This window comes from Cydia amplana, chromosome 25 (assembly GCF_948474715.1).
Source record: "Cydia amplana chromosome 25, ilCydAmpl1.1, whole genome shotgun sequence".
Lineage (NCBI taxonomy): Eukaryota > Metazoa > Arthropoda > Insecta > Lepidoptera > Tortricidae > Cydia > Cydia amplana.
This window is the reverse complement of record NC_086093.1, coordinates 8,205,427-8,490,972: the sequence shown is the minus strand read 5'-3', so window position 1 is coordinate 8,490,972 and position 285,546 is coordinate 8,205,427. Positions and strand designations below refer to the sequence as shown.

The window sequence follows — 285,546 nt, the reverse complement described above, 5'->3', positions numbered from 1 at the left end:
GGTGCTAGTAGGTACTCTAGTGTAAGACAAAGATAGTATGATTATCTCCGTCTATGTTTGAAATGAGACAGTCCTTTGACAAAATATAAGACGTTAAAAATTAAATGGGCTTATAGCTAAGCATGTCTTCTCTTAGGGCTTGCTTATAAGGGTGCCAAATTTCAACCTTTATTTTTAGGGTTCCGTACCCAAAGGGTAAAAACGGAACCCTATGACTAAGACTCCACTGTCCGTCTATCTGTCACCAGGCTGTATCTGATGAACTGTGATAGCTATTTCTGAACTAGTAAATTTTAACCTCGATTTTAACAGATGATCTATATCTGTTGCCGCTATAACAACAAATACTAAAAAGTACGGAACCCTCGGTGGGCGAGTCCGACTCGCACTTGTCCGGTTTTTTAAATAAGGCTCAGTTTCGAACACGCTCTAAAATCTCTAAATCCAAATATAAATTATGAACCAATTAATATGAACTCAATTAACGTTACTTTCAAAAGCTCGTATGACACGCTTTAATGTCATTATAAAAGCAACCTTATTACAAGCTGTTAGGTCTCTTTTTTCATACTGAAGACAGATGTTAAATGTGGTTTTCGGTAGCTAGGTTGTTTGATTGTGTTCTAGGTATTCAATATACTCTATATGGTTCTATTAGGGTGGAAAATTTTAAGATTTAAGAGCCTTGAGTTTCCGTATGGACTATTAATGATTTTATGACAGTGACTCAAAAGGTAAACAAAATGTTTGGTTTATTAATCAGGTAGTCACGTTTTAGGGGTATTGGCTAAGATGCGCTATGCTAAGTGCGTGTGGTGGAAGAACTATAAAGCGATGATCGCGCTCGACGTGGAAAAAATGTGGAATTGGCGGGCTCAAATGTTCATATTTGTCAGACCATTGTCAGACTAAAGGCCAGTTGCACCAACCACATTTGACAGACTGATCAACGTCGCCTGGCGCGCCCCCGCGCTTTACTGTGAAACTTTCCATACATAAAAATTTAGCGAACTCTTTAACGATGACAAACGGTTTGGTGCAACCGACCCTCAAGTGTCCAATGGACTTTTATCTTTTGTCCAGAATTAGGAAGACTGTTGGTCAAAGCAATTTGTCAGTCAGTAAGAACACTAAGAACCATACTCATCGTTTTCTTTTAAGAAGTTCCGCCGTGATTCGTGCACGAGTGTGGAAGTCCCTTAAGGTCTAAGCTACGGGGCCTTAAGGTGGTAAATTAACAAAGAGAATTTAATCTTTGATATTAATAAACCTGTTTTTAGTAAAAAGGTTTATACGCACACACTGGCATTAATAATGACACGCTTTGACATTTAGACACATCTGTCAAAAATAGCCTTCATCTAGAATAATTGTTTACAATAATATTTCTACTTGTTTTCATGTTTTAGTAACCTTTTATTGTTTATGGAAGTAAGTAAGAGCAGTCTTTAATTTGTATTCTAAGGCCTCAACCCGCACTGAACCAGCGTGGGGAACTTCTAAGATAAACTTTTACTCCTCGTTCACGGGTGGACCTCTTGTCTCGGAGTGAGACCACAGAACACGGACTTTTGGCACTTATGATGGTCCTAAAATGGGGCGTAGCCACAATTACCCGTGTTAACATTATTTAACGTAATTCTTCTCACTTGATGGTCTCATCGGAAGACCAGCGCTGGAAGACACCAACAACATGCTGATCATATTTTGTGTTTTCTTTTATATTATGTATTGTCTCGTTTGTTTGTGCTTACGAATAAATTAATTATTATTACGCTGCACAAACTTCTTCAATGATATATAACTATGTAGTACGCGCTTATCATTTTAGCCTATTCCATGAATGTTACAGAGAGGCAAAGCCAAAATTAAAAATATGTATCTGATTTATGAACGTAACTCCTACGTTGAACGGTTCCCGCGCTGTCAACTGTCAATGTCATTGTGTTTATTCATGTTAGCCTAGACCATTAGGGCTTAATAAAATATAACTTTTTTAATAGGAAATAATAGTAAATATATAATAAATATGTGAAAAAATAAAATATTAGTGTACGACAGTCCGACCAATTACAAAATTGGAAGAAAATACAAGAAGATTGAAGAAGAAAATGCTACTTTCGCGACCAAGGTCAAAGGCGGCGTCGTTTCGTGGATAGCATGACTATCCACCCGGACATGTTGCATATCAAAATAAGAATCTAGCAGCATCATCATCTCCATCTCCGCCAGCGGCGTAGAGAAAAAAGCGATTTTCGCGTGGCGTATAAAAAGCAATCTGTGCCCTCCTCGCTCGCCAGCGACCGAATGTACATATCTAAAATTCCGAAAGAAAATAAACGCAAGGTAAGAAATATTTGTTCATGATTTTCGACGTTTGTGCTAACCTGTGCATTCTGGATTTTTTGGAACACTATTCTAGCTAGGTGTATATCTGTCCGCTAACTGCACATGGTGACTGAGCTGTGCACTGCATTCTGGAGCACTATTCTAGGTGCATCTGTCTGCTAACTGCACACGGTGGTTGTGCTGTGCACTGTGCATTCTGGAGCACTATTCTAGGTGCATCTGTCTGCTAACCGCACACGGTGGTTGTGCTGTGCACTGTGCATTCTGGAGCACTATTCTAGGTGCATCTGTCTGCTACCTGCACACGGTGGTTGTGCTGTGCACTGTGCATTCTGGGCCACTATTATAGGTGTGTCTGTCTGCTAACTGCACATGGTGACTGAGCTGTGCACTGCATTCTGGAGCACTATTCTAGGTGCATCTGTTTGCAAAATAGCTATACTAAGCTTTTTGGAGTACTAACCTAGGTATCTCTGATGATATTTGGACTTGGCTTTCACATACTAATACTAGGTGCATTCAATGCCAGTATCTTTGGGGCATTGTGGTGTTGTCACTTATTCCTTACTAACAGCACTGAGATATGGCTCATATCCTACCTGCCAATGGCAGTGGAAGGCCACAAGTCTTGCTAGAACTGGGTTTTGTAGACTAGACACGGCTCTTAACCCCATGAGTTAATCAATGTGGTATGCAAAATTAGGCCGTCTCTTGGTATGTACTATGACTTCAAGTAGGTGAATTAAAACATTTATTCTTATTTCAGCAAGCAAGGAATTAAGCGAGTAAATCTTGACATCATGGGACGGAGGCACCAGAAATTTGGATATGGAAAAATCCTAATAGGACAACCTCGTTGTTTGTTTTCAGATGTACAATTAAGAACATTACAAAACCAGTATGACCCAAACAAGATTATGCAAAATAATCTGCGCTGTAAAAATTTTATTGGTGCTCTATTGGTGAGATGCTTGTCAGTAAGGAACAAGGCTAAGTATTTGTTTGCTAACTGTGATGATTTAGCTCTCAATCAATTTTGTGCTGAAACCGGCTATGACAAGCTGGTGTCGCTTTTAAGTGACTGACCGTCTTTTGTGTGATTATCATCACTGAGAATCTTCGCTAAGGCAGTGGTCCTTTAAATACTAAAGCACAATAAATGGCATTAGAGATTTTTTATTTTATTTTTAAACATGCTGTCGACAAGTGATATTATAAGAAAATCTAGCAGAAAAACGAATGGCTTACGGCCCGGTACTTCAACTTCAAGGGCTCAATTATCAATCATATTTTCCAATGTATGTTTTGCTGTTACTTGTATTTGTTTCATATAATAAAGTATTCATTTAACATTACAACATACAAAAACCCTGGTCAAAAGCAGCGATAAAGAAGCGGAGCAACACTTTCCTCTCTGCAGTCACAATGTGGTCGCACTCAAGTGACATTACAACAGCCTGTGTTCATTTAGAACAAATTCTCAAAAGCTGTGGTTTATTTAAATACACTTCTTTAATTGCAGTGACATCATATTCAATATTTACAAGGATTTTGTCATACAAAATTAAATTTTTGTCAGTGCCAATACCGAAGGTTACAATTCCGAAATATGATCAATTCTGTGAAATTGATAGTCAAATACTAGAAAACTATGTGACTGTGATATATACTGTGTGTATATGCCTATGATGTTCTTATAAAATAATGTACACTTTATACAGTTTAATATTGACTTTAATATTTTCTCTACCAAATCCTAAGAGAAATAAATACAGATACCTATATATTTAAGAAGTCAATTTATTGCAACTAAGCAGTTTAACCCGTCAACTCCCAGGTGTGACGTCACCCATAAGCGTTCTGGCTCAAATCTGAGCCGTGGGATCTGACAGGTTGTCAACAGGGAATTGGAACTGTTATGAAACTAATGAAGTAATGACAACATAAGTCCAATTATTAGACTATTAGACTAGGTGTCGATATGTGTCAGACCTTTCATGAAGTGTCTAAGATCTAGAGGTCACATAATGAGCAATTGTTTAGATTATATATCTATTGTTGAAGCTCATTATTATAAATGTTTTTTATACTATGTAGGTGCATACATATACAAAATACACTTAATTAGTCTTGATACCATTACCTATATGCAGCTATAATCAAATGAAACTAGCTCCTTAGTACTTACCTCAGAAAGCTGGGTAATACTAGAATTATTTCTTTAGCCGATAAGGACAAATACAAACTTAAACAACAGATAAAGTCCTTTATATATTGGTCGCATTGTTATTAGTTTTAATGAACTTTGCTCATATAAATGGGTTGTTGTACCTATAGCTACAAGTTTGGCCAATGAATATGGTTATGTGTGTATTTAAAGAGCTGAATAGATAAAAGTACCTATACTGAATTTCGTATATTGATGGCTAATTAAAATAAAGGGTTATAAATATATATTTTTTGCAGATATTTAATTACTTACAGTAACACTTACACCCGTGTGGAAATTATTAAATGAGCCTAATAGAATGCATTAGGTACATTAATTTTGTTCAGGTTATGGTGGTCTTGTTTATGTTTAAAGACCCTCTTTTCCGGTTTACCACACTGAGATACATCTGAGAGAAGACAACACAGCTATCGCAATTATTTATAAACCGGTGAAATGAAATACAGTATTTTTATGTCTAGGAACATTAGCAGTGGTGTGAAAAGAGACATTACAATATTCTACTTAAATGCTATATGTGCTTCAAGTGTCATAAGCTGATTGAGAGAAAATAATGTAAGATTTCAGATTTAACGAAAATTAAATTTGAAATTTCTTACAACATTTTGGAAATCCATATACCTACCGAGTTATTGGATATTATACAAATATCCTGGTGAAGTAACCCAGATGTTTTTTCTACATAAGTACTTAGATGCTTTTGCAAAAAATATTTTATCTATGTTTTCCTTCCAACTGAAACGAAATCTAAGGTATTAAAATTTAGGAAAAGTAGAAGGCATCAAGGCACGGTCATTGTAACTACTCAGTTTACGAAATATTTATATGCATACCTATGTACTTACATATAATTGTATAGATTTGCGCCCCAGCTCTCATATATAAAAGCATATTTTATTAACTGGTTTCAAGTTTCAACAGCGTTTTATCCTGGTTACCCTAGTGTTATCCAGGAAGTGCCATCAGCCATCACTGAAGGAGAAGAGGAAGAGGAGAAAGGAGTACAGTACAGTGTAATCCCTTGCGCCCTACACCGTCAAGCACACACACACACACACACACTTGAAATACTGGTGTATGTTATGTAAAAATAATTACATTAATTATTTTATGGCATCTGTTTCAGAAGTGCTTGCCGTTTTAATAGCATTACTTATGTAATGAGGGAGCTAGGTATAGATGTGTAAATAATTGTAAATCTGCTCTTGTGCTTTTATTGGAGAATAGGCTCTCCTCAAATGATAGAATTGAACACTTTATGAAGAACGTTTTTTCGATTACACAAAACTCAACCTTAAAGTGTGACCTAGTACCCTTAATCGGTCTTAAATTATTGATTAACAATGTCACCAACTAATGAAAATTATTCATTACAGTATTAAGAAAAAGTAAGAAATTACTTTATCACTTTTATTAGCTGTTGTGATTGTACACAACGTGCAAAACCCTGTCCTTGATAAAACATCAAACTTTACTGTTATTCTGATTGATAAATTTCAGCAACCCATGCTATCCATAGCATTATTTTTTTCAGGGAAAACACTAATTTTAAATTGAATGAGGTGTAAAACATTGATTACCTATATATAAATAATGAACAATAATATTCGTGATGGTAGTTATTAACTTGTTAGTGATTATTTATTGCCCTCAAAATCATGAAAAAATCACTTCCCAAACGATTTGTAGAGGGATTAAGTCAATTCTTAAAAGATTTACTTTTATTTTCACCACCTATTTAACCTGTTATGTGTTGGTGTCAACCGTAAATCGTTTAGGAGTTAATATTAGTGGAAGAAAAACATCAAGGTGGAGTGATTCTTGTACTTAATGATATTTCTCAATTTCATAATCATGGTTCCATCCAATAATTTTGGTAAATCCTTACTATGATAAATGAGAAAATAAGTGTTACTTAAAGGTGTAACCAGCAACACACTGCCAAGAGTTGCTTATACTTAGTTGTTGTATTCGCCAATAATTGCATCTCATGCTATCCTTTGATTTCTTTGATATTCCTATAATAATTAAGTTTTTATGTGGTATTTGGTGGTATAAATGAAAATACTTACCTATTACTAAATAAGGATCAAATTATTTTTGTTTCAACTATCTATATACTATACGATAGACAGTTTGATGAAATGATATCACTAGATCTCTAAATAATGTTGTAAACTAAATATATGTACCTATATTTTGGAAATAGTTACAGATAACTAAAAAGGTACCCAATTTAAAATGAAATAATAAATCATTGTTAATCAACGATTTCATTGTTATAATACAAAGCCAAAACAAACTTTGAATACTTATCTCTAAACATCTACATAGTTATATATCATTGAAGAAGTTTGTGCAGCGTAATAATAATTGGAAATTAAACGAACTTACCTGTAAGTGAAGTTCATTTCAATTATATTAGCTGCACAAACTTCGAAATGATAACCCATCCCACCCAGTACCCACGTTGTCCTGAGACAACCAGGGATTCGTGTACCTATAATCCCTGTCAAAGTTATGGTAATATTGGCTTTGCTGAATTGGGGGCCAAGTTGTTCCATCTATTGGCATATTCACTGCCAGCGTGAGCTACAAGCATAGCGGATACTATATGTTTTTTCCGCTTTGTAGCGATAAGTACCTAAGAATAGAGAACCCTAGCGGGCTACTGGCAGTGAAAGTGTTATGTCTTGGCTTGTTACTCTAAACTAAATGACATTGACAGTTGACAGCGCGGGAACCGTTCAACGTAGGAGTTACGTTCATAAATCAGATACATATTTTTAATTTTGGCTTTGCCTCTCTGTAACATTCATGGAATAGGCTAAAATGATAAGCGCGTACTACATAGTTATATATCATTTCGAAGTTTGTGCAGCTAATATAATTGAAATGAACTTCACTTACAGGTAAGTTCGTTTAATTTCCAATTATATTCTATTCTATACCTAAAGAGGCAAAAGGTAAGAGGGCGTACCTGGGAAGACCGACTGGTGGCCGCCCGGTAGGTCGGCCCAGATACCGCTGGGGGGACAGTGTGGAAGCGGATCTGCGTCAGCTTCAAGCCGATAATTGGCAGGAAACGGCGCAGGATCGGGAAAAGTGGTGTGCTCTCGTTTCGGAGGCCAAGATCCTCTTTGGCTCGCTGAGTCGTAATAGTTAGTTTAGTTAGTTTATTCTATTCTATTTAAATTTATAGCATCAAGAGTCGACCCCCGACCAGTCAGATTCAGAAGAACTCCAGGCTCCCTCTAGCGGCAATGAGTTGCCAGTGCTGAGTTTTCTCAGCTGTGAGACGTATGACTTTAGCGTGGACAGTGTGGCCGATAGCTCGAGCCGCGATGACAGTCAGTTGAGCCACGTATACAGGCTAGCCAGCGGGTGGAATGGTAACTGCACTTAACCCCTGGGTGCGCAGCCAACGTGCAACTGTTAGGGCCACCCCACATCTAGCGTCTTTCGAGCGTCGGCGTCTGGTCAGCGCTGTGGAAAATGACGTCGCTGCGCAGTTGCGTCGACGTTGCGTCGAGCAGCGGCCATAGAGTTGTAGACGCCGACGCTCGAAAGACGCTGGATGTGGGGTGGCCCTAAAACGCTGTATTTCGAACGAAACGCAACTGTCATTGTCGGAAGAGTGATAGAGAGAGATGCTACGGAGTATTAACGATTGGCACGTTGGCTACGCGCCCTGTAGTCGGTAGAAATGTTACCTCTAAACCATGGATAGGTAGGGTCGACTACAAAGAGATGTATCCACTTTTTTACCTTATTACAAGGCAGTAAGGTGAAAAAGTGGATACATCTCTTTGTAGTCGACTGTACATTTGCAGTGCTTAGTTGTCTGAGCTGTGAGACGAATGATGGAGAGTCTGCCAGATAGCTCGAGCCGAGACATGTCAGTTGAGCCATGCATGTTTACGGGCTGGTCAGCTGGCGGAATGATAATTACCTACCCTTGTAAAGTTTCGAATATTTATTTATTTGTATTAACCTTTTCGACGCCGTGTCAAACACAAAAGCTGTCACGCTGACGCCACATCACCGGAGTGTCAAAACTGAAATTGAACTTTATGCATATGCACGTAGGTCTATGTTGCTCTGTCTGTGATATGTGACCGTTTAATCGGTCTTTGGCGTTGAACGTACGGTGCGGATATATCGGTCATTGGCGTCCAAAAGGTTAATAATAATTGAAAAATAAATAAAAAATACTCACATGCTTGATTTAGTTTTTTCAGTTTAGATTTTTCTGTAAATTGGTGTTCATGGCCGATGATAAAAAGTTTAGTTTTATTAGAAACGGCCATAATCTGTGTAGTTTTAATAATATGATAGATCGGTCGTCCATCCGATCCGTCACTACCTATATGCCACAATTTGGTACAGTCACCACACGGGATTGTTACGCATTTAGGGTCCTAGCTAATTTGAATTAATTTTAAATTAATTTTGTATTAAGCAGAAACGTCTGCGAACGATCCTATTAAGCTTAGAAATAAATTAAAAGTGGAAAAATTCAGTGTCTTGGGTGGGACTTGAACCCACTACCACTGGATCACTAGTACAGTGAATTTATGATTTATCCACTTTTAATTTATTTCGAAGCTTACTAGCTAAATTGGTTGTTCTATATATATATATATATATATATATATACTTACTACAAAGCGTGAGCGTGAGCGTGGGACTTGAAACTTTGTATATGGGTATATTGTTATAAGACAGGAAAAGTAATTTCAGCGTTTTTGAAAATTCATCCCCTAACAGGGTTAAAAAGGGGTTGAAAGTTTGAATCCATTAAAAATGCTTTGAAACTTTTTAGAAAAGCATAATAGCCGATTAAAAAAAAAAAGTAATTGCGACGTTTTAGGAAATTCAACCCCTAAGGGGGTAAAAAAGGGGATGAAACTTTGTCTTGGGGTGCAAATTTTATTTTAAGCTAGGACCTTGAAACTTCGCGAATAGGTATTAAATTAAAAAACAACAAAACCAATTTCAGCGTTTTTAAAAATTCATCCCCCGAAGTGGTGAAAAAGGGGTTGAAAGTTTGTACGGAGATCAAATATTTTTGAGTGCGGGACTTGAATATTTGTATAAAACCATATTATTAGAACCCAAGAAAAGTGATTTTAGCGTTTTTAAAAATTCATCCCTTAAAAGGGTTAAAAAGGGGATGAAAGGTTGTATGGGGTTCAAGTTTTATTTTAAGTTAGGAATTTGAAACTTTGTAAAAATGTATTATATACTTACTACTTACGCTATGGAATGTCCAATTTAACTAGAACCCTAAATGGCGTAACAATCCCTTATGGTGGCTGTACAAAAGCTGGATAATTGGGCAATACACAAATACTGACCATTATTTTATATTATTGCAGATCAAGAACAAAAATCTCCAGTACAACCCAACATTATCGTAGTGCAAACACTAAAGAATCAGTCACTTTTTAACACATGTTGTGACAATGATAATACAGACGTAAGTCAAACACAGGATCCCAGATCAGTCTCGGCCGAAATTGTGGAATTAGTTAAAGATGCTAGTGGAAGGACGTTGCTAAAATCAAGCGATCAGAGGTCAAAGACTGTCTTAAATAAAAGTGGAGTAGATAATGTAGAAAGTATAGCGGATCAAAGAGAAATCAGGGGAGTAGAAGACACATCAAATGAAAGAAAAGCAGGAGAAATAGAAGACGAAACAAACGACATTTATTTACGAGAAGAAAATACATCAAATCAAGCAAATTTAGAAGAAGAAACCGTAATATATCCGAGAGACGTAGAAGAAACAAATCAAAGTAACGTAGACGTAGAAAACACAGCGAACGAAATTAATGTGAGCAATTTTGAAAATTCAAAGGACCAACTAGAACAGACAAGCTTCTATGATCTAAGTCAAAATTTCGATGTCGAAGAAGAAAGTCAATCGGCTATTTATTCAACAATTAGTAACACAGAAGAAACGTCAACTATTAATGCAACTGACCCCGAAATGTCTGTTAGTGAATTTACAATAATCAATATTGTAGTTGAACCAAAATCGCATGGTGATGCAAATGAGAATCTCCAAATGGCTATAAATAACCCAAATTCAGGTATCGACCCTCAAGAACAATTAGATCTTCCAGTTCAACCTGTTGCTATAAAGCTAGAAACTACTGGCAATAAACAATTGTGTGGACAATTGTTCTTAAATCAACAAAGCACAGCTAAAGATCCTACAACAAATAAAAACCTCGAGGAATTATCGTACGAAGATACACAACATCAAAGTTTTTCTAAAGATAACGATAAAAATGAAAAAATAACTGGAGAGATATCAGAAAAATATAGTAATTCAGATCTATCAGCGATAGAAGAAAAAACCGTACAACCTAATGTTAGAGCAGCTATCAATGCTACAGTTGAAGAAACAGAACAAATACAAGAAATTGTGCAGCATAACCACTTTATTCCGGACTCTATTATCGTAAACAATATTGCAGGACAAGCAGTGGAACTACATTCTAATTCAACAGAACAAACAATACAGCCAGTGAACCAGTTTCTAGACATTGAATTGAAGACAATTGAAGACTATTCTTTGCACACTAAAATAACTGCAGAGGAGCAAACAACAAATAAATCCAATGATTCGGACATTTTAACAGCAGCAAACGCAATTCTACAGAAAACAAAATCAGAAGAGCTTTTAAAACTTCAGGAAACACAAGAAAACTGGAAAGATGATGAAGGGTCACCAAAACAAATAATTCATTTAGTAACTTCAGCAGACTCAATGTCAAATTTAGAATTTGCAACAAATGAAGAGGATATTGAGGTTATTAGAACACAAGAAAGTACTGATGATGTAGATGTCGATGCAAAATCGTCAGGATCAGTATCAATTCCACACAGAATTATAACTGAAGAAGAACTTTATGCACTACTGGTCCATAAAAATGTCATAGAAGATAACTTATATGATAGTCCTGAAGAAAAGCTTAATGAAACAACAAAACACCTTGACAAAGACAATATAAATTCTTGTAAAACAATTGAGTCAGAAAATCCACAATATCAAACTCTTAATGATAAAGAGAAAATGGTCACAATACAAAGGAATGTACTCCCAAAGCTTATAAGCAATTTAAAATGCATAGAAACAACATTACGTAAGACTTTTGAAGAGATGAAATTGAGCGAGCAGATAAACCAAACCAGTTTTCATGTTATGAGCAATGTAAGGAACATAAGTTCTAAAGCAAGAACGGAAGAACCAGTATTAGCAAAAGGTTCTCCTAAATCTCCCAGAATAGAAGATCAAAGAGAATCGATAATTGAAACGCAAACAACTTGCACTAACATTTGCCAATCTCTGAAGATTATTCCTGATACAACAAAAGGAAACATTGAAAAGCACCATTCTCTAATAACCCTGAATGTGGAAAGTGATAAGCCAAGTCTGAATTGGAGTACTGTGGTTGTGCCGCTGAAGGGAGATCCGGTCTCAAAAGATCCTCCTCCTCAAGACTATGATCCACGAGGTACGGTGCCATCATCCATATTGGTAAAGTGCCATTCTATGGAACTTGCTAACTATGGAAACAAAAGTCACTTGTAAATTGACATTCAGAGACAATTTTTACATATCGTCGGTATACTTCCAAAACATGATAACTGACAAAATGGTCAAAAATGAGTTATATATACAGTTAAGTTCAAATTTTGTTGTTTTAAATATATATACGTGGTATTTTTTAATTTATTGTTATTATTTAGAAAGTTATAGAGTGTAAAAACATAATAACAGAACAAGAAATAAAATATAATGTGCACGTAAAAAATAATAAGGGTACTTAAAACTACATATTTCATAAAACTGGTCACGTAAAATATATAAAGTAACCTTTACATTTTTTGCCTGAATGTAAATAATTAGGAACCTAAAGTTACAGCATCGGGTAAAACACTATAACATTATTTATCACTATTTACTTGTACACATTTCTTTCAAAACATTGTGTAGTTTACAACTAGATAATATTAAGTTCACTTAAAACTGATGAAATTAAGCTCGTTAATTGCAAAAAAACAGTAATATACATTTTTTACAGTTATTTAATTACAAGGAGTGTATTGTCACCCATATTTCTTCACTAAAGGAGGGAAAAGTCAAAAATTGCAAGAATAATTCACTTATAACTCTTTACCAGTAAATAGTAACACGATGCATGTCTTTTATTACTTTTTATTGCCACGTTAGTTTTTAAAATTTGCTTATAATCCCGAGTAAAAGGATCTTTATTATCTTTCTCATTATTTTCAATTATATAAATATACATTTTTATATATTTTTTTTTACGTAATACATTAATGTTACTCCATTTAGTATACAGGCAAAACATGATAATTGATAACTAACACATCCCATTTTTATATCGGCCAATATTTTACATTTTTCAAATTGAGAATACCAATTTTACCAATTTAAGGCAATTTTAACATCTCAAAAATGTCATATCTAGAATTAAATTAGTAAAAACGCGTTTCTAAATTCACACATTTAAGGGTCAAAGTTTCAACTCGCGTTTTCTCGAAACTATGTTTCAGTTAGTGATCATGTTTTAGAAGTATACCGACGATAATATGTAGTTAACAAGTTCCATAAAATGAGATTCTTGATCAAAATCGCGAGCGTTAAACGCCTTTTTTTACGCAGGGGTCAAGCCCATTGGGGGCTGGTAGTGGTATGTGGGACTCGCTCCTCCCGTAACTTTCTCTGCTAGCCAGAGGGGCGGGGGGGGGGGGGGGGGTAGGAGAATACCCACTAACGGCACTAACATCCCCTGCGGCGTCACCCTAAGAGTTGTTAGCAACGAAAACCAGTACCAGAGATAAGTAGACATTTATGCCAAATTTGACGGGTTCACTTAACAAAATGAATTAGAATTGACATCCACCTTTTAAATGTTCTTGTCTCTCATGATTCTCATCACCGAGCTGTCCAATCCAAGCTACACAAATATTATTATAAGACATTTTTACACAAATTGAGTAATCCCCAGCCCCACGGTAAGCTCAAGAAGGCTTGTGTTGTGGCTACTAGACAACGATATAGATATATAATATACAAATACTTAGAACACAACCATGACTCAGGAACAAATATCTGTGCTCATCTCACAAATAAATGCCCTTACCGGGATTCGAACCCAGGACCGGCTTCACAGGCAGGGTCACTATCCACTAGGCCAGACCGGTCGTCTAAATACATGTCCCTCTTCGTCTTCCTTACGTTTGTTGCCCAGCAAAAGTTGATCTAAAACTAACTTTAATTTCAGGTTACCCACCAACAGGGTATCCACCTCAAGGTTTCCCACCACAAGGGGGTTATCCCCCCCAACCAAGCTTCGGGCCCCCCCAGCCAGGCTACCCGCCGCAAAGCTACCCGCAGGCAGGGTACCCGGCTCCAGGGTCCTACCCGGCTCCACCCAGCTACCCCCCAGGTCCCCAAGGTTACCCGCCACAAGGTAAAAAAAAAATTATCACGCAGATACTACACGATACGATACGATTACCTACTAGAATTTTTTAAATAAAGGGAAAATATAGTTCAGTACAGTCACCTGCAAATCCTGCAATAATATGTTACACAACGAGCCGCAAAAATATCTGACACGATCTTATTTGTAAAGCCACATGAGCGCCTCACATATTTTTGCGGCCTTCGAAGAGTAACATATTATTGCAGGTGACTGTACGGGGGCTAGTACATTTATAGGGTATTAACCTATATGTAATAGTTATTTACGATACAAGTGCGGAAAAGAGGAAATTCGAAACGAGTGGCGATAAATTAAAACACGACCGAAGGGAGTGTTTTAAATCGACACGAGTTGCGAATTACCTATTCGCACGTGTATCGTACAACGTTTTACAGTAGGTATATATGGCACTTTAAACTTTTGACATAAGTAGGTAGGTACGCACGGAAAGTACTATTTCCCGCACTAGTTCGGGAAAGTAGCACCATAATATGTACTGTAATAGTTATTTGTACAACAAGAGATCAAAGTTTGATATTGCTTCGAGTGCTTATTTTGAGTCCCGTGCAAGCGAAAGATTCTATAATAGATTCACGAGCGTAGCGAGTGAATCTAATTTAGAATCTTGAGCGTAGTAAGGGACTCAAAAGCGCACGAGATGTAAATAACTTTGATCTCGTGTAGTACACAACATTTTTCACCTCAGCAGTGAGAACATATTAGAGAACCCGAAAAATGTATTCCTTCTTCATCACTTACCTCTATTCACTCATGTTTTCTTAAGATATACCAACAATTAAATTTTCACCTCAGCAGCTCGAACAAGGGTACTTTGCTACTTAAAAACAGTGAGCAAAATCGAATTTTGCTCACTGAGTGAGCAAAATCGCATTTTGCTCATTTTGTCTCACTCAGTGAGCAAAATGCGATTTTGCTCACTGTTTTTAAGTAGCAAAGTACCCTTGTTCGAGCTGCTGAGGTGAAAAATAAATTATTTCACACCATGCATGAAATGATGCACCAAAGAATTATTAGAAAAATCTAAACTAGAGACTATAGCAGATATTTTCAAACAGGTCTATTTAATAAATCGGATAGAAATATAAATAGTAGGTGACCGTGACGTCACTGTACTCATAGGATACTACAAAGGATATCCTAAAATTTTAAAATTAAAATCGAGCACACTTTTTAATTCAGATTTTTGATTTCATATGGACTGGTAGAGAATGCCATTAGGCATTAAGTCCGCCACTTCTACATTTTTTTAATGTTTTGTGCAATAAAGATTAAATGTGGTGCAATGAAGTTTAAATAAATAAATAAAACTAGAAATATTAAAATTATTGCTATGAGCAAAAACATTTCAGCGATAACTTTTTTTATTGTTAAAATCATAAAATTAAAATTCAAAAATATGATATCGGCGGTCCCGAGCACGAACATCTGTGACTGTGACTGGTAAAATATCATATTTACTAGTCGCTTCTCGGTGAAGGAAAACATCGTGAGGAAACCGGACTAATCCCAATAAGCCCTAGTTTACCCTCTGGGTTGAAAGGTCAGATGGCAATCGCTTTCGTTAAAACTAGTGTCTATGCCAATTACTGGGATTAGTTGCCAAGCGGACCCCAGGCTCCCATGAGCCGTCGCAAAATGCCGGGATAACAGAAGATGATGGTTGTAGATCTGTGACTGATTTATCTGATGTCATCGGAAGACCAGCGCTGGAAGCCACCAGCAACATGCTGAGATGAGGCCATTTCGTGGCACTTTAATCTTATTTTGTGTTTTCTTTCATATTATGTATTGTCTGTGCTTACGAATAATAGTATTTTATACAATCGTGATATAATGGAGAGCTTTTCAGTCGAGTACCGTGTTTAGGCAACGAAGCTAGCTGAGTTGCCTAAGGAGGGTACGAGATTGAAAAGCTTGATTATGTCACTATTGTATACAATACTTTTTCTACGAGTCAACAAAAAAAATACTTAAAACTAGTAGAACAATCATATATGTAGGTAAAAAAACCAAAAGTATAATAAGTAGCTAACGCCCACTTGCACCATCCCACTAACCCGGGGTTGAGCGGTTAAACAGTTAATCTAGTGTCAAATTGTACTGGTAACCATGGTAAGTCCAGGTTTAACCGGTTAACCCCGGATTAGTGGAATGGTGCAAGTGGGCCTAAGATGCGCGAGCAGCCGCGATACCTTCATACCAGGGATGTTGCGAACATCCGCATCCGCATCCGCAACCGCGGAACTTCCGCATTATTTTCAACATCCGCATCTGCATCCGCATCCGCATAAAATCGATGCGGAGCTTATGCGGATGCGGATGTCGAACAAGTCGGTACAGGAACGTCTTAGCGGCGGCGTAAGTGCTATGTAATTTCGTCATTACCTATAACGAAATCGTCTAGATCCAGAAAAGTCGGCCAAGTTACTGTTTATTAAATATAACGCACCTATATTCTTGCTCAAATACTAAACGATTCGTTTTTTTTAAATAAAAAATACTAAAAATATAATATTTGACGTTTTCTAAGTACCTAATCTTGACATCCGCATCCGCATCCGCATCCGCGGATGTGAGCCTTTAAATATCCGCATCCGCATCCGCATCCGCGGATGTCAAAAAGTCTGCATCCGCAACATCCCTGCTTCATACTCGTACGCGACCCGGCCCCCGCGCCCCGCGCCCCGCGCCCCCGGCCGGTTGGTCAACGACACCTTCTCGTAACTCATGAGGCCCTGGTATTTGCTCCGCGCTTTCGATTGGTCAATTTCATTATAGTTGACTAAACTGTATCGAACTGAATATTATAGTTACCGAAACAGTATCGAAATGAATATTATAGTTGCCTAAACAGTATCGAAATGGATATTATAGTTGAGTTGGAGTCCCATAGTGAAAAAAGTATGCGATTTCACTTTGGTATACGAAGTCTTAATTCAAGCATTGCAGTCGACGAGTAGAAAATTATATTATATTCTATTCTATTCTATTTTCAGGCCAGCAGGTGGCGCAATCACCAATAGCAGGCGGCTGCATGGGGGCCTGTTTAGGCTGCCTAGCGGCCACGGTGTGCTCGTGCTGCGCGACCTGCCTACTCGGTCTTTGTGCCGGGGACGGCGGTGGTGGACACGGTGGCCCCGGGACCGGACATCCGGGGGATCCCGGCTATAACGCGCCGCCGGCGATGCCAGGTATGATGATTAGATTATTAGATTAGATTAGATAGATTAGATATATTTATTTCTTAAAGAAAAAGACACAGTATTTTACACAACAGGATAAAACAAAGGCTTTCATTAAAATATCGTCAATTTAACATCAAAAACAGAAAGAAAAAAAAATAAGAATATAAAATTTACAAATACCTAACAATGTCATAATAAAAAGAAATGTTAATGTATAATTGTATACATAGCTAGGGCCAACCTAGGTATTGTCGAATATCAAGAACACGAACAAAAAACAAAATATTACAAAAAATACTCAGTTGTAAATAACTTTATCAGATAATTAAAACAAAAATAAAATAAAATATATTAAATGTCAACGATCTTAATAAGTAGCGAAAAAAATTATAATAATATTAATGGAAATGTCAAAATTCATATCAAATTAAATGTTACAGTAATAAAGTAGGTATAAAATCAATATAAAATTATTACATAATAAATTATTTTTCGCTATATTCTTTAACTGAATATAGCGACATTTCTATTAAAAGTTCTTTCAGTTTGTGTGCAAACTTGTCATTCGAGGATTCGTTTTTGAGGTTGGCGGGTAGTCGCTCATACAGATGTCTCCTGAAAGAACTAAGTGTAAGGCCTAAGTGGACGCTCGAAGCGGAGCGTTCGGCGGGGCGTGCAGCGTGGCGTCGGGCTCACAAGTAATTTGAGCAACGTGTATACTAAGGCCGCTCCTATACGCTTGCCGCTTGCATTTGTTTAACATGCACGACGCACGCCCCGCCCCGCTGCACGCCCAACTCGAGCTTCCACTCAGGCTTAAATTTACACTAACGCATGCACAGAGCGGACACGCCATAGTACGGATTTACATCATTAATACCTACCGCACATGGGAATTTTGGTGAATAGAGAAAGATTTATATAGGGATTATACAATGACATTCGTAAATTAATATTATCATATTGATATTCAGGTGCACCAGGCCCAGGATTGGGTGGAATGGGGGCGGCCGCACCAGGACTGCCAGGGACTGGGTCACCGATGGACCAACCGTGGCAAGGGACGGGCGCGGCCGCACCAGGACTGCCAGGGACTGGGTCACCGATGGACCAACCGTGGCAAGGGACGGGCGCGGCCGCACCAGGACTGCCAGGGACTGGGTCACCGATGGACCAACCGTGGCAAGGGACGGGAGCAGCTGCGCCAGGGGCTGTGCCAGCAGCTATGCCCCAGGACCCCTGGCACACACCTCAGCAAACACAACCCCCCCCGAATGAGCCACCGTCTTGGGATCAGAGCCAATATGGTAAATAGTTCTAGAGTCTGTTCGGAAAGAGAAGAGTCGTGGAATGTGTTGGGCCCCATACATTCCATGACTGAAGAGTCATGACATGCATGACATGAGAGAAAGAGAAGTCTTTCCGCACAGACTACATACTCGTAACATAAGTACAAGATTAAAATAGAATAAACTACTGGGGGTCTGAGCTGTATAGACCTCGCGCAAAGTTGAAAAAAATATAAAAATCTTTCTGAAAATATACTTCTGAGAGAGTTGTGACCTTATAAAAAATAATCGGGTGACTTGAATCTACATCCTACTAGAATTCCGTAACATTTGACTGAAACAACTTTTTCCTATGTTTTCTGCGGGATACTTTGAAAAATGTAGCCGCGTTTTTTTTTATAAATATCGCCCTGCCCCAAAAGATAGACAGACAATATGCCAATCGCTAACGGGCCGTAGCGAACGAAACGCACTTGTCACTGTCTCACTAATGGAGTGATAGAGAGACACAAAGCGATTTGATGGCGAACTGATAGGAATTGTCACCTTGGCTAGGCCGCCGGTACCTATGTCAAGTTATGATTGAGTTGAGACATGCGACTTGTAGGGGAATAGAGTTGACCAGTAGGATATTATGACAGCATTTATCCACGCTGAAACAGAGACGCTCCGCTTCGCTCATTCAAATAAAAACTTACGCATCATGCTTCTTTTTCAGAGGATGAAACCTAAGGACTACTTAGAAGCTCATTTTTAAGCGGCATTACATTGAAGGTGGCTCCAACCAAGAGAAGATTGAAACTTACTATTGTATAGGTACCTAAAGTGGAGTCCAGACGGGATGATCAAATCGACGGATTTGATCAGAAAAGAAATTGGCGTCGATCTCCAATTTAATCATCAATTTTAATTTTATGGTGATATTTGAGCGTTCTAAATTAATAAAGTGCCCCCAAACGCGAATACTGGAGTCACAAATTGGTATTCTTGCGACCGCACCTCCATTTTATCGGTAATATTGGTCATAATCGGCGATCGAATTCAGCGAGCCAAATTGGAGTTTGCGTCGCACGGCCTGATTTGATCGGAAATGATGGTCCCAGTTTCTTAAAGGAACTCTCTTCGTTTGTTTAGGTTAAATTACAAAAATAATTGGTGAAATATGTTTCTACCGTATTTTTATTACTTAAATGTTACATTTCTAACGTTAAGGCCCCCAGTACACAATGGGCCATCGCCGGCCACTCCAAGGGACGCAGCCATGCGGTAGAATGGGATAGCAATATCACTCGCTCCCTCTAACGCATAAATGCGTCCCTTGGAGTGGCCGGCGATGGCCCATTGTGTACTGGGGCCTTTACGTTAATAACAAACATTTTACGTGACAGGTACCTACCTACTCCATATGAAATTCAACTACCTATCATAGAGGGACTATCATTCGACGTGAGATGTATAGTATAATTTCCTTGGAGTAAGATGCATAATAAATAAATGCATACATTTTCCATCGTAATTTCACGGAAACGTACGAACGTGTTTTGTTATTTCAGTCAGTCTTTGTACAAAAAGCACCGCGAGGACTGAGCGCCTACCGCGAACCAAGTTCGACGTGTTGCCTCTCTGTCGCACTTGTAAATTCGTACGTAAACTTGTGACAGGGAGGTAACACGTCGAACGTGGTTCGCGGTAGGCCCTCTGAGGTTGACTGAAGTAGCATGACGACAAATACGTACAGTCACGCTCCGTGATTGTTACGCCATTTTGGGTTCTAGCTGAATTAGACAATCCATAGCGTAAGTATGGAACAACCAATTTGGCTTGGACCCTAAGTGGCGTAACAGTCCCGTGTGGTGACTGTACATTTCCAAGAAAATAGGATGGAACACATTTATGCCCTACATCTGTATTTTGTGTCTGTATTTGTAAAAGAGAAGAGTGTAAATAGGTATACTTTACAGGTTACATCACGTTAGCGTGTGTCACATTTTTTGATAGATTTAATGATTTTTAAAAGTATAATAGGCATAGGCCCAGCAGTATGTCACGTCATGAATAGGTAAATAAGAGCTATAGCTGGTCAAGAAATCTTGTCAGTAAAAAAAGGCGCGAAATTCAAATTTTCTATGGGACGATATCCCTTCGCGCCTACATTTTTCAAATTTGCCCCCTTTTTCTACTGACAAGATCTGCTTGACCAAGTATAGTAACGTTTAATGGGACGATTTTTAATTTGTTGTCGAATTTATTTTCGTGACATTAAAAAAAATGCTTAGATTGAACCATAGAGTAATTAAAAGTAAGCATAGAGTTCACACTCCACACATCAGTTTTCTTACCAAAACTTTTAGTGAGCATATCTATGCGTACTTATTTCTCTATGATTGAACGAATAAGTAGGAAGTCGCGATGTATCCTAAAATATATATTAATATGTACAGTCACCTGCCAAAATATGTTACTCTTCGAAGGCCGCAAAAATATGTGACACGCTCTTATGGCTCTACAAATACGATCGTGTCATATATTTTTGCGGCCTTCGTTGTGTAACATATTATTGCAGGTGACTGTACCTAGTTTTCCGCTTAGTTACGAAACTACCATACTTATTCGCAACTCAGACAAAGATTTTGTAAGACAAGCGGTGAAATTGCGCTATTATTGTATATTACTTAGTGTAGCAAACTCTTTCTTTCAACAATATTTTATCGAAATCTGACGAAAAAAAAAACGACAACAAATCAAAATATAGTCCTAAAGCCTAATATGGACGGTAACTTTATAATCGTATGGTGGCAGCTCATGTATACAGTAAGCTGCAGTTGGCTGCAGTGATAACTGATCCCAAAGGGGGGGCGGCAGTTATCTCTGCAGCTTACTGTACGTATAGTTATTGTATTGTCAAGTGGAAATAAAGTAAATATTGTATGTTGAAGTGTTTTTATTGGAAATTATTGAGAGCATGCACTTCAGGGCTTATCTACGTGGTGATAAACTTAGTTTCTAACTACTTACCCGGTACAGGGGTCTATAAATTATCGACCCAAGGCAGGCGTGTCTCACTCCGCGATTTCGTCGCTTTGCTACAGGTAGCTAAAAGTACATCCGTTCGGCCCCAATTTTGGGGAAAGCCATAAGCCGCGCGTGGCGCTGTCGCCAACTAGCGGCCATATCTGTGCTGATCGTAACAGACGCGTTTTGTTAGAGAGCGAGTCTTCTGTACTTAGTACTATTATTTATTCTGTGCCCAAGGGCCGAGGTTGGCCAGCGTGTCCCTAAGTGTCACACGGAAGACCAGCGTCAAGGTATCCCAAAGGTTCCTTGACACCAACATGAATTAAGTTAGTCGACTAAATACTTGGTCAAGCAAATTTTGTCAGAGGCAAAAGGCGGCAAATTTGAATAATCGCGGGTTAGGTCATTTATATCTTATCTTATCTGCATTTTCTGTGAAATTGATCAAAGAGAATATAATCACTACGTTTTACATTGCTACTACTGACATATCCAGTTTGACAGACTATAGAATGCAAATGTGCCCGCTACAGTCTTGTGTATACGTCTTACAACGTCTTAGAAATACAGGCATATATAGCTGGTCAACCAAATCTTGTCAGTAAATAGGAACCAAAAAAACTATACTCATCCTTTTCTTTTGGGTGCTAGTACTAGTGTAAGACAAAGATAGTATGAATCTCTCTGTCTATGTTTGGAATGGAACAGTCCTTTGACACACTATGGGCCAGTTGCACCAACCACATTTGACAGACTGATCAACGTCAGCCGGCGCGCCCCGGCGCTTTACTATGAAACTTTCCATACATAAAAATTTAGCGAACTCTTTAACGATACGAACAGTTTGGTGCAACCGACCCTTAATATACTTACTTTACTTTGTATTGTATTGTATTTATTTATTTGCGTTAAGTACATGTACATGCAAATACAGTTTTATAGGTACAAGGTAGGTATATACAATTATTTACAATATTTACATTAATTATTATCCATTACAATTTCAATTATGTTTATAATTTAATTGGCACAAAATTGGAAAAACATTGAAAATACATTAAAATTAAAATCGTTATAAAATAAATTTAAAACTACACATACACACATAAAGCTTACAAATTACAGTCCAAACTATATAATAATTACAACTACAATTACTTAATAATTAATTTAACAATAAAACCCCCACTCATAAAAAGAACCCCCATTACAGTCATAATATCTTAAATCTAGCTAAAAATATAAATGAAGGTATAAAATAATGTCGGATGTTGTATAAATGTCAAGTTATGATGTAAAAATAAATAAAAAAGTCTACGAAGTTACAAATACAGTTCCTAAAATAATTTTAATCAAGTGCGTTGGCAAAATATTCGTCAATTGTGTAGAATGGTCTATTTATGAAATAATCTCTTACCTTTATGTCAAATGTTCTTAGGTCACTACATTGTTTTATGTCGGTACTTAATTTATTAAAAATTTTAATTCCGATATTGTTAAGGCTGTTATTAAAATGGATAAAGTTAGATTTAATTTGAACAATTTTTGATTTGTTTCTGAGATTAAAATGATGGGTTTCTTCAGCCTTTCTATAATTATTATTACGCTGCACAAACTTCTTCAATGATAATTTTAACTTGTAGTACGTGCTTTATCATGTAGCCTGTTCCATGAATGTTACAGAGAGGCAAAGCCAAAATTAAAAATATGTATCTGATTTATGAACATAACTCCTACGTTGAACGATTCCCGCGCTGTCAACTGTCAATGTCATTGTGTTTATTCATGTTAGCCTAGACCATTAGGGCTTAATAAAATATAACTTTTTTAACAGGAAAAAACTAATAGCTTACGGCCCGGTACTTCAACTTCAAGGGCTCGATTATCAATCATATTTTCCAATGTATGTTTTGCTGTTACTATTTGTTTCATATAATAAAGTGTTCATTTAACATTACAACATACAAAAAACCCTGGTCAAAAGCAGCGATAAGGAAGCGGAGTAACACTTTCCTCTCTGCAGTCACAATGTGGTCGCACTCAAGTGACATTACAACAGCCTGTGTTCATTTAGAACAAATTCTCAAAAGCTGTGGTTTATTTAAATACACTTCTTTAATTGCAGTGACATCATATTTACAAGGATTCTGTCATACAAAATTAAATTTTTGTCTGTGCTAATACCTAGAGGCATTCCGAAATATGATCAATTCTGTAAAATTGATAGTCAAATACTAGAAAACTATGTGACTGTGATATATACTGTGTGTATATGCCTATGATGTCCTTATAAAATAATGTACACTTTATACAGTTTAATATTGACTTCAATATTTTCTCTACCAAATCCTAAGAGAAATAAATACAGATACCTATAGAAGAAGTAAATTTATTGCAACTAAGCAGTTTAAGTCAACAGGGAATTGGAACTGTTATGAAACTAATGAAGTAATGACATAAGTCCTTTTATTAGACTATTAGACTAGGTGTCGATATGTGTCAGACCTTTCATGAAGTGTCTAAGATCTAGAGGTCACATAATGAGCAATTGTTTAGATTATATATCTATTGTTGAAGCTTATTATTATAAATGTTATTTATACCATGTAGGTGCATACATATACAAGATACACTTAATTAGTCTTGATACCATTACCTATATGGAGCTATAATCAAATGAAATTAGCTCCTTAGTACTTACCTCAGAAAGCTTAGTAATACTATAATTATTTCTTTAGCCGATAAGGATAAATACAAACTTAAACAACAGATAAAGTCCTTTATATATTGGTCACATTGTAATTAGTTTTAATGAACTTTGCTCATATAAATGGGTTGTTGTACCTATAACTACAAGTTATAGGTACCTATAACTACAAGTTATAGATATTTAAGTTTGGCTAATGAATATGGTTATGTGTGTATTTAAAGAGCTGAATAGATAAAAGTACCTATACTGAATTTCGTATATTTTAAAGAAATACAATGCCAATATATCACCTAGTGTGACATAATTTGGTGGCTAATTAAAATAAAGGGTTATAAATATATATTTTTTCCAGATATTTAATTACTTACGGTAATACTTACACCCGTGTGGAAATTATTAAATAAGCCTAATAGAATGAATTAGGTACATTAATTTTGTTCAGGTTATGGTGGTCTTGTTTATGTTTAAAGACCCTCTTTTCCGGTTTACCACACTGAGATACATCTGAGAGAAGACAACACAGCTATCGCAATTATTTATAAACCGGTGAAATGAAATACAGTATTTTTTATGTCTAGGAACATTAGCAGTGGTGTGAAAAGAGAAATTACAATATTCTACTTAAATGCTATATGTGCTTTAAGTGTCATAAGCTGATTGAGAGAAAATAATGTAAGATTTCAGATTTAACGCAAATTAAATTTGAAATTCTTACAACATTTTGGAAATCCATATACCTCACGAGTTATTGGTTATTATATAAATATCCTGGTGAAGTAACCCAGATGTTTTTTCTACATAAGTAGATGCTTTTGCAAAAAATATTTTATCTATGTTTTCCTTCCAACTGAAACGAAATCTAAGGTATTAAAATTTAGGAAAAGTAGAAGGCATCAAGGCACGGTCATTGTAACTACTCAGTTTACAAAATATTTACACGCATATGTACATATAATTGTATAAGATTTGCGCCCCAACTCTCATTTATAAAAACATATTTTATTAACTGGTTTCAAGTTTCAACGGCGGTTACCCCATTATCCATTATCCTGGTTACCCCAGTGTTATCCAGGAAGTGCCATCAGCCATCACTGAAGGAGAAGAGGAAGAGGAGAAAGGAGTACAGTACGGTGTAATCCCTTGCGCCCAACACCGTCAAGCACACACACACACACAGTACACACTTGAAATACTGGTGTATGTTATGTAAAAATAATTACATTAATTATTTTATGGCATCTGTTTCAGAAGTGCTTGCCGTTTTTAATAGCATTATGTAATGAGGGTATAGATGTGTAAATAATTGTAAATCTGCTCTTGTGCTTTTATTGGGGAATAGGCTCTCCTCAAATGATAGAATTGAACACTTTATGAAGAACGTTTTTTCGATTACACCAAACTCAACCTTAAAGTGTGACCTAGTACCCTTAATCGGTCTTAAATTATTTATTAACAATGTCACCAACTAATGAAAATCATTCATTACAGGATTAAGAAAAAGTAAAAAATTACTTTATCACTTTTATTAGCTGTTGTGATTGTACCTATACAACGTGCAAACCCTGTCCTTGAAAAAATATCAAACTTTACTGTTATTCTGATTGATAAATTTCAGCAACCCTTGCTATCCATAGCATTAATTTTTTCAGGGAAAACACTAATTTCAAATTGAATGAGGTGTAAAACATTGATTACCTGTATATATAAATAACGAACAATAATATTCGTGATGGTAGTTAACTTGTTAGTGATTATTTATTGCCCTCAGAATCATGAAAAAATCACTTCCCAAACGATTTGTAGAGGGATTACATAAGTCAACTCTTAAAGATTTGTATTGATATATTTTTATTTTCATCACCTATTTAACCTGTTATGTGTTGTGTCAACCGTAAATCGTTTAGGAGTTGGTGGAAGAAAAACATCAAGGTGGAGTGATTCTTGTAATGATTTTTCTCAATTTCATAATCATGGTTCCATCCAATAATTTTGGTAAATCCTTACTATGATAAATGAGAAAATAAGTGTTACTTAAAGGTGTAACCAACAATAACACACTGCCAAGAGTTGCTTATAGTTGTTGTATTCGCCAACAGATGCATCTCATGCTATCCTTTGATTTCTTTCCTATAATAATTAAGTTGTATGTGGTATTTGGTGGTATAAATGAAAATACTTACCTATTAATAAATAAGGATCAAATTATTTTTGTTTCAACTATCTATACTATACGATAGACAGTTTGATGAAATGATATCACTAGATCTCTAAATAATGTTGTAAACTAAATATACATACCTATATTTTGAAAATAGTTAATGATAACTAAAAAGGTACCTAATTTAAAATGAAATAATAAATCATTGTTAATCAATGATTTCATTGTTGTAATACAAAGCCAAAACAAACTTTGAATACTTATCTCTAAACATCTACAAGTTAAAATTATCATTGAAGAAGTTTGTGCAGCGTAATAATAATTGGAAATTAAACGAACTTACCTGTAAGTGAAGTTCATTTCAATTATATTAGCTGCACAAACTTCGAAATGATAACCCATCCCACCCAGTACCCACGTTGTCCTGAGACAACCAGGGATTCGTGTACCTATAATCCCTGTCAAAGTTATGGCAATATTGGCTTTGCTGAATTGGGGGCCAAGTTGTTCCATCTATTGGCATATTCACTGCCAGCGTGAGCTAAAAGCATAGCGGATACCATATGTTTTTTCCGCTTTGTAGCGATAAGTACCTAAGAATAGAGAATCCTAGCGGGCTACTGGCAGTGAAAGTGTTATGTCTTGGCTTGTTACTCTAAACTAAATGACATTGACAGTTGACAGCGCGGGAATCGTTCAACGTAGGAGTTATGTTCATAAATCAGATACATATTTTTAATTTTGGCTTTGCCTCTCTGTAACATTCATGGAACAGGCTACATGATAAAGCACGTACTACAAGTTAAAATTATCATTTCGAAGTTTGTGCAGCTAATATAATTGAAATGAACTTCACTTACAGGTAAGTTCGTTTAATTTCCAATTATTTTGATTGACATACATATAAACGCATATTCGATATAAATACAATGCCGTAATTGTAAATATTTTGTGGTCTATAAACATATTGTGATGAGTGACTGGTATGTGTTTAGATCCCACAATAATTCGTAGTGCCTTTTTTTGCAAGAGTAGTATAGAGTTTATGTTCGTTCCGTTACCCCATACTTCTATACAATATCTGATAATACTCTCGAAGTAGGAAAAGTATACAGTTTTAAGTATAGTTACATCGGCTACTTTCGAAAGTGATTTTAAGGAGTAACATGCACTAGCCAGCCTTTTGCATGTGGAATCTATCTGGTTGTTCCATCTCAGATAAGGATCGAGTTCTACCCCTAAAAATTTAATACATTCGGCCTTCTGTATTGGTACATCACAGTCGAAGTCGGTACTTTTAGGGCTACGTCGAAATATAGTGTAATAACTTTTCTCATGATTGATTCTAAGGCCATTGACAGTAAACCAATTTTCGATTTCTTCCCAGCATTTTTTGATCATTACTTTGAACTCATGGGTAGTGGTCGCATTCAAAATGATACTGGTATCATCAGCGTATAGATAAGGTGTTCCATAGGTAAGAGATTGGGGTAAATCGTTTATGAAAATTAGAAATAATAATGGACCTAGTACAGAGCCCTGAGGGACCCCGTATTTTACTACAGCTTCTTCAGAACGAGCTACGCTATCAGAATCTACATACGATATTTCTACATATTGAGTGCGGTTAGTTAAATATGACTCAAAGAGATTCAGAGCAGAGCCACGAACTCCGTAATATTCTAGTTTGTCGAGAAGTATCCTGTGATCGACACAGTCGAATGCTTTTGTCAGATCACAGAATACTCCGCCACACTTATAACCTTTATTTAGATTAAACATTACTTCCGTTACTAAATTGATTACAGCATTTGAAGTATTTTTTCCTTTCCTAAAGCCATATTGCTGTGTAGTTAACATGTTGTGTTTTGTCAAGTGTTTTTCTAATCTCTCAGCTAAGCATTTCTCTAGTATTTTTGAGACGACACATAACAGGGATATTGGTCTATAATTATTTAGTTCAGAGCGACTTCCTTTTTTGTGTATGGTTATTACTTTAGCTTTTTTTAACAGGTCAGGAAAAATACCTTTTTCTATACAACTATTAAATATTATGGACAATGGGGAACACAATAAGTGAATATTATCTTTTAAGAATCTAGTATTTAAATTATCTGGTCCAGTAGAGTTACTATTTTTAAGATTTTTTACTGTTCGGATGATTTCCGACTCGGTTATGTAAGTTACTCTTTGCATGTAAGGACGCAAATGGCATGCTAATTTAACTTACAAATGTGTCAGTTACTTTTTCTGTTCCGTATTACAGGCATGTATATTTCCGGCTTTACGTAGGTCCCTCGTGAATATGCTGCCTTACTTAATAAAGAAGGTCTTCTAATGCTGGCTACACACGTAATTATTATTACGCTGCACAAACTTCTTCAATGATATATAACTATGTAGTACGCGCTTATCATTTTAGCCTATTCCATGAATGTTACAGAGAGGCAAAGCCAAAATTAAAAATATGTATCTGATTTATGAACGTAACTCCTACGTTGAACGGTTCCCGCGCTGTCAACTGTCAATGTCATTGTGTTTATTCATGTTAGCCTAGACCATTAGGGCTTAATAAAATATAACTTTTTTAATAGGAAATAATAGTAAATATATAATAAATATGTGAAAAAATAAAATATTAGTGTACGACAGTCCGACCAATTACAAAATTGGAAGAAAATACAAGAAGATTGAAGAAGAAAATGCTACTTTCGCGACCAAGGTCAAAGGCGGCGTCGTTTCGTGGATAGCATGACTATCCACCCGGACATGTTGCATATCAAAATAAGAATCTAGCAGCATCATCATCTCCATCTCCGCCAGCGGCGTAGAGAAAAAAGCGATTTTCGCGTGGCGTATAAAAAGCAATCTGTGCCCTCCTCGCTCGCCAGCGACCGAATGTACATATCTAAAATTCCGAAAGAAAATAAACGCAAGGTAAGAAATATTTGTTCATGATTTTCGACGTTTGTGCTAACCTGTGCATTCTGGATTTTTTGGAACACTATTCTAGCTAGGTGTATATCTGTCCGCTAACTGCACATGGTGACTGAGCTGTGCACTGCATTCTGGAGCACTATTCTAGGTGCATCTGTCTGCTAACTGCACACGGTGGTTGTGCTGTGCACTGTGCATTCTGGAGCACTATTCTAGGTGCATCTGTCTGCTAACCGCACACGGTGGTTGTGCTGTGCACTGTGCATTCTGGAGCACTATTCTAGGTGCATCTGTCTGCTACCTGCACACGGTGGTTGTGCTGTGCACTGTGCATTCTGGGCCACTATTATAGGTGTGTCTGTCTGCTAACTGCACATGATGACTGAGCTGTGTACTGCATTCTGGAGCACTATTCTAGGTGCATCTGTTTGCAAAATAGCTATACTAAGCTTTTTGGAGTACTAACCTAGGTATCTCTGATGATATTTGGACTTGGCAATCTTTCACATACTAATACTAGGTGCATTCAATGCCAGTATCTTTGGGGCATTGTGGTGTTGTCACTTATTCCTTACTAACAGCACTGAGATATGGCTCATATCCTACCTGCCAATGGCAGTGGAAGGCCACAAGTCTTGCTAGAACTGGGTTTTGTAGACTAGACACGGCTCTTAACCCCATGAGTTAATCAATGTGGTATGCAAAATTAGGCCGTCTCTTGGTATGTACTATGACTTCAAGTAGGTGAATTAAAACATTTATTCTTATTTCAGCAAGCAAGGAATTAAGCGAGTAAATCTTGACATCATGGGACGGAGGCACCAGAAATTTGGATATGGAAAAATCCTAATAGGACAACCTCGTTGTTTGTTTTCAGATGTACAATTAAGAACATTACAAAACCAGTATGACCCAAACAAGATTATGCAAAATAATCTGCGCTGTAAAAATTTTATTGGTGCTCTATTGGTGAGATGCTTGTCAGTAAGGAACAAGGCTAAGTATTTGTTTGCTAACTGTGATGATTTAGCTCTCAATCAATTTTGTGCTGAAACCGGCTATGACAAGCTGGTGTCGCTTTTAAGTGACTGACCGTCTTTTGTGTGATTATCATCACTGAGAATCTTCGCTAAGGCAGTGGTCCTTTAAATACTAAAGCACAATAAATGGCATTAGAGATTTTTTATTTTATTTTTAAACACGCTGTCGACAAGTGATATTATAAGAAAATCTAGCAGAAAAACGAATGGCTTACGGCCCGGTACTTCAACTTCAAGGGCTCAATTATCAATCATATTTTCCAATGTATGTTTTGCTGTTACTTGTATTTGTTTCATATAATAAAGTATTCATTTAACATTACAACATACAAAAACCCTGGTCAAAAGCAGCGATAAAGAAGCGGAGCAACACTTTCCTCTCTGCAGTCGCAATGTGGTCGCACTCAAGTGACATTACAACAGCCTGTGTTCATTTAGAACAAATTCTCAAAAGCTGTGGTTTATTTAAATACACTTCTTTAATTGCAGTGACATCATATTCAATATTTACAAGGATTTTGTCATACAAAATTAAATTTTTGTCAGTGCCAATACCGAAGGTTACAATTCCGAAATATGATCAATTCTGTGAAATTGATAGTCAAATACTAGAAAACTATGTGACTGTGATATATACTGTGTGTATATGCCTATGATGTTCTTATAAAATAATGTACACTTTATACAGTTTAATATTGACTTTAATATTTTCTCTACCAAATCCTAAGAGAAATAAATACAGATACCTATATATTTAAGAAGTCAATTTATTGCAACTAAGCAGTTTAACCCGTCAACTCCCAGGTGTGACGTCACCCATAAGCGTTCTGGCTCAAATCTGAGCCGTGGGATCTGACAGGTTGTCAACAGGGAATTGGAACTGTTGTGAAACTAATGAAGTAATGACAACATAAGTCCAATTATTAGACTATTAGACTAGGTGTCGATATGTGTCAGACCTTTCATGAAGTGTCTAAGATCTAGAGGTCACATAATGAGCAATTGTTTAGATTATATATCTATTGTTGAAGCTCATTATTATAAATGTTTTTTATACTATGTAGGTGCATACATATACAAAATACACTTAATTAGTCTTGATACCATTACCTATATGCAGCTATAATCAAATGAAACTAGCTCCTTAGTACTTACCTCAGAAAGCTGGGTAATACTAGAATTATTTCTTTAGCCGATAAGGACAAATACAAACTTAAACAACAGATAAAGTCCTTTATATATTGGTCGCATTGTTATTAGTTTTAATGAACTTTGCTCATATAAATGGGTTGTTGTACCTATAGCTACAAGTTTGGCCAATGAATATGGTTATGTGTGTATTTAAAGAGCTGAATAGATAAAAGTACCTATACTGAATTTCGTATATTGATGGCTAATTAAAATAAAGGGTTATAAATATATATTTTTTGCAGATATTTAATTACTTACAGTAACACTTACACCCGTGTGGAAATTATTAAATGAGCCTAATAGAATGCATTAGGTACATTAATTTTGTTCAGGTTATGGTGGTCTTGTTTATGTTTAAAGACCCTCTTTTCCGGTTTACCACACTGAGATACATCTGAGAGAAGACAACACAGCTATCGCAATTATTTATAAACCGGTGAAATGAAATACAGTATTTTTATGTCTAGGAACATTAGCAGTGGTGTGAAAAGAGACATTACAATATTCTACTTAAATGCTATATGTGCTTCAAGTGTCATAAGCTGATTGAGAGAAAATAATGTAAGATTTCAGATTTAACGAAAATTAAATTTGAAATTTCTTACAACATTTTGGAAATCCATATACCTACCGAGTTATTGGATATTATACAAATATCCTGGTGAAGTAACCCAGATGTTTTTTTCTACATAAGTACTTAGATGCTTTTGCAAAAAATATTTTATCTATGTTTTCCTTCCAACTGAAACGAAATCTAAGGTATTAAAATTTAGGAAAAGTAGAAGGCATCAAGGCACGGTCATTGTAACTACTCAGTTTACGAAATATTTATATGCATACCTATGTACTTACATATAATTGTATAGATTTGCGCCCCAGCTCTCATATATAAAAGCATATTTTATTAACTGGTTTCAAGTTTCAACAGCGTTTTATCCTGGTTACCCTAGTGTTATCCAGGAAGTGCCATCAGCCATCACTGAAGGAGAAGAGGAAGAGGAGAAAGGAGTACAGTACAGTGTAATCCCTTGCGCCCTACACCGTCAAGCACACACACACACACACACTTGAAATACTGGTGTATGTTATGTAAAAATAATTACATTAATTATTTTATGGCATCTGTTTCAGAAGTGCTTGCCGTTTTAATAGCATTACTTATGTAATGAGGGAGCTAGGTATAGATGTGTAAATAATTGTAAATCTGCTCTTGTGCTTTTATTGGAGAATAGGCTCTCCTCAAATGATAGAATTGAACACTTTATGAAGAACGTTTTTTCGATTACACAAAACTCAACCTTAAAGTGTGACCTAGTACCCTTAATCGGTCTTAAATTATTGATTAACAATGTCACCAACTAATGAAAATTATTCATTACAGTATTAAGAAAAAGTAAGAAATTACTTTATCACTTTTATTAGCTGTTGTGATTGTACACAACGTGCAAAACCCTGTCCTTGATAAAACATCAAACTTTACTGTTATTCTTATTGATAAATTTCAGCAACCCATGCTATCCATAGCATTATTTTTTTCAGGGAAAACACTAATTTTAAATTGAATGAGGTGTAAAACATTGATTACCTATATATAAATAATGAACAATAATATTCGTGATGGTAGTTATTAACTTGTTAGTGATTATTTATTGCCCTCAAAATCATGAAAAAATCACTTCCCAAACGATTTGTAGAGGGATTAAGTCAATTCTTAAAAGATTTATTTTTATTTTCACCACCTATTTAACCTGTTATGTGTTGGTGTCAACCGTAAATCGTTTAGGAGTTAATATTAGTGGAAGAAAAACATCAAGGTGGAGTGATTCTTGTACTTAATGATATTTCTCAATTTCATAATCATGGTTCCATCCAATAATTTTGGTAAATCCTTACTATGATAAATGAGAAAATAAGTGTTACTTAAAGGTGTAACCAGCAACACACTGCCAAGAGTTGCTTATACTTAGTTGTTGTATTCGCCAATAATTGCATCTCATGCTATCCTTTGATTTCTTTGATATTCCTATAATAATTAAGTTTTTATGTGGTATTTGGTGGTATAAATGAAAATACTTACCTATTACTAAATAAGGATCAAATTATTTTTGTTTCAACTATCTATATACTATACGATAGACAGTTTGATGAAATGATATCACTAGATCTCTAAATAATGTTGTAAACTAAATATACATACCTACCTATATTTTGGAAATAGTTACAGATAACTAAAAAGGTACCCAATTTAAAATGAAATAATAAATCATTGTTAATCAACGATTTCATTGTTATAATACAAAGCCAAAACAAACTTTGAATACTTATCTCTAAACATCTACATAGTTATATATCATTGAAGAAGTTTGTGCAGCGTAATAATAATTGGAAATTAAACGAACTTACCTGTAAGTGAAGTTCATTTCAATTATATTAGCTGCACAAACTTCGAAATGATAACCCATCCCACCCAGTACCCACGTTGTCCTGAGACAACCAGGGATTCGTGTACCTATAATCCCTGTCAAAGTTATGGTAATATTGGCTTTGCTGAATTGGGGGCCAAGTTGTTCCATCTATTGGCATATTCACTGCCAGCGTGAGCTACAAGCATAGCGGATACTATATGTTTTTTCCGCTTTGTAGCGATAAGTACCTAAGAATAGAGAACCCTAGCGGGCTACTGGCAGTGAAAGTGTTATGTCTTGGCTTGTTACTCTAAACTAAATGACATTGACAGTTGACAGCGCGGGAACCGTTCAACGTAGGAGTTACGTTCATAAATCAGATACATATTTTTAATTTTGGCTTTGCCTCTCTGTAACATTCATGGAATAGGCTAAAATGATAAGCGCGTACTACATAGTTATATATCATTTCGAAGTTTGTGCAGCTAATATAATTGAAATGAACTTCACTTACAGGTAAGTTCGTTTAATTTCCAATTATAAATCGTAGCGATTAATCTGTGTAGTCCGATTTGCGCAGATTTATCTACCGTGTGTATGACAATATCGTTCGATTATCGTTCATCGGTGGCAGTTGCAAATTATATTAAATAAATCGTTGTCGATTGCGCTTGCACAGTTTTATCGTTGCGTGTGGATGGCGATCGCTCATTTCGGCAGTATTTCACGTATACTTGGTCAACCAGATCTTGACAGTAGAAAAAGGCGGCAAATTTGAAAAATGTAGGCGCGAAGGGATATCGTCCCATACAAAATTTGAATTTCGCGCCTTTTTTTACTGACAAGATTTGGTTGACCAGCTATAACTTACTTGTGTGCGCACGTTCATTCTTCAAGTAAATAATGAAAAATATAAAAATGAATCCCTATTTCCCTTGGTCACGGCATCACGCGTGAACGGCTGGACCAATTTCGCTAATTATTTTTGTCTTATGTTTGTTATTGTCAGGAGAAAGTTCTTATGAGAGAAATAAGAAAGTTGCGTGTACATTAGAAAATTTAAGAAAACTTAACTAACGTATTAGTTTTGATGACATGTTTCTTGCGTGAGCTTCTGCGGAGAACTGACGATCGACGCGGATATCGGAGGCGTGTGGAGACACTAGGAACCTTCGATTTATCTGCACAGTCTGAAATCGCTACGATATGTATATAGTTATAATACGTGTGTAGCCAGCATAATTTAACCAATATAACTTTGGTCACTGGCAAGACATTAATTTGAATTTGAACTAAGAAGAAAAAAGAAGAATTCCATTCGAACATTCCTCATTTGAATCACACCTACACAACGTTCGGCTTCACACGCTGTCATGGCCATAGTTTTCAAATGAAATAGCCCGGATTTTTCAAAATTCTCAAGTACCATTTCAAAATAGCCAGTTAAATTTACAGTATACCTTTTTCCAGTAAAAATGGCTCTAGTTTTGCGAAACGCCGCCCTCCAGAAACAAGTATCGCTTTTGAAATGCATAAAAACGCGATCAGTAGTTACAACGGCAAATAAAAATAACAACCAGGCGCCATTATGTAAGTACACTTATCCTCCGTGTAGCCTATTTCATGTAGCAATCGTAATTTTCATTAAAAACATACTTCATGTTAAAATGTAGGAGCTCTAAACGCTCGAGGAAAATCATGCCATTGCCGACGCCAGACGAACGAAGGGAACTTTACTTATGGGAAAATGGGGAAAACAAGTAGTCAAATAGGGTTTAAATAGCTTCATTACATCTCGCCATTACAGTACAACATTAATTAGTAATTTAGATACTTAGAAACTGTAGTATGAAAGCTAGTGATAGACGTACGAACGTGTTTTACAGGTAAGAAATGTAGCCTTGTGTGATTTGATGTTTAGGTATCTAATATACAATTAAGTGTTCTTTATTATAGGCTCCATGCTTATTCATCTCCGATATTCATTAGGCTCCTACCCTCTACTATACCCTTTTTAAAAAGCGAACGTTTCACATTTTTCCATTTTGACGTTGTCAACCTGACGTTTAATGTCTTCCGACCGCCGCTGGTATGTTATTTCGGAGAACGGTGGCCGCCGAAGGACTTCCACGCTATATACATCGCGCGTTCTTCTCAAATAGCATGCCAGCCGGCTTTGATAGACGAGTATATAGCATGGATGTCCTTTGCAGTGGCGACTCGGGCAGCGGACGTAGCGGCCTTGCCCCGCGGAGTGACGTGGCCCTCGGTGTGGGTGCGGTGCTATGCTGAGAAAAAGGATGGCAAAGATTGCACTTGCCCGACGTGCGGCTGCCCTTGCCCTTGCGGACCGTGCGGGCCTTGCGGACCTTGCGGGCCTTGCGGACCTTGCGGACCTTGTGGACCGTGCGGGCCTTGCCCCTGTGGACCTTGCGGACCATGTGGACCATGCGGACCCTGCGGACCTTGCGGACCATGCGGACCCTGCGGACCATGCGGACCATGCGGACCTTGTGGACCTTGTGGGCCGTGCCGTTGCCCATGCCCATGCCCCTGCGGGCCTTGCGGGCCTTGCGGACCCTGCGGGCCTTGCGGACCCTGTGGGCCGTGTGGGCCTTGCGGGCCATGTTGCCCGTGCCCCTGCCCCCCTAAATGTCCGCCGAAAAAATGCGAAGCTGCCGACGAAGCACTGGTGGGGGGAAAGACTCAGAAGGAAGCGAAGGCCCAGACTCTAAGGCACGCAAACCACGCCGCGGCGCATGCTTGTGGGATCAAGATCGATTAGATTTTAATTTATTTACTTGCTCTTTTTTACATGATTTTTTGTGGGCTATATAAATTTTTTGTTTGACTAATAATTATTTTATTTACACAGTGCTTATCAAAATATCAATAGTCTGTCAGAAATACTGACATGTCGTTTTAAGTAATTGTAACAATCAGGTAGAGCGGCCCAGGTTTTGACGCCAAGAGTACAGTGGTGGTGTACAGTCCAACTTGACGCGCTCTTATTCTCTTAACAATAAAGTCGCGACAAGATCATTTTGAACACCTCGCCCGCTTAGCAACTATTGCTAAGCTGTACCTACAGTAGTTGACGTACGCTGTCAACCTTCACGCAGTCAAGTAAGCAAATAAACGTCACTTTGTATTTTTTTTTTACTTTATAAAATTGCTATTTTCGCAGTCTTTTGTTCATGGCGTAGGTATACACCTCAACCCAAGTTTGGTATCTTTTTCGTATCCCGAGTTCCGTGGAAGGACATATATAGGTACTTATGGTAGTTAAGATAGGTAGTTCCTTTTTATCCCAGAATGGATGGACGGGATGAATCCTTGGTCGAATGCTAGACGTACAAACAGCAAAGTGGGTGGGTTATTACAAAACGAATCAAATAAGGTCCACCGATAGACAGTTAACAGTGTGGGCGATGGTACAATATAAACATTGTGTATTTGTTGTTATAGCGGCAACAGAAATACTTACATCTGTGAAAATTTCAACTGTGTAGCTATCACTGTTCATGAGATACAGCCTGGAGACAGACAGACGGACAGTGGAGTCTTAGTAATAGGGTTTTTACCCTTTGGGTACGGAACCCTAAAAAAGGAGTGTACAGGTTTTTAAAGTGTTGCAGACGTCCATAGGCTACAGTGACTGCTTAAAATCAGGCGTGCTGCATGCCTATTTGCCACCGACGTGATATAAAAAAAAAACATTTACTTATAAGTTTTTAAGCAAGCTTAGCGAAAATTTATGTAAGGTCAATGTGGCTAATTCCGTCATAGGGACTATTCCGTCTACTAGGGTTTTTCTCGAACAACGAACAAAATTGATAAAGCGGGCGAGGTGTTAAAATGATCTTGACACGTTATTGTTAAGAGACTAAGATCGTGTCAAGGTAATTTTGAACACCTCGCCCGCTTAGCAACTTCTGCTGCTGACTGCACTTACTTGTACACTGTCAATTTGACGATTTAAATGAATTATTAGTAGGTAATAAATATGTTGGCGTGAGGTACACTTTAATTTGTGATAAGCTGATAAGAACAGATTGAGCCATGTTGGTACATTTTACTTTCGTCACTCATGTTCATTTTATTTCGAAGGCCGAGCTACACCGCTTGCGTGTGCGTTGCCGCTCCACTCACGCATGCAAAATTGTCTCGTCAGAGCGACATTGCGTGCGTCACGCGTTACGCGCACGTTACGCAAACGGTGTGACAGGTCTTATAAGAATTCATATTTTACAACGCGGCGGAACACGTACGTTTGCTTGCACAACTAGGCACACGCATTCGGTGTGACCTGACCTTTTTAACACGTTGGCTGCCCACCATTACTTCACCTAAAGTGTTGCTCCCGCGCCCCAGTAAAGAGGAGAGCCAACGTGTTAAACAATTGAATATACACAAAGTAAAACTAAAACTATTTTTTTTCCTACTGTACCTACCTACACCGATTTCCTTGACTCCGGCAAATCGCGTCGCGAACCGAATCCCAGTGTATTTTGGAAAAATAATGAAGATCAAAAGCGTCCAATTTTTTGCAGCCACGGCTGAAGCAAGCATAATGGATGGATGGAAGTCGTTCGAATTAGAGAGCCTGGTGAAGCCATCGGCAACCAGGCGCGGAAGTCTAAAGCGGTCTTCATCATGCCCGAGACTATCCAGCGCTTATATCCCAACTCTACATACAATCCTACGAGCCACAGACTTCCTCACTGCGACCATGACTGTATCTAAGCGTAGCTATTCAAGCAAGCCACCGTGTTGCTGCCTCCCGCCACCTTGTAACACGCCGCCCAAGTGTCTACAGTTCATGACTGGATACTACTACTATCCTTACGGCACTTGGTTCTGCGGGCCGTACCATGACGCTAAATGCTGTCCGATCTCGAAAGGAGCTTGCTGCTGTGCTGCCTGCCTTGCTGCTCAAGGCGTGAATGTTGCTGCCCAGGGCTTAAATAATGCTACGAGTGCCACTGCAAAATATGCTATGGATAGTTTAAATTATTCCCAAGCTGCTACGACGTGGAGCAACCAGGCCGCGCAGATGGCTTACGTAGCTAGGAGTCATGCGTCCCACGCCGCTCAAGCTACCGCTGCGGCCCAAGCTGCCCCGGCCCAAGTTGAGGCTGTCCAAGCCACTGATGTGGCCCAAGCTGCCCCGGCCCAACTTGAGGCTGTCCAAGCTACTGATGTGGCCCAAGCTGCCCCGGCCCAAGCTGAGGCTGTCCAAGCTGAAGCTGTTCAAGCTGAACCCGCTCAAACCAACCAGAACGTGCAGACAGCCGAAACTATACCTGTGGAGATAACCAGTGAAGCTAAACCGGAACCGGAAAAGAAAGACAAAAAGACGCCACCAGAATCTGACCCGCCTGTAAAGCCTCCTTTCACCGGGTTTTTCCCGTTTCCTTGAAACGAACATGAACAGATATAGAGGGTATCATCATCTTTCGTCCCATTCTTCAAAACAAGTTATTCGTGACTTAATTTCTTCTCGATATCTCGAGTCAGAAGCAGAAGTTGCTAAAATTACCTTGACACGCTCTAATTATTCTCTTAACAATATAGTCGCGTCAAGCTCATTTTGAACACCTCGCCCGCTCGCAACAATTTCTGCTGCTGACTGTACCTAAAGTCAAAACCGTAAGACGTGATTGATGAGAGAAAAACAACCGAAACAAGAATATACCTACATATGTATATGTAACTACAGAATCATCATCATCATATCAGCCGAAAGACGCCCAATGCTGGACATAGGCCTACCCGCTCTCATCCGTCGGCTCCCGCGACCTTAACCAGATCGTCGGACCATCTACACTACACAATACCAAGTACTATTAGTTATTCTGTGACAATACCTACTCAATACCGCGTTATACAGTGTGTGGCCTATAACGCGGGCGAAAAATTAAAACGTAGATTCTACTCCTCAAACAATAAAACTTTTGTTCAACAACTTTTTGAAATTATGTAGTCTTAAAATTGTCCCTTTTTCAAACAAACTAAATAGGTAATATTTTCAATGTACTTTAAATTCCGTCTAATTGACATTGCCCGTCAGTCTTGTCACCGTACAGGCATAATCAATTTCGTAATACATTGCGTGTTCGATTAAATTTTAAAGTGTTTTAAAATACAAACCACAAGTTATTTTTAAAAGTCGCTGAACAAAATTGTCTAGTTTGAGGACCAGAATCTACGTTTTAATTTTTCGCCCGCGTTATAGGCCACACACTGTATAACTATTTCCATATTGTTAACGGTAAAATATAACAAATCGTCTTGGGGTTGGCACTCCCGTGCCCATCCCATCATACTTACAATTGGATGAGACTTACAATTACGATCGAACGGGGCGAAACGATGATACTACCTATAAACTGCTTTGCTAAATAACTTTCTTTGATGTGGTCACAATTTGGCAAAATATTAGCTATCCATCACAATAAACATGAAACCAGATGGACAGATAATAATACGCAGTTAATTTAAACTTATCTATGAACACGATTAGCTGGCGCATCAGGAAGAGGCAATGAAAGAGGAAAATAGAGATGTGAAACAACGAAGGATCCGTGCTAGGCCCAAAGCTGGCTCCTATTTCCTTCCTCTCATGGATCAAAAGAAATGGTCACTTAAAGAAGGAAGAAAAACTCTAGTGGACACGTCGTGTAGGTCCAGATAGGTAAATGGATGTTGGATAAACGAAAGTATTCCTCTGTGCCTCGAGGGTGCCACGGTTTAGAGGGTGATTTTTCAAATGTTTTATTTCGATCGAGCAAATCCTTTTTTAGTTGACTATAAAGATCGTTTACGTTTTTTATCGTCATTATTTGAATTAATTTTGAATTAATTCAAATAATGACGTTAATTTTGAATCGTCAAATACAAAAGCTTTCTATCTACATATTATTATATTAGGTATTAAACTATTTCTATGCAGCCGCAGTATTTTTATACCCTATACCTACTTAATCTAAAAAAACTAACTATTTACCAAGAATAAATAATTACCAATGATGGGATAATGTCCTGTTTTGATTCATTAATTTCATTCGATTGCAATTTAAGTAGGTGTTAGGTTAGCTGTGTCTCAAATGGAACTCGTCCTTTCAGCAGCGGCTGTGTCGAAGAAGCGAACGTTGCGACAAATCTTCAAGGCCAAGTTCAGATTCCCGTTGTTCAAGGTGAACCCAATCACGACGCTGAAGAGGGATGCGCACACCGCAGCAGCCCCGCTGTACAAAAGCGTGTCCTGCTTCGAGCTAACCGGCGGAAACCGGACTGACGACAAAGTACAATTCATCAACGACAGCTGGCTGAAGGCCCGATCGGCTACCAACTTCGCGAAACCGGCTGGGATCGAAACTGTGCCCGACAATGTGTCTAAATTCCCAAAGGATCGGGCTGGCTCTGACATCCTCGTCCCTACCGTGTTTGAGAGCATTGCGAACGTAGTCTGCCCGTGCCCGTGCCCATGTGGCCCGTGCTGCAGTCCATGCGGCCCCTGCTGCGGCAACATGGCGGACTGCAACTGCGGCCGTTTACTGCCCCCTCCATGCAACACGCCGCCCAAATGTATCCAATACATGCAGGGTTACTACTACTACCCGTACGGCACGTGGTTCTGCGGACCGTACCATGTAAACACCGGTGCCGTTCCAGTCTGCGGCCCCGTCTGCCCCGGCACCGCCTGCGGCCTCGCGCCTCCCAACCCTAGCCTGCTTTGTAAGTGCGCACCTTGCTGCTGTGGACTCGCTTCGTGCAGCATCTGCAACCCTCAACCTTTCGGTCCAGGCCCTGCAGGAGCAGCTCCCGCATGGGCAAATTCTCCTAATATAACAGCTTCCTACGGATTTCCTGGCATATCCAATACACAGTTCGTCGGACAGGGGCCTCCTGTGAGCACACAAGGAATATTCCCACCCGTACAGGAGTCTTGGGGTCAACCTAAACCTATGGGACAATCGAGTCTGCCTATACCTTTCGGTGTGCCCGGGAGCACAGCTCAAGCCCCTATGCCTGGTGGGTCAGGCTACCATATCACCTTCCCTCCAGTACAAATCAGCCCTCCGCAAACTAAAATGCCCACTTCGCTAAGTGCTCCGACGCTCCCACAATGGACCACGCAGCATGCGCCCTGTGACTGTACGGGCTGTGTGGCGCAGAGAAACGAGACTGAAACTAAGAGCCCCCCCGCGCAGGCCGATACACCAGCAGTCATGCAAAGCATCATCGAACCGTTTTCGAAAGTATTTCCCGCTTCGAAACCACCCGTAAATGCGACTGAAAACTGCAAAGAACGCTCTAAATCTACTAAAATATTGGAAGACCCGAAAGTGAAATCGTTATTCCCTTGGTGATACATATTTTAAAGAATTTACAGATACGGTGATAGTAATAGGTAATGATAATTTTTTTTTGTAACTCTGGAAATAAATCTGCATTTGTATTCTAGTTGAATTAGTTTTATTCTGTTATTTTGATAGGCACCAACAATAATACATTTAACTATTTCATAACAAAGATGAAATTTAATATTCAGTTTACAAATAGTTAAGTGTGTTAATTTTAGACGATTCCATTCGCTAGCGTAATATCCACAGATTATTAACTAGTTACTTTAATACATAAGTAGCATCGTATCGTATGTAAAAGTTTCTGCATAATACAAAATCACTAATGAATTTTTTTTTTGTGTAGGTAGGTAAGTAGGTACCTAATTTTTTTTGCAGAATTTCATCATATATTGACTAGAAAATAGAGCGTCTCAGATTTCATACAATACCTATCTGAAATAGGTCAACTCCTAAACTACAATAATCCTCAAAGGCATTCTTAGTCGATCACGTTAACTCATAGAGTCCGCAGCAGGCTCGGCTGAATTTCACTTCCCATACAAAAAGGAAACGGAGTTTCGTTCTATAACAGGCATAGATATACCTTTATAGTTTATCCTATTGTACGTACGTAAAAAGTTTCAGAGCATTCTAACTGGTCGTTTTAAAATGAGAGCGCAACTACGTTTGTATGGAGAAGCGAGTTTGCCGCGGACTCTTAGGGTTCTAAGTGTGAATTAAAGGGTTAAAAATGTTAAAATATTCTTAAATATACTTATGCTTATACTTATGCTGGCGTGGAGCACTCTTTTAATTTATTTCATTTTAGTACTTACCTACGCTATTTCAAAACGATATGTACAAGTAATAAATGGAACATCATTCGTGTCAATATACATTCGTTAATAATCTTCATCATGAGGCATCTGAGCTGAGTGAATGTATCCGTCATAAAATTAGTGCCAATCCATTTGCATAGATACCTAATCTGAAAGGGTGTTAGGTTTATGTCTCAAACAGAACTCGTCCTTTCAGCAGCAGCCTGCGAACTGGAGAAAGTCCCAAACAGCATGCCAAATGTCAACGCGGGAAGCGGATTTGAACCTTCATTCTATAAACTTAAGCCTTCTATTACAATCACTACCCTCCCGAAGAGAGGGAATCATACAGGGATCATCGCAAGTAAATCATGTGCGGCCATCCCAAATCGGTGCAAGATTCGCAAGAATGAAAACGACTGGTTGAAGGCACGTTCTATGTCCAACTTGCTACCACAACGTCGGTACGAAGACTCCCCTCCGGAGCCTGAAGAATCGCGATCAGATGTTAGTCCAGCGCTTGGCCTTATGAACACTATGTTCGCTTGCCCATGTGGGCCATGTGGACCTTGCGGGCCATGTGGACCTTGCGGGCCATGCGGGCCATGCGGGCCGTGCTGCGGGCCGTGCGGGCCGTGCTACGGCAACATGTCCGACTGCAACTGCGGCCGTATGCTGCCCCCTCCGTGCAATACTCCGCCCAGATGCATCCAATACATGCAAGGTTATTACTACTACCCTTACGGCACGTGGTTCTGCGGGCCATACCATGTGAGCACCGGCGGCATTCCGTGCTGTGGCCCCGTCTGCCCTGGTACCGCGTGCGGCATCGCGCCGCCCAACCCCAGCTTGCTCTGCAGTAAATGCGGCCCGTGCTGTGGCCCTTGCGGACCTTGCTGCTGCGGACTACTTGGGTGCTCTCTGTGTAATCCTCCCAGATCGTGGGGAATGAAGTCCGACAGTAGCCAGTACAACTGTAATCAAGGATCCTGTGTTTGGTTTGGAGGCTTACACTCAAATTTCTGCATGCCTTACGCCGCTGATGCCTATACTAAAACCGGCTGGAGCTATTCTCCGAAAGCATCTGAATCGCCGATCAATGATGCACCTGCCGAAAGTGAAGATTCGCATAAGAACTCTGTTAAATCGATTTACTCGACTAAAGGCTGGGATAATGTTAGCTCACGTGGTATAAGCTCAGGTGTAGCCAAAAGATATATCCATTCAAAGCCTGAAATTGTGGACCTGACAACTTAAAATTTGGTTGTCAATTGAATAGATGCTGGTTATATTTGAATGGTACACGGAATTTAATATCTTAGTAAGTCACAAAATCACGGTTAATTACTGTGCAGTTGTTTGTAACACGTAAGTTTGTAAGAATATGCATTTAGAAACTTCAACTTTAAATATACCATGCAAATATAATCAAATCAAATATACCATATAGAAACCATGCAGATACCTACCTAATAAACCTAATAAACATCTAGCGCTGAAATTTGGTTTTATTTACATTAGACAATAATTCATGTTGAATTAAATGTAATAGTAGGAATGATTGAAAACCGAACTTAACTTCCGCATCTGGCTCAAACAAGGCATATTCGCCAGTATTACACAGACCACGACTCAGTAAGTGGATATAAAGTAATAGGACATTAGGTTTTAGGTTGATGTCTCAAACAGAACTCGTCCTTTCAGCGGCTGCCGTCAGAGTTAAGAACGGCTGGCGAAAACTCATGGAGACTACAGTTAACCTGCAGGCCTTTCTGAAGAGGCCCTCCGCAACAAAGGTCCGAAAAGCTATGGCCTTCCCTATCGTCAAGAGCGCCTCCTGTCCTGCACTAGAAAAAGCACAGACAAACGTACATGTAATAACTGTAGATACCTGGCGAAAGACGCTTTCAGAAATAAACTTAAATCGACTCGATCGTGGGTTGTCAAAATGTACTGCGGCGTCGAAAAGCCTATCAGATTGCGTTCCAATCCTGGAGACCCTGGCGGGCGTGGCTTGCCCTTGCCCCTGCCCCTGCTGCCCCTGTCCCGGCCCCTGCGGTCCATGCTGCAGTCCCTGCTGCAGCCCCTGCTGCGGCAACATGGCTGATTGCAACTGCGGGCGTCTGCTCCCTCCTCCATGCAACACTCCACCCCGATGTATCCAATACATGCAAGGTTACTACTACTACCCGTACGGCACGTGGTTCTGCGGGCCGTACCATGTAAGCACCGGTGCCGTTCCATGCTCAGGCCCTGTATGCCCCGGGAACAACTGCGGCATCGCACCACCTAACCCAAACGCATTCTGCCCTTGCAGTCCGTGCGGGGCCTGTTGCGGTGTCCTTGGATGTACCGCGTGCTTCCCTCCTAGCACCAGTGAAACAAGTACACAAGGGTTTTCGGGACAGTTCAACCCCTTGGAAAGTGGATACGGAGCGTACTCTGAAGCAGCTCGCTCCGCTTTTCCTCTAGGCGCATATTTACTACCCGACGCGCTAAATGAAGTCTCTCCAAAAGCGCAGACACAACCTACATACCAAGCCAGTCAGACTACAAAACTCGATAGCCCGATAACACCAAAATGGGTTGATGTCCACACACCATGTCAATGCGCGGAATGTAAAGCAAGCAAAGCAGCCAAGTTCCTCAGCAAACTGAAGAAATCCAAAGTATACCACGAAACTGATGCGAAACAAGCCTGGCGCGGTATCAATGCAGACGGGGCCCTGGCCAGGGGAGCTCCCACGATACAAACCTGCCTAAAGATACCTATCGCGTTCCAGGAACGCCGGAATTATTGTGAAATGTTGAAGCCCATACAACAACGATGATTTAACACGTTCACTGTCCCAACGTTAACTGTCAACCTTACGGCCTTTTAATAGAGGCTTGCCGTGACCCATATGTGGGGCACGGGACAGTGAACGTGTTGAAGATATTCAAAGGTAGACTAGGAATTTGAATTTGAAATTTTGTGATCTGACTACTGTGAACAGGCCGAATTATATTTATTAAATTGTAGTCCAGAATCAAGCTTTACCGTTAATAATTTAACAATAGCAATAAATATGCCATATTAAGATATTTTACAGTACATATGATACATACCTACAAATGATATGGGCTTTTATGTCTGAAATAAATGATTGATTTGAATTGAATTGAATTGAATATGGCCCTATTTTCCCGCACTAGTGCGTAAAATAGCACTTTTCGTGTGTAGGTATGTCAAAAGTTTAAAGGGCCATATGTACTGTAAAACGTTGTACGATACACGTGCGAATAGGTAATTCGCAACTCATGTCGATTTAAAACACTCCCTTCGGTCCTTTCGGAATTTTCTCTTTTCCGCACTTGTATCGTAAATAACCACACCAACTGGTAAAGGCTCGCTTGATTATTCAAAAACTGATAGCAAAGTTGCATTTTATTCACATGTGAGGCAAAGTAATCAAATGCAAATTTTGAGTTGTTTTCTTATGTTTGCTAGTATAGCATTGACTTTTAAATGATGATTTTGAATGATAAATTAACATTCATTTGGATTCGATTTTGTTTGATATCCTGTCAATATTTTCTTCGGGTTGGCGTGGTGAAAATGTATCACTCAGAGGCAAATTTTGTTTAACCCTCGTGCTTTGAAACCCTCGCAACGCTCAAGATTCCATTTTTCGAAATAGGTACTCGCTACGCCCGTGGTTCAATAGTAGGAATCTTTTGCGTGCTCGCGTATCAATAAGACAACAACAATTAACTTTGGGTTATCGGGTACCTCAATAACTTTGCCCCTTACCTATAACAAATAACCAGTTATTTTATTTATTATGTGATGAATCTAAATATATAAAACAGTTCCTTAATATAACTATAATAATGTGAGCCTATATACCGTCCCACTGCTGGGCACAGGCCTCCTCTCATGCGCGAGAGGGCTTGGGCTATAGTCCCCACGCTAGCCCAATGCGGATTGGGGACTTCACATACACCTTTGAATTTCTTCGCAGATGTATGCAGGTTTTCTCACGATGTTTTCCTTCACCGAAAAGCTAATGGTAAATATCAAATGATATTTCGTACATAAGTACCGAAAAACTCATTGGTACGAGCCAGGATTTGAACCCGCGACCTCCAGATTGAAAGTCGGACGTCATATCCACTTGGCCACCACCGCTTTAATATAACTGACAAACAATAAGGGTAGGTACCTTCCACCATCTTCCACTGAGGCGGGTATTAGCGGAGATGAGAAGAGAGGTGCGGGCATGGTGCGGGAAACAACGGACTCATGTACCTAACCTAGGGTTAAAGTACGAGCGAGTAACGTTCTCGACAAAGAGTAAAGTAAGTATAATAGGTTTGCGATAGCGTTTATGTCAGTGCCAAACTGGTGGTAGCCACAACCGCAAAAATCGAAGTTCGCAAGTTACGGGCATCTTTCTGTGTCACTCTCTTGCCTTAGGTACGTCTTTATTAGAGTAAAAGAGAAAGATCCCCGCAATTTGCGAATTTAGGTTTTCGTGATAGGCCCTAGAAATACTCGTTCTGTCTCGCTTAGATATTTTCAATTTAACCGCAAAAACGGAAGGCAAACGAATTTTTGCATAAACCGGTATCTCAATAGAACAGTTCTACAGTTCTTCAACCGGTAAAGCTTTGGATTCCTCCGAAAGCGGTGCCGTCATATAGCGGCCGTCTCCATACTAAATAATACGGCTAAATATGGATGTCGTAGTATTTGTATGGAGACGGCCGCTATATGACGGCACCGCTTTCGGAGGAATCCAAAGCTTAACCGCAAACGGAAACGAAATCCTTTTCGTTCCCGAGTGAATGAACGAAACCGATTTGAAAAATAAAACGGTTTCCGATCCTGCCCTGTGCAGCTGACTGAACAGTGATGTGTAAAAATATGGGTGCAAACAACTTAGGCCAAGCGCGCACCACGATTTTTTGTCGCGCGATTATTTTGTCGCAGAAATGCAACGTAACGTAACGGCACCAGTCATGGGACATTTAAGAGGAAATTTGGAGTATTTGTGATATTTCCCTGATACATGTAAAAGTTCTACCGCTTAGCTTGTTAAAAGATGAATATCCTATCCTTCTTTCATGTTTCAGGCGTGTTGTATCAAAGATACTGCAGTTAGTTTCCACATAATTAATAAATTAAAAGTATGTTTTTTTTCTCCAGTCATGGACACCAAAGCTCCAGTAATGGAACCCCGGTAATGGACGTGGATCCAGTAATGGGCCCCCTATAATGAGCATACCCTATCAGTATAAGATATTGGAATAGGGAATAAGTTATTGGAAAAAAACTAGTTATTAGATAGTAATTTTTGTCACCCGATTGCATTGTCATCCGATTTGCATACGTATCCAAAATTTCAACTCAATCGGAAATCCAAAAGTGGCTCAAATGCCATTTCCAAGATTTGAACCACACTAACTAATACAGGGTGGATTTTCTTTTTGGGTCAGTGAGGGCAGCTACCAGATCCCGTGCTGCTACGAGAAAACGATCTTAGAAGACCTTCCCTCGATTTCAAATTAATGAAGATTGGCTCTTACAGATTTTGGAAAAAACATACAGGGTGCGAGGAAAAGGTAATTTCTGACAAACTTTTTTTTTATGCCAATCGATCCCATTCCTATTGAGGATCAAAAGCTTGTATGGAACCAAAAAAAATTTCCGGCTAGAAAAGCCACAAATCGAGGAAAACTTTTCCCATACAATTTGTATGAAAATGAAAACTTTTATTTTTCACATGCTATTTTTGTATGCCAATCGATTCCATTCCTATCCAGTATCAATAGTTTCTTTGGGGTCAAAATTAAATTTCACATTTTCTCCATAGTAAATGTATGGAAAAAGTTTTTATTAATTTGTGGCTTTTTAGTACATTACCGTAAGTTGACCTCAAAGAAACTATTGATACTAGATAGGAATGGAATCAATTAGCATAAAAAAATAGCATGTGAAAAATAAAAGTTTTCATTTTCATACAAATTGTATGGGAAAAGATTTCCTCGATTTGTGGCTTTTCTAGCCGGAATTTTTTTTTGGTTCTATACAAGCTTTTGATCCTCAACAGGAATGAGATCGATTGGCATGAAAAAAAAAATTGACAAAAATTACCTTTTTCTCGCACCCTGTATGTTTTTTCCAAAATCTGTAAAAGCCAATCTTCATTAATTTGAAATCGAGGGAAGGTTTTCTAAGATCGTTTTCTCGTCGCAGCACGGGATCTGGTAGCTGCCCTCACTGACCCCAAAAGAAAATCCACCCTGTATACAAACTAACAGGGCAAGTTAAATAAAATTTTGTAAAAACGATATTAATTTATCCGAAGTCCGAGGAGACCTCCTGACATAGTTCGTACGAGTAACTACATTATACTTCTGTATTGTTTAAACATGAAATTACGCCATGGCAAGCATCATTATGTAAATTATCCCATCATAGGAGGTATGCAGTTTTACAGCTCCTATAATGGGATTGGGCAAAATACCACTATTTTTTATACATCTCTAGAGTCACAACATAATGTGTTGTATACCTTATCTCATGGTAAATGCAATTAACAAAACACATTCTAGTTTACACCAAGTAATAATTAATTACAATTTAATATATGAACTCACCTCTCTTAGCGAAGTTGTTAAGAATTCTTACTGGTTATTTTTTCCAGTGACACGACAACTTTTGGGTTGGCGCCAATTTCTTAAAAAGTAACCGAAATTAATAAAAAGTCAAACTTAAACAGCTCTATGACTCTTATTTATGGTAAAATATTGCCAGTGTTTATAAACTACTTTTACATACTTATTTTAGAGGATTTGTGGTTTTATGTCCCATTACCGGTTCCACGTCCATTATAGGGTCCATTACTATATGTGTTAAAATGCCAGTGCGCGCATATGCGACAAAAAAATAGCAGCGATTTTAAAATTGTGCTTTGTCACATTTTTCCGCGATTGCTCGCGACGCGATTGTCGCAAAGTGAAATGCAGCATATGGAGTTGTATGGCCCCGCGCGCACTGTGATAATAAAATCGCACCCCGGACCGGACCTCAGTCGGCATTTCGCTCTCCAAGCGTCAACATGTTGGAACCTGCTTATCCAATGGAGTCACAAGATGAGACGCTAGGCTAGATGTTGACCATTTAATGATGGAGATCACGTTTGTGGTATAAATACTCAAAGTCATACAGCGATCGCATATTGAAGACACGTTTCACGACAAGCGACTGGTACGAAATCCATGTTGAGAATGAACAAATCGTCGACTTTTTCATCGCAGTGCGCGCAATGAATTTTCTGCGATATATTACAACGCGATTCTAAAATCGAGTCGCAAAAATTAAAATCGTGGTGCGCGCTTGGCCTTAGAAAGAGAATAGTCGTGGAATGTATTGGGCCCCATATATTCTCTTTCCGAACAGAGGGGCTACCGCGAAAACCAAAATTCGCAAATTGCGGGAATCTTTCTCTTTTACTCCAATGAAGGCGTAATTAGAGTGACAGAGAAAAATGCCCGCAATTTGCGAACTTCGATTTTCGCGGTTATAGCCACTAACCAATGCGATTTGAGAATCGATAATCGTTAACGAATACCGCATCGTTATATACCGTTATTGCATCCATCTCTACGCAAGCCGTAGCCGTCTGTCTGCCCCGCCATATTGTCCGCCATCTTGGATAGGGCGAAGTTATTGTTGTACCGCGAGTGCGAATTATACGATAAATCGCCGAAAATAAATGTATTCGGCATGAGGACATGTGTTTAGTGAATATCTAACGTCAACAGTCATAATGGAGGAGGAATATGTTGACGCGCAGGACTCTGGAATGAACGAAGCGGTGAATCGTGGTAGTGATGGCAACGATAATATTGGTGATGGCTCGAAGGATTTCGGTGATATGAGCTATGATGATGGTTACGAAGATGACGACGGAGGCAATGGATTCCGTGGCGGCCGCGGGCGTGGCAATTTCAGGTGAATATTTGGTTTTTTACTACACTTGTACGGTTGCATTTGGCGCGTTTTTCCCTAACTGTTCTCCGACCAACTCCCGGACGCTATAGCATGTACTTACTAGTATATTTTCATGCATATGGAGATATTAATTACAGTAGAATGATACTCGTATGTTAATTGCGCTGGCTAAATACATTTATAAGCTTATTTATCAGTGTGTTGATAAGTAGTTTGAAAAAATATTTCGGTTGAAAATATAGTATAAAACAACCTCAAAATTTAGTGTGATGAGAATGTTGCATTGTTCCTTGTTTTCAATAACTGCCATTGATTATAACATGTAAATTTAAATTACCATGCCAAAGCTTAGAGACAAACTAAATATTTATGTTTATATTTTATATGCCTGAATTCATTGAATCAATGTCTACCCAAGCTGAATTTTAATAATAATAAGCTTAATAAATAGCCAAAGCAGTAAATAGTATCTACTCAAGTTCAGAGATTTACTAGATGCATAATTATTTCTCTAAATGTGAGCAAACCCTGATGATGAAGGCCTAAGCAGTTAGCCAGTATGGTAATACTATTATAAATAATAGTATTACCATACAGAAAGGAAACTTCCCACAAAACCGAAGTTTGACAGCGTTTCTGGGTCGAATCTTGCTGTCCTTTCTAATATATGGCTAATTAGGGTTGTCAAAATTCAAGTAATGATTTTATCTGTGGTTGTGCACGCAAAGGGACGTCAAGTTGTGCCAACCCTAATAATTGCTCGAGCAATGCTGAGCCGAACGGAGCCAAGTTTGCCCAAAGCGAGGAGTTTTGCACTCCTGCTAGGGATTGATCTGGCTCAAGTATGGCTGCCCGGGTAGTAGCGGTGAGCTGTCATATGCCCTGCATATTTTTAGTCATAATGTCAAACATATCTGACTAATCTATTATAAGATAGATATTTGGCTTAATATGCTATGAACATAAACATATTTACATGAGCCTCTTATAGTTGTAGCGTCAAATCCTAGTATGGGGGAATTTATTTGTGTGAAAAGCATATTGTGTGCGCTATCTATGTATTTAAGTATTAATCTATCTATTATACAAGTATAGTAGTTAGTATTTTTATGCTTACTACTATATTTAAGTGTCCTACTTTGATCTATTCCCTTGCCTACTTCAAATTATCTCTGTTTATAAATGCAATCAGATAGCAATGCAATTAATTTCTTATCTAGTATGCAAACCTTGAGTATGAGTGTGTAAAGTTAAGTCAATATGGTGAGCGAACAAGTATTTACTGAGTTAACTTGAAACATCTGTTTAAATAAATGCTGTGTAGGCATACTTAGCATTCTCATTGCAATGTGTTTGACCTTAGCATAGCTCATTTAGCTATTAGCTATGCTAGCTATGTGATAAACAACTTGTCTAGACAAGCCTATTAATTATCTTGGTACAAAATACCTTAGGTTTCAAAATTACCTTAACATGCTCTCATTCTCTTAACAATAAAGTTGCATCAAGATCATTTTGAACACCTAGCCCGCTTAGCAACTTCTGCTGATGACTGTAGTGGTTATAATCATACATTATTATGGTAACTTATCTATTATGGTATGGTGATCTGATGGAGACAGGTGACCATAGGAATGATAAAATAATGCAACCTAATTGTGTTTGGGTTTGTTAGTATTGACTCGAGTATTAGTAGCCTGTTGAATGGAAAGTACAGTCAGCGTTAAAAGCTTGTATCAAAAATGAAATATATTTAGAATATGAAAGTTCAGAATGATAATTTTGTAACTATTTTTGTGCAGTTTAACGTTTTTATGCAGGCAGATTTTTGAACAGAGTCTATTAACAAATATGTATCATATAAGGTTGGTCTGAAGAGATCACTCTAGCAGGCGTGGCTCACTCCGCGATTTCGCCGCTTTGCTACAGGTAGCTAAAAGTACATCCGTTCCACCCCAATTTTGGGGAAAGCCATAAGCCGCGCGTGGCGCTGTCGCCACCTAGCGGCCATATCTGTGCTGATCGTAACAGACGCGTTTTGTTAGAGAATGAGTCTTCTGTACCTAGTACTATTATTTATTCTGTGACTCTAGTTCGCTTGATAAGACTACTTGTTGTACCTATAATCATAGAGAAATATAGTAAGACAAGAGTGCTCACTCCATACATCAGTTCAGACTATTAATTTCAGTGTCTACATCTAGCATCGAGTAGCGGAACTATCAGTACTGCTACTTGACAATAGATGTAGCACCGACCGGAAAGTCTTATCTCAACAGCATAAGACTTTCCGGTCGGTGCTACATCTATTGTCAAGTAGCAGTACTGATAGTTCCGCTACTCGATGCTAGATGCTAATAGTCTTTTTGGCACTAAAACTGATGTATGGAGTGAGCACTCTATGTACTTTTTTCTCTATGCTCTAACAGAATATATTTTCTATTAATTTCTTTACTCGTTTTTACAAGTGTTAATCGTAATTTGGTGAGTACAGAGGGCGAGGCCGCGGGCCGCCTCCGGCCTGGATGAACGGCCCGCCGCCCATGCGGTTCCGCGGGCGCGGCTACGGGCCCGGCGGGCCGCCGATGCGAGGCCGCGGCTTCTTCCGCGGTCGGCCTCGCTTCAACAACAACTACGACAGCAACTGGGGGCCTATGCCGCCGCCCATGATGGGCGGCCCGTTCGGCCCCCCGCCGCACGGCATGATGGGTCCGGGGCCGATGGGGCCGCCTCCAAACATGATGGGGCAGCCGCCGTTTGGGCCTCCGCCGAATATGCCGCCGCCCAATATGGTGAGTACTAACAGCCAAGCTCCCAAATTATTAGTAAAACTAGCGACCCGCCCCGGCTTCGCACGGGTCAACAAATTATACATTAACCTTCCTCTTGAATCACTCTATCTATAAAAAAACCGCATTCAAATCCGTTGCGTAGTTTTAAAGATCTAAGCATACATAGGGACAGACAGACGGCGGGAAGCGACTTTGTTTTATACTATGTAGTGATATACTACGTAAGTGCTTTTTCCAAAATTCATCATCATCTTCCTCGCGGTTTCCCGGCATTTTGCCACGGCTCATGGGAGCCTGGGGTCCGCTTGGCAACTAATCCCAGTAATTGGCGTGGGCACTAGTTTTTACGAAAGCGACTGCCATCTGACCTTCCAACCCAGAGGGTAAACTAGGCCCCAAGGCTCGGAACCGGTTTTTTCTTCATACAAAAAATACCGGTATTATTACGTTCTTTTTCGTTCTTTGGTTTATTATTTCATTTTTAATGGGACAATCTAATAATACGAAGTTATAACCTAAATACATGATTCAGTCCTACGTAAAGAGCATAAAATAATGAAAAATATTGGGCTATTTTGGGTTTTACAAAAAAATCGGTTCCGAGCCCTGCTAGGCCCGTATTGGGATTAGTCCAGTTTCCTCACGATGTGGCCTTTTCCAGAATTATTCTAATAGTTTTTCTATTACCAACAGCCGGCACCAGAACTCTGGGTAGAGACAAAGTCCGAAGAAGGCAAGTCATACTACTACCACGCGCGCACGCGCGAGACAACCTGGACCAGGCCGCAGGAGTCCCCGACTTGCAAGGTCATCACACAAGCCGAGATGGAAGCCATGGCTGCCGCAGGTCAGTTACTCAATGAAGTCATAGAGAAATAAGTAAGACAAGAGTGCTCACTCCATACATCAGTTCAGACTATTAATTTCAGTATCTACATCTAGCATCGAGTAGCGGAACTATCAGTACTGCTATTTGACAATAGATGTAGCACCGACCGGAAAGTCTTATCTCAACAGCATAAGACTTTCCGGTCGGTGCTACATCTATTGTCAAGTAGCAGTACTGATAGTTCCGCTACTCGATGCTAGATGCTAATAGTCTTTTTGGTACTAAAACTGATGTATGGAGTGAGCACTCTATGTATTTTTTTCTCTATGATGAAGTGAAGATTTTCTCCTAGTAAAATATATACTACTAGTTTTTGCCCGCAGCTTCGCACGCGCAGGAGAGTTTTATTAATTGGACCCCCATTTCACCCCTTTAGGGGATGAATTTTGAAAAATCCTTCCTTAGTGGACCCCTAGACCTTATAAGGAACCTACTTGCCAGATTTGGACTTTCTAGTCCCAGCGATTTGGGCTGTGCGTTGATTTAAGTCAGTCAGTCAGGTCTTTCACGTTTATATATATAGATTAGAAGCTAGTACATATGTGACGTTATCTATGAAAAGGGACCTTATTGTCGATGGCGCTTACGCCATTATTAACGATGCTCCGATATAAATACAATGTCGTGCGGCGTAAGCGCCATCGAGAATAAGGTCCCTTTTCATAGATAATGCCCCATATTAGCAAAGAGAATAGAGTGAATAGAGAGTTACTGTCATTCATGGTAAATCATGTAGCCCTAGTACATTTACTGCCATCTTTTGGCAAAAGATTAAAACTGTTAGAAAGCCAATGACTTTGACCCTTATTCTTTCACTGATATGTGTTAATTTGTTAAATATTGAAATTAACGCCATCTACACGAGACTAGGCCAAAGGTGTGGTGCAATCATGAATCTAGTATTAAACTGGATTGGGCATGAGTGGTGGGGATAACTGACAGAACGGGATAGTCTTATCTGGGGGCACGGTAGTGCCCCCGCCAAGACGAGCAAAGCGAAGCGCAAGGGCACTACTACCTTTTCTCGAAGCGCTTCGTCGTTTTTTTGAACCCTCATAACTTGGGTTTGGATTATACCAGATAAACAAAATTCTCGGGATATGATGTCAATAGTGGACTTATTAAACATAAAAAATTTCAATTGCATAGCTCTTATACTTAAGATTTTATTCATAACTAAAAAACCCCGATTTCGTCACTGACTCACTCACTCACTGTTGATCATCAAAACCTCTAGGGTACTTCCTGAAGTCCTAGGAAGCTGAAATTTGGTATGTAAGATAATATTAGTACACAAACAACAAAAAAATTCAAAAACTTGAAATTTTTTGTCCCTAAGGGGGGGAAAAGGGGGGTGGAATTTTGTATGGGAAATCAATAACCGCTGAACCGATTTAGTTGAAATTTGGTATGTAGATAGTTTTTGTAATGGGGAATGGCATAGAATAGTTTTCAACCCCAAAATCACCCCGTAAGGGTGAAAAGGGGGTGGAAAAGGGCGTTAGGGGAAAAAGAGGGTTGAAGGTTGTATGGGGAATCAGTAAAAAGCAGATTGTATAAAAGATGCCCCGAGGTACGTATTTCAGGATTTTTAATAGTAGGTCCTTAAATGACACGCGCAACCCTTTAAATTAGGGGATGGAAGCAACTTACAAAAAGAAGTGAAATCCCACCAAAAACATTTTCATGTAAAATGTTGCCAAGACGAAACCATAAGGCTCGCACTGACAAAAAGTTATCAGATCTCTTGTAGAGCCAAACTTCTAACTCTACGAGTACAAGCCCTAACTTCACAAACTCTACACCTTAGTCAAAATATGTGGCTTGGCCGTTTCGATACTCCAAGAACTATTGTATTATAAAAAATAATGAATAGTGAATACATTTTTCACCTTACGTCCATGTGACAGTAGCGAAACGGTCAAGCCACATATTTTGACTAAGGTGTAGAGTTTGTGAAGTTAGGGCTTGTACTCGTAGAGTTAGAAGTTTGGCTCTACAAGAGATCTGATAACTTTTTGTCAGTGCGAGCCTTATGGTTTCGTCTTGGCAACATTTTACATGAAAATGTTTTTGGTGGGATGTATCTTTCAGTAGGAGTAGCAGCGAAAGCGCTATTATTGTTTGTCCTTGTCACAGTCTCACTTTTTTTTTATTCCCCACCGTAAATTAGATGCATGATTGCTCGAATTGATTTGTTGCCCACCATAACAAATAAATTCGACCAATCATAGCGTCGCATTGCGTATGTTTTGTCCCTCACGGAGGCACGCGTATACCACTTCTATAGGATGCTACCTTCTATGGGTGCAATCTTTTCGAACGATAGCGCCATAACCAAGATGGCGGTTACTGGGGTTACCATCATTTACCATGACAGTAACTCTATAAAATCTATTCTCTTTGACCTTAGGTAACTTTTCTCGGTCCAGTTGGTTCTATCTATCTATCTATTAAGCCCTTTTGTTCTGAGCAGGTATGTTGCGAACATCCGCATCCGCAACCGCGGAACTTCCGCATTATTTTCAACATCCGCATCCGCATAAAATCGATGCGGAGCTTATGCGGATGTGGATGTCGAACAAGTCGGTACAGAAACGTGTTAGCGGCGGCGTAAGTGCTAGGTCATTTCGTCATTACCTATAACGAAATCGTCTAGATTCAGAAAAGTCGGCGAAGTTACTGTTTATTAAATATAACGCACCTATATTCTTGCTCAAATACTAAACATTATGTTTTTTTGTAATAAAAAAATACTAAAAATGTAATATTTGACGTTTTCTAAGTACCTAATATTGACATCCGCATCCGCGGATGTGAGCCTTTAAATATCCGCATCCGCGGATGTCAAAAAATCTGCATCCGCAACATCCCTGGTTCTGAGTTAGAGTATGTCTCTAAGCTCAGTGTGCCGCTTGGCAAAGGCACTGACAATCCAACCTCTAGACTGAGCTTAGGCCAATTCTTTCATGAAACCGATGCTGCCAAAAATACGGGGGTGCGGGGGGACGAGGTGAGCGAATCCCGTGCCGTGATTGGTCCGTTCAAAGACACGGACCAATCACGGCACTGGATTGACTCGAAGATGGAGTAACGCTACCGTATGTGTGGCAGAGGGGGTAGCTCGACTATGCTATGTCTAGAGGTTGGATTGTCTGTGGGCAAAGGCCTCCTCTAGCTCTTTCCATTGGGGTCTGTCGTGGGCCACTCTTCTCCAGTTCGGGCCCGCTGTGAGTTTGAGTTCATCCTCCCATCAAGTTCGAGGTTTCTTCTGACTCCGTGTGCAACCTCTTGGGTACCAATCCAGGGTCCAGTCGGTTAGTTATTAAGAGCCAACAGGAGCTAAGATTTAAATATTTTAGGTAAATATACCCGTCTCGCTAACGGAAGCGGCTCCTAAAACTAGTGCGATAAGGACAAGGCGAAAAATCCTGCGTAAAAATATCAAAAATCGAGGTTTCGTACTCGACTGTTTCCTCCTCCAAAACTTAACCAATCGTAACCAAATTTGGAAATCTAAATGATTATGACATTATCTGTGTCGGACCGTTTTGCTTTTTTGACTAATTGATGTCAGTTTTGAATAGCACGCCTCTCATTGCGGCATAGTCAATTAGGCCATTTTGGCCATTTTTGAAGGGCTCTAGCGCCTTAAAAAACAAAAATATCAAAAAAAGCAAAACGGTCCGACACAGATATTGACAATATTAATCTGTGTTGAAAAAACCATTGCTCTAGCTTCAAAACCCACGGAGGAAACAATCGAGTACGTTTGTATGGAGAAATGACCACTCCTGTTGGCTCTTAACAATGTACGTTTGTTGTCAGGTCAAATGCCCCCCGGCGGCTTGGCCAACCCCGCCGGCATGGGCATGAGCGGCCCGATGGCCGGCATGGGCGGCATGCCGCCCGGCATGATGCAGCCGCCCGGCGCGCTGCCGCCCTTCATGACGCAGCCGCCGCCCTGGCTTAAAGATGGTAACTAAGATAAGATAAGATAAAATTTATTTCATTGAAAAATATAACTCATAGTGTAAGGCCTGAGTGGACGCTCGCTCGGCGACGCGTGCGGCGTGGCTGTGGGCTCACTTGTGATGTGAGCAGCGTGCACTAAGGCCGCTCCTAAACTCGCCGTCATTAGAACTTGCGAACTATGTAAACAAACAATGTAACTTTGTTTTGTGACTGTTTCTCCTTGAATTTTCACACTACCCCATCAAACACAATTCAAACTATACACATATACACTATTGAAACGGTCCGTTCCGTAAAATACATAAATATATAACTGCATCTTGGATATTTAATTAAAAGTTTAAAATGGTTTCATAAGTTAGGTTATTAGGACCTGATGGAATGACGTTTTTGTTTCTTTTTAATTCTACAATTGTCTATTATGGGTAGTGTTGTGACTAAAGTTTGTGATATAAACCCACTACACACTACCCAACTCACGCTCTGTACCTACCGCCGCGGTTGTAAAATACATCAATACATTATTCTGATCGTGATTAAACAAATTAAAAATAAGTAACTACTTGTTTTTTTAATTTTGGTATTTTATTATTCGATATGGTTTGACATTAGTAAAGTAGTAAGTAAGAGTCTTGCCCATCACTAGTAAATTCATCATTCAGAGACAATTTCAATATGGCGGTTTGTTTACATAGTTCGCAAGCTCTAATGACGGCGAGTTTATTCGTGCGGCCACTCAGACCTTACACATACACATACCACTTGGTTTCTATATTGTATGAGTTTGGTACAGTCAGCACCAGAAGTTGCTAAGCGGGCGAGGTGTTCAAAATGACCTTGATCCGCTCTAATTCTTTTAATAATAAAGTCGCGTCAAGATCATTTTGGACACCTCGCCCGCTTAGCAACTATTGCTGCTGACTGGACAGGAAAAAAATCGCCTAATATTCATTTCCTAATATCTATTACTTTTCAAACTAACATTTATTCAACACATTAACCTAACGTAAAATCTTTTTATTGAAAAACACTTGAAAAATAAGTCACGGTAAATATTTAACTACACGATTATTTACATTATTTTGCTTTCATAAGTAATAGAACTTACTCATTTTTAAAAAGCGTTTTCAACGACATGATGGCTTATCTTCTTTCTAATCCTAAAAAAAGAACTATAGAGTTAGACCAAGACAAGTCTGCAACGATTTTGATAGCACACGCAGTGCAAGTGTTATTTATACGGTTGTAATACAAGTGGAAGTCCCTTTTTGACAGCTTTTGTTAGAAAGGGACTTCCACTTGTATTACAAGTTACAAGCTTTGTCGTCATAATATTGCACTGTCATCCGATTTACATATATGTATGCAAAATTTAACCTCACTGTAAAATGTTTCTGTACAAGTACAGTCAACTGCAATAATATGTTAATCTTCGAAGGCCGCAATAATATCTAGAATAAGAATAAAGAATAAGAATAAGAAACCATTTATTGCAACACAAACAGCATACAGGTTACAAAACATAAAGGGCTTGAAAAAAATAAGAATAATTGTGCGGCAAAAGGAACGGGCTCAGCATACGCTGCGTCAGTCATTTCATTACAAATTGCCTGCGCAGCGCTGATTTTCAGTCCGTCCCCTTCACTGAACCACATTGTCATTTATGCGGGTTAAAAATTTTCTAAACAAAAAACAACTACAAAGATAACATATCTGACACGATCTTATTTGTAGAGCCATAAGAGCGTGTCACATATTTTTGCGGCCTTCGAAGAGTAACATATTATTGCAGGCGACTGTACATTCATACCTTTACACTCGCGTTATCAGTTCGATTAGTTGCATGAAATCGGCACCAATAAAGTTGCTACAAACTAGGATTATTAATTACTTTTTCGATCGTAAAATGAACTAAGCGCTGGTTGCCTAGCGGTAAGAGCGTGCGACTTTCAATCCGGAGGTCGCGGGTTCAAACCCCGGCTCGTACCAATCAGTTTTTCGGAACTTATGTACGAAATATCATTTGATATTTACCAGTCGCTTTTCGGTGAAAAACATCGTGAGGAAACCGGACTAATCCCAGTAAGGCCTAGTTTCCCCTCTGGGTTGGAAGGTCAGATGGCAGTCGCTTTCGTAAAAACTAGAGCCTACGTCAATTCTTGGGATTAGTCAAGCGGACCCCAGGCTCCCATGAGCCGTGGCATATGCCGGGATAACGCGAGGAAGATGATGAAGACCGGTTGACGACTCACACAGACAATCCAACCTCTAGACATAGCATAGTCGCGCTACCCCCTCTGTCACACATACGGTAGCGTTACTCCATCTTCGAGTCGATCCCGTGCCGTGATTGGTCCGTGTCTTTGAACGGACCAATCACGGCACGGGATTCGCTGATCTCGTCCCCCCGCACCCCCGTATTTTTGGCAGCACCGGTTTCATGAAAAAATTGGCCTAAGCTCAGTCTAGAGGTTGGATTGTCAGTGACGACTCATGACGTCACGGGTAATCACGGTTCATATCCCGATCGATATAATAATAATTTGAGCCTATATACGTCCCACTGCTGGGCACAGGCCTCCTCTCATGCGCGAGAGGGCTCGGGCTATAGTCCCCACGCTAGCCCAATGCCGATTGGGGACTTCACATACACCTTTGAATCTCTTCGCAGACGTATGCAGGTTTCCTCACGATGTTTTCCTTCACCGAAAAGCTAGTGGTAAACATCAAATGATATTTCGTACATAAGTTCCGAAAAACTCATTGGTACGAGCCAGGATTTGAACCCTGATTGAAAGTCGGACGTCATATCCACTCGGCCACCACCGCTTTTTAAGATCGATATAAGTCTAGTGAAACTAATCGTGAATCAACTGTTTGTAGTTTCTCCCCGACACTGGTGCAGTTGGGTTAATCAACTTTTTCTTGTCACACGTTGCTATGGTTACGGTCTCCCGAGTCACTTAAAATTCTAGGTTTTTTCATATTTAAATGAACCAAACTTGCATTTTATGGTAGTTATAAGAGCTTTCCATAATGGGACATCTACTGAGCATGTTAGTAGAACATGGTACAGCAGTTCTAACAATCTATGCTACTATTGTCTCCTCGCTGATGGGACAGAATAACAACAAGAAATATTTGATTGACCCTGTTAAAGTGTAAGGTCTGAGTGGACGCTCGCTCGGCGACGCGTGCGGCGTGGCTGTGGGCTCACTTGTGATGTGAGCAGCGTGCACTAAGGCCGCTCCTATACGTGCGCATTTGTTTAACATGCACGCCGCACGCCCCGCCCCGCTGCACGCACAACAAGAGCCTCCACTCAGGCCACAGACAATACATCCTCTAGACTGAGCATAGTAACGCCACTTATACGTTTTACTCCATCTTCGAGTCAATCCCGTGCCGTGATTGGTCCGTGTCTTTGAACGGACCAATCATGGCACGGGATTCGCTCACCTCGTCCCCCGCACCCCCTTATTTTTGGCAGCATCGGTTTCATTAAATAATTGCCATAAACTCTGTCTAGAGGATTCCTAGTCTATGACTCAGGCCTTACACAAAGGCTAACAAGGGTGTGTTGTAAATGTATTAAACACGGGTCACTCACGTATTTTAAGTCGAAAAACGCTCGACATGTTTCACTTCGTACCGAGAGGTGTCATCAGGAGCTTGCGTTTACGGTGACGGACCGAGACGGCCGCTTTTTAATATATTTACTATGTCTTTGTCTCACGAAAGTTTTGTTATTAAAAAAGGGTGTGTTGTTCACAGGAGGTAAACCGGAAAACAAGCCAGAGGCGCGCAGCCCCAGCGAAAACGACGACTCACCGCCTGGCGAGCGCTCGCCCGCGCTACAGCCTCCAAACGGTAACTATCCATGCTTCACCATCATCCTCGCGTTGTCCCGGCATTTTGCCACGGCTCATGGTAGCCTGGGGTCCGCTTGGCAACTAATCCCAGGAATTGGCGTGGGCACTAGTCTTTACGAAAGCGACTGCCATCTGACCTTCCAACCCAGAGGGTAAACTAGGCCCGTATTGGGATTAGTCCGGTTTCCTCACGATGTTTTCCTTCACCGAAAAGCCACTGGTAAATATCAAATGATATTTCGTACATAAGTTCCGAAAAACTCATTGGTACGAGCCGGGGTTTGAACCCGCGACCTCCGGATTGCAAGTCGCACGCTCTTACCGCTAGGCCACCAGCGCTTTTTTTTTAACTATCTATAACTATCCATGCTTGTACAGTATAAACACAGTACACTAAGAACAGTAGTGAATCTAAGGCCGCTCGGCAAGTTATTTACCTACTCTTGCGTTGGCGCTTAGGGTTGTCACTTTTATTTTTAGATAAATATTATTTGCGTATTATGAGTAGCACTAGGTTTCTATTTATATAATATAATGAAATGTTTTCTCAATTCATAAATCAGGTATAAATTAAGGCCGGTAAGAGCAGGTAAATGCGAGCGTACTCGAATGCGCGCGATCTCAGTCGCGGTACGGCCCACACTGCCGCCACCGTATTCCCCCGTATATTATGCTAATGTGTGCGTGGCAGCGCGTGCGTACACGGCGCCCGGCGCGCACGCACACATTCAAGCCGGCAGCGGCACATTTCTATGAAGATTCACTACTGTTCTTGTACTGTGGTATAAATCAGGGATGTTACGGAGCTCCGTTTCCGTTTCTGTTAAGTCGGAACTTCCGTTTGGTATTACACGTCCGTTTCTGTTCCGGTTCCGTTACTTTTGAAACGGAAGTTATATCGGATGTCAATGATTAGCGCGGCAGCGGGACATGAGCGGTGTACATCAACAACAAACAGGTTTATACCAGTCATTCGCTCATAGCCCCGTTTGCCACGTGTTGCACTAATTAGATGTTCTGGTTTATCCGTGTTTTTGAATTTAAAGTACCTATTCGTATGTGTTGTGTTGTGTAATGTATACCTACTGATAGTACTGACTCAGGCTCCGGTTCTGGTTCCGGTTCCGATTCCGTTTCTGGTTCCGATAAACTAAATTTAAAACATCTGGTTCCGCTTTTGGTTCCGATAAAACCACATCCGTTACATCCCTGGTATAAATAATAGTACATTATTGTCGAGGCTCGGTAGTAGCTACTTGCTGGCTTCGAGGATTCGTTTTTAAACGGACGACCTTGGGAGTCCGTTTAATTGAATCCGAAGCCAGCAAGTAGCCTTCCAGCCGAGTCATATATAGTGCTTTTCTCAAAAATGGTGTAAGAAATAGTAATATTTTACACAGCAACGTACTAATTTTCACAGAAAAAAGTAAAACCATTAAAAAGATTTGCTTTGCCGCCTTTAAAAAAAAAGTGTATTTTTCTGCTGAAAACACGCCAACCCATTTGAGACACGTAAATAGCCGCGGTACCAACATTATAATAATAAGTACTGATCATCTGTTTGGCTGTTTAATGGGCCTTCATTTGATATGGCCATTTCAACTTTTAAAAAGTTTGGAACTCGACAAATAATGGAATTTGTATGCAACATTGCAGTCCCGAAATCGAGACTGCAATGTTTTTAACTTTTTAATTTTTTGACTGACCATAAACCACGCACTTCGCGACCTATTTTGTAACCGGCAACGTCAACTTTGCCGTCCATTTTTGAGAAAAGTATATTTAAGTACCTACATTAGTAGTTTATAGGGTTCCGTACCCAAAGGGTAAAAACGGGACCCTATTACTAAGACTCCGCTGTCCGTCCGTCCGTCTGTCACCAGGCTGTATCTCACGAACCGTGATAGCTAGACAGTTGAAATTTTCACAGATGATGTATTTCTGTTGCCGCTATAACAACAAATACTAAAAACAGAATAAAATAAAGATTTAAGTGGGGCTCCCATACAACAAACGTGATTTTTGACCGAAGTTAAGCAACGTCGGGCGGGGTCAGTACTCGGATGGGTGACCGTTTTTTTGCTTGTCTTGCTCTATTTTTTGTTGATGATGCGGAACCCTCCGTGCGCGAGTCCGACTCGCACTTGGCCGGTTTTTTTGTAAATTATACAAAGAAACGATACCTTCAAGTTATATGATATAAAATTATCGCTAAATGATTTTTTCATTCCTAGGTAATATGAACTTCCCGCCTGCGGGCGCTCCGGGCGCGTTCCCGACGGGCGCCGGAGCGCCGCCGCAGGGCTTCGCGCCCGCGCAGGGCTTCCCCAACAACCCCCCCCCAGGTACTACAACTATAGTTCGTTTTTTAGGGTTCCGTAGCCAAATGGCAAAAAACGGAACCCTTATAGATTCGTCACGTCTGTCTGTCTGTCTGTCTGTCCGTCTGTCTGTCCGTCTGTCTGTCCGTCCGTATGTCACAGCCACTTTTCTCCGAAACTATAAGAACTATACTGTTGAAACTTGGTAAGTAGATGTATTCTGTAAACCGCATTAAGATTTTCACACAAAAATAGAAAAAAAACAATAAATTTTTGGGGTTCCCCATACTTCGAACTGAAACTCAAAAATTTTTTTTTCATCAAACCCATACGTGTGGGGTATCTATGGATAGGTCTTCAAAAATGATATTGAGGTTCCTAATATCATTTTTTTCTAAACTGAATAGTTTGCGCGAGAGACACTTCCAAAGTGGTAAAATGTGTGTCCCCCCCCCCGTAACTTCTAAAATAAGAGAATGATAAAACTAAAAAAAATATATGATGTACATTACCATGTAAACTTCCACCGAAAATTGGTTTGAACGAGATCTAGTAAGTAGTTTTTTTTTATACGTCATAAATCGCCTAAATACGGAACCCTTCATGGGCGAGTCCGACTCGCACTTGGCCGCTTTTTTTAGCATTAGAAAGAACTTGAAAGAAGGTAAGCGATTTTGACATGACTTTTAATTGAAAAACACTTTTTAAAAATCAATAACTATTACTTATGAAAGCAGAAGACTATAAAAGATCGTATTAGATTCATAATTGTTAAGCCGGGTTCACATTTGTCTGTCGTGTTGTGTTGTGATGCATCAGAACGGTATCGGTTTCATACACCGTCACAACACACGGCATCAGAGAAATGTGAACGCAACTATATTAAATATTAAACTGATACCGTTCTGATGCATCACAACACAACACGACAGACAAATGTGAACCCGGCTTTACATATTTACCGTAACTTATTTTTAAAATGTGTTTTTCAATTAAAAGACACTTCAAGATTGTTTACCTTATTTCTAATGCAAAAAAAAACGAAGTATAATGCTAAAAAAAAACCGAACTATACAATGTACTGTACACTCGGGTCACACAGTTACAACTCGGAACATCGTAAGCGCTATGTAGATATAGGGTATTTTCCTGCATTTAAAATAAATTATTTCACACCATGCGTGAAATAAAACACCAGATAATTATTAGAAAAACATACATAAAGCTGGTCAACCAAATCTTGTCAGTAAAAAATGGCGCGAAATTCAAATTTTCTATGGGACGATATCCCTTCGCGTCTACATTTTTCAAATTTGCCGCCTTTTTCTACTGTCAAGATCTGGTTGACCAAGTATAGTAGTTATTTTTAAACACAAGTCTTATTTAATAAATCGGATAGAAATATAAAAAGTAGCTGTATACATTCCATATTTAGCCAATCGTTTTGACAGTTCTAAAAAAGAAACTGATTTGACTAGTAGGAAAATACACTATTGTATTTGCGGCACTTCATACCAGGGGCCCGTTTTCTCAAAAGATTGTAACTTGTAATACAAGTGAGTCGCTATGCCAGCAAGTATGTCCATTACATAGACTAGGAATCCTCTAGACGGAGTTTAGAACAATTATTTCATGAAACCGATGCTGCCAAAAATACGGGGGTGCGGGGGACGAGGCGAGCGAGTCCCGTGCCGTGATTGGTCCGTTCAAAGACACGGACCAATCACGGCACGGGATTCTGACAGTTTGACTCGAAGATGGAGTAAAACTACCGTATATAAACTCCGAGTCGTAATTAGATTCCAAAAAAAGTAAAACAATGTTGCCACTTTTTACTAGCGCGGCTCGTATTTATGTAAAAATAAGTAAATAAAAGTACTTTTTATTTCATAAAATAAGCATGCATATAGTCCGTCAACCAAATCTTGTCAGTAGCAATGTAAAGCAAACTAAAGTAGGGCAACACTCAAAGAGCAGTATTGCGCTAAGAAAAGCAGCAATGTACATCGAACCAACAGTTTTTTTTTCCGCTGAGCGCGCCCTGCGTACGTCAATTCAAATTGTCACTCGCGGTTTATTGAAAAAAATTGAAACATGGACGGACAATTTAAAAGCGATGTTAAAACAATGTTAATCAAAATGATGAACAAATTTGAAGATATCAAAAACAACTCCCTAACGTAGTGCTTATAATTATTCTCTTTGTTCCCTATCTATATCTTCTAAGTTTACTAAAATAAAATCATATCAAAATGCAGATAATTAGATAGTGCATATATTTGTTATTTACAATATAATATGCCACTTGTTAATGTAAATTAGTGTACTGTTCTGGATGAATATGACATACCTGTGTATTTTTTCTGATTGGTATATATTGTACAATATACATATTAAAAATAAAACAACTGATATTTGGGTGTTTATTTAATTTAAAGGTAAATAAGATAAGGGTCGCTTTTCGACTTGGTTGCGTTGTACACGTACATAAACCACCATAGGTAAGTATTATCTGAAAAGATACTACCTACTACAAACGCCTTATATTGGGCAAGATTTAATCCTGCAACAAACATGTATGGATTAGGTAGATATTGCGAAAGAACGGCGATATAATCAAGGCTCTTAATACTGTTTAAAAGGTTTACCTTTGTAAATACTCACAACTGATTGCTGAAAATATTAGACATGTGGGCCTATGGACGGTTTCCAGGACACAATTTATGGTCTTGTTGGATAGATTTAGGCATACGTTTTAATTTTATTTATGCCTTTTAACCCTAAAACAAAAAAACTGAACATAATCTTAAAAGTTCGAAAGAGTTCTTCCAATACTTGTCATAACCTCAATTTTTAGTAATGTTTACCATCAACGAGCATGATTGTACATTGTAGGCCCCTTAGCTTTGCTTATTCTTATTTAATGTATTGGTATTTAATGGTGACAGCAGAAATATCTCTTGAAACAGAAACGATTCAGAATGAAAACCAAATGAAAACAAATAAGGTGACGGCTATCATTCACGATCCACATTCCATAGATAAAACACAGATGACACGCGTTTTGGAATTATTTGAACACAGTGTTGCTAACCCGCGATTTTTCAAATTTGCCGCCTTTTACTACTGACAAGATTTGGTTGACGGACTTTATTTACAAAACTTAACTACTAATCTTAAATTAAAAAGATTTTTTGAGTTAAGGAGTCTATCTAGGTAGTCATATAGAATTAATTATACAGTACTATTACAGTTTTATTAGGGTTCCGTAGCCAAATGGCAAAAAACGGAACCCTTATAGATTCGTCATGTCTGTCTGTCCGTCTGTCCGTCTGTCCGTCCGTATGTCACAGCCACTTTTCTCCGAAACTATAAGAACTATACTGTTGAAACTTGGTAAGTAGATGTATTCTGTGAACCGCATTAAGATTTTCACACAAAAATAGAAAAAAAACAATAAATTTTTGGGGTTCCCCATACTTCGAACTGAAACTCAAAAAATTTTTTTCATCAAACCCATACGTGTGGGGTATCTATGGATAGGTCTTCAAAAATGATATTGAGGTTTCTAATATCATTTTTTTCTAAACTGAATAGTTTGCGCGAGAGACACTTCCAAAGTGGTAAAATGTGTGTCCCCCCCCCTGTAACTTCTAAAATAAGAGAATGATAAAACTAAAAAAAATATATGATGTACATTACCATGTAAACTTCCACCGAAAATTGGTTTGAACGAGATCTAGTAAGTAGTTTTTTTTTATACGTCATAAATCGCCTAAATACGGAACCCTTCATGGGCGAGTCCGACTCGCACTTGGCCGCTTTTATATTGTTACAAGATAGGGATTCGATTGTTCTCTTATTTTAAGCATGTGTTTCTTTATAATGATCTAGCTAAAATGTAAATCGTAGGAGTTGAATTACCAATAAATAAATTATCTTAGCGTGTATATTTATAAAAAGGAATTTACTATTTTACAATCAAATTATTGCAGTGGCAACATTCTCTTACTTTTTTTGGAAGCTAATTACGACTCGGAGTATAGTGGTAGAGGGGGTAGCGTTACTATGCTCAGTCTAGAGGATGTCTTGTCTGTGGTCCATATGAATTTTTAATTCGTATAGGATTCAACAATCCACCCGGCTTCGCTGGCGTGCCTGGAGTCCCCGGCGTGGCGGGAGGTCCGGGTCCGGTGCCGGGGGGTCCGGGTCCGGGGGGTCCGGTCCCGGGGGGTCCGGGTCCGGGGGGTCCGGGCGGCCTGACGGGCGCGTGGGGCGGCTGGGGCGGCTGGCCGCCGCCGCTCGTCGCGCAACCGCCGCCCTTGGCTAACGCTAACGTGCCTAATGCCGGTTAGTATCATCATCATCATAACTGAGCTTTGCTCTTGTCGGTGGAGTAATTGCCAATAATTTATTTCTTGTGCCAGTCTTTTAATCACTACATAGTTATAAACAAAGTCGCTTTTCGCTGTCTGTCTGTTTGTATGTATGGTTAGATCTTTAAAACTACGCAACGGATTTTGATGCGGTTTTTTTTTAATAGATAGAGTGATTCAAGAGGAAGGTTTATGTATAATTTATTAACCCGTGCGAAGCCGGGGCTGGTCGCTAGTATATAATAAAAATTGGTTATAAAATGGTTTAATTGTAATTTAATTTATTTTATTATTTGAATTGTTTTGATTATTTTTATATTGTTTTATTTTACTTTAACCGATGAATATTATATTAATGAATTGTAATTGACTAATTATAAGTATTAATTTTTGACATGTAAAGTTTGCAATTTTATGATTAAAGGAATATGAATATAACCTCCTGAGTCCCCCTAGTCATTATTGCATTTTTGAATTTGGAACCTTCTTATATTCCATTTTAATTCAAAATTCCATTTGGATTAAATCCTTTATAAAGGCCTCTGGGACTCAGGAGGATAAATGTGAGTTAATGTGTGCTAAAACGTTTTATTTGTACGTAGGGGCAGCGACCGCCGTGACCGGGGCTGCGGAGCCGTTAGAACAGCCACCACCAGTGCTGCCAACACCAAAGAAAGAGGAGACGGTAAAGCTTTGGATTCCCCCGAAAACGGTGCCGTGATATTACGGCCGCTATATAGCGTTGACTGACGTCACTAGAACGTTGTCTATGTAAACAAGATGGCGCGGTTTCCTAGACGGCGTTACGTTACGTTGATTGTCAACGTAACGTAAGATGACGGCCGTCATGACCTTGTCGATAGTTTCGTGAACGTTTTATTAGATAGCGGTGACGCCATTTTGAATAAATGACACGAGATTTGAATAAATGATTCCGTACTACGATTATTTTCCTCTTCTGATGATATTTCATCCTCCAAGTAAATTATAGATGATCAAGCAAATCTTGTCAGTAGGAAATGGCGCGAAATTCAAATTTTCTATGGGACGTTATCCTATCGCATCTACATTTTTCAAATTTGGCGCTTTGACCTTGGTGGATGACGGTGTGTTATGACGCCGTGGTACTTTCCACATGTCGCCATTGCCGTCATATGACGGCACCGTTTTCGGAGGAATCCAAAGCTTAACAACTCTACTCCTCCTTCTCTTTTCCTCATGACTTGGAATCTCGTGATAATATTTGGGGCATTATCTATGAAAAGGGACCTTATTGTCGATGGCACTTACACCGCACAGCGTCGCGCGGCATTATTATTTATATCGGTGCATCGTTAATAATGGCGTAAACGCCATCGACAATTAGATCCTTTTCATAGATAACGTCACATTTTATCGCGCGGGTTCGTACGTGGTGTAATGGTTGGCCATCGCTATCTAACGCCACAAGTGTGATGGCCACCTTTGCACTCGATACAGCTCGCGGAAATCTTTTTGAATATTTTATTTGTTGGTTATTGATTAATTTAGATGCTTGTAAGTTATTTTTTTTAAGGATTGTACTATCATTCGATTGATTACATCTTTAATAAATAACGCGCGATTCTAGCAGATTATTTATGACATTAGAATCGATTAATAATGGCCTTTGCAGATTTAATCGAGAATCGTAAAAAAATCGTTTCTGGTTTGTATTGTTACAACCCTACAATCACTTTTTACATGTGTCATTCTACACTCCCCTTTTAAAATAGACTATAATTTCTCAAGTGCAATATGTATCGCAGGCAAATGTAGTATAACTGGATCAGGCATGAGGGGTGGGGGGAATGACCGAACGGGATAGTCTTATGTATTTTTCAGAAGGAGTAGCAGCGAAAGCGCTATTATTGTTTGTCCTTGTCACAGTCTCACAGTTTTTTTATTCCCCACCATAAATTAGTATGGATTATGGTGGGCAACAAATAAATTCGACCAATCATAGTGTCGCATTGCGTATGTTTTGTCTCTCGCGCGGGCCATTTTATTTAAAGTTGTCCCCTACACTTTTTTCTTTCAATTTGTGAATTTCTACTCACAATCAAAGCTGTTTCTATTCTAATAGGAGAAAAAAAGTGTCCCAAGGTTTTATTCCCATTCCGTTACTATTTTTCATAGACTTTGTATGGCGGTCACGAAATGGAAAGATCGAAAAATGTATGGTAATTCTGGGACCCTTTTTAGGGTTCCGTACCCAAAGGGTAAAAACGGGACCCTATTACTAAAAAAAAAATTCAAAAAAAAAAATTCAAAAAAAAAATCAAAATTATTTATTTTTAACACACGTTTACAAATATAGGTGCTGAATCCTCCTTTTAAGTTAAAAACTTGTGTTAGGAGGTATTCGCACTTTCATACAGACTAAGACTCCGCCCGTCCGTCCGTCCGTCCGTCTGTCACCAGGCTGTATCTCACGAACCGTGATAGCTAGACAGTTGAAATTTTCACAGATGATGTATTTCTGTTGCCGCTATAACAACAAACACTAAAAACAGAATAAAATAAAGATTTAAGTGGGGCTCCCATACAACAAACGTGATTTTTGACCGAAGTTAAGCAACGTCGGGCGGGGTCAGTACTTGCATGGGTGACCGTTTTTTTGCTTGTTTTGCTCTATTTTTTGTTGATGGTGCGGAACCCTCCGTGCGCGAGTCCGACTCGCACTTGGCCGGTTTTATTTTGCTCCTATTCGGTTCAAAAGAGCTCATGATTTTGAGTAGAAATAACATTAAAAATCCCAATTTTGAAAAAAGGTGTAGGGTACAACTTTAAATAAAATGGCTCACGTATACTGCCCTACTAAGCCAAATAGCGCTATCTCAAAAGAAGATTCATTGCTAACTTATACTTTAGTTTATATAGCTGATAGTTCCATTTTCAAAAACATTTGTTTTTGAGATAGCGCTATTCGGCTTATGATGGCAGTATAGCACATGTATAGGATCGTATAGTTTGTAGCTTTCTAGTAGACCCCGAAGGCTTATCCTATTGTCTATTGTTCAGTAAAACCGCACGTGCTACTTACCTGCAAAAAAGGGTCCTAATTATTCTATTTGGCACCTGAGCGCGGGCTAGTCCAACGCTCAAAAAACCAGTGTAGGTGCGCTCTCCGATAACGCGCCTTTGTTACGCATCTCGATGACACATTTTAGACTGGTTCTGTAGCGTTCGACTCGCCGGCGCTCAGTAACCGAAGTACCGATTTTTTATGCAGGTGCTTGTGGCACGTGGCACGAGCGGTTTTTATTAACAATAGACAATAGGATTAGCCTTCGCGGTCTATTAGAAAGCTACAAACCATGGTATAATAATATACTCCGCCTGGTACTCTCTTCCGAGATTCGCGAATGACCTAACTGTCACTTGCCTACGTCATCATGCTGTTTACAGGTTCTCAAACTTTAAAATGTGGGAGAATTTTAACCAACGGTGAAAATTATTTTAACGGCATTAATTTTAAGTTATTCATGTAGAAACATAGTAAAATAAAACAAATCTATACTGCACTTTTCACTCCTACTCTTACAGTTCCGAATAGAGCAGCCAACCATTTTCGTAACAAAACATTAATTACTAAGCTTACGACGTGAAAAGTTTGGAAAACACTGCGACTGCTGACACTGAGCGAGAAGGAAATAACAATTAATACGCGTTCGACAAGGATTCAATTCAATATTTGGGTAATATGGCTCCATCGATACTGTCGATGATTTCGCCAACGTCAAAGTGTATCCCACGTGGGATCGAATTAATAAGTATTATTTGTAAAAAACTTCAGCCAGTGTACGGTATAAAAGTATAAAATTATGGCCTCTAGGGCTCTAGCCAGCCACGGTTAGAGGTAGAAATACCAAATGCTCTAGAGCACGACGTTGTTCGGTAGTTGGGATATGCAGCTCTTGTAAAGCGATAGCTGGACTTTACAAGGACCCGCGTGGGCTACCCGGCGTTGACGCCAGAATGGTGGTTAAACGCGTTTCATGATTAATTTTTCATTATCTGCACACTTCCACATTAGTTTACTGCATAATACGCTATCAATATTACACTTTAAACAACATTAATAAGCAAAAACAAAGAAATGAATCACGAGGCGATGTTACCAAAATGGCGGTCGACGAATAACCCCTGGACAACAAGGATGACGGTCAGGGACAAAATGGCGGATTGTCAAATGTGACAGCGCTATCCTGTGTTGCCAGTAGTGTAAACAGAATTACCCGAACGTCTGAAATTTCTTTCGTGAATCGGAAGATATTGCTAACGAATAATTAAAAATGACGTGTTATTGTAAAATTTAAGATAAAATACATATAAATGAAAATTATAAAATTATAAAGAAATATTTTAACTTATTAACCATAGATATAATGTACCCATGTAACATGTTATGTTGAAATAAAGTGGCAATGTTATTGTGACGTAGGCAAGTGACACTCTGGGAAGAGAAGACCATGTTTTATTAGACCATGCTACAAACTGTAATAAGTACCCTGTTTCTCAAGTGTAGTGTGTCGCAGGTGATCCCGCCCTCGCTGGCGGCGGCGGCGGCCGAGTGGAGCGCGCACCGCGCCCCGGACGGCCGCCCCTACTACTACAACGCTGGCAAGAGCGAGAGCGTCTGGGAGAAACCCAAGCCCATGAAGGACCTCGAAGGTATGCCCTAAAGTTTTAAGTCATAATCATACCCCGGCCGGCGAGAGCAAAAATGCGTTGACAGCTTAATAGTGCGAGGACACACACACAATGTCTTCATACAGTATTATGGTCCTTAAATGTAACAGAACTGATTGGCCAGATAGAAAAATGTGAATTAAATTTCACGTTTTCTCCATAGTAAATGTATGGAAAAAGTTTTCTTTAATTTGTGGCTTTTTAGTACATTACCGTAAGTTGACCCCAAAGAAACTATTGATACTGGATAGGAATGGAATCGATTGGCATACAAAAATAGCATGTGAAAAATAAAAGTTTTCATCTTCATACAAATTGTATGGGAAAAGTTTTCCTCGATTTGTGGCTTTTCTAGCCGGAAATTTTTTTTTGGTTCCATACAAGCTTTTGATCCTTAATAGGAATGGGATCGATTGGCATCAAAAAAAAAGTTTGTCAAAAATTACCTTTTTCTCGCACCCTGTATGTTTTTTCCAAAATCTGTAAAAGCGAATCTTCATTAATTTGAAATCGAGGGAAGGTTTTCTTAGACCGTTTTCTCGTAGCAGCACGGGATCTGGTAGCTGCCCTCACTGACCCAAAAAGAAAATCCACCCTGTATAGGTTTATATATAAGTATGTTTATAGTTTATGCGTATTTATGAGTAGGTAGTACTGGTTTTCTCTTTATTTATTGCTCTCGTCTTCCTTTATGTGTATCCAAAATTCTCATATTGCTATTTGTCCATATTAAATTGTCTTTCACCTGTTAGTGTTTGATCCTTTCGCATTTTCTCAAAGGTTAGCTGGAAGAGATCCCTTTTAGGGATAAGTTCGCCTTTGTACATAACATTCTTATTTTTGTTTTGTTTTTGTCCGTTTTATGTAAACCTGTTTATGTCCAATAAAGTGACATACATAAATTGGAGATCGACGCCAATTTATTTTCTGATCAAATCGGTCGATTTGATCATCCCGTCTGGACTCCGCTTGAATGTACTGTGGCTACATAACTCAGTAACTCTCTACTCTATAGACTCTATTATATTGTCTTTGTTAATATATTGTTGCAGAGTTACAAGCCAAAATAGCTGAAGAGAAGGGCGAAAAACCGGAAAAAAACAAAATGGATATCGACGGGAAAGTGGAAGGTAAATACACTGAATTAGTTATTACTAGCGACCCGCCCCGGCTTCGCACGGGTTTAACAAATTATGAAATTATACATTAACCTTCCTCTTGAATCACTCTATCTACTAAAACCGCTTCAAAATCCGTTGAGTAGTTTTAAAGATCTAAGCATACATAGGGACAGACAGGCAGCGGAAATAGTACATTACTGCAGACGCCGGGAAAGAAGGGCTTGCCGGGTGAGTAGGTATAGACGGCCGACCGTAGGGAGGCCGGATAGTGATACGAAGTCGGCAAGACCTTTTCACGGCTAGGCATGTATAGTGCTTTTCTCAAACATATGCAATGAAATAAAAAAAATCACCACTCAAAAAAACAATTATAAATATCAACCACAAATAGCTACACGACAAAAGTTTTTGAATTTTCCTTCCAGTCTTGCCATAATGACTTTTTTTTTTACGGAAGTCGTCCGTATTTCGCGTGTGTAGTGTTCGAATAGACCCTATTAGGGCCATTAAATTATACACAACCTGATAATAAGAATCTCAATTTCAATAAATAAAATAAATGCAGAGGATTTTAAATATTGTCTATGGTCTCTGGTGACTTACGTATAGACAAGATTTTAAATTTATTCATCAACACATTGAATCATACAGATTCGTATTCTTAATATCAGTACGTTCGTGTATAACAGGCGTTAACACGGATATTTTGGTCCGATAACCATTCATTCACTAAAAAAAAATATATATATATATAATTCGGCTGTTTAGCCTGTTCATGGACACAGACTCCATGATTACATTAGAATTAAAAAAAAATTACTTCCCGGCCTAGGCCTTCAATTTCGTATGAAATTCCTTTACAGTTCTCTGGAGTTGCTCCGCCCTAAACGTGATACTTTGAAGCCTGATATAACGCCCGGAGCGACGACATTTCATTGCATGTTTGAGAAAACGACTTTGTTTTATACTGTGTAGTGATAAGCAGTGCAGGAATAACAGGCCCATTTGAACTTACACTCATATCAGAATGATTTCTAACTGATGTCATTAGTAGACTCCGCTGTCTGTCTGTCACCAGGCTGTAACTCATGAACCCGTGATAGCTAAACAGTTGAAATTTTCACAGATGTGTTTCTGTTGCCGCTATAACAACAAATACTGAAAACAAAATAAAATAAATATTCGAGTGGGGAACCCATACAAAAAACGTGATTTTTTTTGCCGTTTGCGTAATGGTACGGAACCCTTCGTGCGCGAGTCCGACTCGCACTTGGCCGGTTTTTTTTATTTGTCTCATTTTACCTATACCAACTCATTAGGGTTCCGTACCCAAGAGGTAAAAACGGGACCCTATTACTAAGACTCCGCTGTCCGTCCGTCCGTCCGTCTGTCACCAGGCTGTATCTCACGAACCGTGATAGCTAGACAGTTGAAATTTTCACAGATGATGTGTTTCTGTTGCCGCTATGACAACAAATACTTAAAACAGAATAAAATAAAGATTTAAGTGGGGCTCCCATACAACAAACGTCATTTTTGACCGAAGTTAAGCAACGTCGGGCGGGGTCAGTACTTGGATGGGTGACCGTTTTTTTGCTTGTTTTGCTCTATTTTTTGTTGATGGTGCGGAACCCTCCGTGCGCGAGTCCGACTCGCACTTGGCCGGTTTTTTGTTTAATCTCACATATCGCCTAACGTGTCCAGTCCTCCCAGTGATCGACGTGGAGGCTCACGCGGAGGCGGTGGCCGCGGCCGAGGCGGAGCGAGTCCGCCAACAGCAAGAGCGCGAAATGGCCGACCGCGAGGCGGCCGAGCGCGAGGCAGCGGAACAGGAGAAGAAAGAGAAGGAGGAAAAGGAGAAAGAGAAAGCGAAGCGGAAGAACAAGCCGATCTCAATTATGCCTATTTCTGGGACGCCCTGGTAAGTAGCAGGGATGTTGCGAATATCCGCATCCGCAACCGCGGAACTTCCGCATTATTTTCAACATCCGCATCCGCATAAAATCGATGCGTATTTAATGCGGATGCGGATGTGAAACAGGTCGGTACAGGAACGTCTTAGAATCGGCGTAAGTGCTAGACTGCCAGGTAATTTAGTCATTAACCAAAAAACCTATTAGAAATGAGCAGTCAAGCGTGAGTGGGACTTAATGTACGGAACCCTTGGAACGCGAGTCCGACTCGCACTTGGCCGGTTTTTAGAAATAAAAATTACTAATATGTAATATTTGACGTTTTTTATGGTACTATCTTGACATCCGCATCCGCGGATGTGAGCCTTTAAAAATCCGCATCCGCATCCGCGGATGTCAAAAAATCGGCATCCGCAACATCCCTGGTAAGTAGTACCAAAGAGAATAGAGCAGTGGTTCCTAACCTGGGGGTAATTACCCCCCTGGGGGTAAAACTGGTATTTTACGGGGGTAATAAATAAGCTAACCTAATATAACAATACAACAAACGTACACGTTTTATTTTTTTTATTTACCATTGGGAGGAGGGGTAAAATCAGGTTCCTTAGTTAGTCATAGGGGTAAACGGACTAAAAAGGTTAGGAACCACTGGAATAGAGTGTATAGAGAGAGATTTACTGTCATGGTAAATTATTCAATTCAATTCAATTCAATTCTTTATTCGTTCATCACAGGTTCAAATTAAAGCTGTTAAGACGCCATTTGATTTTGATCCTTATTCTTTCACTGATATGTGTTAATTTGTTAATATTGAAATTAACGCCATCTACCCGACAGTAGGCCAAAGGTTATGGCGCCATCGCTCGAAAAGATTGCACCATACCTTTGGCCTAGTCTCGAGTAGATGGCGTGAATTTCAATATTAACAAATTGACACATATCAGTGAAAGAATAAAGCCCTTGCTACACGGTCGCCGACAAGCCTACTAACCGTCTGACCTTGGTCTGTCCTTGGTATGTGGGTCCGTCTGAGTTGTCTGGCTAGACGGTGGCAGACCACAGTGTGTTCAGAACTCGCGGACGGACAACACGTATTGCAAGCGCACAAAATGGCCCGTAACCTTTCAGAAAGTTAGCGTGGCATTAGTACCTACTCACTTACTCAGTGGTGTATGGCCCTAAGGGCGGCGTATGCCACTCCTGGCGGATTGCATTTTGTTTTTCTTCCTTGACTTCTGGGGCGGCAAAACTTATTGGCCGGTGCGCCAAATTTCATAACCTACTCATACTAGTGCAATGACAAAAAAATAAGTTTTTGTCAAAAATTTCATTTTTGGTACAAGCTTTTATCGCTGACTGTACTTTTCTTTCCACAGGCAACTAATACTCGTCGAGACAATTCTAAAAACCCCAAACACAATTAGGTCGCGTTGTTCTATCACAGGGTTGCTATGGCCACCTCCTGTCTCCATCATCAGATCGGCTCTATGGTACCATAATAATGCATTGTCACCCGACATATGTATGCAAATTTTCAGCTCCATCGGAAACTAGAAAGTGGGTCTAATTTAACTTGCAAGATTTGACCCGTACAAACATATTTACATACTTACATTAGGTATATTGCAAGTTAATAAAAAGCTTGTAAAAAAAAAGAAAAGGGTATATGAATGAAACGCTGGCTCAGAAAACGGCATTTGTTGAGTCATTTCAACTTAATGAATTTGCTGGACTACGCTACTGGGACATACATAACTTTCTAAGAATGAAGAGGAAAGTATTTGATGAATTATTGCTACTGAGTACCCATGGCATGGCTATTAACCACACGAGCGCACACGGCGCGTCCTCCAAGCGAAATGGCCTAGTGTGGTTGGCGACGGGCGGCTACACGGTTCCGGACCGACCGCTCCGACCGCGGTCGCTGGCGCGCGTTCGCATGCCAAGGGCGTCCGGAGGTCAAACGAAATTTTGTTGGAAACAACTGTCTACACGGTCCGGGACGGACCAAGGCCACGCGGTCTGGGGGCTTGTCGGCGACCGTGTAGCAAGGGCTTAAGGATCAAATTAACAGTTTCAATCTTGTGTCGAAAGATTGCAGTAAATTTACTGTGGCTACATAATTTATTTTGACAATCCGCCTATATTTCAAATACTTTTTGTTCTTAATAAAGGACGCGTGGGCGTGTGTCACCTTTGTAAAATTAAAAAAAGCGGCCAAGTGCGAGTCGGACTCGCCCATGAAGGGTTCCGTATTCAGGGGATTTTGACGTATTAAAAAAAAACTACTTACTAGATCTCGTTCAAACCAATTTTCGGTGGAAGCTTGCATGGTAATGTACATCATATATTTTTTTTTAGTTTTATCATTCTTTTATTTTAGAAGTTACAGGGGTGGGGGGGGGGGACATTTTACCACTTTGGAAGTGTCTCTCGCGCAAACTATTCAGTTTAGAAAAAAATGATATTAGAAACCTCAATATAATTTTTGAAGACCTATCCATAGATACCCCACACGTATGGGTTTGATGAATAAAAATTTTTTGGGTTTCAGTTCACAGTATGGGGAACCCCCAAAATTTATTGTTTTTTTTTTTCTATTTTTGTGTGAAAATCTTAATGCGCTTCACAGAATACATCTACTTACCAAGTTTCAACAGTATAGTTCTTATAGTTTCGGAAAAAAGTGGCTGTGACAGACAGACGGACAGACATGACGAATCTATAAGGGTTCCGTTTTTTGCCATTTGGCTACGGAACCCAAAAAAAAATACAACGTAAATATTTTTAAAATATAAACTTTTCAGGGGGTTTATGTGTACATTTTTAGTTTAGATTTTTTTTAATTCCCCAGTGTTCCAAGAGACAGATTTGACTGCCGAGTTATGTCGAAGATCTTAATGCTTTTTTTTTCCTAGGTGCTTGGTGTGGTCGGGCGACGGGCGCGTGTTCTTCTACAACCCGACGGCGCACACGTCGTTCTGGGAGCGACCCGAGCAACTCGTCGGCCGCGCCGACGTGGACCGCGCCATGGCCTGCCCGCCCGCCGCCGTCACGCAGGTACCACACACTACACCCGGCGTGGCTCGGGTCCAACCCGGGACCCGAGCAGCTCGTCGGCCGCGCCGACGTGGACCGCGCCATGGCCTGCCCGCCCGCCGCCGTCACGCAGGTACCACACACTACACCCGGCGTGGCTCGGGTCCAACCCGGGACCCGAGCAGCTCGTCGGCCGCGCCGACGTGGACCGCGCCATGGCCTGCCCGCCCGCCGCCGTCACGCAGGTACCACACACTACACCCGGCGTGGCTCGGGTCCAACCCGGGACCCGAGCAGCTCGTCGGCCGCGCCGACGTGGACCGCGCCATGGCCTGCCCGCCCGCCGCCGTCACGCAGGTACCACACACTACACCCGGCGTGGCTCGGGTCCAACCCGGGACCCGAGCAGCTCGTCGGCCGCGCCGACGTGGACCGCGCCATGGCCTGCCCGCCCGCCGCCGTCACGCAGGTACCACACACTACACCCGGCGTGGCTCGGGTCCAACCCGGGACCCGAGCAGCTCGTCGGCCGCGCCGACGTGGACCGCGCCATGGCCTGCCCGCCCGCCGCCGTCACGCAGGTACCACACACTACACCCGGCGTGGCTCGGGTCCAACCCGGGACCCGAGCAGCTCGTCGGCCGCGCCGACGTGGACCGCGCCATGGCCTGCCCGCCCGCCGCCGTCACGCAGGTACCACACACTACACCCGGCGTGGCTCGTGTCCAACCCGGGACCCGAGCAGCTCGTCGGCCGCGCCGACGTGGACCGCGCCATGGCCTGCCCGCCCGCCGCCGTCACGCAGGTACCACACACTACACCCGGCGTGGCTCGGGTCCAACCCGGGACCCGAGCAGCTCGTCGGCCGCGCCGACGTGGACCGCGCCATGGCCTGCCCGCCCGCCGCCGTCACGCAGGTACCACACACTACACCCGGCGTGGCTCGTGTCCAACCCGGGACCCGAGCAGCTCGTCGGCCGCGCCGACGTGGACCGCGCCATGGCCTGCCCGCCCGCCGCCGTCACGCAGGTACCACACACTACACCCGGCGTGGCTCGTGTCCAACCCGGGACCCGAGCAGCTCGTCGGCCGCGCCGACGTGGACCGCGCCATGGCCTGCCCGCCCGCCGCCGTCACGCAGGTACCACACACTACACCCGGCGTGGCTCGTGTCCAACCCGGGACCCGAGCAGCTCGTCGGCCGCGCCGACGTGGACCGCGCCATGGCCTGCCCGCCCGCCGCCGTCACGCAGGTACCACACACTACACCCGGCGTGGCTCGTGTCCAACCCGGGACCCGAGCAGCTCGTCGGCCGCGCCGACGTGGACCGCGCCATGGCCTGCCCGCCCGCCGCCGTCACGCAGGTACCACACACTACACCCGGCCTGGCTCGGGTCCAACCCGGGACCCGAGCAGCTCGTCGGCCGCGCCGACGTGGACCGCGCCATGGCCTGCCCGCCCGCCGCCGTCACGCAGGTACCACACACTACACCCGGCGTGGCTCGTGTCCAACCCGGGACCCGAGCAGCTCGTCGGCCGCGCCGACGTGGACCGCGCCATGGCCTGCCCGCCCGCCGCCGTCACGCAGGTACCACACACTACACCCGGCGTGGCTCGTGTCCAACCCGGGACCCGAGCAGCTCGTCGGCCGCGCCGACGTGGACCGCGCCATGGCCTGCCCGCCCGCCGCCGTCACGCAGGTACCACACACTACACCCGGCGTGGCTCGGGTCCAACCCGGGACCCGAGCAGCTCGTCGGCCGCGCCGACGTGGACCGCGCCATGGCCTGCCCGCCGAAAAATACCGTTTTCGTTCCCATACAAAAAATACCGGTTTCCGATCCCTGGCCGTGTCCAACCCGACACGCTTATTACCCCCGTAAAATACCAGTTTTACCCCCACGGAGGTAATTACCCCCAGGTTAGGAACCACTGGTGTAACCTATATGTTTTGTGTGTAGCAATAATTGGTTTCTTATTCTTATAATGTTTATTTAAAGTTGGTCAAGCAAATCTTGTCAGTAGAAAAAGGCGGCAAATTTGAAAAATCGCAGGTTAGCAACACTACGTTTGAATTGTTCGAAAATCGCGTGTCATTATATCTTATCTGTGGAACTGTTTTGTTTACATTTCATCGTTGTTCGGTGTACATTGCTGCTTTTAGTTTGTTTCCTGGGGATACCATACTTTAGTTTGCTTTACATTACTACTGACATATTCGGCTTGACAGACTATATATTTGTTGAACAGTATTTCCAACGCAAGGAGGCGTCGACTACGCCGACGGCGACCAAGCCCGCCAACGGCGACCTGAAGCGCTCCGCCGACTCGTCCAGCGAGGACTCCGACGCTGAACCCGCCAAGAAGGCCAAGCCCGAAGAAGGTAATGCCAGCGGGGAGACACTCCTGACTTCGCCACAGAATAAATAGGTATAGTTTGTAGCTTTCTAATAGACCCCGAAGGCTAATCCTATTGTCTATTGTTAAGAAAAACCGCTCGTGCCACGTGCCACAACCACCTGCATAAAAAATCGGTACTTCGGTTACTGAGTGCCGGCGAGTCGGACGCTACAGAACCAGTCTAAAATGTGTCATCGAGATGCGTAACAAAGGCGCGTTATCGGAGAGCGCACCTACACTGGTTTTTTGAGCGTTGGACTAGCCCGCGCTCAGGTGCCAAATAGAATAATTAGGACCCTTTTTTGCAGGTAAGTAGCACGTGCGGTTTTACTGAACAATAGACAATAGGATAAGCCTTGGGGTCTACTAGAAAGCTACAAACTATACAGAAGACTCGCTCTCTAACAAAACACGTCTGTTACGATCAGCACAGATATGGCCGCTAGGTGGCGGCAGCGCCACGCGCGGCTTATGGCTATACTTCGTTTTTTTTTGCATTAGAAATAAGGTAAATAATCTTGATGTGTCTTTTAATTGAAAAATACATTTTATAAATAAGTTACGGTAAATATGTAACAATTATGAATCTAATACGATATTTTATAGTCTTCTACTTTCATAACTAATAGTAATTGATTTTTAAAAAGTGTTTATCAATTAAAAGACATGTCAAAATCGCTTACCTTCTTTCAAGTTCTTTCTAATGCTAAAAAAAAACGAACTATAGTCACCAAAATTGGTGTGGAACGGATGTACTTTTAGCTACCTGTAGCAAAATCAAAATTCAAGTCATTATCTTATCTGTGGTCGTGCATGCAAAGGGACGTCAAGTTGTGTCAACCCTAATAATTGCTCGGAGCAATGCTGAGCCGAACGGAGCCGAGTTTACCCGAAGTCAGGCGTGGCTCACTCCGCGCTTTCGTCGCTTTGCAACAGGTAGCTTCAAGTACATCCGTTCCACACCAATTTTGGTGGCTAGCCATAAGCCGCGCGTGGCGCTGTCGCCACCTAGCGGCCATATCTGTCCTGATCGTAACTGACGCGTTTTGTTAGAGAGTCTTCTGTACCTAGTACTATTATTTATTCTGTGGTAGTACGGAACCCTAAAAATGAGCGTTTTTTTTAAATCGAGCACAACATTACAGCGGCAACGAAGAAGCCCGCATCGGCGACGTCCTCGTCCCTGATCGACGCCGGCAAGGAGGCGCGCATCGAGGCGGAGGCGCGGGCGGCGCGCCAGCGGGCGCTCGTGCCGCTCGACCAGCGCATCCGCGTGTTCCGGCAGATGCTGCAGGAGCGGGACGTGTCCGCGTTCAGCACCTGGGAGAAGGAGCTCAAGAAGATCGTGTGCGACTGCCGGTACCTGCTGCTCACCTCCGAGGAGCGCAAGCAGGTACACACACACACACACACTGTTCACATAGCGCTCGTGCCGCTCGACCAGCGCATCCGCGTGTTCCGGCAGATGCTGCAGGAGCGGGACGTGTCCGCGTTCAGCACCTGGGAGAAGGAGCTCAAGAAGATCGTGTGCGACTGCCGGTACCTGCTGCTCACCTCCGAGGAGCGCAAGCAGGTACACACACACACACACACTGTTCACATAGCGCTCGTGCCGCTCGACCAGCGCATCCGCGTGTTCCGGCAGATGCTGCAGGAGCGGGACGTGTCCGCGTTCAGCACCTGGGAGAAGGAGCTCAAGAAGATCGTGTGCGACTGCCGGTACCTGCTGCTCACCTCCGAGGAGCGCAAGCAGGTACACACACACACACACACTGTTCACATAGCGCTCGTGCCGCTCGACCAGCGCATCCGCGTGTTCCGGCAGATGCTGCAGGAGCGGGACGTGTCCGCGTTCAGCACCTGGGAGAAGGAGCTCAAGAAGATCGTGTGCGACTGCCGGTACCTGCTGCTCACCTCCGAGGAGCGCAAGCAGGTACACACACACACACACACTGTTCACATAGCGCTCGTGCCGCTCGACCAGCGCATCCGCGTGTTCCGGCAGATGCTGCAGGAGCGGGACGTGTCCGCGTTCAGCACCTGGGAGAAGGAGCTCAAGAAGATCGTGTGCGACTGCCGGTACCTGCTGCTCACCTCCGAGGAGCGCAAGCAGGTACACACACACACACACACTGTTCACATAGCGCTCGTGCCGCTCGACCAGCGCATCCGCGTGTTCCGGCAGATGCTGCAGGAGCGGGACGTGTCCGCGTTCAGCACCTGGGAGAAGGAGCTCAAGAAGATCGTGTGCGACTGCCGGTACCTGCTGCTCACCTCCGAGGAGCGCAAGCAGGTACACACACACACACACACTGTTCACATAGCGCTCGTGCCGCTCGACCAGCGCATCCGCGTGTTCCGGCAGATGCTGCAGGAGCGGGACGTGTCCGCGTTCAGCACCTGGGAGAAGGAGCTCAAGAAGATCGTGTGCGACTGCCGGTACCTGCTGCTCACCTCCGAGGAGCGCAAGCAGGTACACACACACACACACACTGTTCACATAGCGCTCGTGCCGCTCGACCAGCGCATCCGCGTGTTCCGGCAGATGCTGCAGGAGCGGGACGTGTCCGCGTTCAGCACCTGGGAGAAGGAGCTCAAGAAGATCGTGTGCGACTGCCGGTACCTGCTGCTCACCTCCGAGGAGCGCAAGCAGGTACACACACACACACACACTGTTCACATAGCGCTCGTGCCGCTCGACCAGCGCATCCGCGTGTTCCGGCAGATGCTGCAGGAGCGGGACGTGTCCGCGTTCAGCACCTGGGAGAAGGAGCTCAAGAAGATCGTGTGCGACTGCCGGTACCTGCTGCTCACCTCCGAGGAGCGCAAGCAGGTACACACACACACACACACACCACACACACACACACACATTGACAAATATAGCACTACATAAAGGTACAAGCAGATCGTGTGCGACTGCCGGTACCTGCTGCTCACATCCGAAGAGCGGAAGCAGGTACACACACACACACCACACACACACACACATTGACAAATATAGCACTACATAAAGGTACAAGCAGATTGTGTGCGACTGCCGGTACCTGCTGCTCACCTCCGAGGAGCGCAAGCAGGTACACACACACACACACACACCACACACACACACACATTGACAAATATAGCACTACATAAAGGTACAAGCAGATCGTGTGCGACTGCCGGTACCTGCTGCTCACCTCCGAGGAGCGCAAGCAGGTACACACACACACACACACACCACACACACACACACATTGACAAATATAGCACTACATAAAGGTACAAGCAGATCGTGTGCGACTGCCGGTACCTGCTGCTCACATCCGAGTAGCGGAAGCAGGTACACACACACAGACACACACACTGACAAATATAGCACTACATAAAGGTCTCACTGCGTTCGAGCGCCAACCTACCTCGGCAGAAAAGATCATACACTATGTTGACGAATATACCACCAATTATACCACACAAGACTACATGAATGATAAAACAACGTGGGATTAATTGTTATTCGAAATGATTATTTATATATTAGGTATATTTGATTAATGATGAGGAAATTGATATTCCGAATATTCCGATGTTTGTACTTCTTTTGTGTTTTTTATTTATTTATTTGACATTTAGATTTTATTCTAGAAACATTCTAGACTAGTATTTTTTATACAATTTTTTTTTCATGTTTGACGATCCTTTTGTGAAATTCTTAAATTTGTGTTAAATTTGATTTGTATAATAATCCAATATTATTATGGAATAATAACATCAATAAATTGCTCTGATAATTAGCTTAATTATAAGTATGTTACGATTCATAAGTGCTTGTTGCTAGGCCTACATGAATAAAGATATTTAAAAAAAAAAAAAAAAAAAAAGAATACATCTACTTGGGCCAGCTAGTCTCTTTCAGTAACAGGCAATACAAGGAAGTTGAGCGCCGTGTTCAAAATGCCTGGAAGAGCTACTGGTCCATGAAAGAGCTAATGAAGGGTACCCTTCCATTGTCACTGAAGCGCAAACTCGTTGACATGTGTATTCTGCCTGTTCTAACCTACGGCGCGCAAACTTGGTCACTCACAGAGATTCAGTCCAAACTGAAGGTTTGCCAACGCGCTATGGAGCGCAGCATTTTAGGTGTTAATCTAACTGATCGCATTAGAAACACCACGCTACGCTCTAAAACCCGCATTGCTGACGTAGGCGAGAAAACCGCTAGGCTCAAATGGGACTGGGCAGGTCACGTCTACCGCATGCATCCGGAGAGGTGCTAGCTTAGCCACCAAGTAGATGCCGGTAGAGGGACGTGGACGCCAGGCCCAAACGGAGATGGCGGGACGACCTGAACAACTGACCAGAGGAAACACCAAACCGGGAATCGTGGAAATCAAGGGGAAAGGCCTTTGCCCAGCAGTGGGACACTCTTATAGGCTAATAATTGATAAAAAAAATTTATTGTGCACCATATAATTGTATTAGGGTCAATCAACTATTTCTTGTTGTTATTCTGTCCCATCAGCGAGGAGACAATAGTAGCATAGACTGTTAGAAGAACTGCTGTACCGTGTTCTACTAACATGCTCAGTAGATGTCCCATTATGGAAAGGTCTTATAACCAGGGATGTTGCGAACATCCGCATCCGCATCCGCAACCGCGGAACTTCCGCATTATTTTCAACATCCGCATCCGCATAAAATCGATGCGGATTTAATGCGGATGTGGAACAGTTCGGTACAGGAACGTCTTAGCGTCGGCGGAAGTGCTAGACTGCTAGGTAATTTAGTAATTAGCCAAAAAAACCTATTAGAAATTAGCAGTCAAGCGTGAGTGGGACTTATTGTACGGAACCCTTGGAACGCGAGTCCGACTCGCACTTGGCCGGTTTTTTGAAATAAAAATTACTAAAATGTAATATTTGACGTTTTTTATGTACCTATCTTGACATCCGCATCCGCATCCGCGGATGTCAAAAAATCGGCATCCGCAACATCCCTGCTTATAACTACCACAAAATGCAAGTTTGGTTAATTTCAATACGAAAAACCTAGAATTTTAGTGACTCACGAGACCGTAACCACAGCAACGTGTGACAAGAAAAAGTTGATTAACCCATTTGCTTGCATGTTTTATTGCAAATAAACTGATTGATTGATTGATTGAATATGTCGTCAGGTATACAACAAGTATGTGCGCGAACGCGCTGAGGAGGAACGCAAGGAAAAGAAAAACAAATTACAGCAGAAAAAGAACGCCTTCAAACAGCTTATGGAAGAGGCGAAGCTGCACTCCAAGTGAGTACTTAGAGACATTTACACCTCTAAATAATTTTAGATTATAGTTTTTGTGTCTTTGTTTTTTAGGGTTCCGTACCCAAAGGGTAAAAAACGGGACCCTATTACTAAGACTCCGCTGTCCGTCCGTCCGTCTGTCACCAGGCTGTATCTCACGAACCGTGATAGCTAGACAGTTGACATTTTCACAGATGATGTATTTCTGTTGCCGCTATAACAACAAATACTAAAAATAAAACAAAATGAATATTTAAGGGCGGCTCCCATACAACTAACACGATTTTCTGCTCTATTTTTTGTTGATGGTGCGGAACCCTCCGTGCGCGAGTCCGACTCGCACTTGGCCGGTTTTTGCTTGTAAATTCAATGTTAACGTGTTTAGTGTCCTTGTGGCCCATTTGCTGAATAAATGTTGAATAAATCTTATCATCCGTCTTCCCTCAGATCGTCGTTCAACGACTTCTCGAGCAAACATGGCCGCGACGACCGCTTCAAGGGGATCGACAAGCCGCGCGACCGCGTCACATACTTCAACGAGCACGTGGCCGAGCTGCGCAAGCGAGAGAAGGACGACAAGGAGAGAAAGAGAGAGCAGGTGAGCGGGGCGGGGCGTGCGCGGGGCGGGCGGTGCCGTGACCAGGATATCAGTTACATCACTCATTTCATCACTTCAAGTTAATAGGTATGATGACATGTTGAATTTTATAACGGAATCTAGTAAAATAGATATATAGCAAATGAGCAATTTATTACTATAATGTGGAATGTGGATATTAAAATAATATATGAAACCTGAAAGTTTCAAAATGTAAATTTTGTTTTAAACTTTCAAAAACGAAATAAGTAAGGTTACCGTTCGATTCCTTGCATTTTATAAAAAAAAATATTGTATGGAAACTATATACATAAACGCAGTATTTCACCGACAAAAACGCAATTTTCTTGTTTTGTAGATTACATTATGAACAATTTAGTTTCTATTACCATAGAGAAATATACTAAGACAAGAGTGCTCACTCCATACATCAGTTTTGGTACCAAAAAGACTAATGCTCAACACTCGGTCGGTGCTACATCTATTGTCAAGTAGCAGTACTGATAGTTCCGCTACTCGATGCTAGATGTAGACACTGAAATTAATAGTCTTTTTGGTACCCAAACTGATGTATGGAGTGAGCAATCTATGTATTTTAAACAAGCTTTTATTAGGTCGACCTGTATGTAACTATGTAATGGAATCTAAGGTAACTAATTTAACCATCTTCCAAGGATCATAGCGTCATGAAAATTGGCAGCTGTATGTAGTTCTGATGACAATACAATAATATGGTACTGTCGAACTGATCTAATGATGGAGACAGGAGGTGGCCATAGGAACTCTGTGATGAAACAACGCAACCTAAAATCGTGTTAGGGGTTTTTAGAATTGACTCGATGAGTATTAGTTGTCTGTCGTAAGAAAAGTACAGTCAGCGATAAAAGCTTGTACCAAAAATTCAATTTTTGCCAAAATCTTATTTTCTCTATGCTACTTACAATGAACTACACGATAATATTGAATGATTATGCCAAATTTTTGCTCAATCGGATGCCAAGTAACATCAGTGGGGAGACACTCCTAACTTCGGGCAAACTCGGCTCCGTTCGGCTCAGCATTGCTCCGAGCAATTATTAGGGTTGACTCAACTTGACGTCCCTTTGCGTGCACGACCACAGATAAGATAATGGCTTGAATTTTGACAACCCTAAATAGCCGGAAGGTATAGTGCCATAAGTTAGGGATATCATGATTCGACCTTGAATCGCTGTCAAACTTCGGTTTTGTAGGAAGTGTCCTTTCTGTACGGTAGTACTATTACTTATTCTGTGTTAACAGTTCAAATGTTTCACGTATATGGTCAATTTTGTGTGTTTGGATTGTCTGAAGCGATTTCATGCTAATTAATGAATATGACTGATGTAACTTTTATTCGTGGTTGTAATTTGTAATGTCATCTTGGGCAGTGTGATATCGTAGTGACGGGCTGAACAGACGAGTTTTTATAAATTATTACATTTTATGACACTTCAATTCTTCTGACTGATGTCGTAGAAGAGAGTGTATGTATGTATATTTTTTGTACAATCTACAAATAGGAGAGATATAGCTTAAGGTTCCTCTGCTACATTTGATCTTATATGTACAGTCAGCAGCAATAGTTGCTAAGCGGGCGAGGTGGTCAAAATAATCTTGACGCGACTTTATTGTTAAGAGAATAAGAGCGTGTCAAGGTAATTTTGAACACCTCGCCCGCTTAGCAACTTCTGCTGCTGACTGTATGGAGGAGGTGATATAAATAAATAATAAACATACCCCGGCCGGCGAGAGCAAAAATGCGTTGACAGCTTAATAGTGCGAGGACACACACTTTGGTCGATGTCGATAAAAACAACACGATGTACTGGACCACCGTTATGATATGCAGAAGTATTAATTATTGTTGTAAACAAAATTAAAACCAAGTGTTTGTATTTATTCAGTTTAAAATTGTTTTAGGGTTATTCTTAGAAACGCGTGGAGGTATCAAGTTGAAATAAATAACAAATACTAATAGCTCAGTTTAAAAAAAAAATTGTGCTTAATTAAAAGTCGACTATTCTATCGACATCCATATGTCGATAGAATAGTCGATATTTAATTAAGCACTAGGAGTAGACGCATTTTTGCTCTCGCCGGCCGGGGTATGATAATAAATAAATATTATAGGACATTCTTACACAAATTATTAGGCACTTCATTAACTGTTTCAATTCCACCCCCCTTTGCACTTCAGGAATGATTTCCGACATAAAAACTAACCTATGTTCTTCACCGGGACTCGAACTATCTCTATGCCAAATTTCAACTAAATCGGTTCAGCGGTTTAAGCGTGAAGAGGTAACAGACAGACAGACACACTTTCGCATTTATAAATTATTATAATTATATAATATTAGTATGGATGAATCTAAAAGAATGTCTATAGACTTCATACTTTATCACACTGCCCATATGACAGAAATAATTGAAATAAACATATGCAGATACGAGTAAATTGCTTTCTAATTAAGTAAATTTAGCTTCAAGGTTATCTATAAACCTACTGGCTTGACTGAGACAGTTAAAGAAATATTTGCAATAATAACAAATTAGAATCAACAGAGGCAATGCTTACATATCATATATTAGTTATATTAAAGGGCAGTTTTGGACATATAGCATATACACTTTTCGTACATAACATTAGTATTAACTTAAATCGATATATAAAGATTCAAGAAGCGAAGTAAATGCAAAGCTTATGTACTAATTACATACTTAAAGACTATAAAAATAATTAACAAGTCATACATTGCAGTTACGCTTAGATATTTGAGAACTGTTATTAATAATTAGTGAAAGAAAATTGCATAAAAGCGGGAATAGATAACAGATTCCTCTTGGAAGCAAAAAGTGGAAAAAGAACTCAGAGTTTCATATCAAAATCATGAACTTTTCATGATTATAATATATAGTCAGTGCTACAGCAAAATTGAATGATACATTATAGACAAATAATTGTATAAAAAGCTAGCTAGATGTGATTAATGTTAATATTTTATATATTTTTACAAATTTCCGATAGTATTATTCTACTGCCAAGAAGCTTATAATATTTAAAAATATAAAGCTTATAATGGGTTCGAATCCCGTGATGCCTTATTTGACATTGCCTCGTTTTTAATTTAATACATTTTAAATGCATTATATTTTTAATTTAATATATTCTAATAGAATCTTTAATATTTTCAGCTGCTTACCGGGTTCGATTCCCGATGGAAAATTAATGGCTTAAACAGACATATATCAATGCAGAGATATAAGTGATATAACAAATATTCACTAAAAAGATTTACATATCAATAACCGTGAAGTTTTTTTAAGAGATCCGGGTTCGAATCCCGCTCTAAAATGCAAGCGAATGTATTTGTTTTTCAATGCACAGCGATTTTTATAATTTTTATTCTCGATATCGTCTTTGTAATGAATTAAAACTCGCACATTATCTCTGATACAGTTTTTTATTACATTTTTATACACATTTTTTTATTATTTTTAAAACTGTATCAAAGACATTTAACGTGTATCGCGACTAGAACAACTATATGAAGTGTTTGGCCAGCGACACCTAGCGGCTGACTGACTCACTGTTGCCGGCGTGTTTGTAGCGGGCGGCCGGCTGAGCGGCGGCGGCGGCGGCGATGTGATCACTTGACGATTATAGTTATAGGTATGATTCACTTATATACAGCCTCAAGCTCGAAACGCGGCAATGCAGCCATCCTTAGCCGATGAAATGCCAACATATAACCAACAAGTCCTATTGAATCACGAATAGAGGCCAGGTAACCTTGCCGGGGCAGGCAAAACGAGGCACAGTGAAAAAAACGGCCAAGTGCGAGTCGGACTCGCGTTCCAAGGGTACATTATCCAATTTTTAATAATGTATTTTTTGAATGAAATGTCTTTAAAAAACCCGTAGGGGTCGGATCAAAAACTAAGTTAAATCCGACTCACGCTTGACTGCTCATTTCTAATAGGTTTTCCTGTCATCTATAGGTAAAGAACTGTTTTGTGTATTTTGTTCAAAATTTTAGACCCAGTAGTTTCGGAGATAAAACGGGGGAATAGTCGGATAGACAGACGAACGAGTGATCCTATAAGGGTTCCGTTTTTTCCTTTTGAGGTACGGAACCCTAAAAATAGTCCGTCTACGACTTACGACTACGTATTGGTATTAATTTTGATGCAGAAAAAAGTAACACAGATGTAGTGAAAATAATTATGCACTACATCTGTACTAGGTTGAAGCTGCAATGAATTGCCTAGAAACTTAGGTCCCATGAGAAGAGCTACATTTCGAATCTATAATCTATTCAATAAATTGAGGCGATCAAATCATAAATGATATACATTTTGTACGAATAAAGTATTAAATTAGAAGTTATACAAAAAGTTGAGGATATACTTTCTGTCAACAGCCGAGAGTCAAAAGATGTTAACAAAATCGTCAAATGGTCACACCAATACTTCTCAAAACTATATAAGGTTAGACATTATTTTAAGCTGATCAAAATTATAACAAAACAATCTATCAGTGGCCTAATAAGCTTTAGAAAGGCCTCGCTTACCGCGCGGTAAGTGTATATTTTTATTATATAGAGTTATAAATCTTACAGACCCCCCATGCATGCACCAAATGTAAGGCAGTGTTGCCAGTACTCCAAAAAAACTACCATTTTAGTAGATTTCAACTCGAGGGTGATGGGTTGCAAGAGAGAAAAATTAATGTAAATATTAAAATAAGTGCCAAAGTAAAATTGAATTATTGGCGGAAAAATATTTTTTACTAATTATTTTCTTTTACAGGTTTTTATTTTGGTTTTATTGTTGACCGAGAATTTTTAATGGTGACTCTAGACACACAAATTGTTTGGTACAGTCAGCAGCAGAAGTTGCTAAGCGGGCGAGGTGTTCAAAATTACCTTGACGCGCTCTTATTCTCTTAACAATAAAGTCGCGTCAAGATAATTTTGAACACCTCGCCCGCTTAGCAACTATTGCTGCTGACTGTACATCGTTCGCCAAATTAAAATGGCAGATTGGTTGAATAATTTACTATCTTCTCATGCCTAGGAAAAAAAATCGCACGTTTTTTCAGCTCTACGCCAGTTTTTCGTAAATTTCAAATTGTTACGCGCGCAGTAGTGAGAAAAATCGTGGGCTATTTTTTTTTCTACTCATGAGAAGATAGCAAATGACTCCACCTATCTGCCGTTTTAATTTGGCGAACGATGTACCAAACATCCTGTATAATTAAATGTAAATGAAATTAAAATTCGGATTCAGAAAAATAATTTATAAATTGACTTCTTATAAATTTATTAGAAATTCTCGGCTACCCTCTAAAATGAGTAAGAGAAAAAGTATTCAGAAAAAGATTTAAGATGAAAATATAAATAATTAAAAATTAAAGTAATTGAAAACATAGAAAGATATTATGTCAGTTAAAATACAGAATCATTTGTTGAAATGAAATGGAATTGTAAACTCAGTAATATAGTAAATATACTAATTTTACGGATATGAATTGAGAATCATTACATTTTTGCTATGAAACTATGTTGTCATAAAATCTCTGCCAACGTTCGTCATTTCTTGTCATTCCTGTAAACTTCCTTGCGTTTTTAGGGTTCCGTACCCAAAAACGGGACCCTATCACTAAGACTCCACTGTCCGTCTGTCTGTCACCAGACTGTATCTCATGAACCGTGATAGCTAGACAGTTGGAATTTTCAGAGATGTATTTCAGTTGCCGTTATAACAACAAATACTAAAAAGTACGGAACCCGCGGTGGGCGAGTCCGACTCCCACTTGTCCGGTTTATTACTAGAACGAAGAATCGGTTATATATTTGATTTGCGACACTTTACGTTGTCTTTTTCATCAGTTTAATTATCTAAAAAAGTAAGAAATATATTATGATTACCAAGAAACTATAATAAATAATAATTTGAGCCTATATACGTCCCACTGCTGGGCACAGGCCTCCTCTCATGCGCGAGAGGGCTCGGGCTATAGTCCCCACGCTAGCCCAATGCGGATTGGGGACTTCACATACACCTTTGAATCTCTTCGCAGATGTATGCAGGTTTCCTCACGATGTTTTCCTTCACCGAAAAGCTATACGGCTACCATCAGTTTGTCACTGACATAAACGCCGTCGAGAGCGTAATTTACTTTCTATACATCTCGCTCGTACTCGCATATAAGTGCAAACGAGATGTATACAAAGTAAATTTCGTTCTCGATAGCGTATATGTCAGTTTTGACACTGTCAGTGACTCATGGTATGGGCTCTTGTCAACTTAAAATTTTTATCATACAATAATTTCTACGGTAAAAATAACTATTCCAAAGTTCAATCAAAGTATTGATACGAGCGATTTAAATATATAACTGACTATGACCAGGCGTGTCTCACTCCGCGATTTCGTCGCTTTGCTACAGGTAGCTAAAAGTACATCCGTTCGGCCCCAATTTTGGGGAAAGCCATAAGCCGCGCGTGGCGCTGTCGCCACCTAGCGGCCATATCTGTGCTGATCGTAACAGACGCGTTTTGCTAGAGAGTGAGTCTTCTGTACTTAGTACTATTATTTATTCTGTGCTATGACGATACTGGGCAGAGATAATGATAATATATGTGTTTTAAACCAACAACATAATCATTTAGACACTGTAATATCTATAAATAGCAGTTTACGTTCATAACGGGTCTGTTTCCCAAATAGTTTTAAGTCTCATAATGTATTGTTTGCCCGCATTTTCGTTAGTCATAATTCATTTGGTTCAGAAACGCGTCACTTTTCAGGATTGCCATATAACAAACCTAACCTAACCTATCTATAGGATAACCTAACGAAAATCCTGAAATGTTAACGGTTTCAATTTTATGACTATTGATAATATGACAAACAATACATTATGACTTAAAACTTTATGGGAAACAACGGGACTTCGTTCATAACAGTGTATATTTTATGATGTGGGTTCGAATCCCATATCGTATATAAAGACAACTCAAGATCTGATCTTTTGTTAGCTTCCTACAGGCCTTAGTGATCTATGAGTGTGGGTTCGATCCCCACCTGTTACTATTTTATAATATTGCGACCAAAGATTAAGACATTCAGTGCCAAAAATCCGACTATCGGACCGACTATATTTTATGATTTCGTTCCCAGGCCGGACGACCCGATAGGGATCGTGGCACTACAGCTTTATATGTCGACATTTTTGTGGCCTGTCTTGTTTGGCTGGGTGGCAATTAATGTGTTAACATTATTAGTATTTGTGTCATGCAAACACAAAGATGTCTACGTGAGAAACGTGTTGGGTTCGAGTCCTGACAATCACCAAAAATCTGCCTAAACGGACATATCGTCGCTATACTTACTCAACCTCATATCTGCAACAATCATTTGATGGAAATGTCGCTTTTCTTTCATTCGGAATACGGGTGTTTTTGTCATCAAATGAGTGTTGCAGATACGAGGTTGAGTAAGTATAGCGGCGATATGAAGTTCGCACTTGTATGGAATACAAATGGCTGTACAGATGTAGTGCATAATTGTTTTCCGTCGTATTTTATCGGAAACGTTAGTATTTGTCATGCTACTTCAGTCAACCTCAGTACTTTTTGTACCGAGATTGACTGAAATAGCAAGACACGTTCGAACGTGTCCGTGAAAATACGATGGAAAATAAATAGGCACTAATCTGTATGCTGCATTGCATTTTGAGTTCAGTTATGATCAAAATCTGTCAGTTAAATAAATTATATACAGGGTGCTTCCTGCAACAGGAGCAATAAATTAAACGTAAAGGCTGTACTCCTCAAACTGACCAATATTTGTTCAGCAATTTTTAAAAATTATGAATCCTTTAGACTTCCTCTTTTTCATACAAAATACATATTGCCTTCAATGTACGCTGACATCAGTGTGTTTGACGTTGCTTGTCACGCTTTAAACGTAACAAAATTTGCAATACATTGCGTCTTAGAATAAACTTAAAAGTGTAATAAAAATCAAAACACGAGTTATTTTCAAAAGTTGCTGAACAAATGTTGGTCAGTTTGAGGAGTACAGCCTACAGTTTAATTTATTGCTCCTGTTACAGGAATCACCCTGTATAAATACAAAATTTAAAATTATAGTTATGGATAGCTTAGCCCGCGACTTTGTCTGCGTGAAATGATGATTGATAAAAACTACCCTATGTCTTTCCGCGGGCATTAAACTATCTCCATACCAAATTTCATCAAAATCGGTCTAGCTGTTTAAGCGTGACAGACAAACAAGAGTTAGTTCCACAGGAATTAGTATGGATGTAGATCAGAAATAGATCATAATTGAATCCATTATCGTATGTATTCTATCATTATTTACTACCTATTATTTTATGCAACGCATATAATTTATAATTTAAACCTAATTATTACGTTTCTTACGTTATTTCTTGTTGCATGGCACGATCAATAAAGACCCTTAGCTGGCTTATTATGTAATGAGTTTACATTTTATATCTAATAAAATACGATATATCCGTAAGGTTGGTCTTATGTCAAGTAAAGTCAAAAGTTAGGTATAAAAGGTTGTGATGGAGGTAAATGTATTTATTATACCCCTAAAAATGTATCTAGACTATTAATAACAATTAGATATTTATTTGCACCATCGCCACTTAACTGACAGCAGGCGTGGCTCACTCCGCGATTTCGTCGCTTTGCTACAGGTAGCTAATAGTACATCCGTTCCACACCAATTTTGGTGGCTAACCATAAGCCGCGCGTGGCGCTGTCGCCACCTAGCGGCCATATTTGTGCTGATCGTGACAGACGCGTTTTGTTAGAGAGTGAGTCTTCTGTACCTAGTACTATTATTTATTCTGTGCTGACCGTTCGTAAACCTTATTACATAAGGCATAAGGACTCCACATATGGAAAGATAAAAGAGTTTTGCTGTCTGTATAACAAAAAAGGCGTTATATCGGGTTAAATGATTTAATTTCTGTAAATTTACACAGACAGGTGCGAGTCGGACTCACCCACCGAGGGTTCCGTACAAATATAACAGATTTTTTTACATATTTATAGTTTTCAGATTTTTCCCTGTACTTATAGTATAAGACGATATTACTTGCCAAATTTCATAGTTCAAGTAGGTACCCTATAAATTTTGATTCCCTTGAGAGTGTCGAAATATACGATTTTGGCGCCAAAAACGGGCGTATCTATTTTTTACGTTAACTTAGAAGTTTGATTTATTCACAGCTTCACGAGACTGTGGACCTGAGTATATGGTTTTAATTTCAACTCGATACCTCCACGCGTTCCCGAAATAAAGGGTCTTAACAAACAGACAGACGGACGGGCGAACAACAAAGGACCGTATAAGGGTTCCGTTTTTTCCTTTTGAGGTACGGAACCCTAAAAAACATGCCAATATATGCCCACAAACAGTGGGTTTTTGTATTGAGCCGATTCCAAATAAAAATGGGATAAATAAATAGTCCTTCTAATATATTCATTGATTTACGCTAACCTTAAATGAACAATAGATCTTCAGGTATTTAATTGTTACTAATATTTTGGAAATTTTAGGGGTAATTATATTAAATTACACGTAATTATTACAATCTTGACTTTCACTTTGCACCTTTTTCTGCATGTGAATTCTAATAACATAACATGTCTTCATATTTAAATAATCGTTAACCTGACTGTGACCTTTAAAAGTCGTTACTAAAGTATTCTACGTTTTCTACACATTTATTCATCAAAATCGATTTGTCTTCGGGGTGAATCAACTTTTTCTTGTCACTCGTTGCCATGGTTACGTTCTCCTGGGCCACTCTTTAAAACCTGATTTTTATACATTTAAATTCACCAAACACGCTTTTTGGTGATACTTATAAACCCTTTCCATTGAGGGTCGTCTACCAAGCGTGTCAGAAGGTGGTGGACAATGTCTTCTAACAAACTATGCTACTATTGTCTCTTGGCTGACCGGACAGAATAACAACAAGAAATAGTTTATCCACTCGAAATAAATACATATATTGAGGTAACAAATATAATTCAATATGTTGTACAAATAGTTCAAATACTTAGTGCAGATTTTATAATTAGTTGCTGGCACCCTTCAGTCAAAAATACATAAAAGTCAAGATTATAAACGTTAAATATTTAAATATATTTCATTACAATTAATGACTAATAGTATTTTATGCAATCGTGATATAATTGAGAGCTTTTCAGTCGAGTACCGCTGCTGGGTTGCCTAAGTGAGGTACGAGATTGAAAAGCTTGATTATATCACTATTGTATACAATACTTTTTCTACGAACAAAAATACGTTTGCTTCCACACAATCAGCTAATAACCTTTTCTTTCAGGAACTAATGATAATAACTTTTCTCTCCACAGGCTCTAATTAATTTTTTCAGCTTCTAATCAATTTCCTTTTCAGGGCGAACTCGTTGCGTACTAGATGTAAGAGCTGGTAGTGGCGCGCTAGTGGTGGGTGGTGGGGGTTTGCCTAATTAGTAAACTTTTCAAGGTTTCGTCCATTCATCCCGTTGACGAATCTTTCACTTAAAGCCTCGTAAGACCCACCATATAGTTTACAATTTTTTTATTAGAACCTTATTCCAGGGATCGGAACCGGTTTCTTGCAAAAACTTAGAAATAACCATATTTTTCGAATTATTTTATACTCGAAATGTAGGACTCAGTTGTGTTTTTAGGTTACGACTTCGTATTATTAGATTGCCCAATTAGAAATGAAGTAATTAGCAAAGAACGAAAAAATACCGTTTCCGTTCCCATACAAAAAATACCGGTATCCGATCCCTGCCTTATTCTATATGTAAATTAGAACTAATTTAGTTTGTTTTAAAAAGCAATTAAACAAGAGGAATGCTACTTTATTTGGTTCATGAAAGGTTCAAATTAGATTGCACCAATATGTACATTGTAATGTACATTTAGTCGCAGGAGGATAGGGTATTTGACTGTATAAATAAATTAATTTACACCATGCACGAAATAAAGCACCAGAATATTAATAGAGAAACGTACACAGCAGTTATTTTTAGACACAATTTCTATTTTAAAACCCGTATAAAACAAAGAGTAGGTAATTTGATTGTGACGTCACATGCTAGTGTTTCATATAAATTCCATAGTAGAAAAATCGTTTTGACAGTTCGGAGAAAAACTGATTTGACTTGTAGTCATTACTCTATTATCAGCCCTTTAAGGGGCCCACTGATAAACAGTCCGCCGGACGGTATTGGCCTGTCAGTTGGAACAAAAATTTGACAGTTCCGAACAACTGACAGGCCGATATCGTCCGGCGGACTGGTAATCAGTGGGCCCCTTTAGGTCCGAAGACAATAGAAGTTCGAAGGTCGTTTTTGACGGACCCTTATACTCACATAATCAATACATATTATGAAACAAGGTCCCCTGCCGCGTTTGTCTCTCTGTATGTTCGCGATAAACTCAAAAACTACTGTACGGATTTTCATGCGGTTTTCACCTCTTAATAGAGCGATTCTTGAGGAAGGTTTTGGTGTATAATTTGTTAAGTTTTTGTGTAAATTCGTTGAGCTACCCGTGCGAAGCCGGGGCGGGTCGCTAGTTTACTATAATATGTTTACATTTTACACCTTCCTCCTTTGTACGGTAGTACTATTACTTATTCTTATTCACAAGGCATCACGATTTTAAAAACATAATGTCAGCCATACCATAGTGTGTATGTACCATATGTTCTTGTGAATAAATGATAATTCAATTCATGGACGGAACCTCACAAGTCACAACAACGCCCCGCCCACCGCTAGCCCGCCCGCCCGCGCCCTATAAGCGACATACCTCCCCCCTCTAACCGGTCTTTTCCCTTCTAGGCTAAGAGCGACTTCATAGCCTTGCTCAAGGAAAAGTCGATCGACCGGCACGCGCGTTGGGCCGACGCTAAGAAGAAAGTCGACAGCGAGGCGAGGTACAAGGCCGTGGAAAGCAGTACTCTGAGGGAAGACTACTTTAGGGAGTACTGCAAGATTGTTAAAGAAGAGAGGAAAAAGGATAAAGACCAGAAGGAGAAAGGTGAGTTTAGTCATAGAGAAATATAATAAGACAAGAGTGCTCACTCCATACATCAGTTAGACTATTAATTTCAGTGTCAACATCTAACATCGAGTAGCGGAACTATCAGTACTGCTACTTGACAATAGATGTAGCACCGACCGGAAAGTCTTATCTCAACAGCATAAGACTTTCCGGTCGGTGCTACATCTATTGTCAAGTAGCAGTACTGATAGTTCCGCTACTCGATGCTAGATGCTAATAGTCTTTTTGGTACTAAAACTGATGTATGTATGGAGTGAGCAATCGAGTATGTATTTTTTTCTCTATGGTTTAGTTTAAATATTTATAACTTTATTTTTGAATATAATAACATGGACACACCTCATTCGGTTCTCGTATGCTATTTTATTTTTACTATCATTTTCTTTAATTTAATGAATGTTTTAATTAGGTATACAGGATTTTGACTCTTGGAGACCCTATACATCTCTAAGGATAATTTGATTAACTACTATATATTGTAATCTTTTAGTTATGATTAGGGCTTGCAATTCGAATATTCGAATATTCGAATTTGTCGAATATTCGACCTGTTTTGATATTCGAATATTCGGCCGCTCAGGTTTCGAATATTCGAATATTTTTTATTACTATAAAAAAATCTATGTCATCCGCTGTAGTTACAGTTTCTGTGTGTTTTACGGGTATTTACAGTGAATGAGGAAGGGTAGGTACCCAAATACGAAGGAAATAATATTTTTACTGTATTCCTCTCGATAGACTTCGTGAATACAGTGAAACCTAACTCAATTTAAAAGAAAACGAAATCAAAAAGTATGTTATTTTTACGGTGCGTAAGTTTTAAGTTAAAGGGTCATTCTGTTTATTCAGTATAAGCGTACGTTAAGCGAATTTTTGAAGTCTAAACCTTGCCACTTATCGCAATTCTCAAATTTAATCATACCAAACCTGCCCAACTTGGTAATCTAACCATGCACCTTTAGCTGACGAATAATCCACCCAGTAGGTACTCAACTAACTTTTTCCCTTAAATATACCAATATTATATAATTAGCCGACCATTAGGAATAATAACTTGCCAAAACAAATAAAGTCAGTAAAGATTCAAAATACAATGAAATTAAAGGCCTTTTTACAGGCCTCTGAGTGATTACAAGTTAATTTAAATCGGAAAATAACTAGGTACCTACTAAAAAAAAATATCTTACATTCCTAGGTGTTTGGATGGTTAAAGTTATATTATTTCACACAAAGACGCATTTATAATAAGTTTTATCTAGAAATATTAAATACGTCTAATTTTGGCGTTTTACTTGTTTTTAGAAATGTGGGCATCTTATAAATAGTAGGATGATAAAATCTAGTCAATTAAGTGGATTTCTGCCAAATATCGTTAGTTTTAGCAATATGTGAAAAAAGCTTTTGAATAAAACGATAATAAACCGATTTCTCGTTCCTTTTCTTATTTTTTATAATATTCGAATAATTCGAATATCTGAAAGTTTCGAATATTTGCAAGCCCTAGTTATGATGACACTTAGAGACATTTACATCTCTAAATAATTTTAGATTATAGTTTTTGTATCTTTGTGTTTTTTTTTTCAATACTATTGTTATTGCGTTTTTTGTAATTCGACATTTAGAGGCTTTATACATCTCTATGTTAGTTTGATTTGATATATACGGCTTAGTTGTATTTTATAATTATTGATGTGTTTTTTTTTGCTGTATGTAAATTCCATATTGACGTGTAAAAGTGCCCTTGTGGCCTATTTGCTGAATAAATGTTGATATTTGATATAATAAAAATATCTAGGAAACCGAGCTTAGCTCGTAAAACATATAAAAACTCAAAAATTAGCGTTTTCCCAGAATTGAAGCGCTGGTGGCCTAGCGGTAAGAGCGTGCGACTTGCAATCCAGAGGTCGCGGGTTCGAACCCCGGCTCGTACCAATGAGTTTTTCGGAACTTATGTACGAAATATCATTTGATATTTACCAGTCGCTTTTCGGTGAAGGAAAACATCGTGAGGAAACCGGACTAATCCCAATACGGGCCTAGTTTACCCTCTGGGTTGGAAGGTCAGATGGCAGTCGCTTTCGTAAAAACTAGTGCCCACGCCAATTACTGGGATTAGTTGCCAAGCGCCGTGGCAAAATGCCGGGACAACGCGAGGAAGATGATGATCGTTAGAGCCGTTTCCGAAATCCCCGAAATATATATCACTACATAGTAAAAAACAAAGTCGCTTCCCGCTACCTGTCTGTATGTATGCTTAGATCTTTAAAACTATGCAACGGATTTTGATGCGGTTTTTTTAAATAGATAGAGTGATTCAAGAGGAAGGTTTATGTATAATTTGTTAACCCGTGCGAAGCCAGGGCGGGTCGCTAGTAAATAAATAAATATTATAGAACATTCTTACACAGATTGACTAAGTACCACAGTAAGCTCAAGAAGGCTTGTGTTGTGACACTTGTGACATAGAGAAATATAGTAAGACAAGAGTGCTCACTCCATACATCAGTTTTGGTACCAAAAAGACTATTATTTTCATAGTCGACATCTAGCATCGAGTAGCGGAATTATCGGTACTGCTACTTGACAATAGATATTGCACCGACCCAAAAGTCTAATGCTCAACAATTTTCAGCTAATAATATAACCGGATTAGCCGGAACTCTATTTTCAACTCCTTCTGCTTCAATATTAGTTGTATATTGTTGTTCAATACAATTTTCGTGAGTCGCGACTCACTAGACATCTAGTATCAAGTAGCGATACTGATTCCGCTATTCGACGCTAGATGTCGACTAAGAAAATAATAGTCGTTTTGGTACAGTCACCTGCAATAATATGTTACACAACGAAGGCCGCAAAAACATCTTGACACGATCTTATTTGTAGAGCCATAAGAGCGTGTCACACATATTTGCGGCCTTCGAAGAGTAACATATTATTGCAGGTGACTGTACCAAAACTGATGTATGGAGTGGCCCGTTACTAACTGCTGAACAAATTCCACGCATACGAAGTCGCGGGCAAAAGCTAGTACTAAATATGTAGTTGTAAGTCGGGACACAGAATAAATAGTACTAAGTACAGAAGACTCACTTTCTAACAAAACACGTCTGTTACGGTCAGCACAGATATGGCCGCTAGGTGGCGACAGCGCCACGCGCGGCTTATGGCTTTCTCCAAAATTGGGGCCGAACGGATGTACTTTTAGCTACCTGTAGCAAAGCGACGAAATCGCGGAGTGAGACACGCCTGCGGGCTCAGCACGGTTCCATTTTTATCGACTATCACTATGCCCGTCACTTTCGCACTTACATACTTGTTAGATCGTGACGGGCATGGTGATAAATGATAAAAATGCGACCGTGCTACTAGGGCTGGGGCCTATTTCTCGAACGGTATTAGACTAATATTATTAGTCTACGAACTGTCAAATCGTATAGGTTACTATGGCAACACACTAATAATATTAGACTAATACCGTTTGAGAAATAGGCCCCTGGTCGGGAGTTTAAACTTTAAAAAAGGAAAAATTCTAATTATGTTATGTGTGTATTAACTGATTCATTTATCTGCAGAGCGAGACCGCAGCAGCAGTAAGAAAGAGAAGAAAGACAAGGAACGAGAAAAGGACAAGGACAAAGAAAAGGACAAGGAAGAGAAGCGAGACAAGGACGGCAAGAAGGAGAAGAAAAAGGAGAAGGGTAGCGAGGTAAGTGAGACATACAGTGTGTAAGTCTAATACGGGCAATAAATTAAACCAGATATAGAATTTACCCGTCTTATCATTAATTAAAATGTTTTTTTAAGTTACACTTAATTATGACCCCGTGATTAATTTTTTCCACATGTACCGAGCAACAATGTACTGTAAACATTAAGAAACAGAAGATGACATGACATTACTAGATACGAGCTTTTTATAGTAATTGCCAACAAGCGTTGACAGTTACTTTAAAAAGCTCGTATCCCGTAACTTGTGTGGTGTATTACATTGCGGGCCGAATTATTTTGTATGGTTAAAATTTTCAATGCATTTCTAAGTAAAATCTATCTCAATATACTTTTTAGGTCCTATGCTAACCACCGTTTAAATATTCGCCCGTATTGGATTTACACACTGTATATAGTTGAGTGCAACAAGTGTACGCGAAGACGTAGTGTGCTCTCTGTCGCACCTACCAGCGAGCGGCGTCCTCTGTCTCTTTTTAGGGTTCCGTGCCCAAAGGGTAAAAAAAAATGATATTCCAAATTATTTGCAGGATTTTTAAAGTATAAGGGATATTTTAAAGAATGTTATAGTCATAGAGAAATATAGTAGGACAAGAGTGCTCACTCCATACATCAGTTTTGGTACCAAAAAGACTATTAATTTCAGTGTCTACATCTAGCATCGAGTAGCGGAACTATCAGTACTGCTTGACATCTTGACAGTAGATGTAGCAGTACTGATAGTTCCGCTACTCGATGCTAGATGTAGACACTGAATTTAATAGTCTTTTTGGTACCAAAACTGATGTATGGAGTGAGCAATCTATGTATTCTTTTCTCTATGGTTATGTGTTTTTTAAAATAATCATTGATCATTCATATGGAAATATAAGAAGATTATGCTTATGAAAGTTCATTGCGAATGCATTAACATTAATTATTTAATCGAGCGTTTTATGTGTTTTATTATGGAATAAAACTATTCAAATTGTATGTCTAAGCAAGTTGTATGTGTAAGGGTCAACAAAAAAAAAATATATTACGGCTTTTGAAGTCACTTACCGTAACTACAGTTTTATTTTAGCATTAGAAAAAAGGTAAATCTTGACGTGTCTATTGAAAAACGCTTTTGAAAAATAAGTCACGGCAAATTTGTAACAATTATGAATCATATAAGATTATCTAATACTAATCTTTATTGAACAACAACATAAGTATAAAATAATAAAGTAACCTAAATAAAATTAAAACTACCTACAAAACTAAAACTACTACTTAAAAAAGGAAAACTAAAAATCTATTGTATCAATGTCATATTTTATTGCCTGTGAAAACTTGTCAAAAACAGTTTAAGCCACAGTATGTATAAGTTACTCTATGGTTTACGATGGGTGCTAGTGCTGCACTCTGGCGGCAGAACATTGCAGTTCCCCCCTATTGGGCTGTATAAACATCGTTGAAATCTACTTACTCGTATACTATTTGAATAGTTTTTTTGAACAAAAGTGAACCTGCGGGCGCGACTTTACGGAACGCGGCGGTTTTTTTATCAAAACGTTTGAATTCGGAAAAGTGTATCAGTACTCCACATAAGTACTGGCAGTACCACATAGTACTCGGCCTGCATCGTAAGTACCCGCTTAATTTTATGCGTTTATATTAGTGTTAGCATAGAGAAATATAGTAAGACAAGAGTGCTCACTCCATACATCAGTTTTGGTGCCAAAAAGACTATTAATTTCGGTGTCCACATCTAGCATCGAGTAGCGGAATTATCAGTACTGCTACTTGACAATAGATGTAGCAGACATAGTCTTTTTGGCACCAAAACTGATGTATGGAGTGAGCGATCTATGTATTTTTTTCTCTATGGTGTTAGTTAAGTATTTGGTATCGCCAAGGGCCAACACGCCACGCTTCTAGATATTTGTATAATATTTCCAAAGAGAATTTAAAATGGAGGTGGATCGTCAAAGTAAATTAGCGACAGTAAATTTACTGCCATCTTTCGACGGATTACAACTGTTAGAACGCCATTTGACTTTGATCCTTATTCTTTCTTTCTTTGTGGCAATTTGTTAAATGTCACAAATTAACGCCATTCTTTTCGAGCGATGGCGCCATTCCTTTGGCCTACTGTCGAGTAGATGGCGTTAATGTTTGACATTTAACAAATTGACACATATCGGTAAAATAATAAGGATCAAAGTCAAATGGCGTTCTAACAGTTTTAATCTTCTGTCGAAAGATGGCAGTAAATTTACTGTGGCTTCATAATTTACCATGACAGTAACTCTCTATACATTCTATTCTCTTTGGTAATATTATTTATACTTGGGTTCAACTCCCGATGTATTTGGTAATGCAGTAATATATTATGTCAGAACTTTGTAATGGGATGTTTTAAAACGCCGATTGTCATAATCTGCGGGGAACTATAAACCCGCCTCGGAACCCTAACTAAAACTAAAGTGTTTTTGCAGTGCTTACTGTTTTGGGGTCCCACGGACGGACGGACGGACGGACGGAGCTACGGTGAGGTGTTAGGAGCCAGTATACTAATAGACACATGCGAGCTAGTATTCTAGCTGCTCTAGGACTAGGACCCGATAGTTGGGATTTTATGAGATGATTTTTTTCGGCTTAAATCTTAGGGCTCATTTAGACGGCGCGCGAACTCGTATATGATTTTAGTTACATTGCGGACCATTGAGGTTACGTCAATTCAGCCGACCGATCAAATGACGCAATGTAATGAAACTCGCATGCGAGTTCTCACACCGTCTAAATGAGCCCTTAATCCTTCGTATGTACAAGCACTGATCAGTACGAACGAATTTAAACCTATTGTATTCAACAATGGATTTAATTCGTGCGCACTGATCAGTGCTTAGACATACGAAGGGTTAATCTGTTAAAAAAAAGGCATTAGTTCTTATATGCACAGTGATTAGGTACCGAATCCGTCACCAGTGAAAAGAATAAGCTCGTTTAACCGTTTCGTTGCGTGTTCCATTTTCGGAAACTTTTGGCTGTGGCGGCGAACAATTATTTCGTGACACGACAGGCGTGCCTTACGTCATAGAATATGATGGCACGCCTATCGTGTCATACGCCACACGTTAAAAACATTGATGACACGCCTGTTGTGCCATCCGCACCGAATCGGTTAAAAGGCAATTTTACCGTTATATTTATATGGTTCAAATTCATCTAACAGCTCATTCGGAGATAGGACGCTTTGTTATCTCCGATATTTTTACCTGAATGTGGGCGGTCGTCTTATATTGCCATATTAATAGAACTGTAAAATTGTTTTTTGGGTGAATCAACTTTTAGAACACTTGATTTCGTGCCCCTACTCTCCCTAACAAAGAAAAATCCATAAATCAAAAATCATTTTATTTTTTTGTTGTTTAAAAAATTTAACATGGTTTTTGAAAAATCCATTATTCTTTGCTAAGGAGTCTAAAACAGTGTCCTAAAAGTTGATTCACTCTTTTAAACGACGTTCCGTTTCACTCATGACGAATGCCTTAAATAACTGCGCTGCATAATAGAAACAATACCTTTTGTTTAACAGATTAAGAATTAATCCGAAAAATCTCATCTCAGAAAATTTCAACAATAGTTGAACCTGCATTAGTCCCGCAGATCATGACACACGGCCTTAGGTTTAGGGCTAGGACACCTAAGAATTCCAAAACACTGGATAAGGCCAAATCGGTCTCTTAAGACAGTTATTAATTCGCTACTGGTCATTAATACCTCCCAATTATGTCAGTTTTGAATCGTTGGCGTTTAAAAGTGGGTCCTCGAGCTGAATATAATCTTATTTCTTACGAGTATACAAGTTTATAAAAGCGTAATAACTTGCATGTATGAACATTGTTAAATTACTTAATGATTTCCGTATCGTAAAAGGCCGTCATGTGTTATCGTCTCGTGTTATGCAGGTTCACTTTGTTCCCTAGTGGGAAAAAATGGGTACGCGTTAACTTTACATGTTGTGTCAAAAGCTAGCATTCTTAACCGTTTCGTTGCGTGTTCCATTTCCGAAAACTTTTGGCTGTGGCGGCGAACAATTATCTCATGACTCGACAGGCGTGCCTTAGGTCTTAAAGTTGATTCACCCATCATAAAATATGATATGACCGTCATAGAATATGATGGCACGCCTATCGTGTCATACGCCACACGTTAAAAACATCGATGACACGCCTATCGTGCCATCCGCACCGAATCGGTTAAAAGGCAATTTTACTGTCGGACTGTGAACTCGTTTGATTTAGCAACGAAAAGTGAGCCGAGTGACGACTGAGCAACATTTTTGGACAATATTTTTTTAATTAAATTGTACAACGGGACTTAATCGCGTATCTAAGTTTTAAGATTTGCCTCCGACGTTTCGAGGACGGCGTTGTCCCCGTGGTCTCGGAGAAGACTGGCTTAAGTTGACATCAGCATCTTCAGCACCAGCAACTTAGATACGCGATTAAGTCCCGTTGTACAATTTAATAATGTGTAAAAATCGTGAAAGTTTAAATCAGTGTAATATTTTTTTTTGTCGTTAGATGTAGATAAAACTTTGTTGATTTGAAGCGCTCTCCAATGCGTTTAATTTTCCGTCGAGTTACGAAAATACTATACGTTTTCGTAACTCCGCGGAAGATTTTTTTAGGATATACTTACGGTGAAATTGCGCTTACAGAAAAGAGAACTCTAGCTATACACCAAATTTTATCGAAATCTGACTAGAAAAAACTCGGCAAAATAAAAATTTACCCTTTTACTAGAAATGTTGGTCAGTCGATACAAATTCGGAATTGAATCTAGGGTATTAACGGAAATAGATGTCATATATTAAAGAAAAAGTGACGAAGCCCTCCAGTGGTGAAGGCCGGATTCGAACCGGCGTCTTTAGCAATCCGGGCTAACGCCTTGAACCCTTTTTAGCCCCGATTGGGCTTAGGGTTCAAGGGGTTAGCCCGGATTGCTAAAGACGCCGGTTCGAATCCGGCCTCCACCACTGTAGGGCCTCGTCACTTTTTCTCTAATATATGACATCTATTTCAGTTTATATTAGTGTGACTACTTGAAAAACACAAATCAAAATATTTAATAAAATAATTTGATTTGTTCCCAAAGTTGTGAATTTAAGGGACCCACTGATTAACAGTCCGCCGGACAATATCGGTCTGTCAGTTGGAACAAAAAGTTGACAGCTCCGAACTGACAGGCCGATATCGTCGGTGGACTGGTAATCAGTGGGCCCCTTTAGGGTGTTATACTTTGACACAGCATCAAGTCTATTTAAGAGACAACAGCGAAAGATAATAAACCTAATAAACTAAAAAAAAATATTAACTCACATTTATAGACGGGTCTAACGCGAAATTTATTCAATTACCTTTATTTGCCGACGTTTCGGGGCAGGTTTCACTGGTCGTGGTCGCGGCTAACTGATGTCCCAGCAAAATGTCAAAACAGAGATTAGTGCTGGGACATCAGTTAGCCGCGACCACGACCAGTGAAACCTGTGTCGAAACGTCGGTAAATAAAGGTAATTGAATAAATTTCGCGTTAGACCCGTCTATACGAAATGTGAGTTAATATGTGTTCAAAACGCGAAAGTTTTAAATATTATAAAAAAAACAATAGTTATAATGGCTCCTAACAACGCTGCTGCAAATTTAGCGAATGATATCCAAGCTCTTGATTTTGATACAAATGATTTAAGCATCAAAACGGACAACCAAAGTTCGTTGCAGTACATTACGATACGAGTGCGGAAAGTGACAAAATTCGCAACGAGTGGCGATACATCAAAACACGACCGAGGGGAGTGTTTTAAATCGACACCCTTCGGTCGTGTTTTAGTTGCGAACTTCTTATTTATCGCACTTGTATCGTTATGTACAGTCCGCAGCAGAAGTTGCTAAGCGGGCGAGGTGTTCAAAATTACCTTGACACGCTCTTATTCTCTTAACAATAAAGTCGCATCAAGATCATTTTGAACGCCTCGCCCGCTTAGCAACTATTGCTGCGGACTATACTATAATGTCACTAAATATAATAAAACTGTCACAAAAGCGAGGCTATCATTCCGTAAATGTCAATAATCTTGCTCACTACAATACACTCCAAATGAAAATCCGTTCAATTGAAATCAAGAGGATCTATATCTGAATCCCTAAAGTCTTTTGTCCTATCTTTGCATTCCCTAATATTGTTTGTCATAATGATCAGTTGTCCTAACACTAAAAACCCTAATTTTGGTTTCCCTAATTATTGACTGCTTATCCTAATGTTATTAAGTATATTTTCTTTTTTGCGAGGGTCGCAGTTCTAACCCTAACCTAACCCAATTTTGTGGCAGCAAGTTCTAAAACCTAACCATTTTTCAGAACCTTACATTATGGAATATAATCGTCATGACAATTGATCGTTAGGGCATGTGCCCATTAGGACAAACCAGTTGGGGCAAGTGACTTTAGGACAAACGTTGTTAGGGATTCAGAATGACACCCAAATCAAGAAAGATCATGACTGTCAGATAATAGTAAGCTTTGCACTTGTTCTGTATCATACGTTCTAGTTTTGATGTAAATAAGACACAGAAGACATTAATGCCGAAATTTAAAAAAAGTTTCAGCTTCGGATTAAAAATGTTGGTCGAATTTAAACTGTTGTGAGTCATACTAATTGAAGCCAAAAATATGGTTTAACCATAGAGAAAAAAATACATATTGCTCACTCCATACATCAGTTTTGGTACCAAAAAGACTATTAATTCCAGTGTCTACATCTAGCATCGGAACTATCAGTTCTGCTACTTGACAATAGATGAAGCACCGGCCGGAAAGTCTTATGCTACATCAGTTTTATTGTCAAGTAGCAGTACTGATAGTTCCGCTACTCGATGCTAGATGTAGACACTGAAATTAATAGTCTTTTTGGTACCAAAACTGATGTATGGAGTGAGCACTCTTGTCTTACTTTATTTCTCTATGATTGGAGTAAAAGAGTAAGATCCCAGCAGGTTTTCGCGGTAGCCCCTCAGGCTCCATACCAAGGTCCTTTTAAGTTGAAACTGTAGTTTACAAGTAGACCTACCAGGCATGGAGTGTTATGTAGTGCGCAAGGTCGCAGCAGCGCCCTCAACCGAGCTCCGTCTTCCACAGAAATCCGACCAATCAACGGCCGAGGATGAACCCAAGCAACCCACGCCTCCCCCCGACCAGTGGGCCGACATCCTCGGCATACCAGACAAGAAGGAGAAAGAAAAATCCACCAAATACTCTAAATCCTCCTCCAGTTCCCCTGAAATCATCAGGTCCCCCAAACAACTCAGGTCGTCCAAAAAAGAACTCGCAGAGAAATCGCCCGTCAAATTATCGCCGAAGAAGAAAAAAGCGGAACCGAAGTCACCCGAGCCGGCCAAGGCGAAGAAAGCCCAGAAGAACGAGAAAAGGAAAAGAAAAAAGAGCGAGAAGGAATAGTGTTTGCTGTACGTTTTCTTTAAAACGCCCAAGAAATAGACTTTTACAGTGAGCTCTGTGTACGTACGCGTAGGGACTATTTTGGAACGACCGGTGTTTTACGTGAATTTTAAACGATAACGGACGTTCACAGCGACATTTATCATAATAATTATATGTTTTATGTAACTATAGTTCGTTTTTTTAGCATTAGAAAAAAGGTAAACAATCTTGACGTGTCTCTTTTAATTGAAAAACACTTTTTAAAAATAAGTCACGGCAAGTATGTAACAATTGTGAATCTAATACGATCATTTATATTCTTTTGCTTTTATAAGTAATAGTTATTGATTCTTAGAAAGCGTTTTTCAATTAAAAAACATGTTAAGATCGCTTACCTTCTTTCTATGCGTATATATGTCGGCGGCCGATCGTAAGATCAGGCATATCGTGAAATTCCTAGCCATATTGTGAAACGTGAAAATCTTTGACCCGTTATTTCTGGGCAGTTTGCCCTTCGGGCATCTAAAGCAACCTAACGAACCTATCCTACCTATATATTGGTTTAATGTCACTATCGTCAAAACATTACACAGGAACATTACGATCTGCCTGATCTTACGATCGGCCGCCGACATATAGATAAATGGTTCGGCTTAACTCGCATTCGGCTTGTGGAGCAGGGATGTTGCGAATATCCAGTGTCGAATATCGATTTTATGCGGATGCGGATGTTGAAAATAATGCGGAAGTTCCGCGGTTGCGGATGTGGAACAGGTCGGTACAGGAACGTCTTAGCATCGGCGTAAGTGCTAGACTGCTAGGTAATTTAGTCATTAGCCAAAAAAACCTATTAGAAATGAGCAGTCAAGCGTGAGTGGGACTTAATGTACGGAACCCTTGGAACGCGAGTCCGACTCGCACATGGCCGGTTTTTTTAAATAAAAATTACTACAATGTAATATTTGACGTTTTTAATGTACTTATCTTGACATCCGCGTCCGCATCCGCATCCGCGGATGTCAGCCTATAAAAATCCGCATCCGCATCCGCGGATGTCAAAAAATCGGCATCCGCAACATCCCTGTTGTGGACTACCCGTTTGAATATGGAATAATGTGACTGAATTTATCAAAACAATGAATGTTACTTATAAGAATTATTTACTACATAACATGTATACAATACACTAAAAGTATTTTCTACCATTTGCATCCGTGTCTGTTTCATATTGCTCTATAAATCGTTGTAAATATCATCAAAAAATATTTTAAAACGATTATTATGAATGACTGAGCTTAAGTTTTATATGCATTTTAAACATGTTTGGGAAAGTACCTGATAAATTGAAAATTGATAAATTCCTGTAAAAAATACTTAGTGCTTACAAAAATGTCTATATTTTTAATGATTGTACATAAAAATCTGCCAGATGTAGTGTTATTTATTTTCCATCGTATTTTCACGGAAACGTACGAAGCTACGGACGTTTCTTGCCATTTCAGTCAGTCTCCGTACAAAAAGTACTGAGGTTGACTGAAGTAGCATGACAAATACGAAATTTTCCGAGAAAATACGATGGAAAATAATTATGCACTACTATCGTCTTAGCTCAAGCGGTTAGTAATATGATGTCTGGACAGCTACGGATTGGTCGAAGAATGCAAGAAGCTGATATGCATTACGTTAAGAGCCCATCAATGCGCACACTAGCGCCACTGCTAAATAATCGTGATTATTTAAATTTAACGAATCTAATACCTTTAAACGAGCAATTCTTATTTATTTATATATTTATTTATTTATATATATATATATTTCGGGGATCTCGGAAACGGCTCTAACGATTTCGATGAAATTTACTATACGGGGGTTTTTGGGGTCGAAAAATCGATCTAGCTAGGTCTTATCTCTGGGAAAACGCGCATTTTCGAGTTTTTATATGTTTTTGTCACCCAGATATTTATATTTAAAAAAGGGGGCCGCTACGTACTGTAGCTTGTATTAACCTTTTCAACGCCAAGAGCCACTAAAGTGGTCGAGTGCTGTCGTGCCCATGACGCCAACAGCCACTAAAAAGGCTATGACGGACGCTGTCAAAGCAATTTTCCTGCTCACAGATAAGGTTTATTTTCGCTCTTCATATTGCAACCATTTGGCGTAAAGCCACATTTTAGCATGGGACGAAAAGCGTTGAAAAGGTTAAAGTACCTTTTGAATACATCAAACTAGTTTCTATGTTGCTGGATTCGTCAATCTATGCGTCCAAAGTTAAAACGACCGTTTTTGTTTCGAGTTCATAGATTGACGAATCCAGCAACATAGAAACTAGTTTGATGTATTCAAAAGGTACTTTAATACAAGATACAGTACGTAGCGGCCCCCTTTTTTAAATATATTTTGTTAAATTTAAATAATCACGGTTATTTAGCAGTGGCGCTAGTGTGCACGTTGATGGGCTCTTAAGTAAGTTAAAAGGTAATATATAAACTGGTTTAAAACTCAGCTAACTTCGACTTGAAAATAACCGATAAAATCTATGCAACTATTCCGTACAGTCAGCAGCAGAAGTTGCTAAGCGGGCGAGGTGTTCAAAATTACCTTGACGCGCTCTTATTCTTTTAACAATAAAGTCGCGGCAAGATAATTTTGAACACCTCGCCCGCTTAGCAACTATTGCTGCTGACTGTACATGGTACACTCGAGATATTTGATAACTAGCGGGAAAAAATGGAAGAAATTTGAACCTTATGTCATTTTATTTTAATTTCTAATTTTTCATTCGTCGAATAAACTGGTTAATTTAATTAAACATTCATTTCTTTAACCTTTCTTATAGTCGTATAGTATAGTAGAATATTTTAACCGTATAAGGCCAAATGTGACAGTTTCAAATTAAAAATACGAAAAGTTTGTATTGTAGACGTTACGAGGTTACAACAAAACCGAAATATAGTATATTTTAAATATAACAACCAGATTTCGACACAAAATCCCAGTATTATGTTAATTTCAGATAAATTATTTTATAGAACATTTATTCTTGATGACATATTCTATCTATTTTGATAGTATTGACGGTTTTATCTTAAATAATTTAAATTAATACAAAACTATTACTTAGGTAAAATTCGCGAAATAATAAGTCATATAATAGCCAATCAGTGGAAACCCCTGCCCGTTGGGTTAGAACGTTAATTATTTTTCTTTTTCTTATTATTTCGCGGATTACCATAGTAATGTTTTTCTTTCTGCAAGGTAGGAAAGGCCTGATTCTATTAATTACTTTAATAATCTGTCTATATACAATTGCGAAATTTTCCCACATTGTCGCTTGCCATAAGGACGCTTTGGCAGTTTATTCGTATAAAGATACAAGCAAGTCTCGTCCTTATGACAAGCGACAAAGTGGGGCCCTTGACTACACGACACATTTGTGAATAAAATTATATTTATATGGTCAGGCAGGGTATGTCCAGAGGTGTTATTGGGCCATTTTATTTAAAGTTGTCCCCTACACTTTTTTTTCTAATTTGTGAATTTATATGTTATTTCTATTCAGAATCACGAGCTCTTTCTATCCTAATAGGAGAAAAAAAGCGTCCCAAGGTTTTTTTCCCATTCCGTTACCATATTTTCATAGACTTTGTATGGCGGTTTCGGAATGGAAAGATCGAAAAATGTATGGAAATCTTGGGACACTTTTTTTCTCCTATTAGGATCAAAAGAGCTCATAGCAATAACATAAAAAAATCCCAATTTTGAAAAAAAAAGCGTAGGGGACAACTTTAAATAAAATGGCCCTGTTACCTTTGCCAAAATATTTAGAACTCACCTTATATGACCGGATGGTATTTGTTAAGTGGATTGGAATATAAACTTGTACAGGGTAACACCTCGCCCGTTTAGCAACTTCTGTTGCTGACTGTACATAACCTTTTGTCCCATATTGTTACAATTGTTGTGTATTTTATGTATTAGTTCAACATTTAAATAAACCTATTTACTAGAGATGCCCCGAATAGCGGTTTTGGCCGAATACCGAATATTCGGCCCCTTTCTCGGCCGAAGCGCCGAACATTCGGCATGACATGCGAACACTTTGAGTCACAATTATTATTAAAACTGTCCGCCAACAAAGCACAACGTTTGCGAAGATATATATTTCGTTGGACAGAATTCATGAATGCAGTTAGTCAATAAAATCAGACCCATGATAAAAATAAAATATTTTGTAATAAACAAATGCTCAAAAAAAGGTCTCCGTATTTAACAAAATTCCAAGAATACATTTTAAATATTAAATGTTCCTAGTTTTTTGGTTATTTGTATTGTGTAATTTTTCTTTTCTTAACAGATATTCGGTATTCGGCCGAATATTCGGCAAAGTTGGCGAATACCGAATATTCGGCAAAGTGGCCGAATACCGAATAGTTGCCGAATATTCGTGGCATCTCTACTATTTACCCTAAAGGTCAAATGTGACATGTTGTGACTAGGGGTAAGGGAGAGTCACAAATTTTGTCACTTTAACTACATGTAACTGAAAGTGATTTTGATTTTCTTATTCACTGTTAACAGTTAAATAACTAGTTTTTACAATGATACTCGTTTTTATGTATGTATTTTTATTCCTAATCGGCTTCGTGTTATAAATTTCTAACAATGCTTTTGTCAAAAATTTTTTTTTTTTGTTAAAATAATAAAAACTAATTGAAATTGTTGAAAATGAAATTGCCCAATATGTGACGTCACACCAGGGGGGGGGGGGGGGGTAATGTGACCAGGTGTGACAAGGAGGGGGAGGGGTCAAAAAATCTTCAAATTCGTGTGATGTAATGAATGGATGAACCCTTACCTACATTGTTTAAATCATGAATGAAGACAAAAAACTATTTATTTAGTTATTATAATTATTACGATTTTGGAGAAAAAAAAATACACATTTTGTACTGAATCTCAAGCTTAAAAAAATATTATTAATTCAGTTTTTTGACACATTCAGCCCTCTAGCTAAGCGCTACGAGCGTAGCCGATAACACGGGAAAACCCGTATGTAGCAAAAATGTGTTAATTAACTGAAACCAACAGACAAGACATCCTCCAGACTGAGCATAGTAGCGCTACCCCCTCTGCCACAAATATACGGTAGTTTTACTCCATTTTCGAGTCAGTGTCTTTGTGTGACGTTCGTGTCTTTGAACGGACCAATCACGGCACGGGACTCGCTCGCCTCGTCCCCCGCACCCCAGTATTTTTAGCAGCATCGGTTTCATGAAATAATTGCTCTAAACTCCGTCTGGAGGATTCTTAGTCTATGCTGAAACCTACTTGGAGGATATAACCAAACGGAGACAGCTTGGGCCCGTTTCTCAAAAGCTTGTAACTTGTAATACAAGTGGAAGTCCCTTTCTAACAAAAGCTGTCAAAAAGTGACATCCGCTTGTATTACAAGTTACATATGCTTTTGAGAAACGGGCCCCTGGTCTCAATATTTGTTACGGGTTGTAGCCATTTTTCGACTATCAAAAATTAATGCCATCTTCTCGATAGGCCAAAGGTATGGTGCAATCTTTTCGAGCGATGGCGCCATACCTTTGGCCTACTGTCGAGGAGATGGGGCGTTAATTTCAATATTTAACAAATTAACACATATCAGTGAAAGAATAAGGATCAAAGGCGTTCTAACAGTTTTAATCTTCCGTCGAAAGATGGCAGTAAATTTACTATGGCTACATAGTAAATTTACATTACATTACATACATAGTCTACCATGACAGGAACTCTCTATACACTCTATTATCTTTGGTTTGGTTATATCCTCCACGGAAACCTAGATCTTACCTTCAAGTACAAATTCTAAAGTTGTATTGAATCTAATATATCAAATACACTTCTGTTCATCATAAAATTAATACTTGGACGCAAAAATATGTCGATTCGGAAATTGTAAATAGTGGACAAAATTGTAAATTTGTTACGGATTGTAGGTTACGTAGTTTTTGTAATTATTATAATTAATGTAGTATGTAATACTGCCTACGTTAAGATGTGCATTAAAATACTTAAGGCAAGTTGTGGTTTTTTATGATTGTTTTATTTTAGATTCCTGCGATATCCTCTAGCCGAGACGCCAAAGCTTGCCAATGAAAATTCAACTTTGACTTGTCTAAAATAAGATTCAAATTAGAATGGAATAGGAGACCTTTTTATAGGTCTCTGGGCGGCTAGGGGATGGTGACAAATAGAGGCTCAATATTCATTGTATTTCTTGTTTCCTTATTGGATATGAGTCGTCGAACATATCGTGGCTTAAGGCCTGTCCAGACGAGAACAGTTAATCGTCAATCTGATTAAATTGTCCGATCAAATCGGGACGTGCGGACGCAAACACAATTTGGCCACTTTCACCAATTTTAAAAAGGTGATATTTGACCGTTAAATTAAATAAAAGAGAAATAACCTAAGTAAAGAAAGAGTGGTAACTCCATACATCAGTTTTCTTACCAAAACGCGAGTTATTTCGTAGTCGACATCTAGCGTCAAGTAGCGGACATTATCAGTTCTGCTAGTTGACAATAGATGTCGCATTATTAAATTGTACAACGGGACTTAATCGCGTATCTAAGTTTTAAGATTTACCTCCGACGTTTCGAGGACGGCGTTGTCCCCGTGGTCTCGGAGAAGACTGGCTTAAGTTGACATCAGCATCTTCTAACCGCGCGAGTTTTTCGAACTACCCGCACTTGGTCTTGTTTACCCGCTTGCTTGTTAGATGTCGCGGCGAACGAAATCTAATTTATTTATTTATTTACATAATGATGAACAATTTTCAGCTAATATTATAACCGGATCAACCGGAAGTCTATTTTCAATTCCTCCTGCTTATAATATTAGTTGTAAATTGTTTTAGCAGTTCATTTTTCTTCAGTAGCGACACTTGTGACATCTGGCCCCTATTTCACCACGGTGACAGGTGCGACAATTGTCGACATCACTGTTACTGACGTCACAGGACTCCATAGACTACGGTAACCGCTTACCATCGGACGGGCGGTGTGCTTGTTTGCCACCAACATGTTAATTAAAAAAAACTCCATTATATCGCCAATAAATAAGTACTTATTTTGCGAAGCTAATGACAATTGTCACAAGAAACACGACAATTAAAATTATACGAAATTCCGACAGAACTCATTTCCTGACAAGAATTACCGAAAGTTTCATTAAATCGTGTGACAATAAAATTGTCATCATCATCATCATAAACTTCGAAAAAGAAATACCTGTTTTTGCCGATATAATAAATTTTTTCTTAAATAATACAATGATGGTGGCATACAGGAATACGTCCCGCCCGATGGTAAGCGGTAACCGTAGCCCATGGATGCGTGTGACGTCAGCAACAGTGACATTTGTCGAATTGTCGCACCTGTCGCCGTGGTGAAATAGGGGCCTGGTATCAAGATAGTTCCACTACTTGACGTTAGATGTCGACTACGAAATAACTCGCGTTTTGGCAAGAAAACTGATGTATGGAGTTACCACTCTTTCTTTGCTTATATTTCTCTATGATTCAATACATTAAAATTTAAGTTATGTCATGGATGAACCCTCCCAACTCATTGTCTTTGTGTATTTATTGTACATGGTAAGAAAATGTCCAAAATGATTGTGAATAAATGTAACTTTTTTATATCGCTGTTTCATTTATTTCATCTAGATTTTAATAATAAGATAATAACTAATATATGTATAGTATTCTATGCAACCGTTGTTTAAGAGGTCACAATTTGAGGCGTAGCCGAAAATTGTTAATAAAGACGCCACGAGTATTTTTTGACTCAGTTAAACAACGTTGCATACAATACTTTTTCTACGACCAAGCATTTTGAAATAAAATTGTAAATTTAACAAATATTTTTCATTCAACAAGTAGCAAAGAATGGAGGATACGGGCGGGAAAAGAATGAATGAAAACATGTCTATCGTTCACTCATCTGTCAGAGATGACAATTAAAAAAAAAATTAGGTTGGCAACAATGTATTTTATACAATATTTTTTAAGTGGTGATTACACGAAGTATCGTAAAAGTGCCAAAAAGATACTGCGTGTATGCACAAATACTTTTTTGGGGAATAGACTAAAGACTTGACAACTATAAGATAGGGGTTTAAAGGTGTGTGCATGACTCTTTAAATGACAAATAAAAGTACGGGAGTAGAAAAAATATATTTCGAAATGACATATAATGTAAACAAACCAATTTATTTACGGGTCTATATTGGGTTGCATAATAATTGATTGTCCTAATGCAGCGGTCGGCAACCTTTTAGCAGCCAAGGGTCACATAGTGGTTAACGAAATTGACGCGGGCCATACTTTGTTAATATTTATGACTTTATCAGACATAGTCGTTTGTCAATATTACATACAAAATAGCCAGGGAGGATCGCGGGCCGTAAGTGACAGGTTCACGGGCCGCAGGTTGCCGACCGCTGTCCTAATGTAATGTTGCGCATAAAACTCATTTCGCATTATTGTGCTGAATCTATTAACGTTTCTGAAAAATTATGAAAGAAACCTAACCTACCCCGTTCTACATAACCTATCCAAAATATTTTTAAAAATACTTTCTGTTTTAGCTGTAGAAAAACTATGCGAAAAGAGTTTTATACGTAACATTCCATTAGGACAATCAATTAATATGCGACGAGATATGACCCCCTTTTAACCTTTTCCACGCCGTGTCAAACACAAAAGCTGTCACTCAGACGCCACATCATTGAAGTGTCAAAACTGAAGTTGAACTTTATTTATATGCACGTAGGTCGATGTTGCTCTGTAGTCAGTGACCGATTAATCGGTCACTGACAGCGTTGGCATTGGCGTCCAAAAGGTTAAGACTGTTATTGTATTCACACGTCTGGTATGTTCACCAGCCGGAGGCAGCGACGGGCTCCGAGGCAGAGGCGGAAGCGGAAGCGGAGGCGGACAGCGACGCGGAGTCAGAGGCGGCGCGCGAGCGGGCGGCGCGCGCGCAGGCGTCCATCAAGGAGCGAGAGAGAGAGGTGCAGCGCGCGCTGGCGACCAGCCTGCGGGACAGGGACAAGGAGAGGGAGTACCACAAGAGGGACGAGGCGGTGCAGGTGCGTTGATAATGTCGAGTGTAGTAGTCCATTACGGAACGGTTTGGCATTAGAAAATGTGAAATGTGGAGTGGAATTCGGTGTTACCACAGAATTTAAGTATATAGATTCCCAATCTTCTTACATGTGGGTCCCCAAGGGGGACGAAAGGGTCAAAATAAAGACAAATCCTCCACTTTCGTCTTAAAATTATGACTACTGAGGGCAATTTCGGGCTGTCTTCAGAATCAGCCAGGAACCAATCCATTAAAGGAGTTGTTCGGGTCATTCAAATAAAAGTCACTGTATCGCAGTCAAACACACTCAAGCATAGACTATTTCAATACTTGACATTCCATCAAACGCAGCTGTCATAAATTAATAATCCGTCTATTATGCGACATATAAATAAATAATTAAACAAGAATTGCTCGTTTAAAGGTATAATATTTATTTATATTTTACGGTACGTTTACACGCTTGCCGAGGCTTGGCAAGCGTCTACAAGCTTCAAGCCTTTACAAACGCTCGGATGCCATTTACATGTTTGCGAGTGCGTTACTGTGTTCCGGACAAGCGAGCATGGCAGACGTGGACGTTGAAGTTGTGTCGGCAATTGCTCTAAGTAAACAATAAACACGCGCCAACGTGTAAATACGTCGCAAGCGCTTGCCGCAAGCTCCCTTTGATCTGTCTCCAAAAACCGAAACTAGCCCGGATCGCGACAAGCTCTTGCAAGCTCACGCAAGCCAAGCCAAACAAACCCGTTCACACGCTTGTGTTTGTGGAAGCTTGTCAAGATTTGCCAAGCGTGTAAACGTAACCATAGAGAAAAAAAATACATAGAGTGCTCACTCCATACATCAGTTTTAGTACCAAAAAGACTATTAGCATCTAGCATCGAGTAGCAGAACTATCAGTACTGCTACTTGACAATAGATGTAGCACCGACCGGAAAGTCTTATGCTGTTGAGATAAGACTTTCCGGTCGGTGCTTCATCTATTGTCAAGTAGCAGTACTGATAGTTCCGCTACTCGATGCTAGATGTAGACACTGAAATTAATAGTCTGAACTGATGTATGGAGTGAGCACTCTTATGTATTTTTTTCTCTATGGTCTAGTGCAGCGGTCGGCAACCCGCGGCCCGCGGGCCGCATGCGGCCCGTGAACCTGTCACTTGCGGCCCGCGAGCCTCCCTGGCTATTTTGTATGTAATATTGACAAACGACAATGTCTGATAAAGTCATAAAATTAACAAAGTGCGTCCCGCGTCAACTTCGTTAACTACTATGTGGCCCTTGGCTGCTAAAAGGTTGCCGACCGCTGGTCTAGTGAAACTAACCGTGAATCATTCAAAACTGTTATGCCTACTTGAATAAACTATCTTTTATCTTATCTTATCTGTCCAGCACTTCAACGCGCTGCTGGCGGACCTGGTCCGCAACCCGGACCTGGCGTGGCGCGAGGCTAAGAAACAGCTGAAAAAAGACCATCGCTACGCTGCGGCAGAGCTGCTCACCAAAGAAGACAAGGTCTGTATACAACACTCTAGAACCATAGAGAAATATAAGCGAAAACAGAGTGGTGGCGTTTTTTTTTTTAAAGTTGTCCCCTACACTTTTTTGTTCAAATTTGGGATTTTTTATGTTATTTCTACACAGAATCGCGAGCTCTTTCTATCCTAATAGGAGAAAAAAAGTGTCCTAAGGTTTTTATTTCCATTCCGTCACCATTTTTCATAGACTTTGTATGGCGGTCGCGGAATGGAAAGATCGAAAAATGTATGGAAATTTTGGGATACTTTTTTTCTCCTATTAGGATAGAAAGAGCTCGTGATTCTGAGTAGAAATAACATAAAAAATCCCAAATTTGAAAAAAAAGTGTAGGGGCAACTTAAAAAAAACGCCCGGAAACTCCATACATCAGTTTTCTTACAAAAACGCGAGTTATTTCGTAGTCGACATCTAAGGGATTTGGTTTGAATCGAATTTATTTGTTGCCTACCATAATCCATACTAAATATATGGTGGTGAATAAATAAGTTTTTGGCAAAAAATTCATATTGGTACAAGCTTTTATCGCTGACTGTACTTTTCTTACGACAGACAACTAATACTCATCGAGACAATTATAAAAACCCCTAACACAATTAGGTTGCGTTGTTTCATCACAGAGTTCCTATGGCCACCTCCTGTCTCCATCATCAGATCAGCTGGATGGTACCATCATATTGCATTGTCACCCGATTTACATATGCATGCAAATTTTCAGTTTCATAGGAAACCGGGAAGTGGGTCAAATTTAACTTGCAAGATTTGATTACAGACAATGGGACAGGTGAAACTAAATAAAAGCTTGTAAAAAAAAGTGAGACTGTGACAAGGACAAACAATAATTGCGATTTCGCTGCTACTCGTACTGAAAGATACATAAGACCATCCCGTTCGGTCATTTCCCACCCTTCATGCCTGATTCAGTTATATACTAGATTCATGTCATATTTTTAATACTCGAGCATTTATTCCAGGAGCGTCTATTTTCCTCGCACACGAGCACACTAGCGACGCGGCGACGCGACAAACTACGCGCTCTACTCACCGAAATGGGAGTCGCCCCCACCGCGCACTGGCGGGACGTACGCGCGCGGCTCCGGGCGGAGCCGACCGCACCCGTGTACACCAGTGCGGACAAGGTAACACACACACTAGCGACACACTACGCGCTCTACTCACCGAGATACACCAGTGCGGACAAGGTAACACACACACTAGCGACACACACACTAGCGACACACTACGCGCTCTACTCACCGAGATACACCAGTGCGGACAAGGTGACACACACACACTAGCGACACACTACGCGCTCTACTCACCGAGATGGGTGTCGCGCCGACCGCGCACTGGCGGGACGTACGCGCGCGGCTCCGGGCGGAGCCGACCGCACCCGTGTACACCAGTGCGGACAAGGTAACACACACACTAGCGACACACTACGCGCTCTACTCACCGAGATACACCAGTGCGGACAAGGTAACACACACACTAGCGACACACACACTAGCGACACACTACGCGCTCTACTCACCGAGATACACCAGTGCGGACAAGGTGACACACACACACTAGCGACACACTACGCGCTCTACTCACCGAGATGGGTGTCGCGCCGACCGCGCACTGGCGGGACGTACGCGCGCGGCTCCGGGCGGAGCCGACCGCACCCGTGTACACCAGTGCGGACAAGGTAACACACACACTAGCGACACACTACGCGCTCTACTCACCGAGATACACCAGTGCGGACAAGGTGACACACACACTAGCGACACACTACGCGCTCTACTCACCGAGATGGGTGTCGCGCCGACCGCGCACTGGCGGGACGTACGCGCGCGGCTCCGGGCGGAGCCGACCGCACCCGTGTACACCAGTGCGGACAAGGTAACACACACACTAGCGACACACTACGCGCTCTACTCACCGAGATACACCAGTGCGGACAAGGTGACACACACACTAGCGACACACTACGCGCTCTACTCACCGAGATGGGGGTCGCTCCCACCACACCCGTCCGCACACAACACATGTGTCTGTTATTAAGACAAAAGATGTGTCTGTTATTTTAGACTACTCTATAACATATATAAAAATAAATCAAATCGGAGCCGGACAGTTGGGTGCCCTTCCTTGTTAGTGTAAGTGTAAGGCCTGAGTGCACGCTCTTGTTGTGCGTGCCGCGGGGCGGGGCGTGCGGCGTGCATGTTAAACAAATGCGCACGTATAGGAGCGGCCTTAGTGCACGCTGCTCACATCACAAGTGAGCCCACAGCCACGCCGCACGCGTCGCCGAGCGAGCGTCCACTCAGGCCTTAGTGTTAGGCCTTGATGGGCATTTGCCCATTTAATTTAATTAACGTTATTTTTCAGATGGAGCGCGAATTCCGCGACTTCCAGCGCGACAGACAGAGCGCTGCCAAAACCGCCTTGCGACAGTTACTGCAAGAGACCAGATCCATTACACACAAGACCCTCGCCAGCATGAAGGATGTACCCGGCGGCGAGCAACTGCTGCCAGTGCACGACATGCTCAAACACGACGCCAGGTACGTGTAGTGAAGCCTCGTGAACGTCAGCCGCCGCTCCGTCGGTACACTGATCACACACAAGACCCTCGCCAGCATGAAGGATGTACCCGGCGGCGAGCAACTGCTGCCAGTGCACGACATGCTCAAACACGACGCCAGGTACGTGTAGTGAAGCCTCGTGAACGTCAGCCGCCGCTCTGTCGGTACACTGATCACACACAAGACCCTCGCCAGCATGAAGGATGTACCCGGCGGCGAGCAACTGCTGCCAGTGCACGACATGCTCAAACACGACGCCAGGTACGTGTAGTGAAGCCTCGTGAACGTTAGCCGCCGCTCCGTCGGTACACTGATCACACACAAGACCCTCGCCAGCATGAAGGATGTACCCGGCGGCGAGCAACTGCTGCCAGTGCACGACATGCTCAAACACGACGCCAGGTACGTGTAGTGAAGCCTCGTGAACGTCAGCCGCCGCTCCGTCGGTACACTGATCACACACAAGACCCTCGCCAGCATGAAGGATGTACCCGGCGGCGAGCAACTGCTGCCAGTGCACGACATGCTCAAACACGACGCCAGGTACGTGTAGTGAAGCCTCGTGAACGTCAGCCGCCGCTCCGTCGGTACACTGATCACACACAAGACCCTCGCCAGCATGAAGGATGTACCCGGCGGCGAGCAACTGCTGCCAGTGCACGACATGCTCAAACACGACGCCAGGTACGTGTAGTGAAGCCTCGTGAACGTCAGCCGCCGCTCCGTCGGTACACTGATCACACACAAGACCCTCGCCAGCATGAAGGATGTACCCGGCGGCGAGCAACTGCTGCCAGTGCACGACATGCTCAAACACGACGCCAGGTACGTGTAGTGAAGCCTCGTGAACGTCAGCCGCCGCTCTGTCGGTACACTGATCACACACAAGACCCTCGCCAGCATGAAGGATGTACCCGGCGGCGAGCAACTGCTGCCAGTGCACGACATGCTCAAACACGACGCCAGGTACGTGTAGTGAAGCCTCGTGAACGTCAGCCGCCGCTCTGTCGGTACACTGATCACACACAAGACCCTCGCCAGCATGAAGGATGTACCCGGCGGCGAGCAACTGCTGCCAGTGCACGACATGCTCAAACACGACGCCAGGTACGTGTAGTGAAGCCTCGTGAACGTCAGCCGCCGCTCCGTCGGTACACTGATCACACACAAGACCCTCGCCAGCATGAAGGATGTACCCGGCGGCGAGCAACTGCTGCCAGTGCACGACATGCTCAAACACGACGCCAGGTACGTGTAGTGAAGCCTCGTGAACGTCAGCCGCCGCTCCGTCGGTACACTGATCACACACAAGACCCTCGCCAGCATGAAGGATGTACCCGGCGGCGAGCAACTGCTGCCAGTGCACGACATGCTCAAACACGACGCCAGGTACGTGTAGTGAAGCCTCGTGAACGTCAGCCGCCGCTCCGTCGGTACACTGATCACACACAAGACCCTCGCCAGCATGAAGGATGTACCCGGCGGCGAGCAACTGCTGCCAGTGCACGACATGCTCAAACACGACGCCAGGTACGTGTAGTGAAGCCTCGTGAACGTCAGCCGTCGCTCCGTCGGTACACTGATCACACACAAGACCCTCGCCAGCATGAAGGATGTACCCGGCGGCGAGCAACTGCTGCCAGTGCACGACATGCTCAAACACGACGCCAGGTACGTGTAGTGAAGCCTCGTGAACGTCAGCCGCCGCTCCGTGGTACAATGATCACACACAAGACCCTCGCCAGCATGAAGGATGTACCCGGCGGCGAGCAACTGCTGCCAGTGCACGACATGCTCAAACACGACGCCAGGTACGTGTAGTGAAGCCTCGTGAACGTCAGCCGCCGCTCCGTCGGTACACTGATCACACACAAGACCCTCGCCAGCATGAAGGATGTACCCGGCGGCGAGCAACTGCTGCCAGTGCACGACATGCTCAAACACGACGCCAGGTACGTGTAGTGAAGCCTCGTGAACGTCAGCCGCCGCTCTGTCGGTACACTGATCACACACAAGACCCTCGCCAGCATGAAGGATGTACCCGGCGGCGAGCAACTGCTGCCAGTGCACGACATGCTCAAACACGACGCCAGGTACGTGTAGTGAAGCCTCGTGAACGTCAGCCGCCGCTCTGTCGGTACACTGATCACACACAAGACACTCATCAACTCAGCCGATTGATCAAGTGGCGCAATATAATGAAACTCGCATGCGAATTCTTGCACCGTCCAAATGAGCCCTTACGTAATAGATGATTTTACTGTAAAAGCGATTTATGTCGTCTATGCCCGACTTAAAGTCGAACTTTACGAGCACGAGAAGTGAAAAGTATATGATATATTATGGGTCCCTTTGTTTCATAAAGTTTTAAGTCATAATGTATTGTTTGCCCGCATTTTCGTTAGTCATAATTCATTTGGTTCAGAAACGCGTCACTTTTCAGGATTGCCATAAAACAAACATAACCGAACCCATCTATAGGATAACCTTACGAAAATCCTGAAAAGTTCACGGTTTCAGTTTTATGACTAATGATAATATGACAAACAATACATTTTGTGAATTACAGATACTCGGCCCTGGATCACGTGCCGGAGGAGCGGGCGACGCTGGTGGCCGGGTACGTGGCCGAGCTGGCGCAGCGCGGCCCGCCGCCGCCGCCCACCGCCACCGAGCCGCAGCGGCGCGCCAAGCAGTGACAGGTGGGCTAGAGATGTGTTCCCACTCTGTACTCGCACAGATACTCGGCGCTGGAGCACGTGCCGGAGGAGCGGGCGACGCTGGTGGCCGGGTACGTGGCCGAGCTGGCGCAGCGCGGCCCGCCGCCGCCGCCCACCGCCACCGAGCCGCAGCGGCGCGCCAAGCAGTGACAGGTGGGCTAGAGATGTGTTCCCACTCTGTACTCGCACAGATACTCGGCGCTGGAGCACGTGCCGGAGGAGCGGGCGACGCTGGTGGCCGGGTACGTGGCCGAGCTGGCGCAGCGCGGCCCGCCGCCGCCGCCCACCGCCACCGAGCCGCAGCGGCGCGCCAAGCAGTGACAGGTGGGCTAGAGATGTGTTCCCACTCTGTACTCGCACAGATACTCGGCGCTGGAGCACGTGCCGGAGGAGCGGGCGACGCTGGTGGCCGGGTACGTGGCCGAGCTGGCGCAGCGCGGCCCGCCGCCGCCGCCCACCGCCACCGAGCCGCAGCGGCGCGCCAAGCAGTGACAGGTGGGCTAGAGATGTGTTCCCACTCTGTACTCGCACAGATACTCGGCGCTGGAGCACGTGCCGGAGGAGCGGGCGACGCTGGTGGCCGGGTACGTGGCCGAGCTGGCGCAGCGCGGCCCGCCGCCGCCGCCCACCGCCACCGAGCCGCAGCGGCGCGCCAAGCAGTGACAGGTGGGCTAGAGATGTGTTCCCACTCTGTACTCGCACAGATACTCGGCGCTGGAGCACGTGCCGGAGGAGCGGGCGACGCTGGTGGCCGGGTACGTGGCCGAGCTGGCGCAGCGCGGCCCGCCGCCGCCGCCCACCGCCACCGAGCCGCAGCGGCGCGCCAAGCAGTGACAGGTGGGCTAGAGATGTGTTCCCACTCTGTACTCGCACAGATACTCGGCCCTGGATCACGTGCCGGAGGAGCGGGCGACGCTGGTGGCCGGGTACGTGGCCGAGCTGGCGCAGCGCGGCCCGCCGCCGCCGCCCACCGCCACCGAGCCGCAGCGGCGCGCCAAGCAGTGACAGGTGGGCTAGAGATGTGTTCCCACTCTGTACTCGCACAGATACTCGGCGCTGGAGCACGTGCCGGAGGAGCGGGCGACGCTGGTGGCCGGGTACGTGGCCGAGCTGGCGCAGCGCGGCCCGCCGCCGCCGCCCACCGCCACCGAGCCGCAGCGGCGCGCCAAGCAGTGACAGGTGGGCTAGAGATGTGTTCCCACTCTGTACTCGCACAGATACTCGGCGCTGGAGCACGTGCCGGAGGAGCGGGCGACGCTGGTGGCCGGGTACGTGGCCGAGCTGGCGCAGCGCGGCCCGCCGCCGCCGCCCACCGCCACCGAGCCGCAGCGGCGCGCCAAGCAGTGACAGGTGGGCTAGAGATGTGTTCCCACTCTGTACTCGCACAGATACTCGGCGCTGGAGCACGTGCCGGAGGAGCGGGCGACGCTGGTGGCCGGGTACGTGGCCGAGCTGGCGCAGCGCGGCCCGCCGCCGCCGCCCACCGCCACCGAGCCGCAGCGGCGCGCCAAGCAGTGACAGGTGGGCTAGAGATGTGTTCCCACTCTGTACTCGCACAGATACTCGGCGCTGGAGCACGTGTCCAGACGAGGACGATTTTATGGTTAAAGAAATTTATTTTCTCAAAAAGAAATTTAACATTTCACTTAAATAAAGAAAATAGTTTATGGTTTAAGAATTTATTTCTCCAAAAGAATATTACATTATACAAACATTATATACATTATTTACAGAGTGCACGAATAGCATAAAATATATTCTAGGACTAAACAAATCAAATTATTTTTTTATTAAGAATACAAGATTAATCAATAAAATATGAGTGAGCATGCAGGTTATTAACAAATTAAATAACTAATTAAAACTAGAACGTTTACGAGATCATCATCATCAAAAATGGATACACGAACATGTTTATAGTGAAGTTGTAGTGTAGTATGTTCTTATAAACATGTGGGTATGTCCAAATTAAATACAAGTTGCTTATTATTTCTCACGAACTACCAAACTGTTGCTAAGTCATTTTACATTTACACTTTAGCCGCATTTTTCGCCGATCTAATGAAATTGTCCATTCAAATCAGGGCGTGCGGACCGCAAACGCCAATTTGGCTCGCTGATTTCAATCCCCGATTATGACCGATATTACGGATAAAATGGAGGTGCGGACGCAAAAATACCAATTTGTGCCTGCTGTATTCGCCTTTGGAGGCACTTTTTTAATTTAGAACGCTCCAATATCGCCATAAAACTGAAATTGGTGATTAAATTGGAGATCAACGCCAATTTCTTTTCTATCCAATTGGTCGATTTGATCATCCCGTCATGACTGTACATGCGGCCCACACCAATTCTGGTGTCTATCCATAGTAGCTGCCGCGCACCGCTAGGAACGGACACTTGCTATTGCAATTCTAACTCTATTCTTTAAACGGTAAAGTTGTTATCTGTATGGAATCTATTGTTGTTATTATTTTTTTATTTTGCACACGTAATTAGCGGTTTGGTATAACAATGCCATTCATCGGCATATAATTAGTGACAACACTAATTTTCGTTAAGCCTCGAGAGTCTTAAGGGTTCGAGTCTTTAAGCCTCGAAATGAGCGTTATTCACAAGAATAACGCTCATTTCGAGGCTTAAAGACTCGAACCCTTAAGACTCTCGAGGCTTAACGCCTCAAAGGCGCCAAAGACGATTTCTTACATCCATACGCGTAAAATAAATAAATACAATTCTCAAATGCGTCGCTTTATGACATAATCCGTCGGTCTCTTGCCACCATCAATGTGCCTGCTCTTCTTGAGCCGACTGGCATTATCAGAGATGATGGCAAGAGGCCCGATGGGGTGTCCTTGGTTCCTTGGAGCTTGGGACGGATGTTAGTGTGGGATGCTACCTGCGCAGACACACTGGCACCGTCCCACCTCCAACGGACTAATGTAAAAGCGGGCGGGGCGACGGAAAGCGCCGAAATTTTAAAACGTAACAAATATAAGAGCCTCGGTAGAGAGTACCATTTTGTACCATTTGGAGTTGAAACTCTAGGTCCATGGGGTCCCAGCGCGCATAAGTTGTTTTCAGAAATCGCGAAGCGTCTGGTTGACGTAACTGGTGACCGAAGAGCTGGCGGCTACCTCGCACAACGTATCAGCATTGCGATACAGCGAGGAAATGTCGCCAGCATCCTTGGTACAATGTCTCAAGGGCCTATTTTAGATTTAAGCTAGTTTTTAATTTCTTTTAGTAATACCACTGTATAATGTATATATCTTGTTTGTAAATAAATGATTATTTCTCCAATATGCTCGGAAATGTTCACCTTATTGTAGCAAAAATAGTACCGGAAGTACTTCTTTATTGTCAAACTCTAATTTAAAAAAATAAAACTATCGCTGTCCTGTTCTAGCGGACGGGAAGTAAAAAAACACTACAGTAATAACTTATTACTGTAGTGTTTTTTTACTTTTTAAAAATAAAAAACGCAAACAGCCAATTATTATAGCCGCGGGCCGCGTCTACACGACCCGATCAGCTATCATTTCAAGCTATAGGATAGAGTGAGATAGTAATATAAACGACCTTACATGTCTCGTTCTTACAAGACCGTTGTGCTCGTGTATGATCGTGCGAATACTGCTTAATAAAATCAAAGATTATTTATATTTTTTTTAAGGATCTCATCCGTGTTCATAAAGCTTATATTGCACAATTATAGTTTGACATAGACAGAGAGAATCATACTATCTTTGTCTTACACCAGTACTAGAACCCAAAAGAAAAGGATGAGTATAGTTATTTTTGTTCTTATTTACTGACAATTTGCTTTGACCAACTATATTTTCAATGAACGAATATTGAATGGCAGAATAAGTTTGTGCCTTTAACTTTTAAAAATAACGAGGGAAATTGTTTTTGATGTGAAGTTTCGATTTGAGTGATGCTCGATGCTTAAATAATTATTATTTTACTTTATTTCCTCGCATGTTTTGGAGAAAAGCACTATATATGCCTCGGCAGGAATAGCAATTCGTGGATTCGTCTTCTTTGTCGGACTCCGCTACGCGTCGTCCGACAAAATCGAAACTCATCCACGAATTGCCCTTTCCCGGCCTCTGCAATAATGTACTATTCCATTCTCAAATGTAGTCGAATCTTGAAGACTTACCGAGTTTTGAGGGCTCGAGTGTTTAAGCCTAAAAATAAGCGTTATTCACAACACTGCATATAATCTCTCAAGTGGATTACGACATTTTAAAACCGTACGACTATAACATGACGACCGGTCTGGCCTAGTGGGTAGTGACCCTGCCTGTGACGCCGCGGTCCTGGGTTCGAATCCCGGTAAGGGCATTTATTTGTGTGATGAGCACTGATATTTGTTCCTGAGTCATGGTTGTTTTCTATGTATTTAAGTATTTGTATATTATGTATATCGTTGTCTGAGTACCCACAACACAAGCCTTCTTGAGCTTACCGTGGAGCTTGTCCTATAATATTTATTATTTACTAGCTTTTGCCCGCGACTTCGTCTGCGTGGAATTAGTTCCAGCAGTTAAAGTATAGCGCCTGGATAAAATCTAATAGCAATAATTTTGAGAATAATGCTTTATTGCTTACACCAATTAATAAGAATTCATTTATTTTCTCACTTCCACACCCTCTTTATGACTTCCGACATAAAAACTATCCTATGTCCTTCCACGGGACTCAAACTATCTCTATGCCAAATTTCAACTAAATCGTGCACCAGCGCCGGTGCTACACCGCGCAAGTTCCTGTCGACAAAAAATGTATTATGCAGTTGTTAAGTCCCCGTACAAAATTTCACCCTTTTAAGGGATGATTTCTGGGATAAAAACTATCCTATGTCCTTCCTCGGGACTCAAACAATCTCTATGCCAATTTTCATCTAAATCGGTTTAACCCTTCGTATGTCTAAGCACCTTGTCTACGTGACAGCGTGATAAAACGGTGTCCGTCACTTTCTTTCCCACGGTGTTAAACAGTGACAGTTATTTTATCACGTGGATAAAGATGGATAAAGCTATCCATAATAGGCTGGCTGATCAGTGTGCACGAATTTAAATGCATTGTTTAATACAATAGGTTTAAATTCGTTCGAACTGATCAGTGGTTATACATACGAAGGGTTAAACGTGAAGAAGTAACAGACAGACAGACAGACAGACTTCCTTTTATAATTGATTTTTATGATTGTTTTTTTTTTTTGATTTTATAATTTATTTATTTTTCTGATTGTAGGTGTTTTCAAAATATTGCCATTTTTGGATTGTACTTGATAGGTACTGTAATTTTTTTTTTTATGTTGCGTGTTGCTGTGTCCGAGCGTCGGCACTTTTCATTTAAGTAAACTTGAATGTAATAATCTGTAGCTACATGTGTGATCCTGTAATTGGCTTTCCGTCTCTTATTAATTTGGGATATTCTGTATAGATAGCTGTTGGATCTCCAAAATATAAATAAATAAATAAATATAGGTAAACCAGAACTTTGGGAGTATTGTCATGAGGGCGCTCGTTTTGAATTTTATATAGCAACAATTTGTATAGTGGGGACAATGGAAATTGGCAGATGATTTTTGTTTTATTCCGACAACTTTAATAAGTGCGAAGTTTGATGTTTGGATATTTCTTCGGTTTTTACGCTTAAATGGCTGACTCGATTTAGATAAAATGAATAGCGTAAAGTCAATAAGTAACGCAAGAGTTATAAGTAAGAATGTATATAGATAATTTTACAAATAAAATTATTACAAGCCATCAACCAAATCGTGACGACCTGACTATAGTGACATTTGTCCATAAGTTTGAAACTTACCAGTCAATTCAGATGCTAATTTCGTTATGTTTTTTAATGGAAGAAATTTCTCTCCCGCACGTTTTATTTCCATTAAATAACTACACTATTTACAACTTTTTTCTCTGTAAAATCTAAAACTTTCGGCATGATTATTGCAGTCTAATAATAATTCACACAAAACTAGACAAAGCAATGTTTACATTGTCAATATTGACAACTATCATAGAGGGTAGATGTTGTCTATTATTAAAATTGTTGCCATTGCTAGAAATTAGTACCAACAAATTTCCGTAACATGGCAAACCCTCAATAGATCCTGGTTCACCTATAAATAAATAAATAATATTAGTATGGATTATAACAAGGTGCGTGTTTTCGCAGTTGCAGGAGCCGGGTGCGAAGGCCGCGCCCGCGCCGTGGCCGCGCGTCTACCTGACTCGCCTTACACTCTAAGGATTCCAACATTGCACTATGGACGTATCAAATAATAATAGCAACAATAAATAAATAAAATATTACAATTCAACACTCTTTTATTACAAACAATGTGACGATTTTAACCTTTTCAACGCCAAGAGCCACTAAAGTGGTCGAGTGCTGTCGTGCCCATGACGCCAACAGCCACTAAAAAGGCTATGACGGACGCTGTCAAAGCAATTTCCCTGCTGACAGATAAGGTTTATTTTCGCTCTTCATATTGCAACCATTTGGCGTATAAGCTACATTTTAGCATGGGACGAAAAGCGTTGAAAAGGTTAATAACTTGTTCAAAAGGATAACCTTTTGGACGCCAATGACCGATATATACGCACCGCAGGTCTAACGCCAAAGACGTATTAATCGGTCACAGACCACAGAGCAACATCGACCTACGTGCATATGCATAAAGTTCAATTTCAGTTTTGACACTTCGGTGACGTGGCGTCTGAAAGAGCTTTTGTTTGACACGGCGTGGAAAAGGTAAACCGGTTCGGTGCGGACGGCACGACAGGCGTGTCATCAATGTTTTAACGTGTGGCGTATGACACGATAGGCGTGCCATCATATTCTATGACGTAAGGCACGCCTGTCGTGTCATGAAATAATTGTTCGCCGCCACAGCAAAAAGTTTTCGAAAATGGAACACGCAACGAAACGGTTCATTAATAGTCCACACAGTGAGTATGAGTATTACTGCAATGTTCTGCCGCCAGAGTGCAGTCCAGACTATGCGAGTGAATCGCGAGCGAAGCCGCGAACGCAAGTGTGGAGTCGACTTCGCTGTCTGCGAAAATCGACTCCACACTCGCGTTCGCGGATTCGCGCACGAGTGTGGAGCGGGCTTAATGCGAAGTCATAAGACCGAAGTTTGTATAGGAGTTAGAACAGCAAGTCTTCAGCTAATCTCTTCCTCGGTGGTAAGTCCCATACCCGCACGTTTCCGCCAGCGTCACCTGCCGCCACCCGAGTACCCCTGCTGACAAATGTAATATGTATAGCTGGCGCCTATTTCTCAAACGGTATTGCTTTGCACGGAGCGAATAATATTATTAGTGTGTTGCCATAGTAACCCATACGATTTGACAGGGACCCATTTCTCGAACGGTATTAGACTAATATTATTAGTGTCTTGCCATGACAACCCATACGATTTGACAGTTCCTGGACTAATAATATTAGTCTAATATCGTTCGAGAAATGGGCCCGATCGTGGACTAATAATATTAGTCTAATATCGTTTGAGAAATAGGCCCCTGGTCAAGCAAATCTTGTCAGTAAAAAAAGGCGCGAAATTCAAATTTTCTGTGGGACGATATCCCTACGCCTACATTTTTCAAATTTGCCGCCTTTTTCTACTGACGAGATCTGCTTGACAATTATAGTTATAATGGGTGCTGGTCGAAGTATTTAGCAGATGGCGCCATCATAGCTTGCCCTGTCAATCCCTTTAAGCCAAATCTCATAGAAAAAACCGTCGTTCATTCGCGTCAGCTCTTGTGAATCGACCTGGGGCCCGTTTCTCAAAAGCTTGTAACTTGTAATACAAGTGGAAGTCACTTTTTGACAGCTTTTGTTAGAAAGGGTCTTCCACTTGTATTAGGTTACAAGCTTTTGATAAACAGGCCACTGTACTTTCACGCCTATTATTTTCAAATAGAACACGGGGGATTCCCAAAATCTCCTAAGGCTCAGCCGTACAATAGAAAAACCCAAAATGCCACTGAAATTTGAACCTATAGTGCAAGGAATAGAATTGATTTTTATTTGTTTAAACAAATGAAATGCAACTCTGTTCCAATTGAATATGGTTTACATTTCATCGAACTGAAGAAGTACTATAGGTAGAGTTAGACCGACAAAAGTCTGCAGCGATTTTGATAGCCCACGCAGTGCAAGTGTCATTTTAAACGTCAAACTTCTATGAATTTATGGCGTGTAAATAACACTTTCACTGCGTAGACTATCAAAATCGCTGCAGACTTTTCTTGGTCTAACTCTAGGACCTTGAGCCTTAGGCTATTATGATAGTCTGTGACTCCATCTGTCCCGCTCTCACCCCGCGTGTGTGACAGCGACGCACAGCGCGTCTCCGCGGAGCACGCAGGCCGCCCTGTTCCGAGCCACGTCCCACACGGTACAGTCGGCATCGACGGCTCCGCACACTACGGCGGCGGGCGCGCCGGGCACCCACGCCGCGCACGTCACCGACACGTCCAGGCAAATTATCTGTGAACAAGATTAGTGTGACAACGCTTTAACCTTTTCAACGCTTTTCGTCCCATGCTAAAATGTGGCTTATACGCGAAATGGTTGCAATATGAAGAGCGAAAATAAACCTTATCTGTCAGCAGGAAAGTTGCTTTGACAGCGTCCGTCATAGCCTTTTTAGTGGCTGTTGGCGTCATGGGCACAACAGCACTCGACCACTTTAGTGGCTCTTGGCGTTGAAAAGGTTAAGGCCCCAGTACACAATGGGCCATCGCCGGCCACTCCAAGGGACGCATTTATGCGTTAGAGTGATATTGCTATCTCATTCTACCGCATGGCTGCGTCCCTTGGAGTGGCCGGCGATGGCCCATTGTGTACTGGAGCCTTTACATTATTCCGCAATCCTGATGCTGCATTGACATGAAGCCCCCTCCAGACTATGTGCGTGAATCGCGGTTTGCGCACGAGTGTGGAGGGCCTTTGACACGATTGGGAAATCGGAGCAAACTAAAAGCCGTAAAGATTCAAAGCTTTAAGCTTTGGTTTCCTCCGAAAGCGGTGCCGTCATATAGCGGCCGTCTCCATACAAATACTACGACATCCATATTTAGCCGTATTATTTAGTATGGAGACAGCCGCTATATGACGGCACCGCTATCCTAGGAATACCGATCTTAACACCCGAGCGTAACAGCCGAGATCGATCTCGGTGCGTCGCACTCAGAAGTGAGAGCGAGAAACAGATATCTCCTTCTCGCTCTCACTTATGGGTGCGACGCTCCAAGGTCGTGGTGCGGTGCGATGGTGTGTTATCACTTTAATACCTACCGTAATAGTCATCACACACTACCGCACCGCACTGCGACCTTGGTTCGGTGCGGTGGTGTGTTACGGTTTAAGCGCTTATTTCATTATCTACATGGTCGCCGAAATACAAAATGAAAATAAATATCTATTTACACTAGGTATTATAATTATACACAAAAAGTGGGATCAAAGATCATAAGCCCCCTCCAGACTGTGTGCGTGAATCACGGCGCGAAGCCTCGAACGCGAGTGTGGAGTCGATTTCGCTATCTGTGAAAATCGACTCCACACTCGCGTACGCGGCTTCGCGCCGCGATTCGCGCACGAGTGTGGAGGGCCCTATAGAAAGTTTACCTTCAAAGGACTGGCTTGATTGACATGGTACAATCTCAGCTCCGAATCCATAGAGACAGACAGGAACACCCCCGGCTTCTGCGGGCTGAACACCACGCTCAGAACGCAAGTCTTGTGCCCGTCCAGTACCTCGAACACAGGGTCAACCATCCCGCTGTCCGCAATCGCCTCAAACGACTTTATCTTACACAAATACAGCTTCCCACATTTCGTTCCGACAGCAAATATATCGTCAGAAATCTTCTCATCCCAAGGTCGAAGCGGATACGTTTTCACGAAATCGAAACAGCTGATGTCAGGTGACGCCATCTTACGAGAACCGTTGACGCTGTAGCAGAAAATATTCTCAAATTTTCCTGGACTCGCATTCACCTGCCATACGTTTATAGTTCCATCGCTGCCAGAAGAAATTAAGACTTGATCTGAGCCACATCTACGTTTGCCAGTATTCACTACATGCATGGTCAAATATGTATTGGTGAGAGTAGAGTCCGCCCACATTAAGAAAGATACCCGTTTAGATCCATGGCAGCCAGCAGGCGAAGTCAATTGCACATTTTCTTCAACTGTATTAGAGCCTAATTTAGTGCTGCAGAAAACCACTTCTCCAGAGCTTGTGCCGTAGGCTAAAAGCGGCATGCTATGATGATATCTAAGCACGCTCACGCAATTTTTCTCAGTAATATCTAAGGAATGAACAAAGCTGTCATTTGCAGAGCGCTTGGCTGTATAAATCCGAATCAAACCAGAGTGCTCACACCAATCTTCATGCTGGGATTTTCCTACAGACACAGCTAGAGAGTTACCAGCGCTGCTGAAACAAAGATCGAGGACTCTGGAGCTCTGATGGTCACCGGCGCCGTGGGGAGTGTCCGTATTTACTTTAATCTCTTGAAACAATTTAGCTGTGGCAATATCTTCTTCATCGGAATCAGATGAGAAAAACTCTTGATCACGTTGGTCTAGCTGCTCTAACATAGTAGGTACAACTCGCCTTAAGAACTGATTCAGGCCTGGAGGGGGGTATTCATGAAGCGTTGCCTCCTGCGCGTTTAAATCTTCAGGAGTGACAACGCATCCCGAATCTTTGGACAAATTAGTTTGGCACCCCGTGCCGGTCTCTCCAAACTCTGTGGTCTGCGTGGAACTGGTGGTTTCCGACCGCTTGTTCGTGCTTATCGAGTCGAAGCCTACCGCTTCGCTATCATAGCCGCTTAAATTAGACATCCTTAACAATTTTTTATCCAAAAGAAGCGATACAGGTTAATATTCGAAGTTTATGTTGTCAACGTTTCCATGACAACGCGTTTGTCTGGTAAAAACAAAAGGAACTTGCCAGTAGTATTGCAAGAAAAAGAGGCGGAAAATCATAGTATAGTTTTCACAGAGTTAGGTATTAAAAATATTAAAATGAGAAATACCTGATATGACATGGAAAATCAGTATGGGTTAACTGGCACGAACTTTGTAGAAGCTTCTTCGGCTATACATCCCGATAACGTGTAATTAAAGCAGTAATATTGTTCTAACAAATGAAAATGATGAAAACCTTGTTTTAGAAACCTAATATGTTGCTAATATGCGTCGTGCTCATGCTAGCGTGACTAATTTTTATTTCGATTTTATAAATAGCAACACTGATTTATGTGTCAATGCATGCGTGAATCAGTGTTGCCAGATCGTACCTTTTAGTACGGTTTTACGTACTATTTTTTTACCTTGCGTACCTTTTTTGTACGCAGCGTACATCGTACTAAAACCGTACCTTTTGATGTACAATTGTTTATCAACTTTTTTTTTCGTTATATTGGTTCAGGATGGTTTGTTCAGGGCAAAATATCTAATCTGACAACAATAGCCACCATAAAAAAGTACCATGTACTATAGAAAATACACGTTTCTTTAGTTGCAGTCGGCAGTTGTGTCTTTCTTACCTGTGCTTTGCTAATAGTAATAGTAATATCGTTTATTGCATACAATAGAATAGATCTTACAATGGAAAAAGATGACATGGCACCCTGATAGGTTATTGGCAATTATCCATAAAACTACATTAAATAATTTATGTGTAATATTATTCATATTGCTTTGTGATTGCTTCTAATGCAGTTGCTCGGGGAATAATAAAAACGCTAAAAGAAGTAAAAAAATGATAAAGAATTTGTTCTCGGGCTGTCAGGTACCTAAATCCTACTTTTATTATTAAAAAGGGAAGTTACATAATTATTGTTACTTATCTGCCAACTTGTTTATCTTACCAATCTTATTCAAATGCATTTCTTTTTAATTTATATACTTATGTACATTTGCAAATCCAGTAAAAAGTTACTTATACTTGGTCAAGCAGATCTTGTCAATAGAAAAAGGCGGCAAATTTGAAAAAGTTAGGCGCGAATGGTTATCGTCTCATAGAATGTTTTAATTGCGCGCCTTTTTTTACTGACAAGATTTGCTTGACCAGCTATAGTCATCTGAGTGTATTTCGTTTTATTTGGCATTATTATCCAGATTACAAAACTCAGGTAGTCAAAATTCAGCCAGCCATTTATAGCCGGTCAAACAACTTAGTCAGTATAAAATGGCGCGAAATTTAAGTTTTCTATTGGACCATAACCCTTCGCACCATTTTTTTTAGATTTGCCGCTTTTTTCAACTGACGGAAATGGCTTGACAAATTTTATTTTTCATGTACCTATATCAATGCAAACAAAATTGGTTAACTATGACGTGTACACTACACTTATAGTTGGTCAAACCAATTTGTCAGTCAGTAACAATCAGGAAAACTATACTCATCCACCCACCATACCCCCCACCCACATAGAAATATTGTTTCTGTAAGAAAATTTTACTAATAAAAAAATCGTACCTTTTTTATCAAAATCGTACCTTTTTTGACGTACGACTGTACATAAGCTGGAACAGCTCTGGCAACACTGGCGTGAATGTCAGATGACAAGACGACGAGTAGTGGTAATTTTGAGGTTATGAATTAATGAATTAATTAAAATGTACCATTGATTTATTAAATATATCCTAATTTATGTACGAAAAGAAATTGTACATATATAACAAAAACTTCACATTAATGTTCCAACGTTTCACATTACCGCGGGTAACTGCGATATGTCGCAAAAATCTATCGTTAAGTTAGACTTACCTATAAAAGAAGAACCATGCGAGGTGCACGTGAAAATAGAGCCAGAAGAAGGAACAGACGAGCCAGAGAAAGGAAGAGAAGATTTAGAACAATCTGAGACACAATCGGTTGTGAAAAACGAAGTGGGAATAAAAGAGGAACCGGTTTGCGAGAATGATGAGGTTTTTGAGTCAGTGCGTGTCAAAGTTGAAGAAGGGTCACCTCACTTCGAGGTGCTGGTGCAGGATGTCACTGGATCTATCTCTGGTAAGTGGCTAAATCATGTTTTTAAATCTCAGGTACTATAGTTCGTTTTTTAGCATTGGAAAAAAGGTAAACAATCTTGACAGTTTTATTGAAAAACACTGGAAAAATAAGTCACGGAAAATATGTAACAATTATGAATCATATACGATTATTTACATTCTTTTGCTTTCATAAGTAATCCCTAGTTGTAAAGCGTTTTTCAATTAAAGACACGTTAAGATCGAGTAGTCTTTTTCTAATGCTAAAAAAACGAACTATAAAGTTAGAGCACAGAATAAATAATAGTTCTAGGTACAGAAGGTTCTGTCTCTAACAAAACGTGTCTATCATGATATAAGCGCAAGCGCGGGCAGGCGTCCATTCCATAGCGGTGCGCGGCAACTACTAGACACCAAAATTGGTGTGGGCCGCATGTACTTGTAGTGATGCGAAGAAACCGCGGAGTGAGTCATGCCTGGTTAGAGTTCAATTGGCCAATCTTTCCGTCCAATCTATGAATTTAAACTAAATGGCCAGTCAGGTGTCATCGGAATCGTGCTACCTCTGCCGCACTTGCACGGCCTTCTGGACTAGTTAGTATTACGCATTGACGTTTATCTCAGGACGGGCCTTAGGGCTCCTCTACCCGATGAGCCAGCGCCGGCCACTCCAAGGGACGCAGCCATGCGGTAGAATGAGATATCAATATAATTTGCTCCCTCTAACGCATAAATGCGTCCCTTGGAGTGGCTGGCGCTGGCCCATCGTGTAGAGGAGCCATTATGGGCAATCTTGGGCATTAAGAATGGGGCCAGTACAGCGGTGTGCCACCGCTACAACGCAATTGGTTGATGAGTTGTCGCAACTAGCGTTAGACTGCAAGATTGTCTTGAATTCGTGAGGCATACCGCTGAACTCGCACCATTCTTAGTACCCGTAAGGCCCATCCTGAGATATACGTCAATGGTACTACGCATATAAAAGATAAGGTACCTGAAGCCGCGTCTCGATATCGCGCGGCGGCCGCGCGAGCAATGTTCGACCGCGGCAAACCTGTATTTTGGCTCGCGAGCCAAGTTCGGCGCCATCTTGAACTATAGCGCGGCGGCCTCGCGCGGCAGGCGATCCGCCGAATCCGACGATGGACCAGTTTGTACTCGGGAACCATGGACGTACGTCGTCGTGCAGCTGCCGCTTTTATAATTATTTATCATATTATTCACAAGAAACCTAAACGGAAAGTTCGATGGTGGATGAAAAAGATGTTTATGAATAGAATACTACATGGTGGTGTGAGACTTATGGAAGACATGAGATATGAAGTTGATGTTACATTACAAAATTTCACAAGAATGACATCAGAAGATTATGAACTTTTAAAAGCATTAATTCCATGCATCACTTCTTAATGATCTGTTGCGATAATCACTACATTTACTATTCCATAGAAACTGTTTAGTTCCGTATAATTTAATTAAAGTACGACACTTTTCATTATCCATGTCTGCTGCCGCGCTCGCGAGCCAACTGAAATATGTACACATCCGTCCCAACTGCGCGCGAACATTCCTTTGCCGCGCCGAAACACCGACAATGAATGGTTCGTCGCGAGCCGCGTTCGAGCGAGCGAATGATCGAGTTGGCTCGCGAGCCAGCCCGGTATCGATTGCGCGCGGCTGCCTCGCGAGCCAATGTTCGATAGCTTGCCGCGCGATATGGAGACGGGGCTTGACTGGTGCTGCGACAAGTATAGAAGTATAGTAGTAGTTGCTCTCATACTAAATTAGTATGGGAGCGCTTATGTGGTTCTGGTTATCAAGAGTGGGTTTGTAGGGTCATTGTTCTAGTTTCCGTCCATGCTCTAGTTTTCGTCCACTTGACATATTAGCAAATAATATTTTTGCTAATATGTCAAGTGCTGCTACTTGCTTGCTACTTGCGAAACATATTTTTTTTTATAGATATATTGTTTCGATATTAAGGATTGCAATAAGTCCAAATTTGTGCAGCAATGTAGGTTTATATTGAAATATTGAAAAACTAACGCACCTACCGTATTGTACTCGTGAGGTGATCTCTGCTATGAATAAATACCCTTCCTATCTGTTCAGATGCCGCGACGAGTTCCAGATCAAAGGACCACACGTCGAGCCTCAAACACGAGCCTCTAGAAGAAATCGACTCAAGAAAGAAACGTGAATATTCCGACCTCATCAAAAAGGAAACATTCCCATGTGAAACTTGTGGCGAGCTTTTCACACTCAAATCAAAGCTAAAAAACCATATGAAAGAACACGGGAAAAATCGCTTTATGTGCGACATATGTAAAAAAAGATTCGATTTCAAATACAAACTTATAATCCATATTAGAGTACACACAGGGGAGAAGCCTTATTCGTGTGATATTTGTGAAGAGCGTTTCAAGAGTAGAGATAACTTAAGGGAACATGTTGCCATTCACAATGGGAAATTGACATGCGAATTATGCAAAAGGCAACTCAAAACTGCAAGAAGCTTAAAAAGTCATATGAAACTTCATAAGGGAGATAAACCATTCCCATGCGACACATGCACTAAATGTTTCAGTACTAGCAGAGCTTTGGATGAACATAAACTTATACATACAGGTGTAAAACAATTCTCATGCGACGTTTGCGGTATGAAGTTCTTAAAAAAGAACCCTCTAGTCATGCATAAACGGGTACACACAGGTGAGAAACCGTACGCATGTGATATATGCAATAAATCGTTCAGATTAAGATATCAGGTAAATACTCACAAAAGAGTGCACACGGGGCAGACGCCGTATTCTTGTGGTGTATGTAAAAAACAATTTTCGCATAAGGGTAATTTGACTAAACATGAATTAATACACACGGAAAACCAGCCTTATTGCGAGATATGTAAGAAGCACTTTATGCATAAAGCGTCTTTAATTGTTCATTTAAGAATACATAGTGGAGAGAAACCGTATTCTTGTGATATATGTAATCGAAAATTTAAAGATAAAAGGTACCTACCTAGTCATATAAGAACGCACACAGGTGAAAAACCATACGAGTGTGATGTCTGCAACATGCGGTTTACGCTAAGAACTGGTTTGAACGAGCATAAACGAGGCCACACGGGAGAGAAACGGCATTCATGTGAAGTGTGTAAAATACAGTATGTGGATAAAAGGACTCTTGTTAGACATATGCGTACTCACACTTAATACCAAATTGTAAAGGCATAATTATATGTTCGCCTGAGTGTAAGGCCTGAGTGGACGCTCGAGTTGGGCGTGCAGCGGGGCGGGGCGCGCGGCGTGCATGTTAAACAAATGCGCACGTATAGGAGCGGCCTTAGTGCACGCTGCTCACATCACAAGTGAGCCCACAAACACGCTGCACGCCCCGCCGAACGCTCCGCTTCAAGCGTCCACTCAGGTCTTACACTGAATCGTGTTGAACATGATTAACATTATATAGATAAAGATTGTTTATTATTCAAGTAGGCATATTACAATGCGCTTATGAATCATATCTAAGCATTTGCCATCGTAATTTAATAAGCAAATAAATATTTTACAATTAATGTTTCATTTAACATAATTTTCTATCTACACTCACAGTCAACACATATAATATGTGACGTCCCACGGGTAAAGGTACCTTATGGCCGTCGGCGCTTACGCTATTATTAACGCCGCTCCGCCGCCGCGCGCTATTATTATTGCGGCGCTATGCGACGTAAGCGCCAAGTGCCATAAGGTACCTTTTGCCGTGGAACGTCACATATAGTCTTCATTTTAAATACGTTATATAAAAGAATAAACCCATTCTCAAGCGCCGCAAATATTCCGCCTTAGACCGTTTTCACAATGCCCGATCCGATATCAAGTGGAAGTAAAATGTAAGACACATACTCTCTTAAAAACAAGACCGATTTATAATAGTCCGTTCGGAAAGAGAAGAGTCGTGGAATGTATGGGCCCCATACATTCCAGGACTCTTGTCTTTCCGCACAGACCCTACCTATTGGTGCTTACCTATCAGGAGACGTAAAAAAACAACACGATCACAACAAACCGATATATTGATTTATTCAATGGCATGCAATATTCTATTTAAATCAACAGACAAAAATGCTTGCATATTTTTGAAAATAATACTTATTGTACACCCGATTTACTTAATCAAAATAATAATTAAATGACTTTAAAATATTAGGATGGCGTACATCGCTACAGATTATAGGCCGGGACGAACTGCCAGCCGAGGTGCAGGCTAGAACGGTTACTAAACGAGCCGGGCAATCCTAGTTCCTGCTTACGTACCTATGTATGAAGTCCTAAAAAGTGTAAAAAAAACCACGGATACTTAAAAAGAAAAAGAGACTATATAAATATACAACGTCGGATATTTTTTACGTTTCACACTTCGTGCCTTTTTTAAACGCCGCAGTGCAATATATAGCCAGTATGTCTATAAAAAAAGAAAACTATTTTGCACCAATTTACATTCTTATTTCGTTACAATTACGAATTGTTTTTTAAGGAATTAATATCTGCTGGAGACCGCACGAGCTTTGCTCGGAAAACATAAACTCAAATACATACTAAGAACCTTTCTTTCTTTCCTTTCTTTTTTGAAGGCGGTTAAAAATGCTGAACGTGTGTAAAGGGACCCACTGATTAACAGTCCGCCGGACGGTATGGGCCCGTCAGTTAGAACAAAAAGTTGACAGTTCCGAACAATTGACAGGCCGATACCGTCCGGCGGACTGTTAATCAGTGGGTCCCTGAAATGTCAACTTTTTGTTCTAACTGACAGGCTTATATCGTCCATATACAAACGTTACGCTCAAGCCACATCTAACATCTGGCTTGAGCGTAACGTTTGTATATTATATAGATTATTCTCATTCTTTAATAATAATTTGGTGTATATTGATAATATAATTTAATGTTGATAATTTTAATATTTAATTTCATATAGACAAATAGCAGTATGTAAAAAAAAAAGAAAAGACATGTAACAATTGTTATCAATAAAATTTTCATTTTCATTTTTCCGGCGGACTGATAATCAGTGGCCCCTTAACACACACAATTATGGTTGCGATGCAGTGTCAGGGAGTTAGTTGTATAAAGACGCTAGAAACATAAGCCCCTTAGCCATTTAGGATGATATTTTTTGATCACGCATTTACTATTTTATTCTATGTATGATAAGCACAGGGATCTAAATATGTTTAAGTATTTCAAGGCTATCCTTTAAGGCATTTCACATAATTAATAATTATCTTAAATATATCTCTTACCAATTGCCAATTTTAACAATACTATATCTTTTAAAGCTAACTTCGTAGTATAATACATAAATGAAGCTTATAATCGTCGGTGTTTTGTAGAAGAGATGTATCTTTTTACGTCTATAACAGTATGTCTACGTATATATGATATATAGGTATCTATGTCTAGTGTCTACGTATGTATCTATCCATGTCTGTTATGTTATGAAACGTCGCGTCATAACTGGGTCATTTTATTTAAAATTGTCCCCTACACTTTTTTATTTTTTTTATAGTTATGTTGTTTCTACTCAGAATCACGAGCTCTTGCTATCCTAATAGGAGAAAAAAAGTGTCCCAAGGTTTTTATTTCCATTCCGTTACCATTTTTATTATAGACTTTGTATGGCGGTCACGGAATGGAAAGTTCGAAAAATTTATTGAAATTTTGGGACACTTTTTTTTCTCCTATTAGGATCAAAAGAGCTCGTGATTCTGAGTATAAATAAAATCCCAACTTTGAAAACAAAATGGCCCAACTACTGAGCCAAGTTATGTAATGGTTCAGTATAATCTACATATTCACCCCTCAGAGTGTGGCTAAGCCTCACACAGTTTAAAAAAAAACACGGTGTAATTCTGAAAATAATACTGACTATCAAATAATCATCCGCTTTTACAAAACCTCGACTTTGTTTTGTTCTGATGCTTAATTCTATAAAAAGTATGTATGTTTTATATTTATTCCATCCAATCATCGCCACCTCCGAATTCGGCGACTGATACCTGGAACAGAGAAATTAATAGTAGGTATTATACATTAAATGATACAACCTAAATATCGTTGGGCGGACGGAGTGTAGGCGCTGGTGGCCTAGCGGTAAGAGCGTGCGACTTTCAATCCGGAGGTCGCGGGTTCAAACCCCGGCTCGTACCAATGAGTTTTTCGGAACTTATGTACGAAATATCATTTGATATTTACCAGTCGCTTTTCGGTGAAGGAAAACATCGTGAGGAAACCGGACTAATCCCAATAAGGCCTAGTTTCCCCTCTGGGTTGGAAGGTCAGATGGCAGTCGCTTTCGTAAAAACGAGCGCCTACGTTAAATCCTAGGATTAGTTGTCAAGCGGACCCCAGGCTCCCATGAGCCGTGGCAAAAATGCCGGGACAACGCGAGGAAGAAGAAGAGAAGGAGGCAGATCTCCGTGAGCTCAGCGTCGGCGAAAGCTGGCGTGATACCGCTCTGGACCGAGCAAAGTGGCGTGCATTATGATACAAGTGTGTGTTGTGTGTGTAAGTCATCACACACGAGGCGCGAGCCGAAGCGAGCACGCACACGCGTTTCATACGACAACAAGTTTTTCAACACACTTGCGAGGAAATGAAACTTTCATGTTAATCAAATTTTAATTGTTAAAACGGTACCGTATTGATCTGTCATACTGCCTGCCGGTGCCGCCCCTCGACCCTGTCGCTCCTATCCACTGACGCCGAGCCCGCATAAAAATAGCCGGGTCCACACATAGCGAACATGCGTGTGAGGCAATTTCCTGGCGCACAAAACGCCCAGTATAGACATGCCTCGGCCGCATTGCTTCGGGCGAGGCACGTCTACACTGGCCGTTTTGTGCAAGAGTAAATTGCCTCGCACGCATGCTCGCTCTGTGTAGACCCGGCTATTGAGCTTATTTCTTGTTTTCTATGAATTTGTGAGTCATAAGTTATGACTCATAACCAGTGATCGGGGATTTCTATGCCACTTGGGGTGAATGACCTCAATCATTATGCTAGTATGGATATGCCGCGGGATTCCGGGATTCGTGTGCGATAATAGGAGAGTGTTTTGGCATGTTACTGTTGATCAATTAATCATGCATTGCATATATTATTAATATTAATAATTGAAAATTTGATTACAGATCAATTGAATATATCAATAAAACCACTAAGCTCTTAATAATTTTTTGAATAATATTTTTTCTTTAAATCATAACCAACACTGTTTTTTTACAGTCCTTTATTTTATAAACGAATTACCAACACCGAAATAGCGTTTACTTTTCGAACAGTTTTGTACCTATCGCGGGCCAAGTGGCGTATCCATATTACCATTTCGACTTGATATCCCGCGGTGTGGCATAGAAATCCCCGATCACTGCTCATAACTGTCATTTTAGCATCTGGGATGTCAAAACACAGCCCTCCTGTGGTGGGCTGTCGATACTGAAGACACCGGACACGTAGCCAGCCAGCCCACTGCCGCGCCGTCATCGAGATAAATACTAAACAGCTTAAATAATAACTCCTCCCCGCCGCCGAGAGCGTAACCAGCGAGACCGCCGGCGGCCAACCCGGCCACGCCGACCACCACCGCCGCGCCGGTGCCAAGATACTAAACACAGCCTACCTCCTCCCGTGGTGGGCTGTCGCTACTGAACCCGCCGCCGAGAGCGTAGCCAGCGAGACCGCCGGCGGCGAACCCCGCCACGCCGACTCCTACCGCCGCGCCGGTGCCAAGATACTAAACACAGCCTACCTCCTCCCGTGGCGGACTGTCGCTACTGAACCCGCCACGCCGACTCCTACCGCCGCGCCGGTGCCAAGATACTAAACACAGCATACCTCCTCCCGTGGTGGACTGTCGCTACTGAACCCGCCGCCGAGAGCGTAACCAGCGAGACCGCCGGCGGCCAACACCGCCACGCCGACTCCTACCGCCGCGCCGGTGCCAAGATACTAAACACAGCCTACCTCCTCCCGTGGTGGGCTGTCGCTACTGAACCCGCCGCCAAGAGCGTAACCAGCGAGACCGCCGGCGACCAACCCCGCCACGCCGACTCCTACCGCCGCGCCGGTGCCAAGATACTAAACATAGCCTACCTCCTCCCGTGATGGACTGTCGCTCCTGATCCCGCCGCCGAGAGCGTAGCCAGCGAGACCGCCGGCGGCCAACCCCGCCACGCCGACTCCTACCGCCGCGCCGGTGCCAAGGGAGCGTTCAAGTATTACGTAACGCAATTTTTGGACATTTTTGACCCCCCTCCCCCCACGTAACGCGCCGTAACGTTTTTCTGTACCCCCCCCCCTCTCCCTAGTAAAACGTCACGTAACCACCAAGTGACCATTTTTTTTACCTAAAGGCCACAATTAAGTACCGTAAAGTGGCGAAAAGTTCTGAAGGGTTAAAAAACAATGTTACGTAACGCGTAGTTCAAACCCCCCCTCCCGCCCCTGTAACGCATCGTAACGTTTTACAACACCCCCCTCCCCTCAAATTCGTTACGTAATACTTGAACGCTCCCCAAGATACTAAACACAGCCTACCTCCTCCCGTGGTGGGCTGTCGCTACTGAACCCGCCGCCGAGAGCGTAACCAGCGAGACCGCCGGCGGCCAACCCGGCCACGCCGACCCCCACCGCCGCGCCAGTGCTAATACCGCTGCGCTGCTGCTGAACTGGCGCGTAAGAGTCGTACATCTGAAACATTGGGCAATTAATATTAATAAATGTATACCTTTAAACGAGCAATTCTTGTATTGTATTTATATATTTCGGGGATATCGGAAACGGCTCTAAAATTCTTGTATATTTATATATTTCGGGGATCTCGGAAACGGCTCTAACGATTGCGAAATTTGCTATATGGGGGTTTTCGGGGGCGATAAAAATCGATCTAGCTAGGTCTTATCTCTGTGAATTTTAGCTAGCACAGGAGTCTTCACTTTTCGTTTGGACTCGAGGGCCACTGCAGGCTTCGATTCTTTTATTCGTACAAAACGTAAGCTATAGTTCGTTTTTTTAGCATTAGAATAAAAGTAGGTAAGTAAACAATCTTGACGTGCTTTTTATTGAAAATTATTTAAAAACGCTTTCTAAAAATTAGTTTATTTTAAAGTCTATTTTTTTATTCGGTAGACTAAAATGACATTTCATAGTATGGAATGACACATGATGTTCATATAATGAAATGTCATTTTAGTCTACCGAATAAAAAAATAGACTTTACTTAAGTATACCAAAGTAAATGAATGTAAATAATCGTATATCGTATAAAGTGTTATTCTATGGAGCTTGCTAACTATGCAAACAAAAGTTACTAGTAAATTGACATTTAGAGACAATTTTAATACATAGTTAGCAAGTTCCATAGAATGACACTTTATATATAGTTTATAATTGTTACATAAGGTAAACGTACTTTTAGAAAATGAGGTACCTACTCATACAAACTCATTTTAAATTGATGTCCTACCCATCACTAGCTATGTTACTTAAATGTGCATACTAAGTTTCATGTTACTTCAGGATGTTTTAAAATAAGAGCTTCGATTGTATGGATGCGTGTTATTTAGCGACAGCTTCTTGTAACTCTTAATAACCGCCGCCATTTTGTCGCGGCGGTTTCTTTACTTTTCACTTATTTTTCTTCTTTTTATTGTCATTGCCAATATCGCTCTCTGAAGACTCATAGTTTTTGTAAGGTTCTATTATGTTTTTTCTATTAACAGTCTCTTTGTTTGAACTGTCATAACCTTTTGTAACACTTTCCTTCTTATAAATGCCACTGTCTGAGGTTTGATAATTTAACTTAGCATTCTTATCGTCTTTTCTTGCATTTTTATTAATTTCGTCACTGTCTGAATACGCGTAATCCGATTTGGACGTTTTGTTAGCTTTTACATTTTCTTTAGTTTTCTTCGTATTTTTAGTGCCTACATAACTGTCAGAAGATCCTGCGTCCTGCAATGGTTTAGATTGTTGCTTTTTCGTAATTTGTTTCCTAACATTTTCTTTGCTTTTTTTATTTTTACTGTTACTGACAGAAGAATCAGAAATATTCAGCAGATCAGCTGCTTTAGTGCCTCCTTCCTTTTCTGCTGGATTATTTTTCTTATCTTTTCTATTACTGTCGGTAGTGTCGGAGTCTTTCAATGGGGAATTGTTGTCTATTGTAATACTGCCTTTTCTATTACTATCTTTCTGATTTTTTTTGTTACTCACTTCTGATTCAGAATCCTTTAGCAAATTAATCAGAGGTGAGGTTTCTTTTCCTTTTTCACCTTTTTTAATATTCCTGTTTTTGCCGCTATCACTGTCAGATGAATCGGAATCTTTCAGAAGTTTATTTAGAAACGATGATATTTTGGAACTTTCTCCGGGTATATTACTGCTTTTTCTATCCTTTTCAGTTTTATTTTTCTTATTTTTATCGCCACTGTCAGAAGATTCAGAATCCTTTAATGCTCCGTCTGGTTTAACTGTGTTTTTTCTATCGTTTTCATTTGTGTTTTTCTTATTTTTTCCGCCACTGTCAGAAGATTCAGAATCCTGTAATGCTCCGTCTTGTTTAACTGTATTTTTTCTATAATTTTCATTTTTGTTTTTCTTATTTTTACCGCCACTGTCAGAAGATTCAGAATCTTTTAATGTTCCGTCTGGTTTAACTGTATTTTTTCTATCATTTTCATTTTTGTTTTTCTTATTTCTACCATTACTGTTGGAAGATTCAGAATCCTTTAAAGGCCCATCTGATTTGATAGTGCCTTTTCCACTCTTTTCTTTTTTACGTTTCTCATCACTGCCAGATGACTCAGACTCCTTCAGTGGATTATTAGCCTTTGGATCTCTTTTAACCTTATCTTCTTTTACTTTCTTGGCATCAGTTTTACTTTCTGTGCTATCAGTCTCGGCAACTGTGAAAAACCACCCGTCATCTCCTGACGATGACGACTCGTTAAAATAACCTTTTATCTCGGTTTTTCTCTTTTTACCTTTTTCGCTACTTGTTTCTGGCTTTGTATTTGATGATTTACGTTCTGATTTCTGCATGTTCAGACTAAAGCTCGTTTATAGTATGGAAATTCTCTTGATGGTGAATATTTATTGTGAATGTTTCACGGTTCATTTTTTCAGTATTCTGAGGGGGAAAAAGGGTTGGAAAATGACATGCTATTAGTAGTAGGAAAAATATGGGCGGCTGTCTGTCACTCGCGTTTTTAGCGCGCGACCGGGACATGGCAATAGGGTATTAGACTACTAGCCAAATCAGTTTCTTTTTTCGAAATGTCAAAACGATTTTGCTACTATGGAATTTATATGAAACACTAGCATGTGACGTCACGATTAAATTACCTAAGTACTCTTTATAGTTTTATACGGGTTTAAAAATAGAAATTTTGTCTAAAAATAACTGATGTCTATACGTTTCTCTAATAATTTTCCGGTGCTTTTTTTATTTCATGCATGGTGTAAAATAATTTATTTTAAATACGTCAAATATTATGCACCAGAATCAGTGTTGTGAATAACGCTTTTTAGGCTTAAAGACTCGAGCCCTCAAGACCCGTAAGTCTTGAAGACTCGACTATATTTGAGAATTGTATTTATTTATTTTATGCGTCCATACGCATAAAATAAATAAATACAATTACGCCTCAAAGGCGCCAAAGACGATTTCTTACATCCATATGTAAGAAATCGTCTTTGGCGCCTTTGAGGCGTTAAGCTTCGAGAGTCTTAAGGGTTCGAGTCTTTGAGCCCCAAAATGAGCGTTATTCACAACACTAACCAGAATATTAATAGAGAAACGTACACAGCAGTTATTTTTAGACACAATTTTTATTTTAAAACCCGTATAAAACTATAAAGAGTAGGTACCTAATTTGACCGTGACGTCACATGCTAGTGTTTCATATAAATTCCATAGTAGCAAAATCGTTTTGACATTTCGAAAAAAGAAACTGATTTGACTAGGAGTCTAATACCCTATTACGCGATTAAGTCCCGTGGTTCAATTTAATGTGTAATGTGTAAAAATCGTGAAAGCTTAAATCAGTGTTTTGCTTAACACTTTACACTAATAGTACCTACTGGGTTAGATTGATGTAGCGTGACAAATCGAACGTTTTCGAAAAACTACGAAGGATTATGACTACATCTGTATAGGTAAGGGACAAGACTAGGTACTAAAGAGAGGAAAAGAAAACATTATAATGCTTACCACTGGTGGTGTACCTGCGAACAAAGGAAACTATTTCAGAAATACTCCAAAAGTAGCACTTTAAGAAGCGTATAGTGTGCTTAAAGTAGGTATTAATTAGTGCGTTACTTTTTGCATCAGCTGAATATGATCACGCGCCATGTTGCGGAATTTCACTGGAACTAATTTTTTCATACTATACTGAACTGTCACTGTCATCCTATACATGAGAATAACAGCGCCGTCTTAACAATTATCATATACTACTGGTCAGGCTTTTGTATACTTTTTACTTCGGTAATTAGTAGGTACCTAGACCTATGTACATTACGATACAAGTGCGAAAAGTAGAAATTGGCAACGAGTGGCGATAAATTTAATCACGGCCACAGGGAGTGTTTTAAATCGACACGAGTTGCGAATTACCTTTTCGCATGTCTATTGTACAACGTTTTACAGTAGGTACATATGGTCCTTTAAATTTTCGACATACGCACGTAGATACTAGATAGGTATAGTGCTAGTTACCGTACTAGGGCGGTAAATGGGCGTTTTCTAAAATAAATATCGAAAACCTGATTCTTTCAAATCTGGACATTATTGGGCTCATTCTACTCAGAATCGACAGCACTCTCCACCCTTCCATTAAAAAAAGATGTCCCAAAATGTCCATTCCATTACGTCACGTTTTATTATGAGAAAATTTTTCACTTGTATGGACGTGAGCGTGACGTAGTGGAATGTACAATTTTCATAGAAATTTTTGGGTCATTTTTTTTATCATCAGGATATGCTAGTGATTCTGAGTTGAAAGAACCCAAAAACACCACGATCCGTGAGAATCGGGTTTTCAATATTTATTTTAGAAAACGCCCAAATTAGCACTATATGTAACATTACGTGACAGGAACAATATCAAAGGTTCCTTTACTTCCTTTAACTTGGTCGTACGATCTTTTTTATTGGTACTTTTCTAAGCATGAAATAATTCCTTCTAGAGTCTGTGCGGAAAGAGAAGAGTCGTGGAATGTATTGGGCCCCATATATTTCACGACTCTTCTCTTTCCGCACAGACTATTCCGTTTAAGATTAGGTACAAGAGCACATCAACGTGCTCACTAGCGCCACCGCTTTGCTTTGCTCGGAAAACATAAAAACTCGAAAATGCGCGTTTTCCCAGAGATAAGACTTAGCTAAGTTATATCGATTTTTCGCCCCCGAAAACCCCCATATAGTAAATTTCATCGAACTCGTTTGAGCCGTTTCCGAGATATATCTATCTAATACCTTTAAACGAGCAATTATTATTTCTTATTTCTACATAATATGTATACCTATAGGTATTATTTCGGGGATCTCGGGAGCGGCTGTAACGATTTCGATGAAATTTGCTATATGGGGGTTTTTGGGGGCGAAAAATCAATCTAGCTAGGTTTTATCTCTAATCAGGACGTGCAAACGCCAATTTGGCTCGCTGATTATGACCAATATTACCGATAAAACGGAGGTGCGGACGCAAGAATACCAATTTCTGCCTCCAGTATCGCCATAAAACTGAAATTGGTGATTGAATTGGAGATCGACGCCAATTTCTTTTCTGATCAAATCGGTCGATTTGATTATCCCGTCTGGACTCCGCAGACTCCGCTTGAAACTCAAAATCAGCACAGCGCACACGTTGCACGTACCTACGAACTTCGCTCTCTTGTTGCACAAATAAGATTATTACTTTTTAAAAAGATATTGCATCTGTTACTGTTTCCGTATGAAGATTATACGATGTTACCTAAAATTATTTAAACATACCATTTTGTATTTACCTAAACCATGTAAAAGAGTATTGTAATTTAATGTTTATTTATATTCCAAGTTTTTTGTTTGACAGCTTTTTCAAAGGTACAGATTAGATATTATAATTCAAATTAATTATATACCTAGGTATAGTTGCTCAAACCAATTTGTCAGCAGTCAGTAAGAACCAAAGAGTAGTATAATATATATATGAGAAAGAGAGCCCTCTCGTGGAACTTTTTTGTATCCATTATTAGGAAAACTATACTCATCCTTTTCGTTTGGGTGCTAATACTAGTGTAAGACAAAGATAGTATGATTCTCCTGTCTGTTGAAATGAGACAGTCCTTTGACAAACTATATTTGTGTAATTTTTTTATATTCTATAGATATAGCTGGTCAAGCAAATCTTGTAAGTAAAAAAAGGCGCGAAATTAAAATTTTCTATGGGACGATAATCTCTTCGCGCCTACATTTTTCAAATTTGCCGCCTTTTTCTACTGACAAGATCTGCTTGACCAAGTATAGTTTGTTAAGCCATTTCCGTCCAAGCCAAATCGTGGCAGACTTTTCTTGGTCTAACTATAGTTATAGTTTAGTCTCTAGTTTTGGTTTTAGGTCTGTCACGGCTCAGTTAACACATTTATACAAAAACTAGCGACCCGCCCCGGCTTTGCACGGGTTAACAAATTATACATAAACCTTCCCCTTGAGTCACTCTATCTATTAAAAAAACCGCATCAAAATCCATTGCGTAGTTTTAAAGATCTAACCATACATACAGACAGACAGCGGGATACGACTTTGTTTTATACTATGTAGTGATGATAAACAGAGGCCTTACCATGATGTCCTTATTGCGATTCTGTTTAGCGCCTAAACTGAATTGCTAAAGGACGGATCTATAATAAGTCGCATAACTCCGTCCCTTAGCGATTCAGTTTATAGACCGCGAGCCACGAACAGGTTTCCATGACCAATCGCCTCCCAGGCGATAACTCCTATAGTGGTTAACGGCTACGTATGATGAATCCTCGTGGACGTCAGCTGCCGCTCCGTTGGTGGGTTGAGGAATGGCAGCAACCGAAACACGTAAAAAAAAAAATATTTTCAGTCATCGCCTCCCGTTTGATACTTTGCCAGATGATAGTTTAGGTGCTATTGTTAATAAAAAAAATCGTCAGCCGGTTGTATCGCGGTGGAAACACCGCCAGCTGGTCACATGAACATGTAAAAAAAAAATGTTTTTTCAGTCATCGCCTCCCGCTTGATACTTTGTCAGATGATAGTTTAGGTGCTATTGTTAATAAAAAACATCGTCAGCCGGTTGTATCGCGGTGGAATCACCGTCAGCTGGTCACATGAACATGTAAAAAAAATTTTTTTTTTCAGTCATCGCCTCCCGCTTGATACTTTGTCAGATGATAGTTTAGGTGCTATTGTTAATAAAAATAATCGTCAGCCGGTTGTATCGCGGTGGAATCACCGTCAGCTGGTCACATGAACATGTAAAAAAAATTTTTTTTTTCAGTCATCGCCTCCCGCTTGATACTTTGTCAGATGATAGTTTAGGTGCTATTGTTAATAAAAAAACATCGTCAGCCGGTTGTATCGCGATGGAATCACCGTCAGCTGGTCATATGAACATGAATATCCGTTAGTCACAGAATAAATAATAGTACTAGGTACAGAAGACTCACTCTCTAACAAAACGCGTCTGTTACAATCAGCACAGATATGGCCGCTAGGTGGCGACAGCGCCACGCGCGGCTTATGGCTTTCCCCAAAATTGGGGTGGAACGGATGTACTTTTAGCTACCTGTAGCAAAGCGACGAAATCGCGGAGTGAGCCACGCCTGACTTAGTACTATTATTTATTCTGTGCCTAAACAGAATCGCAATAAGGACATCATGTTAAGGCCCCAGTTGTCCAAAAGCGGATTCCTTTGTTTAACACAGGTTTAACATGATTGAAAGTCATAATGTAATGATCGTCAGATTATCATTAGTCATAATTCTGAAAGCGTTAACTTTTCAGGAATTTCCTAAGTATCCTACAGATAGGTTAGGTTAGGTTTGTTATATGGCAATCCTGAAAAGTTACGCGTCTCTGAGAAAAACCAAATTATGACTAATGAAAATGCGGACAAACAATACATTACGACTTAAAACTTTATGGGAAACAATAGAGACCCGTCCAAAAGCCATGCAATATTTGTGGGTCAAAAGGGAAAAATTGTCTTCTGCTTCAACTTTTTTGTATAATAAGGATCCTGACCAAATATTTACTCATCTTTTTGAATTTTTTCGATAGCTACTTTTCTACTTTATAGGGTTCGAAAGGAGAATCTATCAAAGAATTTAAAGAAAATGGGATAATAGGGAGTATTACTGCAATGTTTTGCCGCCAGAGTACAGTACTAGCGACGTATGTAGGTATACCATAGAGCAACTTATACATACTGTTTTTTGACAAGTTTTCACAGACAATAAAATATGGCATTGATACATCAAGGCGGTTTGTTTACAAAGGGCCTACCGGGAAACGCGAAATCGAAACTCAGCTATATGCCTCTTTATCGCTCGAATATGCAAGAGTGATAGAGGTTAGATAACAAAATTTCGACACTCTCGTTTGTGGTAGACCCTTATGGCCCCTCTACACGATGGGCCAACGCCGACCACTCCAAGGGACGCAGCCATGCGGTAGAATGAGATAGCAATATCACTTGCTCCCTCTAACGCATAAATGCGTCCCTTGGAGTGGCCGGCGTTGGCCCATCGTGTAGAGGAGCCATTAGATTGTGACTTATCGTGGGAGTGGCGCCCCCTACGCAGAATTTCGCGTAATATTCCCTATTCAAAGAAAATGGGATAGTTATCAGAGACTAAATTATCTGGATAATTTCAAATCCTGCTACTCTACATGGTTGGCAAAGAGGCTCCGTGTAACCGTGTAATATTAGGTGATTAAAGGCCACTCCAGACGGGAACAATTTTTCGCCAATCTGATTAAATTGATCAAATTACCGCAATTTGCGAACTTCGGTTTTTCGCGCTTATAGCTCTGGTGGTGCGGACGCAAACCCCAATTTGGCTCGCCGATTATGACCGATATAATGGAGGCGCGGACGCATGTATACCAATTTGTGACGCTAGTATCAAAATTCTGTAGCCAATCGGCGAAAATTTGTCTCGTCTGGACTCGACTTCAAATATTTCTGATTAAATCGGTCGATTCGATCATTCCGTCTGGATTGGCCTTCAGAGACGTGTGTTATGCGGACTGTCCACACTTGTCGAGAGAACCCGAGTCAGGTCGAAAATAGAACGAGTGTGTAAGTACATAACGAAATATTTTTTTGTATTTTGTATTTTTAGTGTTCCGTAGCCAAATGGCAAAAAACGGAACCTTTATGGATTAGTCATGTCTGTCCGTCCGTATGTCACAGCCACTTTTTTCCGAAACTATAAGAACTATACTGTTGAAACTTGGTTAGTAGATGTATTCTGTGAACCGCATTAAGATTTTCACACAAAAATAGAAAAAAAAACAATACATTTTGGGGGTTCCCCATACTTAGAACTGAAACTCAAAAATTTTTTTTTTCATCAAATCCATACGTGGGGTATCCATGGATAGGTCTTCAAAAATGATATTAAGGTTTCTAATATCATTTTTTTCTAAACTGATAGTTTGTGCGAGAGAAACTTCCAAAGTGGTAAAATATATCCCCCCCCTCCTGTAACTTCTAAAATAAGAGAATGATAAACTAAAAAAAATATATAACTTCCACCGAAAATTAGTTTGAACGAGATCTAGTAAGTAGTTTTTTTTAATACGTCATAAATCCCCTAAATACGGAACCTTTCATGGGCGAGTCCCACTCGCACTTAGCCGCTTTTTTGTATACTGCTCGCTTCTCGTCTCATGTCATCCTACCGGTGTCGACTCTCGGCGAGTGTGTACAGACGGCATTTAAACAAACAGGGGAATAAAAATAAAACAGATCGAAAACTTTATTTTTTATTAACCATCATAATACAACTACAAACAAGAATTACATATTCTTAAAAAGCAAAAATGACGAAAAATGCGATTTTATTTACATTCCTAACATAAAGAAAAATACAAATTTATTATTGTACAAGGAAACATTTTCATGCTTAATAAGCACTTGATCTTAAATCATATAAAATGCAAATCTAAACGTGTCATACTTATTAATTACTAAGTCTAAAATGTGACATCTGCGAATATTTTAACAACTATAGGTAATGTTTCATGTTTCTCAAACATTTATTCTTAATAATAAATATTAGTAAGAAAATGTGTTTAGTTGTACATGTAAGTACGGTACTCTTAATTTTTTTGGAATAAGTAAATGCTTTAGAAAAACACTTTCAGTGTCTGATTAATAAAAACGTATCGAAAATTGATTACAAAACTTAAAAACATAACTCTTGATTCTTGATTCCGATTCACAAGGCACCTGAAAAATAATAAATTAATAAAAATAACAACTCTAATATAAGAGTTGTTATTTTAACATTAAATAAATAAATACCTAGATTAATTGCGAGCTATATAATTTTAATATCGTTAATGTATGATTTCACGTTACTTGTACCAAAAGCTTATATCGACTCAACTTTGCCCATAATGCTCGTGGGCAAAGTAATTTTGCTCGTGATTAATGTACCGATTTAAAATCTTATTTTTACAAAATGTGTAATTATAACTTGGATTCTGTTGACAAGGAAGAACATAAGTATTGTATTAGTTATTTACGATACAAGTGCGAAAAATAAGAAATTCGCAACTAGCTGAAGCGACCGAAGGGAGTGATTGAAATCGACACGAGTCACGTGTATCGTACAACGTTATAGAGTCCATATATGACGCTTTACGTAGTTAGGTAATGTGTCTATTATAGTACAGGGTGTCGTAATGTACATATAGCACCAGATGTAGGTACTTAAAAAAAACAAATGTTTTGATGCCAACGTTTGTATGAAAAACATAGAACTTGCGACTTTGGTAACAAAGTGAAAAGTTATACCTTTTTATGGTAACAATCTATACAATATATGTTTTCAATTTCTTTTACAATATGAATAAGAAAGTTGTGTACATATTTATGACGTCGATTGTACGTATACGTAACTATACAAAAAAACACAACAAACAAAAAAAAAGAGCATTTTTTTCTAATATGATACATTGAAAAAAGAAGACGATACTTACTATCATGTGTACAAAAAACGAATATGCGACACAAAGCAATAAAAAAATACACTCCTTTTTTTGGGCAGTCGTGTAAAAATAGCTTTTAATGCCAATGTGGCTAATTCTGTCATAGGGACTATTCCGTCTACGACACTATATTTTTTTGATTTTCAATAATTAGTAGAAGAAAAAAATTGGGTTTGATTGCTGAAACTAAAAGCAATCGCTGCTTTGTCGATGAATTTATCAATCTTGTTCGTTGTTCAAGAAAAACGCTAATGGACGGAATATTCCCTAAGACGGAATTAGCCACATTGACCTTAATTAAAAAAAAACAAAGGTTTACTATACCTAGGACCGTAACATTATAGCACCGATCGTTCTACGCAACACCTCAATAGAAACCTGCGCCAAAAGAAAATAAAAATTAATAAATGCAAAAAAAACCATAACAAATAACCAGTCGATAGCCTTAATACATGATGATTCCTGGGTCGTGATCCATAACAACTAGGGATGTACCGACTAGTCGGGAAAACCGACTATCCTGCCACATTTGTAGTCGGCGATTAGTCGGCGACTAGTCGGCAAAAAAGGCCGATTAGTCGGCCTATTATTAATTGCAGAAAGCAGGACATAAATAAAATAAAACGCTAATATTAATCAAATGTTACATGCCCATTCTACTCAAATACGTATTTAAGGTACAAAATGAGCTTGCGTTCATATTAAATTCATGTATAGGTAATTATGTGGGTTTATCGTCGCAGTAGCACAGAACATCTTTCAGTTGATATTGAAAGTGTGACGAGGCAAGGAGCAAAAAAATGTTTTTCTAATGCATGCGAACTTGAATAAAGCTCCTACAGTTGCCATACGAATGTAATCTTTACCGGGAAGTAACGATTATGAACTTGGCTGACTAGTCGGCCGACTAATCGGCCATCCGAGCGCCGATTAGTCGGCCAAAGTCGGTACATCACTAATAACAACTTTTTCTGACTCTGTAAATGATCCACATTATCATATGGTAGTATTTGATTAAAAGATAATTCGTTAATTTTTTCTTATTTTTCAAGTAAAATTAATCTTATACCAAGTATGTAATCATGGTCACCCTATGACTTTTGACATATCGCTGTATGGAAAGCGAAAAGACGTCATTGAGTATGGTGACCAAATTGTATGCAAAAATGGTTTTTTTCTACTTGTCATGTGAAAAATAATCATCATTATTGGTGATAAACAATAATTAACATCATTAAGCGGCAATTATACTGCGTCGTTCACCTAATGCGGTCGCCGAATTCATTTTAAACTACTTAGGCCAACAAACGTCGTCTTCACATTAGTCTGTCCGCCTACTACGGCGACCGCATGACTCTTGAATGGATTCGTTCAACGAACGTCGTCTTTACACTAGTCTGTCCGCCTAATGCGGTGGCCGAATGTTATTTGTGACAACTTCAAATATAAGTGGCCAATGCCAACGATATAATGAGTACATTTGCACAGAGGTTTTACTTTATCAAATGATCTGCGGTCGCCGCTGTCGGTGACCTAATAAGGCGGACAGATGTTGTATTTACACTGCTTCGGTCACCTTATACGCGTTGGCAGCTGTCGATCGCCGAATGCGACCGACTAACGTGTTCTTTACAATTTTGCGGTCGCCGCATGCAGCATGCGGCGAACGACGAAGTGTAAATGCCGCTTTAGGGTCCTCTTTTAATTCTGTATGATATCTTGTTCTCTTGATACATATACCCCGAAGTCACCCTGTATAAACCGGCTGAGAGTATGTATGTCCCATCCCAGTCCCACACTGAAGTACAGTCACCTGGAATAATATGTTACACAACGAAGGCCGCAAAAATATCTGACACGATCTTATTTGTAGAGCCATAAGAGCGTGACATATATTTTTGCAGCCTCCGAAGAGTAGCAGCATATTATTGCAGGTGACTGTATCTACGGGAGGCATCGTACAATTTATTCTGGTTAGTTTACCATTTTGCGCCGGTAAAATTAAAACTATATTGATATACAGGATAAAAATGTATTCACCAGCCATACTCTGCGTATTGAATTTATAGCTCATAGTGAACAACTTTTTTTATGGTACCAATACCGAAATCGCGAAAAGGAAGTTAGCTCTTTTAAGGGGCCCACTGATTAACAGTCCGCCGGACGGTATCGGCCTGTCAGTTAGAACAAAAGGTTGACAGCTCCGAACAACTGACAGGCCGATATCGTCCGGCGGACTGGTAATCAGTGGCCCCCTTTAGAAAACAGAAGGATACCATTCCTATTATATCATATTTATCAATATATATTTTTTCATGCATGCCAATTAAAAATACAGAATTATTTTCAGCCAATTGTGGAATAAATATACATATAATACATATATATACTAATTTAAGTTAATTTGTATACTATTTTATGTCTTAATTATTTCTTTTTCTTTTGTTTGTTTGTAATTACAAATGATTAGAATGTAAATAATATAGGATGATGTACACAATAAATGAATACAGTAATATGTTAACACATTAATATTATTAATGTATTAACGTATTATTATATAGAAGGATGCAATATTTGTACACCTGCATGCAGTTTGAATACGCATGTGCTATTAATTAGATTAAGATCCCATGTTAACCGTATTATGAAAAATAAATTGATTGATTGATTGATAAAGAAAGATACTTTAAAATGTCCTAAGCTACTTGACATCGACAAAATGTGGCAGGGCCACTAATAGCGTCATATTGTCATAGGAATTTGACATTTTTTGTGTCGCTCCCACACTCTGCCGTTAGCCAAGTCGGCGTTGAGTTAGCTTAGACGTAAGTACTGTTTTTGCAAAGTTTATCGTTGAATTAAAGATTTTTTCTTCACTACATAGTATAAAACAAAGTCGCTTTCCGCTGTTTGTCTGTATGTATGCTTAGATCTTTAAAACTACGCAACGGATTTTGATGCGGTTTTTTTTAATGGATACAGTGATTCAAGAGGAAGGTTTATGTATAATTTGTTAACCCGTGCGAAGCCGGGTCACTAATTAAGACACAAAAAGGTGCAATTCACACTTCAAACCAGTGTTCACAGACATATAGAGTTAGACATACACAGATTACATATATATAAGTATATCTATACATTTACTTACCTTTAAATATTAGTATGGATTCACTTCACTCGCGTTTTTTGTTAAAACATGCTTATGTAGCCCGCGAAACACCAAACGCTTAAAAACTTTAATAGTAGGTTGAAAATAGTTTTGTATTATTAACATGCCTTATTGTATAATATAATAAGTAGTAGGGTGCCCCTTATTTTTTTTAATGCCACATCGGTGGCAAACAAGCATACGGGCCGCCTGATGGTAAGCAGTCACCGTAGCCTATGGACGCCTGCAACTCCAGAGGTGTTACATGCGCGTTACCGACCTTTTTATAATCCTGTACACTCCTTTTTTGAAGAACCCCATACTGTAGACCAGCAGTCGGCAACCTTTTAGCAGCCAAGATCCACATAGTAGTTAACGAAGTTACGCGGGCCGCACTTTGTTAATATTTATGACTTTATCAGACATTGTCGTTTGTCAATATTACATACAAAATAGCCAGGGAGGCTCGCGGGCCGCAAGTGACAGGTTCACGGGCCACATGCGGCCCGCGGGCCGCGGGTTGCCGACCGCTGCTGTAGGCCCTCGAATTTCACGATTTTCAGAAATAAATAACGCATACCCCCTACATCAGTTTATTTTATCCCAAAACACTCTGTAAAAAATTCAGATCATTCTGTCACTGTAACCCGTGACGACTTTCATTTTTCCATACAATGTATGAAAATGACATTTCTTTTTCTTTTTATTTTTCATATCGATTTTGTATAATATTGCCATATTTATAAACTTTATTTAACAAAAAAATCTCGATGCGAACACAAAACCACAGAAAAATTATCAAATTAGTGTCTAGTCAAATATAAAAAAAAATTCAGGGTGTTTTGGAGTAGTGTCGTTATATGTAGGGGGTAATAAGTAGGGATGTACCGACTAGTCGCCGACTCATTTGTAGTCGGCGACTGTAGTCGACAAAAATGGCCGATTAGTCGGCAAAAATGTCCGATTAGTCGGCACTTTATAAGTGACAGAAAATCAGGGCAAACAGAAATAAACAGCAAATATTTACCAAAAGCTCTTCACCTATTTTACCCAAATTCCTATTTAGAGTGCTTACGAAACCTTTTGTTAGAATTATTGACCGTGTGGCCGCTTTCTTATGTCTGATTGTTGGATTGTCATATGAAACCTTAGGGTAGTTTTATTTATTTATTTTATTTTTAGCGTTACTATAATATGATGAATGAACTTAGACGAAACTAATTATCTGGCCGACTAGCCGACTAATCGGTCACCCGAGCGCTGATTGGTCGGCTAGTCGGCCAAATCAATAGTCGCGGTACATCACTAATAATAAGATAATAGTTTTATATCGCGTTGGTAGTCTGTTCAGAAAGAAAACTTCTCTTTCCGCACAAACTCTAGGTACCTATATTACACTGTAATTATTTTATAAAAAATATAGAAAAAGTAATTCGACATAACACTTTAAACTCTCGCGTTTTGTACACATAAATAATTACACAGACGACAGACACAGACAGATTTAAAGCAAAAACAATGAAAATATATCGCGGTAGACCCGTCTGTGTAATTAAATAAGTAATTCGACGTTTTACAATTTATACTTGGTAGAAAATAAAATGTTATTTAAAGAAATTTTATAAAAATTCAACTTTGGCCAGAGAGAATTATAATTTAATATAGATATGTAACATGTGACGTTATCTATGGAAAGGGACCTTATTGTCGATGGCGCTTACGCCATTATTAACGATGCTCCGATATAAATACAATGCCGCGCGACGCTGTGCGGCGTAAGCGCCATCGACAATAAGGTCCCTTTTCATAGATAATGCCCCATACAATAGTTAACAAAATAAGAAAGTACCAACAATATATTATTAACTACATATACTATGTATTTATGTAGGTATGTATATTGATAATAAGTAGTATTAAGGTATAATAGTTACAGTGACTTTTATCGTTCTGTACTGATTTTCTTTGCCGCACCAATTGTAAGTTTCTGTCTGGCCCAACGGTTGACTGGTAGAGAATGCCTTATGGCATTAAGTCCGCCATTTGTAATTTCTTGTATTGTGCAATAAAGGCTGGGGGCCTAGCCAAAAGAAGGAAGACCATAAACAATGTACATAAGTACATTCATGTATATACATGTATAACTTACCCTGTGGAGCCCCGCCGTAGCCGGGAGCGCCGTAGGCCGGCGGCGGAGCGCCGTACGAGCCGTACGCCGGTGGACTTTGCGCCTGTTAACAACACATTACTTTAAGCACAAACTATCTATCACCAATAGGGTATTTGACTGTATTTAAAATAAATTATTTTTCACCATGTTAGAAATAAAGCATCAAAAGATTAATAGACTAACGTAGACAGCAGTTATTTTTAGACACAAATACGTATAAAACTATAAAGAGTAGGTAGTTTGATTGTGACGTCACATGCTAGTGTTTCATACCTATACATTTCATAGTAACAAAATCGTTTTGACAGTTCTAAAAAAGAACCTGGGGGCCGATTTTTGAATTTCGATCGCTCGATTTCGTCACTCGAAAATCGGTGGAAAAGGGCGAAATGCTGATTTTTGAAATACGAGTGATAGAAATTGGGAATCTATTACTATTGACCACTCGTTTTCAATTCTATTAGTAGAATTTACAGGCCTAGTAGTGGAGATATTACTGAACGAAATACACGAAATCGAGCGGTCGAATTTCAAAAATCGGTCCCCTGATTCAGGGATCGGATACCGGTATTTTTTGTATGGGAACGGAAACGGTATTTTTTCGTTCTTTGCTAATTACTTCATTTCTAATTGGGCAATCTCATTTCTAATACGAAGTCGTAACCTAAAAACACAACTGAGTCCTACATTTCGAGTATAAAATCATTCTAAAAATATGGTTATTTCTAAGTTTTTGCAAAAAATCGGTTCCGATCCCTGACCTGTTTGACTAGTAGTCACATACCCTATTGGCATGAGGAGAAATTTTGAAATCCATTTTATTATTGTCCGTACACTTGTGTTGATTCTGAAAAACGCAATATTTCAGCTATACTCATAAGTTTTAGCATAAATAATTGCATTTTTTAATAGCTAGTTTAAACCTCGCGCGAATACGCCTCGCGTCCATTTGTGACGTCACGGTTTAGTTGGTGGTAGAATTTACATGAGTACTTCACACACGAATATATTAAGTACTTTACATACTTATAGTTACGAATTTTGCCTTGAACCCGAAATTGTTCATTCAGCACTATATATTACGATTAGAGATAAATAGATGATAAATACATTACAACAATTAATAACAATTTTATACAAAAAACTCTCACACAGTGCGGTCAAACACGGTTTTGTAAAATGAGCTAACTTAATGTTTTAGGCCCATATTTTCCACACTGTATATGTGAGACGTAGTATGTACGTTATATAAGGGGCCGTTCATTATTTACGTAAGATCTTTAGGTCCGGCGATTTAAATGTAGATTAAAAAACATTTACAGTACATATGGTGCTACTTTACCGCCCTAGTGCGGTAATTAGCACATTACGTGCCTGTGTCCCATATGTACTGTAAAACGTTGTACAATACACGTGCGAAAAGTTAATTCGCAACTCGTGTCGATTAAAACACTCCCTTCGGCCGTGTTCAAAATTTATTGCGTCTCGTTGCGAATTTCCTACTTTTCGCACTTGTATCGTAATGTACTTACCAAAGAAAATAGATTTTATAGAGAGTTACTGTCATGGTAAATTGTGTAAACACAGTAAATTTACCGCCATCTTTTGGCAGAAGATCAAAACTGTTAGAACGCCATTTGACTTTGATCCTTATTCTTTCACTAATATGTGTTAATTTGTAAATATTGAAATTAACGCCATCTAGCCGAGCATAGGCCAAAATTATAGTGCAATCTTTTTGAACGATGGCGCCATACCTTTGGTCTTTGCTCGGCTAGATGGCGTTAATTCCAATATTTACAAATTAACACATATCAGTGAAAGAATAAGGATCATAGTCAAATGGCGTTCTAACAGTTTTGATCTTCTGTCAAAAGATGGCGATAAATTTACTGTGTTTACACAATTTACCATGACCATAGAGAAAAAAATACATAGATTGCTCACTCCATACATCAGTTTTAGTACCAAAAAGACTATTAGCATCTAGCATCGAGTAGCGGAACTATCAGTACTGCTACTTGACAATAGATGTAGCACCGACCGGAAAGTCTTATGCCGTTGAGATAAGACTTTCCGGTCGGTGCTACATCTATTGTCAAGTAGCAGTACTGATAGTTCCGCTACTCGATGTTAGATGTTGACACTGAAATTAATAGTCTAACTGATGTATGGAGTGAGCACTCTTGTCTTATTACATTTCTCTATGCCATGACAGTAACTTTCTATAAAATCTATTCTCTTTGCTATTACGCACCATGTAAACTTGTTGAGGTGGCTGCGCCCCCTCGAAGGCGACCAGTTGGACCATCACGTCGCCGTCGATGGTAAAGTGAGTTATGCGTTGGAAAGGTATGCGGTGCGGGAACTCGCAGAAGTGTAAGCCGTTCAGCGCCACCTAGAACAAAAACCGGACAACTGCGACTCGGACTCGGGGCTGTCTTAACCTTTTACGCCAATGACCGATATATCCGCACCGTAGGTTCAACGCCAAAGACCGATTGATCGGTCACAGACCACAGAGAAACATAGATCGTGCATATGCATAAAGTTCAATTTCAGTTTTGACACTTCGGTGACGTGGCGTCAGCGTGACAGCTTTTGTGTTTGACACGGCGTCGAAAAGGTTAAGAGCCCATCAACGTGCACACTAGCGCCACTGCTAAATAACCGTGATTATTTCAATTTAACGAAATATATTTCAAAAGGGGGCCGCTGCGTACTGTATTTTGTATTAAAGTACTTTATGAATACAACTAACTAGTTTCTATGTTGCTGGATTCCTCATCGTATCACGGTTCATGAGATACACCCTGGTGACAGACAGACGGACGGACGGACCGACAGACAGACAGAGGAGTCTTAGTAATAGGGTCCCGTTTACCTTTGGGTACGGAAGTACGGAACCCTAAAAACATAAAACAATAATAGTATTTAAGGGCAAGTATGGATTATGGTGGGCAACAAATAATTCGACTAATCAAACGGTAGAGTAGCGGAATTATCAGTACTGCTGTACTAGATGTAGCAGTACTGACAATTCCGCTACTCGATGCTAGATGTCGACTATGAAAATAAGTCTTTTTGGTACCAAAACTGATGTATGGAGTGAGCAATCTATGTATCTTTCTCTATGTTTAGTTTAGTTTAGTTTATTTATCTCAATATACAATTTTCATATAGGTAAAATATACATTCATTTCAGCTTGTACTACTTGTCGTATGATGATCGTTTTTTTTTTTTAGAATAATAATAAGAATAGAACTGAATATCAACATATAAAGTAAAATAAAATTAGTACATACAAATCAAAACAAAGCAAATAGAATTAAATTAAAAACGTCAAAATGTCACTATAGTAAAAAATTTAAAAAATAAAACAATGTCAATAGAAAAATTAAATCAATTTCAGTACTAGAAAGTACAAATCATACAAACTTATGTCAATAAAAATTATTAAAATAAATACTAAGTCAAAAAAAATAACATAATAATAACAATTATTAAATATATCTAGTACTGTATAGTACGCATCAGTGTCAACTAACTAATATATAACTATGGTCCACACCTACCTTGATGGATTGCGGCTCGCACAGCAGCAGCGCCTCAAAGTTGCCCCCCTGGCTCAGGGGCATGCCGCCGCTGGTTTCCTCCATGCCCCAAGACATGGCCGTGAGGTGGTTCCTCACCACGCACTGCTCCACGAACCGGAAGTTGAGGTGGAGCGCGATGTCGTCGCGCGGGTCCGTGTTGGGGCCGCACTGGAGGTTTATGGCGAATCTGGTAACGGGCAGCGGTGAACACAAAATACAAATGGGGCATTATCTATTTTCGTGTATTATCATGCCGCGATCAGAAAGGGATTAGAAATAACAGATTTCCATACACTTACGTCAAAATCAATATGGATTGACAGCTATCTCAATCCCTTTCTAATCGCGATTCAGTAATAACAATCTGTTAATTAAGGAAGAGCGGTGTTGCCCAACACAGGCAAATTTTGCTTACCGGGCAGCACTATCCCCTACTTTATAAACACTTGTATATTTTACGAAAATAAATAATTTTAATTTTTAATTTTTTTTAATTTTAATCTATGACAAGGGACCTTATGCCGCACAGCATCGCGCGGCATTGTATTTATATCGGAGCATAGTTAATAATGGCGTAAGCGCCATCGACAATAAGGTCCCTTTTCATAGATAACGTCACAAATAATTTAATGAGAAAAGTATTAAAGTCTTATGTTGTTGAGCATAAGACTTTCCGGTCGGTGCTACATCTATTGTCAAGTAGCAGTACTGATAATTCCGCTATTCGATGCTAGGTGTCGACACTGGAAATAATAGTCATTTTGGTACCAAAACTGAGGTATGGAGTGAGCAATCTATTTTTTGAAGTGAAAGCATCTTTAGCGGCGCTGTGCACTTTTTGAGGTGGGGAAAAAATGTTAAACTCGCGAGACGATCACGTGACCGTAAGACGAAGATCTGGTATTAATATAACTCGAGCACTAACAGTGATGTGCTTAGGGGTTTCAAGTAATGCGACGAAATAACGCTAGATGGCGTTAACCTCAATTATAAATAGTGCATTTTGCACTAGTCATTGAGTTTTCACTTCTGCCGGCACTCCCTGAGTGCAACCCGTTGTTTTTTTTCTCTATGGTTCAGTAGTTTTCGAGTTTATCGCGAACATATAAACACACAGACAGACGCGGCGGGGGATAAAGCAAAGCATACCTTTGAGCGCCCGGCGGCACGTTACCCTGGAACCGCATCATGCGGCCCGGGAACATCCCCCCAGGGATAGGGTGCACGCATGGAATGACCTGGAACAAGTTAGATAAGATAAGATAAGATGTATATTATATTATCTTCGGTTACCGCAATAGTTACTCATGAAATAAAACTATTCAAACTGATTATAGTGTCATTCTATGGAACTTGCTAACTATGTAAACAAAAGTCACTAGTAAATTGACATTCAGAGACAATTTCAATATGGCGGTTTGTTTACATAGTTAGCATGTTCCATAGAATTACACTTTACTAGTGTAGTTTTTCCTCAGTCGCCCGTAGACCACGAACGCTGTAAAGGGTTCGAAACGTCGGAATGTTAATCGTTAATCTAATCTATATATATAAATGCAAGTGTCCTGACTGACTGACTGACTGACTGACTGACTGACTGATTCATCAACGCAGAGCCGAAACTACAAAAGCTAGAAAGTTGAAATTTGCACACTAGGTTGCATTTGTAAAGTGTACAAGAGATAAGAAGCGATTTTGAAAAATTCAACCCCTAAGGGGGTTAAAAAGGGGATGAAAGGTTGTATGGGGTTCAAGTTTTAGTTTACGCTAGGAATTTGAAACTTTGTAAAAATGTATTATATTAAAAAACAAGAAAACTAATTTCAGCGTTTTCGAAAATTCATCCCCCAAGGTGGTGAAAAAGGGGTTGAAAGTTTGTATGGAGATCAAATATTTTTGTGAGTGTGTGACTTTAAACTTTGTATATGGGTATATTATTATAAGACAGGAAAAGTAATTTCAGCGTTTTTGAAAATTCATCCCCTAACAGGGTTAAAAAGGGGTTGAAAGTTTGAATCCACTACAAATGCTTTGAAACTTCTTAGAAAGGCATAATAGCCGATTGCAAAAAGAGGAATTACGACGTTTTAGGAAATTCAACCCCTGAGGGGGTAAAAAAGGGGATGAAACTTTGTCTTGGGGTATAAATTTTATTTTAAGATGGGACCTTGAAACTTCGCAAAAAGGTATTAAATTAAAAAACAACAAAACAAATTTCAGTGTTTTTAAAAATTCATCCCCCGAGGTGGTGAAAAAGGGGTTGAAAGTTTGTACGGAGATCAAATATTTTTTAGAGTGCGGGACTTGAATCTTTGTATAAAGCCATATTATTAATTCTCAAGAAAAGTAATTTCAGCGTTTTCAAAAATTCATCCCTTAAAAGGGTTAAAAAGGGGTTGAAAGATTGTATAGGGTTTAAATTTTATTTTAAGCTACGAATTTGTAACTTCGTTAAAAGTTATTTCATTAAAAGAGAAGAAAACTGATGTTAGCGTTTTTCAAAATTCAACATTTAAGGTGGTGAAAATAGGTTTGAAAATTTGTATGGAGGTCAAAATTTTTTGTAAGTACGGGACTTGAATCTTTGTATAATGACATATTATTAGAAAACGAGAAAAGTAATTTCAGCGTTTTTAAAAATTCATACCCTATAAGGGTCCAAAAGGGGTTGAAAGTTTGTATATATAGGGTTCAAATTTTATTTAAAGCTAGGAACTTGAAACTTCGTAAAAAGGTATTTTATTAAAAAAAAAACCTATTCTGCGTTATTAAAAATTCATCCCCCGAGGAGGTGAAAACGGGGTTGAAAGTTTGTATGGAGATCAAATATTTTTGACAGTGCGAGACTTAAATCTTTGTACAACGCCATAGTATTAGAAAAACAAGAAAACTTATTTCAGCGTTTTTAAAAATTCATCCCATAACAGGGTTAAAAAGGGGTTGAAAGATTGTATAGGTTATAATTTTATTTAATGCTAGGAACTTGAAGCTTCGTAAAAAGGTATTTTATTAAGAGAAAAGAAAACTAATTTCAGAGTCTTTGATAATTCATCCCCTAAGGTGGTGAAGGGGGTCGAAAATTTGTATGGAACCCAAATATTTATTGGAGTGCGGGACTTGAATCGTTGTATAAAGGCATATTATTACAATACAAGAAAAGTAATTTCAGCGTTTTTAAAAATTCATCCCCTAAAAGTTTAAACAGGGGTTGAGAGTTGGTAGAGGGTTCAAATTTTATTTAAAGCTAGGAACTTCAAACTTCGTAAATAGGTAGTTAGGTAGTAGGTTTTATTAAATAGTGGACTTGAAAATCTTCTGGGGTTTGAGAGAGATTATATCGAGAGAGAACAATTTTATTCAGTTAGGGGCTCGAAACTTTGTAGCCAGGTTGTGAAAGACAATTAAATCTCATGCGTTGTATAATAATTAACAAATGATTAACCGTCCCTACTGCTATCTTTTGCTGCATAATGTTCTAAGCTAATGTAGAATTTATAACCACCAATATACAAATCCACGCGTACGAAGTCGCGGGCAACAGCTAGTTCAATATACGCGATATAATCCGGTTTAATAGTTTTATTTCATAAGATGTATAGTTAATGCTCTTTTGTTAAGTATAGGTATAGCTGCAGGGGACCATCGAGTGCGCCGATTTCTGGCCGAAGGGTGTCGTGTTTCGTACAGTTTACGTTTTTATTTTAGGATACTAAATATATTGTACCTTTATTTCTGTAAACATTATGTAAACCTGTGTTGTGTACAATAAAGTGATTACTACTACTACTACTACTATATGAATGAAGAATTACGTACCAATTTGTAATTGGTTTGCATTCTTGTAATTTCTCGGTAATTTACAGCGAGTAGAAGTTACATATAAACTTGGTCAACCAGATCTTGACAGTAGAAAAAGGCGGCAAATTTGAAAAATGTAGGCGCGAAGGGATATCGTCCCATAGAAATTTTGAATTTCGCGCCTTTTTTTACTGACAAGATTTGGTTGACCAGCTATAATTATTAATCGATGATAGATTGATTGATAACAGATTTATTGACATTTCAATTTCTCAAAACACTTGTTATTGCGACAAAAACTTCTATATCTACTTATCTACAACTCAGTTTATCTGTCTTGTTCTAAAATTACATATGGATTGAGTTAGTCTTTGTAATGTCAAAAGCTTAATTAATCCTATAAATCTATGGTTGTCCTGCTACCCAGGAAAAGTACATATGGGGCATTATCTATGAAAAGGGATCTTATCGTCGATGGCGCTTACGCCGCACAGCATTGCACGGCATTGTATTTATATCGGAGAAACGTTAATAATGGCGTACGCGCCATCGACAATAAGGTCCCTTTTCATAGATAACGTCACATATGGCAATGATTGAAAATAAAAGTTGATCCACCCTAATACTATGCCAATTTCTTGTGTAACGCAACAACTATCATCATATCACATTGTATTGTGTATTAGTTAGATTTTAGGTATAAGCTGGGCTTTGTAATTACTTTTATAGTTGGTCAAACCAATTTGTCAGCCAAATAAGAACAAAAAAAACTACATTCATCCTTTTCTTTTGGGTGCTAGTATTAGTGTAAGACAAAGATAGAGTCTGTTCGGAAAGAGAAGAGTTGTGGAATGTATTGGGCCCCATACATTCCACGCCTCTTCTCTTTCCGCACAGACTCTAGAATGATTCTCTCTGTCTATGTTTGAAATGAGTCCTTTGACAAAGTATGTATTTAGTTAAGTTAGTTTAATTCTTTTTCAATGTATAATTACCTGTTAATGTCCGATTATACATCTTTAATATTAAATGTTAAACATTATACTCTGTATATGTTTTATGTTTGAGCTGAATGGCCAAGTTGCCAATGCTCGTAATAAATTAAAAAAAAAAACAACAACTATCATCTTGAACACATTCTCTTTAAGTACAAATATTTGTTTATTTTATGATAATGTTATCTTGCAATGTTTAATAGGAGATTGCAATACACAAGGAATAAGAGTTTATTTATATCTCGTTTAAAACAAAAAACTGAAATTGGTCTCAGTAATAATTTGTAAAATAAATCGATCTAATATGGTATGTGACGTCTTTTCCCCTCAAAGTTGTTCAAATAAGGCCAACTGATAATACCTGCCGTATCGGATGCTAGTTAAGAGGAAAATTAAACAAAAAATGACTTCACGAGTTAGTGAATTACGTCTAGAATCGGTAAAACCGGCCTGCAAATCGACAAAACTTAAATTTCATTGCATCACAATCTAGAAACAGAATTAAACGTTTTCATAGCAAATAGATGACTAATTTCCATTTCATTCTGCCGGACGCCCTTGAAAACGCCGAAACGCGTCTATGCGACACATTTTGTAGCTTGGAGAAGTATAAAAAGCACGAAGTGCTACTTTTACTTACGGGGTTGTAGATGGGTGGGCTAGCCATGTTTTTTTTAGTTTTTATCGGTGCGCAACGGAAATGATATAACACGACTGTACAACGACTATTAGGGATTTACTTTACACTTAAAATTACACACTGGGCACGCCTACAGCGCAAATAATTCAGTTTTCGATTTCAATTGAAGTATGCGTCATAGCAATATCACGTCATATGACAGCGCGTTTTGTTTCCTATTGTCAAATAACTATTAAAATAAATTAAGATTGACCAATAGCAACCGTTAACGCATACTAAAAGCAGCTCGCTATTGGCTGTTCAATCTGTATCTGTTAAGAAAAATAATAACGTTCCGTTTATCACTAATTTGCCTTATGTCAGACACTGAGAATAATATTTGATATTTTTAACGATTATCTGTTTTTAGATATTGTTGCATGAAATCGTAAAAGTCTTCGATAATTTGTTAAAATAATTCTTTTTTGTCATTAAATTTGGCAAGTCTTAATTTCTATCCGTAACTAATTTTGCGTATAATGAAAAAAAAAAGTTTTACTTATAAATTGTGCTTTCATGGCTGGCAATGAAATAATTATAATGCCACAAATTATTGAATTTTTATTCTCTATTATGCTGACGAATTATAAAAACATTGGCTTATCAAAATTAGATATATTTTATATAAGACCGTTTTCTTAATTTGATAATCCATCAGTTTCAATTGGAACATTTTAAAAGATTCCACCAAGAACAACTACAACCCTGACATGACAAGTATGACTGTTTGACTGTGACAACCCTATTGTTATTTTGACGCATTACATTATATTATGTCCTCCACTTAAGTAGATATTGAGCAATGGTGTAGTTTAATTATAAATAAAATCTATTTCCGCTAATTAGATTTGCGCGACACGTCTATCATTTACTCTCGTAACGCGCCAGCTTTCACCAAAGACTTAATTCGAAATTCAAAATGACGCTCGAAGGTAACAAGGACGAGGCTGAGAAATGTTTCGATATCGCGCAGGCAGCTTTTTCTGCGGGGAATACGGAGAAGGCTGAAAGGTTTCTGTTGAAGGCTGAGCGCTTGTACCCCACGGCGCGTGCTAAGGAGTTGTTGACGCGGGTGAAGGCGGCGGGGAGTTCGGGAGGTCGCAAGACTCCGCCGCGAAGGGAGCCCGCTGAAGAAGTGAGGAGACGCAAGGCTCCGACGCACCAGGCGCCGCAGCGCGAGTACACGACAGAGCAGCTGGAGGCTGTGCGCCGGATTAATACGAAATGCAAGGACTATTACGAAATTTTGGGTGAGTTCGCCATCTTTGACTACTTTTTCATCATATACACTTGCCAATGGGTTGAGTATGAGTAGATTATGTTGACCTATTCTAATAGATACATATTTATATTGTTATCATTGTTTTGTTATTATAAAAGTACTTGCCAGCCTATGATTCTAGGAATCAACATTTGTGTAAGCCTTTTATGGTACATCTGTTAAGATTACCAAATCAATGTTGTTAGATAGTACAAATTTGCAAAAAAATATGGTACTCAATGGAAGGTTGAGAAAAACAGACCCCCATACAAACCAGGGATGTTGCGAACATCCGCATCCGCATCCGCAACCGCGGAACATCCGCATTATTTTCAACATCCGCATCCGCATCCGCATCCGCATAAAATCGATGCGGAGCTTATGCGGATGCGGATGTTGAACAAGTCGGTACGTCTTAGCGGCGGCGTAAGTGCTAGGTAATTTCGTCATTACCTATAACGAAATCGTCTAGATCCAGAAAAGTCGGCGAAGTTACTGTTTATTAAATATAACGCACCTATATTCTTGCTCAAATACTAAACGTTTGGTTTTTATAATTAAAAAATACTAAAAATGTAATATTTGACGTTTTCTAAGTACCTAATCTTGACATCCGCATCCGCATCCGCATCCGCGGATGTGAGCCTTTAAAAATCCGCATCCGCATCCGCATCCGCGGATGTCAAAAAATCTGCATCCGCAACATCCCTGATACAAACATCCAAAAATGTATTGCGAAAAATTATGGTAATTATGTGTATGGACAACCCTCAAAAACCATAAATTATGGTACGTATAACACCACTGCACCAAATTGCTTTATGAGATTAAACAATCCTATGCTCACCGCATTTTCTTAATGCACAGTAAATGCGTGTTTCACCGTCACCTGCGTGTCTTTATATGGTGTTGAAAAAAAAAATGCAGTGTGTATAGGCCCCTAAAACCAATGCATATTATTCATTTGTCAGATGTTATTTTAGTAAAATACAAAATAACCAACATATAATCTTTAAGAGCCCATCAACGTGCACACTAGCGCCACTGCTAAATAATTGTGATTATTTAAATTTAACGATAGTTATTTGTACAACAAGAGATCAAAGTTTGGTATTTCTTCGAGTGCTTATTTTGAGTCCCGTGCAAGCGAAAGATTCTATAATAGATTCACGAGCGTAGCGAGTGAATCTAATTTAGAATCTTGAGCGTAGTAAGGGACTCAAAAGCGCACGAGATGTAAATAACTTTGATCTCGTGTAGTACACAACATTTTTCACCTCAGCAGTGAGAACATATTAGAGAACCCGACAAATGTATTCCTTCTTCATTACTTACCTCTATTCACTCATGTTTTCTTAAGATATACCAACAATTTAATTTTCACCTCAGCAGCTCGAACAAGGGTACTTTGCTACTTAAAAACAGTGAGCAAAATCGCATTTTGCTCACTAAGTGGGACAAAATGAGCAAAATGCGATTTTGCTCACTCAGTGAGCAAAATCGCATTTTGCTCACTGTTTTTAAGTAGCAAAGTACCCTTGTTCGAGCTGCTGAGGTGAAAATTTAATTGTTGGTATATCTTAAGAAAACATGAGTGAATAGAGGTAAGTGATGAAGAAGGAATCCATTTTTCGGGTTCTCTAATATGTTCTCACTGCTGAGGTGAAAAATGTTGTGTACTACACGAGATCAAAGTTATTTACATCTCGTGCGCTTTTGAGTCCCTTACTACGCTCAAGATTCTAAATTAGATTCACTCGCTACGCTCGTGAATCTATTATAGAATCTTTCGCTTGCACGGGACTCAAAATAAGCACTCGAAGAAATATCAAACTTTGATCTCTTGTTGTACAAATAACTATTTCACCTCAGCAGCTCGAACAAGGGTACTTTGCTACTTAAAAACAGTGAGCAAAATCGCACTTTGCTCACTGAGTGAGCAAAATCGCATTTTGCTCATTTTGTCCCACTCAGTGAGCAAAATGCGATTTTGCTCACTGTTTTTAAGTAGCAAAGTACCCTTGTTCGAGCTGCTGAGGTGAAAAATATATTTAACATACTGTATATTGTATTTACCTTTTGAATACATCAAACTAAATAGTTTCTATGTTGCTGGATTCGTCAATCTATGCGCCCAAGGTAAAAACTGACGTTTTGGTTTTGAGTTTATAGATTGACGCACGTTGATGGGCTCTTAAGACCCGTAATAATGGTGGGCAACGCACATGTGACACATAAAGTTGCATGTGAATACAAGCTATGGTAACTGCTAACCATCAGGTGAGGTGTTGGAGCAGCTCTGTTTGATCCTCAGTGCAATGTTTCACTCATGTGGAAGCTGCTTGATGACGCGTGCTTTATGCGAGCTGAACTTGTAGCTATTAAAGAAGCTTTGTGTTATGCAAAGAATCTAGCTGATAATGCTCCAGTTGTAATATTATCTGACTCAAAGAGTGCACTTCAACACCTTAATAGTTGTGTTTATGGACAAAGAGGCATGCCTGTCGCATATGAAGCTCTCCAGTTGATTCATGAGTTTATTTGTGATGAAAAGGTTGTCAAAATACAGTGGGTTCCTTCCCACGTAGGGTTGGCAGGAAACGAGGCAGTAGATAAGCTTGCCAAAACCGCTGTAACGGATGGCTCTGTAGTAGATTCTATACCATATTCGAGTGAAGTAATTCCCAGAATTAAAAAAGATGTTTACAAAAATGGGAATACCATTTCGGAGAAAAAGCTTTATCAAGGGGTGTAGGAATCTGGTACAGAACAATCCAAGCTAGGCCCTTGTGGATACCCTGGTTTGATTCTGCCAACCTTGCTAGAAAAGTGTTAGTCTCGGCTTTCCGAGTCCGGTCCGGACACATTCCTACAAACAAGTTTCTGTGTATGATGGGTGTTAAACCGTCACCACTGTGTCTAGACTGCCAGAAGACTGATGAGTGATGACGTGTCTCACGTGTTCTTGGAGTGCGTCCGGAACACGGACTTGAGAAAAAGATTTTTCACCTCAGCAGCTCGAACAAAGGTACTTTGCTACTTAAAAACAGTGAGCAAAATTGCATTTTGCTCACTGAGTGGGACAAAATGAGCAAAATGCGATTTTGCTCACTCAGTGAGCAAAATGCGATTTTGCTCACTGTTTTTAAGTAGCAAAGTACCCTTGTTCGAGCTGCTGAGGTGAAAATTTAATTGTTGGTATATCTTAAGAAAACATGAGTGAATAGAGGTAAGTGATGAAGAAGGAATACATTTTTCGGGTTCTCTAATATGTTCTCACTGCTGAGGTGAAAAATGTTGTGTACTACACGAGATCAAAGTTATTTACATCTCGTGCGCTTTTGAGTCCCTTACTACGCTCAAGATTCTATATTAGATTCACTCGCTACGCTCGTGAATCTATTATAGAATCTTTCGCTTGCACGGGACTCAAAATAAGCACTCGAAGAAATATCAAACTTTGATCTCTTGTTGTACAAATAACTATTTTGGTAGTTTGGGCTCCATGCACAATGGACAGATCAATTGTTGGTTGGCAGAGCCCACGGAAGAAAGAAAGAGCGCGCCGTGGCAGAGCCTTTATCTGACAAAGCAATTAGTGTATACCACTTTATTGATCTCTCCCTTGAGTAGGGAACTATGTAAGCACCCATGAGGCTGACATGTTCACCTAGAGTGTTCAAAGCCTCAATAAAAATTAGATAAGAAAAAAAAAACCATCAGGTGGGCTATTTGCTTGTATGTTAAGATGTAGATGTATTATTTTATTATTATTAGTTAAAAAAGCTGTGGATATCGGACCGGAATTAACTTGTTTGTGACTATAGATTGTATTTATATCGGCGCATCGTTAATAATGGCGTAAGCGCCATCGACAATAAGGTCCCTTTTCATAGGTAACGTCACATATATTGATATAATTGATAGATAAAGCATTTATTGGTTATCCACAATAGGGTATTCTACTACTAGTCAAATCAGTATCTTTTTTGTGAACTGTCAAAACGATTTTGCGAGTATGGAATATACAGGGTGCCCAGTAATTAATGGATAACCAGTTTCGTGGTTTTCGAGATAATCGAACTTTTCTGTTTTTTTAATAGTTCTTCACCATACTTCAAATTTAGAAAAGTGCGATTATCTTGAAAACCACGAAACTTTTACTAGACCTATAAGTGCATTTTCTGGACCAGCCTAAGGTGCCCTGTTGGTGGTTAGAAGGTTATCCATTAATTACTGAGCACCCTGTATATGAAACCATGGTTCTTCCGATTCTTTTGTATGCTTCGGAAACATGGTGTTTGTACAAAGGCGACATTCGCTTGCTAGACACGTTCCACTTACGTTGTCTACGTTCCATTCTACGTATAAAATGGCAAGATCGCGTTCCCAACACTGAAGTACTTCGTCGCTGCAAGATGCCTGGCATGGAGGCTCTCTTGATGAAGGGACAGCTAAGATGGTGTGGGCATGTTTGGCGTATGAGTGATTGCAGACTACCGAAAGCCGTTTTCTACTCCCAGCTATCAGCTGGTAAACGGAAGCAAGGTGGGCAGCACCTACGTTACAAGGATGTGCTTAAGCGCCACCTAACTGCCTGCGGTATACCACCTGACAAATGGGAGGAGCTTGCTTCTCAGCGGCCAGAATGGCGTTCTCGCGTTAAGTTGAGCGTAAAGAACTTTGAAGACGCGCGTCTCACTGATCTTGATGCGAAACGTCAGATACGTAAATCCCGGCCGAAACCCTCCTACAATTATACTTACAATAGTTCTGGTCAACTTTACTGCCCCACCTGCGATAGAGTTTTTAAAAGTAAGTTCGGCTTTGCCAGCCATATCAGAGCTCACGCTCGTAATTAGCTAGGGTCGCCGTTGCCGATTACGGCATGGATAACTATATATATATGAGTTATAAAATAGAAATTGTGTCTAAAAATAACTGCTGTCTACGTTTCTCTATTAATCTTCTGGTGCTTTATTTCATGCATGGTGTAAAATTATTTATTTTAGATACTGTCGAATACCCTATTGTGGCGGGTATCTGTTTCACAGACGCCCAAGATTACAGTGAAATATTAACTTTCGTGCATTCCGATAAGGTTTACAATGGCGTGTTATAATAATAGACGTGTGGTGTCCATAGGGCTTACACACTTTAAACTGGGCTAATCATTAATCAATACAATCAATATACGGGGGTTTTGAATGAGCAATGTCTCGACCTGCAATGTCATTTAAATTACTTCATCATTCTGCGTCATTCGTCCGGGTCGTATGTTACACAATATAATTTACTTAATGTTAACTAACGTAATTTAGCTAAATATTTTACACTTGTTAGGGTTCCGTAGTCAACTAGGAACCCTTGTAGTTTGGTACCTTTAAACGAGAAATTCATGTTTATATGTATATCTTCTTCCTCGCGTTATCCCGGCATTTTTTTTGCCACGGCTCATGGGAGCCTGGGGTCCGCTTGACAACTAATCCCATGAATTGACGTAGGCTCTAGTTCTTACGAAAGCGACTGCCATCTGACCTTCCAACCCAGAGGGAAAACTAGGCCTTATTGGGATTAGTCCGGTTTCCTCACGATGATTTCCTTCACCGAAAAGCAACTGGTGAATATCACATGATATTTCGCACATAAGTTCCGAAAAACTCATTGGTACGAGCCGGGGTTTGAACCCGCGACCTTCGGATTGAAAGTCACACGCTCTTACCGCTAGGCCACCAGCGCTTTTTTAAACAACAATTCTTGTTTATATATATTTATTTTTTTTAAACTTTATTGCACAGTAAAAATATACAGTGACAAAAGGCGGACTTAATGCTACACGGCATTCTCTACCAGTCAACCTTTAGGCCAAACAGAGAAACATAGTTGGTGCGGGGTATGTAAAGAACACTAAAACTTGATGCTTAAAATTAATAGGCACAAATATAAATGTAATGTGAAGATATAATAAATATATGTAATATACAACAATAATATATACGTATATGTATACAATAATTATATATAAATAAATATATATATATATATATATATATATATAAACCTGCTACTAAATTTACTATGAAGATACTTAATCTTTAGACTTTTCAAAAAGATACTTGCGCAGCTTGCGCTTGAACGTCAACTTAGTCTCGGCTTGTCGTAAGCTGAGAGGCAAATCATTCCAGAGACGGATGGCTTGCACGGTGAATGAATTGGACATAGCACTAGAACGATGATGCGGGACAGCTAAAACAAGTTTGCGAGCAGTGCGAAGTTCGCATCCTGGTCGGGCAGTTACAAATTTAAATTTAGAACTCAAGTAATCTGGTGCCACTGGATCAAATAGAATGGAGAACAGGGTGCATAAACTTTTGAGACTTCTGCGCTCACGAATACGAAGCCAGTTGAGTTGTCGGCGAAAGGCGGATACGTGGTCATACTTGCGAAGGCCATAAATGAACCTAATACAGTTGTTCAATAGTCGGTCGAGCTTGTCCAGTAATGCTTGCGTCACATTAGTGCAGCACACATCACAATAATCGATGACAGGTAACACCAGAGCTTGAATAAGGAGAGTTTTGGTAGCAATCGGTAGAAAATATTTAAACCTATATAGTGATCGCAAGGTATACGTAACTCTTCGACACACATCGGACACTTGGGGTTCCCAGGTCAGGCCACAATCAAACAGCAATCCTAAGTTTTTAACTTTGGTGGAAAAAGGGATGACAATGTTTTCGTAGAGAATCGGTGCAACATACCTGAAATCGGTATTTAAGACCAGGCGAGGATTCCCGATAATGATAGCCTGACACTTGGAGGGATTCACAGCTATTCCGAAGTCGTTGGACCAAGATGAGATGCGATTGAGGTCATCATTCAATCTCGAGATAGCTTCGTCCACGTCCTCGAGCCTCGACTGCGTGTAAAGTTGTAGGTCATCAGCATATAAGTGGAAGGAGCACTTAATTTTAGTCGTAATCAAGTTAATAAAAACGGAAAAAAGCAAGGGAGAAAGTATGCCGCCCTGAGGAACGCCCGAAGTTAAGTCGCACCAGTCGGAAAGCGACTGATCAGCACGGACGGCCTGGCGGCGTCCCTGCAAGTAGGATGCAAACCACTCTGCCACTGACGACGAGATATTTAGATGATTAAGTGAAGCGAGGAGGAGATCGTGATTTACTACGTTGAATGCGTTCGAGAAGTCAATCAGAACCAAGACAGTAACTAGAGAAGATTCAATGCCAAGCCTCACATCTTCAACGACCTTTAGCAGCGCAGTGGTGGTACTGTGAGCAGGGCGGAAACCTGACTGTAGCGGTGAGAGGAGATGGTTGGAAAAGATGTGGGCGGACAATTGTTTATGGACAACAGCCTCGAGGACCTTTGATAGGAACGGAAGGATAGAAATTGGGCGGAATTCTTTAAGTAAAGTGGGATTTGGGGTTTTCGGGAGAGGAATAACAAATGCATTACGCCACGCAGAGGGGAAAATACCCGAAGACAATGAAAAATTTACTATGTGAGTGATGATTGGTATAATGTTTTCAAGAATGTGTATTATCATTAACCTACTTATCTCGTCATGTCCGATCGCATTCGACTTTACCGACGAAATCACCTTACGTATCTCGTCGTCAGTAGCCCGGGTGAAAGAGAATGTAGTTATAGGTGGTGATGGCAGAGTACTGATGAAAGATAAACTAAGAGACTTTGTGGTGGGGTCTAAGGAAGAAGTTTTAGAAAAATGATTATTAAAATCGTTTAAAGGGAATGGTAAAGGATTAGAATTACACTGAGAGCCACCCACACCAATGGATTTTAGAAACTTCCAAGTGTCAGCAGCCGAAGAAACAATGACATTATCGTGAATATATTTCCGTTTCGCAGCTCGCACTATCATGTTGCATCGATTCCTAGCAGTTTTATAAGCGGTCCAATTGTCATCACACCTATGTTTTTTAAACTTAGTGAATGCGCGATCACGTCTAGTCATGGCAATTCGGACCGATCGAGTAATCCAAGCAGCGGGCGGCCGCTTCAGTTTGACGTTACGGACGGGCGCGTGAGTGTCAAATAATTTTAAAACCGCCACGTTTAGTGAGTCTACCGCCTCGTCAACCGTCGGTGCTGTAAGTGTTGGTGTCCAGTCAATCGCGCAGGCATCCCGTTTCAACGCGTCAGTATCGAGCCTAGCAAAACTACGCAGTTTCATTGAGACCGTTTGCATCTTAGGAGGTCGAATCTTGTAACATAGATAGACGAGATCATGGCGTGAGAACCCTGGAGCCGCAAACTGACCTACTTTGCCCACGTGATCATTCGAGGACGTCAAGATGAGATCCAGCCAAGAGTCCGATGTGTCAGGATTGTAATGAGTGGGATTTAAAGGCAACACATCAAGGGCCGCAGATTCTATAATGGACAATAACTTGCGAGAACGGGTATTATTTTTCAAGAGATCGGTGTTAAAATCGCCCATGATTATGTGATGTGTGCCCAATGTTATGAAAGACGCAAGCAGTAGTTCAAGTGATAAAAAATAATCTACTGTAGGTGGACAATAAACTACCCCCAGAATAACTTTTGCTCCCTTAATATTTACTTCGACGACCAAGTGCTCCATGGAGTTAGAAAATTGAGAAGGGGACGACGATAAAATACTGAAGGGGATATCACTACGCAAGTACATGGCAACACCGCCTCCGCCCTTACCCGTGCGGTCGTTGCGCAGAAGAATGTACCCAGGGAGCCCATACGAAGTAGATGGAAGATTTGGTTTTAGCCAAGTTTCTGAAATCAGTATTGCATGGGCACAGCAGGTGGAAAAGGTGTCAAGGAGGTCGTTATGGTGGCTTGGAATGCTCTGGGCATTTATATGACAAAGGTTAAGAAATTTATTCGAATTTTGAAATTCACGCGTGATAAGGTCGCCAAGGGTTTCCGGCTCAGACAACGTCGAGTTATTGAGAGAATAGAAAGAAGAGGACAAGTCGCAAGCTGAGTAAAATGATACATCATCTGTCATAATACACTAGTGCAGGTATGTAAATAAAGTATATAATAAATAATAATATTATAAATAAATATAAATAATAACAATTATTGTATAGTAAATAACTATGTACAAAAAAACTATTACACCTAAGTGCGAGCCAGAGGGCGCTGTTAGAACCCGCCGGTTGACCGTTTACAGGTAATACGTCCTAAACAAAAACATAATCAAAAAAAAATATATTGTTACACAGGCATCACTAACATTATAACAACGTTAACTTAAAAGATCGTGTTAGAAACAAATACATTTAAAGTTTTATAAAGGAAAAAAAAAAGAAAGTAAAAACACACTTAAGTATACAAGTCTCCGAACGAAACCAATCTGACAGATGACAATTCATTTCATATCATTCACAAAAAAAAACGCAAGAAAAAAGGCAGTGACTAAGAGGGTATAATAATAAAGTGTTCAAAGTGATTCAAAACATTATTTTAAAAACTAGAAGAGGTAGTTGATCATTAATAAAATGCAACTGCAGATTTGACAACCTACCGTGCGAGCGATACCCATGTTGTGTACTACTCGATTACAAACAAAACAAAACATATGAAACGAAAGTAGTATCGCTATGGCGCACGTCTCGTACGACGTTCTTCGGTCTGCTTCGTGGGCAGAACCTTCACTGGCGCTTGGGAGGCGGGTATTAGAGCAGAATCTGAAGCAGGCTCGCCGGCTGCGGCCGAGGAAGACGGTGCGAGCAGGGGGGCCGGCGCAGGCGCAGGTGCAACGCTGTTGCCAGATGACTGCACAGGCGCATGCTGGGCGGTCAAGGCCTGAAGCTGTTCAGATGTCGTCACTCGTTCCTTCTTGCCGCTAGATAGTTTTATGTAGATGTTACCATCCAGGCTCCAAACACTGCGCACTCCAAAATGCCTGCGGGCAGCAAGGAACAACGTCTGCCTCTGCCTGGTCAGGAACTCCGACAAGACTACAGATGTGCCTTTAAGTGCAGTTTTTTTGGCCCATACTGCATTTCTTACTGCATAGTCAGAGAATCTGACAAGGACAGGACGAGGCCGGTCAGTTTTGCCACCAATTCTGTATTTATGTATATATTTCGGGGATCTCGGAAGCGGCTTTAACGATTTCGATGAAATTTGCTAGCTATATGGGGGTTTTCGGGGGCGAAAAAACGATCTAGCTAGGTCTTATCTCTGGGAAAACGCTATTTTTAGTTTTTATATATTTTGTCTCCCAGATATTGTTACGTTTGTAGCTGGCATAATAAGTAATATGTTTTTTCGTGAATAATTTTCTTCTTTTTCTCAAATGCCAGCTTTATGAATGTAATAACATCCTATATACATGACTATACAAATAAACATCTTATCTTATCTTATATTTCCAGGCGTGACAAAAGAGGCCACTGATACGGACATCAAAAAGTCTTACAAGAAGTTGGCGCTTCAGCTACACCCCGACAAGAACCATGCGCCTGGGTCCAGCGAGGCCTTCAAGGTACCCTAAATATCCATACTAATCCATACTATATCTTATACCTTTAAACCAGGGATGTTGCGAACATCCGCATCCGCATCCGCAACCGCGGAACTTCCGCATTATTTTCAACATCCGCATCTGCATCCGCATCGGCATAAAATCGATGCGGAGCTTATGCGGATGCGGATGTCGAACAAGTCGGTACAGGAACGTCTTAGCGGAGGCGTAAGTGCTAGGTAATTTCGTCATTACCTATAACGAAATCGTCTAGATCCAGAAAAGTCGGCCAAGTTACTGTTTATTAAATATAACGCACCTATATTCTTGCTCAAATACTAAACGTTTCGTTTTTTTTTAATAAAAAAATACTAAAAATGTAATATTTGACGTTTTCTAAGTACCTAATCTTGACATCCGCATCCGCATCCGCATCCGCGGATGTGAGCCTTTAAATATCCGCATCCGCATCCGCATCCGCGGATGTCAAAAGATCTGCATCCGCAACATCCCTGCTTTAAACGAGCAATAATATTATAAATGCGAAAGTGTGTCTGTCTGTCTGTTACTTCTTCACGCTTAAACCGCTGATTTAGTTGAAATTTGGTATGAAGATAGTTTGGGTCCTGGGGAAGGACATAGGATACTTTTTATTATCTCAGAACTCACCCCTTAAGGGGGTGAAAAGGGGGGTGGAAATTTGTATGGGCAATACTCCCTATTGATGTCGCGGGCAAATGCTAGTACTAGTATAAACGTAGCAGTTTAACGAGAATATAAATGTTTAGTATGTAAGTAAAAAAAACGGCCAAGTGCGAGTCGGACTCGCGTTCCAAGGGTTCCGTACATTAAGTCCGACTCACGCTTGACTGCAATTTTCTAATAGGTTTTCCTGTCATCGGTAAATAACTATTTTGTGTTTTTTCAAAATTTTAGACCCAGTAGTTTCGGAGAAAAGGGGGGAGGGGATGGTCATTTTTTGCCTATTTTCTTGAATAACTGCTAAACTATTTATCCTAAAATTATAAAAAATATATATTTGAGATTCTTACAATGAGCTCTTTCGTTTGATATATAACACGATATAGTTGGGAAAAACTTTATTTTTAATTTTCTCATTTACCCCCCAAAAATGGCCTCCATATTTAAAATTCATTTATTTACGTTACACGTCCATTTATGGGTCACAAACTTACATATGTGTGCCAAATTTCAACTTAATTGGTCCAGTAGTTTCGGAGAAAATAGGCTGTGACAAACGGACAGACAGAGACAGAAACACGAGTGATCCTAATAAGGGTTCCGTTTTTTTCCTTTTGAGGTACGGTACGGAACCCTGAAAAAGAAAAAAAAACAAAGGGTTGCACTCAGGGAGTGCCGGCAGAAGTGAAAACTCAATCACTATTGCAAAATATCTGTGCAGCACTATGTATAATTGAGGTTAACGCCATCTAGCGTTATTTCGTTGCATTACTTGAAACCCCTAAGCACATCACTGTTAGTGCTCGAGTTATATTAATACCAGTTAGAGGGAAACTCACTAGATGGCATTTAAATCAATAAAGAAAAACTCAATGACATTGAAGTAACAGTTTTTCGATCAGGTCACGTGTCCGCCTTACGGTTACGTGATCTGTCGCGAGTTTAACCTTTTTTCCCCACCTCAAAAAGTGCACAGCGCCGCTAAAGAAGTTTTCACTTCAAAAAAAGCGAAGGAACTTAGTGTAAGGTCTGAGTGGACGCTCGCTCGGCGACGCGTGCGGCGTGGCTGTGGGCTCACGCGTGATGTGAGCAGCGTGCACTAAGGCCGCTCCTATACGTGCGCATTTGTTTAACATGCACGCCGCACGCCCCTCCCCGCTGCACGCCCAACTCGAGCGTCCACTCAGGCCTTAAGCTTTGGTTTCCTCCGAAAGCGATGCCGTCATATAGCGGCCGTCTCCATACAAATACTACGACATCCATATTTAGCCGTATTATTTAGTATGGAGACGGCCGCTATATGATGGCACCGCTATCCTAGGAAAACCGATCTTTACACTTACGGAACCTCCTTTATCAGGCCATCGGCAACGCGGCTGCCGTGCTTACGGATCCCGAGAAGCGCAAGCAGTACGACGTGCGCGGCGAGGAACCGGCGCACGCGCACGCGCACGCGCAACACCAGTACTACGCGCGCGGGTTCGAGTCCGACCTCACTGCCGAGGAGCTCTTCAATATGTTCTTTGGCAACGCGGGTGAGCGGATAGGGAATTTAATAAGCTTTTCACACCTATTCAGAAAAGAGCTTTTTCTTCCCTGCTAGGAGGGATCAAAGTGGCACTTTTCCTCCCTGCTAGGAGGGAGCAAAGTAACACTTTTCTGTTCTAGCACACTATTTTTACATTTTTTTGCACATTATTTTTTTAGCTTAAATAATCTGTTTAAGCATCAGATTGTGTCAACACTAAGATTTTTTTATTTTCCTCATAGTTGATGTGAAAAGCAGTATGTGTCACACGGTATCAAAATTATTTCGTCTTGGGCGTTAAAACTTGAATTGAATTGTAGTGAATCGCTTCATTCAGGATTCAATGTACGCCCTTGACGGAAATATATCATTTTGATCCCTTGTAACACAAACTACTATTGTAATAAAAAAAGAATTTTGAAAATTGGTTAATAATTGATGGAGATATGACGCAAAATATAAATTAAACAAGCGAAAGGAATAAATAGTATTAGGCGCGTGGGTTTGAATTTCTAGTGTGAAGGGCGCCGCAGACTTTCTGGGCGTTTTTTTTTTAAGTTGTCCCCTACACTTTTTTTTCAAATTTGGGATTTTTTATGTTATTTCTACTCAGAATAACGAGCTCTTTCTATCCTAATAGGAGAAAAAAAGTGTCCTAAGGTTTTTATTTCCATTCCGTCACCATTTTTCATAGACTTTGTATGGCGGTCGCGGAATGGAAAGATCGAATTTTGGGACTCTTTTTTTCTCCAATTAGGATAGAAAGAGCTCGTGATTCTGAGTAGAAATAACATAAAAAATCCCAAATTTGACAAAAAAAGTGTAGGGGACAACTTAAAAAAAAACGCCCTTCTGCATTTAGAAGCGCGCTGAATGTCGAGCTTCGTCCGACCTGTTAGTGTGAAGGCGCCTTGTATGTAAGGCGCCTATATAGTGTGAAGGCGCCTTGTATGTAAGGCGCCTATATAGTGTGAAGGGCGCCTCATTTACAAATTTGAAAATCTTACGACATTTCCGTGGTCTGTGTTTGTCTTAAAAAACTTGCTTGTACGACTTTGTCGGTTTATTGATTTACACATCCATGCCAAACTGCAGCTTTCTACCACTAAAGCTTTGGATTCCTCCGAAAACGGTGCCGTCATATTACGGCCGCTATATAGCGTTGACTGACGTCACTAGAACGTTGTCTATGTAAACAAGATGACAAACAGATAGACAGACGGACAGACAGACAGACATTTTTCTATCTGCCCAATCAGTCCTGTTACATTTAAGGATCATAATACTGTATGAAGACATTGCTGTAAGACGTGTGTAAGACTGACGGGCGAGATAGAAAATCGTGAGTAAAGTTTCACGTTTTCTCCATAGTAAATGTATGGAAAAAGTTTTTACTAATTTGTGGCTTTTTAATACATTATCGAAAGTTGACCCCTAGGAAACTATTGATACTGTATAGGAATGGAATCGATTGGCATGCAAAAATAGCATGTGAAAAATAAAAGTTTTCATTTTCGTACAAATTGTATGGGAAAAGTTTTCCTCGATATGTGGCTTTTCTAGCTGGAATTTTTTTTTTGGTTCCATACAAGCTTTTGATCCTCAATAGGAATGGGATCGATTGGCATCAAAAAAAAAGTTTGTCAAAAATGACCTTTTTCTCGCATCCTGTATGTTTTTTTCAAAATCTGTAAAAGCCAATCTTCGTTAATTTGAAATCGAGGGAAGGTCTTCTAAGACCGTTTTCTCGTAGCAGCACGGGATCTGGTAGCTGCCCTCACTGACCCAAAAAGAAAATCCACCCTGTATAGTTGCTATACAATATTTTTTTGGATGAAATGTAAGGAGTCGAATGGTACCCTTACTTTTATCGTTTTTGGAAGTTAAAAAAAACTTTCAGGTCCTGTATTTTTGTAACATATCCGTATTTTATTTTAATATCCACATTACTGTGATAAATTGCTCATTTGCTATCTATTTTACTAGATTTTGTTATGAAATTCGACATGTGTCATCCGTATTGTGGGCAGCGTTTCCGGGCGCGGCGGGGGGAGGCGTGTACCAGCGGCGGCGCGCGCGCTCGCCCGAGCAGCGCGAGCACGCAGGCCTGCTGCAGCTGCTGCCCGTGCTGCTGCTCGTGCTGCTGTCCATGATGAGCGGCTTCTTCATCAGCGAGCCCGTCTACTCGCTGCAGCCCAGCTCCAAGTACCCCGTGCCGAGGGAGACCGTCAGCCTCAAGGTCACACACCAGTCATCTAGGGTCCCGAGCAGCGCGAGCACGCAGGCCTGCTGCAGCTGCTGCCCGTGCTGCTGCTCGTGCTGCTGTCCATGATGAGCGGCTTCTTCATCAGCGAGCCCGTCTACTCGCTGCAGCCCAGCTCCAAGTACCCCGTGCCGAGGGAGACCGTCAGCCTCAAGGTCACACACCAGTCATCTAGGGTCCCCTAAAAATTCTAAAACTTATTGTAAGGCCCGAGTGGACGCTCTTGTTGTGCGTGCAGCGGGGCGGGGCGTGCGGCGTGCATGTTAAACAAATGCGCACGTATAGGAGCGGCCTTAGTGCACGCTGCTCACATCACAAGTGAGCCCACAGCCACGCCGCACGCGTCGCCGAGCGAGCGTCCACTCAGGCCTTACACTTAGATATGTATCTAAGAAGACTTAGAATTTTTAGGGGACTTACACACCGAGGGTAGCTCTTGGCACCAAGAATAAGCGGGCATCTCGCTCGTTTCTTCCCAGAACGTGCAAAATGTGGAATGACTTGCCTCCTGAGGTATTTCCTTTACGCTACGATATGGGATCCTTCAAGGAGTGGGTATGTAGGGTTCTCAAGGGTCGGCAACGCTTAAGAGCCAACAGGAGCTAAGATTTAAATATTTTAGGTAAATATACCCGTCTCGCTAACGGAAGCGGCTCCTAAAACTAGTGCGATAAGGACAAGGCGAAAAATCCTGCGTAAAAATATCAAAAATCAAGGTTTCGTACTCGACTGTTTCCTCCTCCAAAACTTAACCAATCGTAACCAAATTTGGAAATCTAAATGATTATGACATTATCTGTGTCGGACCGTTTTGCTTTTTTGACTAATTGATGTCAGTTTTGAATAGCACGCCTCTCATTGCGGCATAGTCAATTAGGCCATTTTGGCCATTTTTGAAGGGCTCTAGCGCCTTAAAAAACAAAAATTTCAAAAAAAGCAAAACGGTCCGACACAGATATTGACAATATTAATCTGTGTTGAAAAAATCATTGCTCTAGCTTCAAAACCCACGGAGGAAACAGTCGAGTATGTTTGTATGGAGAAATGACCACTCCTGTTGGCTCTTAAGTGGCTCCTGTGATGTTGCTTATGTCCATGGGCGACAATGACCGCTTCCCATCAGGCGGCTCGTCTGCTCGTTTGCTGACTATCACAAAACAAGCAACAACGGTTGCGCTCCGGGAGTGCCGATAGAAGTGAAAACTCGCCTCACTATGTTACCGACGCCCGGTAACACGATACATACGTTTAGCGGAGGTATTCTATTTATTTATTATATATTATTATCATTCTCAAATAAGATCACACTTTTACATACTGCCATGACAACGTCAAATTATTTGAACATAGGTAAAGAGTCTTGAAAAGGAGTCCGCAACATAAATGTCAAATTGAGTTTTTCTTTATTGATTTAAATGCCATTTAAATTATGAGTGGCCACCTTACGGGGCTTACGGTCACGTGATCGCCTTACGGTCACGTGTTTATAATTTTTTCCCCACCTCAAAAAGTGCCCAGCGCCGCTAAAGAAGTTTTCACTTCAAAAAACTACGCTCGCTACAAGGGTGGTACCCACCTGTCCAATTTCTTTGTCCAATGTGTGTTTTGTCTCACATTTTGCTTGAGAGAGATTGAGACGCCATGAGATTGGACAAACATATTGGACAGATGGAACCCCCAAGTTACACGACGAAGAGAAAATTTTGGAAATCGGTAGGATCTTTCTTTATTTATAATATCTGGGAGAAAATAGTACATTACATATCTAGGGAGGTGAATTCGTGAATGCTCCAGATCGCATATTTATGGCCCTCACCTTCGGTTCGGCCCACAAACTGCGATCTGGGGCTTTACGAATTACCGCCCGTGTTTTGTCTAAAGTTTTACGTCTTGTCCTGGCCAGGAAGTGAGATTTTCTTCTCGCGGAAGAAAATCCCACTTACGGGCCCAGGGTGACGTAAACATATAAAAACTCAAAAATGCGAGAGATAAAACCTAGCTAGATCGATTTTTCGCCCCCGAAAACCCCCATATAGCAAATTACATCGAAATCGTTAGAGCCGTTCCCGAGATCCCCGAAATATACAGTGTGGAAAGTTAACTCGGGCCCTGGAGGGAAACTACCTTAAATCCTTGAGCTAGCTCATTTTACTTAAAGGAGACATTCCTTTATTTTGAAAAAGAAACAAAACTGCATTCAAAGATTTTCTAAAACTCGCTTGCCTCGCCCGGGACTCGAACCAACTAAAATAAAAAAAAACACACACTCTCTATTTTATTATACTAATCGATAGTATTAATACTTAGGATAAAATTTCTCTAACAAACATTTGGTCTTAAAAATAAAAACAATCGTTAAATCTAACATTAACTTTATTTTACTATCAATAATTTGTTACACTTAAATTATTTAACTGATAAATTGTTCGAAATGAGCCCCGTGGTTCCGTCTACACAAAATTAGTCGCCGTTGAAATTCATTTCTTGTAGCCTTCATCAAAGTGTTGTGGTGTATGCTCCTAATAACATTTTCTACCGCAACCCTTAGCTCTTGAACGGTTTCATAGCAAGTTTCATAAATAACATTTTTTACATGACCCCATAAAAAGAAGTCCATGGGCGTCAGGTCTGGACTTCTTGCAGGCCATCTAATCGTCCCGTTTGTACCTATCCAGGTATTGAAAATGTTCATTGAGGTAAGCCTTGGCAATTCTGCTGATGTGGGCAGGTGCACCATCTTGTTGAAAAATGATATTATTTCGTTCCTCTTCTGGTAGAAGGTTTAATTGATTTTGTAGAAGCTCCAATATTTCAATGTATTTTGCTGCATTCAAATGTCCTTCGTAAATGTGCACCAAAACAACCATATTACTTTTGATTCCACACCAAACATTAAACGAAAATCTGACCTGATTGTTCGTTTCACGGACACGGAATGGATTTTGACGACACCAGTAATGATTGTTATGAGAGAGATAACAGAATTGTTACGTGTCTTTTACTTGTTAAAAGTGAACAGTAACCAAATGTTTGTTAGAGAAATTTTATCCTAAGTATTAATACTATCGATTAGTATAATAAAATAGAGAGTGTGTGTTTTTTTTTATTTTAGTTGGTTCGAGTCCCGGGCGAGGCAAGCGAGTTTTAGAAAATCTTTGAATGCAGTTTTGTTTCTTTTTCAAAATAAAGGAATGTCTTCTTTAAGTAAAATGAGCTAGCTCAAGGATTTAAGGTAGTTTCCCTCCAGGGCCCGAGTTAACTTTCCACACTGTATATACACATAAATAAATAAATATACAAGAATTGCTCGTTTAAAGGTATTAGCTAGATATATTATAAATAGATTTCTTGGCTAGGCCTCCAGACCGTACGATTGGTCGTGACTGTCGCAAAAAGTATGTATACAATATGTAAATGTATGACAACCGGTCTGGCCTAGTGGGTAACCCTGCCTATGAAGCCCGTGGTCCCGGGTTCGAATCCCGGTAAGGGCATTTATTTGTGTGTTGAGCCATAGAGAAATATAGTAAGACAAGAGTGCTCACGCCATACATCAGTTTTGATACCAAAAAGACCATTAATTTCAGTGTCTACATCTAGCATCGAGTAGCGGAACTATCAGTACTGCTACTTGACCGGAAAATCTAATGCTCAACCACATAAGACTTTCCGGTCGGTGCTATATACATCTATTGTCAAGTAGCAGTACTGATAGTTCCGCTACTCGATGCTAGATCTAGCTAGACACTGAATTTAAGAGCCAACAGGAGTGGTCATTTCTCCATACAAACGTACTCGACTATTTCCTCCGTGGGTTTTGAAGCTAGAGCAATGATTTTTTCAACACAGATTAATATTGTTAATATCTATGTCGGACCGTTTTGCTTTTTTTGATATTTTTGTTTTTTAAGGCGCTAGAGCCCTTCAAAAATGGCCAAAATGGCCTAATTGACTATGCCGCAATGAGAGGCGTGCTATTCAAAACTGATATCAATTAGTCAAAAAAGCAAAACGGTCCGACACAGATAATGTCATAATCATTTAGATTTCCAAATTTGGTTACGATTGGTTAAGTTTTGGAGGAGGAAACAGTCGAGTACGAAACCTCGATTTTTGAGATTTTTACGCAGGGTTTTTCGCCTTGTCCTTATCGCACTAGTTTTAGGAGCCGCTTCCGTTAGCGAGACGGGTATATTTACCTAAAATATTTAAATCTTAGCTCCTGTTGGCTCTTAATAGTCTTTTTGGTATCAAAACTGATGTATGGAGTGAGCAATCTATGTATTTTATTTCTCTATGGTTGAGCACAGATATTTGTTCCTGAGTCATGGGTGTTTTCTATGTATAAGTATGTATTTTATCTATATACGTATTTATATCGTCGCCTAGAATCCATAGTACAAGTTTTGCTTAATCCGGGGCTAGGTAGATCTGTGTAAGATAGGGAATATTACGCGAAACTCGGCGTAGGGGGCGCCACTTCCACAATCCACGATCTAAGGGTCTACCGCAAACGAGAGAGTCGAAATTTTGTTATCCAACCTCTCTATCACTCTCGCATATTCGAGCGATAAAGGCAGACAGCTGAGTTTCGATTTTCGCGTTTCCCGGTAGGCCCTTTGTAAACAAACCGCCTTGATGTATCAATGTCATATTTTATTGTCTGTGAAAACTTGTCAAAAAACAGTTTAAGGCACAGTATGTATAAGTTACTCTATGGGTGCCAGTGCTGCACTCTGGCGGCAGAACATTGCAGTAATACGTATTGTCCCCAAAATATTTATTTTATTTATTTATTTTATAAAATGTGTTTTATTTGTACCCAGGTGCCTTACTACGTGAAGGACAATTTTCATACTGACTACCAAGGCTCTCTGAGACGATTGGAGATGGCTATAGAGGAAGAATACATAGGTATAGTTTGTCAAACCACTGTCTCATTTCAAACATAGACAGATAATCATACTATCTTTGTCTTACACTAGTACTAGCACCCAAAAGAAAAGAATGAGTATAGTTTTCCTGGTTTTTACTGGCTGACAGGTTTGACCAGGGATGTTGCGAATATCCGCATCCGCAACCGCGGAACTTCCGCATTATTTCCAACATCCGCATCTGTATCCGCATCCGCATAAAATCGATGCGGAGTTTAATGCGGATGCGGATGTGGAACAGGTCGGTACAGGAACGTCTTAGCATCGGCGTAAGTGCTAGACTGCTAGGTAATTTAGTCATTAGCCAAAAAAACCTATTAGAAATGAGCAGTCAAGCGTGAGTGGGATTTAATGTACGGAACCCTTGGAACGTGAGTCCGACTCGCACTTGACCGATTTTTTGAAATAGAAATTACTAAAATGTAATATTTGACGTTTTTATGTACCTACCTTACATCCGCATCCGCGGATGTGAGCCTTTAAAAATCCGCATCCGCATCCGCGGAGGTAAAAAAATCGGCATCCGCAACATCCCTGGTCTCTATTGTTTCCCAAATAGTTTTAAGCCATAATGATTTGTTTGCCCGCATTTTCGTTAGTCATAATTCATTTGGTTAAGAAACGCGTCACTTTTCAGGATTGCCATAAAACAAACCTAACCTAACCTATCTATAGGATAGCCTAACGAAAATCCTGAAAAGTTATCGTTTCAGTTGTATGACTAATGATAATATGACAAACAATACATTATGACTTAAAACTTTATGGGAAACAAACCCCGGTTTTACCAACGATATGTTCATTGTACGTCACCATTACATATATTGGAGCGGCCAATGTCAGGCGTGGCTCACTCCGCGATTTCGTCGCTTTGCTACAGGTAGCTAAAAGTACATCCGTTCGGCCCCAATTTTGGGGAAAGCCATAAGCCGCGCGTGGCGTTGTCGCCACCTAGCGGCCATATCTGTGCTGATCGTAACAGACGCGTTTTGTTAGAGAGTGAGTCTTCTGTACTTAGATTAGATTAGATTAGATATATTTATTTCTTAAAGAAAAAGACACAGTATTTTACACAACAGGATAAAACAAAGGCTTTCATTAAAAGATCGTCAATTTAACATTAAAAACAGAAATAAAAAAAAAAATATATAAGAATATAAAATTTACAAATAAAACAATGTCATAATAAAAAGAAATGTTAATGTATACATAGCTAGGGCCAACCTAGGTATTGTCGAATGTCAAGAACAAAAAAACAAAAATATTACAAAAAAAACACTCAGTTGTAAATAGCTTTATCAGATTATTTAAATAAAATAAAAATATATTAAATGTCAACGATCTTAATAGGTAACGAAAAAAAAAAATAATAATATTAATGGAAATGTCAAAATTCATATAAAATTAAATTAAATGTTACAATTTACTTAGTACTATTATTTATTCTGAGGTGCTCAAAAAAATGCTAGATCCATGGTTGTTTCAGTGGGGCTGCGCCACGCGTGTCAGCGCGAGCGCAACTACCGGGACAGCATGGCGTGGAAGGCGCGCAACTTCGGCGACTCTCGCCAGTACGCGGACGCTCAGAAACTGCGCACGCCATCTTGCGAAAAACTTCAACAGTTCCACCGATAGAGGGCGCTGTTATCAACTAGTTTTAGTTCACACGGACGCCGATAGATGGCGAGGTTTAAGATGTATTTATTTTCACGTCTAAAATTACTCGGAGCACTTTTTAAACAGTTCTTAGCGGGAACAATGTTTTACTATCTGTCTAATGCCCCTAACATTTTAATGCTTCAAAGCGTTTTCATTTTATAAATTATAACCAGTAATTATAGCTGGTCAAGCAAATCTTGTCAGTAAAAAAGGCGCGAAATCCAAATTTTCTATGGGACGATATCCCTTAACGCCTACATTTTTAAAATTTGCCGCCTTTTTCTACTGACAGGATCTGCTTGATCAAGTATAACTAGCAATTTGCTTGAGGGTGATTCAACTTTTTCTCGTCACTCGTTGCCATGGTTACGTTCTCCTGGGTCACTCTTTAAAACCTGATTTTTAGGCATTTAAATTCACCAAAAACGCTTTTTTGTGATACTTATAAACCCTTTCCATTGAGGGTCGCCTACAAAGCGTGTCAGAAGAAGGTGGTGTACAGTGTCTTCTAACAAACTATGCTACTATTGTCTCTTGGCTGACCGGACAGAATAACAACAAGAAATAGTTGATCCACCGGACAAAACTTTTTACAGAAGTTAGAGCGTTTTGTCACTTTTCAGTACTTTGGAGGCCAATTTCTCCCAGTAGGTTGAGTATGCGCAGCTAAAAAAATATGTGTCAGTTATTTTAAACCACTCTATAACATATATTAAAATAAATCAAATCGGAGCCGGACAGTTGGGTACCCTTCCTTGTAAAAAATAGCATAGAAAAATATAAGTAAAGAAAGAGTGGTAACTCCATACATCAGTTTTCTTACCAAAACGCGAGCTATTTCGTAGTCGACATCTAACGACAAGTAGTGGAACTATCAGTACCGCTACTTGAAACCAGATGTCACAAGTTTCGCTACTGACGAAAAATGTACTACTAAAACAATTTACAACTAATATTATAAGCTTCAAAGAGTTGAAAATAGACTTCCGGTGCATCCGGTTATAATATTAGCTGAATTAAAGTTTTACTTTGACGCGACATCTATTGTCAACTAGCAGAACTGATAATGTCCGCTACTTGACGCTAGATGTCGACTACAAAATAACGCGTTTTGCTAAGAAAACTGATGTATGGAGTTACCACTCTTTATGGTTTAAATAAAATGGACCTTAATAAGGGACCTTATTGTAGATGGCGCTTACGCCGCACAGCGTCAGGCGCCATTGTATTTGTATCGGAGCATCGTTACTAATGGCGTAAGCGCCATGGACAACAAGGTCCCTTTTCATAGATAACGTCACAATTGACATTTAGAGACAATTTTAATATGGCGGTTTGTTTACATAGTTAGCAAGTTCCACAGAATGACACTAGATCTCATGACGTTGTCATAAGATCCATCTTTTAAATGCATTTTTGTTTGTATATTAGGGCCGATACAGACGGACTGCAACTCGACTGCAATTTGTATGGGAACTGCGCACCAACTGCAACGTCGGCGTGCAGTTTCCATACAAATTCTTCCGTCTGTGCCGGCCCTTAAGGGCCCCACTGATTAACAGTCCGCCGGACGGTATCGGCCTGTCAGTTAGAACAAAAAGTTGACAGTTCCGAACAACTGACAGGCCGATTCCGTCCGGCGGACTGTTAATCAGTGAGCCCCTTTAGATATTGAATTTTTACGAAATTGTTATTTATTCTTAATGACTGCTTTGGGTAAATTTATTATTTACACGGTATTTTAAATTATATCATAGAGAAAAAAATACATAGAGTGCTCACTCCATACATCAGTTTTAGTACCAAAAAGACTATTAGCATCTAGCATCGAGTAGCGGAACTATCAGTACTGCTACTTGACAATAGATGTAGCACCGACCGGAAAGTCTTATGCTGTTGAGATAAGACTTTCCGGTCGGTGCTACATCTATTGTCAAATAGCAGTACTGATAGTTCCGCTACTCGATGCTAGATGTAGACACTGAAATTAATAGTCTGAACTGATGTATGGAGTGAGCACTCTTGTCTTACTTATTTCTCTATGATTATATCTATAAGTGTTCACTCGGCGTGGCACACTCGCTACAAGTATTACTGAATCGCGATTAGAAAGGGATTGAGATAGCTGTCAATCCATATTGATTTTGACGTAAGTGTATGGAAATCTGTTATTTCTAATCCCTTTCTGATCGCGGCATGATAATACATGCGGCCCACACCAATTTTGGTGTCTACACATAGTAGTTGCCGCTACGGAACGGACGCCTGCTCGCGCTTGCGCCACCTAGCGGTCATAGGGGCTATTCATAAATTACGTCATTTCAAATTGAGAGGGGGGGGGGGGGGGTTCTGGACATCGGATGATGGTAGCATGACGTAGGAGGGAACGGAGTCATTCGAAGCATGATTTTTGGATGATTTTAGGGGGGGTCAGAAATCGTTAAAAATAGATGACGTAATTTATGAACAGCCCCATATCTGTAGTAATAGACGCGTTTTGTTAGCGAGTGAACCTTCTGTACCTAGTACTGTTATTTGTTGTGGCTCTTAGTTTCAATTTTACGCATACATTTCGGAGTATGTTTGAGAGAAGGATTTAATTGAAATCGAATTTTGAACAAAAATGGAATACAAGAAGGTTCCAAATTCAAAACTACAATAATCACAAGAGGGACTCAGGAGGAATAAAATCCAATGTTATATTATTTTCACCTCAGCAGCTCGAACAAGGGTACTTTGCTACTTAAAAACAGTGAGCAAAATCGCATTTTGCTCACTGAGTAAGACAAAATGAGCAAAATGCGATTTTGCTCACTCAGTGAGCAAGTACCCTTGTTCGAGCTGCTGAGGTGAAAACTTAATTGTTGGTATATCTTAAGAAAACATGAGTGAATATTAGGTAAGTGATGAAGAAGGAATACATTTTTCGGGTTCTCTAATATGTTCTCACTGCTGAGGTGAAAAGTTTTGTGAACTACACGAGATCAAAGTTATTTACATCTCGTGCGCTTTTGAGTCCCTTACTACGCTCAAGATTCTAAATTAGTATAGAATCTTTCGCTTGCACGGGACTCAAAATAAGCACTCGAAGAAATCAGTTTTTTAAACATGCAGATTACGTCTGCGAGCGATATTCCAAATTTTATATTAAAGGAAAAAATTACGCTTCCGGCAGGACTTGAACCCGCAACCTCCAAATTCGCAAGATTCTGGTAGGCTTCCGTAGCTCAATTGGCAGAGCTAACGCACGGATTGCGGAGGTTGCGAGTTCAAGTCCTGCCGGAAGCGTAATTTTTCCATTTTTTCCTTTAATATAAAACTCGAAGAAATATCAAACTTTGATCTCTTGTTGTACAAATTAACTATTATCTCCTGGAAATTGGCATTTGGTTAACTACGAGTATAAGTTGGTCAAGCAGATCTCGTCAGTAGAAAAAGGCGGCAAATTTAAAAATGTAGGCGCGAAGAGATATCGTCCCATAGAAATTTTGATTTTTGCGCCTTTTTCTACTGACAAGATTTGCTTGACCAAATATACAAATTTAATTTTGACAGGATAAACACAATAATGAAACAATAATGAACAATATACCTTTTTACGTTTTATTTACTTATCACCTATGATGGTCGACTTTATAAATGATATGGTTGTATAAATGATGATAAAATATGTATTTTCATTTCTCATAGGTACTTACTTTGAAAGAGGGTCGTTGTTGTTCTAAAAGGGGTGCAGAAAATGATACGTTTCTGCACTAGAGCATTTTACGTTCCAAGTACGACTATATTAAATTTCTTACGATAAGCAATTGAAATTTGGGTTTAAATAGATTTGTTATAGAATTTCCATTCTGGTATTTAACTCCCCATTCCATAAATAACGATACTTTTGCTTGAATTGTTAATTGAAAGTACCCTCAAAAGATTTACCATACAAATTTATACATAGCCATGTTTTAAAAAAACACATGGAGTTTACTTTCCTCGTATTACCTCCTCCTCCTCATTTCCTCGTTTTCCTCTTATAGTTTAATCATCATTTATACACATCCGAATACATCACAATTATTTAAGTAAGTAAATATTATTTATTGTACCAATAATTATACATTTATAACATCATCATACACCTGATACACCTCTATATAAAGCACGTTTGCATATGAAGCGGTGTTTCAAATCATAATCATCGCGACAATCCGCGCTGATAACCTCAAGCTGTTTACTCGAATAACCAAGGAGGCAACGGCTGTCCTCAAATTTGCCAATACGTTTTACAAACTCGTTCCGGAAATTGTAGTCGTCAGTAATCCTTTTAAGAACATACCCTATCTCCGTCTCATTTTTATCTGAAATAGTTTTATAGCTTTTATTTGCGACTCAGACAAATTCAAACGCACACGTCGTCAGAATGATATAATGAATCATGTTATTTAGGCACTTAGTTGTTGTGAGTTTCGCTCGTAGGTAGGTACTAGTCCGTGCATGTAATGTACCTCCATGGACATATTGTACCTACCTATTGGCACGGACAGATGATAATTGATAACTAAATAATATTCTGACGACAGTGTACGTTGGAATCGGCCGTTTCGTCGGCTTAAAATTGTTATTTTTGTTACAAAAAATATACCTACTATCATTTGGACTCAATTTTAAACAACTAGCCTTTGCTGGCGACTTCGTCTGCGTGGAATTAGTTACAGCTAGAGTAAGCATAGCGCCTGGATAAAGTATAATGGCAATCATTCAATTTGCGCGCATAATGCTTACCTCGATCATCAGACACATCGCAATTATTTCAATTATCTTACTTTCACACCGCTTTTCACCCTCTTAAGCAGCGGTCGGCAACCCGCGGGCCGCATGCGGCCCGTGAACCTGTCACTTAATGCGACCCGCGATCCTCCCTGGCTATTTTGTATGTAATATTGACATACGACAATGTCTGATAAAGTCATAAATATTAACAAAGTGCGGCCCGCGTCAACTTCGTTAACTACTATGTGGCCCTTGGCTGCTAAAAGGTTGCCGACCGCTGCTCTTAAGGGATGTTTTCCGAAATAAAAACTATCCTATGTCCTTCCCTGGAACACAAACTATCTCTATACCAAATTTCGACTAAATAGGTTCAGCGGTTTAAGCGTGAAGAGATAACAGACAGACAGACAGACACACTTTCGCATTTATAATATTAGTAGTATGGAAGTATGGATTTCCATCAATATTGGGACTCAATTATAAACCATTTCCATCAATTTCATCGAAATAGGTTTAGGGTAAAAATAAAATCCATTTAATTTGTTGCATTAAAATTAAACTTGACGACTGGTCTGGCCTAGTGGGTAGTGACCCTGCCTGTGAAGCCGCGGTCCTGGGTTCGAATCCCGGTAAGTGCATTTATTTGTGTGATGAGCATAGATATTTGTTCCTGAGTCTTGGGTGTTTTCTATGTATTTATGTATTTGTACATTATATTGTATATCGTTGTCTGAGTACCCGCAACACAAAGCTTTCTTGAGCTTACTGTGGGACCTAGTCAATCTGTGTAAGAATGTCCTATAATGGCTATAATATTTATTTGTGGTAAAACGAATACACTTGGTGGGTTCACGGGGTTCTACGTACACTAGCCAATATTTTAGGAAGCAATAATTCCATTATTGGACACATGAAAATAAATTTATACGTAGTTTAAAACTTATTAAAGTGTTAAAAATCGGTTATGTAGCATAATTTCGAAAATCAAAAATCCTAAGCACGAAATTCCTAAATACAGTTTCAAAGTAACTGTACTGTCATTAGGCTTTTTGTACGTACCCTAAAATGGGGTGAGTAGGGTCAAAACTGAAATTCAAACCTCGATAACATTTTATTTTTACATATGAAAACTGAATGGTGTATATAATAAGTGTTCCGGACGTTTGTATTTTAGTTTTTATTTTGGGTAGTTCCATTTCATAACTTTGACGATAAAGAGGAAAACCCACCTCACCCCGTAGTGCCTCGTATTTGGGGTGAGAGGGGTTTTCATACAAAGGTGATTTTGGAAGATTGTTGGATCGATTTTTTTTTATTATGCGTATTACTAATATTACTATAGCTCCATTTTAAATTGGAATACATTATTTTTGTAGCAGTAGCCTTAAAATCCCTTCTCACCCCGCTCTCAAACCTTCTCTCCCCATTCATAACCCACCTCTCCCCGCGAACCCTACTCACCCCGTTTTACGGTAGCTATTTTGAGCATGTTATGAGCACTAGACATATTGACCTTCGAAGTATTGTCATTAGCCATCTTGTACAATTTTGATTTTCGAAAATGAGATCGTTCGATTAAAAGTGTATTAGGACATGCATCTTTAGGAATTTCGTACATTAGACAATTAGATTTTCGATGTTCTGTCTTTAGGAATTTCGTACTTAGGATATTTGATTTTCGAAATTATGCTACATAACCTAAAAATCTAGTTAAATGTTGGGCATATGAATGAATGAAAAACTTTATTTTCAGGCAACTATTGGCCCATAGATAAATACCTTAAAACTAGCATACATATTATTATAAAATATATCTTAAAACTAAACACACAAAATTATGGCTGCGATGCAGTTCGTAATCCCGCATATAATAATATTGACACCTAAAGCTGGAAACACATTATCGGACGAGGCTGACGGACGCGGCTCACAGCCGCGGCTTATAGGTATCTAGATAATGAATATACACTGAACTGTGCAAACTATCGGAGGTAAGCCGTGGACGTAACCTTGAGCCCAGGGGCAGGAAACTTAAACCTTATGTATGGAAATCAGCGCTGTATCCGCAGTAGCATCATATCACTGCAATATTTCCTCACCTGATGCTTCCAAATGAATCAAACAGATGGCGCCACCTCGGAAAAACATGTGTTTAAAAACCTCGCATCCAACCCATAATTATTAAAAAGAAAAAAAAATTGTCTTTGCATTTTTGACACAAATTCCGTTTCAAGTATAAAACGTTTAAAATTTTCTGTAATTTTAGTACCTCACATTTTTTATATCGTTTATATTCGTTTTAATATCATTTTATTTATATGAACATAATATAATCGTTTTTATTAACAACAACTAACTAAATAGATTCGCCAAGTGCCCTACGTGAAAGGAAACGTTAAAACAAAAAAACATAGTAACCGTCAAACTATAAAAGTCAAACAAAAAACTTAAATTTTCTGAAATTATATATTAATTATTTAATTTAATCACTATAAATTGATGAAAATGTGTGCGCCTGGGAGAAAAAAACGATATTGCCTTATCGGCTGTGCGAATCAAAACAAAATTACTCCAAAACGCGTCAATTCTTCGTGGCATGTGCTATAGCTAGTCAAATTTACGTCCAAGTGTGGTCTAAGTTTTAATAGTGGATTTGTTATATTTCGAACTAATTTACTATAAGTGGTACCCGTAGAAAATATAATTTTTATGGTTTGTTATGCATGTAAGTAATGAAAAATAAATGCCATTTTTACACATCCGTGTTTTTACTTTTGCGACTAAAATATTCTTTGGTGTAAACATTTATAAAATACTAAATAAATAGGTTGTCGTAAATCGTCACTGCATGAATAGGTAATTAGGTATTACATAATATATTAGCGCCTTTTTCCTTGACCGTGTACAGTGTACTACAATGAGGTGTATTCATTTTTCACGTGATTGCTTTGCAATAAGGTGAAAGAATGGAAACCTCAAATTTGTAGTTCACTGTAAACGGTCAAGGAAAAGGCGCCATAGTTTTATTAGTATGCATGTGTGCACTGTGCACGCACACATACGTAAAGGTTAGTTTGGTCAAATTCCGCTTGGAGCGTTTATGTAGACGTTTTTTGACATTTATCGCGAGTTGGCTCTCTTTTACTATATATAGTTATTATACTCTTTGCTTGAGCCTTCGGACATCCGACAGAAATCGGGCGCGCTGGATGTTCCTGACTGTGCACACTTTTATGTCGCGCGCGTCAGCCGCGTCTGTCAGCCGCGTCCGATAATTTGTTTCCAGCTTAAACCACAGAAGCACAGGGCGGACACGCCATACATCAAAAATGATTTGCGTTTATATGTGTGCGCGTCTGTACACGCGTCATTGTGTATCTGACGGAATCCTGACATCACTGACTTAATATAAAAGAAATAGACACACAAAGCAGAACAAAAACGTCAAGAAATGTGGATCCCAATGACGTTTCGCACCATTTGCATTGATGATAAAAACGCTTACGTAAATTTTGAGTCAAGATAAATGTTTCGTACAGAAAAGAGCTTAATGTCGTAAGCATTAAGTGTCAAATTTGCAAACATAAGTACCAACACTGTTAAAAAATTTAGTCCGATGGCACTAAACGTAACGTATTTACGTCAAACAACGTCAAACGAGAATAATGAACGAATGGAGTCACTTTGGTACACTTTAATATGTATTACTGTACAGGAAAACCAATTGAAGTAATAAATAAAACAAATTTAATTTAATCGGGAGCTCAAATAAAATTAATTCGTGGTTCAAATTCAAACAAATTAAATTTTTAATTCGTAAGTATACGTCTTTAAATACTAATTTCCTTGAAATAAATTCTACTTATTAAATAACTGTGTATTTAAGATCTACATTTACTCATAGCACGGGTGCACGGGGAAATTTAGATACTGATTGGATTTTTTTTATAAAGTCTACCTATACTTTATAAAAAAAATCCTGTGGTTGTCACTGTGTTCCGACAGGTTTAGCATTTACAGTTAGTCGATATAAGCCCTTATTGGTGGTGTATATGTCGGAAACAGGGAAATGGGCCGAACACACAAGTGCCGTTTTGCCTTGTTTAAAACTGCATCACCCCTATCTCTTGCTATAATTAAATAGCAGTCCACTTTGCACGTCGCATAGGTTTTCTTGGAAATCTTCAATTTAAACATAATATTATTTCTTATGAATTCCATATAAAAATAAAAAAAAATATTGACCTCACATCGACTCATTAGAATTTTGTTCCTTGACATCCCTTCTTTGGTACTAACAAATTAATTTATTCAAAACCATAAAATTACCACCAGATTACATAAATTATGTAATGCTATCCAAAGAACTAACCGAAAGAAATACATTCCATTCTTTTTCCTTGCTTTATCATTGTTATTTTTACATATTTTAACGGCACATTTCGTAATTGTTGACAACTTCACATTTGAGCGTTTCAAACAAGACTAAACGAAAAAGTAATGCATGATCTGTTTTGACATCACTTTTGTGGGGCCATTTTTGGCGGCTGATTGGGTATCCAGTTCTTTATACTATATCAATGCCTGACATGCTCAATAGAGCGACTTACGCACACATTCATGTCGCGGCCAGTCGCGGGGCGAGGTAATCCGAGTCGGGGCGGGGCGGTGCGTGTCCGTTCTGTATGATAATACTATTACTTATTCTGTGCCTAAAGTATATTTACCTGTATAATAATCTCGCCAGGTGTCTCCCTCGTTGTTGTTGTTGTTCTTAAATTCATAGCCGAACCAATAAAAATACCATGTAACCCCACTGAGATGGTTCTTTATAATATCAAACTCGAATGCGCTCTCGAAGACGATCAGTCTTGAATTCCTATTTTCGCAATATTCTATTGCATTTTTATATCTTCTTTCGAAGTTCGAAAAGTAGTAGCAGGCTCTCGTTTGGAAAATATATTTCCAAGTAAAATCTGCAAAAAAGAAAACCGGTGACGATGATATTGATAATCCATATCCATTTCCATACTAATCCATCCATATTATAAATGCGAAAGTGTCTCTGTCAAGTGTGTGCCTGTCTGTCTGTCTGTCGATGTGTCTGATGATCGAGGTAAGCAAAGCGCCCAAATTGAATGATTGCCATTAGCCTTTTCTACGCCGTGTCAAATGCAAAAGCCTCTCAGACGCCACGTCACCGAAGTGTCAAAACTGAAATTGAACTTTATGCATATGCACCTGGGTCGATGTTGCTCTGTGGTCTATGACCGATTAATACGTCTTTGGCGTTGGACCTGCGGTGCGTATATATCGGTCATTGGCGTCCAAAAGGTTAGACTTTATCCAAGCGCTATGCTTACTCTAGCTGTAACTAATTCCACCCAGACGAATTAAGTCGCGGGCAAAGGCTAGTATTATAAATGCGAAAGTGTGTCTGTTTGTCTGTCTGTTACCTCTTCACGCTTAGACCGCTGAACCGATTTAGTTCAAATGTGGTATAGAGACACTGAGTTCTGGGAAAGGACATAGGATACTTTTCACCCCAGAACTCACCCTTCAAGGGGGTGAAAAGGGGGATGGACTATTGTATGGGGAATCAATAACCGCTGAACCGATTTAGACGTAACTTGGCATGCGGATAGTATGATCTGAAGGATATAGAATAATTTGTATCCCCGAAATCATCCCTTTAGGGTGTAAAAAATGGGGTGAATTTATAGTGGACCAATTTGGGTATGAACAGAAGGATGAATAAAAAGCAGATTTGTTTAAAAAGTAAGGTACCCAAATTACTTATTCCACGCAGACGAACTCGCGGGCAAAAGCTAATAGTATAATAATGGAAAGGTTTGTGTTGAGTGAGATACCCACATAACAAGCGAACAAAAATGCTTCCGACGTCACGGCAGCATAGAATAAGTAATAGTACCTACCACCGTACAGAAAGGACACTACAAAACCGAAGTTTGACAGCGATACAGGGTCGAATCATGATATCCCTCTAACTTATGGCACTATCCCTTTCGGCTATTTACGGTTGTCAAAATTCAAGTGATTATCTTATCTGTGGTCGCGCACACAAAGGGACGTCAAGTTGTGTCAATCCTAATAATTGCTTGGAGCAATGCTGAGCCGAACTTGCCCGAAGTCAGGAGTGTCTCCCCAGTCTCCCCACTATGCTCCCCATTCACTGCAGCATCATTTACAATTTGTTTACAACTTCATACGCAAAAGGCGTAAATGAGAAGGCACAATTAAAAGAATACCTAAGTAAAAAAGAGACGGCTAGTGTTTGTCACTTGCGCGGTTGTATTCGAATAAATCGCGCGAAAACAGTGAAAAAGGCGCGAAGCGTAAAACTTATTCAGAAAAAAAAACCGTCAAGTGCGAGTTCGTTTAACTCGCCCAGAAAGGGTTCCGTACAAACTTTCAATTTTCTCCTGTAACTTAATTTCATCACGAAAGACTGTGAACATTGCTAAGCATAATTTGTGTACAGCGCCATCTATCAGCAAATTGGCTACCGTAAAATGGTCCTACTTTGCTCCAAAATCGGCTCCACTTTAAGGAAATTTTAAATATATTTTTTTTAACTGTTCCTTGTTGAAATATTCAGACAATTTGAATATGAAGAAGAACATCTCATGATGTGTCATATTTAATTGGTAAATTAACTTTATGAAATGTTGTTTTATATAAAACGAAGCTTTGAATACGGTGCACAATATGTACTCAATGTTGGGGGTATTTTTGCTCCTACCTATAGTTCACTTAGAGGTGTAAAGTCACCCCATTGTGCGTCAAATTAATAGACCCCGCCAAGAAAAGAGAATTAATTTTATGACTAAAGTAGCAATTCATAAAATATATATACAATGTAGTTTATCTGAGTATATAAATAATAATATAGAAATATCATGGTTGGATATAATAAACGTTGAAGTAATTTTTTTTTAATTGGAGCATAGTTACCCACCAAGGAGCAAAGTAGGACAATTTTACGGTAACTAATTTGCGCGACCTGTATGTATGTTGGCTTTTAACATGATAATTTTATTCTTTATCATGTGAACCGATTACAACAATTTTTATTTTATTTAAAAGAAGGTGTTACAATTGTATTTTCATAGTAACTTCAAGTTGGTTTAATAAACACTCGCAAAGGTTGCAAAATTGCAAATTAATTCCGGGAAAGGTTTTTTTAATTAAAAAAACAACGGGTTGCACTCAGGGAGTGCCGGCAGAAGTGAAAACTCAATGACTAGTGCAAAATGCACTATGTATAATTGAGGTTAACGCCATCTAGCGTTAGCGTTAATTACTTGAAACCCCTACGCACATCACTGTTAGTACTCTAGTTATATTAATACCAGTTAGAGCGAAACTCACTAGATGGCATTTAAATCAATAAAGAAAAACTCAATGACATTACATGAAACAGTTTTTCGATCAGGTCACGTGTCCGTCTTACGGTCACGTGATCGTCTTACGCTGTCTCAAGTTTAACATTTTTTCCCCACCTCAAAAAGTGCACAGAGCCGCTAAAAAAGTTTTCACTTCAAAAAAGTTTTCTAGATAGAGTCGTGATTATATTTTTCCTGTAATATTTAAGATATGTTCATACATTCCCATACTGCATAATACTATCGCTAGTGCCGAACGAGACGGCCCGAAGGCAGACTTCTGCTACCACATTTATTAAAATGAGTCTATTTTGTTGGTTTTGACGTGCTGGTTTACTGACTTAAAAAAATCCCTTTAATAATGTTTTTCTAAATGTTGTCATCATCTTCCTCGCGTTGTCCCGGCATTTTGCCACGGCTCATGGGATTGGGTGCCTGGGGTCCGCTTGGCAACTAATCCCGGTAATTGGCGTGGGCACCTACAGGCTGACCTTCCAACCCAGAGGGTAAACTAGGCCCGTATTGGGATTAGTCCGGTTTCCTCACGATGTTTTCCTTTACCGCTAAATGTTGTCATTCAGAAAAAATAAAGCTTCTTTGGTTGTTGAATAATTTGTACGTACTTAGGTATTTATTATATTTATTGAGTTAATAAACTGGCACGGCGGAATTTGTGATTACGACATTTAAATTAATAAATAAGTTTTTGGCAAGAACTTATCATTTTTGGTACAAGCTTTTATCGCTGACTGTACTTTTCTTTCCACAGGCAACTAAATACTCATCGAGACAATTCTAAAAACCCCAAACACAATCAGGTTATGTTATATTATCACCGAGTTCCTATGGCCACCTCCTGTCTCTATCGTCAGATCAGCTCGATAGTACCATATATTGTATTGTCACCCGACTTACATGTGTATACAAATTTTCAGCTTCATTGGAAATCGGGAAGTGGGTGAAATTTAACTTGCAAGATTTGACCCGTTCAAACATAGTTACATACATACATAGGTAAATACATTGCAAGTCAATAAAATGCTTGTAAAATATGCGCATGTCTTGTTTAGCTTGCAACAATGTCAAATTTCATTTAAAGGCTTGGCCAGAGACAGAGCGCGACGCAGCGCCGCGTGATGCCGACGCGATGACTGTTCAAACAGGGCGCGCGCTGAACACGCCCTCATCGCGCGCGCGAACGCGGCGCGGCCGCGCGGGAACGCGGCGCGGCCGCGCGCCACCGCTCGCTGCCTAACGTCCGATCCGACTGATGTGACCCAGCGCGACGCGGCGGCCCGCCGCGTCCCGCCGCGTCCGCGCGGCGCAGCGCTGCGCGGACGCAAGGGGCCGCGCGGCGCGGGGCGCGACAGAAGCGGGGCGTGATACCGGCGGGTCGCAGTCTGTTTGACGTCGGTAACCTGTTAGTATGTGCCGCGGTCGAGCGGCGCGGACGCGGCGCTGCGTCGCGCTCTGTGTCTGGCCAAGCCTTTAATTGTCATTTCATCGTTGCCCTAAAGAAAAGAAAGGGACATACGTTCGGTCGGAATTGTATGAAAATGCTTATCCTTAGGTACCTTTTAGTCCCTGGTGTAGACTTAATTATACGGGAAATGATGATGATGGAATTTCCTTTTGCAGAGTTGCTCCTTTTGACTCACAGATTGATTTAGGAATCGAATTTTTGATGCAAAATTTTGACTTGGGGGGGCGGGGGAGGAGGGGTACGCCCCGCGAAATTTATAAAAAATAAAGTTTTTCTATTTGGTCAAGTTTGGTATCATTTTCGTGTAACTCAAGGATGTTGAATTCATTTCTGATATTTAATTTATATGGTTTCATATAAATAATATGAAAAAAATGAAAAATAAATACCTATTTACTATTTTATATATTTCCGAATAAATGACAAAAAATTTTCTTAGGCTCCCCTTCCTAAATCAATCTGTGAGTCAAAAAGAGCAACTCTGCAAAAGGAAATTCCATCATCATCATTTGCCGTAAATCGCACTTTTTTGTCGTGTGCACCAGAATAAATAGTAATAGGTACTAACAAGGAAGGGTACCCAACTGTCCGACTCCGATTTGATTTATTTTGATATGTGTTATAGAGTAGTCTAAAATAACGGACACATATTTTTTTTAGCTGCCCAAACTCAACCTGTTAGGAGAAAATGGCCTTCAAAGTACTGAAAATTGACCAAACCTTCTAATTTCTGCGAAGAGACTTGTTCAAAAAAATTGATAATTAATTACTGGTTTCGTTATATGTTGGAGAACATGAATAAAGAATGGGGACGTGTTTTGTCATTTCACCACAAACTCATTTTTTATATAAAAAAATATATATGTATAATAAATATATTGTTGAAAATATAACTATACTGTTGAAACTTGGTAAGTAGATGTATTCTGTGAACCGCATTAAGATTCTCAAACAAAAAAAAAAAATATTGGGGGTTCCCCATACTTAGAACTGAAACTCAAAACTTTTTTTTTTCATCAAACCCATACGTGTGGGGTATCTATGGATAGGTCTTCAAAAATGATATTGAGATTTCTAATATCATTTTTTTCTAAACTGAATAGTTTGCGCGAGAGACACTTCCAAAGTGGTAAAATGTGTCCCCCCCCCCCTGTAACTTCTAAAATAAGAGAATGGTAAACGAAAAAAAATATATGATGTACATTACCATGCAAACTTCCACCGAAAATTGGTTTGAACGAGATCTAGTAAGTAGTTTTTTTTTATTACGACATAAATCCCCTAAATACGGAACCCTTCATGGGCGAGTCCGACTCGCACTTGGCCGTTTTTTTTAACTCACCTTTATAGTAGTTTTGGCAGAGGTAGTCATATTCTGAAAAAGTAAAAAAAAAATGGTTAGTTGGCAATGGGATGGGACCATACACGGTTAGGATCCTAATATACGCGTGCGTCCGTGAGGGACAAAACATACGCAATGCGACACTATGATTGGTCGAATTTATTTGTTGCCCACCATAATACATACTAATATGGTAGAGAATTAAAAAAAAAGTGAGACAGACAAGGACAAACAATAATGAACTCCTACTAAAAGATACCTACATAAGACTATCCCGTTCGGTCATTTCCCCCCACCCCTCATGCCCGATCCAGACGCATTTAAGGCCCATTGCATAAACCATCGATATGTTTTTAGCACTTTTTACTTTGGCCGTATTTACTTTGGCCGAAGAATAGTGCATGGGCCCCTTTGCATCCCATAAACTATAAAGTATTAAGTCAAAATGTATTATTTGACATATTACCATTACTTAGTCCTAAAACTGAAACCGTTAACTTTTAAGGATTTTCGTAAGGTATACCTACCTACCTATACCTATCTACTAACTAATATATAGGTTAGGTTTTATGGCAACCCTGAATAGTGACGCGTTTCAAACCAATTAAATTATGACTAACGAAAATGCGGGCAAACAATAGGGTATTTGACTACTAAGTACTAATCATAATAATTTTACGCATATCCTTACACATATAACCTAAGAATAAGCAATTTTAGCATGTAAATACCTTAGAGTATATTTTATAACTATATTTGCATGTATTTATATGTGAAAAGCAAATAAATGATCTGATTCTGATTCTAAGTTCTTCGATCAACACGGGCTTCCGACTTCCGACACGTCGGAAGGGATAGGCCCAAGCGATATCTTGACATTCAAATAATTCTGCCATTTTTCGCGGGGGGGAACGTGCACACAGTCGCACTTTTCACACACGTACAAAATCCAATCTGTAATAACGACACAAATACATAGAAAAAGACACACGTCAAAGACAAATCCCGCAAACCTCGATCTGTTTTTGTGTACGGACGAGTCACAAGTGTCACAACACGCACACTAACACATTTTTCGTCAAAGAATTTTATTGTTTTCTAAGAGATGAGAAGTCGGATTTGTCGCTCGACCGATCCGCAATTTGTACTGGGCGAGCAAAATCGATAAATCCAGCAATTACATGAGACTAAAATATGATAATTGTGTTTAAATGTAATTAAACGTATGACATGTAAAAAAAATATTACATGTGAAATGTAACACCTTCTTTTTGTAAATTTGATGACCTCTTTTTACAACAAAAAACCGAGCAATTAGGCATTTTTTCTGCTGCTGTGTTCACTCGCGCGACTGGACTCGGTCTAGTTAAAAATCCGAGCGCAACTAGTTTTATTACCCGCGCTAGATAAGTTGATCTTGTACCTAGGCAGAGGGGAAATAGTGCGAATGCCGCATCCCTTCCGTGTTGATCGAAGATTTTTCTACTATGGAATTTATATGAAACACTAGCATGTCACAATCAAATTACTTACCTACTCTTTATAGTTTTATACGGGTTTTAAAAGAGAAATTGTGTCTAAATATAACTGCTGTCTACGTTTCTCTAGTAATCTTCTGGTGCTTTATTTCATGTATGGTGTAAAATAATTTATTTCAATTACAGCAAATACCCTATACATTACATTATGACAAAACGTTTTGGGAAACAATAGCATTCATATACAAACCATTTGTTGTGCGCGCCCTCATTAGAGCACTTACATTCAAAATCGTTGACAAACATAGTAAAAGTAGCTAAATACTTCTGTTGTGTTCGTATGCGCTCCGTCCTTACATTAATTTAGATTGTGACGTGTTGCCTCCCTGTCACACTTACGTACGAATTTACAATTGCGACAGAGAGGCAGGCCGTGAGCAGGCCCTAACCCTGGCCGCACGCACGGAACTTTCATTCGGTCTCCGTACGAAATGACAGGTGGGAACGGAACGTCGCTCTACAAATGCAAAGCGCTGTCTCGCTTGCACATGTCATTCCGTACGGAAAATTCCGTGAGGCCAGGCTACTCGCCCGCGATTCACGCACATAGTGTGGAGGGGGCTTTACATCTAATGGATAATATAGGCACGTACTGCAATATACAGTGTGTAAATCCAATACGGGCGAATATTTAAACGGTGGTTAGCATAGGACCTAAAAAGTATATTGAGATCGATTTTTACTTAGAAATGCATTGAAAATTATAACCATACAAAATAATTCGGCCCGCAATGTAATACACCACACACGTTACGGGATACGAGCTTTTTAAAGTAACTGTCAACGCTTGTTGGCAGTTACTATGAAAAGCTCGTATCTCGTAATGTCATTATCATCTTGTTTCTTAATGTTTACAGTACATTGCTGCTCGGTACATGTGGAAAAAATTAATCACGGGGTCATAATTAAGTGTAACTTAAAAAAACATCTTAATTAATGATAAGACAGGTAAATTCTATATCTGGTTTAATTTATTGCCCGTATTTGACTTACACACTGTATATACCAAAATTTAAGCTTTCACATAACGAGGTAAGTATATGTTACATTTTCTCTTAAGTAGTCTAGTTACAATTATTAAATCTGTGTAAGAACCTACATTTATAAGTAAGTACATCGAGATAGTCAACGTTAAAATTTTAAATTAAATTAGTATTACTATTAAGTATATTACTAGTGTTATATCTATATACAAGTGTTTTACTCTAGTACAGAATAGAATAAAATAAAATAAAACTTTATTTCATATAATTTAAGTCACGGATAATTATGGCCAGCCAAGTGCAAGCCTGAGTGCGGATTCGTCGAAGTATTCTGACATTTGAATTTGTCAGAAAACTTTTACAAATAGGTAATTAATCCGCCGGTACAGTCCCATGCAAGGACCGGAAAACCCCTCTTTACGCTTAATCCTATCCATTCGGTAACCCAATCAATTCGGTTACCGTATCATTCGGTAACCCTATCATACTGTTACCTAATTGTAACGGTAAGCTTATTGAAACGGTAACCTTAACCTTTAACCGAGTTAATCTCAAAACCCCATCGCGTTAGGGTTTTTGTTAGGGGTTTTTAACCGGTTTTTATTCAGTTATGGTAACCTTTATTATCGGTTGCTTATTGGTTTGCTACATTCGTATTCTGATGTGCCGTCAGTCAAATACCTACTAAAAGAAAAAGTTAATTTATTAATAGAACTAATAGTTTATTTTGTTATTTTTGTATTTTTTTTTTAATTTTGCTTATTTTAATGTTTTTGTTTATTTTAATGTTTTTGTTTATTTTACTTATTTTGTCTATTTTTTTATTTTGTTTATTTTACTTATTTCATTTATTTTATTTGTCATTAATTTTGTTAATTTTATTTATATAATTTATTTTGATTATTTTGATTATTTTATTTATTTTGTTTATTTTTTTATTTTTTTTATTTTATGTATTTGATTTACTTTATTTACTTTATTTACTTTATTTACTTTATTTACTTTATTTACTTTATTTACTTTATTTACTTTATTTACTTTATTTACTTTATTTACTTTATTTACTTTATTTACTTTATTTACTTTATTTACTTTATTTACTTTATTTACTTTATTTACTTTATTTACTTTATTTACTTTATTTACTTTATTTACTTTATTTACTTTATTTACTTTATTTACTTTATTTACTTTATTTACTTTATTTACTTTATTTACTTTATTTACTTTATGTACTTTATGTACTTTATGTACTTTATGTACTTTATTTACTTTATTTACTTTATTTACTTTATTTACTTTATTTACTTTATTTACTTTATTTACTTTATTTACTTTATTTACTTTATTTACTTTATTTACTTTATTTACTTTATTTACTTTATTTACTTTATTTACTTTATTTACTTTATTTACTTTATTTACTTTATTTACTTTATTTACTTTATTTACTTTATTTACTTTATTTACTTTATTTACTTTATTTACTTTATTTACTTTATTTACTTTATTTACTTTATTTACTTTATTTATTTTATTTACTTTATTTACTTTATTTACTTTATTTACTTTATTTACTTTATTTACTTTATTTACTTTATTTACTTTATTTACTTTATTTATTTTATTTACTTTATTTATTTTATTTATTTTATTTATTTTATTTATTTTATTTATTTTATTTATTTTGTTTATTTTATTTATCTTATTTATTTTATTAGGATAAAGTTCATTTATTTAACTTAAAAGGTAATAATAAAAAAACATTACAACTAACTATGAAATTATGAATTAAAAATTTAAAACCTGAACTAAAATTAAAATAAACCTACTTAAAAATTAAACTAATACTTATAATATTATATAAAAACTAAAATGCAATACTAATAAAATAGATGTAAATAATATAATTTATTTGTTTTTTTTAATTTATTTCATTTATTTTATTTGTTTTATCTATTTTATTTGTTTTATTTATTTTAGAAACTTACAAAATTAAAAGTAGTAGTATGTAACTACAAAAGTTAAATTAATTCAGTTTAACATTCTAATTGAATAAAACGTTATTTAGTATAATCCTACATCTGGAATAAATATTCAGTTTTGTCTTTTTCATTTAAAATAAAAGGGTCATGATTTATTCACTTTCTATTTATTCTAAAATAACGAGTGCAAGAATTATCCTTATTCAAATCGATTGGAATAAGAATGAAATTTCTGTTTTTATTCTTATTCTTATTCAAGTTATTTTTTGCCCAACTCTGCTCTAGATTACTCTCGTGTTGTTGAAGGTGACTATTGAACAAAATCTGCAAAATATCTTTCATGTATGAAGTCAATTATTTGCACTTCCTAGTACCTAATAACATGAAGATAATAAATATACGAGGGGTGTTCAAAATATTCTCGGTATGAGAATGAAAACAAACAAGTACGAAAAGTTTGATATTTTTATTTTTCAATATACTCCCCCCCTATGTTCATACACTTAAAAGATCGATCAATTATTTTTTTTAATCCCTCGTAAAAATATTTTTTAACTTTCGTGTAAAAATGCTCCTCCACTGCCGCCTTCAATGCTTCATCGTCAGAAAATTTATTTCCACGCAGATCCTTTTTAAGATTGGGGAGCAAAAAGAAGTCGCTGGGGGCTAAGTCCGGACTATACGGTGGGTGAGTAACAGTTTTAAACCCACATTCAACAATAGCTGCCTTGGCAATATGAGCAGTTTGGACGGGGGCGTTGTCATGCAGAAGCAGAATACCTTTGGTTAACTTTCCTCGCCTCTTTTCGTTAATTACATCCTTTAATTGACGTAGAATGTTAGCGTAGTACTGTCCTGTGATATTTACACCTTTTTCTTTATAATCGATTAGTAATACTCCTTCACAATCCCAAAATATCCTGGCCATGACCTTGCCAGCTGAAGGGATGACCTTGAACTTCTTAGGATGAGCTGAACCCTTAATGTGCCACTGCATGGACTCTTGTTTACTCTCTGGGTCATAATGATGAACCCAGGTTTCATCTCCAGTAACTATTCTTTGCAGCACCTCATCAGGATTTTCACCGCACAGGTCAATAAAATCGGAACAACAAGCTACACGCATGTCTTTTTGAAGCCGAGTCAGCATTCGCGGAACCCATCTTGCACTTACTTTTGACATATTAAGATGGTCATGTATAATATCATATACGGTACCAATAGAGAGATTGGTTACTTGTGCTATAGATTTTACCTTCACTCGACCATCTTCCAATATAAGTTTTTCCACTTTATCAATATTTTCTTGTGAAGTAGCTACTACAGGCCGGCCAGGTCTAGGGTCATCTTCAATACTCTCCCTTCCGCGTTTAAACTCGCTTGACCACTTTTGAATGGTAGATAAAGAAGGAGCAGACCCACGGTAAACACAATCCATTTCCTCTTTTATGGTTTTTTGATTTTTACCCTGTTTTGTCAAGAATTTTATCACGCATCGATGTTCTAATTTAGTTAACATTGTCAATTCGCACATTATGTTCATGTTTGTTCAGCAATTGCAGAAAAACAAAAGACTATCTCGGTTCAAATTATACTTTTTTTTAATGTCAATGAATAAACCTTAGCGGCCAGTAACGAAAGAAATTTTAGAAGAGGTCGTAAGATATCAATACCGAGAATATTTTGAACGCCCCTCGTACCTACACAGGCGAAGCAACATGCGTATTTAAATCGAAACGCTGCGCTCCGCTGGCACGCGCTACAACGCAAGTGCACCGAATGTTTAAAGGTCGTGGTATTTTCTATTGTATTAGGATATTTAGGATTAAGCAGAATGCGGTGAGAGTCATAGTGACAACAATAAAGCCTTATTATTGTACTACACTACAGTATTGTTATCAGTACTCTGCCGTGTCATGACTAATTGATGTAATTGTAGATACATGAGTTAGTGGTAACAAGGTTAAATGGCATTTATTTGGTCATATTATACGTCATATTATATGTAGTACAATGTATATAGATAGTAAAATGAATTTCACCCCTCTTTTCAATGGTCGGATTGATTTGAATTTTTTGAATCCTTCGAAACGGTGATGATAATTTTATAATGAAGCTACATAGAAAGTAAACTGCGAAATTATAATTATGATGGTTCAATGTATATTTCTTTGCGTATTAAGTATGTATTTTGTTTATTATTCCTACCAGCCTTGAGGTCTTACGTATGCTATCTCTTTCACACCTACGGAAAGTGAATGAGATAGTAAATTACTGCAGGTAAGAAAAGAGTCCTACGCTTATCACTATAATTAAATAGATTTGCAGAAAGTTGCAGGCGTGTTTGCACTTGAGACCGTCATTTATTACTCATTGGCAATAACAATAGGATTAAGTCGTGGCGTGGTGAATTCTTTGTCAGCATTTGCTAAACACGTGCGGCAAGCGTTGTGTCAAACGATATACCTGTTAATTTCCGTCTAAATAATAAATGCAAATTTTAAATATCAGAAGAGCTTTTAAAAACACCATAAGTCTTGGTAGTAACTCGGATACTGAAATCACATACTATAGTTCGTTTTTTTTAGCATTAGAAATAAGGTAAACAATCTTGATGTCTCTTTTAATTGAAAAGCACAGTTACGGTAAATATGTAACAATTATGAATCTAATACGATCTTTTATAGTCTTCTGCTTTCATAAGTAATAGTTATGGTTTTTAAAAAGTGTTTTTCAATTAAAAGACATGTCAAAATCGCTTACCTTCTTTCATGTTCTTTCTAATGCTAAAAAAAAAACGAATTATAAACATAATTCGAAAACAGAAAAAAATCATGAGTATTTTCCCCATTTGTTCCTGCCCAACGTGATCGCCGCGATACATGAGGCGGGGACATATGGGAATGATTTAAATGAAGCGCCTATTCCCATCTGTGCCCGGCGGGGAGAAATAGGAATACACCATATCAAGCCATTCCTTATCCTACCTTTAAAAACATCTTTTTCAGGGTTCCGTACCCAAAGGGTATAAACGGGACCCTATTACTAAGACTCCTCTATCCGTCTGTCTGTCACCAGGCTGTATTAATAAAACAAATAATTAATTTCTGTTGCTGCTATTACAACAAATACTAAAAACAGCATATACTAAATATCTAAGTGGGGCTCCCATACAACAAACGTGATTTATTTGCTGGTTTTTGCGTAATGGTGCGGAACCCTTCCTGCGCGAGTCAGACTCGCACTTGGCCGGTTTTTTATTTTTTACATTAATTTAGGCACAGCCATTGAAGAGTTTCGCTATCCACCATCCGTTCAGAGCAGCTGAATTGTACCTGATGATTTAGTTATCACATTAAAATAAATACGGGTATCGTCCAATACCAAGACTATGCGGCAGTAAATTAAATTTGTAAGATTTTATTGCATAAAATCAGGTATACATTAGTCAAGAAACATAATAGTTTCTTGTCTAATTTACTTCTATCTATACGTAACGCCTATACGGCACCCATACTACATGTTTAATCCAGGAATATTATTTAGAATATAAAATCATGATTATATTTATTTGATTAATAATGAGATTATTCTTATTCAATTTTTTCATTTCCGTTGATTGATTTTATTCCCGTCAAAATTATTTGAATAATTTTGACGAGAATAAAATCAACATGATTTTATTCTTAGGAATTCTTATTTAAATAATGATTTTATTCTTGAATGCCCAACACTGCTTACTAAGTATGTATGTAATTATGTATCTATTTAATTTAATCAAAACTATTTCACCTACCAATGTTATAGATACCCAATGAATATGTATAATGAATTCTGCCCTAGTAGCACGGTCGCATTTTTATCGTTTATCACCATGCCTGTCACGTTCTAACAAGTATGTAAGTGCGATAGTGACGGGCATAGTGATAGTCGATAAAAATTACCGTGCTGAGCCCCCTGGTATTAATGAAAGATTTGTAGTATTAAAATAAGTTTATAACTGCTATAGATATATATTTTCTGATCGCTGCATTAAGCGGTACAAGGTAAATTACGACTTAGCTCATACAACTCACCGCATCTGAAAACATTTTAAACTAAAGTCTATTTTTTATTCGGTAGACTAAAATGACATTTCGTAGTATGAACATCATGTGTCATTTCATTTCATACTATGAAATGTCATTTTAGTCTACCGAATAAAAAAATAGACTTTAATTGCTTATTATAAAATAAGCTCATAATAACTAGTACATATGTCATTTGTTAACAATGGTAAAATATCTACCACAATCCGCTAGCGCATGTATCTTTATCACAAAGTGTTTTTTTTTTAAATCACTTAAGATAAATTATACCTAACTAGGTACCAGTAAAATTACTAGTTAGGTGAAAATTTTTCTTTAAATCAGTCTTTAATCTGTAGGTACATATCAATTGTGAACCCGAAAATAAAAATAATAATCTAAGTAGCATAAAATATATCTAAATAATAGCAGATATTACTAGGATAGGATGTTGTTTACTTGCAACCCCTTTTCTAAAAATTTCTAAACTAGAATTGACAAAAACAATAGGAACACACAGGTGTAAAGATAAACAAAGGAATGGCCGCGCTGCGCCGCGGCTGTCGTTCTAAAAATAATACTGTAATCGCTCACTTGTTTTCAATTTTAGCTTAAGGACTCAAAGTGCAATATTGTTTGAATTGACAATAAGCGAAGTTACCGGCAAAAAAACTTGTTTGTGCTGGAGGCTTCATAGACCGCCCATGCCAACCACGGTTATTCAATAATAAGTTGAATTTAAGTCTGCGTAAAGTTTACAATCGTTTGAACTGGTTCAAAACCTTATTATGAGGTAACAGCATAGACGGGGTTTTTATTTCGGTTACCGGTAACAGGGGTTAACTCGATCTGATACGGTTACCGAATCAAAGTGTTACCTTATCAGACGGTTACCGTTATGGTAGGGGTTTTTATAACCACTTCTAAAATAACCCTATGAAAAACCCCGGTTAAGGTAACCGGTTCCGGTCCCTGGTCCCATGTTATGTGCAACTTGAAGTGGAATCCAGACGGGACAATTATTCGCCAATCTGATGAAATTGTCCGATCAAATCAGGACGTGCGGACTCTATTGCAACGCTTTGGCTCGCCTAATTCGACCGCCGATTAATATGACCGATATTGCGCGTTTTCTAAAATAAATATTGAAAACCCGATTCTCTCAGATCCTGGTGTTTTTAGGTTCTTTCAACTCAGAATCACTAGCATATTCAATCCTGATGATAAAAAAAAATTGTCCCTAAATTTTGTATGAAAATTGTACATTCCACTAAGTCACGTTGTACAAGTGAACATTTTTCTCATACTAAAAACGTGACGTAATGGAATGGACATTTTGGGACATCTTTTTTTAATGGTAGGATGCAGAGTGCTGTCGATTCTGAGTAGAATGAGCCCAAGAATGTCCAGATTTGAAAGAATCGGGTTTTCGATATTTATTTTAGAAAAAGCCCAATTACCGATAAAATGGGGTGCAGACGCAAGAATTTTGACGCTAGTATTTTCGTTTTGGAGCATTTTTTAACTTATAGGGCTCAAATATCACCATAAATCTTTAATTGGTGATTAAATTGGAGATTGGCGCCAATTATTTTCCTGGTCAAATCGGTCGATTTGCCCAGCTCGTCTGGACTCTATACTTCATACGCATCAAGTATGATTAGGTAATACCAGGTAATACTCAACAAAGCGTATCAATGTGACCAACTATAATGACAATTATTAAACATAAGTAACTTATAAGAGTGCGTGACGAAGTACGGAGGGACTACCGCCAAATCGAAATTTCGTTATCAAGAAATCTAATACTTAATATTTAATTATTATCATCACTCAGTATTTTCTGCGAATGAAATTTCGAATTTTCACGTATTTTTATAAGTTTTACATTTTTAACGGTCAATATTCAAATAAAAACAGAAACGGTTTGTACAGAAATCGCATGTCAACTGTCCCTGTTTTGATTGGTATGAAAAGTTTGGAAACGTCATACCAGAGCCCGTACAATGAGTCACTGATAGAGCCAAAACTGACATAAACGCCATCGAGAACGTAATTTACTTTCTATACATCTCGTTCGCACTAATATGCGAGTACGAGCGAGATGTATACCTAGAAAGTAAGTTACGGCGTTTATGGCAGGGCCCTGTTTATCAAAAGCTTGTAACTTGTAATACAAGTGGAAGTCCCTTTCTAACAAAAGGTGTCAAAATGTGACTTCCGCTTGTATTACAAGTTACAAGCTTTTGATAAACGGGCCCTGCCATAAACGCCGTAACTTACTTTCTAGGTGTAACAAAAACAACTTGTATAAAACAATGTGATGACATTGTTTCTGACACATTGTCATTGTAAATTACATGCAAAGTTAGCTGTCAAACCTTACCTTAGGGCCACCCCACATCTAGCGTCTTTCGAGCGTCGGCGTCTACAACTCTATGGCCGCTGCTCGACGCAACGTCGACGCAACTGCGCAGCGACGTCATTTTCCATAGCGCTGACCAGATGCCGACGCTCGAAAGACGCTAGATGTGGGGTGGCCCTTACGGGCACTAAGTATGGTGCAATTTAAGCGGTGTCACTCACGAATTCGAGCCAATCGTGCAGTCTAGCGCAACTAGTTGCGGCCACTCGCGCGCGTGATGCGAACTCATCAACCAATCGCGTCGTGGCGTTAGACTGCACGATTGCCTCGAATTTGTGTGCGTGACACCGCTGTTACTGGACCCATTCTTAATTATTGCCCTAAAATCTTCTTTCTGCAGGACAACGTTCTTATTTATTCTGGAAAAATCTGAGTCTCGATTAATACCATTATTATTGATTGCAACTAACAGCCTAACCCAGTCTTGTGGGAACTTACCTTATATACTCTTCAATACGTACGGTTCCTGGCATTCTGACCGTTGCACGCTGTCACTCCCGTTGTCACGCCCGCTGTCCCGCCCGCTGTCCCGCCCGTTGTCACGCCCGCTGTCCCGCCCGCTGTCACGCCATTACTGGATCCACGTCCATTACCGGGTTTCCATTACTGGAGCTTTGGTGTCCATGACTGGAGAAAAAAAACATAGTTTTAATTTATTAATTATGTGGAAACGAATTGCAGTATCTTTGATACAACACGCCTGAAACATGAAAGAAGGATAGGATATTCATCTTTTAACACGCTAAGCGGTAGAACTTTTACATGTATCAGGGAAATATCACAAATACTCAAAATTTCCTCTTAAATGTCCCATGACTGGTGCCGTTAAATTCTTAATTATCAGTAGCACATGCCATTTTTAGGGTTCCGTAGCCAAATGGCAATAAACGGAACCCTTATGGATTCGTCATGTCTGTCTGTCTGTCTGTCTGTCCGTCCGTCTGTCTGTCTGTCTGTCCGTCCGTATGTCACACAGCCACTTTTTTCCGAAACTATAAGAACTATACTGTTGAAACTTGGTAAGTAGATGTATTCTGTGAACCGCATTAAGATTTTCAGACAAAAATAGAAAAAAAAAACAATACATTTTGGGGGCTCCCTATACATAGAACTGAAACTCAAATGTTTTTTTTCATCATTCCCATACGGGTGGGGTATCTATGGATAGGTCTTCAAAAATGATATTCAGGTTTCTAATATATTTTTTTTCTAAACTGAATAGTTTGCGCGAGAGACACTTCCAAAGTGGTAAAATGTGTGTCCCCCCCCCCTGTAACTTCTAAAATAAGAGAATGATAAAACTAAAAAAAATATATGATGTACATTACCATGCAAACTTCTACCGAAAATTGGTTTGAACGAGATCTAGTAAGTAGTTTTTTTTAATACGTATAAATCCTCTAAATACGGAACCCTTCATGGGCGAGTCAGACTCGCACTTGGCCGCTTTTTGTTAATGGAAACGTGATTGAAACGTAAATTAAAACAAGCCGACCGTACTATGCAATTATTCAATTAAGTTCCAGTGGACATAAAAATCCAATTTGATTTAAATTTTATCCATCTTACCATAAACTTGGCAGAAAGTGTTCTACTACAAACAAATACACCGCTGTTATACCAGGTAATATTACTAAAATATAATTACATATATATTTTTAAACAATATTTATACTAACTACAACCTACAACTTTAGTTCTCTTAGGCCCACTTGCACCATTCCACTAACCCGGGGTTAACCAGTTAAACCTGGTGTTTCCATGGTTACCAGTACAAGTTGACACTGAGTAAACGGTTTAAACGCATAACCCCAGGTTAGTGGGATGGTGCAAGTGGGCCTTAAAGTCGAATTACATAAAAAAACTATAATAATAATATTAAAATAAAAACAAAACAGATAACAGCACCAGTCATGGGACATTTAAGAGGAAATTTGGAGTATTTGTGATATTTCCCTGATACCGGCAAAAGTTCTACCGCTTAGCGTGTTTAAAGATGAAAATCCTATCCATCTTTTATGTTTCAGGCGTGTTATATCAAAGATACTGCAATTAGTTTCCACATAATTTACAAATTAAAACTATGCCTTTTTTCTCCAGTCATGGACACCAAAGCTCCAGTAATGGTACCCCGGTAATGGACGTGGATCCAGTAATGGGCCCCCTATAATGGACATACCCTATCAGTATAAGATATTGGAACAGGGAATAAATTTTTGGCAAAAAACTAGTTATTAGTCATATTTGGTATAAGCTTTTATGTAAGAATGTATTTTTCTTTTCACAGGCAACTAATACTCATCAAGACAATTCTAACAAACCCAAACACAATAAGGTTGCGTTTATTACAGAGTTCCCATGGCCACCTCCTGTCTCCATCATGAGATCAGGTCCATGTTATCATAATATTGCATTGTCATCCGATTTGCTTACGTATCCAAAATTTCAACTCAATCGGAAATCCGAAAGTGGCTCAAATTCAACTTCCAAGATTTGAACCACACTAACTAACAGGCATGTTAAATAAAATTTTGTAAAAACGATATTAATTTTTTCTACTCCCGTACTTTTATTTGTCATTTAAAGGGTCGTGCACACACCTTTAAACCCCTCTCTTATAGTTGTCAAGACAAGTCTTTAGTCTATTCCCCAAAAAAGTATTTGTGCATACACGTAGTGATGGGTAGGACATCAATTTAAAATGAGTTTGTATGAGTACCTCATTTTCTAAAATGAGGTGTTACAATGTCTTACTTCAAATGAGGTGAGGTACTAGCATATTTTCAGCGTCGACTATTCCATTAATTCCAACGGCGACAAAAATATTTAATGTATATACATATTTATGTATTCATCACTTCCTTTATAAATAAATAAATAGTAACATTTAATTGGAGTGCAATTCTGGAGGTTAAGAATAGAACTTTTAGGAGAAAGATAATTTTAGAATCAAGTAAAATGAATAGTGAAGTAAGACATTTTTGCGGTACGAAGTACTGCGACAAATTAACAAAATGAGTGGTACAAATGAAGTGCCTCACGAGTGAGCGACTCAACACTACATACACGCAGTATCTTTTTGGCACTTTTACGATACTTCGTGTAATCACCACTTAAAAAATATTGTATGGAATACATTGTTGCCAACCTAATTTTAATTGTCATTTCTGCCAGATGAGTGAACCATAGACATGTTTTGGTCACATCATCATCATCATCATCAGTTTTCATCTTTATAGGGCTGTATCTCCTAAACCGTGCGTCGTAGCGCAAAAATAATCAAATTTTCGTTCCCCTTTGAATCCCGTAAGTAATATTTAAAAAACACGAAAAACAAAAAAAAAATTATAAAAAAGGAAGAAAAATGTTTATGGGTTGTATCTCCTAAACCGTGCGTAGTAGCGCAAAAATATTAAAATGTTCATTCCTCTGTAAGAAGCCCCTAATTAATATAAAAAAACACAAAAGAGAAATAATAAAAAAATCAAAAAAAAAATTATAATGCTGTATCTCCTAAACCGTGCGTCGTAGCGCAAAAATAATAAAATGTTCATTTCTCTGTAAGAAACCCCTAATTAATATTAAAAAAACAAAATATATATATATATATATATATATATATATATATATATATATGTATATATATATTTATAAGGCTGTATCTCCTAAACCGTGCGTCGTGGCGCAAAAATAATAAAATTTTCGTTCCCCTTAAGAATCCCACGCACTGAACAACCTATCACATTAGGACATTAAACAATCATCATCATCTATTCTTATTATTATTTCATTGCATTTCAAAGTAAGTGCTTGGTCGTAGAAAAAGTATTGTATGCCACGTTGTTTAACTGAGTCAAAAAATACTCGTGGCGTCTTTATTAACAATTTTCGGCTTCACGCCACTCGCCTTTTTTGACCCCTCTTAAACAACGGTTGCATAAAATACTATATCCGAAGTCCGAGAAGACTTCCTGACATAGTTCGTAACTACATTATACCTACTTCTGTATTATTTAAACATGAAATTACGCCATGGCAAGCATCATTATGTAAATTGTAAGTTATCCCATCATAGGAGGTATGCAGTTTTAGAGCTCCTATAATGGGATTGGGCAAAATACCATTATTTTTTATACATCTCTAGAGACACAAAATAGTGTGTTGTATACCTTATTTCATGGTAAATGCAATTAACAAAACACATTCTAGTTTACACCAAGTTATAATTAATTACAATTTAATATATGAACTCACCTCTCTTAGCGAAGTTGTTAAGAATTCTTACTAGTTATATTTTTCGGTGACACGACAACTTTTGGGTTGACGCCAATTTCTTAAAAAGTAACCGAAATTAATAAAAATTCAAACTTAAACAGCTCTATGACTCTTATTTATGGTAAAATATTGCCAGTGTTCATAAACTACTTTTAGATACTTATTTTAGAGGATTTGTGGTTTTATGTCCCATTACCGGTTCCACGTCCATTATAGGGTCCATTACATGGAAAAAATCGTTTCGTCAGTAAAGTGTGGCTGCGAGACTTTGACCATCATTTGTGACTTTTGTATTGCTATAAGACAATGGGTCCCATACAGACATTTGATCCTCAAAACAAACCTGAAGTGCGACCCCAAGTGTGCGATGCACGATTGTGCGACAATATTTTTTTAATGACACTGCAATTCTGCGAAGTGATATTGTGCGACATATCACTATTCGACTAAACTATAGTCCGGCAGTATTTTTGATCGTAGTTCAATTGTGCGACATATTACGGCTCGAAAATACTTCTAGTGCACGACAGTATTTGTGGGTCTACGGGTACCTATTTATTTTTAACATGGTCTCAGTACTTACACTGTTTCTTCTCAAAAAACATTTCCTTCACAACTGAACTAGACGGAGCCCCGCTTCGCGGGGTTCCTATTTTTGGGCGCTTTGCCCTTCGGGCATCTGAAGCTACCTAACGAACCTAACCTACCTATTGATTTAGTATGACCTCCGTGAAAACATTACACTTGGGGGAAATATAGGTAGGTAGAAGGTAGGTTAGGTTCGTTAGGTAGCTTCAGATGCCCGAAGGGCAAACCGCCCAGAAATAGGAGCCCCGCGAAGCGGGGCTCCGTCTAATTAAGTTGTGAAGGAAATATTTTTGGAAAAGAAACACTTATTGCGGTGGGACTGTGGTAAAAATAAATAAAAATAAAGTGCGACCACGGTTAAAACGCGAATATTTCGCACAAACGATATTCGCTCAAACGGCACATCGTATAGTCGTGCATCGCCTAATAATGTTTCGCACGAACAATAGTTCCCACAAATGACATGTCGTACAATCGTACATCGCCTAATCATACGTCGCACTAACAATACTTCGCACAAGCGTGTGTCGCACTCCCGTAGTAAACCCCAGCGACGGTGCGGCGTGATTTATACGTGTTTTTAAACTTAAACTTCTTTAGAACATATAAATTTACGACAAGGTAGGTCCTATAGTTTTTATGGGTTAACGTATAGTTACAGTTTGCTATAATATTATTTTTAGGGAAAAATATAAGTACAATTTGCGATAAAAAAATAGAATGTGACCCTGTTTTCACCAAAAAAAATGAAGAAAACTCGATAGGTATTATATCAATTTTTTAAAATGAATCTTCGATTTTCAATAGTCTTAGCTGCTCGTAAGATATGGTGAATTGAATTGTAATCATTTATGTACCAAATAATTCTTGTTTACTGCAAAATTGAGAGCCGAAACGACAGTTCTCACTGCAAATTTTGAAAAAGCCTCCCAAGAAAACTCATTTATTTTAGGTTTAAAAGAGAAAATGTAAATTTGAACGGCGTTACTTGCTAGTTTAAGAAATGATTATTTATGTACGTTATCAGTTTTTGAATGAATACTAATAGTTACGTCGTAATCTTGAATGAAAAAGGTAGCAGATTGCAAAAAACGCTCGCTTGTAGGAATAAGGACTCTTATCGGTTACTGATGAAGTTAATGTGACATCACAAAGGTTGTGACTCCCAGGGCTTTAAATACCGTTAAAAAGTTGGTATCGTTACCACAAGGTGACAGATTTAACGTTAAGTTGTAACTAACGTTAGACCAGGTACCGTTAGTTATACTACTCTTTACCGGTAACAAAATGGTAACGTTAGCAGCTGTCAATTTGAGCTAACGTTAAGTCAAAGGTATCGATACACCATTGTTAACGTTAGTAGGTAACGTTAACAGAAGCACTACCATGAGTTCCGTAAATGACAGTCGATAGTGAGAACGTTAAGGAAAATGTATGGAGTATTTGTACAGTGCCTCTACCGGTCACTTAAAGAACTAAAAATTTCAACTGGTACCATGAGTTCCTAACGTTTTTACGTAAGTTTTCTATCCATGCCGAACTTCACACCTAAAACGCTCTCTTTCTAACTATATAAAGAAAACAGCCAGAATTATACAAGTTAATTACTTTACGCCGTTTACGCGAATAAACGTGACAAATGTCATCGAAAAATACGTGCGTTTTCGACGTTACATTTCTGTCAACTTGTAAACACAACAAATAAACATATTTTTCACGATTATCTTTGCAATTTTCAACGTAGTATGTATTTATTTATAAGAGTTACGTGAACTCCAGGCAAAACTAATACGGAATAAATCAATTAAAAAAAGGCTGATTTGATACAAAGGTAATGAGTTATATTTACTCCTATTTCTACTGTTTAGTTAAGTACATTTGCAAAGATCACATTACTTACGAGCAGTTTTTGCTTTTAGGCATGAACCTAATGATTGAAAACAACATTTCCATACAAACCCGGATGGCATCCAGCGGTACATGCGTACAAACAAATCGTTCATTGTTGTATGCATTGTAGAAGTGATTAGTTGGCAAGTGGCTAAATGCCGGGACAACAACTTGAGGAAGATGATGATGTCAAGGAGCGGTACATAGACATGTTGTGTTGTTGTTGCCGGGTGCACATACCACATAGTAACACAATATACATACTTACTGCAAGACCTGTTGTTTATATGTACACAGAGAGAGTTCCTACGTATTTTTTATATTATTACCTATTATTTTATATCTTAAATAAAATAAAACATACAAATGTTATGTGAGTTTATTTATTTTTCTTTACTACCTATATATTATTTCCCGATGTTCAAGTTCAGTTCGATGTTTCATGTGTGTGGTGATGATGTTTCATGTCTCGTCAGTTTGGCAACAGGAAATATAAAACTTAACATTTTTTGCTGGTAGTTCACAATCTGAAAATTAAAATAAGGTTTAACACATTCACTGCCCAAAAACCCGCTGAGTGGGTTCATTTTGTATTGGGAAGGGGCGCTTGGCACTGAAAGTGCTAAGATCGAGATCATTTAGGTACCATAAAATTTAGATCGCTGTTAAGGCCGTATAATGTTACTTACTTAGTACGCCGGCACGTACAGCAACCTACACAAAGCGAGGCTAGGGCAAGACCTAACATATATACATACCTATTTTAATACAGATTTCTTCTCACGTGTGTACTATTTTCAACATAAGTACATAATAATCTTATTTATGTAGCCAAAAGTAGCCCGTATAATTTGCTTCATATTTTTTAACACGCAAAGGTATAATTATAACACGATTATTAATGGTGTTTACGTATTTATCATATATTATTTTGCATTTTTTTCTTGAACACAGCACTGTTTATACATTGTTTACTAACATTGATATGTTTAATATTTTCGTAACTATGGCAACGTCAAATCTTTAAAAATTGTAGTATGAATGTTGAATCTGTAAAAAGTGACAAAATAGCTCGCACAAATTCAAGAATGGCGGGTAGCGTGTCAAGCCAAGTTTAAAAGAGAACTGACGACTCAGCGGCTATGTGTTATATTAACTAGAAATAATTGTTAAGGGGACGGTATATGACGTTTTCGATTTAGAGCTCACTTTGTGCAATCAATTTGTTCAAGAAATGTTTAATAACTGCATTAAATTATACGTAAATTTGTTCACGAAGAAGCCGTGTACCGGCTCTTCACGCCATAATATTTTTTATTTGCTGTAATTCTCTACAAATCGACACTAAAAGTATCCAAAAATCTATATATGGAGTTCCGTTTGAGCAACACGCATTACAGTTTTGCCTTTGACAGTAATTGAGTTGTTGTGTGATTTTGAAAGCTAGATAACTAAACTAGCAAATTATTATCTACTTATATTTTTACTCACAAATACAACACAGAAATTCAATCCCAAATGTAAACTTTCGTACAATTTCCATACATTGACGACATCACTCAAAATTCTTCTTCGAATCAGATGGCCGCTGGCCTTGGATCGAAGCAGACGTGTACGTCGTCGTAGCTCGTTTTTGACATTATTATAGACATTTCTGGACATTTCATCATATACGCATACGAAAATGTATACCAGTAGATAAATTGTATTTCAAAAAATAGGGTAAATAAATATAATTAAAATTTGATTTGTTGTTATTTACAGGTCGTAACGATCGAAAACAGCAGTAAACTATCCTGAAACAATACGATTAAAATCGAATTTAAGTAACTTGTTCCTTCAAAACCCGCTTAAAATGAAAAAAGTTTAAAGACTCGTTTTACTGATTGGGATTGATTTTCATTACGCTGGTATCGATTTTGCGTCATTAAAAAAAATGTATATGACTTCTGTACGTCAATGACTTTTGATGTCAATTGTAATCTTGTATTTACGTTAGAGAATTATATATTCATTTAAATATTACTTACCTATTAATACTAAGCGTAATTAGTTTAATACCTGAAAGTCTTACAGTGTCTACACCTACTTTGTTGCCGTTCGTTCCGTCTATATGTATGCGATTACGTGCTGTTCTGATAATCTTCAAGAATCTAGAACAACGGCAAGACCAGCATTTAGTACTAACTAGTTTTTGCGGATTTGGAGACCGAGATGAAGCTTACAGGCCAATACCGCAGCGGCCTCTGGTTATTGTTATGTGTATATATCGAGTATTATATAAATTTACTATAAAAAAACAATGTTTTATTTCAATGACATTATGTGTGTAGGAATCGTAGGTATGTTTCGGTGATTATAAGAATTTTGTCCACACAATAATTGTGCAAAGCAAAGACATGCTTTCTTTACTGTATAAGCGGTATGGTACCGTTATTATTTATCAATACCGGTTCGTTTTGAAGTTAAAACTATACCGGTTGAAATATAAAGTACGGTACCGGTATAAAATTACAGCAGGGACAACCATTTTTATAGGTGTACCTACAGTCAGCTGCAGAGAAAAGGTACCACCCTTGCAAAGATGATTGTATGCAGGGGTGGTATATACCTTTCCTCTGCAGCTGGCTGTACCTAAACCATCATTGACCGAGCGTTAGCGAAGGTCTCCGATTCAACTTGGGCAAAAATGCTTTCGTATATCCGAATTCTTCTCCTTTGCAAATCACATTTCTCAACTGATTCTGATTAACATTTGTAAGGAGGTTCGGTACTCGGTAGTTCGATATAATTATTCGGTTTCTTTTTTTTGAATAATTAAAAAAAAACGTTTATTTCAGACAAACATGGTCCATATTTTGTTAGTACATCTTAACAATTTTTTTAAACTTATAGCTAAGGTTAACTTAAAATAAAACTTAAATAACTATCATATTAAAATAGGCAGAAATTGACATAAAGGACTTAATCGCCAGTAGGGTCTGTGACACTTAAGACCATTGTGATTATTAGGTACTTACTGGCCCCTATTTCACCACGACCACGGTGACAGATGCGACAATTGTCGACATCACTGTTGCTGACGTCACAGGCCTCCAAAGGCTACGGTAACCGCTTACCGTCGGACGGGCAATGTGCTTGTTTGCCACCAACATTTTAATAAATAAATAAACTCCATTATATTGCCACTAAAAAAATCTTATTTTGTGGCAATTGTCACTAGAAACACGACAATTGTCACGAAATTGCGACACAGAACTCATTTCCTGTCAAGACTTACTGAAAACTCTTTGAAAAATCTTGTGACAATTGTCACAAGATTTTTTCGCAAAAGAAATGTCTGTTTTATCAGTTTTTTTAAATAATACAATGACGGTGGCAAACACGAATACGACCCGCCCGATGGTAAGCGGTAACTGTAGTCCATGGATGCCTATAGCATCAATAATAGTGATGTTTTATAAATGTCGTACCTGTCACCGTGGTGAAATAGGGGCCAGATTACGCCGCGCCGCGTGAAACGTGAAGTGCATTGGGATAAGTGCATACCGTTCACTCAAGAAAAAAAATATCCCTTATAAGATCACTCGTGGGTCTGCCATTTTGTTAAAGCCAATTTTCACCGTAACTACTGGACTAGTTCAATTGAAATTTGGTACACATATGTCAAGTAAGGAAGTAGTAATTAAGTCGGTGATCCGAAGATGGACTACTAACGTAAATAAATGAACTTTTTTTAACTTTGCGGCGATTTTGGTATCATGTGACATATCAGATATAATACATAATTAGAAGTAGGTAAGCAAAAATGTACCATAACCTATCTCAGAATTGTATTACATATACAAAAAATAGTTCAACTCCAAAAGATTAATGGAAGACCTATGTCCTATAGGTGAGTTGGTCTTAAACAAAACATATGCAATAAAAATGTGTAACTGTGGAACCCATAGTGAATCCTACTCGTAGATACATGATCGGTTTTTATATTATGTACCTATAAGATATTTTCTACTTTATACTTTATAAGTGTACCGACATAATATTTACTTATAAGCAGTTGTCACGTAAAATATTTACAGAATTTTTTGGAAGTATGTGTCACATCATCATCAGGTACTAGTTTTTATGAAAGCGACTGCCATCTGACCTTCCAACCCACAGAGGGTAAACTAGGCTCTTATTAGGATTAGTCCGGTTTTCTCACGATGTTTTCCTTCACCGAAAAGCGACTGATAAATATCAAATGATATTTCTTACATAAGTTCCGAAAAACTCATTCGCGATCTCCGAATTGCAATTCGCACGCTCTTACCGCTAGGCTACCAGTGGTTCCTAGGCCTCCAGCTATTTTTTTTAAGTATGTATAGCACAAAAAAATATTTAAAAATGTAACATTTAAGGTAGGTACATTGTAATTAAAATAAGGTATAAATATTATTGGAGGAGACTTGGAAGAAGTGTCATAGGGATCTACATTCGATGCGTGAAAAACAAGTTCTTTTGTCTAATTATAATCGATCGGCAATCACGCGAGCGCATAAATCGAAAAGTCTTTTTTTTTTACTCCCTAAAACTCCCTTAACCTAATAACAGTAAAACAAAAAATAAAAGATATAGGGTTACCAACCAGCCAAATAATTATAAGTAGATATATGCACTTATCCCAACGCACCTCACGTTCTACACTGCACGGGGTTCATTGCCGCTCCTACCGCCGTAAGTAACTATCAACACCTACATTATATTTTTTATTTTCATTTTATTAATTTAATAGCGAAACAAAAGGCATACCACATAAAAGTAAATCGGTAAAGATATTAGGGGTACATTAGCCAACACTGTTTCCATATATTTTATAATTTTATTTTGTCCGCCTTATTGAAATTTTGCACCCTGCCGGAACTTTATTTATTTAAATTCTCATTGAATTGATTTTGCGCTTTATGAAAAGTCGTATAGAGTAGTAAATAAAATTTTACATCTGACTTAATGACATCTGGTTTTATTCGGTTTAACTTTAGAAAACGCGTATCTCGACAAAACCATAATGTAGAAAATTGTCAACAACCAAATGAATTATTAGAATTTAAATACGACACGTGTGACATGAACAGACAAGGAAAGCAAGATTAAATGTATTGTTTCTCTTTCTTCTTTCAATGGAACGCTTTTCCTAAAAGGAGGCCACTAAACTCAAAACGCTATCTTAAAAAAAACTTGATGGGTCAATGACCTGTCCCAGTAAAGTGAGGTAGTGTGCGTGAAGTGCGCTTGTGTGTGAAATGGGGTAAATTGACAGAATCTGAAAATTTACCCACCTCTACCGTCACCTTAAATAGAAATAAATGTTAGTTTCGAAATCAACTATGATGAATACTAATAATTTCTGTACTGTAAAAGTAATGACAATGCATCAAAAACATAAAATAATTTGAAATGAAAGTCAAGTTCAATACTAGGTACTTATAAAAAATATGCGTCGTTGTTGACTTCGCCGGAAAACGAATTGAAATCTATACCTATACGGGGTATTTTGCCAGTTACTGGCCCTAAACTAAAAATGAATTATATTCACGTAGAGTTAAACCAAGAAAAGTCTGCAGCGATTTTGATAGCCCACGCAGTGCAAGTGTTATTTACACGTCATAAATTTATAGAAGTTTGACGTTTAAAATGACACTTGCACTGCGTGGGCTATCAAAATCGCTGCAGACTTTTCTCGGTCTGACTCTATAAACAGAATTCATTTTAGTATTAGGTGGCCAGTTATTGAAAGCTGACCAGTTATTGAAACTATACTAAATTGGATTCTGTTTATAGATGAATAGAATTCATCATTAGTTTAAGGTGGCCAGCTGGCCAGTCACTGGCGAATTACCCTGGGTGCAAGTCCTAGTTCGCTTGGGATGAAATTAAAGTTCAGGATTTGTCTTGTCTAGTTTTTATACCAACAAACTAAATTCATAAAAAAGTAACATAGACAAATATAATATAGCGTGTACGTAAAAACGAGTCAAGTAAAATCCTGAACTTTAATTACATCACAAGCGAACTAGAACTTGGCACCCATATAGATATCAATTCTTTTTTCCGCAAAATCAACACCGAGGCATATTCTAAATATTGGACTTGGCTCTCATTTCACATTTATGTTTTTGATCACCCTATTAGAAACCATAGAAACAGCTAAAACATTTCACAGTTCGCAATATGCGGGCATGCTTCTCTTTTACTCTAATTAAGGAGTAATTAGACTGACAGAGAAAGATGCCCGCAATTTGCAAACTTCGATGTTTTCGGTAGGTTACTTTGATATTTAGTTCTTTAGGTGACTCCTAGGGGCGCTGTACAATCCTCCGATATAATTCTTGCACTGTTTTTTAGTATACTTAGAAAGGGACAGCATCGTTTCTAGTGGAGTGAAGTTAGGCACATTAGACCGTAAAGAAACGTAAAACGTGACATAAGGCACGTTTATTCACATAAAGTAAGTGAGAAATACTCAGGCAACTGATGGTAGAGGCTCTGCTGCTTATTTACCGTTTGATTAACTGATAGGTGCCATCATCGTTGACAATCGAGCGAATGTTCATTCACTCTCAAGCAGAGATGGGCAATTTTAATAACAAAACTTCCGTGAGACAAAGACATATTAAATGGAGATGGGCATTTCGTAATTGATTCCTGGTTCCACGATTACTCGAAATTACTTTGTAATCTGATTACCGATTCCCCGATTACTTTGTAATCTAACAATACCGAATTACTAATAGTGGAGTCAATATAAAGTTAAAGTTACATTAATTGCACAGTCAAATGTTTCTACACGGGTGAATTATATATCATATTGAATACCCGTCTGCGAATTAACAACTTGATATCTGTTCCCGTTTTTGAGAAATAACATTTTTTTTATTTTATATTTTATACTACCTAAACAGTAATTTCTAACTAGAATTTTTTTGAAGAATGGGCTATGAAGCTTACACTACTACTACAAAAAACAATAATTTTGTAAGTTTTCCATGACCGAGAATATCCCACACTGAGAGAAAAGTTTACTATTGTGGTTAATTTAATAGTATTTGTTTCGATCATGTTTAATTTATCTGCCCGAGGAACTGCTATATTCGCAGAATAGCAGCATGATTTTGGAAACAAACAGCAAATAATGTTCTACACAATTAATGGACACTTCTAGTTTTTTGGCAGTAGTTAACTGTACAAGTTATTGAAGACTACATACTTATTTTTCTCGCAATAATTAAATCAATTTCCAGCATAAAAAGTCAATGAAGTATGCTGTATTTCCAGGCTTCCACAGAGGCCAAGTCAAACTTTGTTTAAGATGTCAAAAAGATATCATTTTGTTATCATTCGCCCAACCGTCTCGCTCGCACCAATACATATTTCATCTAGTACGAGTGAAATGCACGCGCGAATGATATAAAATGACATCTTTTATAACAAAGTTCGAATTAGCATCAAGGTATATTAGGAAAATATACCTTATGACTTATGGCATTGCGTTAAGGTTTAATAATTCAATGCATAAAGTGTCTGTGTTTATGTGAAAAATGATAGGTGTCAATTTTTATATCTATTCACAAAACGTTTAGAATACAGGATGCACAGTCAGATATAAATAGACCCTTGAAGTCTTACAACTATCTATGATACTGGATCTCAAGCTTATTTGGTTAGTAAGTACCGTCCACCAAGTTATACTTCGAATAGCCACCCGGACAAATTCCAAAGCTAATTTCGAATTTTAAAATTTGACAATTCACGAGAAGAGTAACGTAACGTCAAAGGATATGTTTGTCCCTTTTCAACGATCCTGTCATCCGATGCTTGAGTAGAGAAACTAAAAGAAGCAAATGTCAGCAATTCGTAACGCTTAGTTTTTGTTAGCGATAGCGCATCGCGACATGAGAACTAGTATGAGCCTGGCCCTCGATTACGTATAATTGCAAGGAAACTTGGGATCAAGTTATCTTAGTCAATTTAGAGCAGTTGGAAATCAACTCATTGTGAAATTTTTGAACGTTTTCAAATAATTTGTTGGATTAAGTAGTAAAAGTGATACAGTATGTTATATATTTGTGATCTACTCACAAGGCCCTTTCATTTGGTACCCCACATGGTATGTTTAAAAGAAAAATGGTAAAAACTTTGCATCACAGTAACTACCCTCACCACTTTCGCGCTTGTCATCTCATATATTTGTGTTCAGGATATTATACTGAATGCACTGATACCAAATATACTCATATCCGAGACGACATGAGCGTAAATTTTTCTAGAAGACTTTTCGAGAAAAGGCCAGGCTGCCCCGGCTACAATATCTTTACAGGTTGATTGATACTGAGTGTATTAACACCATGTTCACCCATATCCAAGACGATATGAACGAAAAGTAACCTAAAGCCACCCTACCAACATTTTCGTAACAATGAGAGATTACACTGATTTAAACTTTCACGATTTTTACACATTATTAAATTATACAACGATACGCGATTAAGTCCCGTTGTATAATTTAATAATGAGAGATTATTTCTTGGAAATAATGTTGTAATATAAACTCCTTGTAGAGCACCTACCTGCGAAGAGATCGTGCTGTCAAAGTTGTTAATGATTTAATATAATATTGTTAGTTAACTAAAGTTTTATTAATGCATCATTTCATCTTATACACCGCGGGATTTAATAACCCGAAAGATTTAAACCACGTATATTTGACGACAGTACGAGTAAATAATGTTATATCAACATGGGTCCAATTATATATTTTAATTAAACTACTATTTCAGTACAAATTAAATCATATTAATTTACCGCTTCTTTGTGAACAAACCTTTATTCAGAGAGTGAGCGAGTTTAATTAATCTCAAGTAGAGAAACAGAGAGCGAGCATGACATTTCACGAATCACTCCGATATCATACGATGCACGGCGAATGCAGTGACATGTGTTTCATGACAAGAAGTGTCAAGTTATGTCTAGGATCATGTTTACGTTGAAATTATTTCAATTGATTGGCACCTCAAAATACCACAAATTGTATCAAAACTTTATTAATTACTACAACAGTAGGTACAGTGCAGTTATTATTGTTGAAACTTTGCGATAAAATCTTTTCCTTTGAGTGAGATAACCAAAGCCATTAACCAAAATTATATCCGAAAGAAATCATGTCTCTTATTGTTTTAACTCATACTACAGCTGGAAAGGGATGATTACTTTGTTAAAATCAATGAATGACCTTTTGTTAAAATATCGATCATGCTTATCAGTACGTATTTTAAATTCTCGATGTGTTGATTTATACTGAGTAAAGTAAAATAAACAACTATGTTAAACAATTACGCTTTTTTTTAATTTAATGAATTAGGTTTTCACACCTGAGGATGCCGAAGACCGGGCAAAGTGGAGAAGGCTGAGCAGGAAAGCGGACCCTGGCGCTAGACCGGGAAAACGCTAGGTTGAAGAAGAAGAATGAATTAGGTTTTCGAAGTGTGTACCACCGTTTTCAGCACAAAGATTTAATTTTAAACGGATTTCATTATTTAGGTTTACAAAAGTGTTCTTTATTTCTTCGGAAGCCGTTCGAATTTTTATTAATATTTCTTCTCCAGACTTCACTGGTGTTGAGTATTCCTTCCTTATCTTTCAGAGTTCCCCATAGAAAAAAAACAAATGGCGTTAAGTCGGGTGACCGGGCGGGCCAGGTTAGGACGTTGCTTCCACGGCCAATCCACCTCTCAGGGTATTGTTCGTCTAGCCAATTTACGAACTGGGAACGAGGCTGAAGTGGGTCCGTCGTGCCGGAAGCACATAGTTCTTCGGGTTTCCAAATCCGTACACAAAGTGAATATCCGCTAAATGAGCCGGAGGATAATGCGGCATGGCGAATTCTATTTATTACAGTCAATCAAATTTAAAGATTTTATCTTGCGCATATCTTGACATCAATTTCGTCATTTTCGTCAAACTATCAGCCAGTTATCGTGAAGGTAAATAGTTTGTACTCTCGTGATTGAGAACAGAACAAAATTTCGTTAGAAGTTCGAATTTGGCTAATAACCATGCAGTTAGTGCGTCTGCGTGTAAAATTAGTTGGTGGCTACGTCACGCATAAGGGTGTGTTAGAATTGAGATTTTTTAAACTTGTGATTTGTTTTAAATAATTAATATCTCTTAAATTAAGGGTTTTTGGACTATGCGTTATATAACTTTATATACTCTAATTAGGATCTAAAATCGTTGGTTTAAATCTTTCGGGTAATAACCCCCGCGTTGTATATAACCCTATTACCCTTTGAATGACCTTTTTCACGTTTTCTACAGCAATGCAGTCGACTGCAGCAATTTTGAAGCGCGACATTGCTACCGACTGCATTACTGTGGTAAATGTCAAAATCGAAGTTCCTGTCTGGATTTTAGCGTCCATTAAAAATAAATAATCAAAGGAGGTCATCGATCAAATGGCCCGGAGGACAAGCCATCGTTAACTGGTAGAGAATGCCTTATGGCATTAAGTCCGCCTCTTGTACTATAAGGTTTTTCTTTTGTGCAATAAAGATTAACCACTTTATTCATAAACTTTACGGGCCTGATTTAGTTCAATTATGTTTATCCCTTACTTACAAATACATAAGTTAAAGTGACAGATAAGGACAAACGATTATTACTATTATTAGCTAATTGAAGTTTGTAGCGCGTTTATGAATAAGGGGTTAAAGAAATAAAATAAATACAGATGATGACAGTAATTATATACGCATTTTATTACGGAAAAAGATTTAATATTGGGTGTAAATGACACGGGAATTGGAAATATAAAATAAAATGATATTATATTATTTATTTCCGTAAGTCAAACCATCATCTTTATTAGCATTGACATAACGCTCAACTTCGCACAAACCGTATGGTTTTTCACTAAGGAGTGATATATTCTCTTTACGCTAAACTTTATGGTGGGTAGACCAGTCTGTATACTTGTTTGGAACTAACTGCCACAGTCTGTCATAATAGCCATGTCATAGCCTCATAGCCTCATAGCTGACATATGTGACATATAGAAGATACCGCAATGTATGCATGCATTGCGCGTTTTATAGGAGCTTGGCCTGAGGTGTGTTAAGTAAGCGCGCAACGCATACCGATGAAACTGGGTAAGATAGTCATGGGAGAATTAACGGTCGACCGGATCGCGAACTCTCGGCTGTTGAAGCGGAACGATCGTCTGCCGCGAACATTGAAGTGAGACGGAGATATGGAAGTCGATAAAACGTTCTCTACAGTGAATCAGTACCTGCCATTTAGGGTAATTTAAATAGCTTGGATGATTTAATAATGGTTTTATTCCATACAATATGTATTACATATACGTGGGAGATTTTTTGTTGTTACACTAACATGAGAAAGAGATTTGAGAAAGTGAAAAACAAACCCACTGACCATTTTCTCGAAGCAACGGAAACATTTTCAAAACAAAAATGGTTAATAGTAATTAAATGGATTAATTTACGTGAGAGATTTTTTTGTAGGATATAGTAAATATACAGAGCTTAATTAACATGTAATTTTTATGTACACATTAGTTGTTATTTTTATGAAAAAATTTTTTTTTAATAAAGAAAATTATTGGGAGCTGGTTTTGGTGTCAAGCTGGGAGAAAATATAAATACATAATGAGTATATATTTGAGAACTGCATATTAAAAAATCTCGAGTGTCGGATTCATGTTTTGATATATTTTTTGTATTTTAATAATAGTTTGGATTTATTAAAAGAATGTGACATATTTTGTGGAGATTTCTTTTTAAATATAGTATTTGCAACATAGATTATCACATCTCAAAAAATCTCTGGTGTGAGAATTCATGTAGAGCTCTCATACATTATGAACTGTGCTGACCAGAAGGCCTACCGCGAACCACGTTCGAAGTGTTGCCTCCCTGTCACACTTACGTACGAATTTACAAGTGCGACAGAGAGGCAACACATCGAACGTGGTTCGCGGTAATCCTCCAGACTATTTTACAAGCAAGCAGTAACATCAATAAATAGGTGTCTCATTTAATATAATCCGACTAAATTACATTTCAGCAACACCTCCATATTTCACAAAAAAAATCAAGACATTATCCAACCTATATAATCTTGACGTATATTATATCAAAGACGCCTGTACCTAATATAAACCGACCAAGTAACGAATTAGCTATACCATCATATTTAACAAACTAATTTATGACGTTTTGCAACCTTCTTATTTTGGCAAATATATTCCGACACAGCCGGGTGGTATTTTATCTGTCCAATCTCGGTCCATTGTGTATTTGCGTCTCACATTTTGCTTAATGAGAGAGTGAGACGCAATGCATATTGGACAAAGATCTTAAACAAGTAGAATACCACCTCTTTCATTTGATAAACATAAAGAATAATGACAAAAGACTATGAACTCTAACTACTAGAATTAAAGTTGAGTTTTACTAACGTACATAATTATCTTTAATGTATTTTGACTGATTCTATTTCAATTTGACAGAAGCCCTGCCGTATTTATGGTCAATAAGGTCTACTGGCCTTAAAATTGTGTATGAAATTACAAGCAAATATCAGCTTAAAGAATGATAGTGTTAACGTTAGTTTGGTAACGTTAGTTTATAATGTGAATTGGGTAACGTTAACAAGCCCTGCAATAAAAAGTAAAATTACCGGTAAAATTAACGTTAACTAGCTAACGTTATAATAATGTTAAGTTATCCAGTATCGTTACCATTTACTACCGGTAATAAGGTATTTTTATTATTTTAACGTTAAGTAACGTTACTTTATAATGTGAATTGGTAACGTTAACAAGCCCTGCTATCTATTGTACCTAATACGATGATTATTGTAATAAAACGAATGTTGCGAATCAACCATATTTTTTATTAGTCAGTCAAATATGTTTTACTTTTATATAATGATTTATAATATTCTTCCCTTCTCGGAATTCTCTGTTATTAAATTTTATACATAGTTGAAAATATCCTAAATCGCGTAGAGACAAACCAAAGAAAGTCTGCAGCGCAATAATTTGACATCGAATTAAAAAACTACATATGGCAATGTTTTTTAAGCAGTCAGTAAACGTCATGCACTATGGTTTGTGTTTGTCAAAATCGTTTAAATATTCATTGTGTTTTGTGATGAACGGAATAAACATGGTGAAACCTTACAAAACCGGCGTGCGGGAGTTACTTTTCCGCATGACGAATAATTTTACACTTGTAAAAAGTCAGCACGAGGCGATTCAAGCTGAAAAACGACAATGTTTACAAAATTTGGAGTTGATGACGGGTAAGTGGAATGAAACATCTTAATACTTCACCATATGTACCTACTTAGATAATATAATTTTGGTTTAGACAAAGGTTTCATAGCAAATTGAACACACCTAATAGGTATAGGCATACTTATGAACTTCCTCTAACATTTCGAGAAACTCATTGGTACTAGCCGGGTTTTGAGCTCGAACCCACAACCTCCATGCTTATGCTCACGGCATGGGTACCTACTCTTGGAGGATACAACTAAACGGAGTAGCCATTAACAGGCTTTCCCCTCTGTCGAAAATAGGCGGCCAACGGTCATACACAATGTATGGACTGACGTTTATCTGACATGGCTATTTTTACGTTACGCATACATTTGACGTTCCCCTCCCCCGCAAAAATCGGCAGACTGTTTTGTACAGAAAATTACAGACATGGCGTCTCCGTTTGATTATATCCTCCAAGTACCTACTAGTTAAAGCTAAAATTAATTTTTAATATATGTTTATTGTTTTAATGGTTTATTTCGTTTTTCCGAAAACTTTAGTTCGCAAATAGCGGGCAATTTCTCTGTCAATCTAATTACGCCTTAATGGGAGTAAAAGAGAAAGATGCTCGCATATTGAGAACTTCGGTGTTCGCGGTAGGCCCTCTGTACCTATTTACCGCCGTCGCGGATATTACAAAAGCTTATTAATTTTGATGAAGCCAAATGTCACATTCTCCCAATATTATTTATCAATATTAGTATATGTCTACATATTAATAGTGACATCTATTGTTGGAATGAAATTTATTTTACCATAAAAATTAAGCTGTGCATACAGCTTAATTTTTTCATAGACGGTAAATATGGTAGAAATTTCACAAGTATCAAGACTATTTAATCCATTTTCTGTGGTGTTGTCGCATACTGATTTTTAAAAACTACTTTTAATCTAGCGCTGCAGACTTTCTTTGGTTTGTCTCTAAATAATTTTAATAAATACTCATACGGAAAACAGGAGCAAAGCGACGGCAAATCAACGGTTTTTAAAAGTTGTAATACGGTGCTACCAGGCCGATTCATTATGACGTTGTCAACATTATTTAAAAATTACGTGGTTTGGTGGTGGTGGTTTACAATAATTACGTGTTTTCGGCATTTCGAAGCGTAAGCGCGGGAAACGTGCGGCGCAGTGCGGTGCGAGCGCTCAGGCGGGCGTTCGCCGGCCCTTTGTCGGTTACATGTATCGTCGACGATACGCCGAGCGGTAGGCATATAGCGCGTGGCCGTGAGCGAGTGACGGAGGCCTGCTAAAGGCCATTGTTGGAAAAAATTACAGCTCTCTATTTCATTCCTTTGTAAAAAAAAATATTAATAAAATTTGTCACATCCTGTATAATTACCTTGTACTTCCAGTCTTGGCACATTAACCATATTTTCAAAGTGCATCTATTAACGTGCATTATTAAGAAAACGAGTGAGTAGGTACTTTATAAATATACTAGATGAAAACCCGGCTTCGCTCGGGTGAAATGAAATGTGACTCATAATACACAATTACACATGTAGGTACAAAATGTAGGTAGATATTTCTGTAGTTATCGGTTCTCAAGGAATATTAAAGGCAAAGCAAGGCATAGATTTGTACAGCATCGTTCATTGTGTTTAATAAATATAGGAAATTAAAACTGCAAAAGTCAAGATGACATCCGGTGTCAGCATAGAAAAAATACGAGGGCATGGCATGAGTGGTGGGGATAACTGACAGAACGGGATGGTCTTATGTATCTTTCACTAGGAATAGCAGAGAAAGCGCTATTATTGTTTGTCTTTGTCACAGTCTCATATTTTTTTATTCCCCACCGTAGTTTATGGTGGGATACAAACAATGCGTAAACGTCAAATTGGTGTGAAACATATGAACAGTGCAAAGATTATCAGGAAAAATATTGAAATCAGTGTTTCGTGTGCATGTAGTAGTACTTAACAATTCAACAAATATGGTGAATTGCTCAGTTTTGCGCTGTACAAGTGACTGCCGGCAAAAACAGGACAACGTAACATTTCACAGGTAAATACAGTATTTTATACTTCGGTGACATTATCATGCTTAGTAACAGCATCCTACAATCTATATCAATTAAAATCTGAGTAGAAAAAGCATTTACAGTAAATAATAACTCGGGTAAAAAAATTAACCTATAAATATTTCCTGATAAATTAACCGACCAAATTACGTACGCATATTGACAGTAAGCCGTCACCCTTTTAATAACGTGTATTCAATTTAGTCGCATTGCTATTATTCGAGGGATACCAGCCCGTGATACATACAATTACCCCAAAATTCGGGTATTTTGTATTTTAATAACATTTTTATAAATAATTTTGCTGTAGAACTGGACATATACGAACAATAAAATTGAACTGTGTTTAAATTAGAATGTAAATTATATTTATTTAATCATTACGGATTCTTTCTAACGTTATAGGGGGTTTTGCCGCGACTCAGAGAATCTAATTGATTATGCTGCAGGCACTAATTCTTAATTTTGCAATAAGAGTGACAAATTACAAAATGAATATTTCGTTTATTACCTCCAGATTTCCACAAGATGCAGGCACGCGTGCTAAATGGATTTTAGCAACCGGAAGGAGAAACTGGGCACCGACGCAAAACTGCCGAATATGCTCAAAGCATATTACGAAAATCTACCTTTTCTATTTCTTCCTGTGGCACACAGTATGCTAAAAATTCTTTCTTTAGGCGTACTTGTAATATGTATAATGAATCGCTTAATGATATAAGCCCTTGCTACACGGTCGCCGACAAGCCTTCTAACCGTCTGTCCTTGGTGTGACCTTGGTCAGTTTTGGTCAAATTTTGTTGGAAACAACTGTCTACACGGTCCGTCCAGACCAAGGCCACGCGGTCTGAGGGGCTTGTCGGCGACCGTGTAGCAAGGGCTATAGACATTTTTGTTCATAGTTGGTCCGTTTTCAAGAATAAAGTTCGGCATATTTTGTTTACTAGTAATTGAAAAATTGTTTCAAGTAAATATTTTGCATTGTTTTCTTACTTTATTTGCGTGTTGTACTCACAACTATACCTACGGGTAATTTATAATTAAGTAACCTATTTACTTTTCTTTGTAATAGTCAAATTAGTAACGTATGAAACTTTAGGCCTATTTTTAGTCATTTTTGTAAGACTTATTTGTAAAAGGCTGTTTGTTTTCTAAATAAATAAAAAAAGAAAAGAAAATTGGCCCATTGATATTTTATTTATCGCTGCGTCTTACGTAGGCGAACAACTCGCGGACGTGATTAAAATTACCCCAACATTTGATAATATTGGGGTAATTTTTAACTATATGGTATCCCCGGGTTTGTGACGTCATCTATGTCTCTCCCTTACGGGGGCACGCGGTAGGCCACATCTATAGAAATACTACCATCTATGAAAAAATATGTCAATAGGTGTCAGTTTCATTTTTCACTTCTGCCGGCACTCCCGTAGTGCAACCCGTTGTTTTTTTTTTTAATATGTACTATGTTAACGTCTTATCTACGTCATATCCAAAACTCATCTGCTTAGCAAGGGTGGAAAACTGTGAATTAAATGTAAATGTACCATTTAGTACCTACTTGTACTATGTAACGCAGGCGGCATTGGGTCCATATTGGGTCGCATAATAATTTATTGTCATAATGTAATGTTACGCATAAAACTCATTTCGCATAATTGTTATTGTGCTGAAACTATTAACATTTCTAAAAAATTATAAAAGAAACCTAACCTAACCTACACGCTGTGACTACACGCTGGAAGTTATGTTAGTTGTAAAAATAACCAGAACCACTTTCTCGAATAAATATATACATTATATGTACATCAATAAATAATAATACTAAGTAATTAATTTCATTTATATTTTATTATTTATTACCACAAGATTACCACCTTTGCGAATTGAAATCGCGCGCATCTCGGCCGTCGGCCCGGCAGGCTGTTGTTTTCTACAGATTCCTACGAGTATTCTAATACTCGTAATGCCGCCGATAATGGACCCTATAATATTTTACGCGAAATTTTTTTGACCTTTGTATGGAGAGTTGGCTGACTTGGGTCTTGGACGACCTGCCCCTTAGAGAAAAAAAATACCAGTCAAAAATATTTCTTCAACTTTTTCCTCCGAATATGCTCTTAAGTGGATCCCCACCATTTTTGTTACGCCTTGTATATTGCAATTGACGGGTCGGGAATTTCTTCGACTTTTTCCTAATCAGTACACGATACTGATTATGCTCTTAAATGGATCCCCACTATTTTTATTACACCTTGTATATGACTACAAACTGGAGGGTATGTTATGTTAAATGAAAAAATAAACGAGAAATCGAGAAATGAATGAGATAAAGAGCTATAATTTTTTCTAACAATGGCCTTTAGTTCCAATAATATTTGAGCAAAATTGGGGATTCGTCCGTCTCATATATTTGGAGGAAAAAAATAAAATAGTTTTGGGGTTTATCGGGTATTGTGGACCCCCAGGAGGTCTCAGGGGGTTGAAACGTTGTGCAGAGAATTATCCTCTTAAAAGATATCGTTCGGTTATTTATAGTTTCGAACCAAAAGCTCTGGGGGCAATTTTTCAAAGGCTATCCTGCTACACCCTTTTAATGCCAAAATTGTAAGTAAGAATCATTCTCGCTGAAACTACTTCCTAATATGAAATGACCAGTCTAAGCATCAGTTAGCTAGTAACTTAACCCTCAACAACCAAAGTTCAGGCTGTGCAGTTGAAAAACTAATAATGATACAGTTAACCTGATAATTTTCCCGCCGTGTCCATGCTTGTTTTAGTTGGGTATTGATGGACGTACAATAATTTTTAAACTACAAGTTCAAATTTAATGTTTTTGACAGTCAATCTAAAGCATGTCAAGCCCTATATTATGTTATGTCACTGAAAATTCAGGGTTCTAGTTTTAGCCAGCACAAAATTACAGGACGTCAAAAATGGCCTGAACGCTTCGAGAAAAGAATGGCCGTGTCTCTTTGTTTTGCTCGACTTGGCGCACAGATGCTTCATGTTTTATAACCAAAGAGTAAAGTAAGTATATGTTATTACTTTCAAAATAATAAAAAACCGGTGAAGTGCGATTTCGTTTAACTCGCGCACCGAGGGTTCCGTATAAACTTTCAATTATCCCATGTAACTATAAAAGTATAAACAGAAAAGACTGTTGACCAGAAGTACATACCTATACCATGAATCTAGTATTTTTACTGGATCGGGCATGAGGGGTGGAGGAAATGACCGAACAGGAAAGTCTTATGTATCTTTCAGTAAGAGTAGCAGCGAAAGCGCTATTACGAGTATTGTTTGTCCTTGTCACAGTCTCACTTTTTTTTTGTTCCCCACCTTAAATTAGTACGTATTATGGTGGGCAATGGGCTGGCCATGTGTCAAGATACACGGACAAAAGGTGGATTAAAATTGTGACTGAATGGACAGGACCACCAGGAAAAAGATATAAGGGTAGGCCACAAAAGCGCTGGTCAGACGACATAGTTCAAATAGTTGAAAAAACCGGGCAAGTGCGAGTCGGACTCGCGCACGGAGGGTTCCGCACCATCAACAAAAATTAAAGCAAAAAAAAGAGCAAAACAAGCAAAAAAACGGTCACCCATCCAAGTACTGACCCCGCCCGACGTTGCTTAACTTCGGTCAAAAATGACGTTTGTTATTTGGGAGCCCCACTTAAATCTTTATTTTATTCTGTTTTTAGTATTTGTTGTTATAGCGGCAACAGAAATACATCATCTGTGAAAATTTCAACTGTCTAGCTATCGCGGTTCGTGAGATACAGCCTGGTGACAGACGGACGGACGGACGGACGGACGGACAGCGGAGTCTTAGTAATAGGGTCCCGTTTTTACCCTTTAGGTACGGAACCCTAAAAAACTACAACTAATTACAATAACGATAACAAAAATTATATAAAAATATATTATTATCGAACGAGCGAGCGAAGCGAAGCGAAGCGAAGCGAAGTTCTTACATTCGACTTTGAACACGCGGCTGGCTAGCGGCACGTCTCGGCATTTCGATGTTTTTAAGCTGAACTGTCAGAAGATAGTTTGATACTCAATAACTTAAGTAAATTTGTTCTAATTTAAATGAAATTGGGTAAACGTGTAGTCGAGGGCATTATATTTTAGTCATTAAATTATGAGCAGGCCCGATCAAGAGGTTATTGAGCTAGAAGAGCTTAGAAGGCCAAAAAGCTGTTTGTGAGAGGTCTTGCTATTCTGGTCATTTTTTTGCAAGAAACATGGTCGAGTTTAGTATCAAATGAAAGTGCTCGACTTACACTTTTATAATATCGTTTTTAAATTTACCATTTTGAAATAATTAGCAAGATAAAAATAAATTAGAATAAACATAACATATGTATTTGACATTTGACAGGAAATATTTCGGCTTAGCACAGATACAGTTTATTTTAATCTCTATGGTGGTGACTTAAATCCAGGGGAGGGACAGCCGTATACGAAGCCCTTTATTCGAAAAAATAGCGCCATCTATATTACTTAACGCAAAACGTAAATGGCGCTTCAAAATTGATGCAAAAAAGCAAATCTTGTCAGTAGAAAAAGGCACGAAACTCAAATTTTCTATGCGACCATATCCCTTCGCGTCTACATTTTTTCTACTGACAAGATCTGCTTGGCCAACTATATTATACATACTACTCTTTGCTTAAATCAATCAGTTAAGGGCTCCACAGACCTTGCAATAAATCCACGCGATCTTTGATCCATTGCCGCCTATAGAGCGACATAAAATAGTTGAAATTAAATAAAATGGAACTCAAAAATGTCCATAGTAAATTGTTGCCATGTATAAGCATTTTACGTCAAAAATGTGACAGTTACGTAGAAAGTGGCGTCCTCATTTATTTTCTATTATTTTATATCGCACTATACGAGTATGGTAACGGCACCAGTCATGGGACATTTAAGAGCAAATTTGGAGTATTTGTGATATTTCCCTGATACATGTAAAAGTTCTACCGCTTAGCTTGTTAAAAGATGAATATCCTATCCTTCTTTCATGTTTCAGGCGTGTTGTATCAAAGATACTGCAATTATTTTCCACATAATTAATAAATTAAAAGTATGTTTTTTTTCTCCAGTCATGGACACCAAAGCTCCAGTAATGGAACCCCGGTAATGGACGTGGATCCAGTAATGGGCCCCCTATAATGGACATACCCTATCAGTATAAGATATTGGAATAGGGAATAAGTTTTTGGCAAAAAACTAGTTATTAGTAATTTTTGGTATAAGCTTTTATGTAAGAATGTATTTTTCTTTCGACAGCCAACTAATAATACTCATCGAGACAATTCTAACAAACCCAAACACAATTAGGTTGCGTTTATCACAGAGTTCCTATGGCCACCTCCTGTCTCCACCATGAGATCAATTCCATGTTATCATAATATTGCATTGTCATCCGATTTGCATACGTATCCAAAATTTTAACACAATCGGAAATCCGAAAGTGGCTCAAATGCCATTTCCAAGATTTGAGCCACACTAACTAACATACAAACTAACAGGGCAAGTTAAATAAAATGTTGTACCTAAAAACGATATTAAATTATCCGAAGTCCGAGGAGACCTCCTGACATAGTTCGTAACTACATTATACTTATGTATTGTTTAAACATGAAATTACGCCATGGCAAGCATCATTATGTAAATTGTCCCATCATAGGAGGTATACAGTTTTCAGCTCCTATAATGGGATTGGGCAAAATACCACTATTTTTTATACATCTCTAGAGTCACAACATAGTGTGTTGTATACCTTATTTCATGGTAAATGCAATTAACAAAACACATTCTAGTTTACACCAAGTAATAATTAATTACAATTTAATTTATGGACTCACCTCTCTTAGCGAAGTTGTTAAGAATTCTTACTGGTTATTTTTTCCAGTGACACGACAACTTTTGGGTTGGCGCCAATTTCTTAAAAAGTAACCGAAATTAATAAAAAGTCAAACTTAAACAGCTCTATGACTCTTATTTATAGTGTTTATAAACTACTTTTACATACTTATTTTAGAGGATTTGTGGTTTTATGTCCCATTACCGGTTCCACGTCCATTATAGGGTCCATTACCATACCTAAGTAGGTGCAACAAAGTCAATCGCTATATAATTTTTGGTTAACCGCGAGTTCTCAGTTCGGGGCGAACTACTAGTAATATCGTTGATTTTGATATAAATAGTAGTGATTTTGATCTAATTATAATAATAATAATTCGCGGGGACGGATATCAGGCCCCGCGACTACATGGCCAACGTTATGGAGCGCATCGACTTTCTAAAGCAGAAAGTCTATGCATGGGCAAACCGTATTCGCCGCTACAGAGAGCGTGTGAATCGATTCCAGCAGAATCGTCTTTTCCAGAGTGACCAAAGGAAGGTGTACCGAAAGTGGGAGGAAACTAATCTTCGTGAGTCCGACACGCAGCCGCCGGATCCTACTGTCATGACTGACTTTTGGCGTAGCATCTGGTCGGTGCCTGTCGGACACACCGAGGGGAGTTGGATGAATGTTGTCGAACGTGAAGAGTCCATCGAACCTATGGGGGTAGTCACTATCACCCCCGATGACGTAAGTTGTGCCATCCGCACGGCCCAGAACTGGAAAAGTCCTGGGCCGGATGGATTGCACAACTTCTGGCTAAAATGGTTCCGATGCTCGCACTCGTGCTTGGCAGCACAATTTCAACAAGCCCTCGAGCTTGGTTCTCTCCCACCTTCCTTAACAACTGGTGTCACTTTCCTGCTCTATAAGTCCGGTAGTACCATGGAAGCGAAGAATTACAGACCCATCACGTGCTTGCCTACACTCTATAAGCTCCTTACATCCATTTTGAGAACAAAAATCAACGCGCACTTTGTCGCTAACAATATTTTGGCCCCCGCTCAAAATAGATGTAGGGTTGGGTCCCGTGGTACTAAAGAGCTCCTCCTCATAGACATGACCATCTGCCAACAAATCCGGCGGAACAGGAGTGCCCTCTCAGCCGCTTGGATTGACTATAAGAAGGCCTATGATTCGGTGCCTCATTCATGGCTGGGGAGGGTCTTAGAGCTGTATAAAGTTGATACAGCTTTGAGAGCCTTCCTAAGCGCGTGTATGAGGCAGTGGACCACAGTCCTTCGTCAACCAGGAGGCGGGGATGACCGCCCTGGCCCGCAGGAATTTATAAGGATTGAGCGAGGAATATTTCAGGGTGATAGTCTGAGTCCCCTATGGTTCTGCCTAGCTCTGAATCCCCTCAACACCCTGCTGAAGGATTTGGGACTAGGTTGTCGGCAGTGTTGGCCGAACGTTAATCCCAATTACCATTAAAAATTAACCATTGAAAAGGTTAATTCGAATTAACCATTAACCATTGAAGGAAAATTAATTGTCAATTCGCATTAACATCAATTTGCATTAATATTAATTTATTTCGAACCATTAAAAATTAAAAAGAATTAATGGTTAATGCTTCACAAACCATTAAAAATTAAATCAATTTTTAATGACAATTAAAAATATTATTGATAATTATCAATTAACAAAAATATATCGTAATTTTATAAAGGCGCCCGTAATTTTTATCTAGCTAGTGGACCTCAGGTTTGGTGCAACATAGAAACACGCCGTTTGGTCATCCGACTCGTCTTGATGAGCACTTGGGAGACCAGTACCAAAGATAGAGCTGATGCTGAACCCTGGGTGTACCTAGTGGAATTCAGGTTTGGTGCAACATACACACACGCCGTTTAGGCTATTCAACTCGTCACAATGAGCACTTGGGAGAGCAGTACCCAAGATGGAGCTGATGCTGAACCCTGGCTGTAACTAGTGGAACTCAGGTTTGGTGCAACATAGACACACGCCGTTTAGGCTATTCGACTCGTCACAATGAGCACTTGGGAGAGCAGTACTCAAGATGGAGCTGATGCTGAACCTTGGCTGTACCTAGTGGAACTCAGGTTTGGTGCAACATAGACAAACGCCGTTTTGGTCATCCGACTCGTCTTGGTGAGCACTTGGGAGAGCAGTATCGATAGAGCTCATGCTGAACCCTGGCAGTACCTAATGGAACACAGGTTCGGTGCAACATAGACAAACGCCGTTTTGGTCATCCGACTCGTCTTGATGAGCACTTGGAGAGCAGTACCCAAGGTAGAGCTGATGATGAACCCTGGCAGTACCTAATGGAACTCAGGTTTGGTGCAACATAGACAAACGCCGTTTTGGTCATCCGACTCGTCTTGGTGAGCACTTAGGAGAGCAGTTCCCAAGATAGAGCTGATGCTGAACCCTGGCTGTACCTAGTGGAACTCAGGTTTGGTGCAACATAGACACACGCCGTTTAGGCTATTCGACTCGTCACAATGAGCACTTGGGAGAGCAGTACCCAAGATGGAGCTGATGCTGAACCTTGGCTGTACCTGGTGGAACTCAGGTTTGGTGCAACATAGACAAACGCCGTTTTGGTCATCCGACTCGTCTTGGTGAGCACTTGGGAGAGCAGTACCCAAGAGCTGATGCTGAACCCTGGCAGTACCTAATGGAACTCAGGTTTGGTGCAACATAGACAAACGCCGTTTTGGTCATCCGACTCGTCTTGATGAGAACTTGGAGAGCAGTACCTAAGATAGAGCTAATGCTGAACCCTGGCAGTACCTAGTGGAACTCAGGTTTGGTGCAACATAGACACACGCCGTTTTGGTCATCCGACTCGTCTTGATGAGCACTTGGGAGAGCAGTACCCAAGATAGAGCTGATGCTTGGAGAGCAGTACCTAAGATAGAACTAATGCTGAACCCTGGCAGTACCTAGTGGAACTCAGGTTTGGTGAAACATAGACACACGCCGTTTTGGTCATCCGACTCGTCTTGATGAGCACTTGGGAGAGCAGTACCCATGTTAGAGCTGATGCTGAACCCTGGCTGTACTTAGTGGAACTCAGGTTTGGTGCAACATAGACACACGCCGTTTTGGTCATCCGACTCGTCTTGATGAGCACTTGGGAGAGCAGTACCTAAGATAGAGCTGATGCTGAACCCTGGCTATACCTAGGGGAACTCAGGTTTGGTGCAACATAGGCCCACGCTATTTAGGTCATCCGTCACATCTTGAACCTGCGGGTACTGCCAGGGTTCAACATCAGCTCTATCTTGGGTACTGCTCTCCCAAGTGCTCATTAAGACGAGTCGGATGACCAAAACGGCGTTTGTCTATGTTGCACCAAATCTAAGTACCATTAGGTACTGCCAGGGTTCAGCATCAGCTCAATCTTGGGTACTGCTCTCCCAAGTGCTCATCAAGACGAGTCGGATGACCAAAACGGCGTGTGTCTATGTTGCACCAAACCTGAGTTCCACTAGGTACTGCCAGGGTTCAGCATCAGCTCTATCTTGGGTACTGCTCTCCCAAGTGCTCATCAAGACGAGTCGGATGACCAAAACGGCGTTTGTCTATGTTGCACCAAACCTGAGTTCCATTAGGTACTGCCAGGGTTCAGCATCAGCTCTATCTTGGGTACTGCTCTCCCAAGTGCTCATCAAGACGAGTCGGATGACTAAACCGGCGTTTGTTTATGTGGCACCAAACCTGAGTTCCACTAGGTACTGCCAGGGTTCAGCATCAGCTTTATCTTGGGTACTGCTCTCCCAAGTGCTCATCAAGACGAGTCGGATGACCAAAACGGCGTTTGTCTATGTTGCACCAGACCTGAGTTCCATTAGGTACTGCCAGGGTTTAGCATCAGCTCTATCTTGGGCACTGCTCTCCCAAGTGCTCATCAAGACGAGTCGGATGACCAAAACGGCGTTTGTCTATGTTGCACCAAACCTGAGTTCCATTAGGTACTGCCAGGGTTCAGCATCAGCTCTATCTTGGGTACTGCTCTCCCAAGTGCTCATCAAGACGAGTCGGATGACCAAACCGGCGTTTGTCTATGTTGCACCAAACCCGAGTTCCATTAGGTACTGCCAGGGTTCAGCATCAGCTCTATCTTGGATACTGCTCTCCCAAGTGCTCATCAAGACGAGTCGGATGACCAAAACGGCGTTTGTCTATGTTGCACCAAACCTGAGGTCCATTAGGTACTGCCAGGGTTCAGCATCAGCTCTATCTTGGGTACTGCTCTCCCAAGTGCTCATCAAGACGAGTCGGATGACCAAAACGGCGTTTGTCTATGTTGCACCAAACCTGAGTTCCATTAGGTACTGCCAGGGTTCAGCATCAGCTCTATCTTGGGTACTGCTCTCCCAAGTGCTCATCAAGACGAGTCGGATGACTAAAACGGCGTTTGTCTATGTTGCACCAAACCTGAGTTCCATTAGGTACTGCCAGGGTTCAGCATCAGCTCTATCTTGGGTACTGCTCTCCCAAGTGCTCATCAAGACGAGTCGGATGACCAAAACGGCGTGTGTCTATGTTGCACCAAACCTGAGTTCCACTAGGTACAGCCAAGGTTCAGCATCAGCTCCATCTTGGGTACTGCTCTCCCAAGTGCTCATCGTGACGAGTCGAATAGCCTAAACGGCGTGTGTCTATGTTGCACCAAACCTGAGTTCCAGTAGGTACCTACTGCCAGGTTTCAGGGTCATTTTGTTGTCTCATTTTAAAATATCACGACCTGATAATTCACTGAAGCTTGTATTCATATGCTTATTTTTAATTTTAATACCTAGCTCCAAGTTTCTAAGCAATAGTAACATTAATTATTAGTTTATGAAAAAATTGATTTAATTGCATTAAACGTTAATTTAGATTGACAATCAATGTAATTAAACGTCTCAAAATTCAATTCTAATTAACTTAATTTAAATTGATGCGTAATGCAATTGACTAATTGCGGATTTAATGGTTAATGGAAATGATTAATTGTTAATTAGAATTACACATTACGGCCAACACTGGTTGTCGGCTTCGGAGAGAGGGTGAAGTCATTTCTCACCTTCTGTACATGGATGACCTCAAATTATTTGCACCAAATAACCAAGATTTGAAGGAGCTACTGAAAACCACCGAAGTCTTCAGTAGTGCCATCAACATGGAGTTTGGTGTCGATAAATGTGCGGTTATGCATGTACAGCGGGGGAAGGTTGTAAATTCAACAAATTTACAACCTTCTGAGACAATGTCTTTCAGATCTATCTCTGAATCAGAAACCTATAAATACCTTGGTATGTCACAGTCGTTGGGTATTGAGGACGAGGGTATTAGACGGTCGGTGAAGGAGCGCTTTTTCAGTCGGCTCACAAAAGTTCTTAACAGTCTTTTGTCAGGAGGCAACAAAGTGCGCGCCTTCAACGCCTGGGTAATGCCCCTACTCACATACTCCTTTGGCATACTAAGGTGGACACAGACCGAGCTGGACGCCCTGGATCGGAGGGTCCGATCACTGCTCACCGCACATCGCATGCTACACCCACGCTCGTCAGTTATGAGATTGTACATCCCACGGAAATGTGGAGGCCGAGGCTTCCTAAACGCCAAGGATCTCCACAACCGCGAGGTGTACAATCTCAGGAATTATTTCCTTAACAACGAGTGTGGGATGCATCGTGATGTGGTGGCAGTAGACAGGAACCTCACGCCTCTCTCCTTGGCAAACGAGAACTGGCGCAAACCTGTGGTACTAAGTACTGCGGCTCGCAAGGCGGCATGGGAGAGTAAGGTGCTACACGGGCGGTTTTACAAGGCCCTCACGGGACCCGATGTAGACCTGCTCGCGTCGGTGAACTGGTTACGATTCGGGGACCTCTTCGGAGAAACCGAGGGTTTTGCCTGTGCAATTGCGGACGAAGTAATGATGACGAACAACTATCGGAAATATATCCTGAAGGACGGTACGGTCGACATTTGTCGGGCATGCCGCCGTCCCGGAGAGTCACTCAGGCATATCATTTCCGGTTGCTCTCATCTTGCTAACGGCGAGTACTTGCACAGACATAACCTCGTAGCCAGGATTATTCACCAGCAGCTTGCTCTTCTATACGGCCTTGTGGCCCGCGAAGTACCGTACTACAAGTATTCACCTGCGCCAGTTCTCGAGAATGGTCGTGCCACGCTCTATTGGGATCGATCTATCATCACTGACAGGACTATTGTAGCCAATAAGCCTGACATTGTGATAATAGATCGAGCGCAACGCCGGGCCGTGCTCGTTGACATCACCATCCCCCATGATGAGAATCTCGTGAAAGCCGAGAAGGACAAGTCCAGTAAGTACCTAGACTTGGCTCACGAGATAACCGCCATGTGGGATGTTGATTCGACGATCATTGTCCCGATAGTTGTATCAGCGAACGGTCTAATAGCGAAGAGTCTCGACCAACATCTTGAGAGACTCTCGCTAGGTGGTTGGATCAAGGGTCAGATGCAGAAGGCGGTGATCTTGGACACGGCGCGGATAGTCCGTCGGTTCCTCTCTCTGCAGCCCTGACCACCGGCAGCTTGGGCCTTGCCCCGCTGCTGGCGGCACCCTAGGTTAGGTTTTTTTATAATATGTTTATAAGTATTTTGTATTGTTTTTGTAAGTGTTTTTGTATTTTATTTTTATATCCATATTATAAATTAACCTAACTTAAGATGATAAATAAATAAAGAGAATAATAATAATAATAAGGGCACCCTAGGTTAGGTTTTTTATAATATGTTTATAAGTATTTTGTATTGTTTTTGTAACTGTTTTTGTATTTTATTTTTATATCCATATTGTAAAAAACCAACCTAAGAAGAGAAATAAATAAAAGAATAATAATAATAAGGACTCTGGATGAGGCGATTACGCAGTATCGCTCCACTCCCAACACTAGGCCACGATTACCACGTTTGCCTATGAATAGACGCAATCTAGCGCTAATGGGAGCCCTAAACGCTTTACTAGAGCCATATCTACGGACTAGTAAAGATTTAGATGATACGCACGCGATCATGTATTGCGGAGCCATCGCGGCGTGCCGTGTTGCACGAGTCAAGCTTCCGGACTCTGAACGTGCACCTAGGACCGACGGAGGTGCCCCCGCATGGCAAATACGGATCGAACGACGTATCAGCTCTTTTAGGACTCTTATTGCAAAGCTGATCTGCTTTAGGGGGGGGGCAATAACCGCCCCCGAGTAATGCGCTTTGTGAATCAGGCGTTCGTGGGGACGGGTATTAAGCCCCGCGACTATATTGCCAATATCACGGAGCGCATCGACTTTCTTAAGCAAAAAGTCTATGCATGGGCAAACCGTATTCGCCGCTACAGAGAGCGTGTGGATCGATTCCAGCAGAATCGTCTTTTCCAGAGTGACCAAAGGAAGGTGTACCGAAAGTGGGAGGAAACCATAGAATTAAGTAGTAGTAGTAGTACCGGTAGTACCACGGAAGCGAAGAATTACAGACCCATCACGTGCTTACCACACTCTATAAGCTCCTTACATCCATTTTGAGGACAAAAATCAACGCGCACATTGTCGCTAACAATATTTTGGCCCCCGCTCAAAATGGATGTAGGGTTGGGTCCCGTGGTACTAAAGAGCTCCTCCTCATAGACATGACCATTTGCCAACAAATCCGGCGGAACAAGGAGGCCCTTTCAGCCGCTTGGATTGACTATAAGAAGGCCTATGATTCGGTGCCTCATTCATGGCTGGGGAGGGTCTTAGAGCTGTATAAAGTTGATGCAGCTTTGAGAGCCTTTCTAAGCGCGTGCATGAGGCAGTGGACCACAGTCCTTCGTCAACCAGGAGGCGGGGATGACCGCCCTGGCCCGCAGGATTTCATAAGGATTGAGCGAGGAATATTTCAGGGTGATAGTCTGAGTCCCCTATGGTTCTGCCTAGCTCTGAATCCCCTCAGCACCCTGCTGAAGGATTTGGGTCTAGGTTGCCGGCTTCGGAGAGAGGGTGAAGTCATTTCTCACCTTCTGTACATGGATGACCTCAAACTATTTGCACCAAATAACCAAGACTTGAAGGAGCTACTGAACACCACTGAAGTCTTCAGTAGTGCCATCAACATGGAGTTTGGTGTCGATAAATGTGCGGTTATGCATGTACAGCGGGGGAGGGTTGTAAATTCAACAAATTTACAACCTTCTGAGACAATGTCTTTCAGATCTATCTCTGAATCAGAAACCTACAAATACCTTGGTATGTCACAGTCGTTGGGTATTGAGGACGAGGGTATTAGACGGTCGGTGAAGGAGCGCTTTTTCAGTCGGCTCACAAATGTCCTTAACAGTCTTTTGTCAGGAGGCAACAAAGTGCGCGCCTTCAACGCCTGGGTAATGCCCCTACTCACATACTCCTTTGGCATACTAAGGTGGACTCAGACCGAGCTGGACGCCCTGGATCGGAGGGTCCGATCACTGCTCACCGCACATCGTATGCTACATCCACGCTCGTCAGTTATGAGATTGTACATCCCACGGAAATGTGGAGGTCGAGGCTTCCTAAACGCCAAGGATCTTCACAACCGCGAGGTGTACAATCTCAGGAGTAGGTGTATATTGGGCATTCTAGATCATTTAACCCTTTCCTGCCTTAACGAGACAGAAACCAAGCTGTTCATAAGACCACTTTCAACAAAAACTTTCGTGTAACCGCATTTGGCCGCTCACTGCGTTCGCTCTATGCGTTTTACGAAAGTTTTTGTTGAAAGTGATCTTATAAACAGCTTGGTTTCTGTCTCGTTAAGGCAAGAAAGGGTTAAATGATCTAAAATATCCAATATACACCACGAAAGATTTAACAGTTTGCGTTTAGACACCTAGTGATCTCGATTCGTGTTTTAAAACACCCAATGCAACGTTATAAACAGTTATAATTGAATATCAGTTTCATTACACGAAAAAACGTTACATAGTGTAGACGTTACTAAATTAACAAGATATGAAGTTTATTAAGCAAGCACAGTCACTTGATTTACACAAAGACTATTTGATTTCTAATAAAACACGTTTACGTCATGGTAAACTTTTACCAAGCACCATTCGTTGTCTCATTTGCGGTCCATCTAACTGTGGAAAAACTAATTTAGTTATAGGTCTTCTTATGCACGAAAACGGATTAAGATTTAGAAATGTGTATGTTTATTCCAAAACTTTGTTCCAACCTAAATACTTATTTCTAGAAAAAGTACTTCAACAGGTGTCTGGAGTATCATTTTATAAATATAATGAAAACGAACAAGTCTTAAATCCAAATCAAGCAAAACCAGATTCAGTCATGGTATTTGATGATATAGCATGTGAAAAGCAAAACAACGTTAGAGATTACTTTTCTATGGGACGACATTCCAAAATAGATTGTTTTTATCTTAACCAAACATACACAAAAATTCCCAAGCAATTAATAAGAGATAATGCTAATCTTATTATACTTTTTAAACAAGACGAACATAATTTACGTCATGTACCTATATAACGAACATGTAAATACAGATATGTCTTGGCAGCAATTTAAAGAAATGTGCGCTAAAATTTGGTGTGCACCATATAATTATTTAGTAATAAATAAAGATTGTGAAAGAAATAAAGGATGCTACAGAAAGAACTTTGACACTTTTGTTATTCTTACTGAATAAAGACATATAAGAATAAACACAAAGTGTTGCTCATCATTTCAAATATTATCGTCTACAAAGTAAGGTCTTTATTCGCAGTAACTATGGAAAAAATGACTAAACAAGAAATTGTAAAATCAGCAAAGGCTGTTAAGTGAAAACTAAAATTGATGCGTGATATGACAAGTGAAAACCAAACATTCCTAGAGTCAGTTCTTAAGCCAATCACGCAGCCTCTCAATGAAATCGCAGAACGAAGCGGTATAAACGAAAAAACGAAAAATGAGTATGAAAAGAGTCCTGATTACCACAGTACACCAAAAAAACTGAAGTTGAATTATAGTGATACTAAACCAAGTTCATCTCATGATGAAACGGTTTTCGAACTAAATCGTTCGAGAACAAAATCTAAAGAACATCGTTTAGAAGGAAAAGATGTAAAAAAAAATGAATCAGATTTTGAAGAAGAAAGTGAATTAGAGGAAGATTATTCCAACAGCGACAGTGTTGCAACAGATGAGGAGACTTTCGAGAGTGTTTCCAGTTTAGATAGAAACTTTTCGTCTCCACTATCATTTTCTGCAAAGGCATTTGAAGATGTACCTTATGGAGTCAGACTAGACAGAGGAAAACTTATGATGGGGTTGCAGAGGGTTTACGTGGCAGATAAAACTATTACTATTAATGGACATGCTTTTCAAAAAACTCAAAGGCTTGTTCAAATGTTATTTAAGAAAATTCCGAATTTAAATTTAGTAACCGAAGACGATAAAGAAAACTACAAATTAATGTTACATCAGACTATCATGAGATCTTAAAGGCGAATATAAAAAACTGTTCACAATTCCCTGTCAACATTATATCAACGACTGTTATCAGGATAGAATGTGATATTGTGAGCGGATCATTTGTTAACGGAAAACCTAGTCATATAATTCATGAATTTGTTCCTAACGTACCGCCTGGATATCGAATCATAGAAGTTCCAAGAAATCTTATATATTTTCCTGTAAATCAAGATACCATAAGTTCAATTAATGTACGGATAGGGTAACGGCACCAGTGGTCAGCCAGGTACCAGTGGTCAGCCTTTTGAGCCGTTTATTGGTCATAAATATCTGGTATATTCGTTTAAACAAATCGCGAGTACTCAAATAGGAGCTTTGATTCCTTATTGGTTAATACGTCACACGACAGGTGCGGTGAGGGAACGGGGGAAGAAATATACTCGTTCATACAGGTGCTGTTTGTCGACGAGTGCAATAGTGTCATGTCCGCCATATTTTTTACTGCACGTGGTGTTCTCTTAACAGGCAAGGAAAACTGTGTTTTAATGTTAAAAGTTATTGTTTTTGTTAATGATTGGTTTATTTATTAGTTTATCTATTAAATTGCATTATATTTGAATGAAAATATCAATATTTCACTTATAAATTGAGGGGGCTGGCCACTGGATAACACTTTTTTCCAAAGAATCCAGTGTCCAGCCCCCCACGGCTGACCTTTGGGTTATTCGTTTATTTTATTATTTTCGAGCCAATGCGACCGTTAGGACCGTTAAGTTTACATTTTCAAATTTGGTTAGGCATGCCCTAGTCAATTTAAAGTGAAACCCAGTAGTCAGCCGCATTTGAAATAACGTTTTAATGCGGCTGAGCACTGGGTTTCGCGGATCCAGTACTTAGCCATTGACCTTGCTTGGTACGTCGCCGTCAAAATTATGTCCACATTTTTAAACCCTATCTCACTGAAATAAGGTTCAAAAGTGTATACATATTTTTGACGTTAACTATACACTATCATTTTGCTTTTTCCTGGTCGGTATATGACTTTGTTTATTAATGATAATTAGATCTGCATAGACTCGATTAATTATTTTTTACCGAATACCTACTAGGAACATAATTATATATTTCCTGATTTACCTCATTAATTTTTGACGAATTAATTATTAGAAAATAAATATTGCGATTCTTAGTTTGCAAGAATAGTGTTAGTTAATTAAGTACCTATGGCCAACAAATTTCGTGTCATAAGAATTGTATGTACCTATAAGATTTTTTTTATTAAATAAGTAAACAAGTAGGTAAGTAATACACATGTATATGCGAAAAAAATATAAACTAAAATGAAAAACTACAACTAACTACAATAACAATAACTAAAATAGTAATAAAAATAACTAACTAACTTTTACTTTTTGTAGTAACTTTTGTGTAATAAATAAATAAATTAAAAAAAAAGTTAATAGTGGGCTGGGTACGTAATACACACGGTTAACTTTACAAATTAAACCTTATTAAACTAGTGGCTCTGTGAGATATAGACCTCGCGAGCATACCTTAAAGCTGAACAAATGTATGACTCCGCCTTTTTGTAAAAAAAAAAAACAAATACCGACAAAAATATATATTTATTCACTGAACCTGCTCACAAAATTTCACGAGAATCGGTTGAGAATTGCGACCTGTAGAGGAGAACATGCGAACGTACGAAAGCATTTTTTGCCTTATCTGAAACGGAGACCTTCGCTAACGCTCGGTCAATTAATAAGCATTATATTTCAATCTTACATAAAAATAGATATTTGTATAACATTGTTGATTTTGATATATGCAAAAAATTATAAACTAAAATTAAAAACTACAACTACTTAACTACAATAACGATAACAAAAATTATAAAGAAATAAAATCTGAATATTTATTACCTCAAGTCTGTCTATAAGAAATAATAAATATTATAATATCGTTGATTTTGATATAAATATTAGTGATTTTGATCTAATTATTATGAATAGTTTATATAGGCTGAGTACTGGGTACACAGAGGCTGCTTACTGGATTTTGGAGGCTGACTACTGGAGAAAAGTGCCACTTTTTGTTTAAACTTAATTAGAGATATTATAAAGAGGATTGTTATTTTTTTTAATATTTTGTTTTAAAACTATGATAAACAATTGATCTAACCATGTCATTTGTTTAATTATCCGACTAATCCTGTAGAAATGCCGAACGTTCAAACTTAAAAAAGTCGTTATAAGGCTGACTACTGGTGCCTTTACCCTACTTGACGCAAAAAATCAACTAATTAATTTAAGAGGAGAAGATATTCAGTTATATTTCCATCTCAGAAAAAAGGTATAATGATAGACTTTAATAAAAAGTCTATGCAACTTCCTAAAAAAATCAGTTTACTACTGTGAAAAGGAAAACTACTGTGAAATTAACAAAGGAAAACGTAAAGTTTTTAAAACTTGTAGGATTATTAAAATGAGTAAAATACTCAGTGTGGCAGAGTCTTTTGCTGAAGACAATGCAATTGAAAGCTTTGAAGTTCATTCTTATAGACCATATGTAACAACGTTTAATAAAAACGATGAAATTCGAATACCCATTAATCAACAAGACCTATATATTTTACCGTCCGCTAGTACTTTATACTTAGAAGGCACCGTCAAGGTTATTAACAGGGAATCAAATTCAGAAGTGCAAAGCATTCAATTTACAAACAATTCATTTCTATTCCTGTTTCAAGATATTCGTTACGAATTGAATGGAGTTGAGATTGACAAAGTTAAAAATGTAGGTATCACTACCACTATTAAATCTTTGTTATCTATGAATAGTAATGAATCATCGATGTCAAAAGCATGGGGATGGGATTTGAACGGTACAAAAAATACTCAAGGTGGACGTTTTGCTGTATCTTTACCTTTAAACAAAATTTTAGGATTTGCTGAAGACTTCAACAAAATAATAATAGATTGTAAACATGAATTGATTTTATTGCGAAGCAATACTAATTTAAATGCAGTAAAACTGAATACAAACGAAGTGTTGGAAGATATTGTTATTGACAAAATCGTATGGAGAGTGCCACATATCAAGGTATCTGACCGTCAACGAATACAAATGTTAAAGTTGTTAGAAAAAGACCGTCCTCTGAACTTGGCTTTTAGAAATTGGGATTTATACGAGTATCCACTTCTACCTAAAACAACTAAACATACATGGGCAATCAAAACATCATCTCAGTTAGAAAAACCTCGGTTTGTGGTGCTAGCTTTGTCTACCGAAAGAAAAAATAAATCCGAAACCGATTTTTCTTGTTTTGATCATTGCAACTTGCGTGAAGTGCGTGTTTTTTTAAACTCCACTTATTTTCCATATGAAAGTTTAAACGTTAAATTCGAACACGACAATTTATGCAATATTATATGAACAATATACAAGATTTCAACAGTCATATCATGGACGTCGTGCTGAACCATTGTTAAATATACACGACTTTAAAAAATGTACTTTATATGTCTTGGACACTTCTAGACAAAACGATCGTTTGAAGTCAGGACCTATAGACGTAAGAATAGAAATTGAGAGTGATAAAGAAATTCCTGACAATACATCTGCATTTTGTTTAATATTTGACGACTGTATTGTGGAATATAAACCTTTAAGTAGTATTGTAAAAAAATATCATGAACTTAGATTATTATATTGCGGACATACAAGGCTTTAAAGATGCTCAGAATACATTCATTATTAAAGAGTTAGCTTTGGCTGCTGATGACTTTACTCTGGTATTTTCAATAAAGCCACCATTTCCTTATTCACGATTATCGCATGAAGAACGTAAACATGTGCGCTGGATTGAAAATAACTTCGGTTTTCGTTGGAGTGATGGACATATAAGTTATAGTCATTTCCAAAATATTATAATTCCCTATCTCGAAAATAAAAAAATATATGTGAAAGGTCTAGAAAAAACGAAATGGGTGCAAAATTTATGTGAAATCTGTTACGTTACTGATATTACAAAAAATGGCTGTCCGAATTTTGTAATACTTTATAATAAGTTTCTTAAGGAAAAAAGTAAAAGTACTTTATATCATGTTATCAATAAACACTACTCATTAAGAAATGTCATTTGTATCAAGAAATGGTATGATAATAATTGTACAATTAACATGAACTAATTATATTGTTTTATGATTGTTGATATATTTATATATTTCTTAGTTTAAGGATTTAGTTATAATAAAACATTTTTTTCATAGCATGCTTTTATTTATAAAATTGTTATTTGCGATTACAATCCCCGTTTATTAATTTCCTTAGATATCTTATTGATAATATTTTCCGTGGAGTCTAAAATTTCATCGACAGGGTTTTTAACAACATATTGTGCACTCATACTTAAAAACTCACTATCACTATCGTCTAATGAAAAATCAACTTGTTCTGTCATGCTCTCCGTGAAGTCATAAATCTTGATTTTTATTAAACGCTGACCTCTTTGAAACTCTTTGCAAATTACGTACGATGTTCGAGCCTGGTCTTTAAGTTTTTTTTAGATAATGATTCTCGTTTTTTGTTTTTGGGTTTAGTTTTTTTTGAATCTGCATTTTTTAAATCTTCATTTTTCCAATTTTCCATTCGTTGTGTAAACCCTTCCAAAGGGTCTTGCGCGTACACATTCGTATCGATGTCCTAAAGAATAAGACGAAATATATTAATTTATTAGTTGCCTACTTGTTTTATACTATGTAAGAAAAGATAAATAATAAATGGTCATCATAATACATAAGTACAATATAAATAGTACAAAGATAAAGATTAAGAAAATAAATAAAAAACAGGAAAGGCCTAACAGTACACGATAACTGTTACTATCAGTTACACAAAAAATAAATAAAAGTCAGATATAATTAAAACTTACATGATATAAAGGAAAACTATCCATTGCAACGACCAGCAGATTGAAGAATGTGGCTTCAAATGAAACTTCTAAGTCCCGCTGTAGTTGCCTCCTCTTTTGTCAGCAGCCCGAACAAGTCGAAAGATTCATTCCACGGTGATGGCTCCTCATTTCGTTTCACAAATCTATGTAAGAAATAGTATAAAATAAATAAATTGTCCCAAAATAAAATAATGGGTTCTTGAATTGTAGTCCCAAACGACCTTCATAGCTCCATCATTTTTTTTAATAAAAAAGTGACTAGATAAAAACTAGGTACTTAACGCCAACCAATTTTTTGAACAACAAAATTTCTCAAGAATCGAATGAAAAATGCTGAATTTTATACTAAATATTTCAAACAATGCTTACGTTTTAGAAGTAGACGCCTTCTGCTTTTTATTGTTAGAAGCTTTCGTGTCCCCTCCGCAGATCTGAAAAATATAAATATTAGTTAATAATAGTTCGTGATAATTTAACTACCTTTGTATATCGAAATCAGATAATTTAATTTTTCATTTACATGAAACACAAAGTTTAAATCACCTTTTCTGTGCAGGAGTCTTCTGTTTCTTTCCAGTCTGCTCGTTAAAAACCTCCTTTTCCTCTGAGTCCGATCTAAAGAATAAATAATATAAGAATTAATTATCACTCATAGAAAGAATATTTTTAATAGGAAACAAATAAAATTGTAACAATAATCATAATTACCTCTGTGCAAGGTCCTTAGTCTTGGAATTCTTCTTGCTTGTCATACAGGACATGTATTCGCAGGTTGAGTCATATTCTGAGTACGACCTGATAAAAAAACAAAATTGTTATTTAAACTACCTATATTTGCATATACTTTGCAAAATACAGTATTCAATAATTTAAAAAGAAGTTATGTAAAACTAAATGGTTAACTTACTTACATGGTCATTAAATTATTTGCACTGGAATAGTCTTCAAATTTAATCTTGATAGTTCTTCACCTCAGGATTGTCACAACAATAATGAATTATTTAAATTAAATTATAAAAATTTTAACTTCAACTTCAACTTCAACTTCAACATTTATTCAGCAAATAGGCCACAAGGGCACTTTTACACGTCAACATTGAATTTACATACAAGCAAAATAATTTTTACATCAACAATTATTAAATACAACTACAACTACCAAATCAAACTAACGTAATACAATTACTTAGAGATGTATAAGGTCTCTTAATGTCAAATTACATAAAAAAACTATAATAATAATATTAAAATAAAAACAAAACAGATACATGGAAAAAAATCTAAACGTATTTAGAGGTGTAAATGTCTCTAAGTGTCAGAACTAAAAAATAACATAGTTTATCAAATTATCCTTAGAGATGTATAGGGTCTCCAAGAGTCACAATCCTGTATGATTAACACATTACGAGAAAAAAAAAAACAATACGAGAACCGAATGAGGCGTCTCACTGCAATTAAATTAAAAAATAGAGTTACTAAATATATTCGTGTTAGCTTAAACAGACCCGTCTCCACAAACAGCACCCGTTCACGAGTACGACGCGTATCTCAGCCATCGCCTCCATCAACCTTCATTCGGGAAAGTGGCGACCCGATCACCATAACCTTGCCGTCAAACGCTAGGGTTGTCACAGTTATTTTAAGCCTTAACTTTACTGCATTTAGTTTTTTTATTTCATACTTCTTTTAAAGTATTTTTAATTTATAAAGACTTGTTTGAAATTTTATGAAATGGTTTAATAGCCTTTGGAAAAAAAAAATCATTTTTAAAATTAAAAAAATCGGGCTTATTGCTAGATCGCCTGTTGTTTACCTCTAAGTTAATCAATTTTATTCTCTGTACTAGTTTATATAGTATTGTATTGTAATAATGGGTGCTAATACTTTTGGACAAGGCTGTATAATTTACCTGTTGGTCCACTTCCCTGCTTGACCAAAATCTAGGTATAGCACGTAGATAATAACATCTCTGTAAGATCAAAATTGATGAAATATTGTGTTTAGTTTATAGTTCTAGTATTATTACGAGTTCAGTTTAACAATACAAAACCTTTTTTTTTTTTATAGAAAAACATTATGGGATTCAAATTTATAATTATAGACACTTTTTTTTTAAATTTATTATATAGACTTCCAGTTTGCATTCACAAAGGAAAGATAGACAAACATACATTCGTAATAAATGCTTCCCCTATTCCCACATTGCATCACACTAAGTTTCATGTTAACAACTCGTGTAAGTAATAAGAGTCTCAATCGCGGACCGACTCAAATGCATGCTCAGCGGTATGCACACCGGCAGGTTAAAGGTTCGAAATGTAATGGAGTAGAATTCCGCTCACATATAATAATATAACTTTTTTTTTTACCTTTTACATTGAAATTAAATAGTATTCGATTTTCTTATTGTAATTTAATTAAATTAATATTATATTATAATAATATTAATTTTTTTTTTATTACTATTGTAATAAATTTTACTGTATAAATTCATATTAATATGTAATAATCTGTATCACTTAAAATGCAATAATCTAACCTTTTTAATTCGAAAATCATCATCATCATCATCAGCAGTAGCATTATATCATCCTAATGTCTTTATTATCAAAATAGAATAAAAATTATAAAAATATTGTTTAACTATTCTTTATATAATGTAATTTAGTTTTATACTTAATTACATAAAATATTATTATATAGGGTAAGGTAAGCTCTACAAATTATAGAGAAATCGACGATGAAATTTTAAAAAATGTTTTATAATAAGTCTCTATTTGTTATGTCAATTTTATTATTATTTATTTATAAAGGCTTCTAATAGTTTTTCATAAAATAATAGAGAAATGTAAGACCGTAAAGTAAATATTATATAGTTGTATTATCGACTCCATGGATATAAACAACAATCTTTTATCGAGTAGCTCAAATGCGTGCTCAGCAGACCTACAGGTTCGAAATGTAGAAGAGTAGACATTCCTCTCTCATAAATTTATTTTTACATTTTGTATCTAAATAGAAAATAATATAATAATCTGTATCACTTAAAATGCAATAATCTAACTTTTTAATTCGAAAATCATCATCATCAGCAGTAGCATTATATTATCCTAAATGTCTTTATTATCAAAATATTATAAAAATTATAAAAATATTGTTCAATTATTCTTTATATAATGTAATTTAGTTTTATACTTAATTACATAAAATATTATTTTATACGGTAAGGTAAGCTCTACAAATTATAGAGAAATCGATGTAGAAATTTTAAATAATGTTTTAAAATAAGTCTCTATTTGTTTTGTCAATTTTATTATTATTTATTTATAAAGCCTTCTAATAGTTTTTCATAAAATAATAGAGAAATGTAAGACCGTAAAGTAAATATTATATAGTTGTAATATCGACTCCATAGATCTAAACAACAATCTTTTACCGAGTAACTCAAATGCGTGCTCAGCAGACCTACAGGTTCGAAATGTAGAAGAGTAGACATTCCTCTCTCATAAATTTATTTTTACACTTTGTATCTAAATAGAAAATAATATGGTATTCGATTTTCTTTATTTTTTAATAAATATGTTTTATTGCTAAAATAATCTGATTTAATTTTTTTAAATTCGAAAATGATAATTATCGTCTTATCATTTATATAATATGTTTATATTTATAATATAATAAAATCAAATTATAATGAGTGTAATCTATCATTGTAATTTGATTTTGTTTTATATTTCATTACATAAAAAAATATCTTCAAATCACAGAGAAATTAATTTTATAATTTGATATAGTGTTTGTTTTAAGTTTGTCTTTTAAATAGTGTTTTGTAGTAAAATCTTATCTATTTGTTGAAAACCTCTCTTTTTGAAAAATTAAAGAAATATAAGTCTGTAAAAATATATACATATAATTGTAACGTCGACTCCATGGATCTAAACAACAATCCTTTATTGACGTCATACATAAATTAATTGAGTTTACCAATCAGAAGCTCTGTCCTACATCGCGCTTTTAAAGTTTTTGCAACTAACTGCATATATACATTTTTCAATTATGATTTGTCGGAGATCCCGCTGCTGTCAACCGGAGCTAGCTGGGTGATCCTAGCACACAAGTTTCTGCCGGGGACTACCTCCCTGGGACTTGCGTCTTGACATGAAGGCTGGCCACCTTTGTGTTGAGCTGTGCTATTAACCAAACATGCAATCGAACGAACAGGAGAATCCATCACTATACCGGTTGATAGTGTAAGGAGGACCCTAAGCAAAGTACGTCAAACGCGGCTTTCTGCCGGGGACCGCCTCCCTGGGAGCTGCATCATGTCATGAGATTGGCCAACTCTATGATGTGTTGTACTTTATCACACACGGCAATCTAAAGTCTAATTTGTACTATAGACTGAAGAATGCTGTCAGATCCTCTGCCAGGGCTCATACGCCTTGGGGGTCTACGTGTTCACAGAGACTGATCATTTCTGTGACATGGTGTGTTTTGTTGCTTTTAACAATTGGTAAGTCTTATTTAGAAATTAAGTTCAGTAAAAAAAAATATCAATATCAAGATTTGTAATAATCACGTTTTATGATCATAGATTATTCTGATTCGGCTGTAATGCGTATTATCTAAGCATGTGACGTTTGTTTTCGTCAAAGTAAAGAGTGTTTTTTTTAAGTAACGTTAAAAATTGATAAGTGTAATTGAGAAATTAATTTCAGTAAGTAATAAATACATCAATTGAGATTTTATAAATAAAAATTATTTACACAGGTCATACTGATTCGATTGTAAAGCGTATTCTGATTTAGTATCTAAGCGTTTGACGTTTGTTTTAGACAAACCATGTTAAGGCATTACAATTATAAAATATTTAATGTCAACGTTTAGGTTTTAAGCCCTTCAGTACAACCTGTGTCCTTAAGGCTCATACCCTAGTCCAACAGAGGACTGATGTACCTTACATCCTGTACTTCGATTAAATATTTAAGTTTAAATGCTTTGACATTTTGTGTCTGTAAACTGCTACTTGACTTAAACATTCCTTATTTAAAACAATTTAAACGCGAATCGAGATCTCTAGGTGTCTAAGGGCAAACTGTTAAATCTTTCGTGGTGTATATTGGATATTTTAGATCATTTAACCCTTTCTTGCCTTAACGAGACAGAAACCAAGCTGTTTATAAGATCACTTTCAACAAAAACTTTCGTAAAACGCATAGAGCGAACGCAGTGAGCGGCCAAATGCGGTTACACGAAAGTTTTTGTTGAAAGTGATCTTATGAACAGCTTGGTTTCTGTCTCGTTAAGGCAGGAAAGGGTTAAATGATCTAGAATGCCCAATATACACCTACTAAGGTATTAAATTAAAAAACAACAAAACAAATTTCAGTGTTTTTAAAAATTCATCCCCCGAGGTGGTGAAAAAGGGATTGAAAGTTTGTACGGAGATCAAATATTTTTTAGAGTGCGGGACTTGAATCTTTGTATAAAACCATATTATTAATTATCAAGAAAAGTAATATCAGCGTTTTCAAAAATTCATCCCTTAAAAGGGTTATAAAGGGGTTGAAAGATTGTATAGGGTTTAAATTTTATTTTAAGCTACGAATTTGTAACTTCGTAAAAAGTTATTTCATTAAAAGAGAAGAAAACTAATGTTAGCGTTTTTCAAAATTCAACATTTAAGGTGGTGAAAAAGGGGTTGAAAATTTGTATGGAGGTCAATATTTTTTGTAAGTACGGGACTTGAATCTTTGTATAATAACATATTATTAGAATACGATAAAAGTAATTTCAGCGTTTTCAAAAATTCATACCCTATAAGGGTCCAAAAGGGGTTGAAAGTTTGTATAGGGTTCAAATTTTATTTAAAGCTAGGAACTAAACCTATTCAGCGTTTTTAAAAATTTATCCCCCGAGGAGGTGAAAAAGGGGTTGAAAGTTTGTATGGAGATCAAATATTGTTGAGAATGCGGGACTTAAATCTTTGTATAAAGCCATAGTATTAGAACACAAGAAAACTTATTTCAGCGTTTTTAAAAATTCATCCCATAACAGGGTTAAAAAAAGGTTGAAAGATTGTATAGGTTATAATTTTATTTACAGCTAGGAACTTGAAGCTTCGTAAAAAGGTATTTTATTGAGAGAAAAGAAAACTAATTTCAGAGTCTTTGATAATTCATCCCCCAAGGTGGTGAAGGGGGTCGAAAATTTGTATGGAACCCAAATATTTATTGGAGTGCGGGACTTGAATCGTTGTATAAAGGCATATTATTACAATACAAGAAAAGTAATCTCAGCGTTTTTAAAAATTCATCCCCTAAAAGTTTAAACAGGGGTTGAGAGTTGGTAGAGGGTTCAAATTTTATTTAAAGCTAGGAACTTCAAACTTCGTAAATAGGTAGTTAGGTAGTAGGTTTTATTAAATAGTGGACTTGAAAATCTTCTGGGGGTTGAGAGAGATTATATCGAGATTATCGAGAACAATTTTATTCAGTTAGGGGCTTGAAACTTCGTAGCCAGGTTGTGAAAGACAAATCTTATGCGTTGTATAATAATTAACAAATGATTAACCGTCCCTACTGCTATCTTTTGCTGCATAATGTTCTAAGCTAATGTAGAATTTATAACCACCAATATACAAATCCACGCGTACGAAGTCGCGGGCAACAGCTAGTTAATAATAATTTCATTTAATTTTGTGCAGACTTTATCCTTCACTTTAAAACGACCTGACAATTTAATATTTTTTTTTTACTGTGTCATACTTATTGAAAAAAAGTATCTGTTAAGATTCTGATCGGTTGTATAAATTCTATCTTTAAGATATGTCACTTCGAAAACACTGTTATAAACCTAACCTAAGTGACTGGTAAAACCTAACAAATATCTATTTATATTAATCGTATGATAAATAAGAAATAATTTGAATATTAAAATACAGAGGACGTATAAGGGCATTGAATAAAACTAGTGGCTCTGTGAGCTGTAGACCTCGCGAGCATAGCTTATTGGGACCGTGCACGATGACAGCGCCACACAGCGGTTTGATCAATCAACAATACAAAGATTTTAATTTATTAAAAAAAATACGAAGTTAAAGTGAAAAAAAAATACAAAAAGTTATGTCTTACTGGGGATCGAACCCAGACTTTCTGTGTGCAAACAAAAAAAGCGATTGTTCTTAGCTAAGCTGACGGAATTCGGCTACTCATTCTCGAGTACAAACTAAATATCTAATTACCGCCTAAACCAGCAATACAATTTTTCTGCATTTTTGCCATTTACATATGTAAATATGTCTCAAAAAAGAAAATACTCTTATGATATCGATACCAGGGATGTTGCGAACATCCGCATCCGCATCCGCAACCGCGGAACTTCCGCATTATTTTCAACATCCGCATCCGCATCCGCATCCGCATAAAATCGATGCGGAGCTTATGCGGATGCGGATGTCGAACAAGTCGGTACAGGAACGTCTTAGCGGCGGCTAAGTGCTAGGTAATTTCGTAATTACCTATAACGAAATCGTCTAGATCCAGAAAAGGCCAAGTTACTGTTTATTAAATATAACGCACCTATATTCTTGTTCAAATACTAAACGTTTCGTTTTTTTTAAATAAAAAAATACTAAAAATGTAATATTTGACGTTTTCTAAGTACCTAATCTTGACATCCGCATCCGCATCCGCAGATGTGAGCCTTTAAAAATCCGCATCCGCATCCGCATCCGCGGATGTAAAAAAATCGGCATCCGCAACATCCCTGATCGATACGACTATTTGTTTAAGCACTAGGTATCACAACTCCTCCATTTTTGAAAATTTCCAAAAACGGGAACGACAAAAAAAATTTACTTTACAAGAATCGGTTGAGAATTGTGACCTGTAGAGGAGAACATCCGGACATCCAAAAGCAAAATGCCCGAGTCAAAACGTAGACCTTCGCTACGCTTCGGTCAATAAATGAAATTCTTCGCTTAACTGTTTACGGTTAGCAAAGGTCACAAAACTGACGATAAATATCAAAACCGTAACAATTAAATTAACAAACTCGTAACTAAACTGACAGCTGAACGTGACTTGACCTATCTAACTTAAGTCACGCTATAAGTTAAAAGTTCAAACGTAGTCTTTAATGAAGGCCTCAAAAACCGCTTTCGATTTGATTTTATTTATTTAAGCTGAGAAAGAAATAAGGTTAATTCGACGTGTCGAAATTTATCTAACAAAACTGCTTTTCAAAGTTTTAATAATTAATCCCCTTTTTTCTATTTAGATATTAAATAAATCGTCGTTTACCTAAATCACTTACTATGTATGTTGGTAATTTGGTGGGGAAGGTAATAATACTGATGATGAATATGTTTAAGGTATTAAACACAAGAGTCCTACTTTTAAGTACTACAAAATTAACATACCAGTAACATAATTCATCAGTCATCCTTTCAGAAAGGTGCCACTCCGCAGCGTCTCACAGGCACGGCAGTTTCTGCGTCGCAAATTCTTTTTAGCTACTTGCTGCTGTTGTCCATAAAAAGCGCCAAGCTTAGTACACCAAATACCGTGATTCACCTGGGGTTTTCACTGAAAGTGAACCGCCAGTGTCCTCGTTTCAAGTATAGCGCAGCTTAGGCCCTGGTCTCCTATTTTATGCTGTACGCGGCGTCTGGCGTCAGCGTCAACGTTTTTGAACAAAAAAGACGCTGACGTCGACGTCTAAAACAGACCACAACAGTACATCTCTATAGTAAGCATCGTAATAATAAGTAAGCATCGTAGCGAATTATAATAGCTGTCTAAGTAAATAAGGAGAATCCCCACTTCCATGTAAATAAGCAAATTTAAATATCAAACTCAAAATGAATAATCAATATTATTTCTATTCTATAGGAGAATCCCCACTTCCATGTAAATAAGCAAATTTAAATATCAAACTCAAAATGAATAATCAATATTATTTCTATTCTATAGGAGAATCCCCACTTCCATGTAAATAAGCAAATTTAAATATCAAACTCAAAATGAATAATCAATATTATTTCTATTCTCATTACTGCCTAATATCACTGTTTGGTGTATAAATTAGGCATAACTTGTCGTTAGTTATTTATTTACCTTGATTCATAATTATGTAAAAGTACTAAATCAATAACTGGATACTATTTAATCAACAGATGTAATTGAAAATAAAACTGTTTATTAAAGTCAATAATCCTATTTATTCACCTTATCATCAACAACTAATAAATATAATTACTAAGAGTTATTATTCACTAAGAGATGATTGAATTAATTAATCCATCTAATTAATCAAGCAAATACTTAATTATTATAATACATATTATTAAATATCAACATAGTATTTACTTAACTTTCAATATTCCTTTGGCGACGATTAACTCAGTGCTGATGCTCAAAGCAGAATGACCAAAAATGGATCGGTCGGTCCCTTTTATACCCATTTCTACCTGGCAACTGGTTAATCATGCCACTTGTCATTCGATAAGTGACGTCACAGAAGTAGTTTCTCATGTACCTCGTCCATTTATCGAATTATGGAGAATAAAACTATTAGAACATATTTTCATTAAATTCCGTTATAATTACTAATCAGTAATATAAATACATAATAAATCACTTAAAAGTAATGTACAAATCTTAGTAGTAGGTTAACTACTATTTTAAAGTTACCACTACCCCTGTTTCTCTTATCAACCGTGGTTTCGTATCGTACCCACATAAATTACCAATTGTAAACTTCACGTGAAGTTGTGTTTAAGTGTTTAAACATCTCTAAGTAATTGTATTACGTTAGTTTGATTTGGTAGTATATTATGTTATATTATAAATTGTATTTATGTTATATTATAAGTGTTTAAATAATTCAATATATTATCAACATTGGACTTCAAAGAGAAACAGGTCAGTTTCGTAAGTAATACAATATGTACATAGGATAATAATATTCTAACACAGGCGCTACCCTCTCCAAACATAGGTACCTACTTTTCTAGATATCACCACCTTCTGCCTGGCAGCTAGCTTACGTTTGGGGGCATCAACAAACCAGCCACATCGCTGTCAATGCGGCGCCATGGTGGACATACTGGGCCACCATGGCCTCTCTTGTGTCCGGAACGCTGGTAGAATCCCCCGCCACGCCAGCCTTAACGACGTCATCCGAAGGGCCCTTGTCAGTGCCAAGATACCGTTGGTCCTAGAGCCCAACGGTCTGGCCAGGGTCGATGGCAAGAGGCCTGACGGAATGACGCTGGTGCCTTGGAGTATGGGTCGGCCACATGTCTGGAACGCTACCTGCGTAGATTCCCTGCCGCCATCCCATATTCCAAGCACCAAAGTTGGCGCTGGTGCGGCCGTATCCTCAGCCGAAAGCCTCAAACGTCGCAAATATGCGACACTAGGTAGTAGCTACATATTTGCATTTTGACTCATTTTGCGTTAGAAAATTGTGGTTTTGACATTTCGCAATAACAATATTTGTTTATTTAATGGTCATCGAAAGAATTTATGATGTTATATGTCAGTAAAATAGCATCCTCAACAACACCAATGATGAATGAACACATGTGTACAAGCTTGACAAAAGAAATAGTTACATCTTTAAACACGTTTATCTCAAAATGGCGAATATGTGGGTTGACACAGTTTTGCCTAATAACCATTAAATAATAAATTTTAGCCAGGCCCAGAGTGCGAGAGCGGCACCTACAACACCTCGCTCAACTGTAAAAAGAAAATAAAAAGGCATTTAGCGTCGTATCATAAAACGAGGAGGAGATATTCATTATTTTTTATTATACAATAGTTTTTGTAGTAACGAAACGGCCAAGCCACATATTTTAACTAAGGTGTAGAGTTAGTGAAGTTAGGGCTTGTAGAGTTAGAAGTTGGTTAGAAGCTTGGCTCTACAAGAGCTCTGATAAACTTTTTCTCAGTGCGAGCCTTATGGTTTCGTCTTGGCAACATTTTACATGAAAATGTTTTTGGTGGGATTTCAGTTCTTTTTGTCAGTTGCTTAATGACTATCTTCCATCTCCTAATTTAAAGGGCCCCCAACCCTTTAATTAATTTACTATTAAAAACTGCTTTTTACTGATTCCCCTTACAAAGTTCAACCCCCTTTTCCCCCAAACGTCCTTTTTCATCTCCTTTTCACCATAACGTGGTGATTTTGGGATTTTTGAATTTTTTGTTGTTTGTGTACTAAGAGGTTCAGGAAGTACCCTAAAGGTTTTCATGATCATTAGTGAGTGAGTGAGTGAGTCAGTGACGAAATCGGGGTTTTTTAGATATGAATAAAATTTAAAGTATAAGAGCTATTCAATTGTAATTTTTTATCCTTAATAGCACTATTGACATCATATCCCGAAATTTTGTTTATCTGATATTATTCAAACCCAAGTTATGAGGGTTCAAAAAAACGAGGAATCGCTTCGTGAGACGGTAAGTGCCCTTGCGCTTCGCCCGCTCATCTTGGCGGGGGCATTCCCGTGGCCCCAGATAAATTTTCATTCATTCATTTAGTTTAGAGGTACAAAGCCAACTATAGTTGGGAATTACCTGTCTTACAATCCTTAAGACCTCTATGATATGCCTAGTTTTCTTGAGATATTTAGGTAGCTATTTTATAGTCGAGTGCGCTCAGGGCATAAAAAGGTCAACTACGGCGTTCTCTGAATAAATGATTTCTTTTGGCAAAATTAATCTTTGTGTTCCTAAAATGTATTTAAGAAGTGGAGCCACCCAGATTTTTGATGCAGGTTGGGGGGGGGGGGGGGGTGGGGGAGTTTTAAGCGTCTCCGACGTCTGAGGTTAATAATTCATTCTGTCATGTTTAGCCGTGTGGTGGCCGGCTTTAGAATAGCGCCAACCCTCACATAGGATAAGGGTGTCGTAGGAGGCGACTAAGTCCACAAATGAAGCAAGAAGGTATTTCGTTACAGGGGAGATGGTCGTCCTCTTAGCATTGGTTTGCAATCCATCTAGGAGAAGGATACTCCAAAATAAAACCCGGAATGGAGTTTCCGTAAGGCGCGAGTAGGGTCCAACCTGAAATAAGCGGCAGATTCCTGCAGCTGACCTGTCTCCATACGTATTGGCTCGCCTTTCCTGTGGGATAAGACAGTGAAGCCGAGAGGGTAATGCAGGTGCTGGGCATCCCTGCGTTTCCTTAATTTCGTCCCAGGCGGTGTAATAGGATATTTCTCCGGTTTTACACCATAAATCGTCTGCATTAGACGCTAAGGCCAATGATGATGATGTTTAGTATAATTTTCAACTAAATCAAAGATGTAGATGTAGATTTGCGAGCATATGTATGTAGAGTCTGTGCGGAAAGAGAAGAGTCGTGGAATGTAAGGGAGCCCATACATTTCACAACTCTTATCTTTCCGCACAGACTGTAGATTTAAGTACTTTTTTAGCGAAATAAAAAGATTTTTTTTTCATCCAAATCGGTTCAGCGGTTATTGAATCCCTATACAAATTTGCATCTCCCTTTTCACACCCTTAAGGGATTATTTTTGAGATTAAAAGTATCCTAGTTTAGTTATCCTAGTTTTCCGTGGGACGCATAAACTATCTCTATACCAAATTTCCACCAAATTGGTTCAGTAGTTTATGTGTAGGTTATATTACAACGTATTGATTTTATAAAAATAATTTTGAGAACAGTTTTTCTGACAGATCAACAGTGGCGCCAACTGGTGAGCAAAAACACGCTCATGCTCAAAATCGATCATAAATATTTCAATTTCAATTTATTTATTTCCTTTAAATACGATTTTCACTTTTCCCTCGTTCTGCTTCACCGCGCTCAAAGACAAACATCCGTTACCCTTCACACCCGTGCAGCCGCCTGTGCTGTTAGCCCCGCCACGCCACCTTGCCGGTGGTCTAAATACTCTAGATAGTATAACCCCTCAGCATCTTAAAGGCCGAACCAGCCCACTAATGGGCGATGCTGGGGAGTCATTACTTAAGGAGCTGACCGTTTTGATTAATTTAATGCTATCAGGTAAAATATGCAGTGAAATAGTCCCTGTCCTTTATGGCGCCAATCTGATACCTTTTAAGAAAAAAGACGGCGGTATCCGTCCCATTGCGGTGGGAAGTTTAATACGACGGTTCGCCTTAAAATTATGTTGCAGCGCGTTTCGTAACTGACTCACGGACAAATTTCAATCCAAACAGCTTGGTTTCGGTGTCAGAGGCGGGTGCGAAGCCGCTGTACACGCCACACGTTCATTCCTGACCCATTCAAACTTCGAAGTCTAAGTTAAACTTGACGTCAAAAATGCGTTTAAGTATTGATCGAAGTATTACACTTCTACAGGAATTAAAAAACGAAATCCCGGAGATTCTTGATTACCTAACGCAATGTTATGGTACTCCATCTAAACTAATGTTTGGCGAAAAAGAAATCACCTCAAGTGTTGGATGCCAGCAGGGCGATCCCTTAGGGCCTATTATAATAATAATAATAGCAGCAATAGAACTGTCACATGGACGTAAGGTGAAAAATGTATTCACTATTCATTATTTTTTATAATACAACAGTTCTTGGAGTAACCAAACGGCCAAGCCACATATATTTTGACTAAGGTGTAGAGTTTGTGAAGTTAGGGCTTGTAGAGTTAGAAGCTTGGCTCTACAAGAGATCTGATAACTTTTTGTCAGTGCGAGCCTTATGGTTTCGTCTTGGCAACATTTTAGATGAAAATGTTTTTGGTGGGATTTCACTTCTTTTTGTAAGTTGCTTCCATCCCCTAATTTAAAGGGTTGCGCATGTGATTTAAATACCTAATATTAAAAATCCTGAAATACGTACCTGGGGGCATAATCTGCTTTTTACTGATTCCCCATACAAACTTCAACCCTCTTTTTCCCCTAACGCCCTTTTCCACCCCCTTTTCACCCTTACGGGGTGATTTTGGGGTTGAAAACTATTATATGCCATTCCCCATTACAAAAATTATCTGCATACCAAATTTCAACTAAATCGGTTCAGCGGTTATTGATTTCCCATACAAAATTCCACCCCCCTTTTCCCCCCCTTAGGGGCAAAAAACTTCAAGTTCTTGAATTATTTTGTTGTTTGTGTACTAATACTATCTTACATACCAAATTTCAGTGTTCTAGGACTTCAGGAAGTACCCTAGAGGTTTTGATGATCAACAGTGAGTGAGTGAGTCAGTGACGAAATCGGGTTTTTTTAGATATGAATAAAATCTAAAGTATAAGAGCTATGCAATTGAAATTTTTTATGTTTAATAAGTCCACTATTGACATCATATTCCGAGAATTTTGTTTATCTGGTATAATCCAAACCCAAGTTATGAGGGTTAAAAAAAACGACGAAGCGCTTCTAGAAAAGGTAGGTAGTGCCCTTGCGCTTCGCTTTGCTCGTCTTGGCGGGGGCACTACCGTGCCCCTAGATTACCTCAAGTGTTGGATGCCAGCAGGGCGATCCCTTAGGGCCTATTATAATAATAATAATAATAGCAGGGCAGCTTGTGGCGAACTGTTGGGGAGTAACGACCCCACGGACCCGAGTGCTCCCGAGAGCCGGTCAGGGTCTCCGGCGTGTCTTCGTCGGTCGGAGTGGACTCCAAGGGGACCCGCAGGACTCTCAGCTCTGGCTTGCCTTAATTGGCCGTCCAGAGAGGAGTCGTTAGAGCTATATGCTCCAGGGGTGGAAGTGAAAGATGCATAAGACGCGAGTTGGCACAGTGGCTGTTAACAGTCACTGGGTAGAAAGCAGCGCACACCTCTCGACACCCCTGAGCCGCTCACACCGATGTTGCTCCCGGTTGTCTTCGTGACGGCAGTTTCAGGGGCCCATCTAGTGCGCGGCAAGTCAACACCTGCCTCGATAACTTGCGTAAACATTGTTATGGCAGGTGTCCGTACGTCTTTGTAATAACCCAGTCTCATAGTCCACCCAAACTTCTGTTCTCTTTTTCTACAATAGTCCCAATGCCTGCTGAGATCGGTTCATGGGTGTCTATTGTAGCACCTGTGAACGGGTTCCAGCAGGCGTTCTACATGACATAAAAGCTCTCCAAGGGGCCTCTACGTGTTGGATCTGTGTCCCCACGCAAACCTATCAAAAAACCGGGATTACAGGCCCGTGATATCCAAGGAGATACAAATAATAATAATAACCCCGCGGGGGCAGCTTGTGGCGAGCTGACGGTGAGTGGCGACACCGCGGACCCCTATTCCAGAGGGCCCTGTCATCTGGCCCTCGCCTCTGTGCTTGCCTTGATTGGCTGGCCAGAGTGGAGTCGCAAGAGCGGGACCTATGCTCCAGGTTGGAAGTGTAAAATGTCATAACGCCGGCGGCCCGCTGAACGGATTACCGGGATCTTGCTACCGCAGACTCACCTCTCGACAACCTTACAGCCGCTCCGAAGTGTTGCCCTGTTGTCGCAGTGTGCGTGCGGCCATTGCGGGGCCCACTAAATGAGTTGGCGAGTCACCACCTGTCTTACACAATTTTGAGACTGATTGTCACGGCAGGTGTCCGGTAGTCTCTCCCATAGCCCATTATCCAGTCCAACCAACTTTCAAATCTATAGCCCATGACCTTAGTTCCCATCGCAGCACAAGAGTGCTGCACTGCAATAGTCTTTGCACCTGGCGGGGACCATCTCCGGATGTATCACATTATGCGTTCGGGGATGGTATCCGCCACGTGTATCCCTTGCTTTTAGATTAAAGTGTCTTAAAGGGCCTCTGCGCTGTTGGCTTCGGCCCCACGTACGCCTCCCAAAGGTCCGGGACCCCATGGTCCCGAGATATGGAAAAGACATACAGACGTGTTTTTATATTTTACTTTTATATTCATATTATAAATCACCTAGCCTAAGAGTTCAAGTAAATAAAGAGAATAATAATAATATCGAAGGCGGTGATCTTGGACACGGCGCGGATAGCCCGCCGGTTCCTTTCTCTGCGGCCCTGACCACCGGCAGCTTGGGCCTTGCCCCGCTGCTGGCGGCACCCTAGGTTAGGTTTTTTATAATGTGTTTATATTTATTTTTTATTGTTTTGTAAGTGTTTTTATATTTTACTTTTATATTCATATTATAAAAAAACCTAACTTAAGATGAAAGATAAATAAAGAGAATAATAATATTAACAAATTTACAACCTTCTGAGACAATGTCTTTCAGATATATCTCTGAATCAGAAACCTATAAATACCTTGGTATGTCACAGTTGTTGGGTATTGAGGACGAGGGTATTAGAGGGTCGGTGAAAGAGCGCTTTTTCAGCCGGCTCACAAAAGTCCTTAACAGTCTTTTGTCAGGAGGCAACAAAGTGCGCGCCTTCAACGCCTGGGTAATGCCCCTACTCACATATTCCTTTGGCATACTAAGGTGGACTCAGACCGAGCTGGACGCCCTGGGTCGGAGGGTCCGATCACTGCTCACCGCACATCGCATGCTACACCCACGCTCGTCAGTTATGAGATTGTACATCCCACGGAAATGTGGAGGCCGAGGCTTCCTAAACGCCAAGGATCTCCACAACCGCGAGGTGTACAATCTCAGAAATTATTTCCTTAACAACGAGTGTGGGATGCATCGTGATGTGGTGGCAGTAGACAGGAACCTCACGCCGCTCTCCTTGGCAAACGAGAACTGGCGCAAACCTGTGCTACTAAGTACTGCGGATCGCAAGGCGGCATGGGAGAGTAAGGTGCTACACGGACGGTTCTACAAGGCCCTCACGGGACCCGATGTGGACCTGTGCCCTATCCCACAAAACTTTACAAGTGTACAATTCGACAAAATTGTTAAATAGTAAACAATAAAATGTACCACAATAATTACAAATATGTATTCGTTACATTACAAGTCTGCAGTATACAAATATGTCATATTTGTGAAAGCGTATCACAAAGAATAAAGGTATGTTACGACAGCTACATAATTGTAGAATTGTGGATTTGTAAATATACAAGCGAAAAATTGTAATGTTATAACTACAAATATGTATATATTCGTGTCGGATGTCTAAGGTTTCCACCAATAGTCTGAAGTAGATATTCGAAGGTAGATTTACTCACTCTGAACCGCTGATTAAATGTAAAATCCCTTATGGTCAACGTTAAACTTGTACGTTCTCTATACGTCGTAGGACGTCTTACAGTTAATTTTTCTTCACTATCACTGCTACTTGAACTAAACATTTCGTGGTGGGTACAAAGGGTTGGAATCGCTAAATATGATAAAATATACTGCAATTACTAGTATTCGTATAGTAGCAACTGTAGCAAGCGGGTGCGACACACGTTTAGAGAATTGTTAACTTGTAGGTACAATTTTACATATAGGTATAATTATTACTACAATTTAACGTAGCACAAAACAATTGTTAGCTACAAATTTGTACGTTTTCCGGAAAATATATGTAGCGTATGTAAAGTTTTGTGATACAATCAATTGTAGACTTGTCGATACAATTTACATATTTGGCAGAATTTTCCACTACAAATTTGTTACTTGTATATTTGATGGTACGCACATTTGTATTATTACAAACTTGTAACTTGACACTTGTAAAATTGTAATTGTAAGTTTTGTGGGATAGCCCACTGCTCGCGTCGGTGGACTGGTTACGATTCGGGGACCTCTTCGGAGAAACCGAGGGTTTTGCCTGTGCAATTGCGGACGAAGTAATGATGACGAACAACTATCGGAAATATATCCTGAAGGACGGTACGGTCGACATTTGTCGGGCATGCCGCCGTCCCGGAGAGTCACTCAGGCATATCATTTCCGGTTGTTCTCATCTTGCTAACGGCGAGTACTTGCACAGACATAATCTCGTAGCCAGGATTATTCACCAGCAGCTTGCTCTTCTATACGGCCTTGTGGACCGCGAAGTACCGTACTACAAGTATTCACCTGCGCCAGTGCTCGAGAATGGTCGTGCCACGCTCTATTGGGATCGATTTATCATCACTGACAGGACTATTGTAGCCAATAAGCCTGACATTGTGATAATAGATCGAGCGCAACGCCGGGCCGTGCTCGTTGACGTCACCATCCCCCATGATGAGAATCTCGTGAAAGCCGAGAAGGACAAGTCCAGTAAGTACCTAGACTTGGCTCACGAGATAACCGCCATGTGGGATGTTGATTCGACGATCATTGTCCCGATAGTTGTTTCAACGAACGGTCTAATAGCGAAGAGTCTTTACCAATATCTTGAGAGACTCTCGCTAGGTGGTTGGATCAAGGGCCAGATGCAGAAGGCGGTGATCTTGGACACGGCGCGGATAGTCCGTCGGTTCCTCTCTCTGCGGCCCTGACCACCGGTAGCTTGGGCCTTGCCCCGCTGCCGGCGGCACCCTAGGTTAGGTTTTTTGTAATGTGTTTATATGTATTTTTTATTGTTTTGTAAGTGTTTTTATATTTTACTTTTATATTCATATTATAAAAACCCTAGCCTAAGAAGGATGATGAATAAAGAAAATAATAATAATAAGTATGTATATCATTACCCTGCAACTGCATTACACACCAGTATAATGTTAGTATAAAATAGCTAGTGATATAGCCGAGGGATTTAATGCAGCGAAATTTTAATCAAAAGTATAA

At 39.1% G+C, this 285,546-nt stretch overlaps 10 protein-coding genes across 11 annotated transcripts; 7 read left to right on the top strand and 3 right to left on the bottom strand.

Moving 5' to 3' along the window:
* The first annotated feature begins 35,388 nt into the window (after positions 1-35,388).
* LOC134659466 (uncharacterized) lies at positions 35,389-42,435 on the top strand. The gene is made up of 2 exons (XM_063515108.1): positions 35,389-35,650; positions 41,189-42,435. The coding sequence occupies exons 1-2, from the start codon at positions 35,536-35,538 to the stop codon at positions 42,433-42,435; spliced, it is 1,362 nt and encodes a 453-aa protein (XP_063371178.1). The 5' UTR covers positions 35,389-35,535.
* An 8,611-nt stretch (positions 42,436-51,046) lies between these two features.
* LOC134659465 (basic proline-rich protein-like) lies at positions 51,047-71,116 on the top strand. Its single transcript, XM_063515107.1, has 9 exons — positions 51,047-51,231; positions 53,726-54,023; positions 54,717-54,870; positions 58,741-58,890; positions 62,662-62,757; positions 64,994-65,104; positions 69,206-69,430; positions 70,059-70,141; positions 71,111-71,116. Exons 1-9 carry the CDS (start codon positions 51,047-51,049, stop codon positions 71,114-71,116), a joined length of 1,308 nt encoding a protein of 435 aa, XP_063371177.1.
* Positions 71,117-74,018: 2,902 nt separating this feature from the next.
* LOC134659593 (transcription elongation regulator 1-like) lies at positions 74,019-125,120 on the top strand. 2 transcript variants are annotated; one of them, XM_063515259.1, is made up of 14 exons: positions 74,019-74,151; positions 75,222-75,299; positions 77,004-77,211; positions 80,122-80,263; positions 82,494-82,626; positions 83,789-85,476; positions 87,802-87,920; positions 88,365-88,515; positions 100,457-100,655; positions 104,255-104,388; positions 120,812-121,018; positions 122,408-122,530; positions 123,526-123,690; positions 124,931-125,120. In XM_063515259.1, the coding sequence occupies exons 1-14, from the start codon at positions 74,136-74,138 to the stop codon at positions 125,114-125,116; spliced, it is 3,549 nt and encodes a 1,182-aa protein (XP_063371329.1). In that variant the 5' UTR covers positions 74,019-74,135; the 3' UTR covers positions 125,117-125,120. The 2 variants fall into 2 exon arrangements, with proteins under 2 accessions (XP_063371329.1, XP_063371330.1); XM_063515260.1 differs by lacking the exons at positions 74,019-74,151; positions 75,222-75,299; positions 77,004-77,211; positions 80,122-80,263 and adding an exon at positions 81,874-81,943.
* A 1,726-nt stretch (positions 125,121-126,846) lies between these two features.
* On the top strand, positions 126,847-129,194 carry LOC134659464 (basic proline-rich protein-like). Its single transcript, XM_063515106.1, has 12 exons — positions 126,847-126,938; positions 126,969-127,079; positions 127,110-127,220; positions 127,697-127,822; positions 127,868-127,993; positions 128,039-128,164; positions 128,210-128,335; positions 128,381-128,506; positions 128,552-128,677; positions 128,723-128,848; positions 128,894-129,019; positions 129,065-129,194. Exons 1-12 carry the CDS (start codon positions 126,847-126,849, stop codon positions 129,192-129,194), a joined length of 1,452 nt encoding a protein of 483 aa, XP_063371176.1.
* Positions 129,195-135,011: 5,817 nt separating this feature from the next.
* LOC134659827 (uncharacterized) lies at positions 135,012-138,780 on the bottom strand. The gene is made up of 3 exons (XM_063515535.1): positions 137,520-138,780; positions 136,207-136,376; positions 135,012-135,123 (listed from the first exon to the last, which is right to left on the bottom strand). The coding sequence occupies exons 1-3, from the start codon at positions 138,744-138,746 to the stop codon at positions 135,030-135,032; spliced, it is 1,491 nt and encodes a 496-aa protein (XP_063371605.1). The 5' UTR covers positions 138,747-138,780; the 3' UTR covers positions 135,012-135,029.
* Positions 138,781-140,539: 1,759 nt separating this feature from the next.
* On the top strand, positions 140,540-144,149 carry LOC134659828 (zinc finger protein OZF-like). Its single transcript, XM_063515536.1, has 2 exons — positions 140,540-140,925; positions 143,016-144,149. Exons 1-2 carry the CDS (start codon positions 140,646-140,648, stop codon positions 144,116-144,118), a joined length of 1,383 nt encoding a protein of 460 aa, XP_063371606.1. The 5' UTR covers positions 140,540-140,645; the 3' UTR covers positions 144,119-144,149.
* Positions 144,150-146,904: 2,755 nt separating this feature from the next.
* Positions 146,905-174,788, bottom strand: LOC134659613 (galectin-4-like). The gene is made up of 8 exons (XM_063515292.1): positions 174,558-174,788; positions 170,274-170,362; positions 169,104-169,311; positions 167,785-167,925; positions 165,507-165,588; positions 153,180-153,193; positions 149,504-149,656; positions 146,905-146,964 (listed from the first exon to the last, which is right to left on the bottom strand). Exons 1-8 carry the CDS (start codon positions 174,582-174,584, stop codon positions 146,920-146,922), a joined length of 759 nt encoding a protein of 252 aa, XP_063371362.1. The 5' UTR covers positions 174,585-174,788; the 3' UTR covers positions 146,905-146,919.
* A 563-nt stretch (positions 174,789-175,351) lies between these two features.
* Positions 175,352-197,463, top strand: LOC134659630 (dnaJ homolog subfamily B member 12). Its single transcript, XM_063515312.1, has 6 exons — positions 175,352-175,846; positions 186,264-186,373; positions 188,415-188,589; positions 190,613-190,821; positions 195,672-195,759; positions 197,266-197,463. Exons 1-6 carry the CDS (start codon positions 175,516-175,518, stop codon positions 197,412-197,414), a joined length of 1,062 nt encoding a protein of 353 aa, XP_063371382.1. The 5' UTR covers positions 175,352-175,515; the 3' UTR covers positions 197,415-197,463.
* Positions 185,322-186,240, bottom strand: LOC134659848 (uncharacterized). Its single transcript, XM_063515555.1, has 2 exons — positions 186,221-186,240; positions 185,322-185,953 (listed from the first exon to the last, which is right to left on the bottom strand). The coding sequence occupies exons 1-2, from the start codon at positions 186,238-186,240 to the stop codon at positions 185,482-185,484; spliced, it is 492 nt and encodes a 163-aa protein (XP_063371625.1). The 3' UTR covers positions 185,322-185,481.
* A 59,230-nt stretch (positions 197,464-256,693) lies between the features above and the next one.
* Positions 256,694-283,061, top strand: LOC134659602 (uncharacterized). The gene is made up of 2 exons (XM_063515278.1): positions 256,694-258,144; positions 282,993-283,061. Exon 1 carries the CDS (start codon positions 256,747-256,749, stop codon positions 258,052-258,054), a length of 1,308 nt encoding a protein of 435 aa, XP_063371348.1. The 5' UTR covers positions 256,694-256,746; the 3' UTR covers positions 258,055-258,144; positions 282,993-283,061.
* The last annotated feature ends 2,485 nt before the right edge of the window (positions 283,062-285,546 follow it).

What these genes read in the sequence shown, in the direction of transcription:
- LOC134659466 (XM_063515108.1), top strand. Translation starts at nt 35,536, where the DNA reads ATGGCTCTAGTTTTGCGAAACGCCGCCCTCCAGAAACAAGTATCGCTT. An exon ending in TAACAACCAGGCGCCATTAT is followed by an intron (nt 35,651 to 41,188) that starts GTAAGTACACTT and finishes TCGTCCTTTCAG; the next exon opens with CAGCGGCTGTGTCGAAGAAG.
- LOC134659465 (XM_063515107.1), top strand. Translation starts at nt 51,047, where the DNA reads ATGGAGGAGGAATATGTTGACGCGCAGGACTCTGGAATGAACGAAGCG. An exon ending in GGAAGCCATGGCTGCCGCAG is followed by an intron (nt 54,871 to 58,740) that starts GTCAGTTACTCA and finishes GTTTGTTGTCAG; the next exon opens with GTCAAATGCCCCCCGGCGGC. An exon ending in CGCTAACGTGCCTAATGCCG is followed by an intron (nt 69,431 to 70,058) that starts GTTAGTATCATC and finishes ATTTGTACGTAG; the next exon opens with GGGCAGCGACCGCCGTGACC.
- LOC134659593 (XM_063515259.1), top strand. An exon ending in GAAGGCCAAGCCCGAAGAAG is followed by an intron (nt 82,627 to 83,788) that starts GTAATGCCAGCG and finishes ACAACATTACAG; the next exon opens with CGGCAACGAAGAAGCCCGCA. An exon ending in GAGGCGAAGCTGCACTCCAA is followed by an intron (nt 87,921 to 88,364) that starts GTGAGTACTTAG and finishes GTCTTCCCTCAG; the next exon opens with ATCGTCGTTCAACGACTTCT.
- LOC134659464 (XM_063515106.1), top strand. Translation starts at nt 126,847, where the DNA reads ATGATCACACACAAGACCCTCGCCAGCATGAAGGATGTACCCGGCGGC. An exon ending in CCGCAGCGGCGCGCCAAGCA is followed by an intron (nt 127,994 to 128,038) that starts GTGACAGGTGGG and finishes GTACTCGCACAG; the next exon opens with ATACTCGGCGCTGGAGCACG. An exon ending in CCGCAGCGGCGCGCCAAGCA is followed by an intron (nt 128,336 to 128,380) that starts GTGACAGGTGGG and finishes GTACTCGCACAG; the next exon opens with ATACTCGGCGCTGGAGCACG.
- LOC134659827 (XM_063515535.1), bottom strand. Translation starts at nt 138,746, where the DNA reads ATGTCTAATTTAAGCGGCTATGATAGCGAAGCGGTAGGCTTCGACTCG. An exon ending in ATCAAGCCAGTCCTTTGAAG is followed by an intron (nt 136,377 to 137,519) that starts GTAAACTTTCTA and finishes TCTTGTTCACAG; the next exon opens with ATAATTTGCCTGGACGTGTC. An exon ending in GTCGCTGTCACACACGCGGG is followed by an intron (nt 135,124 to 136,206) that starts GTGAGAGCGGGA and finishes ATTTGTCAGCAG; the next exon opens with GGGTACTCGGGTGGCGGCAG.
- LOC134659828 (XM_063515536.1), top strand. Translation starts at nt 140,646, where the DNA reads ATGTCGCAAAAATCTATCGTTAAGTTAGACTTACCTATAAAAGAAGAA. An exon ending in TGTCACTGGATCTATCTCTG is followed by an intron (nt 140,926 to 143,015) that starts GTAAGTGGCTAA and finishes CTATCTGTTCAG; the next exon opens with ATGCCGCGACGAGTTCCAGA.
- LOC134659613 (XM_063515292.1), bottom strand. Translation starts at nt 174,584, where the DNA reads ATGGCTAGCCCACCCATCTACAACCCC. An exon ending in GCCCACCCATCTACAACCCC is followed by an intron (nt 170,363 to 174,557) that starts GTAAGTAAAAGT and finishes AACTTGTTCCAG; the next exon opens with GTCATTCCATGCGTGCACCC. An exon ending in GTGCCGCCGGGCGCTCAAAG is followed by an intron (nt 169,312 to 170,273) that starts GTATGCTTTGCT and finishes GCCCGTTACCAG; the next exon opens with ATTCGCCATAAACCTCCAGT.
- LOC134659630 (XM_063515312.1), top strand. Translation starts at nt 175,516, where the DNA reads ATGACGCTCGAAGGTAACAAGGACGAGGCTGAGAAATGTTTCGATATC. An exon ending in GGACTATTACGAAATTTTGG is followed by an intron (nt 175,847 to 186,263) that starts GTGAGTTCGCCA and finishes TTATATTTCCAG; the next exon opens with GCGTGACAAAAGAGGCCACT. An exon ending in GGGAGACCGTCAGCCTCAAG is followed by an intron (nt 190,822 to 195,671) that starts GTCACACACCAG and finishes ATTTGTACCCAG; the next exon opens with GTGCCTTACTACGTGAAGGA.
- LOC134659848 (XM_063515555.1), bottom strand. Translation starts at nt 186,240, where the DNA reads ATGTTTATTTGTATAGTCAT. An exon ending in ATGTTTATTTGTATAGTCAT is followed by an intron (nt 185,954 to 186,220) that starts GTATATAGGATG and finishes ACATAAATACAG; the next exon opens with AATTGGTGGCAAAACTGACC.
- LOC134659602 (XM_063515278.1), top strand. Translation starts at nt 256,747, where the DNA reads ATGTCTTTCAGATCTATCTCTGAATCAGAAACCTATAAATACCTTGGT.